Source organism: Rattus norvegicus, chromosome 10, assembly GCF_021556685.1.
Source record: "Rattus norvegicus strain SHRSP/BbbUtx chromosome 10, alternate assembly SHRSP_T2T, whole genome shotgun sequence".
NCBI lineage: Eukaryota > Metazoa > Chordata > Mammalia > Rodentia > Muridae > Rattus > Rattus norvegicus.
The window spans coordinates 73,884,032-74,120,778 of record NC_141543.1 but is presented as its reverse complement, the minus strand read 5'-3'; the positions used below and the strand labels follow the sequence as shown (position 1 = coordinate 74,120,778).

Sequence of the window (236,747 nt, the reverse complement as noted above, 5' to 3'; positions counted from 1 at the left end):
GCTTGCTAGGCAAGCGCTCTACCACTGAGCTAAATCCCCAACCCCAGGTTAAGACCTTCTTGAACCGTTTCTTGTTCCCCCAAAAGGGTCCCAAAGACCCTGTTTTACTTTTCTTGTTGGTGTGGCAAGTACCTGACCAAAGTGACATAGGAGATCCTGTTGATTTTGGCTCCTCGTTTACAGGTACACAGTCTATTGTGGCCAGAAGGCAAAGTGGTGGGAATGGGAGGTTCCTGGCACTGTGCTCGCAGCCTGGAAGTAGACACACATGCTAGTGTTAAGCTCAAATTTCAGTTTCCTCTTTTGCCTTTTGGTGCTGCCTAAGATTTGGGTGGAGTATCCCTTCAGTTAAACTTCTCTGGAAACACACTGACATGCCCAAAGATGTGTTTCCTAGATTATTTCAACTCTGGTGAAGTAGACAAGGAAGATTAGGCTCTCACACACCCAAACCAGGAGTGTCTTCGGTTCTATACTGGATGGGCAAAGGCCTCTGAAGAAGTGTACCACAGCTTGGCATTCAATACCTCTAGGGTGGTGGGGAGAAACAGGCCTGGTGTCCGTCCACCAAGGGTTTTCCGTGTGGGACTGAAGCCTCCAAAGCTATTGTCATGGGTTCCGGCTGTCTCACAGAGCCCACTTCCCTTCTCCTGCTGGCCTCTGTGTTTTGGGCATTTTTCCAACTGTTGTCCCCATCTCTGCTGTGCAGAAAGCATGGTGGTCAAACGACTATGGTTCCCAGTCAGACAGCTCCATATTTGACTCCAGTCCTGCCCTGTGCTGTGTGACTGAGGCAAGAAACCTGTGCCACTTGAAATAGATTCCAGTCCTATCTGTCACTGGTGAAGACAGGACCTAAACGAGCCATGGTGTGTGAAGTCTTCCCGATACCTGGCATGAAGCCCCAGTGTGTGGTCTACTCTCTCAGGATGAACAGCATCTCCATTTATTCTAGGTGGGTCTAAGAGTTGCGATGTGGGTTTGAGAAGGGTTGGAGCAAATGCTGTAAGATTAGAACTGGGAAGGTCAGGGCCCCTCTCTCAGAGAACAACTTTGGGGCTGGGTGGGAATCCGATGTGACTGGACCCAAGGGATTCCAGAGGAGTTACTGACATCCTCTTGGCTTGATTAAATCATCCAGGACACTCTTTCCTACTGCATTCAAAAGTCTTTCGCTCTCATCTTACCTAAGGATACAGGCTTTCTGTTATTCCCCCAGGACGTAGTTCCGTTTCTGTTTGAGGGGGACTAGAAAGAAGAAGCCCAGCAAGGTTGTCCACTACAGATTATGAAACCTCACATTAGCCTTCAGTGGTATGCCATTTAAAGCATTGCTTTTATTTGAAAACAAACAGCAGTAATATTATCTTTATAAAATGGTACATCTGCCCGAATTTAAGCTAACTCATTTTGCTTTGCTGAGAGCTGATTTGGGTCTGTTTACTCTCCTCTGTTACTAGGGACATAACCTTGCTGGGAAAGTTCAAAGGATTTGGCCCTTTGATCTGTCTGGCCTTGAACTTCTTGTGACTGTGGTTCAGCTAAGGATACCTAGTAGCAGAGGTACAAATTTGAAAATCAGGTTCTAGGTGATCAATTGTGTGTGCCCTTCTGTAACATCTGAAGCCATTGCATGGAAGGAGACAGGGGCCAGACCCACCCCTGTCCTATCAGAACTGAGGACCCCCATGGGCATATCAGGGGCTGGCTGTGAATAGGTCATGAGTGGAAGGACAGCCAGCTGATACTGAACTTTCATCCTTCCATCCTCTATATCAACAGCGAGGGGTGGGAGTCACACTTTCTTTTTTTTTCTTTTTTCGGAGCTGGGGACCAAACCCAGGGCCTTGCGCTTGCTAGGCAAACGCTCTACCACTGAGCTAAATCCCCAACCCCGGAGTCACACTTTCTTAATTCAGGTGTTGAGGATCTGATCCTAGCGATGTCAATCTTGTCCCCTAAGCAATGCTCTGGAAACAACAGCTTTTCAGAGCCACATCTCCAACTAAGAATCTAGGTCTCTCCCCACCTCCCCCCAACTGAGGCTTTCCCTTGGCAGCAACAAGAAGAGCAGAGCAAGAGATAATGAGAACTGAGAACGCGAGTTCAAAGCCAACTTGAAACTTTTCAAGAAACATCCTTGTTGCTAATACCATGTCTGGGGGCTGGCTGGGATTCTAGGATTAGTGTTCAGGAGATAGAAATGGGTAACAACGGAGGAGGTGTGATCTTTCCCAAGTGCCATACCAGCTATTAAAATAAACAGGCTCTTGTTTCTTAGAGCTAAGGGTGGCAGGGAAAAATCTGGGTCCAAGCAAGACCGGAAGTACTAAGGAATGCTGTGGGAGGAAGGCCCAGACCGGAGAGCCCTCAGAAACAGCATACTTGAGGCCCATTCTAGGGGTAGAAAACAATGTAATCTCAGGTTTAAGTCTGGGGGTGAGGGGTCAGCTTCTCAGAGCATATGGCTATCCCAGGACTTAGCAAAGTAGATGTAATGAGTAGGAGAGAGAATCTTTTATGGAGTGAAAGAGGAAACTGACAGTGTAATTAGGTGTGGTGCCTCATCTCCCCTCAAAAGCAGGGGATGCTGAATTCAGATCAGCATCAGGCAAGGGAACAGGATAATCAAGTATCGTGGGCACAGACACGGAGTACTTGAGCATTCCATGGCAAAAAACGCACAAGTATTACTGTAGATGAGTGCAGATGAACGGGCACAAGCTCTCCCTGCCAGGGAGTCCTGACTGGCTCAATATTAACCCTTGGACATTATGTTTTTAAAAAGTGCCTTTAGGGGCTGGAGAGATGGCTCAGCAGTTAAGAGCACTGACTCTTCTTCCAGAGGTCCTGAGTTCAAATTCTAGTAACCACACGGTGGCTCACAACCATCTGTAATGGGATCCAATGCCCTCTTATGGGGTGTCTGCGGACGGTTATACTGTACTCATATAAAAATAAATCTTTAAAAAAAAGTGCTTTTGTTGGGGACACAGGAATACCATGGTGTGTGTGTGTAGGTCAGAGGGCAACTTTTGGGAGTTGGTTCTCTCCTCCCACTATCAGCACGAATTTGGGTTCTGGAGATGTAGATCAGAGAGCTAGGCGCCTTTACTACTGAGCCATCTCACCCTCACTGTGACTCACTCATTAAACATGACAGTATCGTTTCTGAAAGCTCTCCATCTGACTTGTGCACCTGAACTGGGTCCATGTTTTAGCCTCTCAGAGACAGATCTCTAGACTGTTCTTCAGATGCCTGCCTCTGAACTTCAACTAAAGGACCCTTTCCTTTCCAGGGTTCCCACTGCAGCTTGGGACCCCAGCAGAGGGCCAATAGTTACCAAGGACAGTTCATTCAGTGTCTAGACACCAGAAGCATTGACTGAGCATCCAAGTGCTGTAGACTCCAAACTCAATCTATACTTGAGATGTGCAAGGACTCGCCCAAGTGCTTCTTGAGCTTCCTTTTTTTTTTTTTTAAAGATTTATTTATTCATTTATTATATACAAGTACACTGTAGCTGTCTTCAGATACACCAGAAGAGGGAATCGGATCTCTTTACAGATGGTTGTGAGCCACCATGTGGTTGCTGGGAATTGAACTCAGGACCTCTGGAAGAGCAGTCGGGTGCTCTTAACCGCTGAGCCATCTCTCCAGCCCTTGAGCTTCCTTTTAACTCTTCCTCTAGGTGCAGGCTGTAGGAGACACCAATGCTGCCATTTCAGCAAACCACATGGGTGCCCCAAGCAATACAAGTAGTTGTGGACTCCTTGGGATGATTTCTTTATGGCACTGGCTATCCTGTTTGCTTGGGAACATGCAGGCCCTGGGTTCAAAAGGCTTTTGCACCTGAGTGCACAGGCACCTAGTAGCAGCTCAACTATGTTCCTGCCATTGGCTGTGCTGGCAGAAACTGACAACCCAGGGGAAGCCACTGCCATTCTGCCTAGCCCTGGGAACCGCTGCCCAAGTGACTCTCCCTCCCATGCACACCTTCCTGAAGTTATGGAACTTGAGACTTGAACATGTGGCTTCTTGATATACTTTTTCCTCAATTCTAATTTCAACTGGCTGAACCCCTTGGGAGGGCTAGGGCTATTTAAAAAGAAAAGAACAGTTACTACGGTCCTTTCTCTAGCCAGCTATACACTGTCCTGGGGTATGAGTCCTGAGAACAAAGTATATTTCGCAAACTTTATTTTGTGTAAATGAGTTTATTGGTGAATACACAAGGTAAAGGCTCCCCAATCCCCACCTCCCCAACAACAGACCCCGACAGAACAGGAAACTACGCATTCCTGGGACAGCTTTTACTCTCCGCACCTGGTCCCAGTCCCAAGCTTCACAATAGGGACCAGGCTGGGAACAAACACGTGGGGAATCTGACCAGATAGAGCTCTGGTGGGTTTGCTTCCCTGCCCTCTGTACTTCAGCTTTCAACAGCGACACACTTCAGCCAAGGAGAGCAGATACAGGATAAACTGACCCCAGTTCTCCCAATCTAGTCAAGCTCGAAACTGACCTGAAGGGGAAGCTTCAGGAAGGCAACAGAGTCTCTTCAGGAGAGCTCCTTGCCTCCTCCTAACTCCCTTGGGGTAAAAACAAGAGGGAGTCAGACAGCATGGATGGGCTCAGGCCAGCAGAGAACCACAGCTGGTATCTGTCACTGGTAGAGGGGCTGATAGAGGCCTTAGTTTCTGGGGTGGACATGTTCTGGTATAAAATTTTCTGCTTGCCCTGACACATGTACTTTTGGGAATTTGCTTTGAGATGAGAACACTGTCTGTAGTGGGAATCCCTTACACCACTCACATCCAACTGACTCCAGGAATCGGCACCGACAAGGGAACTTGGTCAACTTGCTTTCCACCCAATATACCACCTGCCTCCCACACAACCCTGCAGTATTTCTTACTCCCCACATGGTGAGTGAGTGAGTGAGTGAGTGAGTGAGTGAGTGAGAGAGTGAGAGAGTGAGAGAGGGATGTTATTTCTTTTTTGCCAGCCAGCAATCCTCTTAAAGACTTTGGGAGGAAATAGGATCACTCCAGACACACTTTTAAAAGAAGCTGGTTTCTACCCTGATTTTTCCAGTTTCTCCTCGGGATCCAGTGGGTCAGGTCTGAGTCCTACATGAGGTCTTTGGACCCTGGCATGCTTCTGCCTTGAGCATAGGACTCTGAATGGACCCTGAATACCAGGTGCCAGGCTGTGCAACAAGTGCCACATCTCAAGCAGGGTGACAGTATGAGGCTTTCTTCGATGGCTCATACCAATTCCTTAGGGAGAGGACTTCCCATCCCCAGTCCTCTGTGAGATGACAAGAACTACACAGCCTTCTGGAATGATCTTCCTGTGCTTTGGAGCTTGAGTACCATGGATGGAGGGCAGATCAGTGAGGTGAGGGACAGTGAGAATTGGCAACACCTCTACACACTTCTATACTCACTGCTCACTGGCCAGCCTCCGAACTGTGGCTCCAGGACAGCCTGGCGAATGTCAGCTCCGCTTTCACTCTTGTTACCTGGATGCAAACTCATGTAACTGAGACGCCAGCTGCCACCGGACGCCAGGGAATGGGTGGAGCACCAAACTCAGTATGGAGTGTGCAAAGAGCCACAGGCAGGCACAGGAAAGGCAGAGGCTTTAAGGAAAGAATAATGAGCCGGCCACATAGGGAAGCTGATGGAGGTCGGGACCAGTCTCAGCTCTGCTACTCAAGAGCCAAGAGGCCACCTTGGCAGCACCCTTCTCCCCTATCACCTTTCTTTGTAGAAAAACAGGGTTGGGGAAGTCACTAAAGTCTGTCTTAACTCTCAAACACTGACTTTAAATCTGAACTAGCCCTGAAAAACAGGGAAGGAGGCTAGGGGAGGGCGCTGTGTTCTTACTCATGTCTACCCAGCCTCCTCAGGGTGACTCCTGGGCTAGCGCTGTAGACACGAGCACAGCTCTGCCATCTCTCAGCACTGTGCTCACATGTCCAGTGTCCCTGCACTCAGAAACATCAATGTGGTCGCCAAATGAGAGAGCATGGGCATAAGAGAGCTGGAAGGCGTGGCCAAGGTGAAAATGCAAAAGACCAGGAGTGGGGTCGCCTCTCCTTGCCCCAGAAGGGGCCAGGGCCATATGTCTCCAATAAGACTGTGTCTGAGGAGGGTCAGTCACCCTTTCTACTCAGCGTTCTACCTCAATATCTATCTCATCTGTACAAAAATATAAAACAATAAGGTGCAGTGTATGTTTCAGTGACACTCTTCCTCGCTCTAATTAACTTGTTGCCTTTTTCTGCTTGTGAAATGAGCTTTCGATTACAAAATATCAAACTACACTCAAAAGAGGGTGTAGAAAAGGCTAGCCATTGGCACAGCACAGAGGAACTCACAACTAAGGACAGAGAGCAGCGGCAGGTGGCAGAGGTGGGCGATAGTGGAAGGAGATGTCACGGGAAGCTAACCTACCAATGGGGTGAGTGCTAATATCAGCACAAAATGACTGGCCACTACCGGGGTGGGTACCGCAGGGTTTGGGTTCAGGCTCTACACAACAATACAATGTCTTTCAGTTAAGAGTTCGTGGCTTGCACTGATTACAGGCTGACTGGACCCATTTATTAGTTTTTCAAAATGCTGTCGTAGACCTGATAGATGTACTGAGAGACTTCAGGGGCTCTACACTTCAGCGACAGCTGTGAAGAGAAGGAGAAAGGAGATTAGCATGGAGATGGCATTGGCTCCAGAGGCATCTAAGCATTCACATCAAGACACTTTCTGCCACTCTGAGACACTCTATGATTGGAACAGCCAAAGAGCTCACATTACTATAAACCATGGATTTCAGAACTCCAACTTCGTTGGTATCGAGCTGTGCTATACAGACCTACACAGCCTGTGTGGCTTTCCCAAGCATGAAAATGATCCATGCTAAATAAAATATGAACGTCTCTGACCCCAGGGGAACCAGTGTTCTAACTAAACATCAATATAAAAAGTTTCTTATGGTAAAGGACAAAAAAATAACTGACTCCCAGCACTTGGGAGGCAGAAATGGGAGAACTGCTGAGTCTGAGGTTAGCTTTGACTACACAGTGAGTTCTAGGCCAGCCTGGGCTAGAGTGAGACACTGTCTTATAAACACGAAAACACAGAGCTGGGGAGTGGCTCAGCAGGTAAAGTAGCTGCTGTATAAACTTGAGCACACAATTTGGATCCTTAGCACCCGTGTGAAAAGCTGCACATATTTTTATGTGATATATCACCACTGACATCAACCATATAGCAACACTGCCCATCAAGCCCCACCAAGAATGCAGCAACAACAGAAAGATGTATGGGTAAATGGAAGGTGGATATAGCTTAAAAGTGTTCCCCAGGGACAAAAACTTCACTGTCTTTTTTTTCTTTTGGAGACAAGATCTTACTATTTTGCCCTGACTGCTCTGGAACTCTATAGAGACCAGGCTGGCTTCAAACTCAGAGATCTGCCTGCCTCTACTACCTGAGTGCTGTAAAGAATTAATGGTATATGTCAGTAGGCCAGGCTCCAGCCTAGCCTCTTTTATTCTTTTATTTATACTTTAGTGTACTGAATTTACTCCTAGGCCATTGATTGTTATCATCATCATCATCATCATCATCATCATCATCATCATCATCATCATTAAAAATTGGATATAAGATTTACTAGTGGACATGACTGGTAAGGTAGATGGAGTCGTCCAGAGTATAGGACTTGCCACTTACCCTGAGGACTACAAAAGGATGACCTTGACCGTCAGCCATCTTGTCTTCAAATTCATGTGCATTAAATGTGAAGACATCCCAGTCCTCAGAGATGTGCATCTTCTGGAGGCCAGGGAAACTGAACATAGCCCTGAGCAGGGCATCAAACTTACTCTGCAGCTTAGTGCATGTGAACATGCTTACCTAGGCAGTAAGAATCCTGGCCATTTTACCTAGAAACCTCTCAAGGAACCCTCCTATATCTGTCTGGACCTGTCAGCTCCAACACAGGACAACAGCTTGCTGATGTGGTGATATGAAAAGGGTTTCACTTGAATATGAACACCACCTTTACCAAAACTGTTTACAATGTCTGTGTTGGCATAAATACATAAAGCCTCTAGGGCTTTAAAGTGTGCTCACATTCATTTGACCCCATGTGATCATTAAATGGAGTTGATTCCTTTTCGGCTTCTTTCCTAGGTATAAGATGTAGCTCTTGGCACAGGGATGCTTTGACAGAAAAGAGGCTTTGGGTAAGGCTGCTTGTGGTGGTTTAAATGAAAATGGCCCCCTAGGCTCACAGGGAGCAGCATGCTTGGAGGTAGAGCCTTGCTGCAGTAGGTGTGGCCTTGTTGGAGGAAGTGTGCCACGGGGGGCTGGGCAGGGGTTGAGGTGTCTCTTTAAGATTTGCTGTGGTCACAGTGTCTCCTCACAGTAATAGAACATCAACTAAGACACAGTGAGCACACATACATATGAACATATACGCACATCTCACACAGACACGTGAGAAAGAGACTATGTGATGACTTATTTTCTGTAACATTCTCAAAATGATATAATCGTCGTGGAGAACCAATGAGTGCTTGCCAGGGCTGGGTCCACATTCCAACACCTAGGAGGCAGAGGCAGCTCAATCTGAGTTTGAGACCAGCCTGGATTATATAATGAATTCCAGGCCATGGGCTACCTGGTAAAACCCTGCCTCAAAAACAAACAAACAAACAAACAAACAAACAAACAAACAAACACCCGACTCCAGCAAAACAAAAAACAAAACCAAAAAAACCACCCCAAACCAAGCCATAAATGATCCCTCGCACACAGAAAAACAGGTCATTCTGCCCCTCCCTAAGAGAGTATGTAATGTACAGTCTCATTCATGTCCACAGCTACATTAGTTATTTTCTAGTCTTGAAAGTAGATGTGTAAGACATTAACATTATGAAAAACTGGGTTAAAAGAAAAGTCCCACTAAAAGTCTTGTGAGTACTTCCAAAATAAAATATTTGTATAGTTTATCTAAGAGAATGAACAGTCCATCTCAAACAATGTGCATCAGGACCCATCAACAACATCTGAACCTTAAATATCACTTGCCTATTAACCTCCCCTCCCCCCAAATTCTACATGAGTTTGAACAATGTCATTAATCATTTTTCCCCACTTTTAATACTAGGGGTTGAACCTGTGGTGTGGCCTAGCTGACAGGAGTTCTGCCATTGAGTGACATTCCCCAGCCCAAGTTTTAGTTTTTCTTTGAGACTGAATCTCTGAGTTGCCTACTCTGGCCTTAAACTTTCGATCTTTCTGCCTAAGCCTCCCACATAGTTGGAATCACAGATCTGTCACTAGGGTCTAGTCTCATTCATCATCCTTTAAAAAAAAAAAAGAAATTGCATTTATTTCATTTATTTGTGTATGTGCCACAGTACTTGTGGTGGTTAGAGGACAGTTGGAGGGGGCATTCTCTCCTTTATCAGTTTATCAGGCTTGGTAACTTTGTCTACTGTGCCATCCCACTGGCCTCTCTCAATCTTTTTAACCACAATCCCTTGGTCTAGGACATTCCTCAGAACTAGTCATTATTGAATCTTCTTCCCCTGCCAATTCTTTCTAAACAGTCTAACATGAGAGTAAGGTATTTCCTCATCTCAAGGCTTCTTGGGAGATCACACTTTATATCAGCACCAGAGCTTAGGGCCTCGAGGACCAGTGTTCACTGCCGAGCAAAGTGGTAGTTTCTCCTGGGCAAAGCCATCCAGTAACTTTTACTTCTGCTCAATGGTATTCTAGAGGAGGTTTCTTTCTTTCTTCTTTTTCTTTTTCTTTTTTTTCGGAGCTGGGGACCAAACCCAGGGCCTTGCGCTTGCTAGGCAAGTGCTCTACCACTGAGCTAAATTCCCAACCCCCTGGAGGAGGTTTCTTAAGCTACAGGAGAAACCTATAGGCTGGAGACTTCTCTCCCTGTTAAGGAAACCATGGTTAAGAATGACTAATTAGTTACATGTTCAAATCTAGGTCTAGACATCCTAAGGCCAAGAACTCTGAAAGTAGACAAGGTCCAATGTAAGCAAGCTAGGAGATGGCTTTTGTTTTGTTTTTTTGTGGAGTGCACTGGGCCCTCTGCTCTATCCTTTCTATCCCAACATGTTGGGACGGCTCTCTCACTGAACTGGTAAGGCTGGCTGTTCAGCAAGCACCCTTACCATCTCTCTCCAGCCTCAGAACACAGGGGTTTTGTTTGTTTGTTTGTTTTTGGCTTTTTTTAAGGCAGGGTCTCACGAAGAAGTCCTGGCTAGCTTCACATTTATAGCGATCCACCTTTCTTTTTCTAGAATTGCAGGTGTGACCTGGTGCCCAGCTAGAGACATTCCTCTAACGGCCTATTCTCGCACCACACTGATGCCGAGCAGGAGGTATCTCTAGGTGTCAGAGAAGTGATGGGTTTGCAGAACTCCTTACAGTCAGAGGCAGAAGGTCTACCCTGGTCTGCCCCAGCACCATGCCTAATAAGTCAGAAGACCACAGTGAGAAGAGGAGGCACTTCATGAATGCGACTTGGACTCCCTGACAGAGTGCATGCTTGTTTTGGGGTTTCTCAGGTGGGAAGTACTTCCTCAGGTCTCTGCAGCACACTACGGAATAAATGTACAGGTTCTTACCTCTGTACTCTAACCCCTCTCACACACTCTGGCAAAGGCCTTACCGTATAATTGGGGTTTCCTGGCTGGATCCGCAGCTCTGCCAAAATCCAAATGCCATTAGTGAGCTTCAGGGACTGGTACAGCATGTCCTGCCCCTCCACATTCCTCTTGGCGATAGTGTAAACATTGTTGTTTTGCAACTTGCTGGAAACTGTGTCTAGAAATAGAGATCCAAGACTTTCAGTTTAAGTCTCCAGTGAACACATTCCCTTCTCTGCCATTCTTGTAAGCTGGCACATATCCTTGAGTTCCCTGATGAATTCTAGCATACACAGATGTCCAGAGGTTCTTCTGATACAGAGAGGCAAAATGAAGGGCCTGCCTGTTGTGTTATCAGACAGAAAACAGTAAGGTGAACTAACACTGGTTTAAGAGCTACCTGGGGAGGTTATATAACAGATAAGTTAAGCCTCAGGGTTTACTAAGAACAAACTAAGTTCTCGTGTTAATTACTTTCCCCACTGCTTTAACATCGTTCTCTGGCCAAAGGGATGTAAGGGAGGGTTATTTTGGCTCACGGTCCCAGGGTACAGCCCATCATGGTGGGAGTCACAGCAGCAGGAGTGAGGGGCAGCTGTTCAACACTGCATCTAGTCAGCCCAAGACAAATGCTAGTGTTAACGTGTTTCGCCTTGTACCTTCAGGTCAGGACTCCACCTCAAGGCAGGAAGCCACTCAGAGTTAAGGTGGGTCTTCCCACTTCAAGGAATGAATCCAGGAAATCCCACACAGGGACACCCAGAGGTTAATCTAGTTTAGATAGCCTCACAGGTGTGTTAGAGCCCTGCCTTCTAGGTTCTAGACTTTATCAAACTGACAATAGTAAGCATCACAATGGTAGACAGGTACAAATACTCTGATGGGAATAGAGAGATGGGTGTATGGGTGTGTGGAATCTCCATACCGACTCTAGTGTTGATGTCCATTTCTGGGATACTGCTCCCCAACCAGGAGAGCTATACTGAGGATCAGATGTACACTTCCCAGGTCACTACTACTGCACTGTGAGCCATGTGGGCCTCAGTTTCACAGCTTTAGAAAAGGACAGAGCTGCACAAGTCTTTTCAAGTCAGATTTATTAAACTGGATATTTAATTTCTTTTTAAAGCAGGCAAACGAATTCTTTAGATGCTAGAGAAAACGATATTTTCAAACATACAAGGAAACAAAGTGCTTTAATGAAAGACACAGAGGCCCAAAGCTGTGTGAAATGACTGCTGCTATGTCCTCAAATCCCAGCTGCCATGTGAGTGATGCTGCTGCACTCCCCAGCTTAGGGGAGGATCAGGCTGCTGTTCTTGTGACTACAGCATTGAAGAGACATGAAGCTTTAGAATGAATTAACAGTCATTTCTCTACCTGAGATGGTGCAGTGTCAGAGACAGATAAACTTTTTAAGAATGGAGATGACGCTTGCCTAGCAAGCGCAAGGCTCTGGGTTCGGTCCCCAGCTCCGAAAAAAAGGAAAAAAGAAAAAAGAAAAAAAGAATGGAGATGATATACTAGGTGTGTTAGTATCTTTAATCCCAGTACTCAGCGGGCAGGGGCAGGGCAGGGGCAGGGGCAGGGGCAGGGGCAGGGGCAGGGGCAGGGGCAGGGGCAGGGGCAGGGGCAGGGGCAGGGGCAGGGGCAGGGGCAGGGGCAGGGGCAGGAAGATCTCTGAGTTTGAGGCAGGCCTGGTCTACAGAATGAGTTCCAGGATAGCCAGGGATAGAGAGAGAAACCCTGTCCAAAACAAGGACTAGAGATGATGATGATAAACACAGCTTCTTTGTTAGGTCCTTAACTGGGAAAACTCTCTCACAAAAGTACAGTCTGGTGTGGTCTCTAGGATAGGAAGCATGAGGGCCTTCACTTCACCAATGGTGACGTCTCTGCACAGGCAACCTCGGGTGCCTGTTAGCAGCATCTAGAAATGCGTACTTGAATCTCGTGTTGACCTGGCGCTTGACAGAGATGCCACTCAAGTCACAGGGCTAAGCGTCTGCTGAATGAAAGCTGGTGTTAGAGGCACTCATGTCCTCCACACCCAAACCAGGCCATGCTGGGGATGGGAGTACTAAGGTCTCATTCTTTAAGTATTTGTAATCATGGTTAGTCATTACTTAATTTTTTTGCCTTTTAAAGTTTTCATGAATATCAAAGAAGAGTAGGTACAACTTAGGGCTGGAGCGATGGCGTGGCAGTGAAGAGCACTGGTTGCTCTGCCAGAGGACCTGGATTTGACTCCCAGCTCACAACTGTCTAGGGCAGTGGTTCTCAACCTTCCTAATGCTATGACCCTTTAATACAGTTCCTTGTGTTGTAGTAACATCCCAACTATGAAACTCGAGATTCACTTGCCTCTGCCTCTGGAGTGCTGGGATTAAAGGCGTGAGCCAGCACTGCCCAGCCATTTATTTTGTTGTTACTTCATAACTGTAATTTTACTACCCTTATGAATCGCAATATAAATGTGATATGCAGGATACCTGATATGTGACTCCTGTAAATGGTCATTCAACTCCCAAAGGGGTTGCAACTCACAGGTTGAGAACTGCTGGCCTCTAAGGGCATAAGGCGTGCATGTGGGCAGACTTATAAGCAGGCAAAACAGCATACCCATAAAATAGTGAGAGGTGGTTTTATCCCACACCCAAAAAGTGCTTCTATTTAACATTGCTGGAGGAAGGAGCCTCAATAAACTCTGCAATCATCTCGTGGGGGTGGGGGAGGGGCACAGCAGATACTTCTTTGCTGTCAGTCATCTCTTGGGGAGGGCAGACAGCTCTTGCTGTCACTCTGGTTCCTACAGTGAAGTGCTCTTGCAACTTAATGGGTTGCTAAGCAACATTTCCAGCTGGAGTTTGGCTAATGCTTTTTGAAAGGGCTGTCTTTAACACACACAGAGTTGCTTTAAGTTGCAAAAGCTTTTCCTAACTTTCAAGGTGCTTGCCTATTTTCCAGAGCAGCAGAAATCATGCAGGGCATGTGTCTTTGTTGAATAGTCTTCTTGTTGCAAAGGCACACGTGTGTTTTATTCATGTATCGAGGCCCAGATGCCTGCAGACTTATGATTTCACCATTTGTATAACAGATGATAGGGAAGGAACGGGGCTCTGCTTGTGCTGAATGGATGTACTGTGATTTCTAGCAGAAGGTTCAAATAGAAGGAGGGTTCTATAACAAAGTATGTAAATTTTTATATTTTTATTTCATTTGTTTTAAGCCTATTATTTATCACCACATCTGACCTATTTCTAAATTTGATTTTTGCAGTGTAACACACAGAACCCAGTACCTTGAATGTATCAGACAAGGGCCCGAGCCTTAAACATTTTATACTTTTAGGTTGGAGCTTGATGTTTTAAGGGCTGAAGACTACTTACTCTAAGTGTAGCAATCAGGGATGGTAAATCCTGGTGATGCATACCCATAACCTCCACCCAGGAGGCTAAGGCAAGAAAAGATGTAGTGAGAGCCAGACGTTAGGCAGCATCCAGCCGCACTGGAACAGACTTAATAAAACATCATTGGTAGTTTGTTTTACATACTTGAGCTCTGGCAGACAGACAGTCTCTCGGAATTGTGAGATTCCGAGAATGTGTGATGTCAGATACTTCAGTGGCTACAAAAGATGCTAGCTCAGGGGTTAGACACTGAGACCTGTCCCAAAGTGAATAATGATTGTATTTCAAGATGCGACTTCTTCTCACTCACTTTCTTCCTCCCACAAACCTGGTTCTGTGATCTGGGTATCTGGGTTCTTTTGGGGCACTGATTAGCAAGTTCAAAACTGCCAATCTAAAAAGGGCATTTCAGAAAAATGCTGCTGAAAACAGCTGAAGAAAATCACTTGGGGTAAAGAACTATAGTTAAGGGCCACTTAGGAAAGCTTACATTTATTAAGAGCTCCAGAGCATGGGAAAGCCACAATAAAACTGAAGTCTAACTCACTCTCAGTTAGTGCCTATGCCTAAAGTGCTCTCTTTTATAACAGTGCCAAACAAGTAGGGATCTGTACCAGGTGTCTGAGATCTTGGGCATAGTAAACAATTAAACAAGAGGCTTGTAAAAGTGCTTGCCACAAGTACCTCATTGCAGATATGGATGGAAATGTATCTACCTCTTTTTTTTTTTCTTTTTCTTTTTTCTTTTTTTTTTTTTTTTTTCCCTTAGGAGCTGGGAACTGAACCCAGGGCCTTATGCTTGCTAGGCAAGCGCTCTACCACTGAGCTAAATCCCCAACCCCAATATGTATCTACCTCTTAACGTGGTGTTTCATGATCCATAACAATCCCACACGCAGCTAAAAGGTAAGATATTAAAGAGGTCCAGGCTTGGTGGCAGACCTTTAATTCTAGCACGCAGAAGGCAGACGTCTCTGTGAGTTAGAGACTAGCCTGGTCTCTAGGAAAGCCAGGGCTACACAGTAAGACCCTGACTAAAAACAAAACAAAACAACAAAAATACCAAACAAAACAACAACAAAAATCCACCACTACCACCACCATCAAAATCCACCTGCAGAAGTTCGCTGCTGGGAAGCAGAGTCTTGCTGGTTCCTTTCTAGTGTTTATGACAATCAGCAGCAGCAGCAGCAGCAGCACCCACACCATACACATCTTTATTACAGTAAGATGAAGGCTTGCACAGAGTTTTCCCCTCTCTAGAAAGCTCAGAGAACAACCAGAAAAACTCACTGCTATGTTGGTGAGTCCTTTAAGGCTGTGACTTCCTGAAGCCCAGAGTGTTCCTTCCATCTGTCAAATGTCTTTGCTAGCACAGGGAGCTATTTTAAGTGTTGGTGCTATTGTGATTAGGGAAGATCAGCTGGAAAGGATGGTATTTTTAGATCTCAGCTAGACACAGGGTGTTGAATCAGAAGGCACCAAACCTGCAAAGGCTCCTGCTAATAGACTCAAGACTGGGAGGAGATGCAAAGGCCAAGGCACTCCATACCTCAGGGTGGAGACAAGGAAGAGTTAGAAGGGATTAGCCAAAGAAAGTGGTCTTGCGAAATTAGCAGTGATTTGGCATGGAAAATGACCTTGGTCATCTAGAAAAGACAAACTGGCTGTTTTTATGCTCCATGTGCTCCACTGCCAAGATGTGTGCCACCAGGAAGCCAGTTCAATAGCATCTGGAGCACATGCGCAGGAGGAACTGGCGTGAGGCCAGGGTGGTTTTCAGAACCGAGTCAGCTGTGAGAACTACATCAGAGGAAGCGGCCTCCCTGGGAGGAAGGCCACATGCTTTGGCGCAGTATGAATTCCTTTCTTTCTAGTATTTTGGCAAGCCAGACTAAAGTCCTTGGTCAACCAAATTCCTTTTTTGTCCTTTTCCCACAAGATCCCTGAAACCAAAACTGTGTCTGGCTATCTCCTACTCTCTGAGGAAAGGACGGGTGTTCCACTGGATGTTAGCTGTGAGCACTTGCGGTCTGTAGTTCTTACAAGCCAGGAAGTTCATTCAACACTGAGTCAGACAGGTTTTTCTAATGTGGGACTTATCAGAGCTTTCAGTGTGTGACTACACAGAGACATGCCATATGCTGCATTTTCTAACTTTAATTACTATAGGGAAACTTCCCCACCTTTCATTAATTAACAGGTATTCTCAGGTATGCACTGTTGGATCAACTGGCACAGGATGGTGGTTAGCCCAGGGCAAGTCTCCGGCACAATGAGGTACAAAGTTGACTCTCTCATGGGGCACACACTGGATTTGGCACCAGCACACGAACTCTACAGGTGAGGCTTTCCACTTCCAGAGCAATGGTCCGTTCTGTGGAAAGCTGTGCTCACCAAATGCAGTTCACCGTTAACTGACCAGTGAACTTCAGAGGAAGAGACAGAGAGTATCACTGGCCAACTGAAACTCACGAGATGAAGACAATCAGCTCATTAATAGGAACAGAAACTGTAAGAGTCTCTCTCAAACCCCTTTCCAGGGGTGGAGAAGATGTGAGGTAACCCCACCACAGGCAAGCTCTGTCTAAAGCATTTATCCTTAAAGGATGCCAGGCGGTCTGTCTTTTATGTCTGAGGCTGCAAGCAAGCATTTAGCCTCCTGTCTGTCTCGGGAGGCCCGACTGGATCAGCGAATTTAAGAGCCAGCACAGGAAGATAGATAACCATCGAGTTGGATCTCTTTTTTGCCCCCACAGTTGGGTTTCAAAAGCCCTACATGCAAAAGTCTGTCTGAATACAGAAGAGAAACAACACAGAGACCCAAAAAGTAAAATGAAGTACAGAAAGTTGCGGTGAGAGGACATGAGAGCTCTTTTCTTCTCTGTACTGTGTACTGCCTCCTCTCTCCAGTGCTCTGCTCCAGCCACAACAGAGAATGGCAGCCCCCAGAAAACCCATGAGGAGGCCCATCACTATTCAGGGTGGGGGGTGAGGGGAGGAGGGCTCAGGGGTAAATGAGAAAGGGAAAGAAAGACTGAAGGTCAGCACTGCTCTCTCTCCTCTTAGGTTACCTTTTCCCATTTTACTATAGCTACAAAATTAACTACAAAGTGGTTTTGGAATGAATGCTGATTAAAAAGGTTAGTATTATATGAAAGCAGATGAAAGGGAGTAACAATAAAGGTTATCAGCTAGGCTCTTATCAACCACAATATGTACTTCATTTATAAATGGAATTCTAACTACAGCATTTCCTCCAAAGCCAAATGCAGATACAAGAGATGGACTAGTCTTCTCAAGTCTTAATTTATCACTTCAATTACTTGGTGCTGAGGATTTTTAAGTAATATGACTGACGGTTACGTCTAGTATGGAAGGACGAGTGAAGTACATGGGTCAGTTATGGCTTATGGCTGTTTCATATTTTTCTACATTTTGTGATGCTAAGAGGTTTTTGTGTAAGTTAGGGCTAGTTTATTCATTTGCTCATTTTATTTTTTAATTTATTAGTTCTTGTAGCCTGTAAGTAATTTAGTGCCTTACATCAAAATATCCCATTTCTTTCTTTTTTTTCCTTTGTATTGAGAGAGAACAATGAACAATGCTTGTTAGCCTGGGACTTACTATGTAGACTTAAAAGCTGGATTAGAACTCACAGAGATTACCTGTCTCTGACTCAAGTGCTGGGATTAAAGGCATGTACCACCGCGCGCGCGTGTGTGTGTGTGTGTGTGTGTGTGTGTGTGTGTGTGCATGGTGTGTGTGTGTGTGCATGGTGTGTGTGTGTGTGCATGGTGTGTGTGTGTGTGTGTGTGTGTGTGTGTATGTGTATGTGTGTGTGTATGTGTGCGTGCGCCTGTTTGTGTGTGTGTTTTAAAGAGATGGGCTCATTATACAGGCAAAACTGGCCTGGAACTTGTAATTCTCATGCCTCAGCCTAAGTTGTTAGACTACAGGTGTGTACCTCAGAGATTTGCAAGTAATGCATTTAACATGCAATCCACCATAACCATGTTAAATGTGAGAAAGAAGTAGGCACAGGAAGAAGTTTAAATATTTAATTTCACTAAAGCTGAGAGTGAATGCACAGCCACTACTTACCAGCGTTTAAATGACACTCCTTAATCTGAAATTGGAGCTCATTTTCATTGGGAATATCCTTCCACGTCGCAAGGAAGACCTGGCGTTCTATGTGGGAAGGGAGAAGGGCGATGCGTCAGTACTGTCTCCTGATGCCTTCCACCAGTTCCCTCTGACATGCTAGGAGCGGGCTAGGATTGAAGGAAGTGATGCACACTAGGCCTTTCTGAATTGGACAGATACACACTGGAAGTTTGCAGGAAAGAGTTTGGTTTTGGCTCTTTATATTCCTAGGGCTGACTTTGGGCACATTTCCTTTCCTTTCTTTTCCTTTATTTTCTTTCCTTCCTTCTCTTTCTTTCTTTTCCTCCCTTCTTTCCTTTCTTTATTCTCTTTCCTTCCTTCCTTTTCTTTCTTTCTGTTTTTCGAGCAGGGTCTCTCTGTGTAGTCTGGCTGTCTGGAACTCACTCTGTGGACCGGGCTGGCCTCAAACTCAGAGACCCGCCTACCTTTGCCTCAAGTGCTGGTAGTAGGTGTCATGGATGGATGGTGGTTTCTTAAGTAAGGAAAGGGAAAGTCAATAGCTATCTTGGGTAGTATAGGAGACTAATGGATACTACAAACTACTGAATACTTAACTTAGTATAAACAGTGTAGACTAAGTGCTAAATGTACATACCATCTCACTAACTCATTATAAAAACGACTTCCATTTTGCAAATGTAGAAACTAAAACACAAAGTCTAATGAGCATCTTGCCTACCACCAGACAGATAATACATGGTGAAGCTGACCCTCTCATCTTGTGTTTGGGTGAGGTGGTTGAGTCAGTCAGCTAAGTGAGCAGTACTGAAATTTGGGGTAGCAGAGTAAGAACAGTGACCCACAAATGACCAATGATCAACTATTTATTGGGGTACTACAATGTACTGATCTCATTTTAAATTTCACAATGGTCTGTACTTCTAGGGCTATGCTGTGCCTACCATTCGGATGATGGCCGCAGGTATATTTAGCAGGACAGGAGGACACACTTACCCATTTTGCCATCTTCTACAAAAAGCACATTGAGTGGGATGAGGCAGCTGAAGTAGAAGACATCAATATTGTTTTTAACAGCCACCTGGCAGGAAAGCAAAGTGGAAAAATGTGGACATCAATGAGGAGCCGGGTAGGAGGAGAGAACAGGTGTGTGTCTAGAAATCTGCTTCCTATGTCAGCCAGTGCAGGCCTCCCAATCAATACACAGCAGCCCACAGACTGCAAAGCACACCCCTCCCCACTCACCAACATATAACTGTGACTACTTGTGAGAAATGTCTCCAGGAAGCCCATCTGTGGCATACCCTCTAGGACCAGTGATCCTCAACCTGTAGTCTCCACCCCTGTGGCGGCTGAAGGACCCTTTCACAGGGTTTTACATCTATTCATAACAGTAGCAAAGTAACAGTTCTGAAGTAGCAACGAAAACATTTTTATGGTAGGGGTCATGAGGAACTGTATTAAAGGGTTGCAGTGTTAGGAAGGCCGAGAACCACTGCTCTAGACAAACGATAAGCTCTGTAGTAGTGTCTTTTCAACTTTAAAAAAAACTTGAAATTCTTGAGTGATTCCGGGTGCACATGGAAACTATGATGACTATGCAGAGGTCAGAGGGCATCTTTTGGGTATCATACTCTAAGCCCTGTCTACCTCCTCTGAGACAGGGTCTTTCACTGGTCTAGAACTCACCAATTAGGCTACCCGGTCTCCATTTGCGTGATGCATGCGCCACATCTTGAATTTCTACATAGGTTCTAAGGATGAAATTCAGGTCCTCCAGCCTCCTCTGCATAACATTTCTGTTCTTTTTCATAACTATTCTAACAAAGCAGGCATCATTCCCTTCTGGTTTTATAGATAAGGAAACTAAAGGAGGGAAAAGGAACACCCAGGTCATAAAGACTACACCAAGATTCAAACTCAAGTTTGTCTGTGTTCAAATCAATCTCCGTTATGTTTTTTTCTTTTTTTCCACAAAAACTAGAGGCCACAGATGCCTCTTAACTTTTCCAAGAGATGGGTTTGATAAGCCTACTTCCCAGGTCCTAGCACAATGCAGGCTCGAGCACTGGTAAACCTGGTGGTTCTAAGGAAAAGCACTAAAGGCAACAGATGAGCTTTCTTCCCACAACACGAACTGCTGGGCTATGGTCTCACTGCAGATACTTCGTTTGGGAGACAACAATAATGAAAGTGTGGGGGAACAGGCAGTCCTACAGCAGGGTCCAGGGCATGGAAGGTGGGAAGAGAGGGAGCTGCTCCTCCAATACTCCGCTGCGCTCTGCCACCTATGACTTCCTCACCACGGTCCCTGTACTGTAGGAAAGTGTTCCTCTGGGCGAGGTCTATGATCACTATCCAAGCCTACTTCCTTCTCACTTTGCTCTTAAAAAGTAAAAGAAACCAGTAGAAGTGGCTGATGCAGAAGGGATGATGTGAGTTCAAGCCAACCGGTATTACAGAGACCCTATTTCAAAAGACAAGACTAAACAAACAAGAAAGTAAAGCTAAAAAAAAAGTGTGTATCTAGAGCCTTCCAACCTCCCTACCTACCCAACTTCTCTTTCAAAAAACGAAACAGAAACAACAAACAAGAAACAAAAATAAAAAAGCCAAGAAACACAAAACCTCACAAAAATGAAAATCAAAACAAATAAGCAAAAGACCAATAAGGCCCCACCCACTCACATACACACAAAAAGCCAAACAAAGCAAAATGCAACAAAAGCCCACAAAAATACCAGAGTTGTATGTTCACTGACTACTCCTGAGCATGGGCCTGCCTTGGAGTGTGGCTGATATAGCCAATGGCATTCCCCTGGAGAAAACTGAGTTTGCCCTTTGCAAACAGCCTTTTGGCTGGGAGAAGAACTCTGGTTCATTTACCCTCAAGTGCTGGGACCTGTAATGGCTTGAACCTGTGCAGGTCTTGTGCATGATGCCACATCCTTTGAGTTCATGCATGCACCAGTCCTTAGTATCTGGAAGATACCGTTCCCTAGTCACCCACTAGCGCTGGATTTTACAACTGTAATCCTCTTCTACATAGACCCCTGATCTTCAGGGATGGGATTTGATGGAGACATCCCATTTAGGACTCAGTGCTCCAAAGCCTCTCTCTCGTTCTGCCCACCATTCCGGTTGTGGCTCTCTGTCCTAATTCCCATGTACTGCACAAAGCTTCTCTGATGGGGCAGACGGAGGGGCACTGATCACCCATCATCCCTTCTTTCCTATCCAAACTAGGTACCTGTCTCTTCATCAAAACTGCGACTATGTGATGGAGGAAACTCGTTTGCAGTCCCCAATTTCTCACCAGCTCCTTTTCTGAAGGTAACTAGCACCTTTGCTTCCTCCCCATTTCCTGGGTGTGCCTCCTTGATAACAGTCTCTCTGGTCTCTCAAAACTCCTTCAATTACTTTCTTATTGAGCTGTTCTTCTGACCTTACAATCCCCAAGCCCAGAAGTCTCTGACCTTCAGCACACAGCCTGGTTCTCAGAGACTGGTAGGTTAAAGCAGGGTAAGGAATGTCAGGAAAGGGACGTAAGGCTCTTACAGCACCGCTGAACAGCACCGCTGAGCAGCCATGGGCTTCTAGAAGAGAGCTAAACTTTAATCCACCCGACTCTCAGCAGAAGAATTTGAGAAAAGGACACTGTTCACGTTAGGTCTCAAGGCAGTGCCTGGCTCTGTGAAGGACATTTCCAATTGAGACTTGGGGAAATGGAATTGGCTGGCCACCGAGGGTTTCGGGAATACTAATGATTGTCATTACCCTCATTCGGAATACAAAGCAGTCAGCTCTCACAACGTGCCATCAGTTTAAACATTTACTGGTACTCACTCCATTCCAAGCTTTTGTGAAGGAACTAAAAATAGAGAAAATAAGATGCTTATCTCCACAGGGATAGTGGGTCTTAACTAAAGCTTTTATCAGAACCATCCGGACAGGTTTTTCACAATGGACACTAGGGATCTGCTCTATATGAAAGAATTACAACTTCTCCATCTGGAAACTGTGTCTAGAATGACCACTAATTTACAGCAGTACCTTCTAAGAAGCCCGAGTGAGTCCATAAACATTTGTCTTTCTGAGATGCCTGTTCCATCAAAGTCTGACTGCAATAAAAGTCCACAAAATGTTCCTGGAATTTGGCCAGCTAAATCTGGACCTCCTAAAAAAGCCAGGAACCCCCTGACACTGTGATACACATTACAGGGTTTTCTTCTTCCCTGAAGACTGCCCCAAAATGTCTGCTCTAGAATGTGAAGTATTCTGCCTCTAATCAAAGGCAGCAGACAGTGCTGGCAGAGTCTTGGGAGCCAGAACTACTGACTTCGAATTCTAACTTTGACATGTGCTTGCTGTGTGACTTAGGGGCAAGTAGTACTCAGATTAATTTCCTGTCTACAAAGAGATCAGAGGCATTATTCCCGGGGCTGTCATAAAGAAGAGTTTGTGTTTGCTAAGCACACAGAATGCTAACTCACAAGCACTATGAGGAACATAAGACACCAAGAAACTGCTTTCACCATCTCCATTTCTTTTGATTTTTTATTGACTTTTTTTTAAAGTAATTAAGGATACCCACATTAGATCACACAAGATTTTACTATTACTATTACGCTCCATAGGAATCAGAGTTTTAAAGGGCTTACTGGCAAACTGTCTGCTTAAGGTAAATGCCTCTTTCAACTGTGGCTTGGTAAGGGAACATCTTTTGGGAGCAACTGCACAGGTTACTTTCAGGGGAAATGTTTTAATCTTTTATATTAGCTTTTAAAATTTGTACTTTGCAGTTTTCAAACTCTTACCATGGGGAAGAACTGTGTTCATCTCAGGAGTCAGTGTTCTCTTGGATCTGCCTCCTGTCTACCTCTCCCGGCTATTTCCTTCATTTCAACCATATCCAAATTACTTCTTGTTCCCCAATACTGAAATTCAAAGCTCTGCACTTTTCACATTCTGTTCTTTCTGCTTGATACATTCTTTTCCTTAAGCTTTGTTTAACTGTAAGACTAGCTCAGTCTTAAATTTTCAGAAAGCCCTAAAAGCCCCCTCACAGCACCCAATGCACACACTACTATTACAGTGCAGATACAAACTTATTATTTACACAGTCACTACTGCTACAGTGAGCTGAGAGTACAGGGCATTTCACTTTGACCAGCACACAGCCTGGGCCCATCAATCTTTGCTGGATGGGCTTAAGGGAAGGGCAGTACACAGATGGACCACAGCGCCAGTCTGTTCACTGGGTCCCCTCCATTATGCACTTCATTCATATTCAGAACAAAGCTCTCTCAGGAACACACACTCCCAATGTGGCCCAGGGTGAGGTGTAGGAGTCCAAGTTAGATGGTGGTGATTTTTTAAGTTTGAAATCAGAACCAAAATATTATCTAGCACTTTAAGGTAGTAGACTATATCTAAAGGATGCTAGATACTAGCCAGGCATGGTGAGACACATCTTTAATCCCAGCATCTGGGAGGCAGAGGCAGATAGATCTCTGAGTCTGAGGTCAGCCTGGTCCACATAGTCAGTTTCAGGCCAGCCAAGTGTGTGTGTGTGTGTGTGTGTGTGTGTGTGTGTGTGTGTGTGTGTGTGTGTGTGTGTCCTATCTCAATCAATCAATCAATCAATCAATCAATCAATCAAATAAAATAAAAATAAAAAAACCAACCAAATAAACAAAAGAGCAAGCTAAATGCCCATGGATATGCCAACCATCTTTGAGTGTAAACAGAGCCTGTCTCTTCTTTGAGATTATTCACCTGCACACATGTGCACCATGGTAATGTCTGGTGCCTGCAGAAGTCAGAAGAGGGAGTTGGATCCCTGGAACTGGAGTTACAAATTGTTGTGGGTCACCATGTTGAGTGTTGGGTACTGCGCTGCTTCAGGAGCAAGCCCTAGAACCTATCTTCTTCTCCCCCTCCCCCCTTCTTCCGCTTCCTTTTCTTCAGGGTGTTGGACATTGGATGTAGAGCCTCTCATATGCTAGGCAAGTGCTCCAAGATGGAGCTGCACCCCAGGCCTTTACTGTTTTAAAGACACATCTCATGTGGCTCAGATCCTTCTGTCTCTGACTCCTACAGAGACAGGTATAATCCATTAAAATTTAAACAAAATAAAACAAAACCTTTCTATAAGATGATGGTGGTAGGGGGGCTAATTGTGCTGGGATCACACTCAAGCCCATCTTCATGTTATCATTGTTTTGAAAGATAAATTTAAAACACTATGTACATATGTGTATCTGTGTGTGGTTTTGTGCACATTTGTGTGTGTGCTCATAATGGCCAGAGGCACTGGAGTTACAGGAGCTTGTAAGCCACTTAACATGGGTGTTGGGAATCAAACTTGGGTTTTCTGAAAGAGCATACCTTACTCTTTAACACTGAGCTCTCTCTTTCTCCTGCCCCTGCTATCATTTCAAACTCAATATATAAAATACAGAACCTTTTAGCATCTTCCTATTTCTGCTTGTGTCTCCACCCATCCACCTGCAACTCCCCTTCACACGTTTATTTACCTTCTCCAGTTTATTCTCAACACAGTAGCCAGAAGGATATTAAAACATACACTGTCCGGCAAGTACTTCTCTGTGCAAACCTTCACTGGTCCCATCTCATTCAGAATGAACTGCCTATAATGTGCTCTCCACTCATGCGGTGACGGCTCCTCTTGGCAGTTCCAGATAAGGGCTGTTCTTTGCACAGGGCACACATCTAATTCTGTGCTTTTGCCCTTGCTGTTTCTTCTGTGGAACACTCTTCCTCCTGACATCTGCATGGTTGACTGCCTCCTCCCAGCTCTGCTCTCATCACGGTTAATCTTAGGGAGGCAGGTCTTCCAGACCAAGTATTATGATACATCCCTGTACAGCCCCAGGAGCCACAGATAGATCCTTGCTTTAGCTGACTTTTTTCACTGTCCTCTTTCTTGTCCCATATGCTTTTTATTCTCTTTTTAACTTTATTTGTTGGCTTGGTCGTACCCCTCTAAGGAAAGCATGGATTATTTGAAGGAATTTTTGTCTTTTGTTTACTATGTTTTCTAGTACCCATATTCATAGGAGTGTTGTTGGGTAGGTACTATGTAAGAATGATTATAAAAATTATCATCATTTAACAAAAAAAAAGTATGTGTGTGTGTGTATAAGTGTGTGTGTGTGTGTGTGTGTGTGTGTGTGTGTGTGTGTGTGCAAGCACGTGACACATTAGAACAGGTGCCCAATCCCCTGGTAGAGGCAGTTACACTTATGAGATGCAGTTGTGAGCTGCCAGATGTGGGTGCTGAACTCAGGTCCTCCACACGTGCAGCAAGGGCTTTCAACTGCTGAGCTAATGTCTACCCCTCTACTCAAAGCTTTTTGACCCCCTTTTGGTTTAGACAAGATATGAACTTAGTTTAAAGGCTCTGCAAATAGAGCACTTTTCAGCCTCCTAGTGTATGCTCCTTAACAGAGGGGTAAAGCATGCATGCTTACTAGGAGAAAATAGGAAAGGTAAAAATTATTTTAATATGAATTAGCCTATGATAAGGATGCAATTCCTTTGAAGTTCTATTGAATTAATTTCATAATACATGTATATGTTTTAATATGAAAATATGTATCTTCTTTTACCTCTAAGGTGTCCGTCCATCCATTCATCCATCCGTCTGTCCCTCTATCCATCTATCCATCCATCCATCCATCCATCCATCCATCCATCCATCCATCCATCCACCCACCCATCCATCCATGTCTGTCTTTAAGGCATTCTCTCACTGTATAACCTTGCCTGGCCTGAGACTTATTGACCTTGAACTCAGAGAGATCTATCTGCTTGTTTCTGGCTCCTAAGTACTTTCATTGTATAGGCTTTAGCTTTAAGTATCCTCAGTGCTAGGCATGGTGATACACACCTTTAATCCTAGAACTCAGGAGACAAAGGTAGGGAATGGTCAACATAGCAAGTTCCAGAACAACCAGGGCTACATAGAAAGACCCTGTCTCAAAAAATAAAACAACAACAAAAGTCAAGTACCCTTAGCAAGGCCGATTGGTGGTTCTTAAAGTTGAGTGAGTTGAAACTGGCATAAAAAATAGATACAAATAAAAACAGAAAGTTATCTCTATGTATGTTGGCACATGCTTATAATCCCAGGTACTGGGAAAAGAGTATGGTAAGTATGAGGCCACTATAGACCGAATAGAAAGATAGCAAGATCCAGTTCCAAAATGTCAAAAGCAGATATAATGGAAATGCCGATAATCTCAGTCCTCAAGAGCTGGGAGCAGGAGTACAAGGCCAGAGGCCAGCTTGGGCTACACAGCAAGACCATGCCTTAAAAAAACAAGACACAGATTGAAAATATCACTATCTAGCTCATAAGCAGTTAATGTTCATTTCACCTATGTAAATATGCATGATGAAAAATTAATGCCGTTCAAAGAGTATAAGACTCACAATAACCACACTCCCAAACAAAAATGAAAAATGGATTCACTGAACAAAGGAATAGTATGCCTGCTTCAGCTTCAGCCCTAAGACTTCCCAAAGCAGATCACAGATGGTACAAGGAGAGGGCTGCCTGCTGCTCTGGCATATACCATGTGCAACATGTGGCCACAGCACTATGAACCTGCTTCCTTCTCAGGACATCAACAGGAAGAGTAAATAGACAGGATTATTACAAGGCTCTCTGAAGCACAAAAGTGAGCTAAAAATGCTTAATAACAATAATAATGTTTTTTAAAGTTACTTTCAGGGGCTGCTGGGGAAAGAGTAGCCTGTCAGCGTCAGCCTGTACCCCACAATTACTTTCTTTTCCTAGTATAGGAAGCCTACTGCAGTAGCTGCAGCCTCTTTATGGCGGCACAGCTGGAGAAGAACAGGCTAAATTAATATTCTAACTGTGTTCCAGTGTATTTAAAAGCACTATAAAAAGGTCTGAAATGAACTCAGTCTGAACTCTGGCAGATGAGGCCTCTTACCACACCCCTCACCACAGGTAACCAAAGAAGGTACAGACACAATCAAAACCAAAACCAAGTGAGCAGTATAGGGCTCACCTTCCAGAGTATCTTATTTACTCTGTGACGTCACAAGTGACCTTTCCGAGTCTCTGGAGAATAATTTCTTTTTATTCCTTTTCTGCATTTAGCTTTTGGAGAGATTATTTGCAGACCAGTCCAAGTTAGGACCGAGCAGTGACGCCAACCATCTCCAGTTCTCTGAGGAGTGATGATTCAGACGTGTTTTTAAAGCACCCCACAACCTAGTCAACAGATCCTAGGGGAATGGCTCAGAGTGACAGGTTTTTAATGGCACAGACTCTAAGTGTGAGGTGCAGCATCTGAGGCTCGGGCAGAAACGGCCCTTTCTGTTAGCTGCAGGAGTTCAATTGACCTACAGCTTTCTTCATAATTAATGCCAAAATTATCGTCTGCCTAAAGTTTAAATATTGCCTTCCATTTCAAGGCCTGTTGACCAATCAATTATGGGAGATCCTCAGAGATATCCTGATGAAGCAGAGCTATCTGCCTCATCTGACAGTATCTAGGCACAATGAAAAACATAGCAGAAACACGAAAGTCTGTACAGAAAAGAGCAGTTTACTTCTCATCAAATTCTAATTAATCTCTAGTCCAATGCTGATCTGCAGACAGTTCTCGTTCTATTCTTTCTTTGACCATCTGCTAGGTGAGGAGAACTCATGTGAGCCGAGCAGGGCTCAAACCAAACTGCTGGGTGTCCTAGTTAAAGGCTCTCCTTGTTGGTTCTCTGGAGATGGTGGGGTGTTATCCACTGTCAAGAGTATGTGAACAGGAACCCTACACAGGGCAAGTATGTCGGCTTCCTCTCCTGACAGAAACAGTGTTCCAGGTCCCTAGGTAAAAGCCCCTATGGGCAATGACATGCACTTCAGTGCCTATAGTTTTGACAGAAATGGAAGCTTTGAATACGTACCTCCTCTTTCATAACTCCTAGAACTCAAAATTCTCCAGTGGACAAATTATTACTGGACTTTAAAAATACAACAAATTCTCAGGAGCCAATCTCTTTTTAGGTTTTGAGAGGAGATAAAAACAGAAATGTGTCTTCTATAAGTTCTCTTTCTGCCAGGAGAGCTTCTTAATCTAGTCTCAAAAGTTCTCAAGTCATTTAGACCATGGGTTAGATTAGATTCCAAAAATGTCAAGGAGTAGATTAAGGTTGTAAAGCAGACAGATATTGGTTTCAATGAGAGATTAAACTGTCAGAATTCTGACTTGGGTAGAGGCACACAAGAATGAATCCAAGTCTATCTATGAAAGAAGCCCAAAGCACAGGACCATTAGAACTACTACAATCAAGTTCTACAACTCTTAAAGATTTATCTTTAAGTTTTACTTATGTGTACATGCACACATGCATACAGGTGCCTGTAGGGCATGGAAGAGTGTCAGATGTCCTGGAGCTGGAGTTACAGATAGTTGTAAGCCTCCTGGTTTAGGTCCTAGAAACCAAACTTTGGTTCTCTGAAGAAGCAGGGCAAGCACTCTTAATCACTGAGCTGTCTCTCTAGCCAAGTTCTGTAATTCTTATTGCAATTTAAATCAGATCCAAGTAGCCTACCTATAGCCTTTACAGAAGCTCTCTGAACAGCAGGAGACAGGCTAAACTAACCCTCAAAGTCCCAACACTATCTGTAGTGTAAGAACAGCCAGCTAGGTGACAATTCATTCCCAAACTGAAGTTCAGCTTAGGAATTTCAACCTTTGTACCCCATATCTCTTAATTTATAATCATACCTATTTTTCCTTACTAGTGTAAACTTTCTGATTACATACAAAGACAAACCTAGAATCAGAATTTTTCTTTTAAAGGCAAAAGGTAGACTGTTTGATCATTATCTGAAGAAACGGTTTTCTTTTCTATGCATCCCTAACTGGCCTGGAACTCACTATGTAGACCAGGCCAGCTTCAAACTTATGGTGATCCACCGATCTCTGTTCCCCAAGTGCTAGGATTAAAGGTATGTGCCACCATGCCCAGCTCTGAAATCCTTACAAGCAAATTGTCCTTAAAGCAAATAAATGAAGGAGCAGGTAAAGTGAACAACTGTGTCATTTTACCTTGATTTGGTTTTAGAGGTGGGGTTTGAGTAGGTAGTCCAGGCTGGCCTCTCGGTGGTCCTCTCATTTCCACCTTCTCAGTGCTGGGATTACAGACAAGAGCTATCATGCCCATCTTAACTTTCTATTCAATGTCCTTCCACCTCTCTGTGCATTGTCTCTTTCACAGACTTCTTTGCCTTTATTTGGGTTATGAAAGGCAAGCAAGCTACATTTTAGTCTCTCAGTGAAAATGTCTTGTTTAGTTGTATTTCCTGCCGGTATAAGAAATGATCACTCTGGTTTTTCTAAGGCACTTAGAAAGAATCCTTGAACTTTTTTATTTACTCTGAGCTTGAGCTTCGAGATTTACCCTAGAAACACTAATAAAGGTAGTCTTGAGCTCTTACATCATAAATAACTTAGGGCTGGCAGTGCGATTTTATTCTGAAGGTGTATAGGCGTAGGTTAGTGACACAGAACTTCTCCAAATGTTAGAAGATGTTCTATTTGTCTCCTCACCTCCAATCTTGGGATGTATCCATGTACACCCTTTCCTGTTCCCTCCCACGGACAGGAACCTGTGATGGTCTGAGATTAAATTTAGGTTTAGGATTACCTCCCCTCCACAAATGGCTGTTGGACTACCAAGCAACAGGCAGAGATTATAGGGGAGACCCTGCTAAGATGAAGAGTTGGTCTTGCTGGATACTGTTCAAGAACTGGAGGAATCTGACATTTCTAAATGGGAAAAAGGTCACTGATAACAAATATTTACTACTATGTCGTTTGGCACTGTTCTAGGCACTGAGGTGTTGTGAGTGTGGGGGCAGTAACTGCTGCTCTTCTAAAGTTTGCTCTCATCAGAGTGGGGAAGGAGGTGAGAGGGAAAAACATGTATTTAAAATGTAGTAAGTAGCACAGGAAGGAAAAAGGTCAAGGGACTGGAGCAGCGGTGGAGTTAGACTTTACTTAAAGAATCTATTTTGGCAGAGCCCTGAATGAAGCAAATAAACCACGTAGATAGAAGTTGGGAGGGCATACATACTCCAGACAAGAAAATGGCCAATTTAAAGGTTTCAGAGTAGCAGTGGACTTACTGGAGTCAAATGGAACAAATGGAGTCGATGATGTAAGAAGAGAGAAGGACATGGTTAGGACACATAAAGTTCTGTCAGGACTTCAGCTTCTCAGCTTAGACAATTATGAATGTATATTCTTTCAGACTGGAAATGTGAGCTTAAAGAAAGAGGGTTAAACAACAGCCAAGCAATGTTCAGTCCTATGAGCTGCGTGCCTTACAAGGAACTTCAGGTCAAGAGAAAATAATGTCAAGATATATGTCGCTGTTCTTGCTCAAAGTGGCTCCCCTCTCCTGCCCCCAAAGTGGTGCTGCAGATTAAACCCAGGGCCCAAGCTCTACCACTGAGCTATGTATGCAGCCCCAAGTTCTTATTTCAAACAAACAAACAAACAAACAAACAAACACACTTTATGGAAGGAAAATAAACTAGGAACTTCTATGACATCTTTTTGCCAAACTATGACTTTGACTAATAAGTGATACTAGTACAGCGAACAACCCCGTGACTCTCCCGACACCTTCACTACAAACATTCGCCTTTTCTTCCTCTAATTGGCCTTTAATAAAATTCCTTTATACAGTGTCATTTAGCTGTTATAGTACTGATGGCCAAAAATAGCCATCAATAATTTCACAGGCCTTTCAGTCTAGAGACAGGTCACTTTTCCATATGCTAAACTTAATATGATTTATTTTTATTCTATGTGTGTGAGTGCTTTGCCTGCATGTATAGATGTGTATCACATGGGTCCATGGCACCCACAGGGGCCAAAAGCGGGCATCAGATTCCCTGGTTACAGACTGTTGGGCCTCCAGTGGGTGCTGAGAACTGAGTCTGGGTCCTTGGCAAGAGCCTCCAGTGCACTGAGCCATCTCTCCAGCCCTGCAAATGCCAAACTCCTACCTTGGCAGTTCTGCAAACCCTACACAACAAACACACAGCACGGGAATCCTCTCTTCCCTTTCAATGACAGCGACCCGTACCCTGCCAGGACTGGGAGACTACAGCTGTCACATCTTAAATGTCATAACATTAATGCTCAGGGGTGCAGTGGAGGAAGGGAACCTCCTGCCTGCTGTGAGAGCTTATTGTTAAACTTTCCTTATTTTCTAATGTTCAAGAAATTGAACCCAGGGGATTTACACACACCGGATAAGAGTTCTGCCGATAAGCTATTCCTCCAGTCGCTGTTAGACCTGAAGACAGGGGCTACCAATGGTGCAGCAAATAAGGACGCCTGCCATATACAGCCTGAGTCAGGTCTCTAGGACCCACAGGTGACCAACTTGTGCAAATTGTTTTCAGGTTCCTCTATGTGCACATCCACACTGTAAGAGGCAAAAAGGTTCTTGTGCTCACAGAAAAGCCTAGGAGAACCAGGAAGGTTAAACACACAGGATTTCTTAAAAGGAAGGTCAAACATACACTTCCTTCAAAGGAAGGGATGCACAACCTGTTGTCTGCCCAGAAGGCTGACAGCTGACAGAATTAATAGCCTGGTGACCTTTGTGCTGTCTGTGTGGCCATACTGGATCCTCCTCAGCTCTTACCAGGAGCTTTTCCCTCAATCTATCAATCCTATCTTTATAGAAAGTGTCATATGTGGTTTTAATGCAGTCCTGTCTGATCTTTAGTTTACTTTGTTCCTCAAGATTTATGTATGCTTAATTGTGCACATGGAATTGAGTTATTGATCACCAGCAAAGTTTTCACCAAATTGTGCTGCTTAAATACACCTAAAATAAACTACTCAGGAGTTTGAACACCAGGTACTGAGTCACTTTGAACAGAACTGTCTTCTTTTCGCCTCTCACAGACTGTTACTCTACGGGTCACGGAGGTCACAGAGACCCTCCTCTCTCCCTCTCCTCTCCTTCGCTCCCTCCCCCACTGAATAATTTAAAAAGGCCCTTTAAAACATATTTAATATACATTGTACCAAGTCCTCAGATAATAATTTCCAACATCACAGACTAGTATGCTAGAAGCCCTAGTGACAACACAAAAACTTCATTAACTATAAATTGGAAATCAAGTAGAGACACAGCTGTGCCTGTGTACTGGCCAGTATGTTATCCAACCTTATGTGAACAAAAGGAAGACATGTGGCTGTTGAGGTGCTTGACAGAAGGACAGATCACTGAGCACAGAAGCTATCTCTACATAGTCCATTATGGAAGTGGTCATATACAGAAGAGGCAGATATTGTCAGTGAAAGCAGTAGACTACGAGTATTTACCCTCCAACTCTTTGAATGGTTCCTGGAAACAAAGGAGCCTACTAAGCCAAGGACCACTGTACTTTCAAAAATGATTAGTCGATATTTTCTTAGTTTCCAAACTATGATAGAACCTAGTGATATTCATCAGCAAACCCCAGTTCTAACTGAGTTTTCTTTTTTAAAATACTAAGACTAATGACTAACCTTATCAATACTTTCCCTTAAACCAGGCTTCCCTGAAATCAAACAAGAGGGGCAACAAAGCCAGGTGCAGTGATGTACAACTGTAACCCCTGCTACTCAGGACACTCAGGTAGGACTGGGAGTTCAAGGCCAGACTGGGCAACATAGAGAATTTATCTCAAAGTAACACAAAAACATTAATAAAAGTAAAAATGAGTTTAGACCAGGCACGTTTTCATTACACACACCCATGATTTTCACTCTGTGCACCTTGATTCTGAAAGAAACTTATTCTATAACATCTACAGTTGGCACCTACAGGGATGCTAAAGGAAGACATATTTCAGAAAACAAACAAAAAACCAACATTCTTTTTTATGGAATTCCACAAAGACAGAAAGAAGCAGAACATTTTAGGATAATACACACTGGTACTATTCCTGCAGACACTCAGTGCAGTATGAATTCTACCAGAAAACAGACAGGCTTTGAAACAGAAGAGTAAAGGCTACCCCTCCAACTCTGAGGCATTATTCTCACTATGAAAGGGATGCAGTGTTTTGTGCATGTGAGCAAGAGTTCTGCCCCTGCGACACAGCTGAGCCCACGGCTGTGTCTTTACACACGTGGGCTCAGAGGGCTATGCTAAGCATCTGCACTACCTGCTCTGTGCGGATTTGGTTTTCTTTGTTGGGGTGGGGGTGGGGGAGGTGGAAAGTTAACCCCAGGCCTTGAACGTGACAGGCAGAGCTACACCAGTAGGCTATACCCTAAGCCCTCAAGTTTTATTTCAATATGTAATGATTTTTATATTATAAAGCCTGCATAACCCATGTATTTAAAAAGTAAAAAATAAAAAGTCCTATCTTTTAAAACAAAGCTGGAGCAAAGCATGAGAGTAGTGTAAGTAAATCCATACGTGACCTTAGTCCGCTCAGGAAAATCCCAACCTTCTCTTGAACTCGAACATCTAATGTTCATTAAAGCTTTGTGTGAAGATTTTTTTCAGAATAACAAGAAGAGAGGGACTACAAAGAGGTTGTTACCTGTTTTGTATCGAAACTTCAAAGTTCTCTAAATACATAAAGACTGTACAGTTAAAGTTATTTCCAGCCATTCAACAAATGAGAAGATTCAACTGGATTTCATTTTCTATCATCCACTCGTAACTTAAAATTATGATGGAAGATGGTTTGATTTTAATAAACAAAAGTCTATTATAGACTATTGCCAGTGCAGGGACTTTATAAGTTGTTAAAAATTCCTTATCCATTCTCCAGGTTTCAGCACAGGCTCTGTCCCCATGAACAATAGCCTCACAAGGAGCCTCCCTATGGCGTGAGCTTGGAGTTCTGAGACCCGAGCTCTGTGTTCAGCAGCACCTTCTCCTGACACTGGTGGCAGAATTCTCATCTAGCAGAGTGCCTGGCCTCCTGAGAATAGTGTTACTGCCTATCGCTCGCATGCGTCATTCAGGGGGGCAACTGCTGTAACAGAGGTGCTGCTTGGTTTTTGTCAATTTGACCCAAACCTAGATATATCTAAGAGAGAACCACAGTTAAGAACATGCCTCCCTAAGAGTGGCCTGTGGGCAGGCCAGTGGGGCACTTTCTTAGTGACTCAAGTGGGAGAACCCATCTCATTATGGGTTATGCTATCCCTCGGCAGGTGGCCCTGGGGATATAAGAAATCAGGCTAATAGGCCAGAGGTGGTGGTGTACACCTTTAATCCCAGCACTTGGGAGGCAGAGTGCAGGAGGATCTCCATGAATTTGAGGCAGCTTGTCTCCTAGGGAGTTACAGGACAGCCAATGCTACATAGTGAGACTCTGTCTCAAGGGAGAGAAAAACAAAGAAAGAAAAAGAGGAAGAGAGGGAGGAGGAAGAGAAGGAGGAGGCAGGAAAGAAAGCAGACTGAGCAGGTCGAGCAAGGCATGAGGGAAGAAGCCAGCAGCCTTCCACTATGGGCTTCTTTCTGCTTTAGTTCCCACCTCTAGGTTCTGCCCTGACTTTTTCCAACGACAAACTGTGATAAGGAACTGTGAAGTGAAATAAACCTTTTTTTCTTTGTGCTGCTTAGTTTTATGTCAACTTACCACAGCTAGAGTCATTTTGGAAAAAAGGAAACTCAATTGAGAAAATGCTCCCACCAGACTGGCTTATGGGCAAGCCTGTGGTGCATTTTCTTGACTAATCATTGATATGGGAGATCCTAGCTCATGATGGGCAGTGCCACCTCTATGCTGGTGTCCTGGGTTCTATAAGAAAGCAGGCTGAGCAAGCCATGAGGAACAAGCCAGTAAGCAGCATCCCTCCATGGCCTCTGCATCAGCTCTTGCCTCTGGACTCCAGTGATGGACTGTGATGTCGAAAAAAATGTGATGTCAGGTTGAAAAAAATCCTTTCCTCCCCAAGTTGCTTTTCATTACGGTGTTTTACACAACAGTAGAAATTCTAACTACAGACATGTTCTTACAACAATTTCGTGGTGGGGTATTGGTTACAAAAACAAAAACAAACAAACAAACAAACAAAAAAAACTAAAAAACTGCCCAGGAGATTCCTGTCTTATCTTCTCTGAGGGAAGGCAGTGTAGATGCCTGTGCTCGCTATCAGCAAGGACCTTGTACATGGAACAAGCAGCACCCATAAAGACCATGTGGAGTCCCCAACTATGGACCATGAAAAGCCAATGGAGCTTGAACCCTGAACTTGTTCGCACTATGCATCAGTTGGAAAAAAGCTGAAAATGCCAGGCCAGCCTGTTTCATCCAAGGGAAGCTGCTGCAAAGGCTTCCTTTGGAAGCACTCACCAGCTTTCCTGATCCAACAGCTACGGCTGTGGACGTTCTGAGTATGAATGGACATACGGGAGACGAGAAATACCGGGGACAGGCATCATCTGCAACGGATTGTCTTACAAGCTGCGACTACAATGTAGGAGTGACAAGGGACAGAATTTTCTTAGGGCAATACAGTAAAACCCCTTCTGGACGATAAAGTCTTAAAGACAAGGATCAGAAGTGGTGTCCTCTGAAGCTCATGTTCCACTTTCTTCCCTCATCACAGGCAATGGATGCTGTCTTATTTTAGAATAGGCATGCAAGGAAAAAGAATCAAGAGGCACACATCCACTTGTTTTCCCTAATCAACACTTTAAAAAGAGAGGACTGTAAGCAGAAAGGACTAGTCCTTTAGTCACAGTCATCTCAAAGTTGAGTCTATATAGAAAGGTAAATAAGGACTTAAAAAATTTCATTTACTTAGTTGTCTTCCTCTGTGTGTGTGTGTGTGTGTGTGTGTGTGTGTGTGTGTGTGTGTGTGTCCTCCACAGTATACGTGTGGAGGTCAAAGGCACTCGCAGCGTTTGTTCCCTTCTTCATTTGGCAGGCTCCTGGACCGAACTTAGGTTTGTCCGGAGGCTTCAAGTACCTTTACTGGCTGAACCATCTTGTTGGCTCAAAAAGAATTTTTTTTTTAAATTTATTTATTATATATGAGTACACTGTAGCTGTCTTCAGATACACCAGAAGAGGGCATCGGATCTCTTTACAGATGGTTGTGAGCCACCATGTGGTTGCCGGGAATTGAACTCATGACCTCTGGAAGAGCAGTCGGGTGCTCTCAACCGCTGAGCCATCTCTCCAGCCCTCAAAAAGAATTTTTAAGAAGGTATCATCAGTCTTTTGAAGACAGAAATATAATTCACATTAAGGCTGAGGATGTGGTTGAATGGGCAGAGTGCTTGCCTCTAATTCACAAAGTCCTGGGTTCAATTTCCAGCACTACACAAAGTAGTTGTAGCATAAGCCTGTAAATTCAGATGTTCAAGGTCATCTTCAGCTACACAGTTAAAAGCCAGCCTGAAACACATGAACACTGCTATAACTAAAGGAGAATAAAACATTTTACAGCCACAGATCCATAAAGGAAGGAAAACATAAAAGCAATAAAATCTTAATGGAGAATACACAGATTGACAAAAATACTGTAAGATTCCTAAATGCTTAGGGCTTGCAGCACTCTGGGCTTGCACCGCCATTTAAAAGACAGGAGGAGAGGGTGAGGACGCAGTCTGCCTATCAAATGCAAGGCTCTTAATTCAACCCACAGTAAAGCTCTGTTAAATAAAGAAAAGAGGATGCTGGGCAGTAGTGGTACATGCCTTTAATCCCAGCAGAGACAGAGGTAGGTGGATCTCTGAGTTCAAGGCCATCCTGGTCTACCAAGTGAGCTCCAGGACATTCAGGCATGCCCAGAGAATGCCTGTCTCAAAAAAAAAAAAAAAAAAAAAAAAAAAAAAGCCAAAACTAAATCTATCCTAACCAAAACCAAACCAAAACCTATCCTAACCAAAACCAAACCAAACCAAACCAGCAACCAAACAAAAACACCCCCAAGCCAAACAACACAAAAGGATTAAGATGTTATCAATAGGCCTGGATTTCCATTCCTTCCATATGGGTAGATGTTACCTGAAGCCCTGGACTCTGTAAAACAGAAGATTAATTCCTTCAGAGAGGATAAAGCAGTTGAGAGTTGGTAGGTTCAGTGACCTTACACAGACTGAATGCTAAGACTTTCTCTCTAGCCTTTCTCAACTTCCCAGCTTCCAAATGGCTGGCAGAGTCTTTATAGTACCCTGTTTACTTAAGGACTTTTAACAAAGAATCAAGAAGTTAAAAAAAAAAAAAAGATATGGTTTTTAAAAACCTCCTTAGTAATCATCTGATTTTAAGAACAGAAAAAGAAAAGCAAGCCCTTCCTGTAACAACAGCCTCACTGACCTGAGAGATGACTTCAAAGGCATGATTAAAGTTCTAGGAGAGAAGGCTTAACAGGGCAGGGGAAAGTAAAGATTAAGACAGAACATTTCCAAGTTTGGGAGAAGCATCAGCTCACAGATTCCAGATGCTCTTTGCTCCAGGAGAGTGTGGGACAGGCTGGAGTGGGCAGGAGGTTGTAGAGATGCTTTGGTGCTACTCAGCCTAGCGACTATCAGCCACGTTTTCACATGTAGTAGACAAGTGGAAATACTACCTAATTTCCATTAATTCCAGTTTATATAACCACACGTAGGCTAATGGCTACTATATTAAACAGTATTAAAGAGAGCTGGGGACGTAGCTCTGTCCTACAGCACTGTCTCAGCACAGCCTAAGTTCCTAAGTTTAATCACCTCCCAAACACAACAAACAATACGGCAAAAGGCTTAAAGAGATAGCAATTACCCTTTATAGGAGAAGGCTGGAGCTCAGCTTGTCCTGTAGGATTCAACCACTTTGGCCCAAGCTGATCTGAAGCTCACTGCATAGCCCAAGCTAGTCTTATACTTGCTGCGCTCTGTTTGCCTAAGCCTCTCAGCAGTGCTGGGACTATAGGCACCTGCCCAACCCAGATGACACTGTGAGCTAGACTTACAAATCCTTGGTAAGACGTATTCTGGGAGGACGGTGCTATCAATATTCTCATGTATACAACAGGGAAAAGGAAGCAAGCAACTATGGGAAGCCATGGACATGTTGTAACCCCACCGTCTCCAAGCAGGCTCTGACTTGAAGAAGCAGTTACTTGTCGGTGAGCATTCTGAGAAAATGTTTCTAAGCAACTAACACAGGTGAAATGAAAAAACAATGACATTGGAGTCAATTAAATACACTTAGATACTGGTTAAGGGTTTTGTTTTATTTAAATAGAGGGAATAATTTTCCGTTTTTAGTAATATAATTATCTGATATAAATAAACTCAAAAGAATTCCACAGTGCAGCAAATTTTACTCTCTATGCTATTTACAAGCTGGACTTATAAGCTGGTGTGTGTGTGTGTGTGTGTGTGTGTGTGTGTGTGTGTGTGTGTGTGTGTTGCTGTGGGTCAAACCTAGACCTTTACACACTGTAGGCAAGCATTCTGCCACTAAGCTATATCTGCGGCCTGACAGAAGCCTCTGATCAACACTGGAATGGCAGGAAAACCATTCTAGGTTCAAATCTCTACTGCAGATTTCATTGCTCTATCTGCAGCACACTCTGCTTCCTATTTAATAAGTAACTGGGGCTGGAGAGGTAGCTCAGTCAGTAAAGTGCATGCTTTGTAAGCATGAGGACCCATTAAAATATGAACAAAAATGGCAGGAAATGATTTTAATACCAGCAGTGGGGAGACAGGCAAAGACAGGCAGATGCCTAGGGCTCACTGGTCACCTAGCTTAACCTGCTTGGTGAACACCAGGCCAACAAAAGATAATGTCCTAAAACAAGGTAGGCTTTTGAGGAAGGACACCAAGGGTTGACCTCTGGCTAACACACATGCAGGAACAGTAGGCTGAGGCGATGGCTCAGTGGTAAAGTGCCTGCTGTGTATGAGTACCCGAGTCTGAGTCTCAGCAGTCACATAAAGCCAGTTATGGTGGTATGCATCTGTAACTTCAGCACTTTCAAAGTGAAGGAGAGTGATACCTGGAGCTCATTAGACAACCAGAGCAGCTGAACCAACAAACCCCAGGTAAGACCCTATCTCAAGATAAGGTGGACGGATGCTAACCACTGGCCTCCATATCCACATGCACACACACACAGACAGACATTTACTCGACATGCACAGACATGTGAAGCAGTGGTAGTATATTTTTAAATTATACTATTTCATATTATAACAAATGATAGTTTAATATGCATTTTAATGAAAACTTTTGTAGTAGCATTATATTACAGTCTGGGCTATCTAGCCTAATCTAAGTTAAATACTCTTGTTCTCTTCCGGGAGGGGAGATGGAAGCTATGCAGTCCTTCCCTCACTTCAGCTGTCTATGTGCATCCTTCTCCCAGCAGACATTAATTCAGTGTTCAGAAAGATAAAAGCCTTTTTCTTTTTAAGGTTTTGTTTATCTTTACTACTGAGAAATGCCAATTAATAAGAGTCACGATTACACTCTGCCCAAGAAGAAAACCTGAAGAATCAGTAGTTGACTACAGATGAAATTAGAGGTGGAGTAGGTTGTGCTTGGTAGGCAAGTGATTGCCCCAATCTCTTCAGACACAATGCTTTACAGACTGCTTCTTTAAAAAACAAAAAACAATGTTTTTAATTTTAATTTTATGTATTGACATGAAGGTGTCAGAGTCCCCTGGAACTCAAGTTACAGACAGTTGTGAGCTGCCATGGTGGTGCTGGGAATTGAACCTGGTCCTCTGGAAGAACAGCCAGTGCTCTTAGCCACTGAGCCACTTCTCCAGCCCACAGACTGCTTTTAACAACAGCACATGTGAGAAAAATAACTTATCAGTCCCAATATTGTATTAGTATCTTCAAGGGAGGGCTTTAGAATAAGACCCACCTTCCTTTAGGAAGGTCTCTCTCTGGGACTCAGTAAATTAGAAGTGTGAACAGGAAAGTGAACTAACATTCCTTTGTTTTAAGAACTGAAAACTTGTCCTAGTTTCTGTGATCCAAATACCCTTCCTACTTCTGAAGTAAAGAAAGCATTCATGCATGCATGCATGCCGACTGTCCCAGACATCATGCTTGAGGCTTAATGAGCCAATGGGAGGTTAGCCTCCCAGCAAAGAGAACAGATGCATATCTGGGTTAGTGACTGGAAGGCTGTGAGCTGGAAACACTCCTGAACACAGCGCTCTCCTCATAGTAACAGCCAGTTCTATCTGTGGAGTAACCCTAGTTTTCTTTTTCTAGTCTCAGCCAAGTTACACTGTGACTCACTTGTCTAGTCTAAAATATTCTTATTCAGTGCTAAGAAAATCAGCAATTAGCCACTGTGGCAACAAGGTAGTCAGGGAAGCGGCAGACAATTGTATTTGTATCTAGAGTACTGAAAAATGTTCAGTTCTAAGTTCAACCCAGTATGCTGTTTCATTAGCAGCCATATCTGGCATTGGTGTCTCTAGAACACCAAGCAACGTGGTTCAGTTGTCTGGACAGGAAAGCGTATGGTTAGTATTTTTGTTTCACCGTGTTAAATATATTTCACAGTCTCATTCAAACTGTTCTGTCATTTCAATTTCTAGGCAGGGAGTAATAATTCTCTGCTAATTCTTACCTCTTCTCTCTCTCTTACTTCCACATTTTGATCAAGTGCAAGCTCTTTTCACTACTGACTTATCTTCTATTTGTGCGGGAGTCTTTTTTTTTTTAATTAAGATTATTTTTATTTTATGTGTATGAGCATTTGCCTGCATCCATGTATGAATGTGTAGTGCCTACAGAAGCCAGAAGCCAGTGTCTGGTCCATTGGAACTGGAGTTACAGACAACTGTAAGCTGTGACACGGGGGCTGAGAACTGAGTCCTGGATCTGTTAAATGCAGCCAATGCTCTTAGCCACCGAGTTTCTTCAGCTGCAAGTCTTAAACCAGGCATGGTGGTGCACACCTACACTGCTATGCTGAGAGGAGTAGGGCCTGGAGGATCAGAAGGTCAAAAGTTATTCTCACCTACTTGAGGAGATGCCAAGTTAGGTTAAATGAGACCATCTCAAAAACAAACAAGCTTTAAAACGTTTATTAAGCAAGTAACTCTCTAACTCCATAGCTTTCTTTTTTGGTTGTTGTTTTTTTATTAAAACCAAATAAAAACTCTGTATCATAAAGCTATTTCAAACTATTTTGTTACCAACTTTATCACGAGAGGTAGGGGATTCTTAGCATGCTGGAGTTGAGATGGGGGAGTAGCCTGGTGGGAAGTGGTGAGGTCACTGGGAATGTTGGCACTTTGCACACATACAGCAGTTGTTGTGAGAGCCTGTCTTGGTTCCGGAAGAAGGCGTTTTTATTTAAAAGAAATCACTACCTCTGCCTCTCTTTTCCCCACGATGTTGCCATGATGACCTTTCCCTCTCACAGGTCATCTGCCACAATTCTATGCATGATACAAGGAAGCCAAAGTGTCCTCACCAGTGACTAAATGTAGACACCATGCACAGACACCTCCCAAACTCTAGGCTAAATAAGCCTGTTTACGTGGGAATTGTTTCACAGCAATGGAAAACAAGCTACTGCAGACTGATCACTTCACACACGAGGGGACATCAGCGACACCTTAACACACATGCTCCGAGTGAAGCAGAACTCTGACCTGCAAGTTATTCAGAGGCTCCATCTTCATGACTGGGCCCAAGGTGTTGAGAGGCAGAGACACATCAATGCTCTGGTTTGGCATCAGCGGAGTATGTATGGCCAAGGGAGTGCTCGGGATGACACCGAAGCTAGAGAGGAAGAGAAGGGACACCCAGACATTCGTCAGGTGGCAGGGTCACACACCTCTGAGTCTGCATGGCTTCTACCACAGTGAGGCCACTTACAGACAACTAAATGGGAGGAACAGTAGGAAGCAGTGTGAGTATTGACCTGCTCTAACACTGCTTATGCCAGAACTTCTATGTGTTTCCATTACATGGTTTGGAAGAGGAAGAAGGTGTTCACAGGCAGGAACTATTGCTGATGCTAGGATTTTGAGAGATCACTTTGTGTATCATGTTGCTGGAGGGTCATATTTAATGAGTGACCATCTCTCTCTCTCTCTCTCTCTCTCTCTCTATATATATATATATATATATATATATATATATATATATCACACACACATATACACATATATACATATACAAATTTTTTTTTCCTATAAATAGTCTTTTGGAAAAAGATTTAAGAATCTCTCTCTTCTCTCTGAGTAAGCCCAGGACTTATGAGTCTAGGATAGGAGGCCGACAAGGAATGTTCACTTTATAAACAAAAGTATTGAAAAATTAGTGTTAAGTCACTAGTCGAATAACCTATATAGTCTGTATAAAGGCAACCGTTTACTGTTTTCATTGTTCCAGATGGACGAGTTCCCACTCCCAAGGTGAAGTGGGAACTTTTTTTGCCAGTATCTGTCATTGTCTGGATAGGACAGCCATTCTGAGTGCATGAGACAAACTCTCAAAATGGTTTTAATTTACTTGTCCCCAATGAACATTACTGCTTTGTCACTGTGTTTGTTCAGTCCGTTTATCAGCCTACTAACTGAACAGTGGTTTTTTTGTTGTTTGTTCATTTTTGTTTTGTTAGACAAGGTTTCTTGTAAGCCAGACTGGCTTTGAATTTAGTGCATAGTCAAGGATTATCTTGAACTCCTGATTCTCCTGCCTCTGCCTTACTCAGGAGTACAGGGATTACAGGCATGTGTCATGATGCCCCGATTTTGTAAGAGCCAAGCTTACTCTACATTCAGGACCTGCCAAGTTGAGCTTTTACCCCAAGCTGACTGGCACAAACTCAGTACAAGACATACAACTGCTCCACAACAAACCCAGGGTGCTGCTTCTTACCTATTCTTGTTAAACTGGATGGCAAAATCCGTCATGTGCTGCAGAGCTTTGTTGGTGAAGTTCATTTCCATATAGATGTGCCCTTGGCGGTGAGTAAACGTCCCCGAAATCTCCAAGCCTTTAGCCTTTACAGCAGGTAGCCAGACCTGATGAGACACAGCACAAAGCCAGGAGAGGAGAGTTACCATGGTGCTGCTCTTTCTCAACATGTAAAGGGGAATTCATGTCTCTTTAGGAAATTATGATGGTTTTTGCACAACAAATACTAAGTCTGTGTGAAAAGGTCTGAATAAAGTATTTTTCTGAATTTTAAGAACATGCTCAGTTGTTTAAGAACCAACTTAAAATAAAAGTCTGTGGCAGTTGGCTTCTTTTCTGTCTTCTGTTCAACTTGGTCAGTTTACTGTTTAAGAACTGTGGCCAAATGCTCATATAAGAAAAAAACATTCTGATGAATACCATGTTTCTGTCAGGCCTGAAAAAAGACTTAAATGGGAGAAGTTGAATCTATTAATGCAAACAGCATGTCTATAATCTTTAAGAGGTTTCCAACATTCCCAGCACCCCATTAAAGGGCAAGGACCATGTTATGTTATATTCAAATCTGTTCTCATTGCTGACAAACAGTAATGCCTCAGATGTTAAATAATATGAATGCTTTTTTCTATATAGTATTGATTATGTATCCTTGGCCCCAGCAGAACTATGATATCCCTGATTCATCCTACTTACAAAAAAACAAACAAACAAACAAACAAACAAAAAAACCAAAACAAACAAAAAAAAACAAACAAAAAACAAAAAACAAACAAACAAAAAAATCAAGTTTGTGAGCCGTTATGACGCCTAACTAAAGTGTTTATGGATAGTGAATAATCATAGTTTACTCGCCACACTGAAAAGAAAAAACAGAAACATGAATATTGTTTTTTATTTATGAGGGTCAAAACAAACAAAAACCTCAAATACCCAGTGATAACCTGGAGTAAGTTAGACTATAGGTGACTTGGCATTCTTTATGGTTTGGGGGCAGCAACCTGATACTACCTTTTCAGAGGGCAGACTGGTAATGTCTGTTTTAAAATGTAGAATAATGAAAGCAATTGCAAAGTTACCCTATAGATACCCTTAGAAAACCATCCCCGTCTGCCTGGAGTGGAGTTGTAGGGGTGGCTGCTGGGTCACATGTGCATCAGCAGGCGGCAGAGAGGAGAGAGGCTATCTGTGCTCAATGTTCTGACCTATGAACATCTGAATGATTAGTAGCCTAACATTCCCTAAAAAAATGAGCCTGAGACAACCACCAGTCTGATGCCAGGCCTTTCTGGGAGCCTGCCTGCGTTATCGGGTAGGCCCAGATGGGTTCCCAGGACGAGGTGTGTGTGTGTGTGTGTGTGTGTGTGTATGTGTGTGTGTGTGTGTGTGTGTGTGTGTGTGTGTGTGTGTGTGTGTGTGTGTGTGTCGGGGGAGCCAGAGAGAGACAGACAGACAGAGGAATCCCACCCCTGGATACTGGAATAGGGTAGATCTTACAACAAAGCTACAAATCCATGCCCAAACACTGTGGCTCACTTCTGAGTCTACTTTTGGCTACAAGTATCTGCTTCAGGAAATTCATCCAGAGAAAACTCTGCTTGCCTAGACAGCTCTCAGTTAGGAAGTCCAGCCTCAGATTTTCAATCAGTTCTGCTGTCATGAGCACCTGATTTGATGATGGCTTTCGTTGCTCTCCCAACTGGGCTACCTACCCCAGTTGTCTCTCGAGGTGCTTGTGAGTGCCTGATGTGATGACACTTTGCTGTCTATCTGCAGCTCTTAAGTGTTCTTTCACTTCTGCCTGCTACATATTAACACATTCCTTCACTCATTTCAAACCAAAAGCGTGGCTGTCGCAGGTCAGTCCAGACACACAGCTCTAACACTAGCACCTAACAATCGATGCAAAGGACCTTGGCTGGAGCTTGATCTACAGAAGAGAAGAGGTGAACTAAAACCTATGAACGTCTAACTGGAGACTGTACTCTAGAATCCTGATCTAGGATTCTAGGATCTGAGGAGGGACGATAAACAGAAGTTAAAAAAACAAACACATGCCACTCTTCTCTACCGTGTGTGTCTCTTGCTGATGTAGTATAAAATGATGTACCAGGTTTTTACTAGCTGTACTTAATGCTGACAAATTGGATGTCTCTGAACATGAGGCCCAAGCTCAAGTATTTAATATTGCCAATTTTAAGTCCAAATGTTTAAGGGGGATGTTAATGGTGTTTCCTATGGTTAAGTTTGAAGCTCCTTTTATCTTTCTCATGGACCCCGTGTGTTAGCGGAAGTAACTCTTGTTAGAAGTAATCTAGGATTTGTCCACTGAAAAAGTGTTGTTCATCTATCTACTTACTGCCTTAGGAGCCACATATCCGCCAGGTGCCATGCCTATCCCAGTGGAAAGCTCAAACAGGTCATTCAGACCACTGCTGACCACAGCAGGAGTAGGTGAAGGAGCGAAGGTTGCAGGCACTGATGACGGGATGAAGGACTGTCCTACCTTTGGGGAAAAAACAGAAAGAGATGAGAAAGAATACATTAGTTGTCCTTAAAACGTTAACTTTGTTTTAACAGCATTGGTAAATTGATTAGAAACACTGCAGTTATATTATTTGCAAGGATTAAATCCGCACAACATCTTGATTTTTTTCCACCACTGATGAATGTACACATGCTTGAAAACTTTGTCAAGGCACAGGTAGGATGCAAGAACAGCGATCCAGGATTTTGTCTTGTTTGTTTCCAATTTTAGCTTCCATGATTCTGTGCAAAAGGCCTACAGGTACCTAACAAAAGAGGAGTTTGTGTCTGTAGAACAGGGGAGAAGCATCCAACTTAAATAGCTCCACTTGTACTTGGGTTTGGCCAAGTCTTACTTCCCATTTGGGAATTAGCAGGAAGCTCTCTTGAGGGAGCTGATAATCACACTTCGTAGGAACTCATCTATGAGGAAAGTGTCTCTATGCATCCAGCAAACTCTTTCTGGACACCAGGGCATAAAGGCATTCTGTAGTCAAGATGGGAGGTTCCATTTCCTTCAGCTCTTTAATGTCAGAAACACAACGATCTCTACAGGCACCACAGCATCATTCCCTAAAGATGTCGCTAGACCACATGTGGTATGTGACCCCAAGATTGCAAGTAACCCTGCACTCGCTATCCTCACACACTGCTGCCGAGCTTGTGGTGTGCAGTGCTGGAGAGCAGCGAGGGGTGGCTCTGAGAACGTGTGAAGGAAAGCATCAAACAGGGCAGAGCTTCCCATGGTGAAAAAAACAGATGGCACTTACTGCCGGACTTCCTCCAATGCCCCCGCCAAGGTCACTGCCAAGCTGAAAGAGAGAAAGGAGAGAGAGGAGAGAGAGGTAGAGTTCATTTAGCTAAGTACTAGATGCCCATATAGATTCTGTAAATTGTTCTACCAAGTCATTGGAAATACATGCCATTTGACTTGTCTCCCAAAGCCTAAGGGATTCTAAATTGCCAAGAAACGTCCTGGGGAACCGAGCAGTGGTAACGAAAGGGTAGGAAAGTTTTGTAAAAAGTTGGAAAACAAAGCTGGCACATCATAGCAACCTTTCTGATCCTGTCTGTCCACCTAATTCATTGGCACAAATCCTAGTAAGATTTTGACAATCTTACTGTACTTGACCCAAAAGCAAGAAAGTGTTTGTACCCTATGAAGCTCTCTGCCCAGGCAGCATTAGTTTTCCTTTACAAAGAAATTTAAGGTGGGGGCGGGGATGAAAGACTAAAAAGGCTTTAACCTACAAAACCTGCTGCCTTACTGAAGTGATGGGAACCTAACCAATATTGAGTTGCAACTTCAAGCTTCAAAAATTACCAGTGGAACATAAAGGTTTTCCAGTTGAGAATGCCCCGTGGGGAAGACAGCTAGTACAGAAAGTCCGCATGCACGCCCACAGCTCCCAGTCACTGTGTCTAAGGAGAGCGGTGGTGATTTACGTGGGGCTCGCCATTTAAAGGAGGCAAAGTAGAGAATTAGATGTTGGCTGCCAGGAAAACAATTCCACAGGCTCCAACTTAGTCTCCTTCCCCCTCAGGGCCCAGTAACATGCACACGTCACCTGGAACTATTTACTGTTTAGCTGGACACACTCACACACACTCACACACACATACACTCACACACTCTCTCACATACACACACACACACACACTCACACACACACACATACACTCACACACTCTCTCACATACACACACACTCACACACACTCACACACACATACACACACACTCTCTCACATACACATACACACTCACACACATTCACACACACATACACTCACACACGCACACACTCTTACAAAGGTAAGACTTCTTGGTGGGGTGATGATATCTGCAATCAGTCCTGTATATGCTTCCTCCTTAGTTCTCACCATTTCTATAGCCTCTGTGAATCACCAAGTGGTTTGCTTGAAAAACACACTAAACATCTAAAAGTTTTTCAATAATTTTGATTAGTGGTAATAATTTAGAAATCGTGTTGGGATGGTAGTGAAAACAGTTATACGGTATCTTTATTATTTGAGAGTAGTGACTTATGAACTGGTAATAATATATAAAGTGTTGCCAAAATCTAAAATTCAATCTATACTCAGAAATAGTGAGGCCTATGCCAAAATTCTGTTTCCTTTGAGTTAGAAAATTAAATCCTAGCAGGTGCTTTAACCAAGCCAACATTTCTTGAATGTGGTTCTCTAAGACCACTTAATCATGTCACTGGATGTAGCCATAGCTATTCAAATCAAAAGGCCATTGCAGCCAAGAAGTTGAGTAACTAAAAAGGTGTCAAAACCAGCAGAAGAGATGATGCACATCCCCTCTCCCAGGATCTAGAATGATACAAATCTGCAGCATGATATCTGATAAGCTTAGCATTTTTTTATTCAGACAAATATGTAACATTTCCTGCACGTGAGGCACAAAACGATGCCAAACAACAAAGGGACCACAGATTAATCAGGGCAGGCTTTACAAGCTTCCAAGAGATAGAATGAGGAATGCAAACCCATACAGAAATCTAAAGCATAAAAGCAAATTCTGGAGGAACAACCTCCCTCTGCCCAGAGGATAGCGAAGTAAAGATTCAAAGGCAAGGTAAAGTGGAATTAAAATTAAAAAAATAAAAATAGGGGTTGGGGATTTAGCTCAGTGGTAGAGCGCTTGCCTAGAAAGCGCAAGGCCCTGGGTTCGGTCCCCAGCTCTGAAAAAAAGAAAGAAACAAAAATAAAAAAATAAAAATAAAAGCAAAACCGGAAAGGGTCGTTTCTCAACAGCATCCACAGGGCTGAAATCACGGTTAAAGCATGATCTGGAAGGAGTCCATCAATCAGACTGAACCACAGGCAGGTACATGTGTGGTTTTTAAAAGTTGAACTAAAAAAGCTTACAAAGACAATATAACTTGCAAACGTCTTAACAAGAATCTGGTGGTTTTTGAGACTACTATTCAAGCTTTTAAATAACTAATAACTACTTTAGCTAGATGCCAGTAACCATGACTACTTTCAACCTCATGTACAAAATGGAATCAACCATCTGTGCGCGCGCACGAGCTTTAAAAGCTGCTACTGCCAGTCTCATCCTCAGAGCTGATGATTTACTTTTCTGAAGTATCATCTGGGCATTTTGAAATAGTTTTTCTATTTCATTACTTCTAATGTACATACAGCCAGGGTTGAAAATACCACAGTAGAGAATTACTTGGAATTAGACAAGATTCTTATGTTAAAAATGACTTTAGAATGGGAGCAGGAGAAACCCTTTCTAAGGAAGGAAAGGAGAGCCAAATACACCCCCCTGGAAGGGGCTCTACAAACCATTCCATTCACTCTAATGCTGATGTGGTTTGTGACTTCCCATTAGTCTTATCTCTACATTCTCACACAAGCCCCTCCTCTGGCCAGGTTTGCAACCCAAGCTTGAAAGACACCCACCCCCTTTTTTTAATCAAACTGGTTGGCATATGCTTAGAAGAAAAACATTTAAAACTAACAGTTTTACTAAATATTCAATGAAAAGTAGCTATTTGTGACATTTAAAGTAAGGGAAGTAATGCCTACTGTGGCTTGGATTGAGGTGTCCCCCATAGGCTCCTATGTTTGCATTCAGTCCTTAGCTGGTGGTGCTGTTCTGCTTTCTGCTTCCTAATCTATCAAGATGGAGGGGCCTCTACCACATACTCCAGCTGCCATGAATCCTCTGTGCTTTCCCTGCCGTGGACTAAACGAGTATTGTATATATCACAGTGATGTGAGAACTCGCATGAAACCTAGTTCCTAGTTTAGTTCTTTTTTTTTTTTTTTTTTTTTTTTCCGGAGCTGGGGACCGAACCCAGGGCCTTGTGCTTTCTAGGCAAGCGCTCTACCACTGAGCTAAATCCCCAGCCCTTAGTTCTTGTTTTAAGACAGGGTCTCAGGGTCCCTGGCTGGCCTGGAATTCCAGAGATCTTCCTGCCTCTGCCTCAAGTGTTGGAAAGGTATGCACCACAATGCCTAGCTCATTTCAGTTCCCCTTTCCCCCTTAGTCTCAGAATATTCAGAGATGAGAATAAATCTATCAGCTGGAAAAGGTCTAACCATAATCTTTCCCCATGCTACTGACCAATTTTATTTGAAACCACAGAAGAAATAATCTTGGGGGTTGCAGAGATGGCTCAGTGGTTAAGAGCGCTGGGTGTTCTTCCAGAGTTCAATTTCCAGCACCACAAGGTAGCTCACAATTGTTTATAACTCCAGTCCCAGGGGACCCAGCACCTTCTATCAGGCATGAACGTGGTGCATAGACATACATGCAGGGAAATATCCATGTGACATAAAGTTAAGTAAATTAAAATATACGTTAAAAAAGAAAAGAAAAACATCCTGATGCTCCCTTTTTATATTACTGACAATTAGAATCAAGAACACATAATTCATCTAGAATCTGACACAAAGGATATGAGACACAGTTAGAAATATAAAGGTTAATTTAAAGGAAAAGAATAAAGCCACTGGTTCCCAGTTGGCAAAACTAGACTACAGCTTATTCAGACTTCGAATCTTTTCACTTGATTACAAAAGATTACAAAGGAGGTCATCCTCCTTTGACAATGGGTCAATGTGGCAGGAAACTGCTGGGGAGAGGCAGTGACTAATACATTAAGAGGGAGATCAGCAAGGATGGAAGTAACCTAATTCATGGTCATAGCTACCCACCACACACAAATGTAACCCAATTCATGGTCATAGCTACCCACCACACACAAATGTAACCCAATTCATGGTCATAGCTACCCACCACACACAAATGTAACCCAATTCATGGTCATAGCTACCCACCACACACAAATGTAACCCAATTCATGGTCATAGCTACCCACCACACACAAATGTAACCCAATTCATGGTCATAGCTACCCACCACACACAAATGTAACCCAATTCATGGTCATAGCTACCCACCACACACAAATGTAACCCAATTCATGGTCATAGCTACCCACCACACACAAATGTAATGCAGCAGATAACCAAGAAAACACCTAGAGAAGTCATTATAGCTCAGGCTTTAGGAGACATCTCCAGTAAACTGCTGGTCTGAGGTTTATCTAGGGAGTATTCTGAGAGCACAAACTCCTCAGGATATTGTACTAAATCAATCACACTAGGGCCTATACAGTTCAGGTTTCTGTCTGCTATCCAAGCATCTGTGGAAGGCAGGAGTGAAAAGGAGCTAATTTTAGGTATCTACATCCTTCAAAGTGTTCATTTCTCACATCCTACTGTCCCCATGATTGCCTTACCGAGGTTCATTTCTCTTCATGAAGAAAAGAATGTCAACTACAGGACAAATAAATCAGAATTCAGGAAGCAGGAAGGAGAGGTGTCAGTTTTGGGGCATGACAGAGGTAGCTTTTGTTTTGAGACTGATAATCCTTCTGCCTTAGTCTCCTATATGCTGGGATGAGTCAACATGTATGGTTATGGAAAAGAATACTTCAAATGCTGAAAACTGAGGGTTTTTTTTAAGGTATTTAGCTGATACTTTCAATGAGTTATCAATTGTAATTCCTTATTCTAATCTAAATCACAGAATTCGCTGCCATTAAATGGTACTTAGAATAGAACTAACATTTGGCTGCCATCTGAAGAGTGGTAACTCCACAATATCTAAAGGAATGCTTAATGAAAGCACTGGAATTAAGATTGGATTACAGAGTGATAGGTCACTGGAGAGAGCAGTGATCCCATGGTGACCACCATAACTTATAAGCTGAGCAGATTTAGGCACATTGCATGAGCGAGTGCTGCAGCAGAACCAGGCAAGGTGTAGCCACAAGTAAGCTCCAAATGAGCTCCAGAGAGTAAGGGAAGGGCCAGCTCACATGGATGGCCTCACACACAGAGCGGACTGCTTCTTAAACTGGAGCTGTCTCGGTACCTGAGGGTATTTTCTTAATGACAGGAGCAGACCTTATGCTCACCATTTCTACACTTCTGTCTAGACCCTTCTCTCTTCCATGATTTCTATTTTCTAGAAATCATCAAAGGGAAGCGACTCTAAGGAATGCATCAACCTATACAGTTTGCCAATAGCTCTATTCTTCACAATGATTCTCATAAAAATAGGAACACTCAAAGCTATGCAAAGAAGTATCATTAAACGCAACCAGTAAAATTCACAAGGAGACTCTGCGAGCGCATCAACTCATCCCAGCCGCCTCAAAAGGGAAACAGAGAGCTTTACTGCTTCCTGATAAGGAGGTTACAAAGCCCTCAAAGCCCACCATAGGACCCACAAGTCAGGACAGAAGCCGTACACCTAATATAGCAAGTTCACAGGAAACTGCATTCTGCCCCATTGCTCTTCACAGCAGCACTGCCTCTCGCCATAGAATTCACCACCTTTCCCTCCACTAGAGGAGACACTGGTAAGAACTGGCTTGCTCACAGCTTTACTTAGTACCTGGAATAAAGCCTGGTAAGCATTCAGTATGTATTAAACGATCGGTGTTCTAGTGACATGTGAGTACATCTACTGGCAATAGTCTTAGGAGTCAATTTTGCCATGAATCATTTTAGTGGAGAAAATAATCACCAAAGGCTAACAAACCATCTACTACCTGGCCTAGAGCCATTATCAACATCAGCACATATATGACAGAGCCAAGTGAAATGGACTCTCCAGGCTGAACACTTTGGTAAAGGCACTACCTGCATGCTTTTGTTTATTTGTGTTTGTTTTTGAGTCAGAATGCTGACATGTGGGTGCAGGTGGCCCCTGACTTGCTATGATAGCCCAGGCTAGCCTCAAACCAATGGCCCTCCTACCTTAGCCTCACCCAGCTTATACACTCAGCATCTGTGCGATTTTGGTATAGAAGAGTGCCTGCATGTCATTTGGCTGCTTGGAAGGCACCTATCTATACCTTACCACGAATCAATGCTAAGCAGATGAAAAGGTGGGATTCTGTCAGTCCACCTAAAAGAGTGTAAGAGGAGCAATCTTAACTCCTTTCCTGTAAGAAAGGTCAATGACCTCAGCCATTTTTTATTTTCACAAATGAATATAGTTTTCCCATTATCCAATGCTTATGCACCTCCTAATAACACATTAGCCTAAACACCCATGTCCACAGAACAGAAGAGGTACAGCATAGAGCTTTCTCAGAGAAGTCAGCCTATGCTTTGTCTCAAACAGTCACGGAATTTACATTGTGCTCTAGCATGTCAGTTTGTTCTGGGCTTTCACTCATCACCATTAAGCAAGACAGACACTGCAAGATGAGAAATCAGCCATGTCACTCATGTCCTGTGCAGTCCACAGGATACCAACCAAAGACTGGACTCTACTTTGGAACACAATTTTTGAACCATATAATTGAATATATGATCATGTAAGTTTTGGAAACAGTAAAAAGTTTCTGAACACTCGATGACCAACAACAATTAAATCAATGAATCTATGTTGTACCACGTGACTTCCCTAAAGTTCTGGTTCTGAAAAAGCCACACCTGAACTCTGTATCACTTCACAACACCTGAACTGTTTCATGCTCCTTCACAGCCAAGAATACTCCGGAGAGCACTTGGCTCAGACTGGACAGTACTGTTTGCTGTGAACTCTATAAAGCTTCCTGCTCCTATTGCAACACTGCAGCTTAATTATGCAAAATAAAAACTTTTAACATCTCCATACCTGGCTCTTTACCTCAAAAGTATCAAATGAATATATTTCTGTATCGTGTTAGAATGTCTGCTTTCTAAAACTGCTGTGGTGAGCTGCTACTGAGTTCTATTTTAAAAATCATTAAGTAAATTTTGGCTTGGAATTGAGACAGAATTTCAACACTCCCCCAGTTTTGTACTACATATTAATGAGAAAACAACATTGAGCATTAACAACTATAAAATATAAGTAATTATCAATTCTGAAAAACGATAAAGCTGAAGTATCAAATATTCTACCAAGAGTAATATTTTAAGTAAAAAACAAACAATATCCATCTCATTAGCATGCAAATCTGCTTTGATCATTAAGAAGTGGTGAAATCAGAGATGGAGAGGTGCGAGCAGTTAAGAATATTTGTTGTGGGGTTGGGGACTTAGCTCAGTGGTAGAGCACTTGCTTAGCAAGTGCAAGGCCCTGGGTTCGGTCCCCAGCTCCGGAAAAAAAGAAAAAGAAAAAGAATATTTGTTGTACTTCGAGAAGAGTCAGGTTTGGATCCCAGCATCTGTATGTCTGCTTATAACCATCTACATCTCCAGTTCCAGGGCATCCAGAGCCCTCGCCTGGCCTCTGCAGGTGGGTACAACAGTACACTTACATTCATGCAGGCAAACCACACATGTGAAACATAAAGACAAATAATTTTTACTGTTGAAATTATATGTACACCAAGTAATTGATTTAAAATAAATTTATGACTTATTGACAGGAAATGGTTGACTTGTATACTTATTTTATGTGAATATATATTGAGGGTTGCATAAAAATTTACTGGGTGAAAGGGGATCTTGAAAGGGAAACATTTAAACTCTATTATAGAAAACGGTCATTACAAACAAACCAGAGGCATCACAAGATGCTGATAAACTATGAGGATTAGAAATTATCCAAGTCCTAACACAGGGATTAATAGTAAAAACCTGGTAAACTTTTCCAAAACTGCCTGCTATAGTTTGGGTAAGGGTCTCCAAACAGCCATGTGTTAAAGGTCTGGTCCACACAAAGGTTGTGGTGATATGGGAAGCAGCGGAAACTAAAAGGAATCGTCTTGGTCACTAAGAAAGGGTCTTCTAATAAGAAGGGCCCCTGCCTGTGACCCTTCTCACACTACAAACAGAGTGGACTTGATCCACCATGAACTCTTGCTATATACGGTGCCACGTCACCATAGATGTTGTCTATGCAGTCCCATTCTGGGCTACAGGAGTCCTACAGGAGTCTTGGAGAGGGGCTTGTTTTCAGTCGACACTGGAATCCTGAAGGAGGAGGATTTAATTCCAACAGGATGGATGAACTTGCCAGCAAGTGTGAGGGCAAGCAGGTGGAAAGCAAAATTTCTTTGCTTTCCTTCCATTGTCCCTGCGTCTTTATCTGGGCTACCACTAGTCAGTGTGGGCCAGATTTGGGGTGGGTCTTCCTGCCTCAAATAATCAGATTAAGAACGGCCATCATAGGCAGGCCTGGCAGCTTGGATTTTAGTTAATTCCAGATTAGTCGAGTTGACCATCAAGATTAGCCATTCAAAGGCCCCAGAGCAATAGAACTAAGTACTCATGATCTAAGGCCACCGAAACTGTGAGCCAAGACAAACCCTTTCTCTTCACAGGTTGAGGATCTTGGAGTTTGCTTACACTGGTAAAGGTGACTAGCAAAGTGAGGCCAGAAAACCTTTGAATTGACAAAGGGCTTCGCACTGAAAAAAGGAAATGGGCAAAATGGGACAAGAACTTACACAAAATAAACTTAAAACTCAGCTCTTAAGTCACTGCACAGGAGAAATGACAAAACTAGAATTCAGGCAGAATTCACTGTGGGCTAAGCGCTCACTACATTAATAAAGCAACACACCACAACCAGACGCAAGGTAAAGAGCTGCAGGGAACAGCGTGGGAGGCGTTGAAAAGCGTACATTAGGAGTCACAGAAATGCAGCTCCGCCTAGAAGCTGCTCTGGCTCCAACAAGGGGCAGAATAGTTCCTCAGTGTATAACCCTTCCTCTGCATGAGGAACACTCGGAATAATATTTTCTTTATAGTTTTTGATATTCAATAGCACCATTTAAACAGAATAACACACAGCATCTTAGAGGGAACAAAAAGACAAATTTAGGCAAGGCCTCTGTTGACAGACTAAAAGGCAATAAAAAATAGAGATTCAGTGGCTACTCTCACAGTCAACCTCTTGAGGATATATAACAAACACACAGGCAAGAGTTACACACATGCACCTCAGGTCATCTTGTATATTACATGAAACCAGAAGGATAGTCACTGTGAGAAAAATCACACCTAGCCTAGAACAGGCAGCTTTATAAACTGATTATGAATGCCATTAATATGGATTCTGATTCAGAGAAATGAGAAGCCCAGGTAACTCCCATGTGAGCCTCCCCTAGACTGAATGCAAGTAACTCCCGTGTGAGCCTACCCTGGACTGCATGCGTCAGGCTTTGCATGTTAAACCGATGAAGTTACAACTCACAAGCTGACAGCTGAGGTTATAATAACAGAAGCAAGACATTGTCTGTAGAGTACAAACAAAAGGAGAATGCGGGAGGGTGACAAAAATGGAAGCAGCAGTGTGACTACAGAAACAGCTAGGGAGGTTGGGGATTTAGCTCAGTGGTAGAGCGCTTGCCTAGCAAGCGCAAGGCCCTGGGTTCCATCCCCAGCTCCGAAGGAAAAAAAAAAAAAAAAAAAAAGAAACAGCTAGGGAGTCATTTGGTTTCCACATTTGCACTAAAAAGGCATTCCATTTCTAAACCTACCTGAATTCCTTTCTCAAAGACTGCCCCTTAAAAGAAGACATAGACAAGCTTCGGGAGCACGTGCTTTTACGTATTGCAGCAACACCCCAGCCCATTGCTGCAAGAACCTCAGACTCGCAGCCACTCGCACTCATGGGACAGTTTTATCAGGTGTTGTTGGTAAACTAGTATTTCCTGAATGTGGCAGCTCCAGGAAAAGGTCACTGAACTGTAAACTTTCTCAACCATGGTGATGAAAGAAGGTAAGAAAAGGTAAACTGGAGGGTCAGAAGGATCTAAAAGACAAAGCCTGAAAATGCCTGCTAGTGAATATAAACTTTTACGAGAAAGCGAGACAACGTCGCACCTGTGGCCCCACCTTCGGGGCTGAGGACAGATAGACATACAGTGAGATCTAAGCAACCCCAAATATAAAATAGGGAAACTCGGTTGTTTCAGTCTTCAATGTCTGTATATTTGATAAAAATTAACTTCTAGCCAACATAGACTGAATTCCTTAAAATCACAATGGAAGCCAGGAGATGGTGGCACTCACTTTTGATCCCAGCACTTGGGAGGCAGAGACAAGTGGATCTCTCGTGAATTTGAGGCCAGGCTGGTCTACAGGGTAAGTTGCAGGACGGCTGCTATTCAGAGAAACCCGTCTTGGAAAACCACTGACCGACCGACCGACCAGCCAAGCAACCAACTAAAGCACTCCATAAATAATCAAAATACCCCAACCACAAGGTAAAGCACTCCATAAAGCATCAAAATACCCCAACCCACAAGCTAAAGCACTCCATAAATCATTAAAATACCCCAACCCACAAGGTAAAGCACTCCATAAACAATCAAAATACCCCAACCACAAGGTAAAGGAAGAAGCAAAGGTAAACTCAGAGATGTCTAGTTTTAAAACTCGATTTCATATTTACTTTATTAGTGTGCACTAGAGTGCAGAGATCAAAGGACAACCTTAAGAAGTTGTTCTCCCCTTTCACCCTGGACTATCCTGGACTCTAGAGACTGAACACTCAGGTCTTCATTGGCCCAGAAGGTCTGTTTCTGTAAGATATGTCAAACGGGCTTGTCAGAAAACTTTTTTTTTTTTTTTGGAAGAAGCCACTGCTTGGCATATGAGATCAGCTACCTTATTTCATTTGGAATTTTATTCGGCTCGATGTTCTCAATCTTGGCTGTAAAATTAAAATAGCTTGGACAACTTAAAAACAAAATAAAGCAAACAAACATAAAAACAGAGTATTTGGGGGCCAGGCTGGGTGCATGCCTTTAATCCCAGTAGTTGGGAGGCAGAGGCAGGCAGATGTCGGAGCTCAAGGCCAGCCTGGTCTATACAGCGAGCTCCCAAGCCTGACAGGGAGATCCTTTCTCAAAAATGTCTATGCCTTTGAGTAGTGGGCTTACAAACATGTACCATCCTTACCTGTTTTTTAGTTGGTTGGTTGGTTGGTTGGTTGGTTTCTTTTCTTCCCTCTTCCTCCCCACACCCAAACAGAGATTTTCTTTGTAGTCCTGACTCTCCTGGAACTCACTCTGTAAAGCATGCTGTCCAGAAACTCAGAGATCTGCACTGCCTCTGCCTTCCGAGTGCTGGGATTATAGTCATGCACCACCACTGCCCAGCTATTACCTGTTTTGTTTTTTTTTTTTAAAGATTTATTCACTTATTATGTATAAGTACACTGTAGCTGTCTTCAGACACACCAGAAGAGGGCATCGGATCTCTTTACAGATGGTTGTGAGCCACCATGTGGTTGCTGGGAATTGAACTCAGGACCTCTGGAAGAGCAGTCAGGGCTCTTAACCACTGAGCCATCTCTCCAGCCCTTACCTGTTTTTTTTATGTGGGTGTTGGGAACCCAATTCACGTTCTCATGCTCCAAGGCTTAGCCATCTCCCAGCTTCTCCAGCAGCCTTTTTATTTGAAGCAGTATTTACAGAGTTTCATCTTTATCTATCACTTCTCTATCTACCTGTTAGAATTGTGGCCCTGGAAATATCAAAATCAGGGCCCCCTTTCTACCTCCATTTGTAAACATGTTTGCCCTCATAGGTTTGATGAGAACAGGGAAAGCAGTAAGGAAGTCAAAGCATAAACCTGAGTACAGTGCTCAACCTGCAGTTGATATGTCAATATAAGGGCCATTTCCATCTCTTGGGCAGCTCCATGATATTGTTTATCTACCTTTAGTCTGAAGAGGCTATATGTACAGCAATGCAGAATGGTATCACATACTATTCTTCTACAACCAGTCAAGCCCAAATGCTATCTATATGCAAAAGAAACACAATAGGGGTGTTCAAAATGTGCCAACAAGCCGGAGTCTCCTGCATGGCCTGTGACTAGACTCTGGATACACTGCACAACTCACAGTGGCCTGACCGTACCTTAGTGGACCCTCTGCCAAAGCTTAAATGCACTTATACTGACTTGGATAATCCACAGACACCACACTCCTCATACAGCTTAGGAGAAAACGCTGTCCGTTATATACAGAAGAGCACGGGGCTTTGGTTCCACCATCTCTAAAATCGTAGTTCCTCCCTAAGGTGTGTGCTGGGAATATGTCAACTCCTCAGGCATCTGGACAGCCATCAGTGTATCAGACACCTACATTGTAGTTCCAAGGTTAAGTAAAATCCGCAGGAAGCCGTACCACCTATCATTTTCCTAGCTTTTCCCCACACACTGACAGTTACTGCATTTGCCATTTCTCCATCTTGTATAACAACGAAGCTGGTGGCATGTGTCCACAGACATTCTGGACTTTGGAGCCTTTTATTATTAGAATCCTGGAAGCTAATTAAATTGGAAGTATGACAAAGGGAAAAGGAGGAGAAGGGGGGGAAAGTCGAGCAGTTTAACAAAGTACATCTTAGAACAATGCTCAAATAACTGTTTCATGTGGAAAAGGCACAAACCAATAAATATTTAAAACTCAGAGGGTATTTTTTAGGGTCTGTGAGTGCTGAAGCAGAGTCTAATTTAGTTCAGGTCGGCCTCGAACTCACTTTGTAGCTGAGGTTGACCTTGAACTCCCAATCCTCTTGCCTGTCCTCCCAAGTGATGGGATTACAGGTATGTGCCACCACACCCAGCAAGGCAGAGGCTTAAAGCCTGCAAGAGGGTGACCATTACAAAGCCATTTTAATGATATTTGAGACCAAAGGAAAACTTGTAAGAAGCTAAGAAAAATAATGAACTCTGGTAAGGACATTAATAATTGAGATTGCCAAATAACATGCTGGCTAAATACCAGAAGGTCTATTTATAAGCAGGCCAACATGATAAACCTATACATGTGCAGAAATACTGCATCACAATGAACAGAATAGTAATGGACTCTCTAAAGATAGATAATTCTGTCCTTTACAAAGGACATCATTTCTGCTCATCAAAGAAAGCCAAATCGAGTTCTCTAGTCTACCAAGAACTAAAAATAACCATGAGAAACAAAGATGCTTACCAGGCTATCCAGTCCTCCTCCTAAAAGATCCACTGCTCCCATCTGCATGGAGGACACTTGCGGGACATTCACTGGGGGACCCAGGTCAAGATTTAAAAGATCCCCCAGAAGGTCACCTTGAGAGGGGATGACCTGAGGCTGTTCCAGGTTGGTTGCAGTGGTGGTGCCAACAGGGCTATCACCTGCATCAGTGCTGCAATCAAACACAGAGGAGGAATGAGAAAAACTGTCTTCATCCATAATACCTCAAAGCATCGAGTGAATGTCATGGGTATAATTGCAAAACTCTAAAAATGCAATCAAGGGGTTACACAGGGCCAAGATAGCTACACTGTCAAAGCTCTTGCCATCAAGGTTAATCCCCAGAATCTACACATGGAAGGGGAGAGGTCTCTCCCAGAGCTGCCTTCTTGTGAGGCATGTACACACACACACACAGCAAACAAATAAATGTTAAAACAACGAAAACAAAAGGCCTAAGGAACCGTTGACAAGACTTGAACATGGAGGAGTAAGGAGAATGGCAGTAAACAAACAGTAAGGAAATGATAAGTGAGGCTGATAATGGGTAATTGTGGGGGAAAAGAGAAATAGAAGACACTTGGGTTTGGTCTGTTTTTGTTTTGCTGCTAAAAACACATTCTTCAATCACAGCTTCAAGATGCTTAATTCTGTTATGTATTAAGAAAAATAACTACAGATGTCCAGCAGTCAACTAAACACAAGTGACTGGCAGTCCAAGCTAGACAAAAGAATTTGGACAGAAATTTATACACACAGTGCAGGTAAATAGCCAGCAGAAGTTGCATTGGTAAGAGCAGGGGATCTAGAATCAGACATCTAAGGTCACGTGTATGCTTCTCATAGTGTTAACTCTATGACCAAATTTCTTAGTAATCGAATGCAAACAATACCACCTGAGCCAGGCTATCAAAGTGAGGCTCCAACGAGAGCATGATGTCTTGTAGTGTATCAGCAGTGACTATGGTTGGCCCGTAAGTCCCCTAAGTATGGAGTATGAAGAGAAGCACTGGAAAAGTTCAGACAGACTTTTGAATCAGCCAAGACTAGTAGCCAACGATGAGAAAGAACAGGTGTTAAGACTTGAAACTGGAATGTCCCCCACAGGCTAACAGTTTGAATATGCAGTCCCTCGCTTGTCACACTATTCTGATGGTTGTGGAGTACTCAGGGGACGTGGGGCCTGGCAGGCAGAAGTAGATCATTAGAGGCAGGCTTTGGGAAGTTGTATCTGCTTCCTGTATGCTTCTATGACAACAAGCCTCAAACTCCTGCTGCCATGAAGGGGTGTCCCTGTCTCTCTGCCTTCTCTGCTATGACAGAGAAAACCCTGGACACCATGGGACCCTACCCTCTTGTTTCTAACACCTAAGATAATAAATGTGCTACTTACTTGTCTCACTGCTGTAACAAAATATCTGATAAAAGCCATTAAGAATGTTTATTTGGCTCACAGCTGAAGACTGGCACGTCATGGCAGGGAAGGTGTGGTCACAAGAGCAGGAGACAGCTGGTCACACTCTGACCAAACAGGAAGCACAAAGTAATGAACAACTATGCTCAGCGTACTTTCTCCTTTTTGTTCAGTTGGGGACCGCAGCCTGTGTCACAGTACAGCCCACATTTTAGGTAGGCCTTCCTAATTAAATTACCCAATCCAGATAATCTGCACGGACATGCCCTGAGGTTTGTTTCCACAGTTGTTGGAAGTAGACTGTTAGGAGAGGGCTACTGAAAGTTCCATTTGCCTCTGGTACTAGCGTGCTCTCCTCTGCTTTTGTTACCACAATAACAAGCATCTGCCTCACATTCCTACTGCCATGAATAGAATACTCCGGGTGCCATGTCTTCCCCATGAAAATGAACTGAAATCCCTCTGAAACCTAAGACCAAATAACACACTGCACAGGGATGGACGGATGAGATCCCTTCTCCTCGCTTCCTCCTTTAAGGTGCTTGTGTCTGTCAGAAGTTATCACATGAAAACTAACTGAAATAACATGGGATTGCAGAGACTGAAGAGAATTTTTGAGAACTATCAATAAAGCCATGTCAAGAAGGGACAAATAAGAGCAGAAGCAGAGATGTAAGAAATACATGGACACATAAGCTAATCTTTGCATGTGAAATTCCACCAACTTACAACATGAGCCATCTAAGAAATATGACAGAATATGTACATTAGTACCTCAAAATAGAAGGCAAAATGCATAATTTTCCTCACTATAATGAAAGAATATTCTAAGAGGGTATGTACAGTCAGAGGACAAGAGATAGTCCTGTAGAGAAATAGGGAAGAACAAGACAAATCATAAGTATATGTCCAAGAAATTCAATATCTAGCATTTCCCATTGTGAAGTCATGTAAAGTAACTGCGCAAATGCCGTCAAAGAGATCAAAGCTATCAAAGGGTAGCTTGTCTTATCAGACACCTTCACAGAGCAGCTGGCAAATGTAGAGCAAATAAGCACTTAGGTAGACCACCGCACCGCACTCTTTGCCAAGTGACTCTAAAGGCCCAGCACTGCCCCCTTTGAACCTCTACAAGAGGCAGCAGGCTCCGGCTTCCCAGGGTTGCTGTATTCCATGTCGCAAGTACAACAAGTACAGCCCTTACTAACTTTGTCACAGAACGATTAGGGAAGGACTGTACAGACAAGCCATTTTCAGCAATTCCTCTCTCCTCTCTTTCTTCTCTTCTGCCATTCCTCCTTCCCTCTCCCTCTCCTCCCCTCCCACATACACACACACTCACTCCTTTTGGTTTTGGATGAGTTGGAGTGCTAGGGGCCTCGTAGGCACTAGGCAAGCACTCAACCACTGAAGTATATTCCTAAGCCATCACCTCCATTTATACCAAAGGGGTATAAATGTTTCTTGTATCAGTCTTTAAAGACAAGAATAAGTACATATGGATAAGAGGCTTTGATAAGGACCTATGTAAAAAGCCAGGCCCTGTTGCCCAGGCCTGCCTGCAATCCTAGCTTCATGGGAAGCTTCTAGGCTGCACAATGAGTTCTGGGAGCCTCAAGCACATAAGACCCTGTCTTAGAAAAACAAAAGCAAAAAGAGTTTATTAGTGTTCCCCTTCCCTGATTATAAGATTGAGCGTGGTAGAAATTGCATGTTTCCTGTGCTCTGCTCCAAATACACTTTCCTTACTCATCTCATTAACCTAATTTGGTGGCAACAACACAAAGTAGACCTGTATAATGGAAAACTGTATCTATGTGTAGACTCTAAGCTGTTTATACATCTCAATCCTGCCAAAGTATTTTGTTAATAGTTTCCCCATATTCATTTATTCAAGAGAAATAATATCTTAATAACGGTTCTCTGTGCATGTGGGCATGTGCCAACCCATGCAGGACAGAGGACAACCTGAAGTGTTATTTCTCAGGGGCCATGTTTATTTTTTTTTGAAAGATATCTTTCTTTTCATTTATGTGTATCTTTCTGTATCTAAGTGTATGCTGCATGTGTTCCAGATGCAAGGAGACCAGATGCTGATCATCTGGAGCTGGAGTTACAGGGGGTTGTAAGTCACTCAGTGTGGCATTGGGAACTGAGCACTGGAAGAGCACCAACGAAGCTGAACCACTGAGTGTCTCTCCAGTCCACAGCCTTGCTTTTTGGGAAAGCATCTCTCCTTGAGACCTGTAGCTGACTGTTTAGTTTGGCTAGCCAGTGGGCTCTAACAACTTCCAGTCTCCTGCTCCTCAGTGCCCAGGCACTCCCTCCAGGCCTAGCTTTTTTCCACTTGGGTTCTGGAGATCAAATTCCCTTTGCCAACTGAGCTATCTCCTTAGCCCCAGTATCTAACTAACACATTACCAGAACTTAAGTAACTCCCAAACGTTATCAATACAGATAATATTCACCATAATTGTCTATAGTGTTATTGTGCTCCTAGACTGGAAGTCAGAGAAAGAAGCTCTTTAGAGCAGCAAGACTGTGGAATGCTCAGCAAGCTCTTTCCAGGTATAGCACAGAAGGAAGACAAACAGCCGAAATGCAAGTCACTTCTCGCTGAAGAGACCTGCACCTGCTCACCTCCCATGGTGAATTGGCAAGTGTTTGCGATGAATGCCATGGCTCCCTTCCACAAAAGCATTCGGAGGTTTATGGTACACGGAGGCCAAAGAACCAATGTGGCAGATGAGCTCATCCAGGAGGGTAGGTTCAATGAGGTCTGTTTCCTCAGAGATCAATGGCTTCTCAGACAACACTACTTCTTTGGCTGTCACAGGGTCAGTTGAAAGAAGGCGCCAATAAATATAACCCCGATCTCGAAGGTCAGGATTATCAGAATCCTAAGGAGAAGCAAAGGCAAGGTGACTTAGATGGACCTGTTCTCCACAGAGACACCAAGGTGCCAGACTTACTGTCAAGGCACTGTTGTAGTGACTTATTCAGATTAGCTACTAAAATGATATTTTACTGAGACTTAATAGTCTATAGTTATAACTATATGCCTATATTCTATATATTCTATATGCCTATATTCTCTATATTCTATATGCCTAATGTTTCAAGGAACTTAAACATATATTGAGATGGGCTAATGCCCAGACTCACAGTCCAAAGAAGAGAAGGAAAAAAACCACTTTAATCCAGTAACAGTTAAATGGCCTTGGGAAATTCAACTTCTGAGACCTATATGATAGGAGGAAAGAGAAATGAACCCCCACAAGTTGTCAACTGACTTCTATAAGCACAGTGTGACGTGTGCGATAAATAAAAATGTGTCAGCCTTAAAAAAAAATTTTTTTATTTTACTGGTACCGGGCTGGAGAGATGGCTCAGCCGTTAAAGGCTAGGCTCACAACCAAAAATATTTTACTGGTACCAATGTTCTACCTGCATCTGTGTAAGTACACTATGTATAAGCAGTGCCCACAGAGGTTAGAGGAGGGTGTCAAAGCCCCTGGAACTAGAATTACAGATGGTGGTCAGCAACTCTGTTGGTGCTGGAAATGAAGTCAAGTCCTCTGCAGGAACAGTAAATACTCTTAACCACCGAGTTGTCTCCTTAGCTCTCAGGTGTAAGCTTAAACAAAAAACCCAAAACTGCTACATAAGCCATATGTGGAAGTACACACATGCTGTAATTCCAATATTCAGGATACTGAGGCAGGGGGATTGCATGAATGAGGGCATCCAGGATATGTACTGAGTACTGAGCCAGTTAGGACTGCATAGCAAGACACCCTCTCTAAATTAATTAACTAACTAATAAAAATTAATAAATGTGGCCATGAATATTGGCAGGAATTTTCTTGTCACATATTATGCCTTACATCTGTTTTCCTAATTCATTCCTTAAAATTGTTACTTATAAATATGTATCTACTTGACTACAATGTACTATGTGTATACAGAGCCTGTGCAAACCAGAAAGTTGTATCAGATTCCCTGGAACTGGAGTTATAGACATTGTGAGCCCCCATGCAGGTACTGGAAATTGAATCTAGTTCCTTTACAAGAACAGCAATTGCTCTTAACCACTGAGCCATCTCTCTAGCCCCATAACTTCCTTCTTGATTCAAGTAACTGTATTCACCTCCTGGAGACACTGGCTAAGTCTCAGTAATAGAAAGAGACTACTACAGTGCCTGACTCAAGAGCTCATAGAGGTAAACAAATTAAAACAACAACAGCAATCCCGGAACACCCAACAACTAAGCATTAACCAACATACAAACGTATGTGCCTTCAAAAAGAGTAGCACTTGAATTTAGTGCTCCGCCTGTTCTAGTTTTAAAATAATTTTATGCATATTCATGGCTTAAAAATTATAATCTGCTGAGTGTAGTGGCATATACCTTTAATCTCAGCATACAGGAGATAGAAGTTCACTGAGCTCAAGGCCAGCCTGGTCTACATACTCAGATGAGGCCCTGTCCTGAGAAGAAAAAGAAAAGCTAGCAAACAAATTTGAATCATGCCACACCAGATTTATAAGGGTACAAAATAAAAAAGAAAATCTTTGACAATTATCCAATCCCTTCCTGATCTCCACCCTCCACTCCCAATAACCATGACTAGTGGCTGTATGTGTCTGTCTCGATCAAAACACATGGTTTTGGCATAGAAACTAGTTCCATATTATACACATTGCTCCATAAGTACTTTCATACACATAATAAAAATTAAAATAAAATTCTAAAATATTTCCCAGAGCACTTACAAGTGAATTTTTAAGTAATTAGTAATAAGAAAATGATAGCCCAGAACTGGCAAAATACTATAGAAGGGGTTGATGTTTTCATAATATACCATTAGAAACAGAAGAAACAGACAGAAAAATGGTTAATTTGTGAATCAGATTCCATGTGTAGATACACATCTTAACTGACAATTGTGTTAAAGCCAGCTTGTTCTCAAATTCAATTCAAGACATTACCAAATCATCATATTACACTATAAATAAAAAAAGCATGGGGTTGGGGATTTAGCTCAGTGGTAGAGTGCTTGCCTAGCAAGCGCAAGGCCCTGGGTTCGGTCCTCAGCTCCAAGAAAAAAAAATCATTTTAATTTTTATGGATCTGAATGGTAACATGATTTTTTTTCTAGTGCTAAAAACTGAGTATAGGGCCCTGGGTACTCTAGGCAAGTGCTATATTTCCCAGCACTTTCACATATTTTCATATTATCGATAATATATAATCTAAATCAAATTTTCAAGATTATCACAAAAGCTGGGGTCAGCCAGAATAAATTTTTGTATTTTAAAATTTATTTCATGTGTATATGTATGCTCATGAGTGTGCATATGTACCGCATACGTACAGGAGCCTGCACAGATCAGACGAGGCGTGGGTTCCAATGAACTGGGGGGTACAGTTGGTTGTGGACCACCATGTGGGACTAAGAACCAAAATTGGGTTCTCTGTGAAAACTACAAATTCTCTTAACTGCTGAGCCACCTCTCCAGTCTCAACTAGCTAAGCTAAAACTTGTGCAAGCCAGATACAATTTTGCACAATCTGTTAAGAGGCGTCATTTTAGTATTTTCAGAACTAAACCCTGCCCCAAATGAACCTTCTTGAGAGGTGTCCTGGTTACTTTTATTTCAACTAGAGTCATATGAGAGAGAGAAGCTCAATTGAGAAAATGCCTTCACAAGACCAGACAGTAAGCAAGGATTTTCTTTTTTGTTTTTTGTTTTTTGTTTTTTTTTTTTTTCTTTTTTTTGGAGCTGGGGACTGAACCCAGGGCCTTGCGCTTGCTAGGCAAGCGTTCTACCACTGAGCTAAATCCCCAACCCAGCAAGGATTTTCTTAATCACTGATTGGTGGGGGCAGGCTCAGCCCATTATGAAAAAGGCCAAGCCTGGGTCGGTGGGCCTGGGTTCTATAAGAAGGCAGGCTGAGTAAGCCAGTGAGCAGCACCCTCCAAGGCCTCTGCATCAGCCCCTGACTCCAGCTTCCTGCTGAGTTTGAGTTCCTGTTGGCTTCCCTCAACAGACTATGGTTCAGGTGATGCAACAATAAAGCCTTTCCTCCCCTCGTTGCTCTTCATTGTGGAGTTTACCACAGCAACAGCAGCCTTGAATGAGACAAGACGTACCATCCAGTCTAACCAATGGAAGCTCTCAGATCTCTCACCTGTGTGGCCAAGCTCAAGACCTGTTGGACCAGCTCCTGTGTTTCTGATGGCTTCTTGAGAAACAGTTTCACTATGGCGGTAAGCAACGTGAGCTGCACCTAAAAAACAAAGTTCGACATCATCTCCAGTTCCTATTTCCTCAACTACGAATCGCTGACGCTGATTACGAGATGAGGGGCTAAAGCTGAGCCAATGTAACAAACAGCAGCCAAGAGCAGTCGCTGAAGTCCGAAGCCCCCTGACCATCACAAGCCTCTTTCTTTCCAGTTGCAGCTTTGGTATCAAAAATGGCTTGTTTCTGGGCCAGATTTCAACTGTTCTTTCTTTTTAATAATAAAAAAAATTATGATGATGATGACGTGTCTGAATGCATGATGTGTGTGCATGCATGTGTGTGCATGCATGTGTGTGCATGCATGTGTTGCAGTGCACTCATGGAAGTCAAGGACAACTTCCATCATGAAGTCAGTTCTGTCCTTCCACCTTTACACGAGTTCCAGGGACCAAACTCAGATTGCCAGGCTTGTGCGGCAATGACCTTTACCCTCTGAGCCAGCCTTTAAATGTACTGTTTAAAGTACGCACACAAAGAAGACAGACTGGCTCTTGATTAAACCGTGTTTACTTTGGCCAAAGCTAACAAGTTTGAAGGACTCATAAAATCGTTTGTCATACTGGGATAAGAGCCAAAACAAAATTGTGTCAGATTAGAGCCAATTAGCGGGAGCCTGCTGTGCCACTATTAATATTAAGCCTATTAAATTACTATAATGGATGACATACACAGACTTCTATTTGCTATGAGCACAGATGCCAGGGAGAAAGGGCTTAATAATCTGACTGCCTTCTCTGGGCCTTTGACTCTGATTTTAGTAGGAGAGAGGGACAGATGGGGAGAAATCTAATCATCTATAGACAATCTTTTCAAACCTCGCTGTGCTGTATTGTAACAAGCAACAGCAAATACCAAGGACAATATGCAGTCACCCTTAAGTGACGGAAAATAAGAACCTCGTGACTGCTCGCCATCACTGCAGGGAAGCTCGCTCACTTCAGGAGCAGCACCCGCAGCAGGTAAGAACTGACTTGGTAGATGCTTCTCTCTCTCTGGGAGCGCAGCCCTCAAACGTTCCAGTGCCCAGGCTAGTCTAAGACCCCTGCTCTCAGCTCCGCAGCTATTCTACAGAACAGTGCTGACCAGAGGGTCATCCCTTCTGAGAAGAGGAAACCACGACAAACACACACACACAGGAAACTAGCTAACATTTTACCTTCTCCGTCCTCACTGTGGGGCACAGGATGGAAGAGACTTACCTGGGTGCTTTCATCATGAAAACCTTCCAGGAAGCTCTCTAGTAACTCATCGGCATTATCGATTCTTTCAGCATACTCTCCTACAATCCAAATCATAGCCGCTCGGGCATCGGGTTCATCCAGGGAGTCCAAGTTCTCACACAGCGTGGCGATAATGCTCTCATACCTGTTACGACAGATGCACTAAGTAAGAACTGCATTTAACAGCAGAAGCTAAAGCAAAAAACCATGCACAAGGGACTCCAAGCCACAAAGGTTTTTACTCGACAGAAGGTAGTAAGTCAAAATTGTATGGCTTAAATTTTTCTTCAAGTATTCTTTAAAATATGTTTTTATTTAAAATTTTATAGTTTTGTATATATGACCGTTTAGCTTGCATATATGTGTGTGCATCACATGAAGGCCTGGTACCTGCAGAGGTCAAAGGAGGCACTGGATCCCCTGGCAATGGAGTCACAGATGACTGTGAACCACTGTTCTTCAATTACGGTTTGTTGTGTTTTGTTTGTTTATTCATTTTGTTTTTGAGACAGGGACTCTATGTAGCTTGTTGTCCTCTAATTCATTCTATAAATCAGGCTGGCCTTGAACTCAGAGATCCACCTACCTCTACCTCCTGAGTGCTGGTACTAAAGGTGTGTGCCCACAAAACTAGATCAATTATGTTTTAGTAACTAAGCTTTCAACTTTTATAAGAGTTCATGAAATCAGAAATCACAACTGTCTCGTATTGCACTTCTTCTATTTTTGGGTGCAATCCTTAATGGCCTGCTCCACTTTAACCAAGGCAAGGTCTCTCTCTCTAAAATAAGAGCTCTTAGACACAGCTGGTCTAGCCAGCCAGCTTGCCCCAGCTATCTCCTGCTTCCTGGCACTAGGTTCACAAGGGTGCCATCAAGCAGGCCTGACTCTTATGGTAGCAGGGATCAGAACTCTGGTCCTAAAGCTTATACAGCAAGTGCTTTATCTGAACCATCTCCCCAGCCCACATTTACTTTTTACAAAAGAGATCTTTATGTTCTTTCTAATATAATACACTAATGACCTGCTTCTAATAAGAAGTTCAATAATTTATTTTTATTCTTATAGATCAATGGCTCTCCCATGTTCATCATGCTAAATCTATGTCCTTCACTAACATAATTTAAAATTTTGTTTTTTATTACTAAAGACTGAACCTAGGATCTAGCAATGAAAGGCAAACTCTTTCCCAGTGAGTGCTATATTAAGTCTACTGTTTTCTTGTTTTAAAATGGGATCTTGCTAGGTTGCAAAGATTGGCTTGAACTTGTACTTGTCCTGCTTTGGCCTCCTGAATAGCTGAGATTATAGGCCTATGTCACCAGATCTAGCTGGCGGATGTGATTTTAAACATCAGACTGAAACAAATTAATGTGGATAACTAGTATACTAAGGCCAAGTATCTGCCCTATTCCTACTTATTAAACCAGACTTTTGACTATTTTCTTGAACTTAAACTGTCATAACCCCTTTTTTACACAAGTCTTACACACCTTTCCATTGAGCTTTTCCCCCCTTAACCTATAAAAAAAGTTTAGAAACCCGATCCTTCACTTTTGGGAGGAGTTCAGTAAAAGGTTGTAGTCCTCTTTCTAAATAACACTTCTCGGGGTTGGGGATTTAGCTCAGTGGTAGAGCGCTTGCCTAGCGAGCACAAGGCCCTGGGTTTGGTCCCCAGCTCCGAAAAAAAGAAAAAAAAAAAAATAACACTTCTCAGAACAACAACAAAAAAAAAACCTCACAACAAAAACACAAATCCCACATGAATTCTGGACTGTGTGTCTCAGAATCAAATTATTTTTGTTTTATAAACTAAAAGGTCCCAACCTGAAAACTTTGTGATGTAAAACTATTCTTATACAATGCTTTCCCACAAGGTAGTGGGCCCTATGCAAACTAAACCTCGTGGCTGCCCCGCTTTTTTTAAGAAGAATAGCCTCTTCTAAAGGCTACTCATATAGATATGACTCATCTATCCTATTAAGACCATTCTGAGGGGATAAAGTACATAATCATTTGCCTGACATAAAAGTGTGTGTGTCTAGACAACTAGGAAAGAATAGGCTCCCTGTTCAATGGTAACTCTGACCACAAACAATCTTATGTGTTTGACTTAGTCTATGCTGAGAGGCAGTAGACGCTTAAGCCTGTCTCATCTCTACAAAATAATAAGGTAGCTATGCACAGTGGCTCATGTCTGCAATCCCAGCACATGGGGCCAACTTGAAACTCCATTCCCATTTTTAAACTAGAAGTCTTAGTTTGCTACCCGCTTATGTACCTCTGACATTTCATTAAAAAGAGCTACTATGACCAGTTATATTAAGAAAAACAATTCTTAATTATTAAAAGTCAATTTCAAAGTACCTTACTTATATGTTTCCCAAATGATTTGAGAAAGACAATTACAAGAATTTTGACATACTTGTTGGGGTATTTTCGGAAGATGTCCCTGATGACAACAATTGCCTCTTGGACCACATAATTTACTTTGGTCTGGATTAGATCAAGCAGTGTGCTCACACAGCGTTCTGCTGATTGCTAGGAGAGAAACATCAAAACGTAAGTCAATCCAGTAACGCTATCTCAACACAAAAAATAAAAAAGAAACATACATTGACTAAGTCAGACAGGCACTAAATTTGCTACAGCTCCAAGTATATCAACATTAAAAATTCTAGGAATATACCAGATTTTATCATTAGAAAACAAATTGAAAAAGGTTTTGGTTTGGTTCTTTGTATTTTGCTAAAAGCAAACCTAAGGCCTCGTGAGGCTGGTCCAGAGCTCTACCACAGAGCTCAGAGCTCTGTCTGTACCTTCCACAAAGTTCTGTTAAACGAGTAAACATTAACCTGGACAGCTGGAAAGATAGAACTAATAATAATAATAAATAAGCCAGGGAGGGTATGAGTAAAGAAAGGTAATTAAAGAACACATCAAAATCGGGGGTCCTTACTGGAATTCTTAAGTAAACAAAGACCGAATAGGGTTTTTCTGATGTTTCTTTACTGGTCTTTCCCTCAATCCCGCCTCCCTCCAAACCCTCAGCCCCACCTCTGCCCTGTAGCATCCAAGAAATCTGAGCTCCGGTTCTCAAGATAGGTCAGCAAGTACTCTTAATCACTGAGCCATCTCTCTGGCCTCCTGCACAGTGTGTTTCTAAACTTCCTTCAAATTTTGTATGGACTTACAAATATAAATTTTTCTCTCAGTTATCCATGGCTCAAAATATCCTAGAAGAGTTTCTTTTTTTTTTTTTTTTTTTTGGAGCTGGGGACCGAACCCAGGGCCTTGTGCTTCCTAGGCAAGCGCTCTACCACTGAGCTAAATCCCCAACCCCGAATAGTTTCTTTATTGCTTTTCTGAGACAGGGTTTTTCTACGTAGTTCTAGCAGTTCTGGAACTTGCTCTGTAGACCAGGCTGGCCTCAAATTCAGAGATCTGCCTGCCTCTGCCTCCCAAATGCTGGGATTAAAGGCATGTGTCACCACATCTAGCTTCTATTCATCTTTTATTAATTAAATATACAATAAACTGATAAAATAGATTTCTTAATACTGTAACTTTTTTTTTAAGGACAGGATCATGAGAAAAGTCCCCAAAATTCAATGACAAGTCTGAACAATTATCCCTCTGAACTATTATAGGTCATTACAGGCCTCTTGTCAGGATTCAAAAGGAAGTACATAATATCATCTAAAACTTTTGACTCTCATAACCCTCCAGATTTAGTCATCAAAGGGGGATGGAGGTATGATGTAAGTAAATCACTAAGCTACAAGTCCAATCTAGACTCTAGGAAAGTCTATAAGTCTAAAAAGCAATTAATAAGTGGTACTGTATTAGGGCCAGCCAGATGGATCACTGGATTAAAAAAAAAAAAAAAGGCACTGGCCACTAGGCCTAGGGACCTCAGATTGAGCCCCAGGAGCCTCATGGTGGATGAAGAGAACCAATTCTTACAAACTGTCCTCTGACCTCGATATATGTACCTTGGCTCATGCTGCCTCCTCAAAAAATAAATATATAAATACAAAAAATAAATAGGTAGTATCAAAAAAGTTAAAATCAAAACAAAATACAACACCTAAGGACATACATTAACCAAAAGCAATGTGTGGAAAAGAAAACGAAATGAAAGTCAGGCACAGTGGACGACTAAGGCCAAGGGAATGTGAGTTTGGGACCACCTAGGCTACACAGTAAGACCCAGTCTTAAAAATTAAAACTGACAAGCATCCCAAAATGCTTAGGGAAAGTGGGTGTGTTGAACAGGTAAAAATCTATAACTAAGAAATCAATAAATAATAACAAAATTATTTATAGATATAGAAGTATCAAAAGAAAAATTAAATTAAAAAAGAGTTTAAAGTTATACTTTTTGGGAAGTGGGTCTAGGTAAAGAAGGGAAAGAACCCGGGACAATTTTTGTTAAAAACTCTTTAATCTGGGCCTGAGAAGGCTTAGGGATTGAGAGCAGTGGCTGTTCTCCCAGGGGACCTGGGTTAGAGTCCTAGCACACACATGGTGGTTCATAATCTACCATCTGAACTCTAATTCCAGGGGGTATGAAACCCCCTTCTGGCCTACACAGGTAGTTGGCACCCGCAAGGTACAATGCAGACAAAACACCCATATACATTAAATTAATTTTTAAAAATTTTATTAAGTATATGCTTTAGGGATGAAGAGATGGCTCAGTAGTTAGGAGCACTGACTGCTCTTCCAGAGGTCCTGAGTTCAATTTTCAGCAACCACATGGTGGCTCACAACCATCTGTAATGGGATCCAATGCCCTCTTCTGGTGTAACTGAAGATAGCTAGTGTACTCAGATAAAATAAATAAAAACGAGTATTTAAAAAAAGTGTGTGCTTTATTATTTTGATAAACTTCAATGTACATACCCTGTAAAATAATGAACACTCAGAATCCCATACGTGTGATCTCATCTCCTCAGGAGCCTTACCTCCACTTTGATGGCACACCGTCCAATGGCCCTCACAGCTTTGCGAACAAAGTCCACATCAACTTCAGTGGCATATTCCTTCAGTTCTGCCAGAACCTGTCAAATATCCAAGAAGTGGGTAACCTTTAAGGAGTTCCAACAGCAATTCATGGCCTTCTGAATGCAGATCTTAAGCTCTAAGCTGGCACAAACTTAGGACGGCTTAAGGTCTAACCTGAGCAATGTTGGCTTGGGATGCAAGACGAATCATGATGTCTAACTTCTCTAGTTTAACATAGATAGGATCATTGTACTTCACAAAGAAGACCTTGATTTCCTGCTTCAAGATTTCAGGCCTGTGAGACACAAAATACAAGAAAGGAAGGTGACGGAATGTATTTACTGGCATATCCTACTCAGCCTGTATTAAAATCAAGTCATTCTTCCTGCCTGGCCTCTTCAGAGGGAAAACCCTCATAAATGTCCTGTCTGAGCCTCTACTGTGCCTCCCTCCCACCCCACTATTATGTAACATTTTCATTTCCACAAAGTAAAGCTCCTGTCAAGCTCAGCGCTTAGCCCGTTCTAGACAAGCGTTCTGCCGTGAGCTACACTCCCAGCCCATCTACTCTCTCCAACTGCATCCTTTAAATATGAGGGCATGTGTCACCGCAGAGAATGGCCGAGGAAGAGCGTCCCAGCTCTCAACACAACTCTCCATGGGTTAGCACTTTCAAAGCTACCTGGCCGGAAGCTATGCTGCACACCTTTAACCCCAGCTCTGGGGAGGTAGAGGCAGCAGATCTCGGTGAGACGGAGGTCAGCCTGGTCTACACAGAGTCTGTTTCAAAAATAGAAACCAAGCAAGCAAAGCCAAAACAGCCCTGAGCTGCAACACTAGTTAGTTACTGTGGAAAGAACAGAAAGACTGTAAAGAAAGGCTGTTCTTGGGCAAGCTGAGCTACTCTGTAACGTTTCGCTTCCACACAGTAAGGAATGAAGAGCACCAGTCTATGGAGCATTGATATGAAGCTTAATTTCAAGATCACAAACATTTTAAAGTCACCAAGTCACTATTTCCCACCTTTTCTGGACAATTAGGTTGATGTTCCTCAGGGCAACATACTGCACTTCTGGCTCCCCAGAGAGCAAAGTGACAAGTGGAGGCGCTAGCTTCTTTAGCAGCATATTGTAGTAGTCAGAGTCCTTGGGTAACAACTCTAGAAACTTCATCAGAACTTTTACTGCTGAAAGCACCACTGCAGAATTGGCATGAGAGAGCCGAGGCGTCACTCGCTCACAGATGCTGGGGACAGAAAGGGAAAATTAGCATCCAGGATTATGGTACCTTCGCTTGACTCAGTCCATCAGTAATGCCAGCGCTCCATGGCCCAGGTAGTAATAAACCAAAGATCCAGTTAGAAAGTCAAAGCCCCATGCTTAAGTCAAAATGGGATCCAACACCCAAAAGCCGCATTCCCAGCAAACTACAGGCAGAGCAGGGGCCTCAGCAGACTCCAGAAGCCAGCAACAGGGAGATCAGAAACCAGAAGGAAACTAGCAATCCCCGAGGCTCGCACTCACACCAGTTTCCTTCTTGTTTTCAGTCCTCTGTCTCCCCACATAATGTTAGCGCTCCCTGCCTCACAGCTCATCTCTACCCAACCTACAGAATGTCAAATCAAGCATTCAAAATATTAATCATAGCGAAAGGTGTCAACCACTTGGGACTTGGGGAGGAAATGGGATGGCAGGAAAAACTACACAACCTCTTGTTTTTAGGCTAGTAAGAAAGACTCAGAAACAGATGAGGGTTTGGTTTTGTTCTCTGAAATCAACCTAACTTTGCTAGCTCTTGGGCAACATCCTGAGTGACTCCTAAGGTTACAAGATAAGCAGCTGCTTACTCTCTTCCTATGGGCATATGGCTGACTCCTGATTTCCACCAGGCCTTTAAAACAAGGTCCACCTTCCTACAGAGACCTTCTTGATTACTGCTCTTTAAGAAAGTATAATTTCAAAAAATAAAGTGAAATCTTGCTGGGTGTGGTGTGCACAGCCCCAACTCTAGTCCATGGGAAGCAGTGGCAGATGGATTTCTGAGTTAGAGCCATGTAATACACAGTTTGAGGCCAGCGAGGGCTACATAGTGAGATCCTGCCTCAATAAACAAATAAACAAACGAACAAACAGATACAGAGGCAGGAGGGTCACAAGTTTGTGGCCAGCTCATGCTACACAGAATAGACCCTGATTCAAAATAAACTACGTGTGTGGAGGGCAGTCTCTTTCTTCCCCCCCCCCCCGCAGAAGCTTTTTAGTTTATTTTACCCTCAGAAATTTGCATATCACAGCAGAACATTAAGTCACCGCAGAGCTATTCCTTTGGCTTTTTTCTAATCCTACTCTAAAGTATCTGCCATTCCTTAGAGCCTTACATTAGCTTTAGTAATGAATATGAACTATTAAACAGTTTACGGAATATCCATATTGTGTATACCCTTACTCCCACTCTTTAGAATAAATGGTGCAGGAAGGCCATGATTTTTGTCTGTTGTTCACTCCCAACCTAGAACAGAGCCCAGCACATACAATGGACTTAAGAAAGATCTGCTGAATTAATTATTAACTCAGTGAACTAATGAGTGTAATATGAAGGGCCAACAGAAAATAAAATTCTTGGTAAAGTTCTCTCCAGAATATAACATATTTCACTGGTGGAAAGGAACTACCAGCAGCACTAGTTAAGTCTAGAAGGAATTACTTCCCAGACAAGTGAAGAGAACTTACATTCTAGTAGCTTGGAAATCAGCTTCAGCCAGACAAGGAAGGTTCTTATCTACCATAATTAAAATATGTCAACTTTAATGAAGAGCCAGCAATTCTTCAGAAGTACTTTGTCTAATACAGTGCTTTTAAATACAACATGTCAATTTAAAAATTGGTAGGAACTCCAACTTTGTAAAGTGAAATGTACTTATGTACATATGTTAATGACATTCGATAATAAAGTTCTGACAGTCAAAGAACGTTTGCAACAGGGAATGGTGAAAGACTGAGCAGAACAATCAAGATGTGTTCTCAAAGCCTTAAATGTAGTCTAACGTGACTTCTATATACAATGGCAAGACACATAGATGTTGCTGACTTTAATATACTTGTCCCAGTAGTAAATTATAGGTATTATTCAGCTCAATAATTAGCATGATGAAGCTAACAGGATAGACAGTGTGTTATTATAAGGGCACACATTCATCATTTTTGTTTCCCAAATGACCAGGACCTGGGAGACCAGCAACAACATGAGGGAGGCTTTAGCAGAAGTATTCATAGAAACAACTAAACTATTTTTGTGTGGTTTAGCAGTTACAATGTGCCTTAGTCCAGTGAGAAAATATGCTAGGGATAGCAATGTCCCCCTAATTTTCTACCTTCCTCAATCTGACAGTCTCTCATGCTAAGAGCAGACATTAGACATTATTCAGTCAGGCAAGACCATCAGCTGATACCCACACAGACAGACTGACCTCTGAGCTTCCCGGTCATCTTTAGGGTTGTAATTAGACAGGCAGTCCAAGATGAAAATCTGGCCCCACTCAGTGCACTCATTCAGGGCTGTGAGCAGCTTATTGATATTCTGAGGGTTCAGATCAAGTAAGTTGCTGTTTGGGTGAGACTCACTGATCTCAGACAATGCTGCTACAGCATTAGCCACCACCTGTGAAAGAAACAGAGAATGACTTTGATATGCTCAGAGAAACCAAACTGACACACAAACAACCTTGGTAGGATCACAGATCTCAAGTCACTCCTAAGCATTCTACCCAGTTGGACAGAAAGAGATGGGCTGCTTTCAAACAGGCACTAACCCAGCAATGATAGCATACACAGCTTCCAGGTAGTCAGGCACTCCAGAATTATAGTAATTCATGTATTAGCAGAGTCGCAGATGAGTCACAACTGAAATGTTAACCACTGCAGCAACACTCGAAACTAAAATTATGACGAACCAACAGCTATAAAAAAATGAAGCTAAACTGGGTGTTAGCTCATACCTCTAATCCCAGGTCCTTTTCAGCTTGGAGCTATCACAGCTAGCTAAAAAGTGAAAGCCCCAGGCCAGCCTGGGCTACAGAATGAGACCACACACACACACACACACACACACACACACACACACACACAAATAATAATAATTAATAATACATTAAATAAAAAGTAAAATCTTAATAAATATTTGCCTTATGTAACCGAAAAATCTAGGTCAAATTATATGTGCACATGGACAGCAGGGAGGTGACACTCGACTGTTCAGTATTATCGCACAGCTATGAGCAAGGTAAACGGACCTGAAACTAGAGCTCATTAGTACGCAATGCTTGGGGAACACACAATCTTTGTACCATGCAGATTGTTCATCTGAAAAACCAGGGAAATTTTAACAGATTAATTTTAACTTGAGAATACAGGTCCGATAATATTAAGAAATTTTTTTTGGGGGGGGGGGGCAGGGAGGCTAGATGGCTCAGTGGTTAAGAACAGTGGCTGCTCTTTCAGAGGATCCAGGCTCATTTCCCAACACCTACACAGTAGCTCATAACTGTCTATAACTCTAGTCCAAGAGATCTGACACCCTCACATAAATGCACATAAAATAAAATTAATTATTTACAAAAAAAGTTTATGGGGCTGGGAAGATGGCTCAGCAGTTAAGAGTACTGACTGCTCTTCCAGGACACTGGTTCAATTCCCAAGACCCACATGGCAGCCCATGATTATCTGTAACTTCAGTTGCAGGGGACATGACACCCTCATACAGACATAAATCCAGACAAAATACCAATGCGCATAAAATAAAAATAAACTAAATCATTAAAAAAGAAAAATATTTTTAAAAATTTCCATGCAAGGCATGATGGTGGCACATGCCTTTAATCCCGAGAGGCAGAGGCAGTGTTGAGTTTGAGGACAGCCTGGTCTACCGAGTAAGTTCCAGGGCAGTCAGGGCTACACAGAGTCACCTTGTCTCAAAAACCCAAAAATCATAAAGCCTATACAAATTTACGGTAGTATTATTACTCTAACTCATCAAGTAAAAACTGAACCTTTTTGCACTTAGATCTCTAAAACTGGAGTGCATTTATAATCAATCATGGCATTTCTCTCTGGGCGCCATGCTTTGCCTGTATGTACATGTGTACGCCATGTGCCCCTGAAGGCCAGAGGAAGTACTGGGTCCCCTGAAGTGTGGCCGCTAAGAACTGAGCTTGAGCCTCTGGAGGAACAGTAACTGCTCTTAACACTTAAGCCCCTTCTCCAGCCCCCAGTAACCCTTATTTTAGTGGAGGATGCTTTTCATAAGGATACAGAAACTCATCATATGTATTATATTTCATGAAATTCTACATCCAGTGAAATATGGTTTTCCAATGGACCCTTCCTTTGAGACAGTAAGAGGAAAACTGCCAGCCTAGATGAGAAAGCACACTTGCACCTTGATCTACTGATACGGGAACTGTGCAGCTACAAACAAGGTCAGTATCTTAAATAAAAATTATAGGCTATTTTTAATGTAACCGACAATACTTAAGGTTATTCTAAAATTTCAAAAGCACTCATACACAAACACCATAATAAAAATACTATCCTATGGCTCTGTATAAGTATGTTTTAAAGTATATTTTACAGCAAAGATCGGAGGTTAAGATTAGCATGATAAGGCTGACTATAAATATTTCATAAGCTAAGTGATAGGTATCAAGAAGCAAGCTTTAGCGAGTACATACTTTAAAAAAAATGCTCCCACTACCTTAATTCATAGTTGATTCCTACTAAAGCCCCTGGCAAAAGCTTGAGAAACTGAGTTTTACAGTTAAGCAAGAGAAAACCATGATGGCTATAACCTAGATATAGACATCAGTTTTACTGACCACACTGCCAAGGTAATCTGCAGAGCATACCAATCATGACAGCAAACACAGAAAGCAGGTATCGAAGAGACAGTGACTGAACACACAGTTTAATTTAGCAATATCCATCATTATGTAGAAAACAGAAACAGAATTCCCTTGAGCTATAGTTTGGTGATCAGAACAAAAAGTCCCAGATGAAAAGAACCTGATTTATTTAGTAAATATTATAAGACACTACGTTGCCACAAAACAAATCAGACCGACTATATCATCTGTGACAACACACATTAGCTTCTTCTCAAATGCCTTTGCTCACTCCATAGTCATGCATGAGATTCATAACGCTAGGATATATAAAGAATGAAACAATGCCTGTGACCCCAGCATGGGAGGTGGAGGTAGAAGGATCAGTGGTTCAAAGTCATCTTCAGTCATGTAAGAAGTTTGAGGCTGGTCTGGGGAACATGAGACCCTGTCTGAAAACAAACAGCAGCAGCAGCCCGCCCCAAAAAACAATAATCATTTCCAGATACTTCACGTGCAGAGGAAACATCTCCCATGCATAGCATGCTTAACTTTATTTTAGAATAAAAAATCAAAATGTCGTGTGTCGCCTGTTTATTTTGACTGCTTTGTCAATGCATCCAATATTGGTTATCAGTCCAAAACGAACCTCCTACCATAACCATTTCTGTTCATGTAACCCCCTGTCCGTGTGTGTGTGTGTGTGTGTGTGTGTGTGTGTGTGTGTGTGTGTGTGTGTGTGGTGTTTAAAGTTAAAATACAAGGTTTGGTAACAGAAAATGTAAAAACCATGAGCACTGAAGGAAGTAGAAACATGGAAGAACAGGATACCAAACACACTGAGGATTTGGAATCCCCGTTACAATTGCAGGCCATTAGAAATTAAAGAAAGTGTGTAATGCACGGATGAGGTGTACGCGCTGATGCTTAAGTAGGCAATGTGTGATCATTATCATATACGAAAGCAAATACTGCAGTCAGTCCAATAAAGACATACAGAATGATCAGATGACAGGACTGTGTTGAACAAAGCCTGAGGGAAGAAGGTGTCACTGGTCAAGTCGCCAACCAAGTGACAGGGCAGATGAGCCACCCACTCTCCCAGCCTGCAGCAGACTTCCTGTCCTCTAAAGCTCCCAAAGGTGACTTCTACCCCTCTGCTGTCATCTTCCAATCAATTCAGACTCTTGGGCTTCCAGAAATCACCCAAGGCAAGCCCGAGATGGAGTGTTCCGTATTCTCATGGTCAGTGAATCGTGCTTCCCACAGTGATGAACCTGAAGTCTGTTACACTGCATCTGAGGCAGATGAAGAAAAGGACTCAGGGCAAGTGGGCAGCTGCTGTTCACCAGGCCTCTTTCTTGTCAAAGTTTCTACTATCTGTATTTCTTTGAAATTTTGGACAATGGTGCCTGTTTTGGAAAATAAAGTGGAAAAATAAAGCACTAAGTTAAGAGTTCCCTCTTCCCAAAGAACCTTCTCCAAAGAACAATACAATATCAGTTTGGGACTTAGGGGCAAGTCCCCAAAGAGCAAGCTCAATCTTGGCAGCAAACATCCTAGTATCCCAACAGTGACATAAAAGTGACCCCTTACTCTCAGTGTCACTGTGTTTCAGAACTGTTAAGACAAGTCTAATACTTCCTCCCTGAAAGATTACCCTTTATCTTAGGAACACTGCTATAATCTCAGAAAAAGAAAGAGAATGTAAGAAAAAAAAGACCTTAAGGAAGTTTTCTCTAAAAGTAAATTGATAGCCAAGTGTGGTAGTACACACCTGTAATCCTGGCATTCATGATGTAAGGACAGGAAAACCAGAAATTTAGAGCTGGCTTTAAGGAGCCCCTGTCTCAAAAAAACAAAAAACAAAACAAAAAAACAAAAAAAACCCAACCAAACAAACAAAAAACAAACAACCCAGAGTGGGAGGAAAGAAAACTGAGCTTTCTTGATACACAAACTGATTAAAACATTGGCATCCAGGGCTGGAGAGATGGCTCAACAGTTAATAGGCTGCTCTTCTAAAGAACCTGGGATAGATCCCCAGCACTCATGGCTCAACAGTTAATAGGCTGCTCTTCTAAAGAACCTGGGATAGATCCCCAGCACTCACATGGGTGCTAACAATCACACACACACACACACACACACACACACACACACACACACACACACACACACACACACACACACACACGGGGAGGAGACTGCACATGGAGGCAGAGGCAGGCAAATTTCTATGAGTTCAAAGCCAGCCTCATCTACAGAGTAAGTTCCAGGACAGTCAAGGCTACCTAAAAAAAAATCCTGTCTTAAAAAACAAACAAACAAAAACAAAACAAAACAAAAAGGTCTCTCTATGTACCTGTGGCTGTCCTGGAACTGTCTATACAGACGAAGTGGTCTCAAATTCACAGAAATTCACCTATCTTTGCTTCTGAAGTGTTTGGATTAAAGACATGCATTAACCGGGCCTGGTCTAATTTTTTATATAAAAAAATGTTTTATTTTTAAAAGTCTCTCTCTCTCTCTCTCTGTGTGTGTGTGTGTGTGTGTGTGTGTGTGTGTGTGTGTGTGTGTGTGTGTGTGTGTATCTTCGTGTGCTTGTGATTGGGGGATCCTCAGAGACAAGAAATGGGTGTAGGAGTCCCTGAGCTGCAATTACAAGCAGTTATGACGTAGATACTGCTCAATTGGAAGAGCAGTGCACACCCTTAACCACTGAGCACCCTCCAGCCTGTATACTCCCATCTCTTGAGGGCAGTATCTCTCCTTTTCAGAAGAGGAAACAGGAAGATTAAGCGGCATCAGCATAGAGCCAGAATCAAACAGACAGCTAGGACACTGCGAGTCAGCTTTAAATACAGCAGTGAAACCAACTACAGGAAAATGAGGTGAGTAGTAACCCCAAACATGACAGAAGAGAAGATTACTTGCAGCAAGGCACACCAATGCTAGTCTCAACTGACATAACTCCAAGGGTTGCCAGCTCTTGACTGACATTTTATTCTCAGATCAGAAGATTCTGAAGTCATTTCTGCATGTTGTGCTGCTTCCTCTCTAGGAAGCCCTTGTGAACTGAGGACTCTAAGAACACTGTAGAATCTCTCCAAGTAGTCGTCCTTTTAGACCTCATCTCTGAAGGCGCAATGCTGCCACCCTGTGGGACAGCCTGAGAAAAAGTGGAACAAAATTACTCGAGCAAAGAGTAAAATTTCATGCCCATCTTTAAATAAAGAAGACAGATATTTCATAGTAACAGTACACAGATAATTAAAAGACTTTTATGTATTAAAAATATATACTATTCTGTAAAAATTAAAATGAAACATATCTAAGTGTGTGGGGTAAGCATACACTTAAATTTAATTCTTTATCAATATCCGTGAAGGTAGCGGTGTTGACTGAGTTTGGGACTCAGAACCAGGATGGAATCCTGGCTGTGGCACAACCAGCTGCACTGCATTGAGACAGCTCGATCTCTTAAGTGCACATATTAAACGCTGACATGGACCAGCTTCTACCTCAGACAGATGTGACAACTGAATGGAACATTTTACATGAAAGCATCTATCATTGTGCCTAGCATACGGACACTGCAAATTAAATTTCTCTTTCCAGACAACACAGAGCGGCAGTAAGCCTCTGGAGCTTCTGCAGTGAGCTGGAGCTGGTACGTGAGGGCTCTGACACTGGACCTCCGATGTTATTGACCGCTCATGCACTTGGTCTACCTGTTATTAGCATCTGATCTCACCATAAGAGAAAACTAGGGCACAAATTCTAGCATTTTACTTTAGGTTACTTTTCAGTAATTGTAATACTGTGTTTAAGATTACAAAGTAGAAAGTACACTAAGGGTAAAAAGTAGGGTTCCAGATCAGAAGGTGGCATCTGTGTGTTTCCTGGCTACCTGAGGATGCCTCTTTCACCTCTGCACTCTGGGCCCTTCTGCAGCAGCACCAAAGAAAACGTCATCACCACCGGGAAGGCTCCCGGGAAGGCAGGTGTCTGGTCACCAAGGAGACACCTCATTTGCTTTCAAATCTGACACATGCTCTAGGGAAGGCTATAACACACAGACAACAAATGGTCTAGTGGGTTGTGAAGAAAAAGACCCCAGTGGGAGAGACCACCCAGCACGGGTGACTTTCTCATAAACTTACCAAGTACTGTAATTTTTTTCTGTAAATCTCCTCAAACATATTTTTTAAAATCTTTCCAAATCAAATTTGATGTTTATAAAAGCAAATTAAAGAGTGTCAGCAATAGCCAGGAGTGATAGCCATCCCAGCTCTCACGAGGGCGAGAGAGCGAGGCTAACAGTTCACAGCTGACCTAGGCTGCATAGTAAACGCCAACACAATCCGGACTGTGCAGTGAAAACGGACGACGACGATGATTCTCAGGAACATCAGTTTGCTATACATGATGATGATAAAGTAAAACTTCAATAGAAACTATCCAGCAATGCCTTCAATGCCAGCCAATGAAGGAAACAAGTAGGACTAGAATACAGTGATAAGTTACTGGATCTGGCAATGATAAATAAAGTCCATTATTATATTTGCATGAAAAGAATTATGCTCTGCATAAAACACCAGTCCTTTCCTCTGCAGAGAAAGCTTGAACAGACCAGGCAAGCTAGGCATGTATGCTCTCAGATGATCTGATAAAGAAGTTCTAGGGTTTCAAACCCCATCCCCTCCACCAAAAACGAACAAACAAAAAACCCGACTGCTGTGTTTCCAGTTCTTACACCTAGAGTTTAATAGGTTACATAAGGAAGAATTTACATGAGTCTGAGATACTTTTTCCCCTTCCACCTAGAATTGCTTGTAGGAGTTAAAATATATTTTTTGCCCCAACCCATTCTTAGCTCCACTGAATATTTAATAGGTTTCCACAGGGTGGAAATTCTGCCTACCTAGCTGGTGCTCAGGTGACAGGCGCTTGATCCTTGGAACCCACATGGAGGGAGAAGAGACCCACAGTACACCATGGCACACATGTACCTCAATTCACACAAACACGCACGTGCATGCGTGCACACACACCTCAAAACACACATACACCTCAACACACACCCTCACAAATTAATTAATTAAAAAAGCACAGATTAGTATTGCCAAATAGCCTCTTTACTTACGAATCTTTTTAAAAGGGTGCCAGGGAGTGAAAATAAAATTCACCAAAAGCAAAATCAAAAATCAAAACAAAACAAAACAAAAAAACAGTGGCAGGGTGTAGTGGTGCACGCCTTTAATCCCAGAAGAGGCAGGTGAATCTCTGTGATTTCTAGGCCAGCCTGCTCTACAACTCAAGTCCAGGACAACCAGGGCTACACAGAGAAACCCTATCTTGAAAAATAAAGGGGGGGGGTGACACCTTCCAATCCATCTGATGATACTTTATCAGAAGTCATTGCCCTTCCACATCTACTTCTAATCTGACAAAGTGGCTGAAAACTCCTGACTAATACTCAGCATAGCCTGTACCCTTAGAAAGTATAAGGTATACGCTTCCTCCTTTGACTTTCTGCTACTCTAGAAGGATAATAAAGCAAAAGCCAGAGAAAGATGAACAAGTAACACTTCAAAGAACAGATTTGAACAGAATTTTTGCCAGGAAAAGATGAAAAGATGATACCTGTTTCAGGCAAATTCTAACTCACTCTCTCTCTCTCTCTCTCCTCCCTCCCTCCATATATATATATATATATATATATATATATATATATATATATATATATATATACACATACATACATACATATATATATATGAATTCAGCAGTAAAAAATAACTTAATATTACTCACTGACTATCTCTTACTATAATTCATCTTCAAAGAAATACTGTGCCAGACAAGAATTATTTAGCAGGCTGTGATGACCTACGCCTATGCTGAGGCGAGGTAGCAAAACTTTGTCTCAAAAAAAAAAAAAAAAAAAAAAAGTCACGTGGTGATGGCATATGCCTGTAATCCCAGCTCTGAGAGATGGAGGCAAGAAAACAGGAGTTCAATGCCAGCTACATAACAGGTTAGAGGCGATCCTAAATACTGAAACCTTATTTCAACACACAGAGACAGAATGTTGGGGGATAAACTCTAAAGTAAGTGGGTAATAATCCTCCATGTTCTTAGTACCAATCTCTCAATTTAAACGAGTTTAATCTAGTAATCATTTGGAACGCAATCTCCTTTTATCATATATAGATGTCAAGAAGGAAACAAACTCACACCCTGAAGTAGGACTGTAGGTCAGAAACAGTATACTTACACAAGGCTCCGGGTTTAACCCTCAGCACTGACCAGACCAAAGGAATGCAAAACTAAAAACTGTAAGTGCTACGTTCTGGCTGCTAAGTACATAGAACATAACCATTTTCTACCCTGGAGTTCTTTGAGAGTTCATTACAATAGTTGGTCAGTAAAACTTACTTTGATGCAGTTTTAGAAGAAATGACCACAAACGACTACCTGAAAAAACTAATCCTAAAAACAAAACAAAATCACCTAGGGATATGACATATACAAGCTATACATCACACAAAACTATTCTCCACAAGTACCCTGTAGTCAATGTCTCCAACACAATGCTTGTGTTAAGCATGCCTTGAAAAGGGCTCACTTTAAATGTGTCTCTCTCTGTAAAAGTAGAAAGTATTACCATTGGGTTTGAATCTGCTATGAGATCCCGCAGAGAATCCAGAAATCCCTGATCTTCCACCATCTGGGCATTGATATCATGGAGTTTTGCCACGCATACTGCTGCTGTTTTCCGAACATAGGGGTCTTCATCCTTCAAGCACTTGCGGAGGGGTTCACAGAGATACTCTGTAATCTTGTCCACCCGGATGCATCCCATGGTTCTAACTGCCAAGGCTCGAATCAAAGGATTGGGGTCTTCACAATCCTAACAGAGCAACAACAACAAACCAAGCACATGAATACAAGGTGATTACAAGTAAACATTACAGCTGACATAAACCATAACCCATGGTTCTAATATTCTACATAAGAATCCAATCTCTTGGTACTCCTTCCTTTCCTAATGGTCTTAGTTGTCTGCTCAAGAACCTAGAAAGAATTAATTAATTAATTAATTAATTTATTTATTTATTTATTTTAAAGAAACTTATCAGGGCTAGAGAGGTGGCTCAGAGCACTTGTTCTTGAAGAGGACCCAAGTTTGATTCCAAGCATCTACATGGCAACTCACAACTATCCATAGTTACAGTTCAGGGGATCTGATGCCCTCTTCTGATCTCCACAGGCACCAAACATGTGTATAGACATGGATGCAAACAAAACACTTACACACATCAAATAAAAGATTTATGAATGTATGCAGGTGTCATATGCTTACTTGTGAACACACGCCCACAGAGGCCAGGAAAGGGTGTTGGAGCCCCTGAAGGTGGAGTTACTAGGGGTTATAAATTACCCCATGTTGGTTCTGGGAACAGAACCTGGGTCCTCTGCAAGAGCAGCAAGTGCTTTTAACCACTGAGCTATCTCTGCAGCCCCAGAAGAAATCTTCTAAGTGGTGTATACACACAATGAGGAAAGGTCCAATAGGATTAGATCTTGGGCAAGGCAAAAGCCTAGTAAGTTGGCACAGTCATTCCTAGAACTAGTGAATTTGCCCTAAGAACAGAAAAGATCTTTTTCTTCTATTCTTTGTCAGAAAAAAAAAATACAACACAGACAGAATACTGACAAAGAATACTTTCTTCTAATACCTATATCAAAAATGTATTCAGTCTGGACAAGGTGGTGCACCCCTTTAATCTTAGCACCCAAGAAGCAGAGGCAGGTGGATCTCTGAGTTTGAGGTCATCCTGATCTGCATAGTGAGATCCTGTCTCAAGCAAAACAACAACAAATCTTTAAAAAACAAAACAAAAAGACAAAAAGGAAGGAAGGAGAGAAGGAAGGAAGGAAGGAATGAATGCAAGCAAGTAAGCCAACAGTAGTAGTGCAAGCCTTTAATCCCAGCACCACGGAGACAGAGGTAGATGGATCTCTGTGAGTTTGAGGCCAGCTGGTCTATATAGCAAGTTATAGGCTAGTCAGGGCTGAACAATGAGACTCAGTCTCAAAAAGAAGAAAGAGGGAAAAAGATCTCTTTGGAAAAAAATCCTACAAAAAGAAAATATTTTTCAGTTCAAATTCAAACAGAAGTTAATTCTGGAACTGTCTGATGTTTTTCAAGGGTGGAGTATGTTTCAAACAGAAAGCAGGATTAATAAACGGCTCACCACAGCTAGTGACAGAAAGCTCTGACCACTCAGTTGCAGTAAGGAGACTTCGGATGAGTGCTTATTTGGGTTTTCTGGACAGGATCTCGGGTTACTAGGTTGGCTTTAACTCACCAAGCGTGGCTGTCAGTTTTTAAAGATGTCCAGTAGTGGTGACAGATGTTAGCCAGGGGTGCAGCACTTGTGTGTAAGTCTAACACATGTGTGGTTGGAGCAGAATGAGAAGAGGTCAAAGCAGAAGGACTGTGCGTTCAGAGTCAAGTAAGACCCTCTTCGAGGGCAGAAAGCAGGGGAAGGGATTGAGATCCTACTGCTCTTATTCTAACAAACACAAGCATGAGAATGAAGCTGAGACAGGGGGCTGGGAAGTGCTTTATTTACAGGGAATATAAATTAAACAAGTGGTAATTTATCAGCAACTATTTAAAAATCACAAGATGAGTATTTATTATACTATGTGAATATTTTTAAATTTCTATAATAAAAAATACTTAATCACAGACTGAAAGGGGACTCAGAAGTTAAAAGCACTTGCTGCTTTTCTAGAGGATCTGGTTCAGTTCCTAGCACCTATGTCAGGGGTTTACAACCTGTAACTTAAGCTCCAGAGAATCCAACTCGTTTTTTGGCCTCTACACTCATACATGTTCACAAACAAATAACAATAAACCATGCATGTTGGTTTCACCGTTGTGAAGCCTGCTGAACCAAAGACAAGTAGCACCTCCTAGAGCAGCAGCACTTCCTAACTTTCATGAAGACCAAACAACTCCTCAGGGAACAATATGACAGTATGTCTACCCTTTATGAGCAAGCAACTAACAATATGTTCAACTGTCCAACCTGTTAGCCTTGGAGGGTAAACATGAGGTTTTACCTGGCAAGCGTGGACGTACCAAGCCCCACCAAGAGAAGGCCTGTCACATGGTTTCAGTATCCCAGTGTCGAGAACGCTTACAACATGAACTCTGCTGCTCACTGCCAGGAGCTCATCCCTCAAAACACAAGCTGCTTATTTGCAATGCAGAGACAAACTATATCAAACATCACCTCTGAAAAGGTTACATGAGATAGAGAAGACTCAGTCCTCGGGATACTACCTTCACAAAGCTGTTGACAGCCATGATGGCCATGTCTGGCTGACTCTTGGCATAGTTCATCAGATAGAGGTACACAAGCTTCTTTAGTTCCAGGTTGTCAGTCTGCATACAGTTCACCACATCTGGGAAGAGAGAGCTGAGGAGAAGAGAACTGAAATGAGTAAAGCGGTATCTGTGCCTTAGCTGTTACACAGATGACAAAGTGACAGTTTTGGCTTCCAGAACGATTTGACACGAGGACAATGGTTGAGTGTTGATAATTCATTTTCATGGAAATGAGTAACTAAAAAAATAAGAAGTACTATTATTGGCTGCCAAGTCTCTAAATTGTTTGGTTTTATAGTGTATAGGTCAGGACCTTGTGTGCAGTAGGCAAGCCCTTTAAGCTACTTCAGCCCTCTCAATAGTTTTTATGGAAGGGAAAAAATTTGAGAGCAATGGAAGGAGCCCAACAAGTGCCGACAACACAAGCCCTACCTTGCCCCACATATGCCTTCAGACTGAATCCACCTCCTGTCTAGTTGCTCTAGATTATTTTTTCAAAAATGGAGATAAAGCCCAGGGCCTCACACATGATAGGGAAGTGCTCTGCCACTGAGCTATATCCCAAACCCTGGGGTTATTTTAAAATGAATCATACAAAGTATATTTCCTATGAGCCACAAGCTTAGCACTTGGCTCTGAGTCACGGTCAGGCTGTGTATAGTTTATGCTGACCCGAAACTTACTGTGTAAGCCCAGAGACCTTGCATTCCCTATTCTCCTACCTCAGCTTCCCAGTGCTGAGATTTCAGATGTGCACCATGACAGCTAGCTTCTGGTATACTGTTCCATCTATAATCATTTAGGCATACTCCAAGAAAAATAATTACTTTATCAACACCCTCCCCAAAACAGCAATTTCCACATCAACTCACTGTGGTACCAAAGCATTCCAACAGTTACACTGTTAAATGAACACTTTCTTCCACTGTTGACCAGGAGGAATTAAGTAGGTCCTAAGTCCCTGTAATGTGAGCCTACGATTTCAAGTGTTTCTATGCTTTCTCAAGTGTTCAAGTTTTAAATTCGTAATCAAGATCTGGAATCAGTCATTTCTCCAAGGTAACCTGATTTCCTTTTAGTAGAGTATATGAAGATATTTACTTTTATTCAGCATTATGCATTTACAAATTGGGGCATAGTCAAACATAAATGGTCTGCTCACTTCCTAAGTACTAGCCATCTCTTCATAATTTACCACTTCCCTATAAGGAAAGAAATATCTACCTACACTCACAAAGTAGCATCACTAGCATAAAAAGATTGAAGTTCCAAGTTTGGATTCTAAAATAAGCCATATTTAAAAAACATAACTATAAAGTTAGCAAATAGTCTTCCCTTACTAAAATACCTTATAGACCCCAAATATTTCTACATATCTTATAAATATAAATATATAAAAACCAAATTAATTTTAGTATATTTCACATAGTATGAGTCTTGTACACACAGAAAGCAGAATAGAGAACCTGTGTTTTATGTCCTACACATGAAGTGTTTTTTGTAATTATTTAAGGGTATCTGCATGTGCAGGTGGAGGTCAGAGGACAACCTTTGAGTGTCAGTTCTCTCCTTGAATCATGAGGCTCATGGAGAGTGATTTCAGGTCACCAGGCCATCTCTCTGGTCCAAAAGAAGAAAGTATTTACAAAAGGGTAGATGGGCTGCAAATTCAAAAAGAACCCATCATATCTCCAATGAACCTCTTGACTTCCATTCTGGAGAGTAGGCAATTATTTCCTTAGCTTGTCTGTGTGGTACCAGGTATAGCTTCGTACACATGGAGGTAACTGAAACTCGGCTTTTTCTTTTGTCTCAGAGAAGGTGCAGATGCAGAGCGGCTGCAACACCAGTTAGTAATTATAAAGCCTTTTCTCATAGTGTACTTAGCAGTCCTAAGTACTACTAACAGCCCACACAAGAAGGCTAAAGCTTGGAACAATGGTGCATGCTTGTAACCCCAACATCTAGAAGGCTGAGAGGCAGGAAGACTGCAAGCTTAAGGCCTGTCTGTACTTCATGGAGAATTCAAAACTGGCCTCAGTAATGTAGTGAGACCCTCTCTTAAAATAAAGAAAGAGGGCTGGGAAGGAGTTTAGTAATAAGGGGTTTGCCCAGCATAAGCGAGGTCCTAGGTTCAATCTCCAGTACCAACAAGGAAAAATTGTAGTATATTTCAAAGGTTTATGATTATTACTTTAAGTGGAATAACACTTCCAAATTTTCTCAGTTTTTTCCTTTCAGAATGCCAATAGGTATGACCCACATGAATGAAAGTTTTCTGGAGATCTGGGGGAAGTAGATGCTGAAGGAAGGGCTCTTGAGACCAAAAACCTGAGAGCTGTCCCTATAAGCATCAGAAATCCAGATAACAGCAGTGGGACAGGAGATCAACTTCCGATGCTCCTGCTGCCCTAAGATAGGTTTCTGCTAGTCCTGTTTCACATGTTAGCTTAGGCTGCTGCTATGCAGCATTCAAAGATTGGTAAAATGTTTTAAGAGGCCAAGATAATAAATATTTTAGACTTACTAGACCAAGGATCCACCTAAATTAACAAACATTAGCCAGGTTTAGTAACACACACTTTTAATCCAGCACATGGAGGGCAGAGACAGGTGGATCCCTGTGACTTCAAAGCCAGCCTGGTCTACATAGTGAGTTCCAGGACAGCCAGGGCTACATTATAGACTTTGTCTCAAAAATAATATAAACTAAAATAAATAAGCTTATTTTCTAAGTTATTTTAAAGTGTTATTTTTATTAATGTGAAGATGGCAGTGTTTTACATCTCATCTATTGTTTGTGCATGCTAGAGCACATGTGGAGGTCTGAGACAAGACACAAATGCTTCTCTGCTGGGTTCTGGGGAACTAACAGGTCATTAGGCTCTGCAGCAAATGACTACCCACTGAGCCATCAGTCCCTTGTTTACAAACTCAAAAGTCTCTATAGCACCTTCTTAAATAGAAACAGCTCGATTCTCATGTCACTACCCCTGCTGGGGAACGTTTTAGATGACATATAAGAAGAAAATACAGCTTCATATAAATATAGGAGTTGGAAAACGAAGAAATATTTTAGTATCTTTTCAAAATAAATGGATATTTATTATAAATACGTATTTATTTTTTATTTTATTTGCAGTAGTGTTTTGCTTGCATATATGTATGTACATACATGTATGCCTGATGCCTAAGGAGGTCAGAAAAGGTGCTGAGAGTGCTGGACTCCTGGGTATTGGGAACTGAACCTAGGTCCTTTTCAAGAGCAACAAGTAATGTTAACCACTGAGCCATTTCTCCAGTGCCCTAATAAGAGTATATTAAAAACACAGCTTCAGTAGTACACACACACACACACACACACACACACACACACACACACAGGCACATATGCAGGCATACACACACACACACGCACATGTATACACACAATTTTTTTTTAAGAAAGGAAAACTGTGCTGGCAGAATGGCTCAGCTGGTAGAGTGCTTAAATACGGACCAGATGACCTGGACTTACTGTGGGACTCCACAAATGGCAGGAGAGAACAGACTTGAGAGCTGTCCTCTAACTTCCACAGGCACACACACATATACAATTTTACTGCATCATGAACAAGAGTCCTGAATGAACTGCTCTTTTTCTCATAACTTCTTTTTTTCTTTGTGTGAAAAACAGAATGACTGTCCTAGCCAGCATACTGCCTGGAGACATAGTAAGGTGGTGGCACTTCTTACTATCACTTCTTATCACGGAAAAGCTCAGAATGGTAAAAGGGCAAAGAGAATCGAGAGTTATAATAGCTCTTATCTCATGGGCCTATGAGAGGGCCTTACGAGGCTGCACTTCAAACAGCTCACTAATCACAGGAGTGAAAATTAACAGTCAAGGGAACGTTGGGAGTGCTGGTTCCCACCCTGAATCCAACGACAGAACGTGCAGATGCAAAGCTAAGAGCACTGACCTAAGCCAATTAAAGAGTAGGTGAGCTCACCGTATTTTTATCATCTTTTAAAACTACTTCAGGCAGTGGATTTCTACATCATCTAGAAAAGCAGTAAGGGCTACGACACGGGGTCTGACTGTCCACAGGGCAAGAGCCATCCTTACCTCACATCCTTCCCCACGGTCATAGCAGCAATCACTTTCTTCACAGCCTCCTTCCTCTTTTCTTTCTTTTCATTGTTGAGTTCAGCTTTTAATTCAAAGATTTCTCCTAAAAGAGATGAGAACAAACAGGGATGGTCTCGGGACTCCAGAATGGGCAGAATACTGCGATAGAAAAATGACATCAGGATAGCAAGGCAGCCACTGAAGTAAGGCTATTTTAAAATCATGAGATGCGCAATTCAAAGCCCCAGAATGTTAACTGACCCACCGACAAAGACTCCATCAATAAATTCTTAAAGCCTTTAAATCGTGGTCTTTAAAAGGCAGCACAGATCCTACTTTAGAAAGCAGAAGAGCAAGCAAAAGTAACCCTCACTGCAACAGCATTGGGAAGAGCAGACTTTACAGACCTGAGAAGAAAAGACAGACACGAAGGTAGGCAGCTGGCTTGGAAATCAGTGCTTACAAACTAAAAGAGATACAACTTTACAGATTAATAAATTAAGCTCAAAAATCAGTTTATTACTTACAAAATTGGGCTTGGCATCCCCCTGCCCCTCTCAAGATTTATTTATTTTATGTTTTAATTTTTTGCCCGAATGTATGTCTATGTACCACATGCATGCCTAGTGCCCTCAGAGGGTAGAAGAGGTGTTGAGCACCCTGGAAAAGTTATGGGCAGTTGTGAGTCACTATGTGGGTGCTGGGAACCAAACTCAGGTCCTCTGGAGCCATGCCTCCAAGCCCCAGCATTCACTTCCTGGCTTCAGTTCCCAGCACCCACATGGTAGCTTATAACTGTTCATAACTCTAGCTCCATCGCTTCTCAGCCCTTTGGCTAAGATCAGGTGTAGTATAACTCTAGTTCCAGGGACCCTGACGGCCTCTTGCCTCTGCAGGCACCAGGCACACATACATATTCATGCAGAAAAACACTTACATACATAAAAATAGTCATTTCTTTAAAGGACAACTTTGGGGAGCTGGTTCTCTCCTTCCACCTTGTTAAGATGGTCTTGTTTCTGGGCTGTGCTATACACTCTGAATGATTCTCCTGTCTGCCTCCCATGCTGAAGGAGGAATAATGGGATTACTGATACATACAACACCACATCGAACTTTACTGTGTGGGTTCCAGGGATAGAACCTAGATAGTCAGGCTTATATAGCAAACACTTTTCCCTACTGAAGTATCTTACCAGACTACGAGATGATCAAAAATATCAATGCTTTACTCCAGCCTGGTCCAAATGAACTGGACTGTCAAGAGCTTTTAGTTTGTACATGGTCTTAACGTACAAGGCACAGTTAAGTCAGAAAGAAAAAGAAATCATCAGTCTAGTGCTATAGTGGCATGGCTGGTATGGGGTAATAATCCACTTTCCAACAGGATTAGAAGTCCACTCACAGGAGAGAATTCGTGCTCGGTACTTGTGATGGTTTCAATGAAAATGTCCCCATAGATGCACATGTTTGAACACTTGGTCCTCAGTCGATAGAACTATTTAGGGAAGGCTTAGGATGTATGGTCTTGATGGCAGAAGTGTGTTGCTTAGGGAGGGCCTTTGGGGTTTCAAAAGGTGTCATTCCGCTGTTCCCTCTCTGCTTCCTGTTTGTGGATCTGGATGTGAACTCTTAGCTGCTGCACATGGGCCACAGCTGCCTGTCTGCATGTCATGATGGGGACGCACTCCTATCCCTCCGGAATGGTAAGTCCCAAAGAAACCCTTCCTTCTATAAGTTGCCTTGGTCATGCTATTTTGTCCAACAATAGAAAAGAAACTAATACAGTACTAGAAACCTGGTCAAAAGCCCATGGCCCAGGAGGTTATAGGCCCTAGTGGGCAATCTATCACTGTTATTCTGCTGAATTATCATGTTGTCCAACTGCTTCCCACATATATACACTTATACTCAGAGATTAGTGTTGTTCTCAACCTCCAACAGAATTATTCCAATTAGGCAGTGGTTGGTTAATGCAGAATCAAAATTATTCTAAGTGCTGAGAATGAGTGAGTGGCTGAGTCCCCAGTCCTAACTGGAACATCTGTATCAACCACCTCACCTGCCCCACGTCTCAGAGACTATCACTGAGGAAGGGGTAGTGGAGACAGTGTGTGAGCCGGCGTGTAGGAAGGAGGGTTATGAAATGCTGTTCTGTACATGAGATGGCCATTGCATTCATTAACTCACAGTACCTATGGCTATGTGCACAACAACAAGCCAGTCAACATTCAAGCATGGACAGGGGAAGGGCTCACAAGGCTCAAGCCCTAGTTTAGGGGCTCATGGTGGCTGCTGGGAGAGAGAGAACCATTATTCTTTGGGGATGTGGCCACTGGCAGATTGTCCAAGCTCTACTAGATGGTCCCATATGAATGAATGGGCATGAGAGAGGCACTAATTGGGTTCAGCAGATTAATATAAATAAATAAATAAATAAATAAATAAACAAACAAACAAATAAATAAATACCATGAAGTTGGGATGGGACATGCTGGGAAGAACTGGAGAAGGAAGTGGATGCTGGATATGAACAAAATACATTATATATATGAAATATAAATATACATATATGAATTCTCAATAAATATATATGGACTGGTGAGATGGCTAAAGGTTAAAGGTGCTTCAGAACCAACTTCTGAAAGTTGTCATCCAACTTCCACATATACTATGGTGTGTGTGTGTGTGTGTGTGTGTGTGTGTGTGTGTGTGTGCGCGCACGTGCACACACTAAATATAATACGAAAAAAAAATCACTACCTAGTGAGTAGTTTAATAAGTTATTTGGCCCAGCACGGTGGCACACATCTGTAACCCCAGCATTCAGGAGGCAAAGACAGGAAGGTAGATTGTCAGAAGTTCAATGCCTCCCTGGTCTTCTTAGTAAGTTTTAGGCCAAATAGGGCTACATGAAGTCTTATCTCAGAAAACAAGAAAAAAGAATGAAGCTTAAAACAATACAAACTAGGGTCATTTCTAAGGGCCCAGTTCTGAACGACTACGCAGTAAGTGTCAAAGACTGTCACCACTAAGGCTCCACCTCTAGCCTCACCCACCTTTAGAACACAGGGGATAAAAGAAAAAGCCAATGGTCCTAATCAGACAAAGGAGGGGGAGAATGGAAAGAGGGCTATTCCACACAACCATTTTTATGAGAAAAAGGCAACGACTTTCAACAGACAGGAGGAGGGGTAAATGAAAGGAAGGCTATCCCACACCACATACATGTTCATGCCTACTCCCATTTCTTCCTTTTGTGGATACCCTTACCTTTTTGGTTGTTTGTTTTGTCTGCAATAGGGCCTTGCTATGTAACCCTGACTGGCCTGGAATTCACAATGCAGACTAAGGTGGCCTCTTGTCTCAGGCAATCCTGCCTCTGCTTTCAGACTGTTGGGATTGCAGGTGGGTAACCACTTTGCCCATCTTTTCCATGTGTACTTCAAACCTGACTAACTGTGGCCTCCTAGCCCACCACCTTCCAGACTGCTCTCAACGATCATTTTACGCTGACTTCAGCCACCACTCTGCACACTGTGATCTCCCCGAAGCCCCTGACAGGAAGTATATCGACAAGAGACATTAAAATGGAACACATAAAAGCTTATTTTATCAATATCCATCCCCATTAGGCAAGCAAATTGCTTGAAAAAAATCACTATTCCATTTAATTGACAACTACAAAAATAACACTAGCAGAAAGGCCAGGCCTTTAAAGAGTCATTCTCTTCTTTACTGAGCTGTTCGCTGCCAAATGTAGCTCTCAAGGCTCCCGTCATTTACTTCTGGAACAGTGAAGGGCAAACAGCAGGGATTCACAACGTCTGAAGTGAGAGCAGCACCCAGAGCTGCGGAATTGAAACAGGATGTAACTGAAATTATTCCAGAACCAAGCATAAATTTAAAGAGTCTGCTCCAGAGGCGGTTCTGGTGGGCGTTGCAGGAAGCAAAAGGAACACCGTCTATCCATTTTTGAAAAACATATTAGCTAGCAGTGACTCAATTTGTACGTCTCAAACTTTTATAAATGTCATTTGTACCCTTAAAAGAATGGGTTTGATGAATTAGGTGAGTTTTAAAACAACTTTTAGAGGAAAAAAAAAAAAAAGGCCAAGTGTATGTTTCAGCACTTAGAGGATGCAGCGAGGCAGGAAAATCTCCAAGGCCAGTCTAGACTACAGAGTGAGTTCCAGGACACCCAGAGCTACACAGGGAAGCCCTGTATCAAAAAAACAAAACAACAACAACAACAAAACCTTTCTATGTCATTAAAGACAGTGCGTTGATCACCAAAGCACATAAAGTGTTAGCAGAAGAAAATATAAATACATATCTAAATGATTAAGTAGTTAGCTGAAAGAAACTAAAAAGGAGTTGATGGCTCTGTGTGGCTTTTCTTAGTGTGCATGTGTGCACATTGATGTGTGTGAGATCTATGTGTGGGTGAGAGTGTATGGAGGACAGCAGACAACTTCGTGGAGTTGGCTCGCTCTTTCCACCTTTACATGGACTGCAGAGCTCAAACTCAGGTTGCTAGGCTTACTCAGTGAGCACCTTTACTGGATGAGCCATTTTGGTGGCCATTTGATTCTGAGACAGAATCTTGCTATGTAGCCTAATCTAGCCTCACAAGCATCCTGCCTCAGCCTCCTGAGTGCAGAGATTCTAGGCATATGCCACTATGACAAGCAGACTAATAGTTTCTGTGAGGTGTAAACCCTAAAGAGAGAAAAGAAACTGGATGAATCTAAAGACAAGCACTAGGACAGTATCTTGCATGTGCCACATTTTATTACCCAACCCCACTCTTTTCACTAGTCAAATCTGCCAACCATTGTTAGCGGCCAAGAATGGCTTTCAGTGTTAACTACACATTAAAAAAAATCTGTAGAGCTTTTAAAAACTCAATATTCAGCCCAGCATGGCGATATGTGTTTGTAATCCCAGCACTTGAGAGGATGTCAGGAGAGTGAATTCCACGCTAATGTGGACTAATTCACAAGTTCTAAGACAACCTGGCTAATTAACGGTAAGACTTTATCTCAACATTAAATAAAATAGATAGAAAAGGTCAGAACAAGAACTGGTGAGATGGCTCAGAAGGTAGAATACTGGCTGTCCTTCCAAAGGACATGAATTTGACCCCAATATTGACTCGGTAGGCTGACAACCAACTTAATTTAACTGCACTTCCCAAGGAATCTGACAGTAAATAAAATAATAAAAAAAATTTAAATGGAGGTCCCCTAATATCAGCTATGGGCCCTCTACATTCTTGTAAACACCAAACACAAACACGTGCATACGTGTGCGCGCGCACACACACACACACACACACACACTCTCTCTCTCTCTCTCAAAAAAAATCTTCAAACTGTATTCACTCTCTTAAAAAAAAATCTTCAAACTGTATTTATTCCCCAGTTAAGATTTTGTGGCATTTTCTTTATAATTCTCTACATACACACAGATCTTTTTTTATACCACTCTAAGTTGCAGACATTATGCCTCTTTAGCGTTGAATATGTAACTTGTGTTTTTTAGGGATAAGGAACTTTTCTTAATCATTTTAATATTAAATTATTAATATTAAAATATCAATATATCACCACCAGCATCTGCTCACTGCTCTCTATAGTTACCTTATTCCCATCCCATTCCCACCTCTGGAGCAGCATTCAGCTTAAGAACCCTGCAGTGACTTGATGTGCCAGATGAAGGGGAGTGGAGTACAGGAGAGACTGTGTGAGCAGGGAACGGGGAGAAGAGGAGGGTCGGCAATTGGAGTGTAAAGTGAATAAATAAACTAATAAAAATGCTAGATATTACACTTATTGTCATTTCTCTTTAGTCATTAATCTGAAGCAATTTATTTTCATGATTATATTTTTGTTTTTAAGACAGGCTCTTACTATGTAGCCCTTGCTGGCCTGGAACTACATAGACCAGGCTGGCACTGAATTCACAGCAATTCACGTGCCTCTGCCTCCCAAGTGCTATGTCATGAGAAGATGTTTTAAGTACAGGGCCCTTATTATGAGAAGCACCTCCAGTTTGCCATGGTTTTCCTGAATTGCAATAAGGTTATGAATTTTGGCAAGCTAACTTCAAAAGGCAAATGGTGTTACTTTTACTGGTTTTGGTGATGTCAGCAATGAATATATGGTTAAGATTCTAAATACTGTTTGTTTTGTTTTTTAAGATTGTGTGTGTGTGTGTGTGTGTGTGTGTGTGTGTGTGTTTTGCTTGGTAGCCACAGAAGTCAGAACAGGGTGCCAGATTCCCTGGATCCAGAGTTATAAATGGTTGTGAACTATAGTATGGATACTGGAAATCGAAGCAAGAGCCTCTGCACAAAAAAGTGCTCTTAACCACTGAGCCATCTCTCCAGCTCCCATTTGGACATTAAACAACTAATACTTTTCATCTCTGTAATTAGTAATTTGTTGAAAGATATTTTGAAGCCCTATCAATGCCCTGTTCCTTACCAAACTTCCCACCTAATAACTTTAGCATCATGACTCTTGCATAAACTATAATTTATACTAAATATAGTCACACATGAATTGATTATATTCATTAGGTTATTATCCATTACTCTGATCATTTTGTTTGTTTTTTTTGTTTGTTTTTTGTTTATTATTTATTTATTTATTTTTGAGACTAGGTTTCTCTGTGTAGCCCTGGCTGTTCTAAAACTGACTTTGTAGACCAGGCTTGCCTCCAACTCTCAGAGATCTGCCTGCCTCTGCCTCCAAGTGCTAGGATTAAAGGCATGTGTCACCATCACCAGGCTGAAAAACGTCAATTAGACACCAAGATTGACTACTAGGAACCCTGTGCACCTACTCTGACTTGAGTGAAAATTAGGGTAGTTAATCAGTAACTCCTTCGGTGTTAAGGACTAAGCAAAATGTGCACAATGCACACTCGGACTCACACACACTAGGAAGACAAACACACTAGGAAATACTTCAAGACAAAGACAAATTCTATGTCAGAAAAGCTGTCACATGTCAGCCATTGAAGAAGAGGACACACATACCAGAAAAGCAGGCCAAGACACTGAAAAAGAAGAGTAATAAACGGCACAGTTTTGGTGCCAGGCCCAGAATATTTCAGCAAATAGAAGACCTGCTGAGTACAAAAGCATGCACTTCTGATTCTGAGAAGAAAGCACGCTCAGCTGGGTGCTTAGTAAGCTGAGGACAGCGGCACTAATCTAGCTCTGACAGAAGGGCCAGCCATATCTCTAGAAATGGGCCATTTGTAAACAATTTGGGAAGGCAGATGTTCCAAGAAGAATCCTGGTTTGTAAGCCCACACTCACGTGTATTCCATTACTGACCACGAAGGTGATATAGGTCATAGAGCCAAGAGCAAGAGGCATAGCTTGATGGCAGAGCACCCACCTAGCTGTGCAAGGCCCTAGATTAGGTCCCCAGCCCTAGCAAACAAGCATATAAAATCCCCTACACTTCACTAAACTTATTAAAATATAATTACTTGTATAAGCATCAGATTCCCAGTGAGACTGCAAACACATGTGTAAAAATGGTAGAACATTCTAACTGGGAAGCCTAGCCCAGAAGCTGAACAGTTTGAAGGTCTCCCAAGTTCCCCCACTTACCCTTCTTATTGGTTGTGAAGTACTTGGAGTCAGTCATGATTCTGGATCTTCAGCGTGAACCTATGTAATAAAAAATGCTGTTATCCAATTACAAGTCTCCAGAAAGACATCACATTTTGAGAACATCTATATTTAGAATTTCTGCTCTTTAACAACACGAGGAGCTTCTTCCTAATGCCACCACCATTTGTGGTTAAAGCAGTGCAGGAAGTAAGAACTGCTTCAAGGAACTTCTGGGGTGGAGTCTGAAGGACAATGGACTAGGGCAATAATCTGAACCCCTACGGCTCTGCAACCTCCAAGGACAAGCCTTTGAAAATACATCTTAGTCACGCACTCAAACACTTCAGACTAAGGCTTAGTTGGAAAGACTTCTAATCAGGAAAGTCTAGTTACTTTTCTGTCTCAGCATGGAGTGACTCAAAGCATGGACTTCAAAGCAAAACAGAACAATTCTGTCAATCTATTTAATACTGCTTGCAAAAAGGCTCTCAGAAAAATAAGAAGCCTTCCTTACTCCCAGCCCCAGGGATAGAGGCAGAAGACCAAGAGTTCAAGCTCTTCCTCCTACACATAGCTACACAGTGACTTTGAGGTGAACCTGGACTACATAAAGACTCTGTCTCTAAAACAAAAAGGAAAGAAATCAAAGGATTAGAAACCATGAACATGTAGGACACAGAAAGTGTTTTGATATTTGTCACATAGAGGCTTCCATTAAAGTTTTCATGTCTTTCTAGCAAAAATTCAGAGAACACTATAATCAATCCATTCACAGCATAAATTAAAGAAAAAAGTAGAGAAGTCAGGAAAACTCTACTTTTAAATATTTTTTATTATTGACTTATATGTATGTGTGTATACCTGTGTGTGCCCCTGTACCAAGGCCAGAGGAAGGAGTTGGATCCCTGAAGCCAGAGTTACAGATAGTTGGAAGCCACCTGACCTGAGTGTTAGGAATTGAAACTGGGCCTCTGCAAGAGCAGCAAGTGCTTTTAACCCCTGAGATACCTGTGTGGCCCTGACTGGCTGGAACTCTATGTAAAAGAGATTGGTCTTGGCAAAGTCCGCTTCTCCTGCCTCTGTCCAGAGTGCTAGGTTTACAAACATACCGCCACACACGGTTCTTTCTGGACTTTGTTTGTTTGTTTGCCTGTGTTTTGAGACAGGTCTCATGTAGCCCAAGATGGTCTCAAACCTGCTATGTGACCTAAAGGTGACTTTTAATTGTTTCTCCATGTGAGCCACCACACCTGGCTAGGAATTCTTCACATAAACAGGTGGATCTGAGTTCTAAGTCAGCTTGAGCTGCATAATAAATTCCAAGCCAGCCAGGGCTAGCTATATAGTAAGACCCTGTTTGAAAGCACAAAACTTTTTAAAGACTTGTGATATAAATCTTAAGTTATCTATGAGTAAGATACGAATACAAACACTGATGTACAGGAACAATTACTAGGGCCTGAGAGAAGCACCACGGCATTGGTTCAAAACCATTACTGTTTCTTCAGAATGCTGGCATACTATTTTAACTCCCTGGAATCATCAAAACGTCAAACCTAAGATTTAAAGACACAATTTGTTCGGAAGGTTTTCACCCACTTGGGAAAAATGCACGTAAGCATTCTGTTTTCTAAAGCACTCATATGTACCCATACACATATATAAGATTATTTTTTTCCTTTCTTTTGTAATAAGGTCTTCACTATATAGTCTGACAAGCTTGAAAACTGATATAAAGACCAGGCTGGCTTCCTACTCAAGGGATCCTGCTGTTTCTGCCTTGGACCACTATATCCAGATAACATGAAATTCTAACAGGAATTCTCAACATACTCTGTTCACCCACCTTAAGGCATGTGTTTATTAGCAGCCTACACATTTCATGATTAGTATGATTCGATTCCTAGCACCCAACCCGGAGACTCATCACGGTCTATAACTTCAGTACCAGGGAATCCGACACCTTCTTCTGGTCTCCTTGGGCATACACACATGATACACTGACATATACACACAGGAATAACACCCATACACATAAAATAAAATAATAATAAAAAGAAGCCTGCAACATATATCCTAAATCAAAAATCTCTGTTCTCTAACAAAACAGAGATAAAGAGAACCAACTACTTGGGAACCTGAGGTAGGTCTGGGAATTTTAATTAAAGTCTGTCTTAAAAATAAAATAAGGCTGGAGATGGCTCAACAGGTAAGAGCACTGACTGCTGTTCTTCTAGAGGACCCATATTCCGTTCCTGGCACGTACTTGGCAACTCATAACCATCTATAACTCCAGTTCCAGGGGATCAGATGCGCTCTTCTGGCCTCTGAGGTCAGAAGTGGTGAACAAACCTATGTGCAGTCAAAAATACCCATATATGAACTAAAATAAATAAATAAAGGGCTCAGTAGTAGAGGGCTTGCTTAATATACAGAAAATCCTGTGCTCAATCTTCAGTGGCATTTTGGATTAGGGATATAGCTCAATGGTAGAGTGCTTACCTAGCAGGTATAAGGCCTCTCCATCATCAAAAGGGAGGAGGAAAAAAAAAAAAGGAAAAAAAAAAAGCAGGTAAATATATCACTCATTTAACTGACACCATAGTCAATAATTGTGATGAAATAATTGCCATCATACAGGCAGAAAAACAAGGCATCCAGTCTATCCTTAAGGCGGGGGCAGAGGTGTGGGGGATAAGGGAGAATGAAAACAGTCTAAACAAAAGCACTGTAGAAAGAAAGGGTTGGGGGGGCTGGGGGAGCAGCCTAGACTTAAACACATTATATATTTGTATGAATTTTAAGTATTTAATTAAAATGAGAAAGAGTGGTAGTGACAGAACCTTAATGTCCCTGTGACTCTCAACTCACAATTCATATAACTATTTTTTAATAAAGACCCTCCCAAACACTTGCCAAATATTCAGTCAAATTCTCCAGTATAGGGTGTAAAACTGGTGCCCACAGTAGAAACCACACACACACACAAAGCCACAATAGAACTGGAAAAATACAACTTCAACTTGCCTAGTGCTTCAAAATTCAAAATCCTACTGGGGCAAAATTTTTCAGGAAATCCCTAGAAATAAGCAAGCCACAATGGAATTTGAACTTACACCACCTTATACAACATGAAACCTGAAAGGTCACTGACTGACTTAAGGTGTGGCCTAGGGACATTGTTAAAGGACAGAGCAGCCACCAGGCAAAGCAGTAATCCTTGAACTTGTCCTAGCCCACAGTATTGCTTCACTGCCTTTCACAGTACAAGGGTATAGATCTAGATTAACATAACCTAGTTTCTGCCAAATATAGGTTGTCAACGTCCTTTCTCTCCTCCCAGCCTTCCCCTCCTCCAATTTCCCCAAAGAGCAACTCAACAGCAAACCAAGATTAACAGGCTGGGTAGAATACAGTCAGAAACAAATTAGTAAGGTCTTAATTTCAAGTAGTTGTCTGGGAAATGGCAGCCAACGTTAGCACTGGCAAGGCCACTATGCCCTTCTTTGCACATGAAGTCAATAACTAGCCAGAGTTCAGTAAACTGCAAAGCATTAGTGACATTCCAGGAACCTCTGCTTATAAGGATGAGTGGTATGAAGACCATTTCTGGCTAAAATGTTCATAACACCAGGACAATAGCAGCTTCAGATTAATTAGCTTATCAGAAATAAAACATTTAAAAGCTAAATCCACCTCTGGCTTCTATTTAAACAACTACAAGTTAATTCATTAATATAGTATTATGCGTAAAGAAAGAAGCCCAACAGTTTTACACCCAACTGTTATGAAATTCCAAGACATTTGGGGAAACCTAAGCCTAGGAGGAAAGAAGAAAAATGGGGATGATGTCCTCTGAATGCTCCCTGTCTGACTTGGTTCAAATGTGTGCCTTAAGAGGAAAGCAATGACCTTTTACAGGGGAAGGGGATGTGAGGGACTTCTCTGAGTCTTATTTTCTCAGAATGTTTACTTTGTATTAATTTACCACTCAACTTTAGGGAGCTTTTTTGCAGAGCACACTCCCCTTTATTTCTCAGGGAGTCTCCCCTGCAAGACACCTACTCTGCTCTCATTTTACATGTCCGCCCGCCTCACTTAGTCATCCCGGGAATGTGTTACTGGTGGCTGCACCTACTTCACCTGCCGCTTTCTATTAATACCTTGTAAGTGCACCCTGAGGCTGAGCAGTAGAACTACACAAGGAAAGCAGGTGATAATTTAGATTGTTCCTCTCTGAGACCACCTTCTTTTCAGTTAACTTGCCTTGCTGTGCTTATAGTGTGTCCTTTGTCTTTTAAACCACAAAGGTCACAAAAGAGTTTGGCCATTTTAAAAAAATAATCTCCCTTCTAAATGATAAAAAAAAAAAAAAATTCAGCGAAGCATCCATGACAGATTCATACTGCTTCATACCTAAACTGCTTGAGTTTAATAAGAGCCTTCCTCTAAACAGGGCTGCTCAAAATACTAATACATCCTGAGAATTCAAAGAATAAAGAAATGGCAGGAAATTCCAGTTTTTTCACTTCTAGTAGACTTTTACAGCCTTGCCCAAACTAGACTGCTCCTAATAACCCCGGGGAATAAAGGGAGCTAAAAAAAGAAAAACAATTCCAGGCTAAGATTTACTTTCACTGGCTTCCCCCTCTCACACAGGAGGTCAATTACGCAAGTTTCTCCTTCCTTTCTCGAAGAACATTATTTAGTCCCCTATTCTCTTTACCCACTTCCCTCCGCAGGTCAAGACCCGGTCAAGAAAACTGTCCAGGATAAGGAGAGATGCCTCCGAATACGGGTGACAACGGAGGTTTCAGTGACCAAACGGTCGCGGGAATCCTTTCTCCCTAGGCGTGCTGGACGGACACGTCCAAGCTTCTTTCTCAATGAACAGATGCCAAACGGGAAATCTAGGTGGTTCTCCCTGGGCCTCCAGCGGCCACACCCCTGGCCTGAGCCCTACCCAAGCCGGTCTTCCGAACCTTGCTTCGTTTTGAAGCCCCCAACTATCGCTGCTACACCGGAGCTCAGCCCCAACCCACCACGGTCACTACGAAAGAGGTACTTTCTCCAAGCTTTTCCCTCACAACGGTCACACCCGAGGACTCCCTCCATCCTCAACCGTCACGCTCCCCGTTTCTCCTTTCCTCCTGCGCCTACGACCCGGCTTGGGGTTCCCTTCCTTCACAACTACCCCCAGTCAGGGACACACCCCAAAGCCAGCCGCCTTGAACTCACCGGAGGCAAGGGCGGGGTGGCGGCGGCAGTCAGAGAGCACAGCCGGGAAGGTGGTGTAATGGTTTCCTGCCCGTCACGATTCTCTCTAGATCTAAGACACTGCGCAAAACCCAATTTGCCAGGGACAAAGATGGTGGGCCGGAAGTTTTGGCGTAAGAGAATCTCGCCGCCTGACGTCATCCGGGTGCGCGGGAGAACCAAACAGCCAAGTTGTGTCTGTCGCCTCAGCAACGGAAAGGTTTACCTTTCTCAGGGTTAGGGCAGACTAAGGAAACCCGCAGTGGCTTTTCCAAAGGATATCTTCAATACGTAGATATTTTCTTGATTTATTTCCATGAACAAGAATTTTGTTAAACCTGTGTGAGATATCCTATATGCTTAAACACAAACCTCGGCTAATTTGCATGTAAGGTTCAGAAGCCCATAGAGGTGATAGAAACCAGAAGTACAGGTGGGCAGCTGAACTAGGAGTTAGCGACTCAAAGATGCTAAGAAGTATTCAGATCTGAGTTTGAATCCCTACGTTGTACAAGACTGGAGAAACTTATTAGCGCCCCCTTCCTGCCTCGCCCGTAGGCTTGCGTGGTATAAGGTACCCAAAACACTTAGTGGATACAGGTTTCTTTAGGAAACTAAACTGGTACTACTGGTGTTTAAAAAGAAAAACCAGCATTGGGCTGTGTATCTCAAGCAAGCCTGAAACTAAGCCCCTCTTGCTTCTGCCTCTAGAGCACTTTGAACTTCTCTATCTATATATATACCTTGACAGTAAGGCTTAGTGGTTCTCCTACCCAGGCTTCCCTCACTCTACTATTGAACATCTTTAATGTGCATTGGTGTTTTGCCTGCGTGTATGTATGTGAGAGTGTTCGGTCCCCTGGAACTGGAATCTCAGACAGCTGTGAGCTGCCATGTGGGAGCTGATAACTAAACCCAGGTCCTTTGAAAGAGCAGCCAGTGATCTTAACCACTGAACCATCTCTCCAGCCCCCAGATTTGAAACTTAAAACTCACGGCAGGGCTGGAGAGAATGGCTCAGTGGTTAAAAGCACTGGTTGCTCTTGCAGAGGTCTTCAGTTCAATTCCCAGCAACCACATGGTGGCTCACAACCATCTGTAATGAGATCTGATGCCCTCTTCTGGTGTCTGAAGACAGCTACAGTGTACTTCTATACATAAAATAAATAAATTGTTATATATTAAAAAAAAACAAAAACAAAAAAAAAAAAACAAGGTAACCAGGTGTGGTGGCATAAGCCTTTAACCTCAGCACTCAGGAGGCAGAGGTAGGTGAATCTTTGTGAGTTCAAGGATAGCCTGGTCTACAATATGAATTGGAGAGTCAGGGCTACACAAAGAAACCCTGTCTTTGAAAAACAAAACAAAGGGTTGGGGATTTAGCTCAGTGGTAGAGCACTTGCCTAGCAAACACAAGGGTTAGGTCCTCAGCTCCGGGGGAAAAAAAAAAGAAGAAAAGAAAAGAAAAACAAAACGGGCTGGAGAGATGGCTCAGAGGTCAAAAGCACTGTCTCTTCTTCCAGAGGTCCTGAGTTCAAATCCCAGCAACCACTTGGTAGCTTACAACCATCTGTAATGAGATCTGGTGCCCTCTTCTGGCCTGCAGGCATACATGCAGGTAGAATGCTGTATACATAATAAATAAGTCTTAAAAGAAAAAACAAAACAGATGACTTAACCCAGTTACAATCAAGTTAGTTATTTACTGAGCATGTATCATGTAATTTCCTATGTAACTTATGTTTAGTATATATTTAAGATCTCCAAACCTGATGGCCAGGCTTAACCTTTAATGCCTTCTAATAGAAAGGTCAATCATGTGCCTCTATTAGACTGCCCATTTGAAATTGGGGTTTTTAGTGTATTATTTGGTGACTAAAAACTGGCACGTTACCAAAATAAAATAAAAACTAACACTATTTTTCTATTCAGAACCAAGGAAAGATCCTAGGGCTTCACACACCTTGGGCAAATACTCTAACACTGAGTTATATAACCAACCAGGACATACTATTTTTAATTCTTTCCCTCTTCTCATGTAATAATTAGTTTCCTTTTTATAGAGTAGTCTTGTGGGTCCATTAATCAGGAAATCTTGACCCTCTGGCTAAGCATGAAACTAGACTTTGAACCAAGATTGCTCAAATGGATTTTTCCCCCTCTTTTCTCCTCCTTTCTCTTCTCTTTCCTCCTTTCTGAAACAGGGCCTCACTGCCAGATAGCCCAATGTCTCAGGCATTGGGATTACATATGTATGCCAGCACCTTCTGTCAGAAGAATCTGATGGACACAATGACAACCTGACGTTCATTCATTGTAACAAGGTTAGTTGGATGAAATGTTGCTAATTCCTGCTAGAGAACTCTAAGTTATATAGTCCTGCTCCTTTTGAGCTATCTTATTTTGCCAGCTACTCCATAGCTATTTTTTAAAGATTTATTTAAATGTTGTATCTGTACAAGTCTGTGCAGGTACCTATGGAGACCAGAGAGCACTGTATCTCTGGAACTGGACCTACAGTTAGTTGTGAGCCTCTGAATGTGTGCTCTGGAAACTGAACTCAAGTCCTCTCTGTAAGAGCAACACGTGCTCTGGCCTGCCCATCATCTGTCCAGCCTCCCCACCTATAGTTTAAGTTCCTTTTATTTTAAAATAGCCTGCTTCTGTTCTTTGCAACTGAAAAACTTTAACTGATGAAAATGTTTAACATTCCACTTGTTTTAGCTATTTTTTAGCTGTGTGTTTTTGCTATTCACTTAAGAAAAGCATAATAAACAGGGCTGGAGAGATGGCTCAGTGGTTAACAGCACTGGCTGCTCTTGCAGAGGACCTGGCTTTGGTTCCCAGCACACACATGGTCTGTAACTCCAGTTCCAGGATATCAAACACTCTTTTGACTTTTGCAGTTACCAGACATGCATGTGGTACATACATATACATGTAGGCAAAACACTCGTACACCTAAAAAATGTTTTTTCGTTAAGAACCATTGGTCAGCATGTGATATTTACCAGATACTTTATGCAATTCGCTAGCCTTTAAAACTCAAGGCTGGGCATGAAGGCCAACTTGAATGCTAGCCAAGGATAGGTGCATACAACTCAAGAACCTCAAGCTGAAACAAACATTATTTAAAACAAAACAAAAACCCTTAATACTTTTTAGAAATTCAACAATTGCATTTCTGACAGCAATTTTAGTAAAGTACAAATCATATTTTAGAATTATAAAGATAACTTCAAAAGTTGAAAACAACTAAAACCAATCCCTTTATAAGGTTCTCATTACAAACCAATTGCCTCCTTTTACACCCGAAGGTCCTCTTACAGCAGTAACTACTACTCAGTTCGAGGATCCTAAGCATCTCTGCACTGTATTGGTATCACTAATATGACATATCTACTGAGCTGGAGGGCAGGAATCATTTCATCTAGCAGAATGTGCCTAGAGCTATAACTTAATTTTACACGTGGAAGACAAGTTAAGCTATCTGTCTATAATGAAAAGTAACCGTCCTAAGTTCTGGTGGGCAAGGAGAATCTTTGTCGTTTTAGTAAAACTTGCTGATAACTGACTATAATACTCAGGAAGGTGGCCAAATTTGACCTAAACACCACCCGCGCAGAAAGGACCTGGCTTGATCTCGCGTGGCAACCGGTGTCAGGCAGGGGCCCCAGCTCCGCACAGAGGATCGAGTATGGCCCTCCACGAACCTTCGCTCAGAGTTAACCAGGAACAGAACCCACCCACTACACTAACCGGCCGCCTCGTAGTCCGGGGGCGGAAGCGGAAGTCCCAGTTGGTCATAGAGTTCCCGAGTTCCGGCTCAGGGCTACATTCGATGCTAGAGCGCCTGTCTTCCGCCCGCCTTGTGGCGGTCCTCGGAGCTTCTGTTTCCGGGTACGGTTTCTGTCACAAAGCCGAGCCCTCCTTTCGCAGGTGGCGTCACGGGTCCTCTGCTCCGTGCCCGAGGTCAGCAAGCAAGGACGGGCGCTTCCCAGCCAGCCACCGGAGCCGGGCCTCGCAGCTCTGGGACTGCAGCTCGAGCGACACGTTCCTTGGCCCACACCTATCTCCGAGTCACGCTCTGCCCTGTGAGGTGCAGCATTTGACAAGTCATTCCCCAGTCCCTACATGCCCCGTCCCCAGCATCGGAGTTAACAGTCCTTAACTTTAAGACTCCCTTCCCCCCGCCTCCATATAAGTCTTTTTCTTTATTCCAGTTGATTTTTCACTCATGTAAAATTAAATTTTGAGTTTCAGGTGCCATGCAGAAGGACTAAGACTCAGCACCCGTTTGATACAAAACAAGTTCATGCTCCCTAGAGTGTTCGTGGGAAAAGTAAATCCCAGTACACACAAGACACTATGGCTGAGCATGGGGCTCATATCACAACTGCTTCGGTGGCGGACGACCAGCCATCCATCTTTGAGGTGGTAGCACAGGACAGTTTAATGACAGCAGTGAGACCCGCTCTTCAGCATGTGGTCAAGGTAAGGTATTATTTCTCTGAAAGGATTCAGAGACGACCGGAAACAACTCCAAACATTTTACTAGTAGCCATAAGTTTGCAGTGATGGGCGTGTGTCAAGTATCCATGGATTAATGGGCATCCAGTCAGAGCCCTGTACTCGATTCTTAGGATCTCAAGGAGCTTAGGCTATACTCAAAAGCCAAAGCCAAGTGTATTGAAAGGAAATGGCTAATGTGAATACAAACTGAAGATTGTAATAAAATGAAATGTTTTTGCTTCAGGTTCTTGCAGAATCAAATCCTGCGCACTATGGCTTCTTTTGGAGGTGGTTTGATGAAATCTTCACTCTGCTAGACTTTCTGCTCCAGCAGCATTATCTTTCTAGAACTAGTGCCTCATTTTCTGAACACTTTTATGGGTTAAAGCGGATTGTAGCGGGGAGCTCGCCGCAGCTTCAGAGACCAGCCAGTGCTGGCCTCCCCAAGGAACACCTCTGGAAATCCGCTATGTTCCTTGTTCTTCTTCCCTATCTGAAAGTGAAGCTGGAGAAGCTGGCTTCTACCTTGAGAGAAGAAGACGAATACTCTATTCACCCCCCTTCTTCTCACTGGAAACGATTCTACAGAGTCTTCCTGGCTGCCTACCCGTTTGTTACCATGACCTGGGAAGGCTGGTTCCTTACACAACAACTTCGGTACATATTGGGAAAAGCTGAGCATCACTCTCCCCTGCTGAAACTGGCTGGAGTTCGGCTAGGTCGACTGACAGCTCAGGACATACAAGCTATGGAACACAGACTGGTTGAAGCCAGTGCAATGCAGGAGCCCGTCAGAAGGTAAGGCCGTTTCTAAAACCCTTTTATTAACAACACTGAAAACTGTATCTCCATCATCCAGTTTAACCCTGTTATTTATTAAATCACAGAAGTTATTTCCCACACCCATAAAGTACAGGCCACCATCCTGGTGGCCTTCCTCATAATAGGCACACCTTTGCGCATGCTTGGTGAATGCATGGCCCCATGCAAGGTATTTGTGTACATTATCTTAGGCCTCATCACAGCCTGAATGAAACCGAATGGCTTCATTTAACAGTTGAGGGAAACAGCTAGAAGATGGCAGAGCCGAGATTCAAGGCAGAGCAGTATAATCCTAAGGACTTCTTACCCAGGATGCTTCATCACCTTTAGCGAGTGTTTACTCTCCCACAAGTTCTAGCATGTATGCACTCAGTGTTGATAAGTTGCTTTTTAAGTAAACAGCTTTTCCTGGATGGATTATCTTCCATTTAAAAATGCTCTAAAGTTGAGTCTCTAATGCCTTTCTCAAATCAAAGTTTTTGTTGTTAAAAACAGTTGGGGGGTCTGGAGAAATGGCACAGCGGTTATGTGAAGGGCATGTACTACTCTCCCAGAGAATCAGAGATCAATCCCCAGAACCTCTATTTGGCAGTTTATAACTACCTATAACTTCAGATCCTCTGGCTCAAATGGCACCTGCATAATATGGTACTTATACAAACAAGCAGACACAAACATAAAGCTTTTAAAAACCAGAACATCAGAGTTTAGGCATACACAGGCCTACAACAGACCCTCCAACATATCAAGTGTGTAACTGTACCTGTAGAAATTACTCTGTGACCACGTACAAGTAAACTGTTTTCTGTGCCTCTTGCTCTCCTTTCCCAACAGCATTGGTAAGAAGATAAAGTCAGCACTGAAGAAAGCTGTGGGAGGTGTTGCCTTATCCCTCTCTACTGGCCTCTCTGTGGGTGTATTCTTCCTGCAGTTTCTTGACTGGTGGTACTCTTCTGAGAACCAAGAGACCATCAAGTCACTGACTGCCCTGCCCACTCCACCACCACCTGTGCACCTCGACTACAACTCTGATTCTCCCCTCTTACCCAAAATGAAAACAGTGTGCCCACTGTGTCGTAAAGCTCGGGTCAATGATACGGTTCTTGCCACCTCTGGCTATGTATTCTGTTACCGCTGTGTGTTTAATTATGTGAGAAGTCACCAAGCCTGTCCCATTACAGGGTATCCAACGGAAGTCCAGCATCTAATTAAACTCTACTCTCCAGAGAACTGAAAGAGAGATTAGTGTATTCTCTCACAGCTCAAGTTCTATACTATAGGACCACAAGATGGTTTTAGTATGGCAATCAACAATGATTCATAACTACATTAACTTTTAGTAGTTATATGGATTTCTTTAAAAGGATATATCCACTTGGTCCTAACCTTATGGTTTGCTCTCTACCAAGCTGTTTAAGCAGGAGAATCAGGATTGTAGGTGGTGTGAGGGCCCATGTGGAGGTGGGTTATAAAAGACCACCTCACTTAAGAGTAAGGTTTTAAGTTGTGGTAGTGTAGTGTCAGCACTCTGGAGATGGAGGCGGGAGTTTGAGTTCAAGGCCACCAAAGGGGGAGTGTCAAAAGTAAAATGAAAGTAAGAGACTGATTAAGAGGGATAAAATAGCATAGGAAACCCCAGGTTAGATCTTACAAAGCAAGTGGTTTGGGAAGCAGGCCTTCTCTTTAGAAAACATTTCTCTACTTTTGAAGTAGAGGCTTTATCAGACACGGACTTTCTCTTTATAGAAATATCTATAAACCCTTTAGAGAAAAGCCCCCTCCATCTATCATGACTTACTAACATCTACCACAGTTTATCAGTATTTGAAGATTTCCTTCATGATCCATACCTGCCTGTCTAGGGAAGGGTTTGTTTATGGGGCGGAGTCTGGAAATTTCAATATGAATAAAAACTAGCAATGGTGAGATGCAGTAAAATCTTTATCTAATGTTTACCTGATGCCTACCTAATAGATATTTAATGAGTAAAAGCTTTCTGCTTGCTCTTATGAGTTTGCTCAGTTGATAGGAATCATGCTAGGTATTATGAAAGTTTCTATGAAACATTTAATTAAATTTTAACAATACATGATTCTAGGAAAGAATTGTTCCATGCTGTCATGATTATGTGGAAACTCAAAAGATCACTTCAGGAGTTTAAATAAATTTTTATTCAGATCACCTTTGACTTCTTGAAGTTTTTCTGTATTGATTCAAGTTTTGCTTTTTAAAAAAACAAATTCAATAATTAGAACAAAAATCCTGTTCTAACACAGATGCTGCCTTGTATGAAATAGCCATTTGCCAAAAACAACATTACTTGTTTAGGAAGATTTATGACAGTGGATGCACAGGCTAGTGAAGAAACTGCTTTTGAAAAATGATTAATGCAGGACAAATGAAAATAATTTGCAAGTGCCTGGTGTAATACTGTGATTCATGCTAACAATTGAGAGCATATTCTCTGGCACCATAAAGATGATATAACTTTACTAAGTTGTAAAATAGTCCATCCTGTGAATTTAAAAATATTGAAGCTCACATATACCAGAAGAGCAGTATATGGTCATTCAGAAGCTCTTATAAAACCTTACCAAAACAAAGGTCTTACCTAAACAAATACCCTGATTAATTAAAACACTTTCAATACAGTAATAAGTCAGTAAGGAATTAATTCCAATTCAGGGCAGAAATGATGAATCCTCCGTGAAGTTTTCAACCCTGTTTTCTCACCTGGAAGGAAAACATGAAAGTATCAGTAATTCAAACGATACAAAAGAAATACTCTTACACATTGTAAGCCAGGATCCACACAGACTCAGATACCCCCTTGTGGTAAGCAGAATCAGCTCAGAGAGAAGATTAAGGGGTCACACCCTGGTCAGAGCCATAGCAAAGCAATGGCAATACCAGGTCAGACTGTACTTCACTCATCATTGCATGGTTCGCTCATCATTCCACCTCCCCGAGCTACCTAAGGATCACCTATGCTCATAACCAACCTAATGCAGGCTCACACATCCAGAAAGCCACTCTAAGATGCTTCAACTTCGAAGTTTCAATACTTTCCACTATGTGGTAAATAACTGCTATACGAAAGTAAAAATTTAAAACAAGTTTTTTGTTTTGTTTTTCTTCCTTAGAGGGGAGCTTTTCTATGTTTTCACCACACAGAGCAGAGAAGCGTTTATCCCTCCGAGTTTTTGGAGTCAAGTACAGTGGTGCACATCTTTAATCTCACCACTTGGGAGGCAGAGGCTCTAGGACCTCTGTGAGTTTTGTCTCAAAACAACAATTTTTTGTTGCTATTTAAATGAGTCCAACCTCCATTTATTTCGACAAAATCTGAGGTTTACCTGTTAAGAGTCATATAGCCTAAAAAAAGTAGTGGCTGTAGAAAATAATTTCCTACAAAATGATTACTCATTTAACATAGAATTCAACTGCCAACGAAGATTAAAAAAAATAAAGTCACAATGTGTGGTACAGTGACTCATGCTTCCAGTTCCAGCTACTGCAGAGGGTAAGACAAGGGTGACTTGAGCCAAGGAGTTAAGAGTTCTGAGCAACACAGGAAAATGTACAGTGAACAAAGAAAGCTATACATAATTAAGTCTTTTCTATCAGAATCTTCTAATTTCAGTCAAAAACTCTGAGAGGCTAGGGTCTGCTAAAGCTCTATACCAACTAATAGCAGAATTAGGAAGAGAACTGTGTGGTCTGAATGCCAGGTTTCTATTTTTCCACCTCTAACTTCTCAACTCCCGCCCTTTACTAACAGGAGCAGCTACAGACACTGGAGAGATGGCTCAGTAGTTCAGAGCACTGGCTGCTCTTGCAGAGGGCCAATAACTGACTTAAAGCTCATCTGTTTCACAATACTGATTCAATGGGTCTCCTGCCTCTGCTTTCCCTGCCCCCCCCCACATATATATGTTGACTTTAAACCTATAAAAGTGTGATTCAGCCACTACAAGCACTCAATTTCTCCCCGTGGCCCAAGAAATAATATACAAATTCCTTTGCTTTCTACTCAAGGGATTTCAAAAGCATGAATGAAACCTTAGGTCAATTCCCAGAACGACCACCGCGACAACAAAATAACCTCCAAAACAACAAAAATCAAGCCAGTTGTAGTGGTGGGCGCACCAGTAATCAATCCTATTGCTTTGGGAGGCTGAGGCAGAAGAACCCTGAGTTTGAGGTCACCGTGAGCTACCTACACAGACCCTGTCTTAAAAACAAAACAAAAAAAAAAAAATCCAAACCAACCCATTTACGAATCTTACTATTAAAGTTCTCAAATCTACTATTAGAGCCTGTGTTGCCCTACCCTATAGAAACGCTTTGAAGGCTAATCTCAGTTAATCCCAAAGAAAGCCTCTGCCCTTCCTCTGAATTATGGAAGCAAAATTTGTAAAACCAATTCCACTTAAAGATCCAGACAGACGTGGTAACTGAACCCACGCTCCCTGCTATGCCCAGCAGGTACATTTCCTAGTCCTCGGCCTCTGTACACTCCCCATGAAACTTCTTTCCTCGCTTGTCTCAATGGGAGAAAGCCTGTGTACACTTTTGGAGCTACTCAAATGTCACTTCTTCTGTCAAATACCCTGAACTACCTTAGTCTCTAACCTCCACAGCACTCCCTTCCCTCACAGCAATCATCACGTGCCAACTATGCACCGGTTCACGAGTTTCCACCCAACTCTCCCACCAGACCTACCTCACTGGGCTCCTAGAAACTGGGACAGAGCGTTACCAGCCTGGAACATAGGGGTACAATAAATCACATCAGTAAGCCTAAGCCGCATGGCCTTAGATTAGAAATGCATCAGCACAATTTATAGCGCCAGCTTACCTCCACATGCCACGCGGGTAAGGACCGTACCTCAGGCATCTCCAAGCACTCATTCTCCATCCTCTAGTTCATGGCGCTCTGTACAGATTCCTTTGCAGGCCAGTGAGCACTAACACACAGGTTCTCAAGGCAAAAAAAAGAGAAGTCCAAACCCACCAACTTCGGGGGCCTGAAGCCATCCTTGGTAGGGAAAGAGGACGGAATCGGGGCTTGAATCGCTTCCAACCTGGACTCTTCATTCCTAAGACTTGGACCGGGACAATTGGGGTTGCAGAGGATGGCACAACCCAGCACTAGGACACCGAGATCGGGGGCCACGGGCATCCCGCACCCTCTTCCCTTCGCCTCTCCGGGCCTGCATCCCACAGCCCCGCGCGCGCCAGTCAGCCAATCCCGCGACAGCCAGAGCTTCACGTGGCAACTGTAAGGCGGGGCCTGCATGAAGAGCAGCCAATCAGAAGGTGATATGAAAGCCAGGGGTGGAGCTGGCCAGAAGGAGGAGGCTGTTTCCTCCGAGCTTCTAGGTGCCCTGGTCTGTGTTCTGCGATTTAGGCCTATGTTTTCTGCTCAGCAAACGATGCTGTTTCCCTTCTTCCTACGATTCTTTACTCACGGGACTCCGGGCGACTGTTAAGCATAGTGATTTTACAATTGCTTCGATGGAGAATGGGGAGAGAAGGGAGACTCCTATCTTGAACATTTTTAAAAAAGAATTTTAAAAAAGATGTATGATTATACATGCATGTTTTGCCCGCATTCATGTCTGCATCATGCCAATGGAGAGCCCACATAAGTCAGAAACAGGCGTCGGATCTCTTGGAACTGGAGTTACAGGTGGTTGTGGTGCCAGTAATCAAACCCTGGTGTTAGATATTCTAAATAATTAAAAGCGTAGCTAAATATCAAATTGTCATGAATAGCACAGACAATTTCCTGGGAGAAGAGACATTTCATTTAGGTCTTGAAGAGACTTAAGAATTAGATTCCCTCCTTGGCGTGGTGGTGCACGCCTTTGATCCCACTACTTAGGAGACAGAAGCATGTCTGTGAATTTGAGGCCACCCTGATCTAATAGGAGCTCCAGGACAGTCAGAAGTATAGAGAGAGACCCTGGGGAGAGAGAAAGATTGAGAAAATTATTAAAGCTCAAGATGAATTAGCTGAAAAATGTAGTTTTCCAAATGTTGGCAAAGCTAAAAATCATAGTTGTTGAGGTGCTTCTCAAAATTCTGTGGACTTTAGAAACAAAGACCCATTAATATAAACGTCATCCAGCATAAAAAAGTAGCAGTAAAAACTGCAAAAATGGGCGTCTGGAAAGATGACTCAGTGGTTAAGAGCACTGACTGCTCTTCCAGAGGTCCTGAGTTCAAATCCCAGCAACCTTCTGTAATGGAATCTGATGCCCTCTTCTGGTGTGTCTGAAGACAGTGAAGGTGAAATAAATCTAAAACAAACAAAAAATAACCCATGCAGTTCCCAGCAACCATACCCAAACCGTGTTTTTCCTGTTAATAGAAAGGAAAAGAAGAAACTGAAGAAGACTTCTGATGTTTAAAGCTCTCACACCACCCAGCATTTTTGTTGAATCATTTGAATTAGACAAACCTGGTTTTAAGTCCCTGGTTTCCCATTGTATAATCTCAACCTCTGAATGATCTATAGAGAGAGTTCCCAGGGCAGCCCCTAGCACCTAGTAAACACATATCCAGTAAAAAGTGGCCATTTTTACCTCACTAGAGGTAAGTGAGAGTGGTCGGTCTTTCAGTGTGAAGGTGAGACTGGGAATTGAGATTGGTTGATGTAGGACGGGGTGAGATTGAATTCATAAGTGAAGTGAGTAAAAGAAGTTCCTATTCAAGCTGAGAGCAGACCTTACTACGTTGCTGGGATGATCACGTGCCGTGGTATCGTCTCTGCTACCTCCCTTGGAAACTCCATTCAGGCAAACCTGGGCACAGAGTAATCAGCAATCAGAAGTAGCAGTCTCAGGCTAAGAGCCATAACAATGGTATAGTAAAAGTGTGCCTAGAGACCTACTTAAGAATGCCATTTCCAGGGTTGGGGATTTAGCTCAGTGGTAGAGCGCTTGCCTAGCAAGCGCAAGGCCCTGGGTTCGGTCCCCAGCTCCGGAAAAAAAAAAAAAAAAAAAAAGAATGCCATTTCCTCAGAATGAATTGGAGCAGAGACACCATTTTGTTCACTGAGTTCAATTTTTATGTTTGTTTTTCAGATGGTCTCCTGTAGCCCGTCTTAGTTACTTTTTTCTATTGGGTGAAAGAACATCATAACTAACGCGACCTGTATAAGTAATAATGTACTGGGGGCTAACATTTTCAGAGGACGAGACTACGACCATCATGGTATAGAGCCTGGAGAACAGACAGGCAGGCAGGCCTGGTGCTGGGGCAGTAGCTGAGAGCTTACATCCCTATCCACAAGCAGGAGGCAAAGAGAGCTAAGTGGGAATGGTCGGAGTCTTTTGAAACCTCGAAGGCCGTCCCAGTGATCCCTCCGCCAAGAAAGCCATACCTCCTAATCCTTTCCAAACAGTTTCTGCAGCTGGGGACCCAGTATTTAAATCTATGAGTCTATAGGGGCCATTCTCGTTCAACCCACTGCATAGCTGCAGCTGGTTTCGACCCTGACTCCACCGTCTAAGCGTTGCTATTATAGGTGTGCACCCCTGCTTTACTGCCTTGATTTAGGGATGTGGTTTATTTTCCTGTGTTTGTCATCACAAATTTCCACAGACCTAGTGGTTTAAATGACAAAAAAAAAATGTGGGGGGTATTTTTATTTAGAAGATTTTCCCTCCCCACCTCCCCTAAAAGATTTATTTTTATTGTATGTGTATGGGATTATTTTTCTCTTTTTGGCTACATGAATGTCTGTGCATCGTGTTCATATATGGTGTCTGAGGAGGTCAGAAGAAGGTATTGAATTTCCCTAGAACTAGAGTTATGGATACTGGTGAGCCACCAAGTGGGTGGGCTCTGGGAACTGGTTCAAGGACTGAAAGATCAAGTACTCCCAACCACTAAGACATATATCTCCAGTCCCAATAGTTTTTCTTTCTTGATTTCTTTTCACTTTTAAAAATGACTTATTTTCCTTCCCGGCAGTGATGACCTCCCTATGAGAACATGCCTCTCGCAAAGGATCTCCTTCATCCCTCTCCAGAAGAGGGGAAGAGGAAACCCAAGAAAAAACGCCTGGTGCAGAGCCCCAATTCCTACTTTTTGGATGTGAAATGCACAGGATGCTATAAAATCACCACGGACTTTAGCCATGCACAGACGGTAGTCTTGTGTGTTGGCTGCTCCACTGTACTCTGTCAGCCTACAGGTGGACAAGCAAGGCTGACAGAAGGCTGCTCCTTCAGGAGGAAGCAGCACTGAAAGATTCAAGATGAGTGGGAACCTTCCCAATAAACACATGTTGGATATAAAAGAATGACTTATTTTATTTTATGCACATTGGTGTTTTGCCTTCATGTAAGTCTGTGTGAGGTTGTTAGAACCCCTGGAACTGGAGTTACAGACAGTCGTGATCCACCGTGTGGGTGCTGGGAATCGAACCCAGGTCCTTTAGAAGATCAGTCAAGTGCTCTTAACTGCTGAGCTATCTCTCCAGCTCCTCCCCTCTTTTTTTTTTAATAGCAAGAAGTTCAACAGCAGTTCCACCAGGCTGAAATCAAAGGAGAAACTATACCTGTTGCCAGAAACTTAGCCAACTACATAAGGCAAGTGAATTCACTGAACTTGGGGGAGAACCTACAACTGCCACTTTATTAAACCAGCATAATTCCTAACTACATTCTAAGTATTTATCCTTATAGCCACAGAGAAGCAGAGGTGTCACTTGTCAGAGAAGTGTCTCCTTGCAACAGATGGAGATCATTACAGCAAACCACAATCAATCGATCTGCAGAGAACAATCAACCATGTGATGCCCAGCTTCAACTGCTACATCTACGATACAACTCCCGCAGCTAAGGCCCAGGGGTCATAGCAGTAGAGATGGGGCAGAAAGACTGTAAGAATCAGTAGAGTGGGAGTTTGAGGTAAGATTGCATCTCCCAGAAATGTAAGAGAAACTTTGTCTATGAAGTCTCACCAACATGTTGCATGGACAAGGACAACAGGGACAGACATGCTAACATGGGAGGGGAAATCTCATGGGGCCTCAATCATAGACAAGGAACTACAGACAACTAAGAACTACTGAAAGCCAGAGAAATAGTCTTCTCCAGCAAAGAGCTCACGAATTAGTTATCCAATACCAAGTGGTCAGAGCTGAAATCATATATGTATAAGTAACATCATATGGACCAAGCAGGTTGTGTTTATGTATTTAAGGGTGTGTGTATGTAAACAAAGAAAGGCCATGAATTTGAGAGAGAGCAAGGGACAGGTAACATGGGAAAAGTTGGAAGGCAAAAGGGAAGGGGGAAATGACATAGTTATATTTTAATTAAAAATTAAAAAGAAAATATAGTGTATAGATGCAGTGGAATTTTTTGGTTCATAAAGAACATTATGTAATTTTCAGGAAAATAGATACAATTGGAGATGATCCTATTAAGCAAATTAAGCCAGTCTCAGACAAATATTGTATGTTTTCTCTCATTCCTGGTTCCTAAGTTATATATAAATATATAAAATCAGTTACGTATATATGATATGAAAGTAGAAATAAAGCTCTCTAGGGCAACAAAGGGGAATTATCAGGAAGGTAGAGGGGCAAGAAAAAAGCAGCTAGGGAGAAGGAGCAAATATGTCCAACGTATAATATATACTTGTATTAAAACTTTAAAAATATTTATTTTAAATAGGAAAAGATAAAAGTAAATTAAATACATCAAGAATCTTGGAGGTTAATGAAGTAAACTAACATCGCTCACAATGAACATTACAGAATAGTAATTTAAAATGAGTACAGCTTAACCTTTAATTCCAGCACTCTGGAAACAGTGGCAAGGGAAATCTCTGTGAGTCTGAGGCCAGCCTGGTCTACATAGAGTTCTGGGCTATCCAGGGCTGTGTAGTGAGACCCTGTTTCAAAAAAATAAAATAAAACGAGAGTAGAGCTTTGCAAATAAATTTAACCAACAAAGAGATGCTTGTGTTCTGTGTGGAAGGGATGGTCACCCCTTTGAGAAGATGGAAACTGAACTCTGGCTACTCACTTAAAAACCCCATGTTTCCTCACTCCAGGGACCTGATTCATTCCCTGAGGCCCTAGTTTGCTAATCAACCGTGACATAGACTCTTCTTGAGTCCTTATCAGCCTTCCTCAGTGGGTCAAAGTTATGAAGGCTAAGGGAGTCTGGCAGAGTTCCTGTTCCTCCCAGGCAGATATCACAGGGCAGCAGGGCCCGCAACAGAGGACAAACATCCCACCCAGAGCCAGATGAGGAGCTGAAGCACCCAGAGGGAACAAGAGCACCAGGTAAAGAATCGTTTTTCTAAATTTCATCACTATTTTGAGCACCGTTCAAGTTGGAGAGTATGAAGGGTTGGGTGTATATAACAGTAAGGAGAAATTTGTTAAGGAAGATGAGTGAGGCATTCCCAAACTTGTGGAAAGGATGCTGGACCTAGATGCTTGGAACACTGTCATCTCATAGCAGTTATAAGCATCCCAGTAATATCAATGAGACTTGGGAGCCATGAGACTATGCACTGTGCTAGCCCAAAGTCACTTAGATTTGTGGTCTAAATTCCACCAATGAAAGTCATCAGGTAAGCAAACAGAAAGGAAGAAGCCATTTCTAACAGAGCTCCAGATCATGGAATGGAATTGCTTCGGAAGATCACTAGTTGCTGGAGGGAGCCAAAGGGTTCCGTAGGAAGGTTTTGGGACGTGAGAGTATTGCAAAGAGGCAGCAAGATACTTGCATTAAGAAGGCTTCTACAATCCCTTCTAAGCTGGGCATTGGTGGCACACCACCAGCACTTGGGAGGCAGAGACAGGTGGAACTGTGAGTTCAGTTGAGCCTGGCCTATAGAGCTAGTTCCAGGACAGCCTGGGCCACACAGAAAAACCCTGTATGTAAAACAGCAAAGAAAGACCAGGATTAAACAACAAAGAAAGACCATGAATTAGAGAGGGGGTGGGGCTCGGGGCAGGTAACACAGGGAACTTTCCCTAAGGAGCCACCAAACAGCACATGTATGTGTATCCATGGAAGATGCTGGCAAACCAAGAACCAGTCACCCAGGTGATTCTAGCATGCTTGAAGGAAGGTTACCAAAGAGGAAGCTGGTGACAGGTCAGGGTGCAAGCTCCTCTCACTGCAAACAACCTCTGCAGGGCTTCTGTGTGCAGACAGCATATGGGTCCTCTTTCCCAACAGAAGACGGTTGTTAGCTTCAGTTAATAAGCAAGTTGTTCTGTTTTGCAGTTAATCAACAGTTAAAGGAGATCCTTCGGAATTAGTTTCATCTCAGATGGCTGTTCTCTAGTCTTAAAACAAAAGGTTGGGGTTGGAGAGATAGCTCAGTGTTCAAGAGCTCAGACTGCTCTTCCAGGGGTCCTGAGTTCAATTCCCAGCAACCACATGGTGGCTCACAACCATCTATAATGAGATCCGATGCCCTCTTCTGGTGTGTCTGAAGACAGGGACAGTGTACTCGTATATAATAAATAAATAAATCTTTTTTTTTAAAAAAAAAGAAAAGGTTGGTCACACTTTATCAAACAGGCCCCAAAGGCTTAGGCTCTTTTACAAATCTTAGAGACTCTATAGTATCAGGGAAAACTAGAAAGGAAGGCAAGTTCCTGCCTCACATCAGGGAGTCTGTGACTAATTCACACAGTCTGTGAATGCAGAAGGTGCGAGAAGAGCTGACACAATGTCTGCATTTGGTTATCGATTGCGTTCTTCTAAGAGTAGAATACCGTCTTTTAATCTGTATAAAAACAGCACATGAAATGTCAGATTTGTCTGAGTTTATATACTTTGTTTTGTTTGCTTATCTGAGACAGGATCTCGTGTAGTCAAGGCCGGCACTGAACTTACTATAGCCAAGGATGTCTTGGAGCTGCTGATCCTCTGGCCTCCACCCCCTGAGTGTGGGGATTACAGATATGTACCCATATATCTGGTCTCAAAGTCTTGATCCTCCTGCCTCAGCCTCCTAAGTGCCAGGATTATAGGCTTGGCCTACCATGCCCAGCTTGATGTTTATTTTCATAGCAAGTCGTACGATACACGAACCCAAATTCCACTTCCTTTGTTTTCCACCACTTTTCTTAGCCCTTCGAATTTTGAATCAAGTCACTGATGTAAGCTTCTAGTTCTGCACATTCTTTAACAATTCACTCAGCTCCTGTGCTAACCCCCCGCCTCCTCCCTTTTATATTTGGACTCAGTGTTGGTGCTTCCCAACGTTAAGTGGAAATGGGATGGAATCTTCAGTAATTTATTTATTTTTTCCATTATGGAAACCATTGTGTTCCTGTTTTAACCTATGACTCTTCTTGTTGAAAAGTCCGTTTGGCAAGATTGTTCAAAAACAATACTAGCAAAGATTACTTCCAAAGCTGGGGCCCCTGGGAAAAGCCCCCAATCCCAGCTCCTGAAAACAGTGAGCAGGGAGAAGGCTGAGAATGTGACTTAGTGGAAGAGCGCTTGCCCGGCATGGGGAAGGCTGGAGGGTCAGTTCCTGCTGCCACCTGCATATCTCTTAAAAGATAATGTCCAACGTTAAAACGCAACTCCAAAAATGTATATCCTTGAAGAAAATATTTTGCTCTCTGAACTTCTCACTAATACCAAAACATCTCTGTCCTAGTTAATTCTAGGGACGTCTTTCTGTTATCGTTGTCAGTGCAGAAAATGCCCTATGCAGAGATCACCGTGAATCTGGGCAAAGTGACGTTGGGAGAAGAGAACAGGAAGGAGATGACCAACAGTTGTTTGAAAAGGCACGAGAACTCGAGTATTGTCCAGGCTGTATGTGCATTGCTGAATTCTGGGGGAGGTGTGATCAAAGCCAAGATCGATGACAAAGGCTACAGTTACCGATGCCATGGGCTGGGGCAGGATTTGGAAACTTCCTTTCAAAAGCTCCTCCCATCGGGTTCACAGAAGCACCTGGACTACATGCAACAGGACCACGACTTCCTGATTTTTGTGAAGTCATGGAGCCCAGATGCCTCCAGCCTTCCACTGAAGATTTGCAGCTTACGCTCCAATATATATCAGAGAGATGTGACCTCCGCCATCAACTTGTGTGCCAGCAGTGCCCTAGAGCTTCTTCGGGAGAAAGAGTCTAGAGCCCAAAGAGGTATCCCTAAGTTACATTCTCAAGACCACATCCTCAACAGAACCATTCAGGAAGAAGAAGATATTAAGATGTGTGCCTTGGAATTTTTTAAAAAAGATAAACTCAATTATAAGGAGAAGCTTAGCTTCACGGAGTCAACACATGTTGAGTTTAAAAGGTTTACCACCAAAAAGATTGTCCCTCGGATCAAAGAGACACTGGCTCATTATGTTTCTGCATTTGCCAACACTCAGGGGGGATACATAATTATTGGGGTCGATGATAAGAGCAAAGAAGTGTTTGGATGTATGAAAGAAAAAGTGAACCCTGACTCACTAAAAACAGAAATCAAAAACTGCATAGAAAAGCTACCCACATACCACTTCTGTCGTGAGAAGCCCAGGGTGAATTTCACAACCAAAATTTTGAAAGTTTACCAAAGAGAGGCCCTGTATGGTTTTGTCTGTGTGGTTCAAGTAGAGCCCTTCTGTTGTGTCGTGTTTGCAGAGGACCCAGATTCCTGGATCATGGAGAACAATATTGTTACGAGGCTGAAGGCTCAACAATGGGTGGAGATGATGCTGGCTATTCAGTCAGGTAAAAGGAGAGGGGAAGCATTGCTGAGGTCGAGGGCAGCAACCCTCTTCTTTCCTTTCCAGGGTATTCCGTCACGCAGTTTATTTTATAAGAACAACAACAACAACAACAAAAAAAAAAACCTAAAATGTGTTTTTGTTTATAAATACTCTCCCACTGCTGCGTTCTTTTTCTCATATGCTTAGTTCCAAAGACTATGAATCTGATCTTTTTGAACTTAAAAAAAATGGATTTTAGTCTTTTGGGGGCATATCATATATCATTAGCCAGGAGTTAGTGAGTTCCTTTTTTTTTTAAGCTATTAAAGCCCTGTTGACAAAATTTGGTTGATTTTTCTTGTCTACATAGAATAGTTTCACTGGAAAAACGGTCTTGAGAGAACACCATTTAAATATGACACTAAACCATGTGTTTCCAGGGAAACTGTGTATGCGTGTGTGTGTGTGTGTGTGTGTGTGTGTGTGTGTGTGTGTGTGTGTGTGACAAATCTAGACCATTTCAGTAAATCTAGGAGCAAATATTTTAAACTGTCAGCCCTGAGGCCTCACAACACAGGGAATGAGGCAAAAGCAGATACTCTGGGGTAGGGGACCACTCCAAGGGAAGAGAGCCGCTGGTGGTTTTACATCTTGTTTGGAGTCAGCCTTGGTGATGTCTAGTCAGTCAGCCGATAATACTCACAATAAGCTCACCGACTTGCCTGCAGGATCAGATGCTCCCAATGACATCAGTCATTACAGACTTCATGCATCATCCTTTGGCTCGTCCTAAATTTGTTTGATCTATTTCCTCTGTTTTCCCAGCAAGATCCACCCCCTTTCAATTCCATCTTACCTTGAATGGAGACTACAGTCACCTGTAGCCATCCTTACAGCCTGGGCTGCCCTCTTTGGCCACAGGGCTGCTTACAGCCCCCAAGGCATTCTCCTCTTCTCCATCCCTCCTGTAGGTGCTGCCTCTGCCTCCCCGGGATTAAAGGCATGTGCCAACAACACCCCGCCCTTCCCTTATTTCTTACAGGTAACCCGGCATCCAACATACATTTAGGGTTCAAAGTAAACTCAGGGATCATCACCTCATGAGAGATAGGAGAAGTGACACTTGTTTGAAACGAATTACCCAGGAAGGTAAAATACTTGAGCCCACAGAGCAATTCGAGGCGTCCTTTCCTGCCACGCACAGCCATGTGTGGTGGTGCAGGACTACACACCTGTCGCCTGTAGAAAGAGCGATCGCAGAGTTCTTCCACTTTTGTGTTTTCCCACTTTCTGTATGCTTGTTTAGATCCCTCCGGCTTTCCCACAACCGCTGACAGTGCTCACCCGATGTCACCAGCTTTGTCTGCACCGGGAAGGCCAGCGTATCTCACTAAAGTCCTGGAACATAAGGAGACCCTGCAGCGCCGTTTCTTTCCAGGTACACGCATCTCTGTTTGGGGTTTTGCTTGTTTTTTATTTTTTAAGACAGGATCTCACTGTGTCACCCAGCCCAGGATCTCCCTCTTCGTTTCAGCTGAGGAGACCATTTTATGAAATAGAGCGTAGTTCAGTGGTAGAGCATGGACCAGGTCCTGAGTACGATGCTGAGCATTGGAAACAATGATGAAGCTGGGAGGAATGAAGAGCAGCCTGTAATCATCCAAATCTTGTTTCTTAGAGAATGTAAGACTTAGCAGACATAATGGTCCTACAAGTGCGCACATGCGCGCGCGCGCACACACACACACACACACACACACACACACAGAGAGAGAGAGAGAGAGAGAGAGAGAGAGAGAGAGAGAGTCTTAAATCCTAGTCCTCAATCTTTATTACAGTTCCAAATGCATTGAATTCTAACCACCCATGCCTTTTATTCTTCAAAAGGTAAGGTGCTGACGTTCCTTGGGCCTCTGGCATATGAGGGCTGTGCCATGCCCTTTAATACGGAGGGAGCCGAGGGTTACACATACACAGGCTAAAGCAAATTTTCTTCAGTTTCAGCACGACTAACGTTGGAATCACATCACAGAAGGAGAGCTTTGCCAATTATACACTGCCTGGCTGTATCCCTGGCTTCTACTCATCAGATGCCAGTAGCCACCTTGTAGTTGTAAAAATCAAAAAGATCTCCAGACGGGCTGGAGAGATGGCTCAGTGGTTAAGAGCACTGACTGCTCTTCCAGAGGTCCTGAGTTCAATTCCCAGCAACCACCTGGTGGCTCACAACCATCTGTAATGGAATCTGATACCCTCTTCTGTGTACTCATATAAATAAAATAAATCTTAAAAAAAGGTCTCCAGTCATTGTCTTGGTTGGTGAGATGGCTGGTTGTATAACCTGAGTTTAATCTCTGGGCCCTACATAGTGAAAGGAGAGAACCTACTTTTGGAAGTTGTCCTCTGACCTCTACATATACTGAACACAGACAGACAGACAGACAGACAGACAGACAGACAGACAGACATGCGCACGCATGCATGCACATAATAAAATGTCTTCAGACTTTTGGTTAAGAATTGCTATTCTAAAAGAATATTCCCCCAAAGCATAAGCCTCACAGAAGGCCTTTAGGAAAAAAAAAAAGAGCATCTTCCCAGCAGGTTGTGGATATCTGGGACCAGAAAAGGGCTCCAGGAGCCTGTTCTCTGTAGACCTCTCCCTGACAACTTCCCTTAGAGCTAGTTGTCAGGCTAGAGAACCTCTAGTAGCTGCCTCGGGAGTGCTCTCTTTGCAACAGGAAAAACATGGTTCGGAAGCTAGAGCCATCCTTTCCTACCAGACCACAAGAGTAGCCCTGTGCTTTTTAAAGTTTTGATGACTTCTATTTCTTCAATTTTCAGTGACACAGGAAAACCTACAATTTCATCCAGAATGCCTCTGCAAGAAGCTGTTCTCAGACCATGAAGGACTGGAGGACTTACTGAAGACACAGACACACCCTTGTTCTCATGGGATTGTGATATTTTCCAGAAGCTGGGCTGGCGATATTGGTTTAACGAGAGAAGAGAAGGTCCTGTGTGATGCTCTCCTCGTAGCAGTCGGCAGCCCTCTGGTACTCTATACAGTCTTAACAGACCCCAGTTGGCTTGGAGGATCTGACTATACTCAGAACACTGCCCTTCAGTTAAAGAGGCGGCTACAAACCCTCGGAGGCTACAGAGGCAAAGTGTGTGTCATTCCAAGGGTGATATGTCTGCCTGGCAGAGGGTCCAGGCCTGATCCGTCCCCTGTGTACCCCCGAGCCTACAAGCTGTCCAGTAGCGCTGAAGTGGAGGATTTGCTCCAGAGCTTAGTGCTGGTCTCACTGTGCTCCAGATCGGTGCTGAGTGACCAGTTGGGCTGCGAGTTCTTCAAGCTGTGCATAGAAGAGGAAGCCAGAGCACTGTCCAGGAACCTCCGGGAAACCCGGGAACTGTTCATCCACTGCCTTCCAGGAACCAGGAAGACAGCCCTTGCCATAAAGATGGTGGAGAAAATTAAGGATATGTTCCACTGCAAACCCAAAGAGATCCTCTATGTTTGTGAAAATGACTCCCTGAGGGATTTTGTGATGTGAGAATTTTACCATCTAAACTTTACAAAAAAAAAAAAAAGTCTTTCAGTTGAGTCACAAAAGTAATTTGTGTTTTGAGTGTAAGGTTTTGCAATTCGTTTTCACTGTGGAAGTTCACACAGTCTTCAGTTAACCACAGATGTGATTGAGGTCTAGAATAGAGAATCTATCGTGTTCAGTCCCAAACATGACATTTTTTGTTTTTGAGATAGTCTTTCTCCTCAGCTCAGGATGGTGTTAAACTCAATCCTCCTGCCTCGGCTTCCTGAGTATTGAAATTATAGGGATATACTTCCAGGCCCAGCTGCAGCTCTATATAGAATTAGAACCGTTTTCCCACAGCCTGAGCCTTAGATCTAAGGAAAGTAGAAATGAACTTGTCTCACTTTAAGTAACCTTTTCCTGGATAATTAGTGTTTTTGGTTGTACAGTTAGTCACTATATATAGCAGGAATTATTTCAATTTCAATTTGATTTAGTTTGTAAAATATCACCAGATATATAAAAAATCCAGTGAAAAACATTTAAGTTGTTTTGCACATAGAAAGATATGAGTGCAATTATGACTGATATCTCTAGCTTTCAGTGTAGTAAGTTGGACATTGTACAATTTACCAAGGAAGACAAATTCACGTTTTTGCTTTGGTTATAACTATTCAAAGAAAATCTTATTGGGCAGTGTTTATGTTAGATGGTGTTAAATATAATGTCAGGGAACAAAACCAACAAAAACCTTAAAATAAACAATGCAGTGCTGTATGATTGGGATAAAGGCCTGCCTCACATAGCCAGAGGTTGGTCAGCAGTTTCTCTCTAGGGAAGGAGACTTGACTCCTAAATCATTAGGAAGCTAGGTGTGAGAGTGTGTCTGCCAGCAGTCCCAGCACTTTGGAGACAGAACAAGGGGACTGAGAGTTTGAGGCCAGCCTGGACTACCTGAGACCCTATATCAAAAGCAATCACGCAAGCAAACATAAAACAAGGAGAAGTGAATGAGATGAGGATGGCCCACTAGGCAAAGGTCACAGCAAGGTCAAAGGTAGAAGGAGGCCAGAAAACAGGGGCAGATCTAACTGGAGTGGAGCCAGGGTGTGGGCATACTGGAGATGTTAGAACACACGCAGATGCTAGATCTTGCAGGAAGCTGTGCTAGGGACCGTGCACATTACTAAGTTCTGTGGCTAAATTTCAAAAATATACCAGTTAAAACCCTAATTGACAAATAGCCATTGAACTCCTACTGTGAGGAAGGGATAGAGACAGCCAAAATTCAGGGCCGTCCCTCCAGAGACACCAGGCTGTGCTAGAAGGGAAGGAATGCAGTTAAGAGTCAAGCACAGAGAGAAAAGCCGGGACCTGTATCACGAAACCTGCGTGAATGTGCCATTAATTGAATCAAACTTAGAGAAGGCAAGAAGCCACTAAACTTGAAAAGCAGAGTTGTGTAGCGCACATGTACACGACAGTGTGCCATGGAGGGAGATGGGCCCGAGAGAGGGTGAGCCGTGTGGTGCTTTCTCCCCTTTCAGGTTCCTTGAAGGAAGTCAGCGATCGATGCTTGCCTTACCAAAACTCAAAGGTCTTTCTGATCCTGTGTGACAGGTGAAGAAACAAAACTTACTTTAGACAGAATTTGAATTGACACACACCTTTTCTGCAAGTATAGATTATGAGATGCCCAGAGGAGGAGGTGGTTTCTCCAATTCCAGAAGGGCAGCTTAAAGAAGTAGGAACATACATGAGTGACTTTTGAGGTTTCCTTTAGCTGCCAAGCCGCACAATTGGACTGGTAGAAACAAGAAGATTTCCTAACTTTTTTTGTTTGTTTGAGATCAAGTATTGTTACATAGACCAGATTGACCTACAGTCATTATGTAGTCCCGGCTGGCCTTGGACTCAGGATCTCCAGCCTCCTGAGTGAGGATGGGACTGTAGGCACAAACCACTAGACTGTCTGTCTACTTTGTAGTAAAATTTCACATGAAGATTTATTTAACCAAACGATCTCTAAACTTCGCGTTCTGTCAGGCACCTTGGAAGCAGGGTGGTTTGGTTGTACTTCCTCTGTTAGTGAATTGGTCTGCAAAGGAGAATTAGGCTCTATTTCTGATTCCGAATAAGAAAAGCTCCCGTTATCTTTGTTTCTATGCCTGACACCTTGTTTTCTCCTTCCTGGTTATAGGCAACAGGTCACCTGCCGAGCCGTGACCCGGAGGGCCTTCATGAGAGAAGAGTTTCCAAAGGTTAAACACATAGTGCTGGATGAGACGGAGAATTTCTGCAGTAGACATGGTGACTGGTACGAGAAGGCTAAAAGCACCACCCATCCAAAAGCAAGCGGGGAACGCCTTCACCACGGGATCCTCTGGCTTTTTCTGGATCCTTTCCAAACCCGGCACCCAGGTGCTAGTGGCCTTCCAGCTCCTTCCGCTCAGTTTCCTCGAAAAATGATCACCAGTGAGATCCACTGTGCTGTGGAAATTGCTAAGGTAATGAAAGATGAAATGAAGAGGATCCAAGAAAACCCTCCCTCCAACGGATCTCCAGACACTCTGGCAATGTTCCAGGAGGTTCCCTATGAGGAAGCAATGTGTGCCCAGGCTCTGCCTGGCGTGTGTGAGATCAAGGCTAACCTGACACCGGGACAAATAGCCAGCTATGTGGCAGAAAAATGTCACAGCCTGTTCCACGAAGGATATCGGCCCCAAGACATAGCCATTCTGTACAGGAGATGGGAAGACAGAGGACAGTATAAGGAGGCGTTGCTAAGAGCAATGGCCCGTGGGACAATGGAGGTCTCTTTCAACAGTGCTGCTGATATTTGTGCTGATGGTGTCATTTTCGACAGTGTCGAGCAGTTCTCAGGCATGGTCAGGAATATTGTGTTTGGGCTTAGTACTGAATCTGTGCACTCAGAAGGCGTTCATAAACTCTGCTTTGCCTCAAGAGCCGTTAAACACCTCTACTTGCTGTATGGAGGGAGGACGGCTTTCTGAAACTATTGTAGATAACACAGGAAGTCAAACAAGAACACGCTCGCCTCCCAAACAGGTGGTGGCTCCTTTTTAATACCACAAGTTAATGAATGAAGGTGCATTGTTAAGGCCTGGAGCCACAGAGATGTGTTTTGGGAATGAGTCACCCTACTAGCGGCGGCTGAACCCTTTGCTCAGTCCACTTCTTTTTCCCAGTGACAAGGCAATTGGTTCTCTGCCTCCAGTCTTCCTGATCCAATCCAGCTTTCATTCTGTCACCCAAAGAGCCTAAAACAGAGTGCAAATTTTATGAAATTCTCTGCTCCAGGCAGTTCCTGCAGCCCACGGGCAGAATCCATTTCTGAGGCTCTCTACTGTATTGACTTTTTCTTCTGACCCCATCCTTGATCATGTCTCTAACTCCCAGCATTTCTAATGGGTTCCCTCATCTGTAGCTGTTTTGGGAGTGATGGTAGGATGTCCTTTAGACCAACTCCTTGGATTGGGTGTCTTGAAAGCAGTATCTGGGCTAGCATCTCATGCTGGCTGTGGGGCTCAAGATTTACAGGAGCATCCTTAGTTGGTTTTTTTTCCCCCATCAAGTCTCAATTAGCCTCTTGGCATTGGCTTTCTGTTAACCAAGGTCACAGAAGACAAGCATGTGAGTGAAAGTGTCACTCAGTTACTTTACAGTGTGAACTAGCCAGTGGACTAGGGGTACTTTGCTAATTTTTATATTCATCAAGAACATAGGAAGCCAAGTGATATGAGCAGAGCCTTACAGTAAAAGTAGCTGGAGGAGCATCTGAACCTATGACCTGCTGTGCCAGGCATGGACTGAACAGAAGAATCCCTAGCAACTAACCATATGGTGGTGGTGGTGGTGCTTCTTCTTCTTCTTCTTCTTCTTCTTCTTCTTCTTCTTCTTCTTCTTCTTCTTCTTCTTCTTCTTCTTCTTCTTCTTCTCCTCTTCCTCCTCCCCTCCTCCTCCTCTTCCTCCTCCCCTCCTCCTCCTCCTTCTCCTTCCTCCTCTTCCTCCTCCTCCCCTCCTCCTCCTTCTTCTTCCTCCTCCTCTTCTTCCTCCTCCCCCTCCTTCTCCTTCTCCCTCTCTCCTTATATTGCTACACTGTCTTAATATCATAAATACTACAACTAGTGTAATAATCAAGATAAAAGAGTTGCTTGTGGTGCGATGTGAACTCCTAAAACATTGTTGGAGGACAACAAGAATATGATCATACCAGCTTAAGGAATTAAAAAAGAAAAGAAAAAGCGCCTGAACATCTCATGAGCCAGGTGTATTCTTTTTCATTTTTGCTTATTTCCATGCCTTTTTGATGTTTTATGCACATTGCAAGTTCTGCAATAAATTTTATATTCTACACAGCTGCTTCTTCCGTTTGACTTTTTGCACTGTTCATATGCCCAATACATCTCTTTCTACCCTTTGCATATCCAAGCAGTATATCAAGGAGTGGCTGCACCAGATATTACAAACTGGTGCAACCACTCTGGAAATCAGCATGGAGAGTTCTCAAAGAGCTAAACAATAAATCTACCAGCTAAATAGCCCTGGAGCCTATGCTCAAAGGACTGGACATCATATCTTGCAGATACCCGCTCAGCCTTGGTCATTGCCACTGTGTTCACAACAGCTAGGAAATGGAAGTGAGCTACAAAACTGAATGGACAATGGGAAAGTACAACGAAACCAGCATGCATACGATAAATGGTAGAACTAGACCATATCTGAGTGAAGTGATCCAGACACAGCAAGACAAGTGCCATATGTTCTCTCTTCTCTGTGATTCTTAGCTATGGATCTTTAGACATGAGTAACCACAGAAATCAGGAGAGGCAGTGAGACTCAAATCAGGGAAGTTCTAGATTGGGGAATGGCAGGTGATTGTGGTGTGAAACAGAAGACAGGAAAATTGGGGCGGGGCTTTAACTAGGGAGGTGGAAGGGAGAGAGGGCAATACACAACACTAAAATGTTTCATAAAACATACAGAACCTATGGTTTATTCCTACCTAAGATTACGTGTAATGTGTATGTGTATGTGTATACATAGAAGTATAATTTGTAGAAGTTATGCCGCTTGGGGTGATAATGCTCCTTGTAAGAGCCATGAACCCAGGATCATCTCTGAGAAATAGGAGTTCTCTTGAGTTATTATTCAGGGGAGCCCAAGAGACTTCCCCCAAAAAAACTATAGGCTATTGCTTGTTGCCCTTGGTTGCCCCCTAGAATTTGAAGGTAAGATCCTATTGCCAAAGATGTCATGCACTTAAGACACGGGACTTGAGGGAATTGAACTAGAACTGGCCTCAAAGTCTTCTTCCTGCTGACCGGCTCTTTAGTATCAGAAGATGCTATGGAAGCTACCAAGGGAGAGATGCATTTGCTAGTCCTGTCCTGCTGTAAATGATAGGACTTTACACACAGCAATGACTGGCCTGGCAAGATACCCACAACGGTACACTAGTGACCCTTTTATTTGGGGGTTCCTAATGACTGTCTAATTGGACTTAAGGCCTGCTCAACAGGAAGGCCCTCATGTCTAGTACTGTAAACCTAGTCAAGCACCCGTAGCTAGAGAGGTTGTAGGCCAGGGAGGAGAACTTACCACTGCCTCTTTCAGAAGCGAATATAGTCTGTTTTCTCTGTATCCTAATACAGAGAGGCAGAGATAGTCCTCAGCCCTCATCAAAGAGGGGTAGTAGACGGACTGTCACAGAGATCTACAACTGTTCAGAATACGGGTAATAAGGAACTGGAGGTGCCACCCCCACCTGATACAGCTGCAATACAACCCCTAAATCGAAGGCTTCATGGCAAGGGGGTGGGGCAGGAAAGTAAATATACAGATGAGAAATAGCTAATTTACATCCCCTAGACACAACAGGGAAGCTGCACTCATGAACTCCCTACATGACCAGCATAGGGACACCAACAGTTTGACCTGCTAGTGGGCAGGGGAAGTCCATATGAACCTACCCTTAGACAAGGAGGGCAATGGCTGCCGAGCCAGGGAGAATTGGTTGCCCTCGGTCATGAACCGCCACATGGGTTGTCTAATCCCAAGAGGTCAGCCCCAAGTATATGCACATATGAGCAAAGCTAAATGGACTCAATATGTTTATATACATATATATATACATATACATACATATATGTGCATATGTATACACACATATATGTATACATGTAAGAGTAATACTTTTTTTAAAAATGGTGACTGTGGGGGTTGGGGATTTAGCTCAGTGGTAGAGCGCTTGCCTAGGAAGCACAAGGCCCTGGGTTCGGTCCCCAGCTCCGAAAAAAAGAACCAAAAAAAAAAAAATGGTGACTGTGAATTTGGGAGGGGGAAAGGGAGGGGCAGAAATGATGTAGATGCAGTGTATGGCTTGGCTGTATCACTTGCTCTGTCCCACGAAACTTCAGTAACTGCCACGTGCACAGAGGCTGACTGTGTGCTGTCAGCGTGAGTTTGCTCCTTTGGACTCATGCTGGAGGCACACAAAGAGCGTGGCCCAGATGAACGAGAAACACAAAAGCAACCTTAACTCAGCTCAGAGCCACATTCAAGTCATTCCAACTAGATCAGCCGGATCCCAACAGATTGTAGATATACAGATGGGAAAATAAATACCGTTTTCACAACTGAGATCTCAAGGTTGTTTTGTAGCAGCAACTGGATGGATGCAGGGCAACTCTCTATGCTACAGCACAGTCTTCACAGAATCCCTCTGGGTGACTGCACAGCACACTCCCTGGCCGTGCACTGTCAGTCTCTCAATTGGATGTACGTGCTATTAATTTTAAAAGGCAGGCACATAGGCATACAACCTTTTCTTTTTCTGGTACAGTCACAAACACCCAGAGATAGGGTTGTTGGGATAAAGGGGTGGGATGGAGAAATAAGCTCCTTATTTATATCCATGGGAAAGGGCACAGAATATTCAGTCGTCACAATTGTTAATTTATAGCTTTGGTTGGTGGTGGTATTAGATTCGCTTTTGACCCTAGTGCTGAGGGTCAAAGGTAAAGCCTTGTAGTGCTAGACAAGTCTCTAACACTGAGCCATACCCCTAGTGCTTCATTAAAAAAGATCTAATTTATTTTTAATTATGTGTACGTGTGTATGTAGTTACATATGAGTGTAATTACAGTTGGTTGTGAGCCACTGGACATAGGTGTTGGAAATTAAACTCAGGGCCTCTGAAAGAGCAATGGCCTCCTTGAGTGGAGCAATGGCACTGATGAGTGGTTTAATCTCTCCATGCTCTAACCCCTACCACCACCTCCAACGCCCCGCCCTCTCTCCTCTCCTTTTTTGAAACAAGGTCTAATTATGTAGCTGCCAGGGGCTAGGATTGTATGCCCGTACCATCAGCCTGACAAAGTTGTTCTTTTTTCCTTGTTTTTGTTTTTATTTAAATAAGGAGGGGAAAACTGATATCAGCATCTGATCATAAAAATTGTGTACTCACGTCTCAGGAACTCTTGACTCTGCAAAGGAGCATGTGGTAGAGCTGTGACTAATCGCTCCAATTCAGAGCCTTAAAGAAGTGAGTTGGACAATTGTGGGCAGAAGCGTGAATTACTTAATCTTAATGTTGTATAAGAACAGTTTTAGAGAAAAGATGATACTGTGCTGGAGTGGGACTTTAAAAAATTACTTAAAAATAAAGTTTAGCATAAAAGGTAATGTGTTTTAACCGAGCATGGTGCTATATAACTTTAATTTCAGCTTCTCATACGCTGTAGATTTTATCACTGAGTTACAGCCCAAAACTTGTGATCTGCTTGTTTGTGGTAAGGAAGAGCACTAGCAAACCTAGTATGTTTTCTATGAAAATAGTATATTATATTAAGACCAGGGCTCCTCACGAGACATAATATTAACCTTATAGCTCCTCACAGATAGAAAACCTACCCATACACATAATATGGTTAAGCAAGGATCAGATGTTACAAGTCTCATTTTTTAACTTGCAGTAGAGTCCCCCGGAGGGGTGCACCGTTCCTGGAGGTACTGCAATACCAGGTCGATGCGTGGAGTGGACGGAGCAAGCTCCTATTCCAACTCCTAGTTCCAAAAATCCATTTAATATATTGTCCTCGGATAGAGGACGTATCAGATATTAAACTGATAAGAACAGATACTACACTTGATCTTAGCCAAAAGGCCGAGAAGCGATACTTTCCCAGTGTGCCACGCTCGCACCACTAACTCACACACACACTTTACCCTCATGGTCAAAACACTCACGCGCCGATAAACACAAGATCAACATCAGCTCCCAGCTTCTATCATGCCCACGACCTATATACCACAAAAAACCTGTGAAATCAAGACTGAAAAGAGAAGTTTTCGTTGCTCTTTTCTTTCCCAGAGTTCCAGGAGACAGCGCCGTGTCATTTGCATGCCCCGCCCAGCGTGCCGTCATCCTTCCAGCACTGCTGTGGAATACGAGCCGTCGTCCTTCCAACTCTGGTCTGTGCTGCAGGATTATCATCACAGTGCTGCTGGACAAACAGACTGAGGACCTCGGTGCTTCCAGGTTCTTCGCAATTTTTCAGACATAGAGTTGACAACACCCACCACAAGAGGTTCTCTACCCCCGATTCCTCCTGTTATCTAGTTCATTTTGCATCATGTCTGGACTTGAAAAGAGATTCATGATTGAGGGGAGGGGGCCAGTGCTCTCCCTTCCTGAGTGTGACTCCTGGGAGGACAAATTCTGATCCGCTCAAGGGGTGGACAGAGCCTTGGGAGATGGGCTTTCTTAATATCAGCTCCTTTTCTGTAACTATTGCTCTGGGGTTTTGCCCTTTACCTTTTACCCCTTCGTTCATTCCTTTCCTTGGTCGTTTTGCCTATGAAGCCCAGACTGAATTTTCGGCGATCCTCCCTTCTCAGCCTAGCTCAACAGTCGGTTTCCACTCTTGTACATTTTGAGATACAGTCTTTTTGTAGAGCCCCGGCTATCTCAGAACTTGCTATGTCAACCAGGCTGGCCTCAAACTCAGAGATCCTCCTGGGGTGGGCCACCACACCTGACACAGTTCCTTTCCTTTTTAAAAAGACTGAAACTCGTTTTTGGTTGGGCCTTATGTCGAGGACCTTTAATCAACTCCACAGTCTGGTGCATAGGGTTACCCAGCGTTCCAGGCTAGCTCTGGCTCCTTAAAGTGGGGGTCGCAGGAAGGATGTGGTAAAGTTCACATACAAGGACATTGCTCAGGCCTCAAGGTTATTTTCTGTGTTTCTTTTCTCTTGCTCTCAGGGACCCCTAGGGTAACAGAACCCTAGACCTCCTGTCTTAGTTATTATGGTTTTATTGCTGTGAAGAGACACCATAACCAAGGCAACTCTTATAGAAAGTGTTTAATTGGCGCTGTCATGTAGGTTCAGTCCATTATCATCATGGTGGGAAGCATGGAAGTCTACAGGCAGACATGGTGCTGGAGGAGCTCAGATTCCTGCATCTTGATGCGAAGATAACTGTAAGGAAACTGTGTTCCACTCTGGGTGTAGCTTGAACATAGGAACGTTCAAAGCCCGTCCCCAGAGTGACACACTTCTTCCAACAAAGCCATACCTGCTCCAACAAGGCCACATCTCCTAACAGTGCCAAGTATTCAAACACATGAATCTGTGGGGGCCATTACTATTCAAACCACCACATCCTTAGCAGACTTTAGCACAACTGACTCCATTATGGAAGGGCCATTCAAGCTGTAAAACTCAGTATGGAGACAGCACCAAAATGGAAAGAAGGACCTAATTTATTTTAATAATTATTAAATAGTTTATTTAATAATTATTTCCACATGGTTCTGGGAAAGTCTAAAACCCTACTAACGATGCTTTATAGCTCCTGCAGTTCTGCTTCTGGCTAACTGTTCTTGTTAACTGAAATGTGTCAATCAGGATTTGGTTTTTGTGCTTAAATGCTCACCCTGAAGAAGGCTCGGTGTTCCCCTGGGATCCTGAACATCCAGTATAGTCACTCGCCCACTAATAAAGACTCTCTACTGGCTTAAAGCCATGTCTGAGCAGTCTTCTTTGGTGGCTACCCCACCACATTAGAACATTATTCCTCTCACACTGGTCAGTTTCTACTGTATAAAGAGGCTCCTTTCTGTGGGTTGCCCTGGTGTTGTTTGTATTTGATGCTAATTATGATTCCCCAAAAGGGGCTGCCTAGGATGAGAAGTGAATCACCATATTCAGGTGACTTCATCAGAACTCTCTCCCCATTTTAACTTGTAAAATAAAAAGCTAGAGCTGATGATTGGGCAGGAGAAGGGAAGGTGGAGCTGAAGAGTTGTGGGGGTGGGGTGGCGGGGGAGGAAGATGGAGATGAAGCACGTGACCCAGAGGAGCCACAAGTTGTAAGGGATCTATCTCCTAGCTGGGGAATAGAGTAGTGTAGCGGTAGATCTGTCCAATCTAGGTGCACAGCTTGTATTCATATCATTTGAGTTGTGTTTTCATTGCACGGGCTTGTCTGGGTTGGAGAATTGACTGCAACAAATTGACGCCCAACATATTGATTAGAACTCAACTAACCTGGGCTGGAGAGATGGCTCAGCGGTTAAGAGCGCCCGACCGCTCTTCCAGAGGTCATGAGTTCGATTCCCAGCAACCACATGGTGGCTCACAACCATCTGTAAAGAGATCTGATGCCCTCTTCTGGTGTATCTGAAGACAGCTATAGTGTACTTATATATAATAAATAAATAAATCTTAAAAAAAAAAAAAGAACTCAACTAACCTGAGATAGAAGTTCACTGCCCGCCCGCCAATAGGGCTCTGGCTTCGATCTAGGCTGGAGCAGTGGTGGATTGAAAGCTGACTGGGTCTGAGGAGTCTACAGAGAACTGCAGAGAGGCTCCCTCCCTAAGCCCCAGGTAGAGAGCTACAGTCAGGGGCAACAACCCAGCCTGGAGCTGGGCTTGAGCAGCGCTGTGTAAGAATCACAGGGAGGTACAAGAGAACCTGGAGCACAACTTCCTGCGAGGTAGTTTTCCGGCAGTCACAGTGCCTGGGCATCTAAGTCCTGGAGAATCTTTCTGTGTTCATTTCCCAGTATCCCCCCACATCTACACAGGAAACAGACAACCAGACTGGATCTCCGGACTTCTTGTTTGCCCTGCCGGTTGCCTGAGATCAGCACACAAGCAAGCCCTGCTAGCTGCAACCCAAAGAGGACTCAGCCCCTCCCTGTGAATAGAAGAATGGGAGAGAACTGCAGTGTTCTGAATCGAACAGTAGAGGGAGACAAAGGTACAAAGGGCTCCAGATCAGGTAATACATTGATACAAAGAGAGATATATAATCTTTTGATACTTAAAGATGAGAAACATAATAAATATCTTTTGGGCCTTATGGGGTGATAATTTGAATGGTCTGACAGGGATGGATTTAAAGGAGATGGATACCTTATCATTTACCAGTATTGCAATATTTATTCTCTTGATTTACTATGTCTTCTCAAAAGACAGAGCCCTAGATAAAAAAAATTCCCTGCCTTAGAAATGAGATTACAAGTAACACTAAAACTGAAAGTACAGGATTTTACAGCTCAAAATAAACAACAGAAAGAGGAGGATGAAGTCTGGAGATAGAAGCTGAAAGAGATGCTAGAACAGAAATTTCTGAAGTTCATGGAGGAGTCTGAGCGACAGGGAGAAAAGCTTAAGGCTTGGCAACATGGCCTAGAGGAAACACAGGAACTAAAGGTTCAGGATTTTACAGCTCAAAATAAGCAACAGAGAGAGTAGAATGAGGTTTAGAGACAGGAGCTGGAAGAGACGCTAGAAAAAAGAATTTGACAATTCACAGATCAGACTGAACAGCAAGGAGATGGAGGTTAAAATCTGGAAGCAAAGCCTAGAGGATAATTTACTAAAGGCCAGCAAATCAAAATAAGGCAGATGCTGCAATATCAGAATTACAACGTAGAGAGAAGCTAAAATTATGGAAGTAGGGCCTAGAACAGAAGATACAAGACATTATGGAGCAGCATGAACAACAGAAAGAGAGATCTAAGACTTGGCAGCGTGGCCTAGAGGAAACACTAGAACTGAAGACACAGGAAATTATAGATCTTCTGCCAGAAGAGGCAGGAAAATGAAAACAATGATAGAAGACGGAGCTGGAAAAGATGTTAGAACAGAACATGCAACAGCTCACAGATCAGACAGAGCAGCAAAGAGAAAATAAGAAAGTTTGGAAGCAAGACTTAGAGAATAGCTTTTTAAAACTAATCAATCAAAAATAATGGACAGCAGACTATCAGAATTGCAATATAAAGAAACATTCAAAATGTGGAGGCAGAGCCTTGACCAAGAATACAGGAGCTCAAGGAACAGGAGGAGCGACAAAAGGAGAGAGCTGTGAAGGGGCTCAAGACCCCATATGAACAACAATGCCAAGCAACTAGAGCTTCCAGGGACTAAGCCACTACCTAAAGACTATACATGGACTGACCCTGGACTCTGACCTCATAGGTAGCAATGAATATTCTAGTAAGAGCACCAGTGGAAGGGGAAGTCCTTGGTCCTGCTAAGACTGAACCCCCAGTGAACGTGATTGCTGGGGGGAGGGCGGCAATGGGGGGAGGGTGGGGAGGGGAACATCCATAAAGAAGGGGAAGGGGAGGGATTAGGGGGATGTTTGCCTGGAAACCGGGAAAGGGAATTACATTCGAAATGTAAATAAGAAATACTCAAGTTAATAAAAAAAATTAAAAAAAAAAAAAAAAAGGAGAGAGCTGAAGCTTGGACACAGACCTTAAGGGAGGGATTTAAAATCACAATGAAGGAAAATACTAAGGTAGAGAAAGAAGATAAAATTAGAGAAAGCCAACCAAAGGTTATTAGAAAACAAACTTTAGTGCATCCGATTAGTGTATAACAAAGACCTCCAGACGATGATCATCCACAGGGTTATGAAGAATTTGAATGGCAACCCATGGGTGTGTTAGAACTGAGGAAATTTAAGGAGAGTGTCACTAATTTTGGAATGCATTCGCCATTTGTAAAACGAATTAAAAATAGAATAATCCCCCACGACTGGAAAGATATGGCAAGAGCAATACTAGAGCCTGCTGCGAATTCACAATGGATCTCATGGTGGAGAGAAGAGGTGAGGGAGATAGCACGACAGAATAGAGCCAGGGGTAGAGAGATTTCCACAGATAACTGCTTGGTGAATGTCGCTTTGCTGAGGTAGAGGTGTGGGCTGTATATGATGAAGAAACTCTGGCATTGTGTCGATTGTCAGCCTTAAAGGCCTGGGACAAAGTCGCAGAATCAGAGAAAAAACTTGAACCATTTACTCAGGTCATACAAGGTCCTAAAGAAACCTTCCCTGACTTTTTACAAAGGCTGACCTCAGCTGTGGAAAGGAGTGTATCAGACACAGCAGCAAGAAAGGCAACAGTTGAGTCTTTAGCCTTTGAAAATGTGAATACTGAATGCAGGGAGGGAATCAGACCACTGAGGGCAAGGTCAGCATCAGTAGATGAGTGGATTAGACAGACAGCTGATATCGGATCTTCTCGCCTGATATAACTGTAGTAGAAACTGCCCCTAGACAGCTAGAGATGACCCAAGATTTCAAGTGTTTTTAACTGTGGTGAGCAGGATCATCTCAGACGTAACTGCAGGAAAAAACAAAGTGATACTAAAAGGGCGCCTATGCCTCCTGGAATATGTCAACGATGTGGCAAAGACCGACATTTGACCAGGGAATGTAGAGCAATAACAGATAAACGGGGCCACACCCGGCCAAAAAACTCCCAGGGGGGCCTCTCGCAGGCCCCAATGCCAGGCAGGGAGAGCTCTCTTCCTCAGGACAATTAAACATCACTGCTTCAAAAACACATGTCCTGAGACCAGACAAGGCTGAGATAAATTCTATAGACAATTCCAAAAGCCTCAAAGGGAACCAGAAATGAATATTTTGGCAAACTTCTATAGAGGATCAAAGGCCAAAACGTTGGTCTCTAGTGTTAGTTCTTTAAGAGAATTTGATGATGTTTTGTAAAGATCATTTATTTTAGAAACATATTAAAATGGTGGAACATTTGTTTGGCGTCCAAAGTTTGGTAAGTAGAACTTCCCAGATCAAACAATGAAACTTCATCGAAGAAAGATACAGACAGAAGAATTGTATTCATAAAGACACAGACCTGGGAACAGAGTAGATAAAAAAAGATGTAGATTTTAAAAATAAATCATACTGATAAAGAAATAGATCAAAACAGAAAATGTGTTTTTCTTTAAGACAGAATGTACTCTAATCGCAGAAACCAAATGTATTTATTGTCTAGTGTCTTTGGTCTTTTTGGAAACGTCCCATATTTAATATATGCCATTGTGAGCAGTCTCCCTTTAGTTTTGATATAATCAGAGCCTTGCCTCTGTGATTTTGGACATGTGGAAAGTCCTTCTTTGGGTTGTAAAATACAAACCACAGGTTTAGCAGTGATCACACACAGGGCTGAGTAGCAACACTATGGCTAACGTTGCCTTATCCTACCGCTTTCTTCGTCATTCACTTTGGGAACTTCTCTTGGAAGAGTTTCTTCTGTGCATTAAAGGCACCATGCATTCCATCAGAAAGAAGGACTGGCTGCAATGGTGGTGGTGGACGGATAGGGACACTTGGCTTTTACTTGTTTGTTTGTTTGCATGTTTTGAGATAGGGTCCTTTGCATAGCCGTGGCTCTCTAGGAACTCTCTACCTAGACGGGAATGGTCTGCCTCTCTCCAAGAACTGGGATTAAGGGCATGGGATTAACGTGCCAAGATCAGGGACACATTTTCAAAACCATGCTTTATCATTGCCTTCTCGAACAACCAATCCCTTTCCCAGAATTTTTTTTCCCTGTGTAGTTATTCAAAGACACATTTTAAAATATTTTTTGTAGAATCAGGAAAGACTGTCACGTATATAAAAATATTACCATACCGCAGTCATTTTTCATGTAAAGCACGATTTATGACATTCTTAACAAAATTAACTATCCACTGGTACTTGTGGAAAGTTTCAGAGGTAAACTGTGTGGGGACACAGACTGCATAATACTTCAGCAAAGCCTTCTCTAAGTCCCTTACTGTCTGGGTTGTCAGATAATGTTTTCTGGGGTAATGTATTTTCGAGCTTGAATCATAAAGAGACACTGCCTTATTATGACACAAGTATGTTATCTTTGTGGTAATGCCTACTTTCCCAGTGCAACCACTGAGATTTATCAGCGTCTGCTTTAGTGTTAGGGCAGTTTGTTTATAATAGCCCTTTAACTTAGCGCCTAGTTCCCTCAGAAGAGTGCTGTCATCCTCCAGGTCTTCACCTCCCAGGACAAAGCCATGCAGGGTCAGAAGACTGTCCTGGGAAATCTGAAGCACATCCAAGATGACTCCCTGCTTGTCTTGCAAGGGTAGATCCAAAGCCCACCTCTTAGTGATGACCAGCGTTCCATTAGGAGGCGAGTCCAACTGTGCCCAGAGCAACTGCTCATGCGCTTCCTGTGGTGAGAACAGTTTCCCGCAGAGGGCTTCTGGAGAGCTTATCACCTTTCCAGATATAACTAGACAAGAAAAGAAACACACCAAATTATCACTGTGGAGGAAATCCATTTTGTCTGTCTCCATATGACCCAATATTACACTTTATATGTGACATGTATATATTACATATTGCTAGGTACTGTCTTTGCTCGCTCTGTCTCTGTCTCTGTCTCTGTCTCTGTCTCTGTCTCTGTCTCTGTGTGTGTGTGTGTGTGTGTGTGTGTGTGTGTGTGTGTGTGTGTGTGTGTGTATGATGGGGAGGGTTACTGTTTGGGACAAAGTTACTGGAAGGACTGAAAACAAGTAACACTCCCAGTGCAGGAAGCCTGGAGACACGCTTCAGCACAGAGCCCAGCTGAGGAAGGAGGCCGGAACCTAGTCATGGCAACCAAGGTAGGCAGCCAAGTGAACCTACCTGGAAGGCCAGCACTCTGCTGAAGAGCATCAGGATTGTCAGGACAGCAGCTACGGGGACTGTGTGGCAGTCACATCTAGAGAGTGTGGATCCTAAGTGCGTCACTAGGAGTGAAGCCAGGACTGCTTAAGCATCACCATCCTGGAATTGGCTCTGGATACTGACCTTGAACTTAGACACGTGCACACCTCTGTATCCTGAGTGCTGAGATTTAAAGCCTGTACCACCACACCCGGACCTAAACTTCTCTTTATCTTGGAAATCGTTCTGTACCAGGCTGGCCTGGAACTCAGACATATGCATGCCTTTGTCTCCTGGGATTAAAGGCATGTATCGCCACACCTGGGCAAAACTTCTTCTTTAATTCCTCTCCACAAGATCTTTATAAGCATGGCCACCATTCCTCAAGATCTGGATCAAAAGCCTGTGTCTCCAGCCGTAAGATCTGGTTCATACGTGCCCTCCATTTCTGGATTGTAGTTTATTCCAGATACATGTCAAGTTGACAACCAAGAATAACCAACCCTTGTCAATTTGCCACAATATCTTGTCACTGCATGTCCAAATTCAAACAATAAATGGGTTTAATAGTTCCTAACATGATATAACTATCATTTCTTCAAACAAAAATCCATCAACACTAAGCTTAGCTGGGTGGGATCTTGTCCCAAGGTCACAGCTCCCTCAATCTGTCCATCTCCTTACACACAAGATTGAGCTCCACTCTTCTTCCTGGTACCCCTTTAATACTTCAACTATTCTGAATTCTTTCTAAGCTTGATCAAAGAGATCTTCATAAGAGTAAACGGCAGGATAGTGTCTATGCTAGGCTCTTTTTGTCAATGGCATTAAAGCAAATCTCCTCACTTGACCCTCAGGAACTCTTTAAACAAGGGTACAAAGCAGCTATTTTGATCACCAAAATATCACAAGAACAGTCTCTAGTTTACATACTAAAATTCTCCTCTGAAACAACTTGAGCTAAGCTCCCACAGTCCAAATCACTCTGGGCAACACTTTCTTCCATGCTTCTACTAGTATGGCCCATTTAGTCTGAACCCTAACCCTAACCCTAATCCAAGGCTTTCCACAGTCCCCAAATCCACATCCCTTCAAAGGTATGATCATGCCTATCACAGGAAAATGAATGGAACTGAGGACTATAAAACTTGGAGTGATACAGAGAGACAAATACTGTGTATTTTACTCTCACGCGCAGAATACAGCTTAAAAAAAGATGTTCAACTTTATTTTTATTTTATGGACATTGATGTTTTGCCTGCATGTGTGAAGGAGTTGAATACTTTGGAGCAGAAGTTACAGACTGTTGAGAGCTGCCATGAGGATGCTGGAGAGTAAACTTGGATCCTTTGGAAAAACAGCCAGTGTTCTTAACCACTAAGCAGTCCATCCAGCTCCATAATATAGCTTTTAAAGGGTATTAAGGCACAAGGGATGAAAGACCCCCGGAGCGGGGAGACCCTCACTCAAGTCTTGGGATGACGCGACCCCCAAGAACTCACACAAGACCATCCTTGCTGTAATCAATGAGGTTTATCAATAGGAACCAGTGCACTGGGGTCGAGACTCATATTCCACGCAGGGGCAGTGGAGTTCGACCCCGAGAGGCTGGGAGAAAGGGTATTTTGAAAGACTACCAGGGTAGGGAAGACCCCCACTCAAATCTCGAGACAACGTAACCCCCCCCCCCAAGAACTCACAAGAAACCAGTCTTGATGTAATGAACAAGAGGTGTATTTGAGGAACCAGAGCTCTGGGGACAACACGTATCTCACACAGGAGACAGAGGAGTCGACCCGAGCCCAATTAGGGGAAGGTATTTATAGGGAAAATTACATAGGTAGTTGGCAACAGTCACACAAAGCAATTTCATTGGTTTGTAACTTGGGCTCAGTTCAACTCTAGGCCACCCTGCTTCTGGGGCAAGCTGACCCTAATTCTCGTTTTTCTCAGGACTGTTGAGTCAGGCCTTATCGAGGCCAGATGGTTTGTGGTGGCTATAGCCAGGCTACATCCCCAAAACATGTTATGTTATTCTTTGCTGTGAGGTGTACTTGTCCTTACAGCAGGGTCAGTGGGGGATAGTTTAAAATCTTTATTCTTTCAATTTAAAGGGAGAAACCATAACCCAAGGGGGCAGGGATGGCATCATTGGAAAGTGTGAAGAATACCAGTGAAAAGTCACAAGGAGAGACTCTCTGTTTCTCAAGATTGTTTCCTAGGAGAAGCTGCTTCCTGCTTCTCAAGACTGTTTAATTTTATGGTCCTAGTTCCTGGGAGAAGCTGCTTAAACCAGCAGATGTAATTACCTATTCTATAGTCCTAGGAGAGGCTTCTTGGAACACACAGTTCTGAGGCCTAACCTGTTTCTTCTGCTCTAAACTTTGTGTCTAGGGGGGCAACTTTAATACTTTTACCTTTCAGGGAGACTCTGTAGGAAGAGGACTGTCATGTGAGTGGAGGAACAAGACAGAGTAAAGAGGAGCTCCATGATCAAAGGACAAACACTCTTTTCAGTGCAATTAGCACCAATTAATATGAAAGAGGCTCATGGGATTGGAAAAACATCACCATCGACAACACATCAACTTTCCCTCTGACTTCGTATTTGAGGTGTTTGGAAGCTGTCTTTGTCTTTGCCGTTTGAACGCTAGGGGGCACTCACTGCTAAAATGACAAATACAGACCCCCCACCTCCCAGGGTAGGGATTATAGAGAGTTGGGAGGATAAGGCGGGGCATCACTGGTGACTTGGCCAGTATGAAATAAATGCAACTTTCCTTGTGGGTCCACTGTTGCGGGATACTCTTCAGGAACTCCCTTGTCTCCAGGAACTGAGTTTGCAGGAGTCCTCTCAGTGCTGTCCCAATGTTGTGCCCAGATCATGAGAGAGACCACCAGGAATCACAACTCCGATGCAAGCACATGAGAGTCTTTCTTCAAGCTCGGTCTTGAGCCACAACCTTCCTGATGCAACAGGAGAGGAGAGGAGCTCCAAGACCTAGGGGAAGGAGGTTTATAAAGGAAAAAACAAAACAAAACAAAACAAAACAAAACAAAAAAACCCAAAAACCCCCACAAGCAGGGGTTTCCAAGCCTTGGCATTACAATAGAGGGTAAAGGAATGTTGGCCTTTGAGCTAATTGGTTTACAGCATCTGGTTAAACCATAGGAGGGCACATACACCAAAAAGGAACATCTTTACCTGGGAACAAACTTAGGTTTTCTTAGCCACTCTGTTGTTATCAGCTAGCATGTCTATTTTGCAACTGCCAGAGACATTTCTTGATTTTCTCAGACCTCAAGGATGGGGGCCATGCCTGTCTAAGGGCAAGTTAACTTAGAACTGAGTCTTTTTTTTTTTTCCCCAGAGCTGAGGACTGAACCCAGGGCGTTGTGCTTGCTAGGCAAGTGCTCTACCACTGAGCTAAATCCTCAACCCCTAGAATAGAGTCTTAAAAACGAAATGAGGTTTATTCTTCTTCCTCAGCCCCTTCACCAATGTGGGCACTCAGGACTCTTTTGTAACTCTTTGAAGATGTTTCAGGGAGCTGTGTGTGTTGTTCTTAAATTTTTTGTAGGCATAGAGGGTGCCATTAGAGGCTAGACGATGACATTAGTATATCTACTTGGAGTTAGAAATGGTTGTGAGCTGTCCTTTGGGTGCTAGGAATAGACTCCAGGTCCTGTAGAAGAGTAGCCAGTCTTCCGGATTGCTAACCCATATATCCAGCCCTTGTCTCTCTGTCTTCCTGCTTCCCCTCGGTCCTTCCTTCCTTCCTTCCTATTCCATTCTTATGTTTACTAAGATAAATAAATGCTATGTATTCAAAGTCCTGAATACACATATGAAATATGTATATATTATGGGATGGCTAGATTAAGTGAATCATTATGTATATTACTTCATACTAAAATGATTCAAGTTGTCATTTTTGTGTTATACATTTGATAATGACAGGAAAGGCCTATCAATAGGGAGAATCAATCCTGAGGTTTCGCCCTTGGGCCTAGCCTCCAAGGACTCATTCGTCACAGTTCCATGGTGAGATATCTCTGAAAGGTCATCTGCTAACCTTTAGCCTCCCCAAGATGGTTCCTGACAAAATTCGAAATTAAGTTTAGAGGAATATATTAACAGGACCAAAATATATTTGCTTACGTGGACACTATATATATGAGTGTTTGCCTGCCTGTATGTAAATGCGCTACACACGTGACTCAGGCTCTATCAGGTAAGAAGAGTGTAGTGGACCCCTACAACTGGAGTTTCAGATGGCTGCGAGCCACAGTGTGAATGCTGAGAATGGAATCTGTCAGTCATTGCTCGTAATTGCCATGTACCTAAAATGTAGCTTTAAAAAAATTAGCAGTGTATAACTGTATCTGTGTGTAGCTGTGGGGTGGGACTTCATGGGTCACATCACCATATGTAAGGCAGATACAAACTCCTTGAGTTTATTTTCTCTTTCTCACACCTAGATCCCTGGGGCTGGAGCTGCAGCAAAAGTTACAACATACATAATCACCCCCAGGGGACAAAGGTTGACAAATTTAATCATTCACAAATGTAGATATAAAAGAGAACATTTCCAAATAATGCACAATACTCGTATGTATTAACACCTCAAAGGGTATTTACAATCCAGTAAATACCCTTTCAGGTGTTAATCAGCAGCACAAAGAACTCGATGACATGAATGTCATCGACTGTTAATGAACAACATTGAATAATATTGCCATCTTCATATCGACCTATCAATACCTCATAGGGAACAACATGATAAATAATTTTCTTTGTTCTGATCTCTAGCTAGAGTGCCTTCTGTGCATTAAAGGTGCCATGCATTTTATCAGAAAGAAGGAGCAGTTACATGGATTACATAAGACTTCTCAAAGCCTTCTCCAAGTCCGTTACTGTCTTGGCTGTCAGATAATATTTTGTGGGATAGTGTATTTTCGAGCTTGAATCATAAAGAGACACTGCCTTATTATGACACAAGTATGTTATCTTTGTGGTAATGCCTACTTTCCCAGTGCAACCACTGAGATTTATCAGCGTCTGCTTTAGTGTTAGGGCAGTTTGTTTATAATAGCCCTTTAACTCAGCGCCTAGTTCCCTCAGAAAAGTGCTGTCATCCTCCAGGTCTTCACCTCCCAGGACAAAGCCATGCAGGGTCAGAAGACTGTCCTGGGAAATCTGAAGCACATCCAAGATGACTCCCTGCTTGTCTTGCAAGGGTAGATCCAAAGCCCATCTCTTAGTGATGACCAGCGTTTCTTCGCAAAGTGAGCCCAACTGTGCCAAGAGCAACTGCTCATGCGCTTCCTGTGGTGAGAACAGTTTCCCGCAGAGGGCTTCTGGAGAGCTTATCACCTTTCCAGATATAACTAGACAAGAAAAGAAACACACCAAATTATCACTGTGGAGGAAATCCATTTTGTCTGTCTCCATATGACCCAATATTACACTTTATATGTGACATGTACATATTACATATTGCTAGGTACTGTCTTTGCTCGCTCTCTCTCTGTCTCTGTCTCTGTCTCTCTCTCTCTCTCTCTATGTGTGTGTGTGTGTGTGTGTGTGTGTGTGTGTGTGTGTGTGTGTGTATGATGGGGAGGGTTACTGTTTGGGACAAAGTTACTGGAAGGACTGAAAACAAGTAACACTCCCAGTGCAGGAAGCCTGGAGACACGCTTCAGCACAGAGCCCAGCTGAGGAAGGAGGCCGGAACCTAGTCATGGCAACCAAGGTAGGCAGCCAAGTGTGTCTACCTGGAAGGCCAGCACTCTGCTGAAGAGCATCAGGATTGTCAGGACAGCAGCTACCGGGACTGTGTGGCAGTCGGCTGACTGAAGAGGGCCTTCATTGTTTTGCTTAGAAAAACCGTTGAAGACAAAGGCAATTTTAAATTTCCATAGGGCATGCTATTCAATAACTATTGCAAGTGCACTGAAAGTCCCAGTTAAACTGTATATTCTTTTTTTTTTTTTTTTTTTCGGAGCTGGGGACCGAACCCAGGGCCTTGTGCTTGCTAGGCAAGCGCTCTACCACTGAGCCAAATCCCCAACCCCTAAACTGTATATTCTTAATAGGAAATGGGGTTAGATAACTAAGGTTAAATTTTGAGGTCAAATAAAAATCCCCAAATTACACTTTGATGCTACTAAAGTCCTCTACACAACCCTAAATAAAAAAAAGTAACAGTAATGTGTTCAATGTATTAATTAAATGGATATGTTTTACTTTGTGTTCTTTGATTTTTCAAAGTGAGACATGGGCTTGCACAGCCCCGCCTGGCAGGAACTGACTACATAGGCAAGGGTGAGCTTGAATTTCTTATCCATCTGCCTCCAATTCCAGAGACTGTGGGCCCTAAGTGGATCACCATGACAAGCCTTAGGGTTTTATGGAGCACAGTGAGTGAAGCCAGGGCCTCTTACAGGCTAGGGAAGCATCCTAGCAACTAAGAAAATTCCCCATGTTTGCTTTCCTTTAACAGCAGTTAAATCCAGGGGGGTAAAATGCAGCCCTGGTGAAGACATGAGTTTGTGAAGCATCTGAGGAAGCTGATGTTTTCAGAGACTGCATAAGTTGCTGATGCTAGTTTCACGTCAGGCTTTCCTGGCCTGAAAGCAGATAAAATGGCAGCACTATTCTTCCTTTTGGAGTAACATTTGGGGTTCTATTTGTGTGCCGGTGTGAAGAAGGGAAGAATCTCTAAGGCAGAGGAACGAATGGGGAAAAAGAGCCAAAGAAAGAATAGGGGGTTGATGAGGGACAGATTCTCAAAGGAGCACAGGTTAGGCCAGGCCCCACAGTAATGAGGCCAATACCTGCTTGACAAGCAATCAAAATGGCCAAACGCTGGAATGTATTCATTTCATAACCTGATTTTCTTCCTATTTTTTTGGGTCATTTTTGTTTTTTACTAATCATTCTATACATTTACATCTCAAATGATATCTCGTTTCAAGGTTACCCTTCTACAAACTGCCCTTCAACATCTGCCCTTTCTCCCTCCTCCCTTTGCTTCTATGAGGGTGCCTCCCCCATCTTGCCCCAGAATTCCCCTATGCTGGGGCATCAAATCTCCATAGGACCAAATGTCTCTCCTTCCATTAATGTCAGACAAGGTCATCCTCTGCTGCATATGTATCTGGAGCCATGGATCCCTCCCTGTTCACTCCTTGGTTTTTGGTCTAGGCCCTGGGAGCACTGCGTGGTCCAACCAGCTGATGTTGTTCTTTCTATGGGGTTGCAATCCCCCTCTGCTCTTCCAGATCTTCTGCAACTCCCCCACTGGGGTCCTGGAGCTCAGTCTGATGGTTGGCTCCAAGCATCCACATCTGCCTGGTCTGTTGTTGGCTGAACTTCCCAAGGAACAGCCACCCCAGGTTCCTGTCAGCAGTTGTCTTTGACTACAGAAATAGTGTCAGGTTTGGTGTCTGCAGACAGGATGGATGTCAAGGGGGCAATCTCTGAATAGCCCTTCCTTCAGACTCTTTTTTGTCCCTGTCTTTCCTTTGGACAGGAACGTTTCTGGTTTGAGATAGGTGGGTGGCCCCATCTCTCAACCAGTGGCCACACCTGTGTACCGGAATATAAACTGATTTTCTAATGTGCTTGTCACACTGTTAGTGAAAGATGACTGAAAAAGAAAGTTGACAATGAAAAATGAGATCAGGGCAGTGGTTACCTGAGGGTGAGCTATAGAAGCCTTGTTGTAGAAGAGATATGAATAAGCAACGGTCTGGAAAGAGGCAAGAGGCACTGGATAGGCAACTCTGCATGGATGTGTGAAGGTCAGTGTACAGGAAAGACAGTGACCATGCAAGGCTGTGCTGTTCAGCTTTCTGAGCGAAATGAGTAAGCCATGAGGCTAGGACAGGACAACACTCTCACTATTATGGTGTAAAAAGCTGGGCTGCATTTTCCTCTGGCCTGAGACTTGCCAGGGATCTCAGCTTGAGCTCCTGGGAGAGATGAAAAGACCTAGAGAGGAATTATGAAGCCTGGCCCCTTCCTTTTCCTGCTCCAGTTCTAGACACTGGAGAGGCAGATTGCATGAGACTTGGTCATTCTGAAGGAAATAGCTCACAGTATTACATAAGCAGGTAATATACGTTCTATAGGGAACATTCTAAGTGGGTCAAAGTAAACTAGGCGTTGTGAACTACAGATTGTATCTAGCAGAGATCAGTAAATTAGCTGTTGATATTTGAGGACTTCTCAGGCTGCCCAAGTCCCAGAAAGCATCTTCCAACCCCCTCAGCCCAGTGGAAGCTGATTATTAATTTCTGTTTCTCACATGCTGGGCCATCCATCTGGCGTTTCACCCAGTCCTCTGCGGTAAACCTCTTCACACAGCTGTCTTCCACGTGCCAGGATTCGGGCTCTGCAGCGAACACTGCACAGCAGAATCTCTCCACTCTGAGCGCACACACGTATGAACACGCGGCTCCGGGTTTGTGCACTTCCATGAATTTGCACGTGTACTTGATCTTCTCCCTCTCCTCACAGAAGTGAGTGACAGGCAGCTGTCGGATGCACTTTTCTATTTCACTCTCTAGATGCACAAGGTCGCTCTTCTCTGCTTCAAAGCCAATAATTTCCTGGGTTTTGCCATCCAAACCAGTGAACAAATATCCCCCATCCGCGTTTGCAAATGAAGAAACAGTTTGAGGGAGGATCTCTAAAATCTTTTTCTTAGGAGTCAGTTTTACTTCAGCATGTGTGGCTTTAGTGAAACAGAATGTCTCTTTATAGGCAAAACAGTCTCTGTTAAATAAGTTAAGACATTCATTTAGTACTTCATTACAGTCAATTGTTCCAGGTGAACTCAGTCTGGAATCTGATCTCCCTTTAGAACATTTCCTGGATTTGAGGAACTTCACTGTATCAGCTGCTTTCAGTTCAATTGAGGATGAGATGCTTCTGCTGTACAGGTTGGTTTTCAAGGTGGTGATCCCTGGACCTTTCTGATTCAGCTTCCATGCTTTCACAAAAATGAAAAAATAGTCTTGGTCCTGCATGTAATCCAGATATTCATGAGGAAGTTTCAGGATACCAGGTAAGGAATTTACCAAATCCTGTCCTATTCCATCTCGGGTGAAGCTGTAGTCTTGATTTTTAATGCGAGCCTTGACCACGCCCCCTCCGGAATTCAGCAGCGTACACACAGCCTGTAAGAAATTTTTGGTCTCCTTTCTTCTCCGTTGACTATCTTTCATTGAATTCCTATTTTTCTCTCCAAGTGTGATTTCTCCTATAGACAGAACCAGTTCAACATAGTCTGTGTCTTGATCAACAGTGATGCTCATTTTCCAGTCACTGTCTCTGTTTCCCAGATGAAATCCTCTCCTGGAAGACAGACGGAGTCATTACAGAAGGGTCTAAGCAGTTAGAGTTAGCTCTGCTTTACCAGACACAGAGCACAGCCATCTCAGCTGCTCTGGATAGGCAAGTATGAAGGTTGGACGTGACATTCGTTTAGGGACTGTGGGGGTTTGAATAACCTTGGCCCATGGAAAGTGGCACTACTAGGAGGTGTGATCTTATTGGAGGAGATGTGTCCTTGTTGGAGGAAGTGTGTTACTGGGTAAATGGTCTTTGGGGGCTCCTAGTGCTCAAGCTCTGTCTAGAGCAGAGGGAAGACCCATCCTGGTTGCCTTAGGATGAAAACGTAGAAGTACTGGCCTCCAGGATCATGTCTAGCTGAATGCTGCGATGCTTCTCTCTATCTCGACAATGAACTGAACCTGTGAAACTGTAAGCCAACTCCAATTAAATGTTGTCCTTTGTAAGTGGTACTTACCTTAGTTGTGACAGCTGTGTACAGCAATGAAGCCCAAAAATAAGACAGAAGTTGGTAACAGAGGGTGAGTATTGCTGTGCTAGGCCTGACCAAGTTTTTGTTTGGAGGAATGTGGATTTTGGAGCTTTGGATTGGGAAAGCAGTGGAATGCTTAATGGGCCATATTAAGAGAAATGTGGAAGACATTGGAGCTGAGGGTGGTTTGAATTCTGGGGGCTTGAGAGGTTTCAGAGGAGCAGGATTTTACTATGTTGTCTAGAGACCAATCTTGTGATGTTTTGGTGAACAGCATTGCTGACATTTTTAACTTTTCTGAAGGGGCTGCTAGAGGATAAGATGAAGAGATTCAGATCATGACACTGATGGAGGAGGTCTCAAAAAAGCCCAGCATACACTTTGTCCTCTTGTTTAATTTCATAAAGAGCAATTTATTTTAGTCAAGCAGAGTTAGCTTGGAAAGGAAAAATACAACATGTTTGGGTCAAATATTAAAGGGGGACCTGGAACTAGAATGGAGCTAAATCCTGTGCCCAAGGATATTAAATGCAGTTAACTGAGCGGTGACCTCAGGGCATGCTCCCATCCAGATAAGCTGATTGTTTACAGGCTTGCAGTTGAAAAGGGGCGGTGGCATCATGTTAGGTGTTACCATGATATGGTTATTGCTGTCATTTGGGCTTTAACTCTCACACGAACTACAATCCAGGACTTGGAAAGATCTTGTGAAAATATTAAGTTGTTAGAAATGCCAGAGCCATGGGACACCTGCTGAGGAAAGCTGCTTGTAGGGGGTTTGGTCTAGTGCTACTAGTATGGTGATAATCTGGGTCCCCCAAAATGCATAAGAATCCGCATGTCCCCATGCAAGACACTGAGGGACTCTGCCTTCATTTGGTTTTGATTGGTACATAAATTTACTGGCAGCCAGTGGGTGGGCAGGGCAGACAGAGGCAGGACTTTTGGGATTCCCGGGCAAGGGACTGAGGAAGGAAGAAGTTAAAAACGGGATCTTCTGTGCCTGGAGAAAGAGAGGGAGAGGAAAGGCCACTCATTTCCCATCACTAAAAAAATTCTTTTCCCTATTCAGCAGAAAGATGCCTTAGAGACTCATCCCTTGTAGGGCAGTGGGTGAAGAAAGTACCCTGATTCCTCCTCGAGATAGGTCTGATCCCCAGGAGACCCTAAAAGAGGTGGCAGGCACATTCCCATTCTCCCAGGATATAAGGGCCTCATGTAGCTGTGCCCTCTACAAATCCGTGTAGAGAAGTTTGAGACAGACCAGTCACAAAGGGCAACAACCGAAGCCCCTCCTCCACAGGTGAGGATGTAACTCAAACCCCTTCTCCACAGGTGAGGGCATGACCATAGGTTACATAGGTTCAAGACAACACCCCAAACCCCTCCTCCACACGTGAACACGTGACCACAGGTCAGGTAGGCTCAAGATAGATCAGTCAGCTCTACACAGATCAGTTGGAGAAACAGGACCACGACCCCAAATATATAGATGAGGTCTTCCCAAGCTCTCAGGCCAAACCAATAGGAAGTACCTGCTGTCAGACACTGACCCATCCAACAAACTGTACTTAAGTGTCATGTGAAGAATTAAAGGTGTGCAGTAATTTTTCCATTGTCTGAGACCTTTGGTCATAAAAACTGTAACACTGCTGCTTGGGGAAGAGATCAGCTTTCCCCAAAATCCCCACCAGAAGATCCCCTGCACCCCTAGCTGGCTAATCAGTCTCCTGCTGGCTCAGCCTGGCCTGAGCCATGGAAGCAAAAGTGTTCCCCCTCCCTGCCTGAGTTCCCTCTCCCCCCTCACCCAAACCAATGAAGCTAGCTGGGAGAGAGATCACTGGGGAGAGTGCTAGGCATCAGAGCCCTACAATCCCTCTTTCTTGGTTTAGAGTGTCTGGTTATGGTTATCTTTTTAAGGGATATTTGAAAGTGGTCATAATTTTCGACAGGGAATAAACTAAATAGAGATCTTAGACTTGGGCATTTCTGTCTTACCTTTCTTCTCTATTGTTTCTTTGATAGGTAAGGGGAAGGTGGTTGAAAGGACAAAAGAGGGATAGAATAATTTTATAAGTATTAGATACATGGGAAAGGCTTACTAATTTTACTCTTAAACAAAACATTTTATTGTCATAACTTACATTGGTAGAAATCTTTACATTTCGATGCAGAATTAAAGTTATATTTTCTTACATTGGTACAGAATTAAGATATTGATAAAGGGTTAAGATTGTCATTGGTATAAATTTTTATATATTGATACATATTTTAAAATTATTTTTGTTCCTCTTAGATAGGCATTGAGTCTATCCAACTCACTTAAGGACACAGTCCTTCTAATAGTTGCCTTTACAAACTGTTAAGCATGGTTAAGTAATATAAGTTAAGGGCCAGATAGTAAACTCATGATAATATTAGATTCTGATTTTATTGTAATAGAATGTTTTATTCAAATAGTAAATAGCTAAGAGTAGTTAAGGTTTGACAATTCAGATATACCATATAGATGGACAGTTTTCAAAAGCATCAGATATCCACAGAATATGGCATTTAAACTCCTTTCATTATTAATAGATCTTTTGACTAGGAACCATGTCTGCTCCTGACAGTACCCACTTCGCACTTTAAAAAGACATTGAGCATCATTACCTCCATATGGAGTTGTTCCAATTGTGGCACAGTAGCTACTGGGCAAGAATCATCTGCAGACAAAAAATACTGTCCAAGAAAGGACACATGATGCAGGATAATTGACAGTTTAGCTCTGCTAAGACAGGGTAAGATAACCTTTCATAATTCCTGCCTCACTTAAGGTCTTTCAGTTCGTTGGGGAAGAGAAGGCTGAAGACAGATGCTCCAACATTATAATGAATCTAGGGGACTGTCCAGGCAATCAGCTGTCTCTACACATTGTTTGGAAGCTATATTTTTGTGCTCCCGATATATTCAGTTAATATGTAATTCAATCTCGGAGCTCTGATGGGGTTGAAGACTAGTTATAGTCTCATAACAAACTAAAGTTGTTGGAAGATTGTCTAGATTTGAAAGGATGGTTTTCAGATGGTATTACAAGTTAAAACCAAAACAAAATTCAGGTACAGAATTGTAAACTCTTTAAGTTAGGATGGATGATAGAAAATTTATCCAAATTGCTAAATATAATAAGCTGGATGTTCTAAGTATATATAGCATACCTTATAATTTGCACAATTGTTATAATTGTGTTCAAGTTATATTTGAGAGAAAACTGGACTAAGAGGAGGAAATGTAGCAAGGTTTGGTCTTATGCTGCTTATATTATGTTAATTTGGGTTCCCAAAATTGCAGGAGACTCTTCACATCCCCATGCAAGAAACTGAGAGACCATGACCCCAGTTGGTTTTGATTGGTAAATAAAGATGCTGGCAGTTAATGGTTGGTCAGGTCAGACAGAGGCAGGAAATTTAGGATTCCCAGGCAAAGGACCACAGAAGAAGGAAGGTAAAAGGAGATCTACCATGCCTAGAGAAGGACAGGAAAAGGGAAGGCCACTCTTGAGAAGGTGGAGGACAGAGAGCATAGCCACGAAGGAGGAGCAGGAAAGAGTGGCCTCAGAGTGCTGCCCCACCAGGTCCAGGGCAGCAAAGACAGAATATAAAATATAGTGAGTAATAACTGGAGAATATCAGAGGGAAGTAGATTAGCCATGTGGAGGTTAGGAAGTGGTTCAGCCATTGAACTGTTTGGGGCTTATCAAAATATAAATGCCAAGTGTGTGTTTCTTTCATTCAGGAACCCAGAACATTGGGGTGGGTAGTGAGGAATGCACATCCTCTACAGGGAACAATCTGAGTTCTTAACTGGGAACTGCTAAAGCTGCTAATATAGAATGAAACCAAACCAAAGAAAGAAGGTTCATGCAGTCAATAAAGCTGAAAGGAGTTGGACACCAGACATAGAAATGCAGAGGTTGCAATTTTCCCAGATTTTTTTGGTCCAATATTTCCTCACTATGATGCTTTGGTATAATAATGTATATCCTGTGATGTTGTATGTATGTGATCTGCCTTCTGATTTTATAGGTGACTACAGTTAAGAGATTCCATGAAACTCAGGAGAGACTTTGAACTTCGGATTATTAAACATCATTGAGAGCATGATAGACGATGGAGACTTTTGAAGTGAGACAACATATATTTTGCATTAGGATATGGCTAGTTATGGCCCCAAAAACCTTACGTGTTCGATAAAGCCTATGGGGCCAGGGAGTGGAATGTAGTGGTTTGAATATGCTTGGCCCATGGGAAATGGCACTATTAGGAGGTGTGTCCTTGTTGGAGGAAGTTTGTCACTGTGTAGGTGGGCTTTGAGGGCTCCTAGTGCTCAAGCTCCACCCAGTGCACAAGAGAGTTGTCTCTTGGCTGCCTTTAGATCAAGATGTAGAACTCTAAGCTCCTCTAGCACCATGTCTGCTTTTCTTCCCACCATGAAGACAATGGACTGAACCTCTGAAACTGTAAGCCAGCCCCAATTAAATGTTTGCTCTTTTGAGAGATGCCTTGGCCATAGTGTCTCTTCACAGCAGTAAAATCCAACTAAGACAGGGACTGTTGGGACAATTTTGGACTGACTACAGTAACTTGTACACTTTGTAAATACTCAAATTTGGTGTAATGGGTATATATAATCCTTGTGTAATGATTTTGAATTAAGAAATGTCATATGTAAGAAGTGTCAGAGTTGTTTTTTCTGGGACCAAAGAGGACAGGTAGAGAAATACCAGGTCATAGCTTTCCATTTGTCAGAAAAGCATTCTCTGGGAAGTACAACACAGCCCTTCTCCTCCTTTAATGCAGGTAGGCTCCATTCTAAATCTCCCTCCTGCTGTCATCTCTATGTTCTGGAACCTCAATTTTCTCTGTTATTCTCTCAGGACAGCTTTCCTGATCTCATGAAGTCATATTTGAACATTGTTCTTCCAAGTAAGACAAAAAAATCCCTATCAATTTACATACTGTGAATCTTTCAAACTTCCTGGCTTGGCACGCCGTCCTCCCTGAAGAATATTCCCTGGACCCATGAGTTGAACAGAGGGCTCTGTGACTGGCTGTGGATTCACATCTTCCACCAACTCTGGGGTGTTTCCAGCCCTCATTTCTTCAAACACCGTCTCTTCTCAACTCTTTCTAACTTCAGATTCTGCGGACAGAAACAATTAGTGTGTTAGTCTTCGTGACAACAGTCCATACAGTGATGGGCTCTGTGTTTTCTTCAGTTCCTTTTTATGCTCTGTGAGCTTCAGGGTTTCATTGGTCTTTTCTTCAAACTTTACTGATTTGTTTTCCTGCCTATCAAGTCTGGTATTGGACCTTTCTAAATATTTATTTGAAATTCAATTAGTGCAGTCATATATCTTGTTGGTTCCTTCCATGATATTGAAAGACTTCACTTATTCTCAAATGTGACTATCCTGGTTTCCATCTATAGTTAGACCAGTCCTCAGAATCCCAGACAGGACAACTCCATCTTGCAGTAAGGCTTCTCCTTCCCCACTTGACACAACAGATTATAGCATGAGAAGTCCTGCTTCCCACATTTGGACAGTGTGTGGTGATATCTGGAGGGACTGCCATGTATGTGTGTGTATATGTATATGTATGTATATATGTATATATATATGTAAATAAAATTTCTTGGCCTGGAGAGTTGTCTTAGTAGTTAAGAACACTGATTGTTCTTTTGGGGGACACAGGTTCATTTCCCAGCAACCAAATCCTGACTCATGTTGATGCATAGACATTAATGCAGGCGAAAATGATACATACAAACTAAATAAACAGTTAAAATATTATTTAAACCCAACTTTCTTGTGATGTTTATATACTTGGCATGTTACTTCGAATAGACTCATCTATTTGAATGCTTGCCCCAAAGTGAGTGGCACAAGTTGTGGCCTTGTTGGAGGAAGTATGGGCTTTGAGGTCTATTATGCTCAAACTCTGCCCAGTGTGTAAACCAGTCCCCAGCTTGCTGCCTGCAGATCAAGATTTAGAATTCTCAGCTCTTTTTCCAGCACCATCTCCTTCCTGGATGCTGCCATGCTTCCACCCATGACAATAATGGACTAAACCTCTGAAGTTATCAGCCAACCAGCACGAAATGTTTTCCTTTATAAGAGTTGCCTTAGTCATGGTGTCTCTTCACAGCGATGAAAAACAAATTAGGGCACTTGGATTACTGCTACCCTCAACTTTGGCCTGAAAGCTTGTTGTGGGTTGTCCTGATGCTGTTTGTATTCTGATGCTAATTCTGCTTCCTCAAGAGGGGTACCCCAGACTAGCAGTCCATCAGGTGATCCCATGTGTACCTTCTCCCCATTTTAACTGGTCAATAAAGGCTAGAGCCTCTGATTGGGCAGAGGAGGCAAAAGGTGGGACTCAAGGCTTGAGAGTTGGTGCAGGTAGAGAGAAGAGGACAAGAGGGGAAGGAGAGATGACTGAGGAAGAAGAAGAGGAAGCCATGATGGACCAGAACTACATGGCCAAGAGAAACTGCAAGTATCAAGGGATCTTATAGCTGGAGATAAGTTAATACAGTGTTAGATCAGCTCAATCTATGCTTATAGCCTATAATTATAATAATTAGATTGTGTGATCTTTTTTTTATATAGGCTTAATGTGGTTTGAAATTACAGCAAGAAAAGCTTCCCTCTGCTGTGATGTAGTGGTTTGAATAGGTTTGCCCTCTATAGATTCATGTTTGAGTGCTTGGGCATTTGAAGTGGCACTATTAAGAGGTGTGGCCTTGACTGAGGAAGTATGTCACTGTGAGGGTGGGCTTTGAAATCGCCACCTATGCTCAGGCCCCACCCCATGTAGAAGACAGTCTCCTTCTGGCTGCCTTCAAATGAAGATTCTAGAACTCTTGGTTGAAGAACCAAGAGTTATGACCAGTTCTCGGGAACCCCAGGAAACTACCAGTAATTGGGAGTCTGATGCATGGACAAAGAGAATCTCTATTATAGGAGTCTGACCTGGATTACAAGCCTTCCTTGCTCCACAGGTTAGGAATGTGATACTCACGTCCAGGGGCTGGCATTCTCGAGCTTCGGCGTCACATGACTGGGGAGAGGGTAAAGGAGTGCGGTCCTTCAAATCTGATAAAGTTTGTTCAGAGGTCAGAACCTTGAAGCTGGAAAGGGACTTTCCTGACCTGGGAAGTAGTAACTCGTTGCTTTATCAGAAGCTAGTGTAGTTTACAAACTGGTCACAACTATCTGGGAACTCTTAATTGCCTCTTTCCCACAGTCCAAGAGTGGGCTTTTATCACTTCAAGGACATTGGCTCCTGCTTCCTTCAAGGGCAGGAGCCATCTACACTGGAGAAATGCTGGTTGTTAATCAGGGGAGGGAGGGGGGAAGGAGAGGGTGTGCTGTCATAAGAGAGGGATTGCAATATTTGGTGCCAAGCTGGGCTCCCTTTTGTTTGCCCTCTCAAAAAAGCCAGAGGCATCTATGCTGGGAAAAAGCAGGAAAAGGAGAGCTAACTGCTCTGGCTCCACGCAGGGACAAAGTGACAGGAGAGTGCAGGATTTGCTGCACAGAGATGGGGACAGGTTTCCCATGTCTCTTCATCTGTACCATGTCTGCAAGGACATTGCCATGCTTCCCACCATGAGGATAACGGACAGAACCTCTGAAACAGTGAGCCACTCCCCTTAAATGTTTTCCTTTACAAGAGTTGCCTTGGTCATGTTGTCTCTTCACAACAATGAAACCCTAACTAACACAAGTGATCAATAGTAATACAGAGGCTTATCACTGCTCAAAGTGCCTAGAATAATTGCTTTTTCTTTTTTTTTTTTTTGTTTTGTTTTTTTTTTTTTTTTGGATTTCTGGTATTATGAATAAAAGTTTATTACTCATCAGAAAAGGAGAAATTTTCAAACTTCACATGGGAAGGATTTATACACAAGGGAAGAAAACAGAAGGAAGGAAGAAAAGCTGAAGGTTTTTCTCCTCCTTCCTTCTCCAGGAAAACCCTCTTTTTTTTTTTTTTTTTTTTCAGTACATGAGGTTTTTTTCTTTTTATTTTATTTTATTTTATTTTATTTTTTTTATTATCTTGAGTATTTCTTATATACATTTCAAGTGTTATTCCCTTTCCCGGTTTCCGGACAGACATCACCCTCCCCCCTCCCCTTCCTTGTGGGTGTTCCCCTCCCAAACCTCCCCCCATTGCCACCTTCCCCGCATAGTCTAGTTCACTGGGGGTTCAGTCTTAGCAGGACCCAGGGCTTCCCCTTCCACTGGTGCTCTTACTAGGATATTCATTGCTACCTATGGGGACAGAGTCCAGGGTCAGTCCATGTATAGGATTTAGGTAGTGGCTTAGTCCCTGGAAGCTCTGGTTGCTTGACATTGTTGTACTTTTGGGGTCTCAAGCACCTTCAAGCTCTTCCAGTTCTTTCTCTGATTCCTTCAACGGGGGACCTATTCTCAGTTCAGTGGTTTGCTGCTGGCATTCGCCTCTGTATTTGCTGTATTCTGGCTGTGTCTCTCAGGAGCGATCTACATCCGGCTCCTGTCGGTCTGCACTTCTTTGCTTCATCCATCTTGTCTAATTGGGTGGCTGTATATGTATGGGCCACCTGTGGGGCAGGCTCTGAATGGGTGTTCCTTCAGTCTCTGTTTTAATCTTTGCCTCTCCCTTCCCTGCCAAGGGTATTCTTTTTCCTCATTTAAAGAAGGAGTGAAGCATTCACATTTTGATCATCCGTCTTGAGTTTCCTTTGTTCTAGGGATCTAGGGTAATTCAAGCATTTGGGCTAATAGCCACTTATCAATGAGTGCATACCATGTATGTCTTTCTGTGAGTGGGTTAGCTCACTCAGGATGATATTTTCCAGTTCCAACCATTTGCCTACGAATTTCATAAACTCGTTGTTTTTGATAGCTGAGTAATATTCCATTGTGTAGATGTACCACATTTTCTGTATCCATTCCTCTGTTGAAGGGCATCTGGGTTCTTTCCAGTTTCTGGCTATTATAAATAAGGCTGCGATGAACATAGTGGAGCACGTGTCTCTTTTATATGTTGAGGCATCTTTTGGGTATATGCCCAAGAGAGGTATGGCTGGATCCTCAGGCAGTTCAATGTCCAATTTTCTGAGGAACCTCCAGACTGATTTCCAGAATGGTTTTACCAGTCTGCAATCCCACCAACAATGGAGGAGTGTTCCTCTTTCTCCACATCCTCGCCAGCATCTGCTGTCACCTGAGTTTTTGATCTTAGCCATTCTCACTGGTGTGAGGTGAAATCTCAGGGTTGTTTTGATTTGCATTTCCCTTATGACTAAAGATGTTGAACATTTCTTTAGGTGTTTCTCAGCCATTCGGCATTCCTCAGCTGTGAATTCTTTGTTTAGCTCTGAACCCCATTTTTTAATAGGGTTATTTGTTTCCCTGCGGTCTAACTTCTTGAGTTCTTTGTATATTTTGGATATAAGGCCTCTATCTGTTATAGGATTGGTAAAGATCTTTTCCCAATCTGTTGGTTGTCGTTTTGTCCTAACCACAGTGTCCTTTGCCTTACAGAAGCTTTGCAGTTTAATGAGATCCCATTTGTCGATTCTTGATCTTAGAGCATAAGCCATTGGTGTTTTGTTCAGGAAATTTTTTCCAGTGCCCATGTGTTCCAGATGCTTCCCTAGTTTTTCTTCTATTAGTTTGAGTGTGTCTGGTTTGATGTGGAGATCCTTGATCCACTTGGACTTAAGCTTTGTACAGGGTGATAAGGATGGATCGGTCTGCATTCTTCTACATGTTGCCCTCCAGTTGAACCAGCACCATTTGCTGAAAATGCTATCTTTTTTCCATTGGATGGTTTTGGCTCCTTTGTCAAAAATCAAGTGACCATAGGTGTGTGGGTTCATTTCTGGGTCTTCAATTCTATTCCATTGGTCTATCTGTCTGTCTCTGTACCAATACCATGCAGTTTTTATCACTATTGCTCTGTAATACTGCTTGAGTTCAGGGATAGTGATTCCCCCTGAAGTCCTCTTATTGTTGAGGATAGCTTTAGCTATCCTGGGTTTTTTGTTATTCCAGATGAATTTGCAAATTGTTCTGTCTAACTCTTTGAAGAATTGGATTGGTATTTTGATGGGGATTGCATTGAATCTGTAGATTGCTTTTGGTAAAATGGCCATTTTTACTATATTAATCCTGCCAATCCATGAGCATGGGAGATCTTTCCATCTTCTGAGGTCTTCTTCAATTTCTTTCCTCAGTGTCTTGAAGTTCTTATTGTACAGATCTTTTACTTGCTTGGTTAAAGTCACACCGAGGTACTTTATATTATTTGGGTCTATTATGAAGGGTGTCGTTTCCCTAATTTCTTTCTCAGCTTGTTTCTCTTTTGTATAGAGGAAGGCAACTGATTTATTTGAGTTAATTTTATACCCAGCCACTTTGCTGAAGTTGTTTATCAGCTTTAGTAGTTCTCTGGTGGAACTTTTGGGATCACTTAAATATACTATCATGTCGTCTGCAAATAGTGATATTTTGACCTCTTCTTTTCCGATCTGTATCCCCTTGATCTCCTTTTGTTGTCTGATTGCTCTGGCTAGAACTTCAAGAACTATATTGAATAAGTAGGGAGAGAGTGGGCAGCCTTGTCTAGTCCCTGATTTTAGTGGGATTGCTTCAAGTTTCTCTCCATTTAGTTTAATGTTAGCAACTGGTTTGCTGTATATGGCTTTTACTATGTTTAGGTATGGGCCTTGAATACCTATTCTTTCCAGGACTTTTATCATGAAGGGGTGTTGAATTTTGTCAAATGCTTTCTCAGCATCTAATGAAATGATCATGTGGTTCTGTTCTTTCAGTTTGTTTATATGATGGATCACGTTGATGGTTTTCCTTATATTAAACCATCCCTGCATGCCTGGGATGAAGCCTACTTGATCATGGTGGATGATTGTTTTGATGTGCTCTTGAATTCGGTTTGCCAGAATTTTATTGAGTATTTTTGCGTCGATATTCATAAGGGAAATTGGTCTGAAGTTCTCTTTCTTTGTTGGGTCTTTGTGTGGTTTAGGTATAAGAGTAATTGTGGCTTCATAGAAGGAATTCGGTAGGGCTCCATCTGTTTCAATTTTGTGGAATAGTTTGGATAATATTGGTATAAGGTCTTCTATGAAGGTTTGATAGAATTCTGCACTAAACCCGTCTGGACCTGGGCTCTTTTTGGTTGGGAGACCTTTAATTACTGCTTCTATTTCCTTAGGAGTTATGGGGTTGTTTAACTGGTTTATCTGTTCCTGATTTAACTTCGATACCTGGTATCTGTCTAGGAAATTGTCCATTTCCTGAAGATTTTCAAGTTTTGTTGAATATAGGTTTTTATAGTAAGATCTGATGATTTTTTGAATTTCCTCTGAATCTGTAGTTATGTCTCCCTTTTCATTTCTGATTTTGTTAATTTGGACGCACTCTCTGTGTCCTCTCATTAGTCTGGCTAAGGGTTTATCTATCTTGTTGATTTTCTCAAAGAACCAACTTTTGGTTCTGTTGATTCTTTCTATGGTCCTTTTTGTTTCTACTTGGTTGATTTCAGCTCTGAGTTTGATTATTTCCTGCCTTCTACTCCTCCTGGGTGTATTTGCTTCTTTTTGTTCTAGAGCTTTTAGGTGTGCTGTCAAGCTGCTGACATATGCTCTTTCCTGTTTCTTTCTGCAGGCACTCAGCGCTATGAGTTTTCCTCTTAGCACAGCTTTCATTGTGTCCCATAAGTTTGGGTATGTTGTACCTTCATTTTCATTAAATTCTAAAAAGTTTTTAATTTCTTTCTTTATTTCTTCCTTGACCAGGTTATCATTGAGTAGAGCATTGTTCAATTTCCACGTATATGTGGGCATTCTTCCCTTATTGTTATTGAAGACCAGTTTTAGGCCGTGGTGGTCCGATAGCACGCATGGGATTATTTCTATCTTTCTGTACCTGTTGAGGCCCGTTTTTTGACCAATTATATGGTCAATTTTGGAGAAAGTACCATGAGGAGCTGAGAAGAAGGTATATCCTTTTGCTTTAGGATAGAATGTTCTATAAATATCCGTTAAGTCCATTTGGCTCATGACTTCTCTTAGTCTGTCTACATCTCTGTTTAATTTCTGTTTCCATGATCTGTCCATTGATGAGAGTGGGGTGTTGAAATCTCCCACTATTATTGTGTGAGGTGCAATGTGTGTTTTGAGCTTTAGTAAGGTTTCTTTTACATATGTAGGTGCCCTTGTATTTGGGGCATAGATATTTAGGATTGAGAGTTCATCTTGGTGGATTTTTCCTTTGATGAATATGAAGTGTCCTTCCTTATCTTTTTTGATGACTTTTAGTTGAAAATTGATTTTATTTGATATTAGAATGGCTACTCCAGCTTGCTTCTTCTGACCATTTGCTTGGAAAATTGTTTTCCAGCCTTTCACTCTGAGGTAATGTCTGTCTTTGTCTCTGAGGTGTGTTTCCTGTAGGCAGCAGAATGCAGGGTCCTCGTTGCGTATCCAGTTTGTTAATCTATGTCTTTTTATTGGGGAGTTGAGGCCATTGATATTGAGAGATATTAAGGAATAGTGATTATTGCTTCCCGTTATATTCATATTTGGAAGTGAGGTTATGTTTGTGTGCTTTCATTCTCTTTGTTTTGTTGCCAAGATGATTAGTTTCTTGCTTCTAGGGTATAGCTTGCCTCCTTATGTTGGGCTTTACCCTTTATTATCCTTTGTAGTGCTGGACTTGTAGAAAGATATTGTGTAAATTTGGTTTTGTCATGGAATATCTTGGTTTCTCCATCTATGTTAATTGAGAGTTTTGCAGGATACAGTAACCTGGGCTGGCATTTGTGTTCTCTTAGGGTCTGTATGACATCTGTCCAGGATCTTCTGGCCTTCATAGTTTCTGGCGAAAAGTCTGGTGTGATTCTGATAGGTCTGCCTTTATATGTTACTTGACCTTTTTCCCTTACTGCTTTTAATATTCTTTCTTTATTTTGTGCGTTTGGTGTTTTGACAATTATGTGACGGGAGGTGTTTCTTTTCTGGTCCAATCTATTTGGAGTTCTGTAGGCTTCTTGTATGCCTATGGGTATCTCTTTTTTTAGGTTAGGGAAGTTTTCTTCTATGATTTTGTTGAAGATATTTACTGGTCCTTTGAGCTGGGAGTCTTCACTCTCTTCTATACCTATTATCCTTAGGTTTGATCTTCTCATTGAGTCCTGGATTTCCTGTATGTTTTGGACCAGTAGCTTTTTCCGCTTTACATTATCTTTGACAGTTGAGTCAATGATTTCTATGGAATCTTCTGCTCCCGAGATTCTCTCTTCCATCTCTTGAATTCTGTTGGTGAAGCTTGTATCTACAGCTCCTTGTCTTTTCTTTTGATTTTCTATGTCCAGGGTTGTTTCCATGTGTTCTTTCTTGATTGCTTCTATTTCCATTTTTAATTCCTTCAACTGTTTGATTGTGTTTTCCTGGAATTCTTTCAGGGATTTTTGCGATTCCTCTCTGTAGGCTTCTACTTGTTCTCTAAGGGAGTTCTTTATGTCTTTCTTGAAGTCCTCCAGCATCATGATCAAATATGATTTTGAAACTAGGTCTTGCTTTTCTGGTGTGTTTGGATATTCCGTGTTTGCTTTGGTGGGAGAATTGGGCTCCGATGATGCCATGTAGTCTTGGTTTATGTTGCTTGGGTTCCTGCGCTTGCCTCTCGCCATCAGATTATCTCTAGTGTTACTTTGTTCTGCTATTTCTGACAGTGGCTAGACTGTCCTATAACCTGTGTGTCAGGAGTGCTGTAGACCTGTTTTCCTGTTTTCTTTCAGCCAGTTATGGGGACAGAGTGTTCTGCTTTCGGGCGTGTAGTTTTTCCTCTCTACAGGTCTTCAGCTCTTCCTGTGGGCCTGTGTCTTGAGTTCACCAGGCAGGTTTCTTGCAGGGGAAAAGTTGGTCCTACCTGTGGTTCCAAGGCTCAAGTTTGCTCGTGGGGTACTGCCTAAGTCCTCTCCGCTGTGGCAGCAACCGGGAAAATCTGTGCCGCTCCTTCCGGGAGCCTCCGTGCACCAGGGTTTCAGATGACGTTTGGTGTTTTCCTCTGGCGCCTGGATGTGCACAGAGTGCAGTCTCTTCTGGTTTCCCAGGCGTGTCCGCCTGTCTGAAGGTTCAGCTCTCCCTCCCACGGGATTTGGTTGCAGAGAACTGTTTATCCGGTCTGTTTCCTTCAGGTTCCGGCAGTGTCTCAGGCGCAGGGGTCGTGCCGCTCCCGGGCCCTCCCCTATGGGAACCCAGAGGCCTTATACAGTTGCCTCTTGGGCCAGGGATGTGGGCAGGGGTGGGCAGTGTTGGTGGTCTCCTCCGCTCTGCAGCCTCAGGAGTGCCCACCTGATCAGGCGGTGAGGTCTCTCTCCCACGGGGTTTGGGAGCAGGGAGCTGCTGCGGTCCGGGATCCGCCGGTGTGGGACTTCCGGTAAACACAGGAAGTGCCCGGCCTTAGAGGAATTTTGCCTCTGTGTGTCCTGAGTTCACCAGGCAGGTTTCTTGCAGGGGAAAAGTTGGTCCTACCTGCAGTTCCAAGGCTCAAGTTTGCTCGTGGGGTACTGCCTAAGTCCTCTCCGCTGTGGCAGCAACCGGGAAGATCTGCGCCGCTCTTTCCAGGAGCCTCCGTGCACCAGGGTTCCAGATGGCGTTTGGTGTTTTCCTCTGGCGCCTGGATGTGCACAGAGTGCAGTCTCTTCTGGTTTCCCAGGCGTGTCCGCCTCTCTGAAGGTTCAGCTCTCCCTCCCACGGGATTTGGGTGCAGAGAACTGTTTATCCGGTCTGTTTCCTTCAGGTTCCGGCAGTGTCTCAGGCGCAGGGGTCCTGCCGCTCCCGGGCCCTCCCCTACGGGAACCCAGAGGCCTTATACAGTTGCCTCTTGGGCCAGGGATATGGGCAGGGGTGGGCAGTGTTGGTGGTCTCCTCCGCTCTGCAGCCTCAGGAGTGCCCACTTGATCAGGCGGTGAGGTCTCTCTCCCACGGGGTTTGCATAATTGCTTTTTCTTAAATGGAATATCAAGGTGACCTACCCTGTAACGTTTGAGGAACACTGCAGAAGGGAGTGCATGAAAAAATGTCAGAGCTGAGAGGTAGAGGCTAGAGAAATGGACCTGTGGTTAAGAGAACTTGCCGTCCTTCCAGAGGACTCAACTTTGGTTCACTATATTGACCTGGCTATAGTGAGAATTTTGGTTTCTTTAAAAAACACAGAAACATCGTAAGAGTATATTTTCATTGTACTCCCAGGTATGGGAAGGGGCTACTTCAGATTGTCCACAGCAGGTGATTTGTTTTGTGCTCTATCAGAAGCATGGTTTTGTCAGCTGCAGACATTTCTGTGATAATATGACATTTGGAATCTTGGACCTCTTCAGAGGGTTCATAAATGCTAGGACCGTGAGAGGCAAGACTACTGTTGGTTGGTGTAGGTCATTGTTGGTGGGTTTCTGTAGGTTGTGGTTTCTGAAGTAATCTTGCCCAAAGAAGAAACACCACCACCACCACCACCACCACCACCACCACCACCAACAACAACAACAACAACAACAGGAAATTAGATATCCTGAGAGCAAAGATCAAACTTGCCCCAAGTAACTCAGTGCCCCTTATCAGCGGGCAGTGGTCTAACAATAACATAACTTACTTTCCCCTCTATCCTTCTTCCCTCTTAGATAGTGTTAGGTGGTTGAAAGGGTTTGAAGAAAGGGGATGAAGGGTAGTAGAAAAAATAACCCACAAAGTAGCTAAAAGTCTGGCTACAAACCATCCAATGGAAAAAAGATAGCATTTTCAGCAAATGGTGCTGGTTTAACTGGAGGTCAACATGTAGAAGAATGCAGATCGATCCATGCTTATCACCCTGTACAAAGCTTAAGTCCAAGTGGATCAAGGACCTCCACATCAAACCAGATACACTCAAACTAAGAGAAGAAAAACTAGGGCAGCATCTTGAACACATGGGCACTGGAAAAAATTTCCTGAACAAAACACCAATGGCTTATGCTCTAAGATCAAGAATCGACAAATGGGATCTCATAAAACTGCAAAGCTTCTGTAAGGCAAAGGACACTGTGGTTAGGACAAAACGGCAACCAACAGATTGGGATAATATCTTTACCAATCCTACAACAGATAGAGGGCTTATAGCCAAAATATACAAAGAACTCAAGAAGTTAGACCGCAGAGAGACAAATAACCCTATTAAAAAATGGGGTTCAGAGCTAAACAAAGAATTCACAGCTGAGGAATGCCAAATGGCTGAGAAACACCTAAAGAAATGTTCAACATCTTTAGTCATAAGGGAAATGCAAATCAAAACAACCCTGAGATTTCACCTCACACCAGTGAGAATGGCTAAGATCAAAAACTCAGGTGACAGCAGATGCTGGCGAGGATGTGGAGAAAGAGGAACACTCCTCCATTGTTGGTGGGATTGCAGACTGGTACAACCATTCTGGAAATCAGTCTGGAGGGTCCTCAGAAAATTGAACATTGAACTGCCTGAGGACCCAGCTATACCTCTCTTGGGCATATACCCAAAAGATGCCCCAACATATAAAAAAGACACATGCTCCACTATGTTCATAGCAGCCTTATTTATAATAGCCAGAAGCTGGAAAGTAACCAGAAGCCCTTCAACAGAGGAATGGATACAGAAAATGTGGTACATCTACACAATGGAATATTACTCAGCTATCAAAAACAATGACTTTATGAAATTCATAGGCAAATGGATAGAACTGGAAAATATCATTCTGAGTGAGCTAACCCAATCACGGAAAAACACACATGGTATGCACTCATTGATAAGTGGCTATCAGCCCAAATGCTTGAATTACCCTAGATGCATAGAACACATGAAACTCAAGACGGTGATCAAAATGTGAATGCTTCACTCCTTCTTTAAAAGGGAAACAAGAATATCCTTGGCAGGGAAGAGAGAGGCAAAGATTAAAACAGAGACAGAAGGAACACCCATTCAGAGTCTGCCCCACATGTGGCCCATACATATACAGCCACCCAATTAGACAAGATGGATGAAGCAAAGAAGTGCAGACCGACAGGAGCCGGACGTCGATCTCTCCTGAGAGACACAGCCAGAATACAGCAAATACAGAGGCGAATGCCAGCAGCAAACCACTGAACTGAGAACAGGACCCCCGTTGAAGGAATCAGAGAAAGAACTGGAAGAGCTTGAAGGGGCTCGAGACCCCATATGAACAACAATGCCAAGCAACCAGAGCTCCCAGGGACTAAGCCACTACCTAAAGACTATACATGGACTGACCCTGGACTCTGGACTCTGACCTCATAGGTAGCAATGAATAGCCTAGTAAGATCACCAGTGGAAGGGGAAGCCCTTGGTCCTGCTAAGACTGAACCCCCAGTGAACGTGACTGCTGGGGGTGGGCGGCAATGGGGGGAGGATGGGGAGGGGAACACCCATAAAGAAGGGGAGGGGGAGGGGCTAGGGGGAGGTTGGCCCGGAAACCGGGAAAGGGAATAACACTCGAAATGTAAATAAGAAATATTAAAGTTAATAAAAAAAATTAAAAAAAAAAGTCTGGCTACAAGTTGTGCCCAACACGAGGTGAGGCAGAATGGGGAATTTTATTTTAGAGGCTAGAAAGGAAATTGCAGGGAACAGCCAGCAGAAAATCTATTTGTGGCTTCTTCTGCTTGAATATCCCCCATTTGGCTCCAGAGGGCACTTTCTGTTGTAGTGTGTGTGTCAGTGTGTTTGTGTGTGTGAGTGTGTGTGTTTGTTTGTGTGTGTGTTTGAGTGTATTTGTGTGTGTGTTTGTGAGTGTGTTTGTGTGTGTGAGTGTGTTTGTGTGTGTGTGTGTGTGTGAGTGTGTGTGTGTGTGTATTTCTTCTTCCTATATTCATTCCATTTCATAAGAAGTTTGGAGAATGCCTTTACAACTAGAAAAATTATGGGTGGAGGTTGAAGCACATGGGAGACAAGGAGACCAGAAAGGGAAAAACCAAAAGTCTCGGACCCAGTGACTGGGCAAGAAAGCAGGACCTTTCCTGGGAGGAAAGTGGGAAAGAAACTGCTGGAAGCAGATTGTGGTCCTTTTCAGTGTTATGCACTTTCAGTGTTCAGTCCCTGCAGTCCCTGGAAGGCATGAGGAGCTTGGTGGGTGGCTTCACAGACCACAGGGATGAAACAGCCTGTTTTAAAAGAAAGGATTAATCTCAAACCCATTGCACTGCCAGAGATAGAGGAGGGGTGGCCTGGGATACTAAATCACCATTAAGGTCAGCGGTCCTTCATATAATTCTCTTTGACAAGTCTATCAGATGGATGATCCTTGGCCAGGGGGCTGAAGACAAATGCTCCTAGGTATTGAAGAATGGGGGACTGTCCAGGTAGTCAACTGGCTCTAGAGATTGATTAAGTTTCAAAAGCTATGTTCTGTGCTTCCTATATTTTCAGGTAATGTTTAGTTGTTCTCAGCTATCTGATGGGGTTAAAGACTAGTTTTAGTCTCACAATCAAAGTCAAGTTGGTTAACATAGAGAGAGTTTATAGAGTAGATGACATGGTTTTCAAGTGATGTTACAGGCTAAAAATCTAAACATAATCCAGGGATAGAATCATAATTCCATTAGGAAATATGGTACAGTACTTTGTCTAACTGACAAATTGATGGGTTGGCTGTCCTTTGTACCTCATACTGTGTAATTTACTTAATTGTTATGGTTTTGTTCAATTTACATCTGGGAAAAGAGGCTTTTTTTTGGTTTGTTTTTTATTGGACAGAAAAGGTGAGATATAGGGGAAGGTGCTGATAGTAAGGGCTGGTTCCCTAATTGGTTCTTGAATTGGTCAATAAAGGAGGCTGTGGGGCAATTCTTGGGCTGAAGGGACAGGTAGGACTTCAAGGTCCCAGGAGGAAGAGAGAAGGGTGCTTTTTGGCCAGGCTTTGGAATGAGCAGCACTCAGCTATCATGTTAAGATCTTGGGGGAGCAGTACACAGCGGCCTCCACCACTGGCAGATATCGAAGGAGGTCGAGGTCTAGGTCGAGGTCGAGGTCGAGGTCGGCCGGCGGAGGCTGGCTGCTACAGGCTAGCTGGTAAATTCAGGGCAGGAGATTTTGTGTCCAGCAATTGTGTTAGTAGGCAAATTCTAAAGTAATAAAACTGTCCATGTGTTTTTCATTCCTTGGAGCAAAGGTGGGTAGAGAGAAAAGCCGGGTCAGTGATGGTGGCTTGGTGAAGCTAAGCCAGGAGAGGCTGGAGCAAGGGCTGAACTCCCGGGCAAAGGCAGGAGCATGTTTTTTAAAATTACCCACAACAGTTCTTATACAATGTCTTTGTTTATAATTTCCCACTAAACACAGCAAAATTAATGTCTTAAAACAGGAAGTGGGAAATGTGGTGAGAGTTTGGTTTCTTTAAAAAAAAAAAAGGAAATCTCAGAAAATAGTTTTAATTCCAGGTGTGGGGTCTGGGGCTGCTTCAGACTGTCCACAGCGGCTGACCATGATTTGCCTTGTGCTCCAGCAGAGGGGTGTTTTTGTCAGCTGCAGACACTTTCTGTGATTACATGATGTTTGGAGTTCTGGGAACTCCTAGCTAGGACCCTAAGAGGTGGGGTTGCTGTTGGTCCTTCTTAGTCATTGTGGTCATTGTTGCTGTTGGCTGTGGCTGCTTAAGTAGTCTTGCCCAAAGAAGAAATTAGATATTCTGACAGCAAAGATAAAACTTTCCTTAAGGGCTGGAGACATGGCTCAGTGGTTAAGAGCACTGACTGCTCTTCCAGAGGTCCTGAGTTCAATTCATAGCAAGCACATGGTGGCTCACAACCATCTGTAATGGAATCTGATGTCTTTTTCTGGTGTGTCTGAAGATAGTGACAGTGTACTCACATACATACAATAAATAAATCTTTAAAAAAAAAACTTTCCCTAAGACTCAATGCCTCTAATCCGAAGGAAGTAGTCTAATGAAACATCACCCCCCCTCTCTCCTCTTGGCATTTAGTGTAGGCTCCACCCCACAGTTACCTGGCAATAGCCAGGTGTGTCTGACTACTATAAAAGAGGCTGCTCGCCCCTCCTCTCTGTCTTGCTCTGCCCTCTTGCTCCTGTTCCCTCTCTCTCCAAATGCTCACAGCCAGCTTCTTCTCTCCCTCTCCCTCTCCCCCTCACTCTCTCTCTGTCTCTCTGCCTTTCTTTGTCTCTACTCCTTCAACTCCCCTCTCCATGCCCTGACTAAACTATATTCTAACTATACCATTGTGTGTGTGGCTGGTCCCTCAGGGGGAAGAGATGCCTCAGCATGAGCCTGTAGTTTCCTCGGTTTCCCAGCCATAAGCCCCATATCCCATCCCCCTCCCCTTCTACTAGAAGGGTGTTCCCACCGCAACTACCGCCTTCCCATTCCCCACTGACATGCTCCTGAATTGGGGCGGGGGTTGGGGCAGGAGTCCAGCCTTGGCAGGACCAAGGGCTTTTCCTCCCATTGGTGCCCAACAAAGCCATCCTCTGCTACATATGCAGCTGGAACCACGAGTCAGTCCATGTATATTCTTTGGGTAGTGGTTTAGTCCCTGGGGAACTCTGGTTGGTTGGTATTGTTGTTCTAATGGGGTTGCAAGCCCCTTCAGCTCCTTCAGTCCTTTCTCTAATTCCTCCAACAGGGACCCTGTTCTCAGTTCAATGGCTTGCTGCTAGCATTGGCCTCTGTATTTGACTTGCTCTGGTGTTGTGGTTTGCTCTGTAGTTATCTGCATTTTGAGGTTAATTCTGCTGCCCCAAGGATGGCTGCCTAGTCATTACTCAGGAGTCACATGACTTCACCAGAACCTTCTCTCCATTTAATTTGTAAAATACAGGTGAGGGCACCTACAGGATAGAAGGAGGCCTGTAATTGGATGAGAAGGCGGGAGAAAATTTGAAGGAAGAGGAGGAGACTGGAACAGAAAGAGGGAGAGACAGAGGGGAGAGAAAGGAGCTGTCGGACAACATGGAAGCTGACGTCAAGATTCCACTCTGTATTACAGGTTGTTCTTAATGTGCTTAAGGGATGGATGGTGCTGGGCTCTGTATGTTTAGGTGGGCAATTCTATCTTATCAACTGGATCAAAGGTTATTGTGTTGTGTGTTCTTTCATGTAGCCATTTAAGTGTAGGAAAGTGTGCGGAGGCGGGAGGCACTGAGCCACCACAGAGTTGGAAACAGGGATGGAGCAAAGGTGAGACGCTTTGCTGACTGAGACTTAGGATATCGAGCGGATATCTTGGGGCACCACAGTGCCGGACGTAATGGGGAATAAAAGACATTTTTATATTTTTACAGCAACATTCTGACTGAGACTCTCAGGAGACAGCTACTGAAAGGAAAATTATACAGATTTAAGGTTTAACAATATAAAATTAAAAGAATAAGTTTCAAAATCCACAGACTCAGGGCTAAACACTGCAGCCAGGACTGACAGGCCATAAAGATAAAGAAAAGGAATGCAGGAACCAGCCCAAGCTATCAGGACTGACTCATAAACCATTTGGCAGGAGGGCACCTCCCCCAGCTTACTCAGAGTCACGCCTTAATCAGATGTCCTTCAAACCCTGGTAAGCCCCTAGCTTCTCAAGTCCTGAACGCCCCAGTCAGCAGGTACTCTTCTGCTGTGCTGTAATCTACTGCTATGTTTGAATGAGCCAATCACTTATAGCCGCGCCGACTGTCCCCAACCCCCTGTTCCTCACCCTATAAAAACCCCTTGCTTCTAAAAGTCCGGGTCGACACCTCTGTCTCCTGCGTGGGATACGTGTCGGCCCGGTGATCCCCGTAATAGATCTTCGTAATAAACCTCACCTTTGCTTATTACATCCAAAATGGTCTCTCTGTGTCTGGGGTCCGCGGTTTCCCAAGACTTGAATAAGGGTCTCTCTCTTCGGGGATCTTTCACTACATCAGGCTGTATGTATATATGCTGTGTATCCAGGTGGGGCAGGCTCTGAATGGCCATTCCTTCAGTCTCTGCTCCAAACTTTCTCTCCATATCCTCTCCTATGAATATTTTTGTTCCACCTTTTAAGAAGGACTGAAACACCACACTTTGGTCATCCTTCTTGAGCTTCATTGGTCTGTGGGTTGTATCTAGGGTCATTCAAGTGTTTTGAAGTTCTTGTCCTACAGATCTTTCACTTGCTTGGTTAGAGTCACATGGAGGCATTTTATGTTATTTGTGACTATTGTGAAGGGTGTCATTTCTTTAATGTCTTTCTCAGCCTGTTTATCCTTTGAGTAGAGGAAGGCTACTGATTTGTTTAATTTTATACACAGCCACTTTGCTGAAGTTGTTTATCAGGCTTAGTAGTTCTCTGGTGGAAGTCTTGGGGTCACTTAAGTATACTATCATATCACCGGCAAATAGTGATATTTTGACTTCTTCCTTTCCAATTTGTATCCCTTTGATCTCCTTTTGTTGTCTGATTGCTCTGGCTAGAACTTCAAGGACTATATTGAATAATTAGGGAGACAGTGTGCAACCTTTAGTCCCTGGTTTTATTGGGGTTGCTTCAAGTTTCTCTCCATTTAGCTTAATGTTGGCTATTGGTTTGCTTTACATTGCTTTTACTGTGTCTAAGTATGGGCCTTGAATCCTGATCTTTTCAAGACTTTAATCATGAGGGGGTGTTAAATTTTGTTAAATGCTTTCTCAGCATCTAATGAAATGATCATGGTTTTTTTCTTTGAGTTTGTTTACATAGTGGATTACTTTGATGGATTTCTGTATACTGAACCATCCCTGCATGCCTGGGATGACACCTACTTGATCATGATGGATGATTGTTTTGATGTGTTCCTGGGTTTTGTTTGCAAGAATTTTCTTGAGTATTTTTGTGTCAATATTCATAAGGGAAATTGTTCTGAAGTTCTCTTTCTTTGTAGGGTCTTGTGTGGTTTAAGTATAAGAATAATTGTGGTATCATAGAAGGAACTGGGCAGTGCTCCTTCTGTTTCTATTTTGTGGAATAGTTTGGACAGGTATTGGTATGAGGTCTTCTATGAAGGTCTGATAGAATTCTACACTAAACCCATCTGGTCCTGGGCTCTTCTTGGTTGGAAGACTTTTAGTAACTGCTTCTAATGCTTTAGGAGTTGTGGGATGTTTAGATGGTTTATCTGGTCCTGATTTAACTTCGGTATCTGGTATCTGTCTATAAAATTGTCCATTTCCTCCAGATTTTCCAAGTTTGTTGAATATAGGCTTTTGTAGTAGGATCTGACTTTTTTTAAATTTCCTCAGTTTCTGTGGTTATGTCTCCCTCTTCATTCCTGATTTTGTTAATTTGGATACACTCTCTGTGCCCTCTGGTTAGTCTGGCTAAGGGTTTATCTATCTCCTTGATTTTTTCAAAAAACCAGCTCCTGGTTCTGTTGATTCTTTGTATACTCCTTTTTGTTTCTACTTGGTTGATTTCAGCCCTGAGTTTGATTATTTCCTGCCTTCTACTTCGCTTGGATATATTTGCTTCTTTTTGTTCTAGAGCTTTTAGGTGTGCTGCCAAGTTGCTAATGTGTGCTCTCTCCTGTTTCTTTTTGGAGTCACTCAGAGCTTAGCTTCCTGCGCACACAACTTCCACACCAAACGTGTTGGTCTTTGCTGCTTTGTCCCTACTTACCGGGCATTTCTAGGTCTAATTCACAGTACCCAGCAAACACTATCTCTACATGGCCATTTAACTGGCACTTTTAAAACAACTTTCTACCTCACCATCCGTAGGCTTTCCCTTCTCCCCTCCATTCTCTTGCCCTGCCGCTTGTAGCTGAAAGGCTGCTGCTTTCCCTTGGTTGTCTACCCTGACCCCTACTCTGTCTTTCTCTCTGTCTCTGTCTCTCTGACTCTCCCCACCTGGCTGTCCAGCATTTGTGATGTGGGTAGGAGCTCTGAGGCTGCGGCAGAAAATGCAGCTTTCGCCCTGTCCCACTTGCTTGTGTCTGTGCTGTGCAGGTAGACTTGTGCTGCCACTTTCACTGCTGCTGTCTCTGTGTGCTGGACAGCTAGGGTGACAGGCAGGTAGGGGAGGGGAGAAAACTTCTCTCTCAGTGTGCATGCCATCTGGCCTTTTGTGGTTCCTGGGGGTCTGCAGGCTGTGCACAGGAATCTCCAGCCCCTGCCACAGCTTGGGGTACCAGGTGCCTCAGCTACACGTGAGAGTGTGCCTGTCTCTGGCTCAGTGAACCCGCCCAGGTCTAACCAGAGCAGGTCAAAACTTCAGTGTTGATCAGGGCTAGGATCGCACGTGTATAGCCATCTGCTCTCTTTGCATTAGTTACAGCAACGCCAGTCCCTAGAGCCTCTCCCCAGCTCCTCTGATGTTCTCTGTTTCATTCTCAGTTCTTTCCAGGGGAATCAGGCACTGCCTGCCCAGAGCCTGCAGCCCAGAGCCACCACTGTCAGCCCTCTGGTTCATTTCCAATCTGGTCCACATTGACTCTAAGCCAAGTGTACAACAGACAAAACTGTCATTTGTCTCTGTGTGTGTACCTCTTCACGCCTTTTCTCTACTGATATAAGTCACTTAAGAAGTCAAGGTCACTTAACAAGATAAGGTTTCCATTGTATCCTACCTTGGCAAATAATGATTTTTTTTTTAAACAATACAAGGTTAAAGACCACTGCCTTTTATAAAGATATGCTGACCCTTAGTTTTTCTACTGCCTTTCAGGTATAGTGTGCTCTCTTAGCTAGTACATTCTCGAAAGCAAACACAGGTTGTCCAACTCATGTATGTTCAATAGATACTGTTGTCAACAGAGAATTCCAAAGTCTGACCGTTATGCCCTAAGGTCTCTGAGAAGATATGGTCACAGCAACAAGGGTCTACCTGGATTGCAGTATGGTAACCATTGAGAAACACCACCATTGCCTTGCCCACTGCCAGTGCTAGCTCTACACTGTGAACAATCCAGGATACCCTGAGAGTCAAATGTCTCATATTGCCCAAGTCAAGGTGGATCATTTCTCATTTTACATGTATCTAACTCCACAGGAAAAGGGATTTTTCTTTCTTCTGGGCTGAAAACCAGACTGACTACAGCCATGTTGCCATGGAGACCACAGGGACCTGAGAACTGTTTAGGTAGTGGACCATAGGTGAAGCTCTGTCATTTGTATTAGTACATGACTACCAGGTTATAATTCATTCCCAGATTTCTGACTATATTGACAGCTAAGGTAACTGTAGCTTGACAGTTAGAAAACAGACCTAGCTCCTTACAATAGGTAACCCACCACTGTATTTGCTCATTAATAAATTGGTTGACTAGCTAAGACTGCTAGATTTCTTACAGACTTCATGATAAACACTACATAAGTTCAGATGTAAGCTCCCACAGATGTAACCTGCTACTTCCTTACCTAAACTCAGTTTCCAATGACTAAATAAACTCTATTCTATCCTATACCATTGTGTGGCTGGTCCCTCAGGGGGAAGGGATGCCTCAGCATGGGCCTGCAGAGACACCCCCTTCCCACACACCTGGCTACACATCCACCAAACATATTCCTTCTCTCCTTTATAAAACACAACACAACACCTTCTATCCCCCTATTCTCTCCTAACGGGTATTAGGGTATTAGCTAGATTAAGAAAAGGGGGGAGAAAGGCTGTGTAAGAACCCAAAAAGTAGGCAAAGTCCTGTCGTGACTGGCAGCTCACTACCATCTGTAACTTCAGTTCCAGAGATCAGCCTTTTCTAGCTTCTGTGGGCACCAAGAACACACCATGTACACATACATGTACACAGGCAAAAACCACAATCTTAGTGTTCTATTGCTGTGAAGGGACAACATGTGCAGGACAACTCTTACAAAGTAAAACATTTAATTGGGGTTGACTCACTGTTTCAGAGGTTCAGTTCATTATCTTGAGCTGGAAGCATGGCAACCCCCAGGCAAACATAGTCCTGGAGGAGCCAAGAGTCCTGTCTTGATCGGCAAGCTGCAGAAGGGGACCGTTTCCCACAGGCAGCCAGGAGGAGGTTCTGATTCCATACTGTGTGGAGCCTGAGCATAGGAGACTTTAAAGGTTGTCTGCACAGTGACATGCTTCTTCCTACAAGACAACACCTACTCCAACAACGTAACACCTCCTAATAATGCCACTCTCCATGGTCCAGTACTGAAACACATGCATCTATGGGGGCCAAACCTACTCAAGCCACCACATAGGCATGCACATAAAACAACCAGAGATAAAACTTTGAAAAAACCTTCTAAATACCAGAGGATGAGGATGAATACCGAGAAATTGTGTCTGCTGGACATGACGAGGCCACTGCACTCAGGACTTTTCATGGTATCATGAACTGCACAGGATTAAGTCAACAGTGTCATTCAACTTTCCAGCAAGCAGAGTTATCTAGAGTCAGTGGGCCCCAAAGAATTAATTAATGGATGGGAAGAGAAAATCATGTGACGTATGGCTTGGAGAATATTTAGGGAATGAAGGCAGAGAGACACATAAAATCAGGATATAATGTTACACATAGGAAATTATTCAAGACTAAATAAAAGGTTTTCTATTAAAGTTAAGAAAATAAAAAATAGTCAAATTACACTCCCGTGCACATACCCTAAAGCCTCTAGGCCATTGCACCCGACACACATGTGCACACACTCAGGTGGGCTGTCTTCCTGTTCACAGCAGCTGAGTTACAGAATAAGCAAAGGTGAGCAGGATGAGGAAACCACGGATGTGTGCACAATTAAGGTCCCTGAATGCTCAGCCTGAACTGAGGTTTACTCAGCCATAAGGAAGAATGAGATGCATCATTACAGAAAAATGGATGGAACTGAGCATTCTATGAAATAACATGATACAGAACGACAAATATTGTATATTTATTCTCACATGTAGAACACAGCTTTTTGAAACCAACAGGTAGTAACCAATGGTGGGGCAGACGCAGACCGACATATGTGTTCACAAATGATTTCTAGACTTCATATCAGTCTTCTCTCCTCTCTGTCTCTCTCCTGTGTGTGCACTACATCTTCTGTTTCTGTCTTCCGCCTGTGTAGTTTTAATCTGATTTCATAATTTGACTTTATTAAGAATGCTGCAACACCAAATCCATGCAGCTGTTTCTCTGACGTAAGGACTGACTTGTTGAGGTGGCGCCATGTTTTCCAAGATATTCACTCTCATTCTCACTCTTCTCATGACACTCCATTTCTCCAAGTCCATGACAACATTGACAGAACCTAGGTCATGCAGTTCACAACCCCATGAGACTGCAGTTTCAAGGGCAGTGACAACTTCTTCCAGCATCCACATGCTCCTCCATTCATGTACTCATGTGTACACACACACACAAACACACACACACACACACACACACACACACACACAAAGACATACATTCAGACCCACAAATTTAAATTAGTCTTTCAAAGAGTCACAAGCTAGTAAGCTCAGCAAAGGTGGGTTCAACATATTTGGTGCTTATCTGGAAAACTTATTTTCTCCTTTGACACATTTAATTGCAGTCTTTTTTTTTTTTTTTTTTTTTTTTTTTTTTTTTTTTTTTTTTTTTGGTTCTTTTTTTCGGAGCTGGGGACCGAACCCAGGGCCTTGCGCTTCCTAGGTAAGCGCTCTACCACTGAGCTAAATCCCCAGCCCCTTAATTGCAGTCTTTAATGCACATCTTTATGGCTGAAGGTGGCACTCCGTGTTTATGTGTATGTATGTTGACCGGGGTGCAGATCTATGTGCAGGTGCTTGTGTACCTGTTCTCCTGGAGAACAAATGACAGTGTCAGTGTCATCCTCTGAGACAGGGTCTTTCTTTGGCCTGCAGCTTACCACTCAGGCGGGCTAAGCTACTAGCCAGTGAGCTCCAGGGTCCTCCTGTCTCTACTTCCCCAGCACTGCAATCATGGCATTTCATGTGGAATTGGGGTACCAAATTCAGGTCTTTCTGTGTTCAGGGCAGTCACTTTGTCAGCTGAGCTGTGTTTCCCAGTCCTTCAGATGACACCTCTGAAATAATTAAATTCTTTCCTTATACTAACTTGAGCCCTGGGCCTCATGGAAGGTTCAGAATGTGGGGTTAATTGGAATTGGCATTCAAAGTGTAATACTTGTTTACTTTGGATTTCATGGTTTAGTCTGGTAAGAAGATTCTTGGTTTATTAATTCATCATTCTAAATTAGCTTACAGAGTAACAGGTCTAAGAATTACTTTATATATTTTGCTGTAGTTGTTGCTACACACATCTCACAACTCCCTCTGCTTCTCAGTGCCTCTTATGCTCTTCACTGGGTGTCAAAGACCAGCTCTGACAGCCAGGATGAACTGAGGTGAGGCACAGAGTTGGTGATTGATCACTCACCAAATTTTTCTCTGGGAGAACCAAGCTTGATACTCTAGAACTGTAAAGTATGCCCTGGGGCCTGTGAAAAATTCTCTGAGGCCAGTGTAAGATTCTGGAATCTCTCTGGAGCTGTTGAAAAGGATGAAAGAACATATACATACGTAAGTATACACACACTTTCACATACATATCTACAACATACCTACATGCATACATACATGCATGCATACCTACATACAAACATGCATACATACACACATAGATACATACCTACATACAAACATACATACATACGTACATGCATACATACACTCATAATACATACATACATGCATAATACCTACCTACATACAAACATACCTACATACATACATGCATACCTACATAAATACATACATACATACCTACAAACATACATACACACCTATCTACCTACATACATGCACACATACCTACATACATACATACCTACATAAATACATGCATGTATACATGCATACATACATACTTACATGCATACATACAGGCATACATACATACCTACAAACATATATAGCTACATACATACATAACTACATAATACATGCATACACACATACATACATGCATGCATGCATACATACATACATACATGCATACATACATACATTTGGTAGAAGGAGCAGAGCTCCAACGAGCAAAATCCATCAACTTTATTTTTTCTCACACAACTTGTATATCCCAACAAAATCTTTCCAGCAATTCAAATATCACAATGTGTTTATATTCTATTTTCCTTTGAGTGAATGATTACAGTGAGTATACATAAGGGAAAAACATGTTTCCCAACACCTCACACATGATCAATGTTTTACATGTTATGGATAAACCAAACCAAACCAAACTATTCTCGAGAGCCCATATACATTCGTAACCAACCAACTTGTTACATTGCCAAAGTGTAAGCAAGAAAGGTAATTTTCTCAGCCAGTTTCTCTTATCAACATCCTGCAATTGTTTTATTGTCCATCTGAAGATATAATCTTATAAAAATCTTAAGAGCATCACAAATTTAAACCTTCATATAAAACAGTCCTTATTACTGTAAATCCTCAGGGCATACATCTACTTATTAACAATTTTTTTTTATAAATCCTGTCATGAATCTGAGGGTAAAAATGAGTAGAAGACATTAGTCATCACCTTGAAGCCAGCCTACCTTCAGCAAGAGAGGCACATCAGCTAGTATTAGCTGGGCGGTCATTGTTCTTGTTTCCTGTCTTCAAAAGACTGTGCCTTTCTGAATTTCAAACTGTTCCCTAAGATTTTCCACATCAAAACCACCAGCAAGAGCATCTCAACCTAAGTTTACTACAATGTACTCTTCCAAACTTTTACTACCAGTCTACATCTCTCTAAGTCCTTTCTGAGGGTTGTGGTGGAATCATTAATCTGCTCCAGTAGCAATACCTGAAAGAGATCACAGTTCTTGTAAGTACCGATGATGCCGCCTAGGGAGGGACCGGAAGAGTTTTCATACAGCCCACGGATTATAAGGGATGTGCTGACCTTGAAGGGAAACTCCACAACAGCATGAAGTCCTCAGGACAGGTAGACTTCCGGGCTCTGCCTCTGATGTGCTAACCGGTAGCGAGGTCTTAAAGCTTCCCCCTGCATGGAAGCAAACATTTGGGTAGACCTTTTCACCCACATTTCACAGAGGCTCTATCGTCCTCCCGGTTTAACCTGACACTCACGAGAGAAAGCAGAGTTCCACACTTTTTGAGCCAAAATTGAAACAAGCGTTAATCAAATACTGGACAGTCTTAGGTCTCGAACCTGGGACAAATGGTTGAGGTGCCTATTTAATGTCAAAGCAGACAGGAGCACTAGGTTCTCCGTGCTCCCTACCCTGAATTCTCCAGCTCAGGGCTGGCCCGCCTTTCCCCAGCTATACTTCCACAGGGGAGTCAACCATTTTTGGTTATCAGATCCCTTTGTCTCTCCTCGTTGCTATTTTCTTATAAAAAGAAAGAGAGGAAGGCAGGGATATGTTTGCTGGAGGTGTGGTAGGTTGTGGAGGAGGGGGTGCCTCTGCAGGCCCAGGCTGAGGCACCTCTTCCCCCTGAGGTGCCAGCCACAGGATGGCATAGTATAGAATAGAGTTTATTTACAGCATGGGGAGAGGAGTTGAGGGAGTAGAGATGGAGAAAGGCAGAGAGAGAGAAAGATAGAGAGGGGGGAGGGGATGGAGAGAGAGGGGAAGAAGGTAAGGGAGCAAGGACAAGAGAAGAAGAGAGCAAGGGTGAGGGATAGGCAGCCCCTTTCATAGTGAGTCAGGCACACATGGCCATTGCCAGGTTACTATGGGGCTGAGCCTAGACAAAATGCCAACACTGGCTGCTGTACCTAGTACCTCTCTTTCTTCCCTCCCTCTCCTCCAAAGGCTAGGGACATGTTTGTTCTGACTCTCCAAGCTGATTCTGCCTGTGACTATGTTTCCCTTTTATCCACAATAAAACTTTTCTTCCTCCATACCTGAACCTGTCCTCTTCCTCGCTTTTTATTTCTTTTCTTCATGTATGTGGTGACGAAAACGAGGGGCACTCATGGTTTCGTTCTTTTTTTTTCTCTTTTCATCCAGTCAGGATGAAGGATTCTGCCCAGAACCACTCTGGGGTTCCCAGAAAATGGCGGAGGCGGCAGTTTGTGTAGTCATATAAAGGCAAACCCATAAGGCCACTGGATTTGCCATCAGGGCCAATTAGAGGCAAGCACGTATCTTAATGTACTTCCTACCTTCGTACCTCCCCCCGCCCCCCCCCCAGATTCAGGAAGGGGCAAGCATGTATCTTGACTTATTTCCTGCCTTCACATCTCCTGCCTAAGTCCAATCAGAGGCAAGCACTCATCACAGCAAAGGTTCTGCCTCCGCCATACCTCCAGTCTATATGTGATCAAGCACATCCGGTGCCCTTGGGTCAAACAAACATGTTTAGGAAAATGAAAAAACAGTAGCCTCCTGCATTTTAAGATTTTGTCTTTGGGGAAGGGGCTTCCAGATTAAAGTCAGTTTTGTCTCATAGACCTCTTCGGCACAGAAGTTAATACTTAGAATATAACTTTGGCTCTGACTCTCCCGCTTCTCCCCTCGAAGCCTTTCCCCCACTTCCTGTGGGCTCCTTCACCTTACTATAAGAGTGTAGCAGTAGGAGTCGTAGTAAGATCTGTGTGCGAGAGAGCACATGCTGTTTTTCTTTCTGATCCTGGGGTGAAACATGTTCTACTTCTACATACTTTTCTATAATTGTGTGTGTGTGTGTGTGTGTGTGTGTGTGTGTGTGTGTGTGTGTGTGTGTGTGAAAAGTTCCATTAAGTCTACGAAACAAGTTTCCATCATTCATTTGTCTCAGGCAATTGTGTCCTCAGTGAAGAGTGGCTGTCACCAAATGTGGAATGTAAATGGAACATAAGCAGATCTGTGCTCTCCCAGAGGTTACTCTTCTAGGCAGTGGCAATATACACCACCCCAGTGTATGCCACTCGGCCAGTATTTGAGCTAAAGGTAAGTAAAAAGCTGCAGAGGCAAGAGAATCAACCTAGTTCTTTCTCCTCCTGGAATCATGAGAGGAAACCCCCGGCCCCCATCCTGTAGCAAAGAAGCTGGCTTCATGGGAAGAGCTTTCTGTACAAACAGACTTTCTGGAATATTTCCTTCCTCCCTTCACCATCTGCACATGCCCACATACTCTCCCTCCCCATCCTTCCTTCTCTCCTCCTCACGATTCTTCTCCTCCTTCCCTCAGCTCCCGTCTTCCTTCCAGATATAGTCATATAGATCTTGCAAATTAGAGAAAATGCCTCCTATGTGTCACGTCGAGCCCTGCTCTTTTCACTAGTTGTGTCACAGTCACTTCATGCAAAGATGTCATTTCCCTCTCAGTACTGCAGGTGGAACCCCCATTGTCTGCATTTCTTTGTCCCTTCCTCTGTTGATGGATGGCACTGCCCACCCAGTTCTCAGCTACTATGAGTCTCCAGTGCCACAGTGAACACAGATTCACAGGAATCTGTCCTCTGGCCACGTAGAGTCACTTCCTTGTTCTAGAAATGTGACATTTAAAAAAAAAAAGAAACATAAACAGTTTAGGCTAAAACTTGTAGCAGTAAACAGTTAAATAATCCTCTACAATGGCATGCTCCTCCCTATGGGCCGGGATGTGCTGGGTTCCCAAGTGAAACACACACACACACATGCAAGTACAGGCAGGCGTGCCCGCGCGCGCGCGCGCGCACACACACACACACACACACACACACACACACACAGCCTTTATATTTTGATATGCCTTCATCAGCTCAATGGCTGAGCTATGTCCTGACCTCCACGTGGCTAACCCACTGACCACCCATAATTCCGATCATTACATACTGAATTCTATATTCTATCTCAGCTGCCCTGGACAAAGCTGGGCAGCCCTCTTGGGGTGTTCTCCCCTGGCTCTTACCTGGCAGTTATGCTCTCTGTCCTGCACCTTCTCGAGCGTGTTATCTCCTCTCCTCCCCTTCTGGAATGGCCGATCTCTTCTTCCCTCTTTCTCCCTGGAGGGGTGGAGGGATACTAAAAGTCCAGGTTCTGTCTGCCCTGTCCAACTGTTGGTTTTGGTATCTCTATTTACCAATCAGAACCAATTGGGTGCAGGTTCCTAGAAGCTACTACCCTGCAGATGTTCTCACCCAAACAGTTTGGGGGACACAAAGTAACATAAAACCGGTCACAAAAACCTTTGACCAAACTCAATGGATTAAAGAGTGCATTTTATACAGGGCTTTGGATATGAAGTTTCCTTTTTTCTCTCTCTCATGTATAGGCTAACTTACAAGTTCACTTGGAGTTTTAAAACCTTAAGGTTGGATTTTAAAGTTAGCCTGGATGTGGGGGAAGTGAGGGCCAGCCAGGAGATACAGAAGGAACTCATGTAAGCATTTTGGGGAGGCTAAACCAAAAGCTGCTCCTTGTCCTTTTCTGAAAGAAAGGGTTAAGTACAGGAGGGGCTGCAGGAAGGATGTGGTAAAGTTCACATACATTCAACACATTGCTCAGGACTCATGGTTCCTTTTCTGTTTCTCTTCTCTTGTTCTCGGGGGCCCTAGGACGTTGTTCCTCCCACATTGGTCAGTTTTTTTCCATCTATAGAGGCCCCCGCGTGATTGTAGTTATATAGCGGGACTTTCCGACCCTTCAGAGATACAAATTATGACTCCGAGGCTTTTGGCTCTTTTAAAACTTAAGCCTATAGCAGGGCAGATTCCCAGCCAACTTTCTAGTTTATCCCGATTAATCCTGGCATTACCTTCCACCAAGTGGCTAGCTCTACCTCTCTGCTCCGGTTCAGGTCCGTCTTTCATCTCCTAGTCCCCAGGCAACTTTGGCGCCCTTTCTTTCTTCTTCCGGAGACCTTCTCCCGGAAGTTCTGCCCTCCACTTCCTGCCCAGCTGCTGACAGACAGCTCTTTATTACAGCCAATAGGCAAATGAAGAAGGACGAATATTTACAAACTATAAGACCTCTGATGGGCCACAGAAATAAGACTGCCAAGATCTGGCTAGTACTCAGTTCTCTAGCTAGTACTCAGTTCTCTGGCTAGTACTCAGTTCTCTGCCTAGTACTCAGATCTCTGGCTAGTACTCAGTTCTCTGGCTAGTACTCAGTTCTCTGGCTAGTACTCAGTTCTCTGGCTAGTACTTAGTGTGTCGCTGGTTCATCCCTCAACAATTGAATATATAGAGACACACCTTCACACAGTGTACCCCTGACACAACTGTAAAGACTTCTTGTTCAGCTTTGGTGCCAATCATTAGTCCTGGGTTTCCTCAGCTCTGGCCAGTGGATGAAATCAAGAGTCATGTCTTCTTTCCCCTCAGAAGATTCCATACAGGGAGCCTGTGAGGTCCTCTCAGGATATTGATCCACTGGCTTTCAATTTGGCTAGAAATGGTTGAGTTCTTTACTATTACTATTACTATTATTATTTTGATTATTACTATTATTACTATTTTGGCAAAACCAAGGATAAACATACAGAAACCCTGCAGACATCCTCTGGTGATGATACTGGGAGGTAGCACTCAGAGTGGCCAAGGACCTGTCACGGTCAGCAGTGTTCCAGAGCTTAGCTGCACAATGAAGCCGAGAATTCCCCTGGATGCCTGTCACTCTAGGGATTATGCAAGGAAGCCTCTGAAACAGACTCCTGTCCATTAAATCTCCTAGTCAGACAGGCAAAACCTCTGTTTGACACCAATTGAATTGTTACAGTTGTCTCTGTTGTCATGTCTCCTTTGTGTCTTAGGGTAATGCCTGATGCATCTTTGTGTGTTAGGACTTGGAGGGCTACACAATTAGATAAGAGGGACTGATGGACCGCTGAAGCAGAGAAGTCCAATGGTTACAGGTCCTTGTCATCTCTTATGTATCTGATCTATGTTTGTACGTTCTGACTCGGGGCTTTAAGGCACAGTCACACCCGGGGCTCCAGATGCAGGCTCTGCTGAGTGTGCCTAGCTCCACCTCCAGCTGCTGTTTGCAAGCAGGCCAGATTGCTGAAAACTTCACATCTTAGAACACAAGTATGGGTGAAGGGGTGGGGTGGGGTGGGGTAAAGAGTTCACAAATAAAGCTTGAGACCTGATGGGGAGCTTCTGTAAAGCCTGGGGCCCCACATGGGAACTGGGTACTGCCACACTGCCTTGTCTTTCCACTGCATCGGGGCAGAACCAGCTCCTCTCCAAAATATGGAGGACTCTGACTTCCACGCCTGTACGTTTTGTCGTCTGTCTTCTGTGTATGAATGCACATAGCCATTGCTCACTGGTTTCTGACTGTTCTTGAAGGCATGAAGAAATGCTGTTTCTTATTCCTTCTGCCTGTGCTCAGGATTCACCTCTGGTTTTCCTGGTCACTGGGTTTAATATAACAGGAATTCATATGTTGTTTAAATGTGGATCATATTCACATGGTTTTATAATGTTCTACTTTATTGCTGGCTCTGAAAACGGGCTCCGTATGGCCTGCCCCTTATCAGTCCCAGGCAGGTTTTTCGACTCCAGGGTCAGAAACTAAAAGGATTATTGACTTCTAAGTTTTCAGATATAGTTAAAAACCTATACCATCTGTAAGGAAGAGTTGAGTTAAAACTAGTAGCAGGTTGAACGATTAAAAGCTTATACTTTTGTCAACTTCAAGCACGCTGCCTGATCGTACTCTGGGACATAAACCACACGTGACCCGTCACAGTCTTGACTGTGAGGTATCAGTTTCCTGTATGATTTGGTGTGTGGGAAGGTGCCTGGGAGTCAATGGTGTCAGCAGATACAAGGTTTCTGCATTTCTATTCTTGCTTTTCATTGTAGGCAACAGAGCACGGTGATTGCCCCAACAGTTCACTTTACAACTGCACCAGCACTAGGAATCCAGCCACAGTAATGAACCCATTGCTTCTTTTAGGAAAACGGATGGTGCTAAGGCAATGTAATATGCTACGTACCAGTTAGATGGAGCTATCACTTAACTTCAGCTTAAAGTCGATTTTTTTTTTCTTTTTAAAAGTAGATGCTAGGGGTTGGGGATTTAGCTCAGTGGGATTTAGAGCGCTTGCCTAGCAAGCACAAGGCCCTGGGTTCGGTCCCCAGCTCCAGAAAAAAAAAAGTTGGTGTTGGGGAGAGAAATCCAAAATTTAACTAAAGTTAGACAAATATATAGTTTTTAAAGATTTACTTATTTTACTAATATGAGGACACAGTAGCTGTCTTCAGACACACCAGAAGAGGGCATTGGATCCCATGACAGATGGCTGTGAGCCACCCTGTGGTTGCTGGGAATTGAACACAGGACCTCTGGAAGAGCAGTCAGTGCTCTTCACCACTGAGCCATCTCTCCAGCTGACAAATACATGAACTGTGTTAACTTACTTACTTGGATGATATGTTACGTAGGAGTGTTTGTGTGCCTGTATTAGAATGACCCACATGCTCACCTCAGGTTCTCTATGGGCAGGTGAGAGTAATGGATCCCCTGAAACTCGACTCACAGATGGTTGTGAGCTGCTATGTGAGTCCTGGGAATACAGACCTGGTCTCTGCGAGAGCAGCCAGTGCTCTTAAGTGCCGAGCACTTGCTCAGGCCCTGAAAGTAGCATTATAAACAATTAGCAGTGCATAAATGTATCTGCGTGTCGCTGTGTCTGAAAACCACAATCCCAAGTCATCAAGACACCTAAAACAGGAAAGCCTGGAAACAGAATCCTGGGAAGCAATAAGAATTCTTTAAGAGAATTTGATGATGTTTTGTAAAGATCATTTATTTTAGAAACATATTAAAAGAGTGGAACATTTGTTTGGCGTCCAAGGTTTGGTAAGTAGAACTCCCCAAGTCAGACAATGAAGATTCATCAGAGAAAGATACAAGCAGAAGAATTATATTCATAACAACACAGTTCTGAGAACAGAGTAGATGAAAAACGATGTAGATTTTAAAAATAAATCATATCGATAAAGAAATAGATCAAAAGAGAAAACATGGCTAAGAGGATTGGTTGCTGTGAGCACCCAGCTCATAGCCCAGTCATCAGACCTCTCGTGAAGGGCAACCGGTCTTTTGATAAACTCTATCAAAAGTCACAACAGGTTACCACTGCTTATCAATAGCCGCTAAGGGCCGAATGTTGAGAGAGTTTATCCTTCACAAATGTACATGTACAATAAAGACACTTCTTTCTTTATGAAGGAAATACCAACATCTCAAATAAAGAGTAATACTCTAATGAAAACCCAATGCTGTAAATACCTTTACAGGCGTTATTTACAGCACAAACAACACAACAATATGAACGTGAAAAATACAGCACATCAATGATTAAACGAGCAATATCACCATCTCACATCCTATTATCGATACCTCGTAGGAAATGAGGGTTCAAATAGAAAAATAGATGCCTTGCTATACATAGCCCCATAGAGACTGCTAGCATGGCCTAGGATTTGTGGACTGTGTTCCATCCAAGAGATACAATGTCTTCCTTTAAGACAGAATGTACTCTCCTCACAGAAAATAATTGTATTCAGTTTCAATGTCTCTTTGATCTTTCTGGAAATCTCTTGTATATAGTACATGATGTTGTGAGCATTTGCCATTTAATCTCCACATATTCTGACCTTTGCCTCTGTGGAAAGCCTTTCCTCAGGTTGTCACATACAAATTAAGTATTTAACAACAATAACACACAAGGCTGGATAGTAACACCATGACAAAAACTTTTCCATATTAATCCATGTATTTCAACATTTTCTTTACTGACTTCTCTAGGAAGAGTGTCTCCTGTGCATTAAAGGCACCATGCATTTCATTAGCAAGAAGGAATGGCTATGCAGATGAGGAGAAACACTTCTTAATTAATTAATTAGCTAATTAATTAACAAATGTTGAGAGAGGCTCTCACTGCATAGCTGTGGCTGTCCTGGAACTCTTACATAGACCAGGAGGTTCTGCCTTCCTCCAGGTGCTGGAATCAAAGGCAGGGGCCAGGTGCATGGCTCAGGGACATGTTCTTAATGCTTAGCTTGTCACTGCCAGCTCCAATGGCCAATTCCTTTTCCAGAATTGGTTTTATTTCTATAAAGCTCAATGTCACATTTTTCGTATTTTTATAGAATTGAAGAACCTACATATTGTAAAATATCACTGTGCCATACACCATTTTTTCTTTTATGTCAAAGCCAGCCTTGAACAGGAGTTAGGATAATTCTTCAAAGAGTAAACTATATAACATCACGTCTTTAAAAACGCAAAGATAAGGGTAGGGGATTTAGCTCAGTGGTAGAGCGCTTGCCTAGTAAGTTCAAGGCTCTGGGTTCAGTCCCCAGCTCCAAAAAAGAAAAACAAGTAAAAAAGAAAAAGAAAGAAAAAACGCAAAGATAAAATGATCACTACAGTTTTGCCTAGGTAAACTGTAGAAAGACTCACGACTCCCTAAGATTTCAGCAAGAGCTTTTTCTAAGTTCTTTGCTGTCTCGGTTGTCAGATAATATTTTGTGGGATAGTGTATTTTCGAGCTTGAATCATAAAGGGACACTGCCTTATTATGACCCAAGTATGTTATCTTTATCGCGATACCTATTTTCTCAGTGTAACTACCATGGTTTGCCAACGTCTGCTTTAGTGTTACGGCGGTTTGTTTATAATAGCCCTTTAACTCAGCGCCTAGTTCCCTCAGAAGAGTGCTGTCATCCTCCAGGTCTTCACCTCCCAGGACAAAGCCATGCAGGGTCAGGAGACTGTCCTGGGGAATATGAAGCGTATCCAAGATGACTCCGTGCTTGTCTTGCAAGGGTAGATCCAAAGCCCATCTCTTAGTGACGACCAGCGTTCCTTTAGGAAGCGAGTCCAACTGTGCCCAGAGCAACTGCTCATGCGCTTCCTGTGTTGAGAACAGTTTCCCGCAGAGGGCTTCTGGAGAGCTTATCACCTTTCCAGATATCACTAGACAAGAAAAGAAACACACCAAATTATAAAAGTAAAATCTTGGATTGTCATGTGTGACACACCACCAAGCAGTTTGTAAATCCTACACTTTGCATTCTGACCCAGAAGGTGAACACAAGATACTTTACGCTGACTCAGGAACTGGAAGGAAGTAGGTGCAAAGGGGACTTCGAGACCAAATTGCCAAGGAGAGCCGTGGAGGCAGCTGAACACTAACGGTCCTGCCTTTTCCATACCAGGACTCGTCAGAGGCTTCCTCTGGGGAACTCCATGCATGAGAAGAGTCAGGGAGCAAAGGTCAGACTAACGCTGAGGACAGAACAGTCAAGTAATGAGGCAGGCAGAAAACATGGCAAAACGGGGAGGCTCTACAGAGCGAAGGAGGGAGCAGAACTTTCCCAGAGTTCCAGGGATGGGGGAGAGGATGCCTCAGAGAGGAGCACAAGGCAGACTAGGCTTCCCTGGTGAGCACAGACTAGCAGTCCCAGTCATAAGGTAACACATAGTTCTTCAAAGCCTTGTATCCAGTGAAGAAATTGGAAAAGACACTATCACCTTCTACCCAGCAGATTAGAATTACAGAGGAAATTTCTTTGTTTGTCTCCCTGAGAATGTCACATGTTGCCAGGTGCTGCTATCGTGTGTGTGTGTGTGTGTGTGTGTATGTGTGTGTGTGTGTGTGTGTGTGTGTGTGTACCAAGTTACTTGAGGGAACTGAAAACAAGTAACACTCCCAGTGCAGGAAGCCTGGAGACACGCTTCACCACAGAGCCCAGCTGAGGAAGGAGGCCGGAACCTAGTCACGGCAACCAAGGTAGGCAGCCAAGTGTGTCTACCTGGAAGGCCAGCACTCTGCTGAAGAGCATCAGGATTGTCAGGACAGCAGCTACGGGGACTGTGTGGCAGTCGGCTTGACTGAAGAGGGCCTTTATCTTGCTTGGAGAAACCTGTGAAGACAAAAGTAATTTTAAGTTTCCCATAAATGCAATAACTCTTGAAAAGCCCATTAGAAGTCTCAAGTAAACCACGAGTTCCTAATCGAAAAGGAAGTTAGATTATCAGGCCAAAAAAAAAAAAACAAAAAAAAAAACAAAAACAAACAAACAAACAAACAAAAAAACTACCAAATTAAACTCTGGTGATACTGAACTGCATTACACTACCCTCAACTAAACATAACTGTAGAAAGGATGCTACGAGTAGTTGGATGTAGTAACAATTAGATGGGTGCATTTTACTTTGTGTTTGTTTGTTCGTTTTTAAATTGAGATAGGGTCTCACATGGCCCAGACTGGCCCCAAAGTCGCTATGTAGCCAAGGGTGACTGAATTTCTGATCCAACTGCATCTCCCTCCAAAGATTTTGGATCACAAGTATACTACCATGCTTAGTTTTAGGGTTTTATGCAGCCCAGGGGATTGAAGCCAGAACTTCTTACATGCTAGGCAAGCATTCTCCCAACTGAGAAATGTCAGCAGATTTGGTTTATTTTAAAAGCAGTTCAATCTAGAAAGCAGGAAGGCTGCTCAGGAAAGAGTCTATGAAGACTCTGGGAAGCTCATGTTTTTGGAAACCGTAAGGTTCAGGTGTGAGCTCCCATGAGGGTTTTACATCCTAAAACCAGAATGAGACCAGAGAACTGAGATCAGGGCAGAGGTACCTGAGAGGGGGCTACAGAAGCTGTCAGAGGGACTGGGAGAATCAAGCTAGAAACATTCTGGAAAGAGGCAAGAGGGACTGGATAGGCAACTCTGCGTGGATGTGTGAAGGTCAGTGTACAGGAAGGACAGTGACCATGCAAGGCTGTGCTGTTCAGCTTTCTGAGCGAAATGAGTAAGCCATGAGGCTAGGACAGGACAACACTCTCACTATTATGGTGTAAAAAGCTGGGCTGCATTTTCCTCTGGCCTGAAACTTTGTGGGGATCTCAGCTTGAGCTCCTGGGAGAGATGAAAAGACCTAGAGAGGAATTATGAAGCCTGGCCCCTTCCTTTTCCTGCTCCAGTTCTAGACACTGGAGAGGCAGATTGCATGAGACTTGGTCATTCTGAAGGAAATAGCTCACAGTATTACATAAGCAGGTAATATACGTTCTATAGGGAACATTCTAAGTGGGTCAAAGTAAACTAGGGGTTGTGAACTACAGATTGTATCTAGCAGAGATCAGTAAATTAGCTGTTGATATTTGAGGACTTCTCAGGCTGCCCAAGTCCCAGAAAGCATCTTTCAACCCCCTCAGCCCAGTGGAAGCTGATTATTAATCTCTGTTTCTCACATGCTGGGCCATCCATCTGGCGTTTCACCCAGTCCTCTGCGGTAAACCTCTTCACACAGCTGTCTTCCACGTGCCAGGATTCGGGCTCTGCAGCGAACACTGCACAGCAGAATCTCTCCACTCTGAGCGCACACACGAATGAACACGCAGCTCCGGGTTTGTGCACTTCCATGAATTTGCACGTGTACTTGATCTTCTCCCTCTCCTCACAGAAGTGAGTGACAGGCAGCTGTCGGATGCACTTTTCTATTTCACTCTCTAGATGCACAAGGTCGCTCTTCTCTGCTTCAAAGCCAATAATTTCCTGGGTTTTGCCATCCAAACCAATGAACAAATATCCCCCATCCGCGTTTGCAAATGAAGAAACAGTTTGAGGGAGGATTTCTAAAATGTTTTCCTTAGGAGTCAATTTTACTTCAGCATGTGTGGCTTTAGTGAAACAGAATTTCTCTTTACAGGTAAAACAGTCTCTGTTAAACAAGTTAAGACATTCATTTAGTACTTCATTACAGACGATTGTTCCGGGTGAACTCAGTCTGGAATCTGATCTCCCTTTAGAACATTTCCTGGATTTGAGGAACTTCACTGCATTGACTGCTTTCAGTTCAATTGAGGATGAGATGCTTCTGATGTACAAGTTGGTTTTCAAGGTGGTGATCCCTGGACCTTTCTGTTTCAGCTTCCATGCTTTCACAAACATGAGAAAGTAGTCTTTGACCTGCTTGAAGTCTAGGTATTCATGAGGAAAATCCAGGATATGAGGTAAGAAATTTTCCAAATCCTGTCCTACTCCATCTCGGCTGAAGTCGTAGTTTTGATTTTTAATGCGAGCCTTGGCCACGCCTCCTCCAGAATTCAACAGGGTACATACAGCCTGTTGGAAAGTTTTGGCCTCTCTTTTTCTCCGTTGACTATCTTTCATTGATTTCCTGGTCTTCTCTCCAAGTGTGATTTCTCCTATAGACAGAACCAGTTCAGCGTAGTCTGTGTCCTGATCGACAGTGATGCTCATTTTGCAGTTACTGTCTCTGCTTCCCAGATGAAATCCTTTCCTGCAAGACAGAAACAGTCATTACAGAAGGACCTAACCAGTTAGAGGCCAGCGTTACCAGACAGCACAACCATTTGAGTTGCTGTGGATGAGCAAGTGAGAAGGTCAGAGGTGATATTTGTTTAGGGACTGTTGGGACAATTTTGAACTGACTACAATAATGAACACTCACTAAATTTTCTAATTTTCAGTCATGACTGTACGATCCTCTTCTATTTTGGATTAAAAAACATCATTGTGTATATGCATTCTACGTTCACGGCACTGTGTTTTACAAGAAAGTTTAAAATATTTTAGCCTAATTATGTATTTTATATTTTTATGTGTATGAGTGTTTTGTCTGCATATATGTACGCGTGACACAGAGATGCGTGATACCACTGAAGGTCTGAAGAGTTGTTGGATCCCTCGAGGCTGGAAATAGGGTGCTTGTAAGCTCCTATGTAAGTGCTAGGAATTGGACCCTATTCTCTATAAGAGCAACAAGATACCTCACTCTGAGCCAATACTGTAGCCCTACAAAAGGACATTTAACTTAATGCTGTACACTGAGTGTGCACTCCTGTCCAACGTCTTTGAGGCCACCGCCCCATCTGTCCCTTATGCTCCCTTAGATAAATTCAGCTCTACTTTCATGTTTTACACACACACACACACACACACACACACACACACACACACACACACACACGGTTTCTCAGATGTGTAATATATACCCTCTAAGAACCACAACTGAGAGGAAATGGTATGAGATTTGTCATTCTGAGACTGGCTTGGTTCACTTCATCTGATTCTGTCCTATGATACCATCCCCTCCCCTTTCTTATGTGGAAGTTGTTGGGGTTGACAGTCAGGGTCAGAAAAGCATTTTCCAGGAGGCACAGCCTGGCCCCTTTCCTGCTTTAACATGGGTGTTCTCCATTCTCCAGCTCCCTCCTGGTATGGCTTCTATGCTCTGGAACCTTGATTTTCATATTTGAGCACTGTTCAGGAACACTCGGTCAAAATTCTAGCACTTTCTCTGTTTCTTCTGTCTGTCTTGATGCTGCTTTCCAGTTCTTCCCAGTATGACAAAAGCAACCATTTTATATGCTGTGAATCCTTCCAGCTTCCTGGCTTGGCATGCCGTCCTCCCTGAAAAATATTCCCTGGACACTTGAGCTGAACAGAGGGCTCTGTGAATGTCTGTGGATTTACATCTTCCACCAACCGTGGGAGGTTTCCAGCCATCTGTCCTTCAGATAACTCGTCAACTCTGTCCGACTTCAGATTCTGGGGACAGAAACAATTAGTGTGTTAGTCCTCATGATAACGGTCCACACAGTGTTGGGCTCTCTGGGTTTTCTTCAGTTCTTTATGCTCTCTGGGCTTCAGGGTTTCACTGATCTTTAATTTTACTGGTTCATTGTTCTGCCTAGCAAGTCTGGCATTGAACCTTACTGAATATTTCTTTTAAATTCAATTAGTGTGGTCTTATACATCCTGTTTGGTTCCTTTCTGAGATATTGAATGACGTCACTTATTCTCAAAAGGGACTATCCTGGTTTCCATCTACAATTAGACCAGTCCTCAGAATCCCAGACAGGACAACTCCATCTTGCAGTAAGGCTTCTCCTTCCCTGTTTGACATGACAGATTATAGCATCAGAAGCCCTGCTTCCCATACTTGGACATTGTGTGGTGACATCGGCAGAATCCTAATAAAGGCCCAGAGGGATTGCCAAGAAAAAATAACTTTCTCATGTCTGGAAAGATGTTTTAGCAGCAACGAGCACTGCCTGAGCACTTCCTGAGCACTCCAGTATCATTCATTCCCAGCATGCATAGGGTGGCTCACAACCATTTGTGACTCAGATACGTGGTACTAAGAAAACCATTCAGGCAAAAAAGATACATACAAATACATAAGTAAATTTAAAATACTATGTGAAGCACACATTCCCCGTGATTCTTCTATATTTGGATGAAGCCTTCCCTCAACCATGGCCCCAGTAGCTTGTCTCTGTTGTAGTCAGCAGCAGTACAGAGACTTAGCACTACTCTGGGTGTTGAGAATAACTGAGGACGGAATGCCCTTCCTTAAATGGACCATCAACATGACCTGCCCTCTCAGGCTTAGGGAACATCGACGCAGAGAGCACAGTAAAGAATCTCAGAGCTGAGAGCTAGGGGCTGGGGAAGTGGACACATGGTTAGGAAAATGCACTATTCTTCCTGAGAACCTAGGTTTGTTTCACTGTACAGACCTGACAGCTCACTACCATCCATAACTCTGGTTCTAGGAATCAGAGAGCCTCTCCTGGCCTCTGTAGCCACTGTACACACCCCTTGTACGCATACATACACACAGGCAAAACACATGTACATATAGACTATGAATTAAATTCACCCCTTTTAAAGAGAGACTGTAAAGACTGGAGGACAGGAATGAATACTAGGACATGCTGTCTTCTGGGCATGATGTGGCCACTGCACTCATGGCTTCCTGTGGTGTCATTACCTGCCCACGATCAGTCAACAAGGTCATTCACCAGGCAGCCTTAACTGGACTTGGTGGGTCATAATCAATCAATCAATTAATTGGAGAGATCAAATGAGCAGGGGCTAGAAGTGCATTTAGGGAATTGTTGAAGGGAAGGGCATGAGACCAGGATACGTTGTTACAAACATGAAATTATCCAGAAACAAATAAAAGATATCCTATTATGACAAAAGAAAACTGAAATTATACTCCTGGGCATATGTCCTAAAGCATCTAGGCTGTCGTCCTGGATACACACTTGTCCATTCATGTGGGTTGTCCTCCTACTCACAACAGCTGAGTTCATGAACGAGCAAAGGGCCCTATCAGCAGGCGAGTAGATGAGGAAATCATAACATGTGCACAATTACACTCCCTACATGCTCAGCCTGAATTGAGGTTTACTCAGACATAAGGAAGAACAGAATCCAACACAGAAAGGAGGATGGGGCTGAGGATTATAGTATGTGAAATGATTCAGAAAGACAAATCGTGTGTGTTTACTCTCAGATGCAGAATGTAGCTTTTAAAAGAGCAACCTGCAAATTCATTTGGAACAACAAAAAACCCAGGATAGCAAAAACTATACTCAACAATAAAAAAACTTCTGGGGGAATCACCATCCCTGACTTCAAGCAGTATTACAGAGCAATAGTCATAAAAACTGTATGGTATTGGTACAGAGATAGGCAGGTAGATCAGTGGAACAGAATTGAAGACCCAGAAATGAACCCACACACCTATAGTCACTTGATCTTTGACAAAGGAGCTAAAACCATCCAATGGAAGAAAGACAGCATTTTCAACAAATGGTGAAACTAGAGGTCAGTATGTAGAAGAATGCAAATCAATCCATTCTCATCACAATGTACAAAGCTTAAGTCCAAGTGGATCAAGGACCTCCACACCAAACCAGATACACTCAAACTAATAGAAGAAAAAGTGGGGAAGAGCCTTGAACACATGGGCACTGGAGAAATTTTCCTGAACAAAACACCAATGGCTCATGCTCTAAGATCAAGAATTGACAAATGGGACCTCATAAAACTGTAAAGCTTCTGTAAGGCAAAAGACACTGTCATTAGGACAAAAGGGCAACCGACAGATTGCGAAGATTGGTAAAGATCTTTACCAATCCTACATCTGATAGAGGCTAATATCCAAATATACAAGAACTCAAGAAGTTAGACTCCAGAGAGCCAAATATTAAAAATGGGGTGCAGAGCTAAACAAAACATTCTCAGCTGAGGAATATCAAATGGCTGAGAAGCACCTAAAGAAATGTTCAACATCTTTAGTCATAAGGGAAATGCAAATCAAAACAACCCTGAGATTCCACCTCGCACTAGTCAGAATGGCTAAGATAAAAAACTCAGGTAACAGCAGATGCTGGTGAGGATGTGGAGAAAGAGGAACACTCCTCCATTGTTGGTGGGATTGCAAACTGGTACAACCACTCTGGAAATCAGTTCCTCAGAAAATTGGACATTGAACTACCTGAGGACCCAGCTATACCTCTCTTGGGCATATACCCAGAAGATGCTCCAACATATAACAAAGACGCATGCTCCACTATGTTCATAGCAGCCTTATTTATAATAGCCAGAAGCTGGAAAGAACCCAGATGCCCTTCAACAGAGGAATGGATTAAAAAAATGTGGTACATCTACACAATGGAGTACTCCTCAGGTATCAAAAACAATGACTTCATGAAATTCATAGGCAAATGGAATGAACTAGAAAATACCATCCTGAGTGAGGTAACTCAATAACAGAAAAACACACTTGGTATGCACTAATTGATAAGTGGATATTAGCCAAAAAGCTCGAATTACCCAAGATGCAATCCACAGACCACAGGAAGCTCAAGAAGAATGATGACCAAAATGCAGATGCTCCCACTCCTTCTCAAAAGGGGAAAAATATCCATAGGAGGGGATATGGAAGCAAAGTTTAGAGCAGCGACTCAAGGAATGGCCATTCAGAGCCTGACCCACATGTGGCCCATATATATACAGCCACCAAAACTAGATAAGATTGATGAAGCTAAAAAATGCATGCTGATTCTTTCTCTAGTTCCTGCAGACAAAAATCCCAGAAGAATAAGGAAACTTTGAACCAGGAGTCATGGAAGCCAAACCCAAGCTCTACTACTTTCAAGGCAGGGGAAGGATGGAGTCGATCTGCTGGCTGCTGGTTACGACTGGAGTGGAGTTTGAAGAAGAATTTCTTGAGACAAGAGAACAATATGAGAAGTTGCAAAAGGATGGATGCCTGCTTTTTGGCCGAGTTCCATTGGTGGAAATAGACGGGATGCTACTGACACAGACCAGAGCCATCCTCAGGTTCTTGGCTGCCAAGCACAACCTATATGGGAAGAACCTGAAGGACAGAGTCAGGATTGACATGCATGCTGATGGCACCCAGGACCTGATGATGAAGATTGCCGGGGCTCCATTTAAAGCCCCTAGGAAAAAGAGGAGAGCAATGCTTTAGTAGTGAAGAGGGTTAAAACCTGTTACTTTCCAGAGTTTGAAAGGATTTTAAAAGACCATGGAGAGGTTTTTCTTGTTGGCAACCAACTCAGTCGGGCAGACATACAGCTACTGGAAGCCATTTTGATGGTGGAAGAACTCAGTGCTCCTGTGCTGTCTGACTTCTCTCTGCTGCAGGCATTTAAGACAAGAATCAGCAACATTCCTACAATTAAGAAGTTCCTGCAACCTGGAAGTCAGAGGAAGCCACCTCCAGATGGTCACTATGATGACATGGTCAGGACCGTCCTGAAGTTCTAGTGACAGCATGCTTTAAGGTGGCTACTGCAAGGGTCCAATTGCAGCAGCAGCAGCTACAGAGCATTTCAGAAGCAAGATATGGCTCCTAGGAGTAAAGGTCTCCAAAGAACAAAACCATTCTGTCCACAATGACAAATGCCAATTAAATAGAGTGAAAAACTAAAAAAAAAAAAAAAAAAAAAAGCATGCTGAAAGGGACGGGATATAGATCTTTCCTGAGAGACACATCCAGAGCATGTCCAATACAGAGGTCAATGCTAGCAGCAAACCACCGAACTGAGAACAGGACTCCTTTGGGGGAGAATTAGAGGAAGTATTGAAAGAGTTGAAGGAGCTTGCAACCCCATAAAAACAAAAATGCCAACCAACCAGAGCTTCCAGGGACTAAACCACTACCGAAAGACTATACATGGACTGACCCAGGCCTCCAACTGCATATATAGCAGAGAATAGCCTTGTTGGGGCACCAGGGGAAGGGGAAGCCCTTGGTCCTGCCAAGGTTGGACCCCCCAGTGCAGGGGAATATGAGGGTGGGACAGTAAGGGGGATGTAGAGGGGGAATACCTGTATTTGGGAGGGGGAGGAGAGGGAATGGGGGCTTATGGACAGGAAACCGGGAAGGGGAATAACATTTGAAATGTAAGTAAAGAAATATATCTAATAAAAATTTTAAAAAAGGTATTGACATATGTGGTATTTTAAAAGGTATGACTGAATAATGTGTTTCAGGTATTAACGTATGTGGGAAAAGGAGGGGGTGGGGGGAAGAAGAGAGCGTAAAGGGGGTTCCCATGATCAAAGAATATCTTTTTTCTGATGTCATAATGAAACCTTTATTCTGTAAAACTATTCTCAATTAATAAGAGAGAGGCTCATGTGAATGGAAAAACATCACCTCCAACATCAAGTCATCTTTCTCACAGTCTACCTCTCTGTGGTGTTTTTCATCTGCAGCTTCCTTTGCTGTTTGACACTAGAGGACACTCACACAGAAAATGACAGCAAAGACAGCCATATAAAATGGGCTGGGAGACGCGTGGGAAAATTTCATTGACTTGGCCATATCAAATAAATGCAATGTCTGTCCACCACTGTGGGGCGTCCTACATTGAACTCACTTTTCTCCTGGAACCCAGTTCGCATGAGTCACTGTGACTGTCAATGTCATCCAGGTAGATACACGCAGGACTCTTTCATGCACTGTAAAATTTTTCACTCTATGAATATGTTTAAGGGTGCTGTGTTGTACTATTGTTTTGAAAAATGTTTTATTTGTATGGGTGTTTATTCTTTGTGTAGGAACCATCTTGTGTGCCTGTGTCTTTGGAGTCCAGAAGATGACATTAGGATATCAGATTTGGAGTTAAAAATGGTTGTGAGCTGCCCTATGGGTGTTACAAATAGAATCCATCCAGGACACATAGAAGATCAGCCAGTGTTCTGAATTGCTGACTCATCTATGCAGCCTTTGTCTGTCTGTCTGTCTGTCTTCTCTTCTTTCCTCTCTTCTCCACTTTTCTTTCTTTCTTTCTTCCTTCCTTCCTTTCTTTCCCTTTTTTTTTACTAACAGAAATGTTGTGTATTCAGAGTGCAGAATAAAACTATGAAATGTGTACATATTATGGAATGGTTACATTAAGTTAATTGATATATGCATTACTTATACAAAAATGATACAAGTTGGTATATCTGTGTGAAGAATACAAAACACCAACTTCTACAGCTAGGTCTGGTAGTGCATCCTGTAATCCCAGCTACCCAGGAACCACCTGAGGCAGAAGGATCCTAAGTTCAAAACTAGCCTGGAATGAAGAGTGAGTTCAAGGCCAGCCTTTGCAAGTTAGCAGATCTCTTTCTCCAAATACCAAATAACCAGAGGAGTGGAGACAGAATTCACAATCAGAACCCTGGACCAGCACGTCCTCGACTCTAGGTTCTACCCTTAGTACACAAACCTGAGTCTGACTTAATAGCTTTCAAAAGGAAAACACACTGTTGTTTGAGTAGGCACCCCGTTCTGCAAAGGCTCCTCTTACATGACCCACTTTGATAGTCCTTCAGTAATACATTCCAATGAGCAAACCCACTTCCTGCTCACTGCTATCCTAACTTCTACTCGCATCCAATCAGGTTCCTTAAATTCCTTATAAAAGTGACTTCATACAGGGTTGGCCTGTCTTACTTCCATAAAATAATGTCATTCAGTTTTATCCATGTGTTCACAAATGACTCTATCGCCTTCCTTTTAAGTCTCCATATCAGTCTTCGGTGTGCATGTGTTATATCTTCTGTACCTCTTACCCATCTGTGTATCTTACTTGGTCTGATTTCATACTTTGACTCTTTCCAAAATGCGGAAATAGCCAGGGATGAGCAGCTGTCTCTCTGGCATAATGACATCGTTTTCCTTGGACATATCTAGTAGTGTTTCTCACTTGTTGAGGAGCCACTATGGTCTCCAGACTATTCACTCTAATTCCTACTCTTCCACCCGTGTTGTGGAGGGATCCTGTTACTCCACATCTGTGACAACAGGCATCTTTCATCTTTTGATAGCAGGGTGCAGGAGCTGGGGAGATGGCTTCATGGTTAAGAGCACCTGCTACTCTTGCAAAAAAAACTCAAGCTCCATTCACACACATGAAATAAAATTAGTCTTAAAAAGACAGTCATGACACTGATGTCACGATAGCTCAGTTGTAATGAGTACTATCTGTCTGTCCAGAGGATGCAGACCCAATTCCCAGCACCCACATGACGGCACACGGGATCTGTAACTCCATGTCACCCTCTTCTATCTCTGTGAGCACAAGGTACACATACAATGTACATACATACATGCAGAAAAACCATCTGCACTAACGAAATAATAATTAAACATTAAGGAAGTCAATCATTGTGACAAGACTAAATCATATTTAACTGTGTTTCTTGCATCTTTTCAATGGTTAACGACATTAAAATTTTTGTCAAATGCCTCTTGGCCCTTTGTGAATCTGGTGAAGGGTCCCACTAGACTCTATCCAGCTGTGGACTTTTCAACAGATCAGGATATGGGGCTTCTCATTTATCAGCACCCCAACTGTGGGATGTGAAATATATCCCTTTAGTCCATCTGTAGTTGAATTATATCTGTCATGTGAGATCTCACTTCATTCTTCTTCATGTAGAGATCTCTCTTTAGTTTCTGCGTATAGGGCCGGGTTTCTAAGAGGATGGGGCATCCTTTTTTTTTTTTTTTTTTTTTGGAGCTTGGGACCGAACCCAGGGCCTTGCGCTCGCTAGGCAAGCGCTCTACCACTGAGCTAAATCCCCAACCCCATGGATGGGGCATCCTTAAAGGACTCTGGAGATCTACACAAACCTCTGCTTCCCCTGCCTCAGTAGCAAGGCTTAGACCATGCATAATTGGGCAGTGCCCAAGCTACCATAATTAGAATTCATCTTTGTGGAGCTAAGAGTTAAACCTGGGTCTGAGGAACTCTGTTATTGTCCAAGAGTAATTAAGCACCCTGCAGCTCTCCCCATTGCACAATCAGAGGAAAGCATTTGCTCTCAACCTAACTCCCACAGCATGCAAAGCCCCAGTAGCCTGTGCATCCATAGAAGGGACTTGCGTCTGTAGAAGGGGCTATAGAAATGCCAAAGAAACAAAGATATTAGAAGGGACAGAAAATATCTCAGGCTTTACACGAGACAGTGTGGCTGAGCCATCAGTCTCTTATTCATCCCCAAAACAATAGACTGGACGTGCTGTTGGAGTAGGGATAGAAAGAAAATGGGATTGCAGGATGATGGTAAGAACCTGGCTCACTTTACCTTGGCTCGGAATCTGGGTTGCTTGAAGTCCAGGGTGTTCAAAAGAGAGAACTTCAGGTTGTGTGTCCTCCTGTAGAGTAGGAGCCATGTAAGAATGAGATTTCTTTTAGTACTGAATGTGGTTTTTGTTGTTTTTAATGTTTCTATAGAAGGAATAAAGTGCTTATTTATGTTCTTTCCTCTCCTTTCTCTTTCTGCCCAGCGTTATTCTAGCCTACAACCATGCTGCCACCTCAACATCCCAAGTACACACCATCACTATGGTATCATGCCTAGGACAGAATTCACTCTGTTAATATTTGACTTAAGATTCTGTGTATAGGATTCTCTTCTGAGTACCGGTGTTCAAAGATGCTCGTGTAGCGTTCACGTCGGCTTCATGAAATGGGTGGGAAGTGTTGGCTGCACTCAGATACAAGCTCTTCTCTGAGCTGTGGACCTTTCTGAAGTGAACCACTGTGCAGCACACACAGTAAACCGCACCTGAAGGACTTAGCACTTCGCTGACACGAAGGGCTATCTTCCCCCCCCCCCCCCGCCCAAGGGAAGAGTTCATCATGGTCTGCCGTGCTGGCAGAAACCCGAGTAGAAAGTTTGGCATTTGTTTCACCATGCCACCACATCTCTCACGTACAATTTGTTTGTAAAGTAGTGATTGACAGCTTCTGTAAACCCCTGTGAGCTGCAGTGTTTTTAAAATGAGTGTTTTGCCTTATGTATGTCTGTGCAACACACATGCACCTCGCTTCAAGGGATATCTGAGGAGGGATTCACTGGAACTAAAGATAGGCATGTTTGTGACATAGTACGTAGGTACTGGGAACCAAACCCAGGTCCTCTGCAAGAGCAACAAGTACTCTAAAGTTCTGGACCATCCACGCAGTCCCTGTAAACTGCTGCTCAATGTCACACTGAGTGCTAGTGTGCCAGGGCTTAGTAAGGTCGCAGCATCTGGGAGTGGAGAAGGCATCTGGATGGATAATGTAATATATTTCATGATCCGGGCTCACCCTGACTGAAACTTGAGAAATGTACTGATTTTTTTTATTTATTTAAATTGTCTTTTTTAAATTATTTTTCTTTATGGTTGTTGATATGTGCTCTTGCTATGTTGAACCTGCCATGTAGAGCAGGCTGGCCTCTGTCACACAGTAATATAACACAGATGGGGCCCAGCTGAAGGAGAGCATTTGAACACACTCTTGACAGTTCCAGACAAAGTCAGGCTAGAGGAAGAAGTCTTGACTCCCAGGAGATGAACAACAATCGAGTCGAACACTGGGATCACTCAAGTTTACACAGAAAGCTTAACACTGGACTCAATGTGGTGTGACCACATGAAACATACAGGAAGGTGTGTGTCGCCACCTTCAGGATGACTCTGCATTATGCTAGAGCTGATCAGTGTGCTTTAGTGCCCAGTATTAAGGGTTCCAGCACAGGAGCGCTGCCTGGACCTGACCCTACATTCCTTAAGGCTCTGCCAGCAAGAAGCCTATACTTAGAAGGCAGCAAGGAGCCAAGGCTGGTGCTGGCCTTCAGAGGCTGGTGTAGGTAGGCCTTGTGAGCTTGAGGCATGCAGAACGTGCACAATGAATTGAAGGCCAGCCTAGGGTTCACACCCAGAACCTCTCTGCCTCCCTCCCCTCTAAATATTACAACGGAACCACACCAGACATATCTGGATCAAAAGCAACCTGTGCTGCACTTTCATTTCTGCCAAGTTGGATGCTGCAGCCCCACCATGTTCCACTCACTGCCCCACCCATGCAGCTCCCCAATCAGGCTGTGTCCTACGCCAGCCACTCCTGGTTCACTCAGCACATGGAGAGGGGACAGAAATCACATATCACCCCAAAGTGTCAAAGGACGATGCTCATGCCTCTGGGAAATTTCAAAGTCAATGGTGATACAGTACAGTCCCCTTTACAGGAGCTGTGGGCTAGCCTGGGACACTGGCCATCTCGGTTCAAGACCTCAGCAATGAAAACTCTTCATACCCTGTACCTTCAGGCACACAGTGTGGACAGAGCTTAAAAGCAAGGGAGACACCAGAGCTCATCAAATTGCAAGACTTTAGTAAAGCTCAGAGATCTCCTGGTTCCTTGGGTCTACTTTACTAGGTAGTTCCTTCCTCTCAGACTGTAGACTCTGGGGGGAAATCTCTCAGGAGGGAAGCAGGGTGCCTGTCAGCTATATCAGGCAGAAAGGGGATGCCATTCAGATGTGCTTAGTTTGCCCGATCACAGGCCGATGAGAAGGCACAGACAGAAGGGACTGAAGTCGATGGATCGGTTTCTTGGGCAACAAATGAAAATGAAAAACCAAACAGCCCAACCAACCCTAGCTCATTCTCTCTCTCTCTCTCTCTCTCTCTGGGTTGCTGCTGTGCATTTCTCTTGGGAAAGGGAAGTTCTCAACGTCTGGATTGTAAAGGTACACAGAAGCGTCTTTGTGGCTCTAGAGCTCAGGCTGTGCCCTTCCTGGAGCCATGCTTTCTCAATGTTCAACAGTGCTGAGTCTCTCAGAGGATAGGGAAGGGGAAAGGGACTCAGGAGATCCACACAAGCCTGCTCAACATACCTCACCCTGACCTGCCTCTTCCTCCCTCACTAGTCAGCCTCAGAACCAGCCTCATGTGCTCCCTCCCAGCAACTTTAAGCCCTCACTCCATCCCCTCCCTCCATCCCATCCCTCCACCTCCAAGGAGGAAGTCATTTTCTCTCACCCCAAGCTTTCAGAGTCTCCAAGTTCTCAACAGCCCGTACTCTGAGAGAATAGCTATGAGGACGCCAAGGAGTCAAGATTCCTAGAAAGAAAACAGCCAGGGTTAACCTGAGAGGGAAGGATTGTGCAGGTGACTGCTACCCCACATGTTGGGGTAGAAATCTCAGCTCAAGTCTAGACAAATGACACCAGGCCAACATGGTTCCATGTGGAGAGGTTTAAGGAGAGACTGAGACAAGGGATAGAGAGAGAGAAGAAGAGTAGAAGAGGAGAGGGGAAGAGACAGGCCATGAGCACGTGGAGAAAGGGGGGAGGGGAGTAGGGAGAGAAGGGACAAAGGGGAAGAGGGGAAGAGGAGGGAGAACAAGAGCAAGAGCAAGAGGGTGAGGAGGGGGCCAGCAGCCCCTTTCATAGTGTGAGGCATACCTGGCTGTTGCCAGGTAACTGTGGGGGTGAAGCTTATACAGAATGCTAACACCACATCCTCCCAGAGCCAAGAAGTAGACAGGACTTGATGTTGTGTGGAGACAGAAAGAGAAAGACAGCAGGGTTGAATCTGTCACAGTGGACCTGGCTCACTTACTCTGTGTCCCAGAAGCTGTGTTCCCTGAAGCTCAGAGCACTGGTAGGCTTCCAGGCCTTTCCTTTGTCCAGAGAGGCAGCAAGGGTGATGAGAATTCAAGAGCACAGCGAATGTGGAGGGAGAGCCAATATGTATAGCCACAGTGGGAAAGCTGGCCGAGGTAAAACGGAGTAAGCCCGGCTTTTTTTTTTTTTTTTTTTTTTTTTTTTTTTTTTTTTTTTTTTTGTGGCTAGGTTTTTCAGTTAGTCTGAGTCACCACTCTGAGACTTTGAGCATTTCCTCACTCCACGTAGTATAGCAGGAAACTTAGGTGCTTTGTGCCAATGTGACTCGAACTGACAACAAGAACAACAACATTTTTTTGTTAATTTAAAAGGCGCAAACAAAAATGAAACTACATGGAATTCGCAGGGCAGGCCCTTGTGGAAAGAGCAGGTGGGGGAGGGGAAAGGTTCAGGGAAATTTGCTCATATTCATCTAGTAAACACGAAAGCTCAGCACCAAGATCTCCTGGTGAAACAACAAGAAATACAAAATGATAAAGAGCGCTTCTGCTCTTATCTGCCTGGCGGGGTCATGCCAGGCTGTGTGGGCACCGTCTTACGGTGGGCTGGAGGTCTCATCATTGGAGGTCCGGGCATCATGGGCATGTGGCCTCCCATGGGTGCCCTCATCCCAGGAGCGGGTCCCAAAGGCATCATGCCACAAGGAAAAGGTCCCGTCATTGGCATCATAGGGGGACCGCCTATGTGGAATCCAGGCATCATGCCAGGAGGAGGAGAACAAGGGAGACTGGAGGGAGGTGGGATCATGGCCCCTGCAGGCTGAGGAGCAGAGAATGGAGTTGGAGACATCTTTCCTTGTTGAAATGCAGTCGTTGTTTGGGTTTCTGACCACTGCTGTGTGTCTTCCTCACAGACAGAGAATCATGGGTAAGATACGTATCCCAGTAGTCATAATAAAATTTAGGCACGTTGCTCCACAGGCAGTTGGCTACTTGGCTCCCTGCTACCAGGAACTGACGCACACAGGCTGTGCCGACGGAAAGGTGAGGGGCTGTATGGAAGCTTTTTAATTTAATTAAACATGAAGATCCTGTCTCCCTGAAGGGGACCCAGCCTCTCCATCATCAGCAGCCTTCCCAGAGCAGCCTTGGCCCCAGGGCTTTCATGAGCAGGTGCTGGGAGGAGGAGAGATGGGGATGTCCTGGGAGAAGGAAGAGGCATGTAGAGAGGACTATTGCACCAACACTGGCAGAGGAGAAACACACACACACACACACACACACACACACACACACACACACAAACACACTCACACATACACACACACTCACACACACTCACACACACACTCACACACATTCACACACAGGAACACAGACACTGCTATCACTTTGCTTTCTTTGGGTCTGTTTTTATACTAATTACGACACTGCATGTTTGTGTAGCTCTTTGCCTCTGTGTCCAAACTCAAGAATACGCAAGGATTTATTTTTCCTTTCTTTGTTTTCAGCTTTTTGTTTGTTTCTTTAGCATGTGGTGGGGAAAGTTTTACTACACACATATTTAACCAATACTGGGTTTCTTTAGACATTGTCCTAACAGCAAATGGTACTCTGTGGTCACACTCATCCCTTTAAACTGTCTCATTCCCACTGCCCACAGGGAGCACGGGTTTGAATGCACAGGAACTGAAATGCTCAACCCACTGCAGTCCCTCTGCTGTCAATCATGTCCTCTGGGGAGCAGCACCCAAACCCCACCTCTGCCTCGAATGACTGTTCATGGAAGTATAGCCAAGAATCTCATTGTCAGGCTGCAGGCAGGGGGCCACCCATGTAAGGAAACACGTGGGTATGCCCCAGCGCCTGCTGTGGCAGAGTCACCAACTCCGGCCATGCTAAACCTTTCATAATTACATACGAATCAGTTTCCCATCGCCAAAAGAATTTGAGCAAGCACTTTGCCTAGGGATTCAACAAAACAATCTTACAGCATTGGAGTATTGAACAGGGAGATTCTTCAGAGGGCCAGATTTTACTCAGGAGCCAGACACTGACTGACTATGGTCTAAGGCTTGAGAAAGATGCACCTCTGTCCTGTGCCTTTGTGGTACTGCTTAGTTTCGTTTCGCTTTCCCTGCTTTTGAGTTTCTGTTTCCTAGGAAAGGATAGCAGGGTTCTCTCTCCGTCTCCACCCTGCTAACCACAAGGAGCAAAGGCTACTTCCTGTTATGTCATGCCCACCACTTACAGTCGGTGTGAAGTTCATGAGCTCTGGCTCGAGGCCGAGACACTGTGTCAAAAGAAACACTAAAGCCCTCAAGGAGCAATGGGGTAAAAATGGCTGTGCAAACTAAACTGTCTTCATTGGCCTCTTTGGTTGTGAGACAGGGTCTCAGGTGTCCCTGGCTGTCCTTGAACTGGCTGTGTCACTAACAAACACATGGAACGCCTGACATCTTGGTCATGCCCAACCCTAAGTGTTGACAGCACAAGCCTGTGCCACCATGCCTGGCTGGCTGTATTTTACTTTTTGATTGTTGATGCTTTTGATTTAATACTCAAAAGAAAAGAGTGCTCTTGCAGTTTTCATACATGAATAGCATCGTACCGTGCCCCGTTATGCTCCCTTTTATCTATCCCTCCCCTAGGAGTCTCCTAATCACCATCTTTCTACCTTCATATCATACATGCCCATCTACAGCTCAAACACGAGAGACCTGAGAGAGTTCCTTCCCCTTCCTGTTAGTGTTTTATTCTTCTCGATTTCTTCCTCTTTCTGTATGTGTGTGTGTGTGTGTGTGTGTGTGTGTGTGTGTGTGTGTGTGTGTGTGTGTGTATGTATGTATGGTGGGGGAAGTTTGACTCTAGGAATTTAATTAATATTATTTCATATATGCTAATTAATATGAGGATGTATTCATGACCCATTGTACAAGGAGGCCATACTATCTCAGACCCAAAAATCATAGGCGTGTTAGAGAGTTTCCAGAAGTTGACTTGCTGGGTCAAGTGATAAACTGTTTATATATTTGGTGTTTACCATTAGGTTTTTTCCCAGAAACTTGATCTTGGTCCCGTCTCTGGAGGCACACTGGGCACCTCTCAGAAGGAGAGGCCTAGAATTCCATATCTATTACAAACTAACACTTTTCCTCCAGGTTGCCCACACCCTCAGATCTGGGCATGGAGAATAACACTGTCCTAAGATAAGTTCAGACCCATGCGTCCAGATGGGGCCCAGCTGAAGGAGAGCATTTGAACACACTCTTGACAGTTCCAGACAAAGTCAGGCTAGAGGAAGAAGTCTTGACTCCCAGGAGATGAACAACAATCGAGTCGAACACTGGGATCACTCAAGTTTACACAGAAAGCTTAACACTGGTCTCAATGTGGTGTAACCACATGAAACATACAGGAAGGTGTGTGTCGCCACCTTCAGGATGACTCTGCATTATGCTAGAGCTGATCAGTGTGCTTTAGTGCCCAGTATTAAGGGTTCCTGCACAGGAGCGCTGCCTGGACCTGACCCTACATTCCTTAAGGCTCTGCCAGCAAGAAGCCTATACTTAGAAGGCAGCAAGGAGCCAAGGCTGGTGCTGGCCTTCAGAGGCTGGTGTAGGTAGGCCTTGTGAGCTTGAGGCATGCAGAACGTGCGCAATGAATTGAAGGCCAGCCTAGGGTTCACACCCAGAACCTCTCTGCCTCCCTCCCCTCTAAATATTACAACGGAACCACACCAGACATATCTGGATCAAAAGCAACCTGTGTTGCCAAGAGGGGAGTACTTTCATTTCTGCCAAGTTGGATGCTGCAGCCCCACCATGTTCCGTTCACTGCCCCACCCATGCACTCCCCAATCAGGCTGTGTCCTACGCCAGCCACCCCTGGTTCACTCAGCACATGGAGAGGGGACAGAAATCACATATCACCCCAAAGTGTCAAAGGACGATGCTCATGCCTCTGGGAAATTTCAAAGTCAATGGTGATACAGTACAGTCCCCTTTACAGGAGCTGTGGGCTAGCCTGGGACACTGGCCATCTCGGTTCAAGACCTCAGCAATGAAAACTCTTCATACCCTGTACCTTCAGGCACACAGTGTGGACAGAGCTTAAAAGCAAGGGAGACACCAGAGCTCATCAAATTGCAAGACTTTAGTAAAGCTCAGAGATCTCCTGGTTCCTTGGGTCTACTTTACTAGGTAGTTCCTTCTTCTCAGACTGTAGACTCTGGGGGGAAATCTCTCAGGAGGGAAGCAGGGTGCCTGTCAGCTATATCAGGCAGAAAGGGGATGCCATTCAGATGTGCTTAGTTTGCCCGGATCGCAGGCCGATGAGAAGGCACAGACAGAAGGGACTGAAGTCGATGGATCGGTTTCTTGGGCAACAAATGAAAATGAAAAACCAAACAGCCCAACCAACCCTAGCTCATTCTCTCTCTCTCTCTCTCTCTCTCTCTCTCTCTCTCTGGGTTGCTGCTGTGCATTTCTCTTGGGAAAGGGAAGTTCTCAACGTCTGGATTGTAAAGGTACACAGAAGCGTCTTTGTGGCTCTAGAGCTCAGGCTGTGCCCTTCCTGGAGCCATGCTTTCTCAATGTTCAACAGTGCTGAGTCTCTCAGAGGATAGGGAAGGGGAAAGGGACTCAGGAGATCCACACAAGCCTGCTCAACATACCTCACCCTGACCTGCCTCTTCCTCCCTCACTAGTCAGCCTCAGAACCAGCTTCATGTGCTCCCTCCCAGCAACTTTAAGCCCTCACTCCATCCCCTCCCTCCATCCCATCCCTCCACCTCCAAGGAGGAAGTCATTTTCTCTCACCCCAAGCTTTCAGAGTCTCCAAGTTCTCAACAGCCCGTACTCTGAGAGAATAGCTATGAGGACGCCAAGGAGTCAAGATTCCTAGAAAGAAAACAGCCAGGGTTAACCTGAGAGGGAAGGGTTGTGCAGGTGACTGCTACCCCACATGTTGGGGTAGAAATCTCAGCTCAAGTCTAGACAAATGACACCAGGCCAACATGGTTCCATGTGGAGAGGTTTAAGGAGAGACTGAGACAAGGGACAGAGAGAGAGAAGAAGAGTAGAAGAGGAGAGGGGAAGAGACAGGCCATGAGCACATGGAGAGAGGGGGGAGGGGAGTAGGGAGAGAAGGGACAAAGGGGAAGAGGGGAAGAGGAGGGAGAACAAGAGCAAGAGCAAGAGGGTGAGGAGGGGGCCAGCAGCCCCTTTCATAGTGTGAGGCATACCTGGCTGTTGCCAGGTAACTGTGGGGGTGAAGCTTATACAGAATGCTAACACCACATCCTCCCAGAGCCAAGAAGTAGACAGGACTTGATGTTGTGTGGAGACAGAAAGAGAAAGACAGCAGGGTTGAATCTGTCACAGTGGACCTGGCTCACTTACTCTGTGTCCCAGAAGCTGTGTTCCCTGAAGCTCAGAGCACTGGTAGGCTTCCTGGCCTTTCCTTTGTCCAGAGAGGCAGCAAGGGTGATGAGAGCAATGCAAATGTGGAGGGAGAGCCAATATGTATAGCCACAGTGGGAACTCTGGATGACGTAAAACGGAGTAAGCCCCGCCTTTTTTGCTACTTTTTGAGTTAGTCTGAGTCATCACTCTGAGACTTTGAAAGCATTTCCTCACTCCACGTAGTATAGCACGAAACTTAGGTGCTTTGTGCCAATGTGACTCGAACTGACAACAAGAACAACAACATTTTTTTTTCTTAATTTAAAAGGAGCAAACAAAAATGAAACTACATGGAATTTGCAGGCCCTTGTGGAAGGAGCAGGTGGGGGAGGGGAAAGGTTCAGGGAAATTTGCTCATATTCATCTAGTAAACACGAAAGCTCAGCGCCAAGATCTCCTGGTGAAACCACAAGAAATACAAAATGATAAAGAGCGCTTCTGCTCTTATCTGCCTGGTGGGGTCATGCCAGGCTGTGTGGGCACTGTCTTACGGTGGGCTGGAGGTCTCATCATTGGAGGTCCGGGCATCATGGGCATGTGGCCTCCCATGGGTGCCCTCATCCCAGGAGCGGGTCCCAAAGGCATCATCCCACGAGGAAAAGGTCCCATCATTGGCATCATGGGGGGACCGCCTATGTGGAATCCAGGCATCATGCCAGGAGGAGGAGAACAAGGGAGACTGGAGGGAGGTGGGATCATGGCCCCTGCAGGCTGAGGAGCAGAGAATGGAGTTGGAGACATCTTTCCTTGTTGAAATGCAGTCGTTGTTTGGGTTTCTGACCACTGCTGTGTGTCTTCCTCACAGACAGAGAATCATGGGTAAGATACGTATCCCAGTAGTCATAATAAAATTTAGGCACGTTGCTCCACAGGCAGTTGGCTACTTGGGTCCCAGCTACCAGGAACTGACTGCACACAGGCTGTGCCGACAGAAAGGTGAGGGGCTGTATGGAAGCTTTTTAATTTAATTAAACATGAAGATCCTGTCTCCCTGAAGGGGACACAGTCCTTCCATCATCAGCAGCCTTCCCAGAGCAGCCTTGGCCCCAGGGCTTTCATGAGCAGGTGCTGGGAGGAGGAGAGATGGGGATGTCCTGGGAGAAGGAAGAGGCATGTAGAGAGGACTATTGCACCAACACTGGCAGAGGAGAAACACACACACACACACACACACACACACACACACTCACACACACTCACACACACACTCACACACATTCACACACAGGAACACAGACACTGCTATCACTTTGCTTTCTTTGGGTCTGTTTTTATACTAATTACGACACTGCATGTTTGTGTAGCTCTTTGCCTCTGTGTCCAAACTCAAGAATACGCAAGGATTTATTTTTCCTTTCTTTGTTTTCAGCTTTTTGTTTGTTTCTTTAGCATGTGGTGGGGAAAGTTTTACTACACACATATTTAACCAATACTGGGTTTCTTTAGACATTGTCCTAACAGCAAATGGTACTCTGTGGTCACACTCATCCCTTTAAACTGTCTCATTCCCACTGCCCACAGGGAGCACGGGTTTGAATGCACAGGAACTGAAATGCTCTACCCACTGCAGTCCCTCTGCTGTCAATCATGTCCTCTGGGGAGCAGCACCCAAACCCCACCTCTGCCTCGAATGACTGTTCATGGAAGTATAGCCAAGAATCTCATTGTCAGGCTGCAGGCAGGGGGCCACCCATGTAAGGAAACACGTGGGTATGCCCCAGCGCCTGCTGTGGCAGAGTCACCAACTCCGGCCATGCTAAACCTTTCATAATTACATACGAATCAGTTTCCCATCGCCAAAAGAATTTGAGCAAGCACTTTGCCTAGGGATTCAACAAAACAATCTTACAGCATTGGAGTATTGAACAGGGAGATTCTTCAGAGGGCCAGATTTTACTCAGGAGCCAGACACTGACTGACTATGGTCTAAGGCTTGAGAAAGATGCACCTCTGTCCTGTGCCTTTGTGGTACTGCTTAGTTTCGTTTCGCTTTCCCTGCTTTTGAGTTTCTGTTTCCTAGGAAAGGATAGCAGGGTTCTCTCTCCGTCTCCACCCTGCTAACCTCAAGGAGCAAAGGCTACTTCCTGTCATGTCATGCCCACCACTTACAGTCGGTGTGAAGTTCATGAGCTCTGGCTCGAGGCCGAGACACTGTGTCAAAAGAAACACTAAAGCCCTCAAGGAGCAATGGGGTAAAAATGGCTGTGCAAACTAAACTGTCTTCATTGGCCTCTTTGGTTGTGTGACAGGGTCTCAGGTGTCCCTGGCTGTCCTTGAACTGGCTGTGTCACTAACAAACACATGGAATGCCTGACATCTTGGTCATGCCCAACCCTAAGTGTTGACAGCACAAGCCTGTGCCACCATGCCTGGCTGGCTGTATTTTACTTTTTGATTGTTGATGCTTTTGATTTAATACTCAAAAGAAAAGAGTGCTCTTGCAGTTTTCATACATGAATAGCATTGTACCGTGCCCCGTTATGCTCCCTTTTATCTATCCCTCCCCTAGGAGTCTCCTAATCACCATCTTTCTACCTTCATATCATACATGCCCATCTACAGCTCAAACACGAGAGACCTGAGAGAGTTCCTTCCCCTTCCTGTTAGTGTTTTATTCTTCTCGATTTCTTCCTCTTTCTGTATGTGTGTGTGTGTGTCTCAAGTGATTTGTATCTTCGTCTCTACACACACTTTAACTTAGTGTCTACCTTTGCCAATCTTTTTTTTTTTTGATTTTTTTTTTATTAACTTGAGTATTTCTTATATACATTTCGAGTGTTATTCCCTTTCCCGGTTTCCGGGCAAACATCCCCCTCCCCCCTCCCCTTCCTTATGGGTGTTCCCCTCCCAACCCTCCCCCCATTGCCGCCCTCCCCCCATAGACTAGTTCACTGGGGGTTCAGTCTTAGCAGGACCCAGGGCTTCCCCTTCCACTGGTGCTCTTACTAGGATATTCATTGCTACCTATGGGGTCAGAGTCCAGGGTCAGTCCATGTATAGTCTTTAGGTAGTGGCTTAGTCCCTGGAAGCTCTGGTTGCTTGGCATTGTTGTACTTTTGGGGTCTCGAGCCCCTTCAAGCTCTTCCAGTTCTTTCTCTGATTCCTTCAATAGGGGACCTATTCTGAGTTCAGTGGTTTGCTGCTGGCATTCGCCTCTATATTTGCTGTATTCTGGCTGTGTCTCTCAGGAGCGATCTACATCCGGCTCCTGTCGGTCTGCACTTCTTTGCTTCATCCATCTTGTCTAATTGGGTGGCTGTATATGTATGGGCCACATGTGGGGCAGGCTCTGAATGGGTGTTCCTTCAGTCTCTGTTTTAATCTTTGCCTCTCCCTTCCCTGCCAAGAGTATTCTTTTTCCTCATTTAAAGAAGGAGTGAAGCATTCACATTTTGATCATCCGTCTTGAGTTTCGTTTGTTCTAGGGATCTAGGGTAATTCAAGCATTTGGGCTAATAGCCACTTATCAATGAGTGCATACCATGTATGTCTTTCTGTGATTGGGTTAGCTCACTCAGGATGATATTTTCCAGTTCCAACCATTTGCCTACGAATTTCATAAACTCGTTGTTTTTGATAGCTGAGTAATATTCCATTGTGTAGATGTACCACATTTTCTGTATCCATTCCTCTGTTGAAGGGCATCTGGGTTCTTTCCATTTTCTGGCTATTATAAATAAGGCTGCGATGAACATAGTGGAGCACGTGTCTCTTTTATATGTTGAGGCATCTTTTGGGTATATGCCCAAGAGAGGTATAGCTGGATCCTCAGGCAGTTCAATGTCCAATTTTCTGAGGAACCTCCAGACTGATTTCCAGAATGGTTTTACCAGTCTGCAATCCCACCAACAATGGAGGAGTGTTCCTCTTTCTCCACATCCTCGCCAGCATCTGCTGTCACCTGAGTTTTTGATCTTAGCCAATCGCACTGGTGTGAGGTGAAATCTCAGGGTTGTTTTGATTTGCATTTCCCTTATGACTAAAGATGTTGAACATTTCTTTAGGTGTTTCTCCGCCATTCGGCATTCCTCAGCTGTGAATTCTTTGTTTAGCTCTGAACCCCATTTTTTAATAGGGTTATTTGTTTCCCTGCGGTCTAACTTCTTGAGTTCTTTGTATATTTTGGAAATAAGGCCTCTATCTGTTGTAGGATTGGTAAAGATCTTTTCCCAATCTGTTGGTTGCCGTTTTGTCCTAACCACAGTGTCCTTTGCCTTACAGAAGCTTTGCAGTTTTATGAGATCCCATTTGTCGATTCTTGATCTTAGAGCATAAGCCATTGGTGTTTTGTTCAGGAAATTTTTTCCAGTGCCCATGTGTTCCAGATGCTTCCCTAGTTTTTCTTCTATTAGTTTGAGTGTGTCTGGTTTGACGTGGAGGTCCTTGATCCACTTGGACTTAAGCTTTGTACAGGGTGATAAGGATGGATCGATCTGCATTCTTCTACATGTTGCCCTCCAGTTGAACCAGCACCATTTGCTGAAAATGCTATCTTTTTTCCATTGGATGGTTTTGGCTCCTTTGTCAAAAATCAAGTGACCATAGGTGTGTGGGTTCATTTCTGGGTCTTCAATTCTATTCCATTGGTCTATCTGTCTGTCTCTGTACCAATACCATGCAGTTTTTATCACTATTGCTCTGTAATACTGCTTGAGTTCAGGGATAGTGATTCCCCCTGAAGTCCTTTTATTGTTGAGGATAGCTTTAGCTATCCTGGGTTTTTTGTTATTCCAGATGAATTTGCAAATTGTTCTGTCTAACTCTTTGAAGAATTGGATTGGTATTTTGATGGGGATTGCATTGAATCTGTAGATTGCTTTTGGTAAAATGGCCATTTTTACCATATTAATCCTGCCAATCCATGAGCATGGGAGATCTTTCCATCTTCTGAGGTCTTCTTCAATTTCTTTCCTCAGTGTCTTGAAGTTCTTATTGTACAGATCTTTTACTTGCTTGGTTAAAGTCACACCGAGGTACTTTATATTATTTGGGTCTATTATGAAGGGTGTCGTTTCCCTAATTTCTTTCTCGGCTTGTTTCTCTTTTGTATAGAGGAAGGCAACTGATTTATTTGAGTTAATTTTATACCCAGCCACTTTGCTGAAGTTGTTTATCAGCTTTAGTAGTTCTCTGGTGGAACTTTTGGGATCACTTAAATATACTATCATGTCATCTGCAAATAGTGATATTTTGACCTCTTCTTTTCCGATCTGTATCCCTTTGATCTCCTTTTGTTGTCTGATTGCTCTGGCTAGAACTTCAAGAACTATATTGAATAAGTAGGGACAGAGTGGGCAGCCTTGTCTAGTCCCTGATTTTAGTGGGATTGCTTCAAGTTTCTCTCCATTTAGTTTAATTTTGAATTTTGTCAAATGCTTTCTCAGCATCTAATGAAATGATCATGTGGTTCTGTTCTTTCAGTTTGTTTATATAATGGATCACGTTGATGGTTTTCCGTATATTAAACCATCCCTGCATGCCTGGGATGAAGCCTACTTGATCATGGTGGATGATTGTTTTGATGTGCTCTTGAATTCGGTTTGCCAGAATTTTATTGAGTATTTTTGCGTCGATATTCATAAGGGAAATTGGTCTGAAGTTCTCTTTCTTTGTTGTGTCTTTGTGTGGTTTAGGTATAAGAGTAATTGTGGCTTCGTAGAAGGAATTCGGTAGGGCTCCATCTGTTTCAATTTTGTGGAATAGTTTGGATAATATTGGTATGAGGTCTTCTATGAAGGTTTGATAGAATTCTGCACTAAACCCGTCTGGACCTGGGCTCTTTTTGGTTGGGAGACCTTTAATGACTGCTTCTATTTCCTTAGGAGTTATGGGGTTGTTTAACTGGTTTATCTGTTCCTGATTTAACTTCGATACCTGGTATCTGTCTAGGAAATTGTCCATTTCCTGAAGATTTTCAAATTTTGTTGAATATAGGTTTTTATAGTAAGATCTGATGATTTTTTGAATTTCCTCCGAATCTGTAGTTATGTCTCCCTTTTCATTTCTGATTTTGTTAATTTGGACACACTCTCTGTGTCCTCTCGTTAGTCTGGCTAAGGGTTTATCTATCTTGTTGATTTTCTCAAAGAACCAACTTTTGGTTCTGTTGATTCTTTCTATGGTCCTTTTTGTTTCTACTTGGTTGATTTCAGCTCTGAGTTTGATTATTTCCTGCCTTCTACTCCTCCTGGGTGTATTTGCTTCTTTTTGTTCTAGAGCTTTTAGGTGTGCTGTCAAGCTGCTGACATATGCTCTTTCCTGTTTCTTTCTGCAGGCACTCAGCGCTATGAGTTTTCCTCTTAGCACAGCTTTCATTGTGTCCCATAAGTTTGAGTATGTTGTATCTTCATTTTCATTAAATTCTAAAAAGTTTTTAATTTCTTTCTTTATTTCTTCCTTGACCAGGTTATCATTGAGTAGAGCATTGTTCAATTTCCACGTATATGTGGGCATTCTTCCCTTATTGTTATTGAAGACCAGTTTTAGGCCGTGGTGGTCCGATAGCACGCATGGGATTATTTCTATCTTTCTGTACCTGTTGAGGCCCGTTTTTTGACCAATTATATGGTCAATTTTGGAGAAAGTACCATGAGGAGCTGAGAAGAAGGTATATCCTTTTGCTTTAGGATAGAATGTTCTATAAATATACGTTAAGTCCATTTGGCTCATGACTTCTCTTAGTCTGTCTACATCACTGTTTAATTTCTGTTTCCATGATCTGTCCATTGATGAGAGTGGGGTGTTGAAATCTCCCACTATTATTGTGTGAGGTGCAATGTGTGTTTTGAGCTTTAGTAAGGTTTCTTTTACGTATGTAGGTGCCCTTTTATTTGGGGCATAGATATTTAGGATTGAGAGTTCATCTTGGTTGATTTTTCCTTTGATGAATATGAAGTGTCCTTCCTTATCTTTTTTGATGACTTTTAGTTGGAAATTGATTTTATTTGATATTAGAATGGCTACTCCAGCTTGCTTCTTCTGACCATTTGCTTGGAAAATTGTTTTCCAGCCTTTCACTCTGAGGTAGTGTCTGTCTTTGTCTCTGAGGTGTGTTTCCTGTAGGCAGCAGAATGCAGGGTCCTCGTTGCGTATCCAGTTTGTTAATCTATGTCTTTTTATTGGGGAGTTGAGGCCATTGATATTGAGAGATATTAAGGAATAGTGATTATTGCTTCCCGTTATATTCATATTTGGATGTGAGGTTATGTTTGTGTGCTTTCATTCTCTTTGTTTTGTTGCCAAGACGATTAGTTTCTTGCTTCTTCTAGGGTATAGCTTGCCTCCTTATGTTGGGCTTTACCATTTATTATCCTTTGTAGTGCTGGATTTGTAGAAAGATATTGTGTAAATTTGGTTTTGTCATGGAATATCTTGGTTTCTCCATCAATGTTAATTGAGAGTTTTGCAGGATACAGTAATCTGGGCTGGCATTTGTGTTCTCTTAGGGTCTGTATAACATCAGTCCAGGATCTTCTGGCCTTCATAGTTTCTGGCGAGAAGTCTGGTGTGATTCTGATAGGTCTCCCTTTATATGTTACTTGACCTTTTTCCCTTACTGCTTTTAATATTCTTTCTTTATTTTGTGCGTTTGGTGTTTTGACAATTATGTGACGGGAGGTGTTTCTTTTCTGGTCCAATCTATTTGGAGTTCTGTAGGCTTCTTGTATGTCTATGGGTATCTCTTTTTTTAGGTTAGGGAAGTTTTCTTCTATGATTTTGTTGAAGATATTTACTGGTCCTTTGAGCAGGGAGTCTTCACTCTCTTCTATACCTATTATCCTTAGGTTTGATCTTCTCATTGAGTCCTGGATTTCCTGTATGTTTTGGACCAGTAGCTTTTTCCGCTTTACATTATCTTTGACAGTTGAGTCAATGATTTCTATGGAATCTTCTGCTCCTGAGATTCTCTCTTCCATCTCTTGTATTCTGTTGGTGAAGCTTGTATCTACAGCTCCTTGTCTCTTCTTTTGGTTTTCTATATCCAGGGTTGTTTCCATGTGTTCTTTCTTGATTGCTTCTATTTCCATTTTTAATTCCTTCAACTGTTTGATTGTGTTTTCCTGGAATTCTTTCAGGGATTTTTGCGATTCCTCTCTGTAGGCTTTTACTTGTTTATTAATGTTTTCCTGTGCTTCCCTAAGTGTGTTCAAGTCTTTCTTGAAGTCCTCCAGCATCATGATCAAATATGATTTTGAAACTAGATCTTGCTTTTCTGGTGTGTTTGGATATTCCATGTTTGTTTTGGTGGGAGAATTGGGCTCCGATGATGGCATGTAGTCTTGGTTTCTGTTGCTTGGGTTCCTGCGCTTGCCTCTCGCCATCAGATTATCTCTAGTGTTACTTTGTTTTGCTATTTCTGACAGTGGCTAGACTGTCCTATAAGCCTGTGTGTCAGGAGTGCTGTAGACCTGTTTTCCTCTCTTTCAGTCAGTTATGGGGACAGAGTGTTCTGCTTTCGGGCGTGTAGTTTTTCCTCTCTACAGGTCTTCAGCTGTTCCTGTGGGCCTGTGTCTTGAGTTCACCAGGCAGCTTTCTTGCAGCAGAAAATTTGGTCTTACCTGTGGTCCCGAGGCTCAGGTTCGCTCGTGGGGTGCTGCCCAGGGGCTCTCTGCAGCGGCAGCAACCAGGAAGACCTGTGCCGCCCCTTCCGGGAGCTTCAGTGCACCAGGGTTCCAGATGGTCTTTGGCTTTTTCCTCTGGCGTCCGAGATGTGTGTGCAGGGAGCAGTCTCTTCTGGTTTCCCAGGCCTGTCTGCCTCTCTGAAGGTTTAGCTCTCCCTCCCACGGGATTTGGGTGCAGAGAATTGTTTATCCGGTCTGTTTCCTTCAGGGTCCGGCGGTGTCTCTGGCAGGGGTCCTGCCGCTCCTGAGCCCTCCCCCACGGGAGCCCAGAGGCCTTATACAGTTTCCTCTTGGGCCAGGGATGTGGGCAGGGATGAGCAGTGTTGGTGGTATCTTCCGCTCTGCAGCCTCAGGAGTGCCCACCTGACCAGGCGGTTGGGTCTCTCTCTCACCGGGTCTGGGAGCAGAGAGCTGCTGCGGGCCGGGATCCGCGGGTACCTTTGCCAATCTTGATTCACACTCCTTTGTAAATATTTTATTTCCTCCTTGTTTTGTGTCACCATTTTCCAATGGAGTCTATAAGAAATTTGTCAAAGTCTTCCTGCCCTGGGTAGGGATGGAGTTTAGAGGCAAATGAAATCTGGTGTCATTTGCCAAACACAGAGAGAGAGAGGGAGGGGGGAGAGGGAGGGAGAGGGAGAGGGAGAGAGGGAGAGGGAGAGGGAGAGAGGGAGAGGGAGAGGGAGAGGGAGAGGGAGAGGGAGAGGAAAGACAGAGACAAGGAGACAGAGAGAGACAGAGAGACAGCCCGACCTGTATAGTGAGTCACTGTATCCAAATGTTTTTAAATACCCCCTCCTAGTTTTGAGAAGTGCAATTTCTGCATATGGCAGGTCTGCTGTGCTCATGAATCCATAGCAGCTATGGGTACCTGCGTAAGACCTGCTCAAGGTAAAGTCAGGCAGCAACTCCAGTGTCGATGGGGAGGAAATCATGACCCTCCGTCCTAGAGAAACTATTGGCAACTGATGGCTGAAGGCAGGCTGGTGTCTTGGTTAGAGTTGCTTATTGCTGTGATGAAACCCCATGACCTAAGCAAATTGAGGAGGAATGGATTTATTTGGCTTATACCTCCGTATCGCTGTTCATCATCAAAGGGAGTCAGGACAGAACTCACACAGGATGGCAACCTGAAGGCAGGAGCTGAGGCAGAGGCCACTGAAATGGGTGTTGCTTCCTGGCATGCTGTCTATGGCTTGTTCCACCTGTTTTCTTATGGAAACCGGGACCAGCAGTCCAGAGATGGTCCCCACAATGGGCATGGGCCCTCCCCCGAAATCATGAATTAAGAAAATGTCTTAAAGGAGAGCCCACAGCCTGATTATATGGAGACAGCTTCTTGACTGAGGTTCCCTCCTCCCAGATGACGTTGGCTTGTATCAGGTGGACGTAAAACAATGGTAGTCATTTCTGTCCTGACATGTGGTTCCTGGTAGCTTACCCATGCTTAAATAGTCAGCACTGGTTGGTGGCCCTGGTTTTAAAGAGACGATGACATGATGGTAGAGAAGGGCCAATCTCAGGAAAAAGTTAGAGTTTGCTATGATCAGGATCCATTGCTATATGTATGAAATGTCAAAGAATAGATAAAAATTATTTTTAAAATTACACAATGACAACCACAAGGACATTGCAACACCTGCTTACAGTGAGGGTTGACGTAACCATGGTGAAATGAAAAGGAAACTGTGTAGCCAGCAGAGTGGCTGCCACTAGAGATCGCTGTGTTGAGTCAAATAAGCCAGACCTAGAACAAGAAAGATTTTCTCTTGTATGCAGAATCCAAGTTCATTTGGAAGGAAGAACAGGACAGAAGGGAAAGCAGAAGAAAAGGGGAGAATAAGAGGAGGGGGGAAAAAGGACAAGGGAGGGGAGACCAGGAAGGAAGCGACATCAGGAGAAGAGGTGAGAGAGGGAATGTAAATGAGAAAGGCAGTTCTACAGAACTCTTAGCTCTGATTCCCACAGAAGCATGATTCTTTGTTACAGGGAGGGCACATAGCATGTGGGAGGTTTTTCTCATTTGTAGGAAGAGAAATGATTATATTGACTCTGTTACATCTGAAGCTTTATAGTAGTGTTTAACTCAAATTGTGCCAGAGTGGCATACACTGAGTGGCATATTCTGCCACCCACCGAGGACCAGCTCTGCTGAAGTTGTGACTGGAAGATGCTTGCCTGCTAGTGGGAGACTGCTGAATGGGAGGAGGCTGGGAACCCCCATCCCAGATAAGCACCAAGTGGGATGTATCTACAGTTACAACTTAGCCAAAATACATCTGGATGTGAAGGCAAACACAGGGTTTGTCTTGCAGTAGGGTAGAACAAGAATGGGCTTTCTTTTGTGCTTTTCTTTCTTTCTTTAATCTTTCTGTAGTTGCTATCTTACAGAACTTTTGGCAACAATTAATATCTTTGAATCTCTTAGTGTAGAGAATGAATTTCTGTGAACATGTCATGGAAGTCATTTGAGCAAACATTAGATTTTAGAGAAAACATTTTTGTACCTGAGGGTAATCGATTTGGTTGCTATAAAAATATGGTAAATGTAGTTCTTCTACTCAACATACATCAAACGATTTCTGTCAGCCTGAGGCACGTGTCACTCATTATGATGGCCAAGGGATCAGAGAAGTGCAGAGGCAGAGAGCATTGGCTTTAGACCCTAGTGTTGGAATTTAGCAGTTCCATGGTTTTCCATACAATGTTTTTCGTTTGAAATCAGAGCTTTCTCAAGTCTAAACAGGTCCCCAATCTATCGACAGAATCTCCGACAGAAGACTGTATATGATGAGCAGAATGTTGAGGCTTTTATTTGTCTATCAATCTGTTTATTGAAAAAGTCATAAAAAGCAAGAGGTTGGAGGGGGCTCACGAAGCAGCAGTGAGCTTGGAGGGGCCGGGAGATGGGAGCCGCTGTGGGGAACTTTGCAGACTGGGTGTGCTGGTGCTGGTCTGGCCTCATCGGAGACTTTCCTCTTGCAAGACCTGAGAGAGCAGCGCAGCATACTCCACGGAGCCGAGCATTGTCAATAATGTGACTGAGAGGAGAGAAGGTTAGGGAGAAAGGAGCACAGGAAAGGGGTAGGAGTGAAACTGAATGGAGGATTCCTGAAAGACTTGCCAGCTCCCGGAAACGGAGCTCTCAACTGGGGAGATGTTGGGGTGGGGACGCTTTCTTTCCAAGTGAGTAGAGAGAGTTGAGGTAAAAACAGGGAGAGAGGGATCTGGGCTCCCAGGTAGGTTACAGATGCAGTGATGATGGCAAGGATCAGTAACGGAATCATCAAGACTAATTTGGGATCGTAGCTCAAATCCCAAAGAGAAACCCTTCCATCTTCCCTAGCTAAATGTATTTGAATTGCCGGTTCCCCTTCCTGAACCTGGCTTGTTAAGCTATCATTTGGTTGACCCATTCCTCTGTGGTAAATCTCTTTAAATGGTTGTCTTCCACGTGCCAGGAATCCGGCTCTGCAGCGAACACTGCACAGCAGAATCTCTCCACTCGGAGCGCACACACGTATGAACACACGGCTCCGGGTTTGTGCACTTCCATGAATTTGCACGTGTACTTGATCTTCTCCCTCTCCTCACAGAAGTGAGTGACAGGCAGCTGTCGGATGCACTTTTCTATTTCACTCTCTAAGCACTTAGGATGGCAATTCTTTGCTTCAAAACCAACTATTTGCTGTTCTTTTTCATCCAAACCAATAAACAAATATCCCCCGTCAGTGTTGGCAAAGGCCGAAACCGTTCGAGGGAGAATCTCTTTAACTCGCTGTAGCAGCTTTTTTGTTTCAAAAGATTTATATTCAACATTTTTGGATTCGCTAAAAGGGAATTTTTCCATTTTTGTAAGTTTTGACTGTTTAAAAAAAGCAGCGGCCAACTCCTGCACGTGGACTTCTTCTTGTAAACCATCACCAGGCCTTTTCCCTTTCAGCCTTGCTAAAGGTGACCTTCCTCCCGCGCCCGCCATCTTTTCTAAGAACTCCTGAGCAACATCAAAACTCATTTCAACTGAAGATGCCCCATTTCTCATGAACAAATTGATTGCAATGGTGGCAGGCTTCCCACCAGAGCCGTCTGGACTCTGCGGTTGTACACAGATGAAAACGTTGAGTTGATCTTGCTTGAAGACCAGGGGTGTAGATGGCCAAATGTTCTTAAAAGAGGTTTCCAAATCATCTCCTACTCCATGTTTGGCCAAACTATAGTCTGGATTTTTGCTTTGAACCTTGACCTTTCCCTCTCCAAAATTTATCAGAGCACACAGAGCTGTTAAAATGTTCCTGTTCTCTTTTACCCTGTAATGATTCTCCATTTCCTTCCTACTTTGTATCCCAAGTGTGATTTCCCCTGCATCTAGAAGCAGTGCAGGCTTGGTGGTTTCAACAGTGATGTTCATTTTCCAGCAGTCCTGCCGCTCCCGAGCTGAAACCCTCACCTGTAATTAGACAGAGCCATTAGTATTGGGCTGAAGAGGAAAGGGTAAATTCTACACTGAGAAGCTAACAGCAAAAATTGCTTGCTGGATGTGTTCCATGGGACTGGTCAGTGTGCAGACGGAGGAAGTGGTTAACTGGGAATGGATGTTTAGATGGTGGTAGCATGTATATGAAGTGACTTCACATAGTGACTTGCTGTATTTGTCCTGATCGTTCTGCATTTTAGCCTCATTTGATCAATGACTTGCCTCCTTCCTAATGTTCAATGTTATGAAACTTGGATTCCGTTGCTTTTCTGACAATAAAGCCCAGAGGCAATTTGCCTTTGCTTTTGGGTTTTGTTTGTTTGTTTGGAAGCAAAAAAAATATTATTTTATTTATTACTCGTTATTTTTCTTTTAATAATTTCAAATGTTCATCCATCAGTTGTCTACTTTTTGGAGAAACCTGTGGCAGAATTGCCTATGGGGATCTAGGGACATACAAAAATAAAGTAAGTCGGTTATCTTCCTTTTTTCTAGGAATAAATTCATTCACAAACTTTAGTAGCCATTAGCCTTGAAAAAGATGGACCAGACCGTGGTTCTCTATTCTTACTAGACACCAGCATCCTTTCAGTGAGGTAGGTTCTTACATTTGAAACAGAAGCATTGTGGCCCAATGCCTGTCTTTTTTTCAAATGTCATATAGTTCTTCACTCTGGTGGTGATGAGGCCTCTGGGAAATTTCTATGTCATGAAGACAGTGTCATCTAATGGCCTCAGTATCTGGAAAAAAGGGTCTTCCAGACAGCTAAGCTTACCCTGTGCTACTTCATGTCCCAAGGAGATGTTAGCAGCCTTCAAAGAGAAGAGGATTGCCCCTATTTTCTAACCATCTTGATTTCCACCTCTACACCTACACTACAAGAAACAAACATCTGTTATTCATAACCCACCAAGCTTGTGGCATATTGTTATATCAGGCTGAAGGACGTGAGGCGGCCATTTTCGGGCTCTGTGCTTCTCACCCTCGGTGTTAGCCTTGTAAGGGAACATCAGGATGCATTTCACTACAGACTGCGACCTGGAATGATTTGACATTTGCCAACTACTACTTCTTGTTACTGTTTGCTTAGGATCTTGCTTATTTTTATTTTATGCACATGGGTGTTTTGCCTATATGTCTGTCTGTCACCAAGTGAGCGTGGTGCTCACAAAGGCCAGAATAGAGCATCAGGTCCTCTGAGATTGGATGTCCGCCCGAAGGTGGGTGCTGGGAACAGGTCTCTGGTCTTGCTTTTCCCTTGTATCACATATCATTCACATGTGACTTCCCATGTGTAGTATTGCTGTGTGAACAAGGGAGACGCCTGTGAAACTCTCAAATGTTTACTGTCACTGTCCTACTAACATGGCTCAAAGTGACTGGGATTTGAGTATGCTGATCACATTAGATTTTCACAAAACCCAAGAGTTTCTCATGGAGTCCCTAGTCCTAGGCACAGTATGTTTCATGCACCTATAAAGACCTTCTGGAATGGGGGAAGGAGCATGGAGGCCAGAACGGGTAGACAGAATGGAGCCGGAGTCCACAAAACATGAAACGGAACCCCAAAGAGCAAAAACATGGATGAAAGGGTTGGGATGTCTTGAAGCGAAGACTTAGGTGAAAACAGAAGGTCACACTGGCTTTCTGTCTGTGGTATGTGAATGAGCTGTAAATAAGCTAAAACCATCTAAGCACACACAGCTCTGTGCTTGGAGAGCAAGCTTCTGGAGTCAGAATTACTCGGTCATACATAGGAGATGAAACACCTAAGGATTTGGAAATGAACTAGCCGACTCTTCTCCGGAGGATGGCATCAGACTCTTCTCCATGTGTCATGGGCAAGCTTATAGGCTGTAAGGAAAGCACACTGTCTGCAAACCAGGAACAAACGGTGGCAGACACAGTGTCCCTCAGGGACACCTAGAAACTCAGAGCTGAGCAAGGACAAAGCTGCCTTCCTGAGAGATCCTCATTCTAAGGGGACCCAGGGAAAAAGCATTTGAACCTGTCAGCAAGACAGTCCCAAAGGGAGCCTGAGGCAGAAGTCCTGATCCTGGCAGGGGAGTGCCAATGAGACTAGCCGGACTAGCATAACTTTACAGTTCAATAGTCTTGGTGCAAAGAAAGGAGAGAGAGAGAGAGAGAGAGAGAGAGAGAGAGAGAGAGAGAGAGAGAGAGAGAGACATAAACAGAGAGAAAGAGAGATAAAGGCAAAGAGACAGAGACAGAAAGACAAAGAGACAGAGAGAGAGAAGGACAGAGACAGAAATACAAAACATAGAGAAAGAAAGAGAAATAGAGAGAACGAGAGACAAAAGAGAGACAGAGTGGTTTATTTATGCCTTGCCTATATTTCATTTCCTTAATATAGCTAGTTAGTGTTGCTTGGTTCCTCCTTCTTCCATGGGAGGGCTGCTCCAGAGTTGAGACCGTTTTGGTTTTTTGCTGATAGACTGCCTGGAGACATGTTCACCATGCAAAAGGAAGCAGGGAGCCAAGGGGGCGGTGCACACCTGTCATCTCAGCACTTGCAAAGCTGAGCTGGAAAACAAGCTGGAAGATATTCTGGGCAAGATTCTGTCTGCTACAGTCTCCTTGCTGGGTGGGTATTGGAGTACTGGGTAGAAGCAGGGAAGAGACACAGAAGCCAAACAAAAAACAAAACTGAAACTCTGTTAAGGTCACAGGAATAACAGTTTCATTTCTGCCCAGATAGAAGGTGCAGCCCCACCCTGTTCTATGCACTGCTAAGCAGTCTCTGTTACTCACTCTCTCCCAGCCCCTCCTATCCAGCACCCCCTTAATCAGGCCCCGTCCCAAGCCAGTTCACTTCCCACCATGCAAAGGGAGCAGCATCCACATTTCACGATAAAGTGCTGATGGAGGATGCTCATTCACTGGCAGATTTGGAACTCGGAAGAACGCTAGTGGAATCATCTTAAAGAGAGTCTGTGGGATAGCCTGGGATCTCGTCTATCTCATTTAACACCTGTGACTATAAAAACTTTCTATGACTCAAATTCTCTCCCGGAAACATCTATCCAGAAAGTGGTCTTTAACAACTAAGCTGGACTCTGAGGCTCACCAAATTCTAATATCTACAGGAAACTCACTGATACCCCAGAAGCATTGAGTTGGATTTAAACATTAGTTTCTTTCAAAATTCTTTATCGTGTTCACTGGAGAAAACTCAGCACTGCAATCGAAACTTTTGCTGATGTTTGTTATCTTTGGCAGAAAAGAGATGACGATCGGTCAGGTGACCCTAATTCTGCAAGCAATGCCAGTTGACAGGAAGGCACAGGATGGGGACACAGGAGTGGAAGAGTGTCTCTTGGGAAACAGTTGTGAAGCAATTCAGCTAGGATGCTGCTTTGCCTCTTGCTTGGGAGAGCAATGCTCTTGTCTTCTAGGGAAAGACCGCTAGGATCTGAGGTTCTTAGGTCTACTTAGTTCCAGAGTAGAGTTCTTCCCTGTTTACAGGCAATCTCCCCCTACCTTCCCACAGAGTCATGTCCCCAAGGGATGGAACACCTTTAGAGGCGATCAATCCCCTGCCTCAGTAACCCCTACTTCACCCTCTCAGATTATCTCAGATCCCTCTATCCACATCTGTAAGGAGCCCAATCTAGGCAGACCAAGGGAGGGATTTTACTCTCATCCCACACTGCCCTAGTATCCAAGTACTCAGTAACCAGTGATGGAGGCTATGAAGGTGCCAAGGAGCCAGAGTTCCTAGAGAGGTGCCAAAGCAGCAGGGTCTTCTTTAGACCTCTGGGTTGTGCTGGCAGCCCTACCTCATCCCACAGCTAGCAGAATGAATTCTGGGTGGGCACTGGGACACAGATGTTGGGACTGAGGCGGCTGCCATGGAGAGTGGCTCACTTACCTAAACTGTTCTACTGAAGCTCTCTCAGTTGCTTGAAGCCAACTGCGAGTTGGCTGCGCTGTGGACACCTGCTGGCTGGAGGTAGAAAAACAAGAGCCCAAGACAGACTCCCACAGCAGCGACTTGGAGGCTGTCACCAGAAGTCCTTCTCGGATGGGCACCTGGATCGGAGGGGAACAAGCTACAATGCCTGTGGTCACTCTCAGCTTTTGTCTTGGCAGACCTTTGTGGTTTGGACTGATTCATCTTCTCTGGGTCCTGATTTCAGTTTTGGAGAACCCGAGTTTCATTGGTTGACGTCACTTCAGGAAGTGTGAGAAGTCTCCTTCAGCTCTTTGATCCCCTTTGTGATTGTCATTCCACCTGTAAGAACTGAAGAACAAGGATTCTAGACTTTTGAATGAGTTCAACTTTACAACTTCACTTGAATCCCCAGGGCAAAGCTGCTGCCGCTGCTGCTGCTGCCCTAACACACAGAAAGAGCAGGTGACACTGGGCACAGGCAAGAGCACCTGTCAGAGCCTCTCCAGGAAGGAAGAAGGGAGAAAGGACAAAGGTCACTTGGCCTTCCCACAGAGTCATGTCCCCAAGAAAATGGAACACCTTCAGAGGGGCATGGAGACCTACTCAATCCCCTGCCTCAGTAACCCATACTTCACCCACTCAGAATATCTCAGATCCCTCTATCCATATTTGTAAGGAGCCAATCTAGGCAGACCAAGCCAGGAAAGACAGAGTAGGATGCTGGCTATTAAGGTGCATGCTGCATCTCCTAGCTCTTTGGGAAGATGGGTTTCTATGGGAGGCTCCAAGGACATCGGTAGAGGATAAGGCTCACCTGCTCTCTTGCTTTGCGCCCTCTCTTTAGATAATTATGGTACTATAACTTTCCCTGACTCAGTGCGTTTAAGACCCAAAAACCAGCTGTGAGGAGAAAGATAAAGCTGTAGCTTTAAGAGGAGAGAAAAACAAAGGAAGTGAGCAGGAAGAAAAAGCCTAGGCAAAAGTAAGAGACAAGAGAAAGCAAGGGGGCAGCAGAGGTTTCTGAAAAACTCAGCTGTTGGTGACTCTCCATCATCAGCCTCAGGCAGGCAGGGAGCCTGTGGGTGACGCCAGCACCCTTGGTCAAGACATCCTAATTCAAGGGAAATGGATCAGAAGCAAGATGTCAGCATTCTGCCCCGAGTTCCTCCCCCACCTTAACACCTGTAAGTATAAATGTTAATTTCTTACAGTCTGGTTTAGATCTTCTGCTACATACTGTTGTTAGGACGATGCCACATGCATTCTGTTATCTTCTGGCCTTTCCCACCACTGTTATGTTCCTGCGCTGCTGGGTCCTCAGAAGGAAATGGTGCCTAAGGCCTTGAACCTAAACCTGATCTGCCAATGCAAAACTGCATCCAGGTCCCCTTGCACACCTGATGGACCAGCTTACAACATTTGACACACTCAGAATGTCTCATTTTCCGAAATCTGTGAAATTTCAGCTGAATCTCATATGTTGCCAAATATATATTGGCATATATGTTTATGTATATAATACAGGCGTACTCACACATACGTGGTGGGATGCCATTCAGGTGTAAAGAAAGATGAAACCATCTCATTTGTAGGAAGAAAAACAGGAAGGAGGAAGAAACACCCACTGTGGTGAATAAAATGACCTAGAAATGCAAATACTGCTTAGTATCTCACCTCTATGGTTTTCACACTATGGTGAGTGAAGAAGGTAACTAAAAGTAGGAGGAAAAAGAAACGAGAGAAGCTGGAGTGGCCACATATGACAAATATTACATGTTTCTCTTGTTTGCAGAATCCAGGTCCATATATACATATATACACGGACACCAGAAGGGGACTGTGCAATGAGTAAGTTGACGGTCAAGAGAGGAGAGGAAGAAGAGGGGAGGAAGTAGAGCAGTGACTGTCAGTGAAGTACAATGGCACCCTGTGTGAAGCTACAACCAGCACACTATTTTATATGTTGGCTAAAGACAATTTAAACACAAGCAAACATAGATGCCCCTGCTCCTCCAGGTCTGTCTACTCAACAGCAAAAGCCATGTCTCAGAACCCAGAAGGATCACCACCTTATCGTAGAAAGCATCTGTCAGAGGAGACAGCAGTGCCATCATGAAGGTCCTTGAGAGGGGAGTGGGTGATTGATTGGCAAACTTTGGGGGTGATTGTCACACCCAAAGTGACTTGGTCATGGTGGTTGTGCTCCTTTGTGCCACATAAGGCTTGTTGGAAGCCTTCTGAGCCACCGTGGTCATTGGGCATCTCTGTGGTCATCGGGCATCTCTGCAGCAGCAACATCTAGCCTCATAGGCAGCATTCCAGTCATGCCCAGATTAGGGTGTGACACACTAACTCATGAGATCAAGATCTGAGAATCCAGGGCCAGACAGGAGAATCCTGTGAGACCCTTGAAGAACATTACCACAGGGACTATTCCTTACTACTGCAGCCCTTACTGGAGAGTGATACGGGTCTGCAGGTTAGAAGAAAACCCAAGTATCCTCCTAGAATGTTACCAGAATTAAACCGTGAATGTTACTGCACTAACGGCCCAGCATAGAGGACTACTCACACATAGACCTTAAGCTTGGGTTGAAACATCTAGGAGATCATGGAGACAAGCCAGCCCTGCACCTCCAGGTAGAGCAGCATACCCCAGGTCATGGAAGTGCTGAGGAAGAGCCCTGCCCAGAATGTTCCAGGCTAATTCACCAGCACTCCATTCCCATCATACATCTTGTATGCGTGCCCTGGGTAACCACCTGTATGTTCCCGCTCGTGAAGGGGGATACTCAGAACTCTGTTCTTTGTGGTTATCATTGGCATCCTCCATAAGTCCTAGGGGGCTCATTTCAGCTAAGTGGTTCTTCTCATTGTCAGGATGGTACAGATGCAGCAGGCCACTGTCCAAACTTCACAGTGTGCTTTTACTGCAAGTTAGCAACATATTGTTGTGGTATAATGTAAAAAAAAAAAAAGAAAGAAAGCATGCACGACATGGCTTCCACAGGCAGGTTGCCACTCTGCGTGGGATTCGAGTGCTCTAGCAGTTTCTCTGTTACTGCTTTCACAATTGTTACCACATCCGAGACACACATTGGGTACTGCAGGCCCCATATCACATTAACCACATTAACCTACCACAGCTTCCTGTCACAGACTCTGTTCACACTCCCAAACAACCTAATAAAGACATAGCTCAACAGACTGTAACCCAGCAGCCATATTTCTGTGTTAAATGTACAATAGATCCACACAATTAATTTAAACCAATTGATATGGATATAAACTGCTCACCTAGATAAGATATAGTTTGCTCATCTAGACACACAAAATCCTGTACACATCCATCCCTTAAGAATAGTCATAACAACATGTAAATGTGTAGAGAAAAATCTTAACATCTGCCTCCATGTTCTCTTGGCTGCTCCTCTCTCCCTCTCCCTCTTCTTCTCCCTCTCCTTCTCCCTGTCCCATCTTCTTCCTCTCTCTCTCTCCCTCTCTCTCTCTCTCTCTCTCTCTCTCTCTCTCTCTCTCTCTCTCTCTCTCCCTCTCTCTCTCCCTCCCTCTTGCTCTTGCTCTCTCGTCCAGTCTCCTCTCCTCTCTAAACTTTTCTCCTGCCCATCCTTCTTTCTTGTCCAATAACAGGCCTCATTCTATCCTGTACCTGCCTTCACCTGCATAATGACATCAAACTACAACATACCCACCCTAAGACTTTGTACTACAAGACAGCTGAGTGAGGCTTACATCTAGAACAATCCTCTTTTCCCCAGGCACATGTTCGTTTGTTTGTTTTTACCTACAAGAAGTTTACAACAAAACTTCAGGCCATTTTTATGCAGACTGATTTTTCTTGACAGGCAAATCCTAAATAGACCTTTAACACAAACCAACAATATGGAACACACTAAAGAAAATTCTAGACCATGTCTTGAAGGAGAGGCACACACACACACACACGCACACACACACACACACCACACGTAAATGCATTTAATAAAAAACCTTCAGGGCACTCAAGCAGCAGGTCCCCTGCGGTCCAGACACCGCCCAGACCTGAAGGGACCCAGTCAAACGCTCCCTGCACCCAAATCCCGTGGGAGGGAGAGCTAAACCTTCATAGGGGCAGACACACCTGGGAAGCCAGAAGAGACTACACTCTGCCCACATTTCTGACTCCAGAGGAAAACACCTAATGCCATCTGGGACCCTGGTGTACTGGGGCCCTGGGAAAAGGTGGTGCAGGCCCTCCTGGTTGCCACCTTCACAGAGAGCTCAAAAGCAGCCCCCCAGGAGCAACTTCAGCCACGGGACCAGAGGTAAGATGAACTTTTCTGCTCCAAGCGACCTGCCTGGTGGACTTAAGACACACGCCCACAGGAACAGCTGAAGACCAGTAGACAGGAAAGACTACACGCCTGAAAGCAGATCACTCTGTTCTCAGAACTGGCTGAAAGAAAACAGGAAAACAAGTCTACAGCACGCCTGACACACAGGCCTATAGGATGGTCTAGCCACTGTCAGAAATAGCAGAACAAGATAACACCAGAGACAACCTGATAGTGAGAGGCAAGCGCAGGAACCCAAGTAACAGAAACCAAGACTACATGGCATCATCGGAGTCCAATTCTCCCACCAAAGCAAACACTGAATATCTAAACACACCAGAAAAGCAAGATCTAGATTTAAAATCACATTTGATCATGATGATGGAGGACTTCAAGAAAGACATAAGAACTCCCCTAAAGAAACACAGGAAAACATAAATAAACAAGTAGAAGCCAATAGAAAGGAAACACAAAAATCCCTGAGAGAATTCCAGGAAAACACAATCAAACAGGTGAAGAAATTAAAAATGGAAATAAAGCAATAAAGAAAGCACAAAGGGAGACAACTCTGGATATGGAAAACCAAGGAAGAGACAAGGAGCTGTAGATCACAAGCATCACCAACATGATACAAGAGATAGAAGAGAGAATCTCAGGAGCAGAAGATTCCATAGAAATCATCGACACAACGGTCAAAGATAATGGAAAATGGAAAAAGCTACTGGTCCAAAACATACAGGAAATCCAGGACTCAATGAGAAGATCAAACCTAACGATAATAGGTATAGAAGAGAGTGAAGACTCCCAGCTCAAATGGCCAGTAAATAACTTCAACAAAATCATAGAAGAAAACTTCCCTAACCTAATGAAAGAGATGCCCATAA

At 43.4% G+C, this 236,747-nt stretch overlaps 7 protein-coding genes, 1 long non-coding RNA gene, 3 other non-coding genes and 1 pseudogene across 37 annotated transcripts; 6 read left to right on the top strand and 6 right to left on the bottom strand.

The window, feature by feature from the left end:
• Window positions 1–4,198: 4,198 nt before the first annotated feature.
• Window positions 4,199–116,466, bottom strand: Ap2b1 (adaptor related protein complex 2 subunit beta 1). Of its 19 annotated transcripts, XM_087569512.1 has the most exons (25): window positions 116,108–116,466; window positions 115,973–116,012; window positions 113,858–113,979; window positions 109,666–110,004; window positions 100,654–100,730; window positions 93,018–93,123; window positions 88,865–89,000; window positions 86,171–86,416; window positions 77,089–77,279; window positions 74,646–74,867; window positions 73,797–73,917; window positions 73,583–73,678; window positions 71,038–71,153; window positions 68,592–68,757; window positions 67,277–67,375; window positions 63,720–63,979; window positions 59,645–59,837; window positions 46,462–46,503; window positions 45,525–45,671; window positions 43,130–43,275; window positions 41,896–42,025; window positions 19,226–19,310; window positions 18,209–18,295; window positions 10,718–10,872; window positions 4,199–6,692 (listed from the first exon to the last, which is right to left on the bottom strand). In XM_087569512.1, the coding sequence occupies exons 5-25, from the start codon at window positions 100,688–100,690 to the stop codon at window positions 6,618–6,620; spliced, it is 2,856 nt and encodes a 951-aa protein (XP_087425638.1). In that variant the 5' UTR covers window positions 100,691–100,730; window positions 109,666–110,004; window positions 113,858–113,979; window positions 115,973–116,012; window positions 116,108–116,466; the 3' UTR covers window positions 4,199–6,617. The 19 variants fall into 19 exon arrangements, with proteins under 19 accessions (XP_087425638.1, XP_087425640.1, XP_087425639.1 ...); XM_087569514.1 differs by lacking the exons at window positions 113,858–113,979; window positions 115,973–116,012; window positions 116,108–116,466 and adding an exon at window positions 103,159–103,176 and having other exon boundaries at window positions 100,654–100,713; window positions 109,672–109,700; XM_087569513.1 differs by lacking the exons at window positions 109,666–110,004; window positions 113,858–113,979; window positions 115,973–116,012; window positions 116,108–116,466 and adding exons at window positions 103,159–103,174; window positions 105,895–106,020 and having other exon boundaries at window positions 100,654–100,713.
• On the top strand, window positions 44,275–44,404 carry LOC120095451 (small nucleolar RNA SNORA17). Its single transcript, XR_015632513.1, has one exon. It is a non-coding gene; the product is annotated as a small nucleolar RNA SNORA17 (small nucleolar RNA).
• Window positions 109,747–113,427, top strand: Pex12 (peroxisomal biogenesis factor 12). Of its 2 annotated transcripts, none has more exons than XM_087569408.1 (4): window positions 109,747–109,812; window positions 110,176–110,406; window positions 110,669–111,222; window positions 112,081–113,427. In XM_087569408.1, exons 2-4 carry the CDS (start codon window positions 110,281–110,283, stop codon window positions 112,478–112,480), a joined length of 1,080 nt encoding a protein of 359 aa, XP_087425534.1. In that variant the 5' UTR covers window positions 109,747–109,812; window positions 110,176–110,280; the 3' UTR covers window positions 112,481–113,427.
• On the bottom strand, window positions 114,093–114,188 carry Snord7 (small nucleolar RNA, C/D box 7). The gene has a single exon (XR_015632469.1). It is a non-coding gene; the product is annotated as a Z30 small nucleolar RNA (small nucleolar RNA).
• Window positions 116,467–119,215: 2,749 nt separating the features above from the next.
• On the top strand, window positions 119,216–119,517 carry LOC108353425 (40S ribosomal protein S27-like; annotated as a pseudogene).
• A 1,893-nt stretch (window positions 119,518–121,410) lies between these two features.
• Slfn14 (schlafen family member 14) lies at window positions 121,411–132,876 on the top strand. Of its 3 annotated transcripts, XM_087570602.1 has the most exons (6): window positions 121,411–121,561; window positions 123,910–124,404; window positions 124,891–124,980; window positions 126,265–126,396; window positions 127,803–128,514; window positions 130,698–132,876. In XM_087570602.1, exons 2-6 carry the CDS (start codon window positions 123,954–123,956, stop codon window positions 131,509–131,511), a joined length of 2,199 nt encoding a protein of 732 aa, XP_087426728.1. In that variant the 5' UTR covers window positions 121,411–121,561; window positions 123,910–123,953; the 3' UTR covers window positions 131,512–132,876. The 3 variants fall into 3 exon arrangements, with proteins under 3 accessions (XP_087426728.1, XP_087426729.1, NP_001417054.1); NM_001430125.1 differs by having other exon boundaries at window positions 121,521–121,561; window positions 123,910–124,980; XM_087570603.1 differs by lacking the exons at window positions 123,910–124,404; window positions 124,891–124,980.
• Window positions 132,877–136,506: 3,630 nt separating this feature from the next.
• Window positions 136,507–136,697, bottom strand: LOC120095481 (U2 spliceosomal RNA). Its single transcript, XR_015632430.1, has one exon. It is a non-coding gene; the product is annotated as a U2 spliceosomal RNA (small nuclear RNA).
• A 9,535-nt stretch (window positions 136,698–146,232) lies between these two features.
• Window positions 146,233–188,174, bottom strand: Slfn3 (schlafen 3). Of its 4 annotated transcripts, XM_087573801.1 has the most exons (7): window positions 188,095–188,174; window positions 187,249–187,342; window positions 184,211–184,411; window positions 182,780–182,890; window positions 159,354–159,537; window positions 152,836–153,887; window positions 148,954–149,911 (listed from the first exon to the last, which is right to left on the bottom strand). In XM_087573801.1, the coding sequence occupies exons 5-7, from the start codon at window positions 159,491–159,493 to the stop codon at window positions 149,400–149,402; spliced, it is 1,704 nt and encodes a 567-aa protein (XP_087429927.1). In that variant the 5' UTR covers window positions 159,494–159,537; window positions 182,780–182,890; window positions 184,211–184,411; window positions 187,249–187,342; window positions 188,095–188,174; the 3' UTR covers window positions 148,954–149,399. The 4 variants fall into 4 exon arrangements, with proteins under 4 accessions (NP_001417186.1, XP_087429927.1, XP_087429928.1 ...); NM_001430257.1 differs by lacking the exon at window positions 182,780–182,890 and having other exon boundaries at window positions 146,233–149,911; window positions 184,310–184,411; window positions 188,095–188,172; XM_087573802.1 differs by lacking the exon at window positions 182,780–182,890.
• A 2,905-nt stretch (window positions 188,175–191,079) lies between these two features.
• Slfn4 (schlafen family member 4) lies at window positions 191,080–214,552 on the bottom strand. 2 transcript variants are annotated; one of them, NM_001430210.1, is given in 8 exon segments: window positions 191,080–193,277; window positions 194,117–194,227; window positions 195,556–197,878; window positions 205,742–205,811; window positions 208,470–208,550; window positions 209,052–209,386; window positions 213,876–213,956; window positions 214,458–214,552. In NM_001430210.1, coding segments are annotated over 3 exon segments (1,764 nt in total). In that variant the 5' UTR covers window positions 196,568–197,878; window positions 205,742–205,811; window positions 208,470–208,550; window positions 209,052–209,386; window positions 213,876–213,956; window positions 214,458–214,552; the 3' UTR covers window positions 191,080–192,636.
• Gsta4l1 (glutathione S-transferase, alpha 4 like 1) lies at window positions 201,300–201,922 on the top strand. Its single transcript, NM_001270386.1, has 2 exons — window positions 201,300–201,521; window positions 201,800–201,922. The coding sequence occupies exons 1-2, from the start codon at window positions 201,300–201,302 to the stop codon at window positions 201,920–201,922; spliced, it is 345 nt and encodes a 114-aa protein (NP_001257315.1).
• A 5,588-nt stretch (window positions 214,553–220,140) lies between the features above and the next one.
• On the bottom strand, window positions 220,141–231,747 carry Slfn1 (schlafen family member 1). Of its 2 annotated transcripts, none has more exons than XM_087574445.1 (2): window positions 231,509–231,747; window positions 220,141–227,588 (listed from the first exon to the last, which is right to left on the bottom strand). In XM_087574445.1, the coding sequence occupies exon 2, from the start codon at window positions 222,839–222,841 to the stop codon at window positions 221,768–221,770; it is 1,074 nt and encodes a 357-aa protein (XP_087430571.1). In that variant the 5' UTR covers window positions 222,842–227,588; window positions 231,509–231,747; the 3' UTR covers window positions 220,141–221,767. The 2 variants fall into 2 exon arrangements, with proteins under 2 accessions (XP_087430571.1, NP_001406934.1); NM_001420005.1 differs by having other exon boundaries at window positions 225,928–227,588.
• Window positions 231,626–234,740, top strand: LOC148003010 (uncharacterized). Its single transcript, XR_015631885.1, has 2 exons — window positions 231,626–232,716; window positions 233,325–234,740. It is a non-coding gene; the product is annotated as an uncharacterized LOC148003010 (long non-coding RNA).
• Window positions 234,741–236,747: the final 2,007 nt, after the last annotated feature.

Coding starts and splice junctions, on each gene's coding strand:
- Slfn14 (NM_001430125.1), top strand. CDS start 123,954: ATGCCCTATGCAGAGATCACCGTGAATCTGGGCAAAGTGACGTTGGGA. Junction 124,981..126,264: donor GATGCTGGCTATTCAGTCAG/GTAAAAGGAGAG, acceptor ATGCTTGTTTAG/ATCCCTCCGGCTTTCCCACA. Junction 128,515..130,697: donor TCCCTGAGGGATTTTGTGAT/GTGAGAATTTTA, acceptor TCCTGGTTATAG/GCAACAGGTCACCTGCCGAG.
- Gsta4l1 (NM_001270386.1), top strand. CDS start 201,300: ATGGAGTCGATCTGCTGGCTGCTGGTTACGACTGGAGTGGAGTTTGAA. Junction 201,522..201,799: donor GGAAGAACCTGAAGGACAGA/GTCAGGATTGAC, acceptor TCTCTGCTGCAG/GCATTTAAGACAAGAATCAG.
- Ap2b1 (XM_087569512.1), bottom strand. CDS start 100,690: ATGACTGACTCCAAGTACTTCACAACCAATAAGAAGG. Junction 89,001..93,017: donor ACCGTGGGGAAGGATGTGAG/GTAAGGATGGCT, acceptor TCTTCTCCTCAG/CTCTCTCTTCCCAGATGTGG. Junction 77,280..86,170: donor TAGCAGATTCAAACCCAATG/GTAATACTTTCT, acceptor TTTCTTTCACAG/GTGGTGGCTAATGCTGTAGC.
- Pex12 (XM_087569408.1), top strand. CDS start 110,281: ATGGCTGAGCATGGGGCTCATATCACAACTGCTTCGGTGGCGGACGAC. Junction 110,407..110,668: donor CTCTTCAGCATGTGGTCAAG/GTAAGGTATTAT, acceptor TTTTTGCTTCAG/GTTCTTGCAGAATCAAATCC. Junction 111,223..112,080: donor ATGCAGGAGCCCGTCAGAAG/GTAAGGCCGTTT, acceptor CTTTCCCAACAG/CATTGGTAAGAAGATAAAGT.
- Slfn3 (XM_087573801.1), bottom strand. CDS start 159,493: ATGAGGGCTGGAAACACCCCAGAGTTGGTGGAAGATGTGAATCCACAG. Junction 153,888..159,353: donor GGAAGTTTGAAAGATTCACA/GTATGTAAATTG, acceptor TCTGTCTTCCAG/GAGAGGATTTCATCTGGGAA. Junction 149,912..152,835: donor CCAGATGGATGGCCCAGCAT/GTGAGAAACAGA, acceptor TTTCTTGTCTAG/TTATATCTGGAAAGGTGATA.
- Slfn1 (XM_087574445.1), bottom strand. CDS start 222,841: ATGGCGAGAGGCAAGCGCAGGAACCCAAGCAACAGAAACCAAGACTAC.